Here is a 288,358-nt window from a genome sequence, read left to right on the forward strand (position 1 = left end):
CAGGTAGGTCAGAAGACACTCCAAGTTCACCACCTTTACAGCAGTCCATCACTTTTTTTGGGCCACCACATCCATAAACCCAACAGGTTCAAGAACTGCGAATGGAACCACAAACCTTTTGAACTGTTATAAACTACGAAACATCCAATCACCAGAGGACAACAGACATCTCCCCTGGATTCATCCCAAGACCTGCAATGCTCAATATGTTATGCATTGTTGCACATTTGTATACCCTCTGTTTATTATGGGTGATACTGTACCCAATCCTTGCCAAAGAACTGCCTAGTCAAATGGAGCCCACCCAGAAATAATTACACCAAATTAACCAAAAGCATTCCTCACATGCTATACTGCACCCTATTACACAACACATGGAATCAACACATGCCCGCCATGGGTTGCTTGCAAGACATCAGCCAGGTCATGTTACATCTGTTCGCTGATAGCACATGCAGTAGGCGCAGACAGGCTGTACTTGTCCCACGAGGTAGCCCCTGAAAAAGCAAAGTGACTTCTCCACCTCTACTGAGGTAGGATTAGGGCCAAGATACAACCCAACAGAGTAGAACCCTGTAGAGTAAGAAGTGAATCTGACCCAATACTAGACCTATCCCACAGGACTGTACCTTTTCAGCTAGCCTAGAGATATTCAGACTGAGCTAGATAAGATGCGCAGGAGGGACACCATAGGGGAGGATACTATTTGGCCCAAGACTTTTCAGAAAAGAGATTCTTAGAGGTAGCAAAACCACCAAACCAATTCTCAAACACATCCACTCCCTCTTCCATCTGTAGTCCCAGGGTGGCCCTTAGGATATCTGGGGCTGTCTTCTTCAATAACAAATGGACCCCAGACATGGAGTTTCAGTGTAGGGCCACCCACCTTGATTATAAGAAGGGAAATAAGTCTTGTGCGGGAGAGTTGAACAACAGCATAGATACTCCATGGCAGGAAATCTGGGATACTGAAGTGGATAGATATTTGTGGTGCTCAGAGAAATGTACAAAATACAGCTTAGATCAATTGTACTTTGAGACAGTCCTCAGACCCCATTTCTTCAACTGCTGCAATAGTGTTTAATTAAACCAACAGCTCCTGTTTTGCCAAACACCTCTTGTCTTTTGATTTTTCAAGGTAAATTCACATTCAAGCAACATATATATTTCCATTATACTTTACTGAGCTACTTAGAACTTGTCCCCACACCATGCCCAGTTTTGTCATCGATGATGTCATTTGAAATGTGTTGGACCAGACAACCTTGGAATGGTTTCCCTTTCAACTTTTTGCCTTCCATCCTCCTGTTTTTGCTGACTTTGTTTTTGCTGGGTTTAGGATTCTGAGCTCTTTAAAGCTGCTAACCAATGCTAAAGGGCTTGTGCACTCTCCTTAAAACATGGTGACATTGGTGCACACCCAATTGCAACATTTAATTTACTTGCAAGTCCCTAGTAAAGTGGCACTGCATATACCCAGGGCCGGTAAATTGAATGCTACTAGTGGATCTGCAGCACTAACTGTGTCACCCACCCAAGCAGCCTTTAAACATGTTTCAGGCCTGAAATTGTAACCTGTGAGGTGTTTTAGACTGCAATTTTGACTTGCCAAAATATATATATATATATATATATATATATATATATATATATATATATATATATATATATATATATATATATATATATATATATATATATGTATATATATATATATATAGGTGTATATATATGTATGTATATATATATATATATATAGGTGTGTGTGTATATATATATATATATATATATATATATGTATATATATATATATATATATATAGGCCCTAAAGAGCCCAGAAGCATTAACTTCCAACTTTTACATACCTTGATGTCTTGAAAAAAACTCTTAAATTAGTTTTTCACTACTGTAAGTCCTACCTCTCCCATTGGAATCCATTGGGGAACAAGCCAGAATGTTGAGTTTGGTATATAAAGAAATGTAATTTAAAACCCTTTTTAATGGTAAAGTTGGGTTTTAAGTCACAGTTCTGAAAATGCCAATTTTAAAAACTTGGTATTTTCTTGTCTTAACCATTTGGTGCCTGCAGACTGTATCCTGGGACACATGACTAGATGGAGCTAGCAGTTGGTCTTTTCGTATTGCTTTCAGACAGTAAGACAATGGGGGAATAGGTGTTGGGAGGATGGACAAACCTGACTTGGTGAGGGGGAGGGTCTATCACCTACTACACTTGCTCAACACAAAGGCGCTGTCTGAGAACACTCTGAAAGGGTTTGACACTACTCCTTTGTGACTCCAGACAAGCTAGGGCAGGGCGGCAGGAAATTCCAAGTACCTCTGGGGTTAGAAACCTCCAGAACCTTCTCTGACCTCACAATGGGCACCAGGTATCAATAATGGACCTTCAATCCCAAATATGGACTTGTGGAACACTCAGAAGGACTGATGTGTAGCTCTGCAAAAAATGACTGCTACTTGTCACGACTCAATCTTGTGCTTTATGGGCTATGGGTAGTGCTGGCCAGCCTCATATCATTCCTTCCCCTGTGGCGCCTTTCAATCTCGAGGACTCCATGGCTCATCCTACCCAAAGGCCTGGACCATTGGCCCTTCATTTTTTTTTCCATACAAGTACAGTTGCAGATATCACATGTCTATCTTTGATTGTCACGCTACAATGCGAACCATTGAATTGTACCATCATGCATTTGGGTTCAGTTTTGCTTGCGGTTGCCAATTTCCGTTTGAATCTGTTGCCTGTTAGTCCACATATCCATTGTATGTGATACATTATTCTTCCCAGGTTCTTTGGAATATTCTGATTGGAACACTCCTGACTTCCTGTATAAATAACCCCTTTGAACCTGCATCAGGGCTTGGTCCCATACCCGGATCCATCGTAGTCCTATGCAAGTAGCTTCTCTGAACTCATTTCTTGAGCTGCCTGGACCTTCCTGTGTTCCTGTCCAGCTCAAGCTTCATTCCAGCACTCATCTCCCGAGCCTCTCAGACCTTCATCACTCTAGTCCTGCACAAACTTGTCCATGCGCTCATCTCCCAAGTCATCTGGAAACTTCCAGTGCTTTATTCTTACAAGCCTTCCTGGTGACTCTGAGATCCTGATTTCGGTGATGCTTCAAGTGTCTCCCGCCATGAGCTGCAATTCTACCTCTCCTTGAACTTCTTGCACTGACCTGCCTTTTGTCTTCGAACTCCGGTTAGGGTGCTGGTCCAGGCTAAGTGCTTGCCTCCAGGTTGGTATGCACTAAGCCTTAGTAATAGTTGCAGGTCTGTCCGTCATCCACTTCAAGACTCTAGCATTCATTGTTTCTTGCTTTTCTTGGCTCTAGAACCTCTACCCAGACTAGGGTTCCTGAACTGTGTTGCTCATGGACTAGAGACTGTCTGCTGAATGAACCTTGTAAATCCAACTACGTAACCTTGTTTTCTAACATAAGTTGGGAGTGGCCCCGACTCCAGCCTATGTACTGAGTGTAACCTTGTTTTCTAGCATATCTTGGGAGTGTCCCTGACTTCAATCCATTTTTCAAGCACAGACTTGAGAGGGTGTTAGCCCCAATCTAGCTGATGTACTGAGTGCAACCCTGAGAGTGTCAGTAACTCCATCCTTGTGCAAAGTATAGCCTTGTTGCGAGTATTACCCAGTTCTGAGTGTAGCCTATGCACTGAGTGTAACCCATTTCCGAGAGTGACCTGGACTCTAGCGTACCTTGAGAGTTTGTGAAAATGTCAACCTATGTACCTAGAGCAACCCAGTTTCTAAATTCCAATGTGAGTGTTCTTAACTCCAGTCCATGTACCAAGTGCAATTCTGGGAGTGCCAGTAACTCCAATTATGTTCTGAGTTTACCCTTGGAGTTCCTTAGACTCCAAGCAGTATTTCAAGTTATTCTACCTGTTTGTTCTGCTCTTATGTTATGACTATGAAAAAATCTGTAAGTGTGGATAATTTAAACATTGTACTGTAACTTGTGTAGAAGAGTTGATGTACTAATGGCAGTTGCCTCTTATTCTCAGTGGGTTGTGTCTTCATGAAAACCGCTAGTGCTGGTCCTGTAAACATCCACCTTTACATAACCAGACGGTCCCAGGAGTGATGAGCCTGTTAATCTGGGCTCTGTGCATCTTGCCTGCAAGTGATATCACCCCAGTCCTGGACCCTTGGAAATGGACCTGAAGTTGCTCTGTCAACCCAGCTGTGGTCCTGTGAGCATAATCAACTCAGTACAATGAATCTCCACGCAGCAGCATCATAATCGCCGCTGCAAAACTCATCTCTTATGACTTTGCATATTAAGACTACCATCAGTGGCATCCTCAGTGCAGGGTTTTGCATTACAAATCCTTGCTAATGGCCTCCTTGTCGATGTCACAGGATTTTGCATTCCAGTCCGCAGCTTCTTTCGAACCACTGCTGTGCAATGCATCGTTGACAAACGATCTCGCACAACTCTACCACCATGATTTAAGGTACTTTTTTCAGCTGGCCTAGCTTGATCCTTGTATCTAGCCACTCTCCATCATGCTTAGCCTGAACTTGTGACTTTGCACTGGTCCAGCATGACCAGGTAACCACAGTTGATGCTGTGTGCTTCTAGGCACTACTTTCACTTAAATATTTAAAATTGCATATCTCCGGTTTCACTGATTGGATTTTTGGTCTCAAATAATTTATTAAATGTTACTCTATTTTTTAAATTCATGTGTGATTTTTCTTGTGGTGTGTTGTCACTGTGCTACTGTTTGAAGTACTGCATAAGTACTACTTTACACAGTGCCTCTAAGTTAAGCCTGACTGCTTAGTGCCAATCTACCAGAGCGTTAAGCACCAGATTATTTTGGGGTTTACTTGTGGCTTCACCCTTACAGGAATTGTGGTTGCTGCTTGAGAAGCATTTCACCCTCCTCAACCAGTAATGCAATTTCCTACAAGAAGTTGTCAGTGATATCATCACCGATGTCATTGATCATGTCATGAGTGATGCAATCTGTGAGATCATAAGAAGAGCATGGTTTGAGCACAAGTTCTGCGTCATCTCGTACCTGCCACATTATATGGGAGAGAGTGTGTAGATGATTAGTTGAAGAGCATACTGGTGCAAAACCCACTCATGAGGGATAGATCAGTAGTGTGACTACTTTGTTCATGCTTCTCACCAGGACTTTAGCTACCATTTTTACATTTGCATTAATAAGTGATATAAGCCTATATCTGAGAAGTTCCAATTGATCTTTTCCTGCCTTGGGGATTACAGAGATCTGAAAAAGTCTTAATTAGGATGGCCCTTATAAAATGCTTCATTGAATAATGAAACTAGAATTGGAATGTCCAGCGCTTTGGTCATTTAAAAAAATGACACTGGAAAGCATCCTCTTGAAGTGCCTTGACAGTGGCCATGTCGCCAATTGGTTTTGAAACTTCTTCCACTGTAATTTTGCCTTCCAACTTGTTGGACTAGTCACGGGTAATTTTAGAAAATTACAGGAGGTCTAAGAAATTGTTTTTGTCAGTCAGTCCTGTTTAGGATTCAGAGGTATAGAGAGTGATATGGTACTTCTGGAATACCACAGTTGCGTCTTTTGGGAGCATAAGGAGACGGGCCTCAGTGCTGTGGAAGGCTAGATTTGAGCCCAAAGTGATTCCAGTTGTTTAATTTGTAAAGCTAACAGTTGGCCTGCTTTCTTCTCCTGTTCATAGTACATTTATGTGATTCAAATGTATTTTTCCTGCCTCTGTCATATCTAGCACATTTTGACTAAGTTTGGCAGTCTTAAGTTATCCCAGAGAATTGTGTGAAGGCGAGTGAGAGCAAACCGTAGTTGGAGTCCTGTGTCACACCTCTAAGAGGAGCCTAGCCTGCGTTCTCTGTGCCTTGGCCAAGGCAGGGTCGCACATCAGCATGTCTCTTACAGTAGTCTTCCCACCCCCCATAATGTTGGAGCTGATATAATAGAATCCTTATTGTTGAAGAGGAATGCCACATGCAAGTATAATTGCCATTTGGCACATGGGGCTTTTTTTGCAATTAGAGACAGTGGGCCGCTAAGGATTCTTAGAGGGCTTTTGTGAATCCAAGTCTATGTAGATATCAAAGAAGTCATGATTAGAAGCCCCCACAAGGGATTATGGATGTGGTGTGCTAGTCAGGTGTTGGAGGAGAATGTGTGTAAGTAAAAAATAGTCAATCCTGGTTCTGTTTTCATGAGGACAGGAAGTGAAGATGTGGTCTCTCTCACAAGGGTGTAATAGTGAACAGGGTTCTTGCAGTGATCTATCCTTTATGATGTCTAACAAGGCACTACCTTCTTTATCATGATGCATATTGGGCCTGTCTTATTTACACAGAATGGGATCAAGTTTAATGTTCCACTCGCCCTCATAATAACGCTTGTGGAAACAGGGGATGTGAGTAGTCTGCTGATTTTTGAGAAGCATGGACTTGTCACTTACTCATGCTTATATGGAACCCACAATAATGTGTGTGTTGAATTCTGAGTTAAGCAAAACTGGACTTCAAGGAGGTTTATACTAATAGTGTAGCCATAGACGATTATTCCTTCAATGATAGCTAAAACCTTCAAATAACATTCAGGTTCAGTATTTAAATTTGTTTAAAATGTATAGTTATCAAAAATATTCATTTAACAATGTCTTGTAGAAATATGTGTTAATGTACTTTATGTATAAAATGTGCATGTATTAAAAACTTTTTTAATTTAACATTTGAATGAAATGTAATATATGGTTAACCTTCTTAAATGTATTTATAAAGCATTTCAATATTAATACTTAAATAGTATTTTTAAAAACGTTTCAAATATGGTTACATTTTCGTATTTAGTGTTACTCCTATATGCATTTTTCCAAATGTTTTAGGGATTAGAGTCAGAACAATAAAACTGACCCACTAGTATTTTTACTTTCCCCAGAATATGTGGGATTGTGTTTGAAATGGTAAATATGACCTTCTCCATATATGCTTTTCCCTGGGTGTTTTGGGACCTGAAGTCACAATAGTAAATCTATCTCAATGATAAATATGCAACTTGCCCAGTGTTTATGGGACCCGAGTTAGTAAATAAGGCTCATCCACCCACCAGTGCAAACAGTTTCCCATCTTATGCTATGCTAATTTGTTTTGCAGTACATTGGATTAACACAAAATGTGTCCTGACACCAAGACTATTGGATTCTGTTTAATCCAATTGGTTATGTTTGTGTTTATTTGGAAGAGCCTTTAACAGTTTTCTGAATATTCAATGATTGCTAGCAATCCTTAGCTGGATAGGAAAATGGGTTCAATAACTATAATGCTGCACCTGTCTTTCTTGCCTTGCTTTCTGTATTTTAGAGAGCTTGGGAAGACCTATATCAGAGGAACACAGTTCACAGGAGGGGATATTAGCCTCAATCATGTTTTTTACAAGATTGGTGCACACTCCATAAATGGCATTGTGACAGCTTGCAAAAGCTTTCAACTTGATTATCTTATCAATAGAAAACCAGTGAAGAATATCAAGAGATGGGCAGCAAGGGACCTTCTTGATAAAATTAACATCACTCTCACTGCCATATTGTGTGAAGATTTTGTAGAGCTCATTTAGTGCAAGGTATAATTAGTTGCCGCAGTCTTGAACTTTGTGGCCAGGAGAGGTATTTTGCCCACCTGGGTTCAATCAATCATAGTCCCAATTTTTAAAAAGGGCAATAGGGTGGGTCCCAGTTGCTATAGACCAATGTCTTTGATTGATTCAATGTTAAAGTTCATGGGGAAAATATTACTGCCCCATTTATTAGTGTTGAGACGGGGCCACTCACCTAAAAAGCAGCATTTCTGCAGGGGCGATGGTATGCCCCGACCTCCTGGATCACCTCTCAGCACTTCCTGGTGGACACAGAAGCCCCGGCAGGTGTCCCAAAAGGAAAGGGGGAGTGGAAGAGAAAGAGACAAAACACTGCCATGTCTTGACGGTCCAGTCAGGCACCCTGTATCTTTGGGGGGCAGGTCATTGTTGACAGAGTGATAGTAGAGTTAGTGCACTCATCTTCCTTGAAACTGAATCTCTCTTTCTGATATGGGCACGAGAATGGTAGAAGAACACCGGGACCCTCAAGCACTTTTCTTGGATAATAATAAGTGTTGGCACAATTACTAACACTGCATTACTAAAAACCCAAACTGAGTACATAACAATAAGTACTGCAACACTAGGGCTGGCTTCACAGAGATTCACTGTTGCATACTACAATTAGAACTGTGGTTGCACTTATCATGCACAAGAAAGACAAACAAGGGCATTAATTATATCACATATAACTTTCCTGCATGCATAGTGTTAAACTAAAAGGAACAATAACAATCCATGAAATACAAATGTCCACTCTGGCTTTAAACAGTTAGGGTGACACAGTTTGGTTTAGTTTCACTGTGTGTTAAAAACCCTTCAAAAGCAAATTCCTCAAACCTGAAACACAGGCATGAATGACACAATTTAAATCCAAGAGTTATGCTATTGGAGAAAGAAAAGTCACGTAAATGCTCTTTTAAAATTGCACTGTCACTTTTTGTAGTACTTGAGCTCAAGCAGATTTCCTGAAGCACATTTAAGCAAGTAACTACAATAATAATGTAGAATGTTCAGAAATGCATTTGTCTCTTTAAGATAAGCACTCTGCCGAAATACGAGGTCGGAAATTCACCGGCTGTTCTAGGAAAGCGCAGCTCTCAAAGAACAAACTCCCTGGAGAATACTAGTCACTTAGCTGCAGTCATTTTCGGAGTGCTGGAGGAATGCCTGGTGTCAGCTGGAACAGGAACGAAGAAAAGAATTGCCTCAAAAGTCCTGAATACGAGGATGACAGCAGGGGCTGGACTGACGAATCAGATGCTGAGATCAGGAAGCAAAACAAAGCCAAGCAGGGAGGCATGCTTCACTCTGCTATTTATAGCCAATCAGGAAAGCAGTTGAGTTTCCACATGTGGATGAGTCACCACACCCATTTAGAAGCGCATGTCTACACCACACCCAATTAGAAGCACATGTCTACACCTGCTCACATTAGCAAACAAGCTTTGGTACAACAAGCATTGATAAAACCAATTGTGTCACACAGAACATTATGTTTACTTAGAAACATGAAGGTTTAACCAAGAACCGAAATATGATTTAACCCTAATCCCTGGGGATGCTGACAGATAATGCAGGAGGCACCTTGGGGGTTCCTAACAATTAGATTGGGCTGATGAGCAGAACGTCATTTGTGATGTTCAATATGGTTTCCATAAAACAGATTGGCACAACTGAACAATGCTTACATCTATCCCTTTTGATTAATACACACCTAATACATCTGGAGGATGGCCAGCACTGATTAGTCTGCCTTATCAGAATTTTTTAGGACAGTTACTCTTCATTCATCTGAGCACAGATAAAATGCACTTATTAAAATTATCTAATATGAGTATCATCCGGATAATACATTACATCCAAGTTTAAGGATTTTTTAAGGCATACTAATGAAGCCACATACACATTAGATGAAGTGGGGCTTAGTGATGAAGCTTGCAGAATCCCATATTCCAATTTAAAATCAGTTGAGGTAAAAAGGGGTAGTCTATAATTTTGGAGAAAAGATTTTAACCAGTCAAGCACTGAAGCCCTCATAACGAGGCTGGCTGTCTTCAGACAAAGCAGCAGACCGACTGCAACATTCCGAATGTGGCATTACTGCTACGGTCGGACCACCGGTACCACCACTTTTCACCCCCCCAACGTTCTGGCAGTGTCGGCAGTCCCAATCCAGGAGGGCTGCTCTGCTTGCAGCGCTGCTCTGGGGATTACAACCCCTCTCTCCATCGGCATTTACATAGCGGTGTCACCTCCATTTAAAGGCTGGCAAAGACAGAGTGCCGGGGGCCACACAAAAACACACACTGGACATATGCCATATCAAATTAAACAATCCTATTAAAACCAAAATAATGAGTTTAAAAATGTCTTATAATGGAAAATATAACAAAGATTTGGACAGCCATCTTCTAAAAAATGTCATTGAAATAATTCCTAAACAATAGAAAAGCATGACAAATCCTAGAAAACGGACTTCAGGGACACTCTCTTTATTGATGTTAAGAAAAAGGTATGACATTCCCACTACAACCCCAAAACACTACCAACCCACAAATATAATGAAAAACACAATACATATGCAAAACAAACCCGGCTAACAAAGTACACCATACATACAAAGTACCCACAGCCAAACATGCCCTAAAGTAAAATAACAAACATGCACCTAGCATAATAAATATTAAAACTAACACAATATATATTTAGAAATTATACTTAAAACACCTATGAATGCACACAATAACATATAAGTAAGATATAAATGTTAAACATCAGTTGTCTAACCTTAGGCGAAGAACTGGCTTCTACCTTGAGGAAAAATTGGAAAGTAGAATTTACAATATATTCTTTTGTTAGAAAAATGGTAGCAAAAGTAAAATAAAAAACACAACAAATAGATTGCAGCCAATGTCAAAATGTACCATCTTATGTTTAAGAACATGTAAATGTAAAATGTTATAAAATATTAACTAACAGAGTTAATTGAACAGAATTAATTGTATGTGCTGAAACTGAAAAAGGTTATGTTGAACTAATTTTGTTTTAAAAAGTATAAATTATTTAATGTTGACAAAATAAATTATGAATTACCTAAACTTTATATTATGATATACTAAATGTTTAGGAATATGTTATGTAAGTTGCACTAATCTGTTTATTATATATACTTTAAAGATTAACATTATATTTAACTTGCACACATGCACCTATATATCTGAATACATATTTTTTCTCTTTAAAGGTGGTGTAAGTGTTGAATCCTTTAATAGTCATTGTTAAAAAGATGTGTGTTTATGAAATAAAATTGTAAACAAAAACAATTACTCTGTTAATATTTATCATCACAATTGTGTTTTGTAAAATATATCAGTGAATAACGTTTACCATCATTCAAGGAAATATGTACTCGTTATGTTGTACTACATTATGTTTATATAAATTTTCATGAAAAATTAAAGCATCAAATATATGTATTCAAAAACTGCATTTCCACAGAAACATAATAATCATATCAATAACTGTGATAATTAGCATATAAACTCTAACACTACACTACAAACTTTGTGAGTAGTGCATATATGCTACAGGAATATATGTGCTACTCTCACGTGAGCCACACAAACAGACATGACTCTTTAGCATCCAGGAACACCCAGCAGGAGTACCAGGATAAAGGTGGAGCATTTGCACTCATTCTCTTAGAACTATCTGTACTTTTTAATACAGTGTCTCACACCACACTTGTCACAAGACTTGCTGAGGCTAGGCTGAAAGACTCAGGCCCTAATTTATAGTTTGGCAGGTAGAAAAGGCCGCCCGCCAATCTCCCACTGTCGGGGTACCACTTAATTCGGGAGCACTTTTTATGAGTTGTTTAACTGGCATGAACAAGCTGTAGTGTTGATACAAAATGCATATTTACTTGATTGATTAAAAATGCTTTTGAGATAAATGCCCTTTTATTTTTGGACTAATTCCATTTCTGCCATTTTAGACTTACGTTCTGAATACGTTTTTCTTTTATAGGACAGTTGGCTTTTAACATTGCATTAATTCTAAAGGTCCGGTTTTATGTTTAGGTACTAGATTTGTAGCGTTTTTTTTCATTTGCATGCTGGAACTTGTAGTTTTAAATAAACTGGTCAGCGAGGGGATAAATGGGATTGCTAAACAGGCCTAATTTGGACAACCCATGAAACATCTAGGATACAAACAATATATCTGTATAAGTACTCCACATTCCAACCTTGCAATTGGATATGTTGGCTCAAATTACCTAACTAGAAATGACATATGCTCACTAATTGCTGCTACACATTCATACCTAATTTGTATAATCTCTGAAAGATATTTATACTTTCATGCTTATTGTTATTATTGCCTCAGCATTGTTCTGTGCAGGACTCTGTACATATTGACTGTAGTGTCTATGTATGACCAGCAAAATAATTTTATGGTTTTGTTGATTGAACAAATTTTGTACCAGGTCTGGGAGCCAACTTAATATATTTTTATGTTTCATAATTTGATCTTTATTATCTAGAACTCTTCAGCAATCCAAGCTGGTCTAGAACTTGTGTTTTAACAATTATTCCAGGAAAGGGAAAATAGATTTTCTCTAAACCTAATTCCTCCTAATTGTTTAGTTATTAAGATCCGGCAATGATGTTTGTTGCTAACAATCCAGACATCCGCAATTAGTTCTCTTGACTGCTGGAGATGGTCTCAGAGAAGGAACTGAAGTGGTACAAATTGTGATCACTGATATTGGGGAAGAAATCCATGGTGGGTTGCTTGTATTACTAGAATCAGAAGACACAGAGATGCATTTTGTAAACATGCACACAAGTTTTTTGTTAGTTTTTTGTTAGAATATCAAGATTGGTTATCTCCTGGCAATCTATCAGTACTGTATGAAGCTGTGTTAATATATATTGTTAGATTGTTTTCTGGAGAGTGTGAGAGTTATACCACCCAATTAGAGCTTATTTTAGTGTTCTTATTCTCTTGAAGCTGTGATCCTGCGTGGTGTTGGCAATTAATAGTATTTCTACTCATCTCGGTTGCTGCAACAAGGGTATGCAGAATGTGTGACATAGGATATGAATGGTGCAGACAGAAAATCAAATCACCTGTGACCTATGTCAAGAAAGCATGCAAATTAATTGGATGTGTGTGTGTGTGACCTTTCATTCTCACTGAATAGCTCTTGATTCTTAGAATACCAGAAGCACTCAGTCATGTGATCAATCAGTATGTTTACCAATCTCACTTTTGCTTATTTTGTTTATGTGCTGTTAACTAGTGAATATCTTTTATTGCATTGAGGATAGATTCAACTTTGTTTTACCCTTCAAGTCTACTGATGAGAGGCTTTGTAGGCAATGCCTGCCTCCTTTTTTACTAGGCCCTGATGAGTGGCAGAAGCTGATATATTTTCTGTGTTTGTCTGGTGCGTGCTGTGCTGTAGAAACAAGTCCTTGCAGTAAGGAAGGCAGAATTTCCATTGTATGATCAATTTACGGTAACAGCTGTCCTGTGGGCTGGTTTGGTGGGACTGGAATCCAATAATATTGTATTGTACATACATTTTCTTAAAGCCCCTTAACCCCAGTGAGGCTCAGAAACTGTTGCATTGTACATGCTACATCATGGGGACTTCCTGGTTTGAAGGGTTTTGAATTGCTATGCAACCCTTGTCATAAGCTTTTTGATGTTGTTCATGATTATATACAGTGATCCACTATTCCTGACTTAAGTAACATATAACGTAGGGGAGATGAGTGAGGGTTATAGGGCATGCACTTTAACACATTTATAATTATTGAGAGTGTGGTTTGTGAGTATGACCTATGTAGTAAGTGTTTTGATGTGCTTATGTATGCTGCAGCACCGAATGAGAGATATCTGTGCATGTGAACTTCACACCTATCCTGGACAGGGAGAAGGTTATGATTCTTAAATGAGTTTGAGTTACAAATGAGTGACTCCTAAGAATGTACTGGATTTGAAGCAAGCATGATAATTCCTATATGCAGTCAGCCTAAAAGTGGCAGTCAGCAGCTCCAGGATAAGCAATGGATACAGTCAGCCATAGCAAACCATCTGAGCAGTTCACTCTGGAATGACAGAGGAGTAACCCAAAAGCTCATATCGGATACTGGCTGGCATGGCAGGTGAACTAGAAAGCCCACCATCAAATCAAATCAGGATTTATAGAGTGCTCCCAGTCACCCGTAAGGGTCTCGAGGTGCTAAGGGGTTTTGTCCTCTGTGCTTCAGGTGAAGAGCCAGGTTTTAAGGTCCTTCCTGAATTGAAGTAGCAATGGTGACTGGCTGAGGTGCAGGGGCAAGGTGTTCCAGCTTTTTGCTGCAAGGTAGGCGAAGGATCTTCCTCCAGCCAAGGTCTTCGGTATGCAGGGTACGGTGGATACTGCCTGTGGAGCGGAGCGGAGAGGTCTGGTGGGGGAGTAGAATGTAATGCGGTGGTTGAGGTAGGTGGGTCCTAGGTTGTGGAGAACCTTCTATGCATGGACAAGGAGTCTGAAGTTGATTGTTTTCTCAACAGAAAGCCAGTGGAGGAAAACTGCAGAAGCAGATGATTCACTTTCAACTATGGACAATGTGACACACACTAATAGTCTGTGAGGATATGAACAGATACATTTTTTATGGTAGATTCAAACTGGAACTGTTTTATTGTGACAGGTAATTTAAAGGAACTTGTGTACAGAAATAAAAACGGACTGCTCTCTGAGTGTTGTGTACCCACTTTAATAAACAATTCGAGCCCTGAGCAATAAACAGAAACAGGATATCGTATGACACATGGTTGCAATAAAAAGAGTTCATTTAAACAAATCCTTCACATATAATTTTAATGGAACAGTATAGTGCTTCCTAAGAGGAAAAGGTACTTAGACAATGTATTGAAACTCTTTTTAGTTTTAATGAACATCATGAGAAAATATGATTCTTATTGGCACAAAGAAAAACTATTGTAGAGTTAGAGTAATTGTAAGATGAACACAGCGTTTATACACTCATGAATGATTAAAAAAACATTAAAAATGAAAAGAAATACATAATTGCCAAAGTAAAGTATTGGCTGAACAGCAGTGGCAGTGGCGCCAAAGTGCACTTCTTTGTTGGACGTAGGTACACATGTGATCCAAAAAAATTTATAACTCACAGTGCAAGAGTGATAGTTGCGGAATACTGCTGGCCCATTGATTCATGCTGTCTGCTGTGGTGAGAGGGGGCGGAACAGAAGCAAAACATAAATGACGGTTGATCAGACCAATGGGTGAAGAAATTGGATCCAAAGCCCCTATACGTGCATATGGATTGTATATTTTATTTAGGATTTCTGATTACGTGAGAAGCATTACTAAAGCCAGGCAAAAAGTGCTATCAGGATGTTAGCCATTGAGCCGGAGCACAGCAAATTAGAATCAGGTTTGTGATGTCATGATGAATGTTGCTGCTCCCAGCAAACATTAGGTCAGAAATACAGAAACAGCCAGACTTCTTTCAGCTGCTATAATGATGTAAAAGGATTTAAGCGTTTGCATTAAATATATTCCAGTGACTGGTAGTCCAGCATTTGATTAAGGAAATGTAGCCACTGGGAATGGGATTGCTCTAGTCGTTTATCGACATTGCATTAGCTATTGGTGGTTTGAACACATTGATTTGCAGAAACCTCATCCGGACGGTCTAGTTTAATCAAACCAAGAGCACGGCATTCTAGAGCTTACATCACAATGTGTGATTGCCCTGCTAGCACATTTACTTTTCTGCAAGCACTTTAAAAAGCGTGTTTGTTAAAGGGGGATACTTTCTTAATCAAACTAGATAAAGGAATTAGGGCCAGATGTATGTAGGTTTCATATTGCGACTTGCAATTTGCAACTCGCAATATGAAATGCAGAAAGGTGTCTCAGACACCTTCTGCGACTCGCTATGGGGTCGCAAAGACCCACCTCATGAATATTAATTAGGTGGGTCGCAGTTTGCGACCCCATAGCGAGTCTAGACGCTCACGGGGATGGTGGCCTGCTGGAGACAGCAGACCACCATGTCCGTGACTGCTTTTAAATAAAGCAGTTATTTTCTTTTCTTTTTGCAGCCCGTTTTCCTTAAAGGAAAACGAGCTGCAAAACGAAAAAATTCCGAAACCTTTTTTTTCGTTTTTTTCAGAGTAGGCGGTGGTCCATAGGACCACTGCCTGCTCTGAAATTATTTTTTTTGGGGCATTCACAAAGGGGAAGGGGTCCCATGGGGACCCCTTCCCTTTTGAGAATGTGTTACCATAACTGCGAGTTGGTTTGCGACCGCATTCGCGGTCACAAAGCAACTCAGCATCGTGATGCGGTCGCAAATAGGAAGGGAACACCCCTTCCTATTTGAGAGTCAGAATCACATTTTGCGAGTCGGTACCGACTCGCAAAATGTGACTCTGCATCGCGTAAGGCCTTTTGCGCCTCGCAAACTGCATTTTTCCCCGTTTGCGAGGCGCAAAAGGCTTCCTACATCTGGCCCTTTGGGCCAGATGTAGCAAACAAAAAAATTGCGACTCGCATTTTGCGAGTTCGTGTGACTCGCAAAATGCGAGTCGCAAAACGAGATGCAGGCAAAACAACAGTGCCGAAATTGCGACTCGCACCCGGACTCGCAACGCAGTGTGCAAAAAACGAACTCGCAATTAGCGAGTGGCAGTCGCAAATTGCGATTAGCTTGTTAATTGATTACAGGTGCTGCAGAACACTCCAGAAACCACTCCAGAACACTCTGGAAACACTTCCTGGCACATGATGATGACATCACAGCCAGGAAATGTACTAATACACCTGGGAGGAGGGAGGACCACACCCTTTTATAACTGCTGAACTGCACACAGGAGAAACAGCAGCTGCCATGGAAGGAACTCCAAGGAAGAGAAAGCTGAAGTTCTCTGAGAGGGAGCTGGAGGTGCTGACAGACGAATGCTGTCAGCACTATGACGATTTGTTTGGTAAATCAGCCCTAAATGTGCCTGAAGCCACCAAGAAACAGCTGTGGCAGGACATCCAGGACAAAATAAATTCCCTGGGGGTGAGCCACAGGAGCATTGAGGACATCAAAAAAAGGTGGTATGACCTCCGCTCCCGGACCAAGGAGAGGGTGGCTGAAAGGCTCCGGGAGATGAGAGGCACAGGAGGTGGACCATCGTCTGTGCCACCACCCACACCCCTGGAAAAAAGGGTGGAGGAAACCCTGGAGCAGGAGGCAGTCTCCGGATTTGGGGACCTGGACACCTCACAGCCCAGCACATCAACCGGTGAGTACCATGTGACATGCCTGTACCCCTATCAATGCCATACCCCCACCCACCATGTACACAGGGGCATGCTCAACCAAGATAGCTCCATTTCAGGGTAGCAAACGCCAGAATGATGCATTATGGGAAATGTAGTCAAGTAGGCAGTTCATAGTCAAATGTTTATTAGGAAGTGTGCAACAGATAGTAGACACTGACAGTCTGTTCCCCATGTCCCACAGGTCTCCAACAAGACACCACCACTACTCAAATCAGCCAGCCCCATGAGGACACCTCAGGACCCGCCAGCACTCCCACCTGCACTGCCAACAGCATCCCTGCAGTATCCACACCTGCTGCAACTGTATCCCAAGAGGCTGCGCCAGCAACAGGCAGGAGTGAGACAGTGGAACTCACAGGGCGCCACCGCTGCGCAGGCGACGTAGATCCAGGACATCAGGGCTGCAGTCCGGCCCAACAACCTCCCAGCACCAGTGAGGCACACCTGCTGCATGGTCAGCACCTACAAAATAGAATTTTAGGGAGGATTAGTGATGTGCTGCACCGCTTCGTGCGCAATAACCAGGCAAACATGTAGCAACTGAACTCCAGGATGGACATGATATGCACGAACACTGAGGACCTTGCCCTAGCCATGAGGGAACTGGCGGGAGGACTACTGGCCCAGGCCGAGGGTGGGCGGCGCAGGGACCGTCAGCTCCTGCACAGATTAGACAGGATGGCCACATCCATCGGCAGGCTCGCCATGAACACCACAGGCCTGTCGAGGAGGACAGTTGGGCTGCAGGTGGAAATGGGCCATTTCGCTGAGGATGTGGCTAGGGGCCTGGGACGTCTCACCCACATCATTGACTTGATGGAGGCACGGCATCTGTCTAGGGGCACAGGGGAAACACCCCAGGACAGTGAGGAGGGCTCGACAGTGAGCAGTGCCTCTGCCACTGACAGTAGGGTGCTCAGGAGTACCAGGCAGAGCACAGCAGAAGCACCAGGGACCAGCCAGGCTGGCAGGAGGGGCAGAAGGTCATAGAGATTACCCTGGTCCTGTAGAAGTGGCACATGACGTCAATGTACCACATGCCTGGTTTGCATTTTCATGCCCATGGACATTCATTACTTGTACATAGTTCAATTTCTGCACTAATAAAATCGTTATTTTTGTTCCACTTAACAAATGGTGTTTTTGGTCAATAGGTGAGTATGGTTGGAGTTGACACGTACCTTCCAAAGTATTGGTTTGCGATGTGTTCCCGTCTCAGTCTGCCTTGATTAGCTATACTCCGATCCCCATGATGGCGATGTGGTTGTTCTTGCTCTTCATCATCAGGATCTGGGTCTGCAGGGGTGAGAGGTAGCCCACGTCGGGTGGCTATGTTGTGGAGGATGGCGCATGCGACCACAATTTTTAATGCTGTAATGGGGGTATACTGGAGGGCACCTCCACTGCGGTGGAGGCATCTGAATCTTGCTTTCAGGAATCCGAAGGTGCGCTCTATCATGTTCCTGGTCCTATTATGTGCATTGTTGTATCGCCTCTCACATTCATTGCTGGGTGTTAAAAACGGAGTCAGAATCCATGGCCTTAGAGCATATGCACTGTCACCTGTTGGGCACAAAATGTACACTGTTAGGAAGTCCTGATTGTTGTGCACAGTGACCTGTGTGTATGTCTGCAAGGTGTATGTAGCTCTACCTTGAAGGTATCCGTCTCCAAATTCCCCACGTTCCAGGCGTTGATGTATCCCACTATTCCTAAAAATGTATGAGTCATGGGTACTGCCTGGAAACTTAGCTACAATGTCAGTGATGACATAATGGGCGTCACAAACAACCTGAATATTGAGTGAGTGGGTACACTTTCTGTTGCGGAAAATATGTTCCAGGTTTGCAGGGGGGCATATTTGAATGTGTGTCCCATCTACACATCCTATGACATGGGGAAAGTTGGCAATGGGGTAAAAGTCCAGCTTGGTGCTGTTAATTTCTGCCTCATTCCTTGGTAGGTATATGAAGTGAGACATGTGTGTGACTAAGGCATCTAGGAAGGCCCTGAGGAACCTTGACACTGCACTTTGGGATACCCCACCTGCCACAGCAATGACCCCCTGATAGCTCCCTGAGGCCAAGAGGTGCAGTGAGTATAGCACTTGAACATGCATAGGGATGGCGCAGCCACGCAGAGTCTGGTGTTCTAGCTGTGGTTTCAGTAAATCAATTAATTCTAGTATGGCTGCGCTGCTAAGGAGGTATTTATCGTATATCTCATCCTCAGTTTGCTGGAAAAGATTCTGCCTTGTTCTATATATCTTCTCCTGTCTGTGGCCCCTCCTCCTCCTCTGCTGTGCGGCGTGGACTCTCCTCCTCACTGCTATCAGGTATATCTCCGCCATCTTGAGTAACCCAGATGATTTCTGGGTCTCCTTTTATGCTTTGGTTATGGTTACCACCGGCTCTGAGTTAGTGGTAAATGGGACATTCAAACTGGGCTTTTTGCGACTAGTCGCAATTTGCGAGTTGCAATTGCATAAGCTTTGCGACTCGCAAATTGCGACTTGCTATTTGTGAGTTGCAAAATGGGGTCGCAACTGTTGCGACTCGCAAACGGCTCCCATCGCTTTTTGCAAGTCGGAAATAGGGTTTTTGAATCCCATTTCCGATTTTGCATTGTCGCAAATAGCGAATCGCCCCATTTGCGACTCGCAATTTTTTGCTACATCTGGCCCTTAGTTCTTTAGCGGACATAAATGTCAGCATGGAGGTGCAATGTCAGGCATTAGCTGCATGGAGCAAAGCAACACATATTAAATAAATTAAAGAAAAGTCGATTTGAACATGCAACCTTCTTTAAAATAAGGGTAGTTAATTCTGAAGAAAGCTGAGCGTGGTCCGTCATTGCACACCTTAAAAGAAAAAGACATATATTTCAATGTTGTGATTGACTTTTTATCGCATGAACTGTAAATTAAATAATTCAAATAATTCAATTATTTCAAAACGGATAAAAATCTCAGTGTTTGTAGAGTAACCTATCTACATCGCAAAGGAAATCTGCACTTATGGGGCAGAGGATATAATATAAAGATATTGATTTAAGGTTGGATGCTGCGTGGCGAGGGTAAAGTAATCCTTGCTTCTTTCTACCACGAGCCCATTTCTTTCTACTACCATTTTTCCTCTCCAAATCAGAGTGCCCTAATGCATTTTTCTAATCCGTGTGTCCTAAGGCATTTTCCTAAACCCTTCCCCTTGTAGAGTGCGCTTCTGTTTTTGTCTAGGTTGACAATATGCAAATTCACACACATATCTATGTAAAAGGATTACATACATTCTGCTTTGGGCAATATCCCAGCAGACGGTGCATAACTGGGGCAGAAACATCTGTAATCCCTCACATGTCTGCAAAGTATTGAATGGAAGGCCGAACACGGATTTTCATGCATTTGCAGTAGGTGACGGGGAACAACAGAAGTGTGAACTGCTTCTCTAGCAGTACAGGCTAAGAGGCAGCCTCAACCTTTACATGGAGCAGGGATGCCCTCATGAAAACAATAACATAAAACATGATATAAACATGCTCACTATAGCTGATTGGTTTCTATGTCACATGATGCATAAAGGTGGCCTAGAAATGGAGCTCATTTGCATTTGTAATCGAGCTCAAGCCATCATACTCTGAGCACCAGTAATTATATTAGGGCATTGGACATTTTGGATTTATTCTCCTTTTTATATCCTAAAAATATTCAATGGGCATAATAATCTGGGCAGACCACTGTGCTTATTTATGCCCTTGTGGATTTTGACTTACCTTGTTGCTCAAAGGAATAAAGACAAGTCATGAAATTTGCCATTGTTACTAATATAAGGATCATGATATAATCTTGTTCCAGTGTGATATATAATGTTTTTTATAGATAATAATTATTCGAATTGCTGTTCATACGTTTGTACTACAAATGATCTTCAGTGCTGTGGTTGTTCTTCACAGGAAGAAGTGGAAGTTAAAACAAGAGATAAGAAGACAAATTAGAGGCCCATACTTTTCCACGTAAAACCCTCAGCCTCGACTATGGGGTCTCCACACACATAAGTGTACATTTTAGTCATAAATGTGGGAGGTACTGAGATGAGTGGATGGAAAATGGCAAATACTTACTACCAAAGGTGAGGAGCAAAAGGAGGAACCAGAAAGGTTTAAGGTAGGATTAGGGCGGGGCTTTGGTACACACATGCACCCAACACAAAAGAGTAAGGCCATTCACAAACTTCACTGCACAGCCGAAAAAAAAAACAACAGTACTCCAACTAAGGGTTTGAGTAAGGCCAGCAGCTTACATGGCCAACCACTGGTGCTGCAATAGCCTCCCAAACAACACAATGGGCATGGGGACATAAAATATAACCCCATAGTGATTTATGTTAAATTAAAATAAATTTTATAGAGTAGTTAAAATGCAAATACATTTATGTTAATGCTAAAATCTAAAATTAAAACGATATTTTTATTTAATGATACCAGTTTATGAACCTTTTATAAAAAATTTAAATTAATCAAGAATTATTTTTTATTTAAATATAACTAAATGTTTGTCTACACTTTTGAGTAACTTTACACGTTTAGATGGTGAATAGCTAAAAGTAGTAATGGTATCCAAAGGGTAAGAGTAAACTTACACATGTTGATTTATGCACATGTAAGTTTACTTTTGTGAATAGGCTCCTAAGTAATGAAGATGACCTGTAGGTAATTGACGATTCCTTGATTCCAACACTGTACCACATTTTGCAATTATGAACATATTTTACAGCATACTGGTAATCATTCAATATCTATACGATGAGGACCAAAAAGTGAGAAATGAGAATTAGCTTTAGACAATGATAAACTGAATCACAGGAATGCAAAAAAAAGTAATTGGATACTTGGAAAAGTTATAATTTGTCTGATCAACCACAGAAGGTCCTTGTCAGAGTCTGTTGCCTTCCCCAGCTCTTCCTGCTGCTGCTGCAGTTGCTTCTGTCTTTGGAACGAACTGAGAGACTGCCTGACTCTCAGTTTGAGGCCCTCCTCCAACCGCAGGTTCCTGTCGGCGCCTCATCCCTGATGGCCCAGTGGCCATCTGCAAGTGAGTATCTTCTTTCTCTCTCTCTCTGTCTGTCTTTACTCCCCCATGTTACTTTTGCCTTTACTTCTGTTTTTACTTTGTTTTATTTTTCTGTCTCTTTTTCTTTTTTACCCTGTAGCCTCATCTCCCTCCCACGTTCTCCTCGCACCGCTGCGGTCTTTGCGGCCCCACCCCTAGCAAAGCAATTTTCCTGACCTCCCAGCTGACTGGCCCCTCCGCACCAAAGGCAAGCCAGTCTGCACCCATCCATGCCTGGACCTCCGCCAGCGCCACAGAGCCTGGTTCTCATGCCATCTGTCGGTTCAACGCCAGCACTCTGTGTGCCCTCAACCCGGGTAGATCATCAGCCTGCCACCAAGCCAACCCCAGGAACCCCCATGGACTTTTTTTTTGCTGCGCCTGCTCCAGCACCCTCCACGGACCACCCCATGATCCCGCACCAAGCGTGGGCAACCACCTGAAGTGCATACTCCTCAACACACACTCCCTTGTCAGACATGCAGTAGAAGCATGGGCAGCCACCTCAAATGCATACTCCTCAACACACACTCCCTTGTCAGACATGCAGTAGAAGTCTGGGACTTCCTCAACTCAATAGCACCGAACATCAGCGTTTTCACTGAGACTTAGATTACTCACACTGCTGCCTCAGATATCGCCAGGGCCATCCCAGACAACTACAAAATCATCCACAAGGACAGAGCCAACTAGTCTGGAGGAGGCATTGCCATAATCTACAAGAACAACCTCTGCCTAACTACCACCATCGAGTCGCAGTCACAGTCAATGCATGAGGACCTACATTTCCAGATCCAGACCAACCCAAACACCTCCTTACATGGCACCCTCATCTACAGGACACCCAGATCCTGATCCCAGTTCTGCGAAGAAATCGCCGAACTCGTCACCCCCCAAGCACTCACCTCCTCCTACTACATCCTACTTCTGACCTCAATTTCCAACTTGATACCTTCGATGACCCAAATACCTCAAACCTCCAGGACAACCTCACAACTCTTGGCCTCAAACAACTTGTCAATGTCCCCACCCACCACCCTGTCTTCTCAGCAGGGGACAACATTATTATCTCCCACACCTCCAAACACAATTGGACCGACCACAAGTGCATCCACTTTACCTACACAAAGCACATCTCACACCATCACACTCCCCATCCCCACAGCAAATGCTGGGGCAAAGTCACAGAAGCACAGCTCACAAACGCTCCCAACCAATCCCTCCCACCAGATGCAACAGACACTAATGAAGCCTACACCGCTGGCCCTCAAACTGCGCCAACAACATAGCCCCCCTAGGGAAATCAGCAGGGAATTGACAGAGCAAAACACCAAGTGGTTTACGCCAGACCTACAGGAATCCAAGCGTGCCTGCAGATGATTGGAACATAAATGGAGGTTTAGCCAATCCACCGAAAACCGAACATCAGAGCTGCCAAAAAAATGCCTTTCAAGGATGCCTCAACACCAGCACTCACAACAGCAAAGAGCTATTTGCCATTGTCAAAGAGTTCACGAACCCTGGGGCAGACACCTCATCCATCCCTCCTTCCCAAGGCCTATGCAACGACCTCACCACCTTCTTTCACCGTAAGATCCAGGACATCTGCAAAGGCTTCAGTAACCAAAGCCCATCAGCACAGCTCACCACCACAGCCCTTGCACCCCACCAGATACTGAACTCCTGGTTCCCCATCACCATAAAGGACACCCAAAGACTGATGAACTTCATCCATTCGGGAGCACCACTGGATCCATGCCCTCATCACGTCCTTAACTTGGCCAGTGCCTCCATAGCACTGGAGCTCTGCCGAACCATCAACCTATCCTTCAGGACCGTCACATTCCCCTTAGACTGGAAACACACCGAAATCAGCCACTCGAGAAACCCACCGCCGACCCTAGTGAGTTAAAGAACTACAGGCCCATCTCTCTGGTCCCTTTCCCAGCCAAGTTAAGAGAAAGCTATCAACCAGCAACTCACAGAGTTCCTAGAGACACACTGTATCCTACATCTTTCCCAGTCTGGTTTCATAAGCAACCACAGTACCAAAACCACACTCTTAGCAGCCACCAATGACATACGCATCATACTGGACCACAGAGACACTGCTGCACTCATCCGCCCGACCTCTCCGCTGTATTTGACACCGTCTCCCACTACACCCTCTGAGAAGGACTGCGCGTCCCCGGCATCCGAGACAGAGCCCTGAACTGGATCTAGTCCTTCCTCATCAGAAGAACACAGAGAGTCAGACTACCACTGTTCACATCAGAACCTAAAGACACTTGCTGCGGAGTGCCCCAAGGATCCTCACTCAGCCCAACGCTTTTTAATGTCTACGTGGCCCAGCTCGCTAAGATCACCAGACAATACAAGCTAAACGCCGATGACACCCAATTGATCCTCTCCCTGTCCGAGGAGTCTGTGCAAGCCAAGAGGAATTTCGACAACGGGATGAGAGCAGTCGCCGTCTGGATGGAGGCCAGCTGCCTCAAGCTCACCTTGGACAAGCCAGAGAGCCTCGTGATCGGCTCCACCCCTTCTGGCTGGAACGACTCCTACCCCCACTGACCATGCGCACAACCTGGGCATCATCTGGACTCCACTCTATTGATGACCTGCCAAGTTACTGCCTCATCCAGCTTCCACACCCTCTGTCTTCTGCGTAAGATTTTCAAATCGATTCCCCCTGACACGCGGAAGACTGGACTACGGAAATGCACTTTATGCCGGCATTACCAAGAAACTTCAATCAAGACTACAACAAGTCCAGAATGCAGCAGCCCGATTCACCCTAGACATCCTCTGACACAGCCCAAACTCCTCCGACCACAGAGACCTATACTGGCTCCCAGTCAATAAGTGCATCACATACAAACTCCTGATCCACACCTTCAAGGCACTGGACAACATAGGACCAGCATACCCCAACTACCACCTCACCTTCTATGTACCCAACAAAATTCTTTGTTCCTCCCAGTTTGCCCTTGCTGCCATCCCTGAGATCTGGAAAAGTACAACAAGAGGAAAATCCTTCTCCTATCTAGCAGCCCGGACATGGAACACACTTCCCCTCAAGCTCAGACAGGCTGCATCACTGAGGCAGTTCAGGAAGGACCTCAAGACCTGGCTCTTTGACTGAGCAGCACACCTAAATTCAGCGCCTTGAACCCCTATGGGTGATTAGTCACACTTTACAAATCCTTGATTGATTGATTGATTGAGTGAAGTTGGTGAGGGTGGTAAGGATGAGGAGAGCATTTTATGCCACATTATTGACTTGATCTGTTTTTACTTCACCCTACAAAGCCTATTAAAACTTTTGGCAAGTTGATCTCCCCATAAAAAAGATGGTGCAGTCTCTGATTGAATCTATATGTCAAGCTGATTTTAATATCACCTTTCATGATTATATTATGCATGGGTGTATGAGCCCCTCCTTGGTTAGTTGCACAGGATTTATATGATATTTTGAGGTATGATAATGAACTTGTGTTAACGGGGGTCCTGATCATGTCATGTCTTTCAAACAATATTTATATTTTGGATCTCACTGTTCCACCACTGCCACAAATGGTATTTTCACATTGTCTATTGCTTGAGTGGATGTCTGGAGCCACTGTATTCAACTGACTGTTCACACCTGTATGCACATTGTGGGATAGACTTTGGAAGGATTAGAGTTGGATATTGATTGAACTACATTTCCACTTCACAGCTATAAATCACATCATTATTTTATGGATAATTAGATTTTTCACTTCCAAATATTAATTGGGGGAGTTATGAAGGATCAGAGAGAACAGATGCACAATTTGTCAGTCTATGTCTTCTCTTTAATTGCACATTAAGCAAATTAAATATGAAAACATGTGCATTGGATCTGAAGTCATTCTAGAGTAAACTGATCTCTTCCTGCTTTACAGACCTGATGTCTTAGGCATTGCATCCCCCCAAACCTTTCGACTTTATTCCATGATCGTTGCTGAAGTGGATTTTATTAGCATTAGTACTCTGTGCACTTTTTCTCTCCTAGCCAGTGGTAAAGTGCCTGTGCTCCCCTTTAAACATGGTGAAATTAGTATACACCTAATTGTAATTGGCACATTCAATATACGTATACATCGCTAGTATATGATACTACATGTACCCAGGACAAGTTAATTAAATGCTACAAGTGGGCAACAGCACTCATTGTACCACCCACTAAAGTAGCCCAGTAAAACATGTCTCAGGCCTACCACTGCAGCGTCTATGTGCAGTTTTAAACTGCCATTTCTACCTGGTGAAATAAACATTTTGCCAGGGCTACATTTTCCTTTTTTGATAATTATAGCTCACCCCCAGGGTAGGCCCTAAAATGCTCATACTTGAGGTTTATATGTCTTGTCAGTGAAAAACTCCTAATGTTGTTTTTCACTGTTATAAGGCCTGTCTCTTGGATGGGCTAACATTGGGTCACCTTATTACACTTAATAAGTTCTGTGTTGAGTGGCAAACCTTAAATCCAGGGTATGTAAATTAAATGCTAGTAGTGGGCCTACATAATTTATTGTGCCACCCGCTTAAGTAGCCCCTTAACCTTGTGCCAGGATTGCCACTGCAGCATGAATGAAGTTGCAAACTGGCAAAATAATCCCCTAGCCAAGCCTTAAACTTCCCATTTAGTGCTTATAAGTCACCTCTAAGGTAGGCCATAGGTAGTCAAAAGGGTGGAGTGCATTGTAATTAAAATGTTTCACATATATATTTGGCTTTTAGATTTCCTGGTAGTAAAAAACTCTGACATTTATTTTTCACTACTGTGAGGCCTACCTGTCTCCTAGGAAAACATTGGGTTTGCTTATTACATTTAATAAGTGCTAATATTTGATAGGGAAAAATGTTTGGTATCTATGAAATTGTAATTGAAAATCCTCTTTAATGGTAAAGTCAGATTTTAAACTCCATTTTTAAAAATGCCACTTTTAGAAAGTTGGCATTTCCCTACCCTTTGCCTTGTGGTGCCTTTAGCCTGTCCTTGGTCACATGACTGGGTGTAGTTGGCAGTTAGACTTTGTACCTTTCTCCTGTTGTATCCTACTAAGGCATCACTGCTAGAGTTCTAGCTGCTAAGTTCTAGAGTGTGGATCTTCAGGAGATGGGATTTCAGTTGCTGGAGGAGACACAGAGAGGACGTGTATGGGGTTGCTTGTTCTCATCTAATAAAGTGAGCTTCAACAACGTATTGGATCCAGGATCATTCTAAAAATCTGGCGACGAGGATGGGATCCACATGTTCATCAAGGTTCTGGATCTAACATGTGGGACAGGAAGCAGTTTCAACCCCTGTTCTCTTGCATTCTCTGTGTGCTGTGTCGTATTGCGGACAGGGAAGGAGCCAATCGAGATTGGTGAAGCTGATCTCTACTGGACCTGCTTCGTTTTGGGATTTCGTGGGCTGCAAGTGCTTATTTTGGGCATTCTGGCTCCTGTGTGTTGCGTTGGAGATGGCGTGCGCGACTGCAAGAGAGCAATTGAGAAAACAGAAGCGTTGTGGTCGACTCGGGCGCATGTATTAGCATTGTTTCTGGTGCCCGGCAAGCGCCACGGTGTTTGGAGTGTAAACAATAAGGAGGTAACCGTGTGTACTATTTACATATGAAGAAGAGAACACACGCGCGTGGTGTATGTTCGTTTGAACTTACTGTTTGGTTTGGAGCCACGTGAGGAACTACACAACGCTGAATACGCTTGAAGTCATAGGAGCATTCCTAGCAACGAAGGGACACTACGACGTAACGCATCACGTGCACGTGTTGTACTGACAGTGTTTGTTATTTGGTTCCCAGGACAAATGCCCAGGACAACGCTCTGCGTATGCAGGAAGGAGAAAACACGATGGCAGGAACTAATAGGAATTTGTGGCAGAACGCTGACTTTTTGAATCTGTGGCAGATTCAGTTCTACTGACGACGGTGACTACTTTTATTATTTTAGTTTGTTTTGTGTGGAGCTGCAATGTCGTTCATTGTTTCGTAGGGAATTGTTTGTTATGTAAATTGTGATTAATTGGAAGTAATAGTGTTTTTAAGGGTTTGTTAGTTGGGGTTAAATCACGTAACATGTATGCATCAAAATCCCGGTACTACAGTGATGGCCTGGGAATATTGGTGGGAGTGCTTTGAGACCTATTTGGAGGCTGTGGGGGGTACAAATTTTGAAGCTTTGAGGAAGCCTGCACTTTTGAAACATTGCTTTGGAATTGAGGGTAATAAGGTTTTAAAAACGTTGCCCAGAGTTACACATGTTGATTCAAACATCCATGAAGGGATGGTGAGGAAGTGTCAGAAGCTCAAGAAGTACTGACAGATGTATATGTGAGTACTATGAAAGCTCTTGAGGATAACTATGGAAAAAAACTAGTATTGTGGTGGAGAGACATAAATTATTTTCAAGAGTCCAATTACCGGGGGAGACTGTAGAGCAGTACATATCTGCATTGAGAACGTTAGCTGTTACATGTTAATTCAGAGATCTACATGAAGAAATTGCGTGCGATCAATTCATAAATAGAACTAGTGATGAAAAGATTCAAGAAAAATTGTTAGAGCTAAAGGACCCCTCATTGCGGAAAACAATTAATATAGCAAGACGCATAGAAAACACATCGAGGTATGTCAAGGAGTTGAACAGTGAGTGTGGTCAAGAGGGCACAGGCAATGGAAGGATAAATGTAGTACACAAAGGATGGAATTATACCACTGTGAGGGATAATGTGGGTGTGAAAGAAAAGCATTTATGCTATAGGTGTGGTAGTACCAAACATATGGCTGATGCGGTAACGTGCTCTGCATCTAAGGCGAAATGTTTCAGATACAAGAACATGGGATATTTTTCACGGATGTGTAAAGCAGAGCATTTGAAAAGAAATGGACATGGGGGAGAATATGGTGAATGGATACGATAGCGAAGATGTGGATGATGGAACTGGAGATGATGCTATTGAGGTACTAGTAGTATCTGATGGTATGCCTGATGTTTCAGATGTTGTGGGAGTGGTAAAGGATGGATATCAGCCTCCTAAATGTTTAATGGAAATTAAGGGTGTCAAAGTCCTTCTGTGGGCAGATTCATGTTCTCCCTACACCATAGTTGATGGACAAGTGTGGAAGAATTTGGGTGTGTGCGAATTGTTACCTGCTGATGTGGAACCGGAAGGTTATTGTGGGACAAGGTTGCCTGTGGTGGGTTATTTCAATGGTCAGTAAAAGTATAAAGATAAACTGGCTGAGGGTAAAGTGTATGTGGTTGATAAAGGTAAAGCACTGTTGGGTTGGAGAGAACAGAAAGCTTTGGGTATAATTTTAGATCCTAATCATCTTGAACAGGTGTTATTGACTGCAGCCGGGGAAATAGATGTGTGGCGCGAGAAATTTCCAAAGTTGTTTGCAAAAGAATTAGGGTGCTTAAAAAAATTTGAGCATCACATAAGTGTGAAATCAGCGAGCGTGCCCAAGTCGCACAAAGTAATGAATGTTCCTTTGGCAGTGAGAGGGCAACTTAAGGAGGAACTGGATCGGTTGTGTGTAGCTGGTATAATTGAACCAATAGAGTCATCTGATTGGCTTAGTCCCATAGTTTTAGCTCGGAAACCGAATGGGAAGGTGCGCATGTGTGTGGAATTGAGAGATCTCCTTCAGAGCATTTTGGGTAGACAGCTATCCCTTACCTCACATAAATGTTATGATTTCAAGTGTCAAGAATGCTAAGTATTTTTCGTCTATCTATCTATTGAGTGCGTATCATCAGATAAAATTGCACCCAGAATCAAGGCATCTCACCTCGTTCATAACACCTGAGGGAGCGTTCCAATTTTTACGTATGCCCTTCGGGTTGGCTTCAGCCTCCCCAGTGTTTCAGAGGCTTATGAGTAAAATATTGGAAAGTGAAGGGAATGTGCTGGTGTTTCAAGATTGCATTTTAGTATGGGGTGGCAGTGAAGAGGATCACAACCGCAGACTGGAGAAGGTGTTGTCTAAATTTCAAGAAGCCGGTTTAACTGTGGGAATTGATAAATGTAAGTTTGGGGTCCAACAAGTGAACTTTTTAGGACATACGTTGTCTGCAGATGGTGTGTGACCCAAGATGAAGCATTTAGAGGCAATTGAGTCAGCACCAGCTCCTGTGAATAAGGAACAGTTACGTTGGTTTTTGGGGTTGGCTCAGTATTACTCCAGGTTTGTGCAAACTTTTGCTGACAAGGTGCATGTATTGAGGGAATTAATGAAAAAACTTATACAATTTGAGTGGTCGCTTGAATCTCAAGAGTCGTTTGTGAAAATCAAATCGGATATTGTACATGCAGTGGCATTTACACCATTTGATCCTCAAGATGAGTCTATTGTGATAGTAGACGCTAGTGCTTATTCAGTAATTGAAAGAGAGGCGCTGGCTTGTTGGTGGGGTGTGGATCACTTCAAGACATATGTGTGGGGACTACGTTCAATATAAGGACAGATCACAAACCATTGATCAATATATTCACAACCAGGAGATGGGAGTTCAGTTGCTGGAGGAGACACAGAGAGGACGTGTATGGGTTTGCTTGTTCTCATCTAATAAAGTGAGCTTCAACAATGTATTGGATCCAGGATCGTTCTTAAAACCTCCCAGACAGTCACACAATAGAGGGATTAGGTGTGCCTCTATAAGCCATCTGCTGGCATGATGGGGGAGTGGAGCAGGGCACAGTCCTACTTACAACTATATAGGCTGTGCTCTACCTTCACACATAGGCTTGTCACCTCTGCATTGTCAACGCAGCCCGCCTGCAGCCAATTCACCGGAGTCAGGAAATTCCGAGCACCTCAAAGAGAAACCTCTAGAAACTTCTCTTACTTCAAAGAAGGCACCAAGTATATTAATCGGAGGGTCAGGCCCACTCCTCAGATCCACTTTCTGGACCTGCGGAAGGATTCTCTGAGGACTGCATAATGTTATGGCCTGCTGTGTACTCCACAAGACTGCTTAGCTGCACCTGGAAGAACTGCTTTGTTCTCAGGAGCCTACCTTGAACCCTCAGAGGCCTGCCATTTTGATTGAACCCTGCTTCTTCACCCGAACCATGGATTACCAGAGTGACTCAGAGAGCCAGTTTGCTGGCCTTCTGTTTAGAGCCACAGGGACATTACAGGCTCCCACCATCTTGAACCAGCAGCTGGACCCAGCGTGAGTCACTCCTAACCCCCCATGTAGAGCCCCTCTATGTCTGGACTCTTGATGCTAGTGCTAAAGTTGCCCAGATAGCCAAAATCCAAAGCTTGGAAACTTGTGGCAAAACCTGCTCTGAAAACCACAGGAAGAATGGGACCAAACTGCTTGTCTGTCTACCCATGGTGTACGACAGGTCAGCCTGAGTTTGCGGCAGCTCCCGCTACGTTGTACTGTGTAGCAGTAAATCCTGTTCAGCGGTCCCTCAGCGAAGTGGTATCCATACTCCTGGAACACTTGTCAGGTACAGGCTCCTGCCTAATCCGGCTGGAGATTTTCAACTTCCAAAAAAGAGACTAAGGGCCTGATTTCTGCTCAGAAACAATCCTGTCTGCAAAGCGGGCTTCCTTGCACCATGATGCAGGGTGCCTGCGTCGACGTTAGGCAACCCACTGTGTATCAGAAGAGGGGGAGATTACAGAAATGCACTACATCTTGTAGATACAGTGCATTTCTCCCCTTTACCTGTGATGCAGGGAAGCACAGCAAGATCACTTGCTGCGTTGCCCTCAGCCACGAGGCTTGCAAATAACTCCCTTTGTATCAGTAATATGATTACAAGGAGGTACTCAGAATCACTGGTATGATTGCTTACTAGCTTTGGAGGCAGATTCTTGTAGCCTCTATCTGAATTACGTTAAGGACCTAAAGATGTTAATTGCAAGACAGGGTTATGTTAGAGATTGCATGATGTATTCTATTAAAAGCATTGTAGCAAGTATTTGGAATCTAAAAATAGAATTGTAGATACCCTAATTCTCAAAGCAATAACATTTAACCATCCCCAGTAGGGACCACATGCAACCGCAGACTGGTTTCCTACTTAGGTCTCATCATCGTAGTATAGCTTGAGTCCTATGGCACAGTTATCATGGGCACGAGTAGTTTGGGATGGACTGTTCCTACTGAAACATGGTCAAGACTGACTTGTATATGACTGGGTCCAAACTGAGGTGGCAAGGAGTGTGCAATAATAATGGACTGGTATGTGGGCCCAAGTAATACCAGTGCCTGAGATTAATTCAAGCATGCCAGTCATCACTTTTATGTATACTTTGGCTCAACACACTAGGTGGGATGTGTATGCCCACACATGGCTTATGTGCACACTGTGCCACTGGAACCAACCTATATCAAACTGATGAGCCCTAATAAAGGTGAAACTGGTCTTGAGTTGCTTGTGTTCAAGTTCAGGGAGGACCTGGCCTGACAATTCAGGCTGGACTGTTCATACTGGAGAAGGATCAAGACTGATTTGCATATGGCTGGGTCCAAACTGAGGTGGCATAGTGTGCAAAATAACAATGGATTGGGGTGCGGACCGAGTAATTACCAGTGGCTGGGATTAATTCAGGCAGTTCATCCATTACTCTTTTGCATCCTTTAGTGAGATGACCTAGGTGGGGCGGATTTGCCCAGACCTGGATCCCATGCCTACTGTGACACTGGAACCAGGCTACACTCAACTGATGAGCCCTAATAATGGTGAAACCGGTCTTGGGTATCTTGTGTTTCTGTTCAGGGAAGACCTGGCTTGGCAGTTTTGGTTGGACTGTTGCTATTAGAGCAGGGTCAAGAAAATGTACTCATGTCTGAGTCCAAACTGGGGTGACATAGTATGCAAAATAATGAGGGACTGGGATGAGGCTCTAAGTGATTACCAGTGGCTGAGATTAATTCAAACATTCCTTCCAACACTTGTGTTAGAAATTGGGCTATTAGGTGTGTGTCAGCATAAGTAACAGTTCCTCATTTGTCCTCAGTGGGAACCAAAAACCCTAATTGTAGCGCTTGACTCTCACAGGGCAGCGAGGCAGAGCAGTCTAAGGCCTACCCGAAGGATATGGTGTGGGGTAGTAATCACCAATCACTAGCACACAATAATAACACTCAAAAAATGATTGTCCAGTTGGTAATTCCTCTTTAGAAAAAGGAGAAGTACATGTATTACGCATACAACACTAAATAATAAGCAATAATTTACAAATATACATTGGCAGATGATACATACCACAGATGACATTGTGTAATCAGGGGTCACCCAAACATATCAAGTGAATTTCAACACTCACTGTGTGATAACTATATTATTTTGGCATGAATTATTGTCATAATTGTGATAATGATGAATCAATAAAACGTGCAATCATCGTGAAAGCTCAATAAACCATGTATCAGGAAGTAACTTTGTGTTTGTGCATCCTTTCAATATTTAGCAGTAACTGTAACGGTGAGAGCAACTCCTAGGAGGGCAGCACTGTCAAACATCATTGTGAAACAACATTGCAGTGTAATCATACATCAGCTCTTAGAAATCATAACAACATGATTTACACATGTTTAGGCCTTCCAGGCCTTCCAAAATGTTACCACACACCAGGGCCCTAGAGGACAAACTACTCTCAGCAAAAGCTCTAACCGTAGGAAAATTAAGAATGCTTTGAAGAATAGGAAAGTTGATGATTTTGTTGCCCCCCCAACTTTGGGAACCCAGGAGATGAGAAAGAGTCTATTGTGCTTAGCAGGTTGGTGGTGGCCCCATCATCCTAGGACCACCACAAGCTGAGTTATGGGTAAAAAATGGGTTTAAACTAAAATGCCATGCAAAGCGTTATGGGCGAGAATCAGTAGTGCAGTGAATATGGTAACTGCGGCTCTCCCGCTGTGCTGGTGAGAGCTGCATCAATTTCCCCATGAGTTTCTCCTCATTGTAAGTGGCCTTACACCACATTTTCCATAGAGTTGGGATGCCTGGTGCCAACCGGGGCACCCTAGCGATGGTCCACGGTGGAGGGCAGCTCAGGGAGCCCACCCCTTGCTGCCCTTGCTGGCTTCCCACATGGGCAGCAAGAATGTGTGTTGCACGGAAACTGGCAGCCTGCGTTTGGGTCTACCCATTCCAGCAGGCAGATGTGTATCCTATTGTAGCCACTTCCCACTTCCCCCAGACTCGGGCACGAGGAAAGTGGACCATGTGGGGGTGGAGTGTGGGGACTCCACTCATCCTCTTGGGTCCTCCAGGTCCTGGACTCCTCACTTTGTGAGACTTCAGAGGAGCGCAGTGGCACTTCCCCTACCTTGTGGCACTAAGAGGCTGGGAATGGGGTCCTGGCCCCCTGATCTGGAATCTGCCTAGGGCATGGGGTCCCCCGGCAAATTAGGAGAACAGGGAGTGGACCCCATGCACACCCTCTTCCCCATGGAATGATACCATATACAGCTCTGTTGCACAGTCTCCCAGACCCTGGACCACCTTGGGGGAAACAATCAATCAGCAGCGGAGCTCCACATGCTCCGAGGGAGAAAAATGAGGTCAAAGATTGCTAAACTTTAAAATACCATAACTTTGGCCCTGTTGGGTCAATGTGGAGAATCCTGGACTTGATTTACTCCTGGTGGCTTGCTTTGTCTACCAGGGGATATTGGAACAACCCTCCTCACATCTAAAGTGGTTCAGTCCTTCAAAGGCTGGTCCTCCTGGTTCCCTGCACGTAGTCTCTTTTGTAGCTTTGTGAGTAGGTGCAGAAAAGTCTAGGGCCACGCCCAACTGGGCCCTTGGAGAGACCCATGGGTCCTGGGGCCAATGGATAGAGTCCTGGGTCCGGAGTGAGGATCAGGGGGTCCTCCTTCCAATTCCCTATGCCAGTCCCAGGATCCAGCAGTGAATTAGATAAACAATCTACAGGCAGAAAGAGTCTTCCCCTTGGGTAGGCGTTTAGAACAGGGAGGAATGTTCCAGGAGACAGACACCTCTAACTAATCCTGGGGTGCCACGTCATCTCTCCAGTCCTGTCCCAACCCTCCTGCACAGCATGTTGGGACAATCGAAAATGGCATTCATCCAGGATCCAATATCTGCATCAGTGCCTGTCCTTCTGTGGTCTTAGCTCCACCCCTCCCTCACATCACTACCAAAGACTTCCACACTAGAATTTCAAAGCCCCCACCCGTGGTTTGGCTTCAATTGTCTGGGCACTTTACTTTGCTCAGTGGGCTTGGGCAGGCCCATCACTGATGCAGTGTGACAACTGGGTGATTGATACAGATCATTCCTCCCCACCCCTTTCCTTCTCAGGAGCTACGAAAAGTATTGCTAATTGCTCCTTTTTTATTGAGGCGGCATTTGTTCCTGCTGCTGGAGAAAAGGTAATGACTGGACACAGCAGGGTGACAAAAGGTCTGGGCTCTGATCCTGTTACCCTGTTTAGTGCTTCCGAGATCTTGCGCATGCAGGACTCCGCGGGACACTTAACTCCGCCTCCGTGGAATTCCATTGAGTTTTTTTTTAACACTGCGAACTCCACCCAGGCCTAGTCTTACTGTGTATGGAATCCTAATATCAGTAAGAATATGGACCAGAAAAAGCTGAAAATCCGGATTTCCAATGTAGTTATACTTACTATACTTACCCGACGATTAATTTGTGCACACCAAAAAGGTTCACAGCATAATTGTTGTTGAAAAAACTAGCATTTTCATAAAATATAGTTACTGTTATCAAGCGTAAGCTGTATCCATTGTTTCAGGAGCGTTTGTATACAGCGGACACTGGGCCAGATGTACAACCGCAAGTTTTGTGACTCACAATGTGCAACTCATTTGTGAGTTACAAAACCAAATGTACAACAGTGTAATTCACACTGTTTGCGATTCCCAATGGGGTTGCAAATGACCTACCTCATCAATATTCATGAGATAGGTCTCAATTTGCGACCCCATTGGGAATGGCTGCACTCACAGGGATGTGGTCTGTTGGGGACAGCAGACCACCATGTCTGTGCCTACTTTTTAAACAAATCAGTTTTGTTTTTAATGCAGCTCGTTTTCCTCAAAGGAAAACGGGATGCATTTCAAAAGGAAAAAAACATAAATGTTTCAGTTTAATTTTTTCAGAGTAGGATTAGTCCATGGGACCACTGCCAGGTCAGAAAAAATATTTTTGCATCCATTCACAAAGGGGAGGTGATCTTGTGGGGACCTCTTCCTGTTTGCGAATGGGTTACCAACAAATTGAAATTGGCATGCCTCATCCAATTAGAAACTCACAAATCTATTTTGCTATTCTGTAAATAGATTACCGAATGGCAAAATAGGGTTGTACATAGGAAAATACTTCTTTCTTGTCGCTAAACAGCACAATTCTGCGAATGTGGCCATTTGCGAAACGAGAAAAGTTATGTACATCTGGCCCATGGATTCCTGTTTTTTGTTGAAAATCCTTACAAAACCACATGTCAAGTGAAATGGGAAGTTAGGAATAGGCGAATTTAGTAAGCAAAGAGTTCACATCAGTCCTTACTTGTTTTATTGATCTAACCACCTTCTACAAGCAGTGCAGTAGTGCGAATGTGAAAAAGAACCAACAGCGTCCCTTCTTTAATCCCTAAAACAGATGCTGTTGTACTCTGAAATGTGAGCTTGCGAATTACATCCTATCATGTACCTGCGGAAACCTTACCTACTGTGCCTCCTGCTTTTGATCAAGGAACTAAGGAGTCTGGAGCCCACTTGCACTGAACTGGGAGCAGATTACATTGAAGCCAGGGGCCGGTTGTGCAAATTCAATTACGGAAATCACAGACTCAAAAAAGAAAGCAACTTAGTTCAAATTAAGGGGCTGGTTTTCCAGACCTACTGCCTGCACATGTTATTGCAAACGCCTGTGATTTATTTTCACTGTATAAAGCAACAGATTTTTAAGGAGTACCAAGAAAGGTATGCATCCGGAAAAGCCCAGAGCAAATTTAGAATTTAGAAAATGTGAAAGCACAGTGGCATAGGCTTGGGCTGTTTGGATGAAACAAGGTGAAGACTTTTAAATGCACACATTGATGGAAATGTGAGTTTAGATTTGAAATTTCAAAGAGAGAACAGCTGTAGTCTGAGTAAAGAAAACGGACTTCATCTATGATTCACAACATAAAACACTCACAAAGAGACAAAGTTTGAACTTAGTCATATGTGATACATCAATTGATAAATTATAAAAGAATTCAGCTAATATCACGCAGTGAAGTCACATGATAGAGACATAATTAATTTAAATGAAGCAGTTTGTAGCTTGTTAAATCACAACTCCAATCATAACTTTAATGTGAGCTACGTAATGTGGCAGAGGAATATTTATTGAGGTCTGAAAGTACCAGTACTGTAGTTTCTACTCATAAATTCAGTGCATTAGAAGTACATATAGTACGTGCCATTTGGGTGACCTTTTAAAAGCATGAAGGAATGACTGAATTAAAGTATTTGCAGAGTGAGGAAATGGGATGGGGCTTCCCTGGCATAGGAACCAGCATCGCATACAACCTCGACATTATTGCTAAGAAAGACAAAGAGCTTATGATGGCCAGTTGGACCCTCAGGGCACAAAAGATCCATGGGGCAGATTTATCAAGAGTTTGCTTCATTGCAAAATTACACAAGGTGATGCAAAGCACTGAAAAGTCTTGAAAGGCCATGTACTTTCCAGCACAAAGCTTTCTCTGCACAAATCGCACTTTGCACCACTTTGCAACAGAAAGGTATTTTATAGGTAGTACGTGGGCATTCTATTGTAAAAACCCAATTGTTTTGATGCAAACCCTGTGCACTAAAATTGTCAAGTTAGACATTCTGTCAAAAAATATTGCCTACTTGAGGCAGACGAAATGTTGTAGAAATGCAATTATTGCCCAAAAAAAATCACATATTGCATGTGTGCTGCACTGTGTGGCATACATCCAGTGTGTAAATTTATACAAATTGACTAGACTTCCAATACAATATGTATGCTATGCATCACATGGACCCCTTTGCACCTTGGTGCAAAGGTGTCGGTGTGGCAATAGGTAGCCTTGAGTGACCGTAGCCAGCACAAGGGAAGAGTCAGAGGCAGGCCATATTCAGTCAATTTGGCTCTATGCTGCTCTCTCCCCTTTGCAGAACGAAGTGCTGCAACTCTGGTTGTTGTGCTGCGTTGTGCTGTGTTTAATTAAACCACCTCGCTAGTCTAAATGCCTTAAAGAAAGCTACATGGCTAGTTAACAGTCAAAGTGACAGCAGCAAGTGCATTCCATTGGCTGTGAACTAAGATGCAAAATGGTTTACCTCCACAATGAAACATTTATACTATAATGCATAAAGACATAGAGAATTTGAGGTGGGAGGCTTCTTCCAAGTGATAAGCTTGCAGTCTGTTTAAGGTAAACTTGCTGTCAGACTACATCGTTTTTTAAATTTCATTTGGTGAGAGATTGAGGGTAATTGGAGAGTTCAGCATGCCTCATAAATGATTGTATGACACAACCACGCATGCCTGAACCACGCATACCTAAACAATGCTGTTGGAACCATGACTACATCTTTACCACGCATGCCTTTACAATAATTTTGTTGTAAAAGAATGTTTGGTAGAGGAATTTGCTTGGTGAATTGCATCCTGCCCCCCCCCGGCCTGTCCCCAATGGCTGACTCCCAAGCCCTGCAATTTACCCCACCCCAACCCTTAGAACTGCCCTTCCCCACACCCTGAGCCCTAAAACTGACCCTGCCTTGTCTTTAAAACTACCTGACCCTCCCCGCCATGAGCCCTAAAACTGATCCCACCCTGCCCTTAAAACTACCCTGACCCCACTGCCCTAAGCCCTACAATTGAACCACCCTGCCCTTAAAACTACCCCTTCCCCATCCCACCCTGAGGCCTAAAACCATGCACTTCCTAAAAAATACCCCAACTTCAGCCCTCCTTCCCTCAGCCATAAAACTGACCCCACCCCTTAAAAGTGCCCGTTTTCCCATCACCCTGAGCGCTAAAATCCAGCACCAGCCTTAAAACTACCCCATCTCCCCTGAGCCTTAAAACCCTGCCCCCTGTCAAAAAAATGAACCCCTGGGCCTTTAAACGGCCCCACCCCTAAACCACCCTCCAAACTCCCCCCCAGCCCCACTTACCTCTCCCGATTCTTTCTGTTCCTCTCTCTGGCCCATTCCTAAAACTACCCCGACCCAGCCCCTCCACCCTCAGACCTAAAACTGACTCCCACCTCTGAAAAATGCCCCTTCCGCATAAAACTACCCCAACCCCCACCCTGAACATTAAAACCCTGCACCTTGCCAAAAAACGACCCCGACCTCCCACCCACCATGAACCCTGAAACAGTCCCACCCCTAAAAGCTACCCCCACAAAACCCGGCCCCATACCCACTTACCTCTCGTGATTCTTCCTGTTCTGTGGTTCTCCACCTATCCGCACAGCTAGACCGCAGACCGCTCACTGCCTTAACCACGCATATGTGTTTTCAAGGCATACATATGATTAAGGGAGAGATGTGCACGCCATTTCCCCTCATAAATATGATCAATTCCATAAAGATCACAGAACTGTGATGTTCTGCATCCACTGAGCTTTAAGCATATCCCATGTACAGTAGACAAGCAAAGGTAACAGAAATTGTTGGATAGCATCATTGACAATGTAAAGCATTCTGCCATGTTCCGTTAGGTGCTCCTTTAACATGAACAGAAGAATCTCACAAAGAAGTCAAAAGAGAAAAAAACATGAAGCGTTGACAATGTTTCACCTGTTTCAAAAGCCAAAGGACTATAAGTACTAAAGCATTTTCCCATAGACACAGAATGGGTAAAACCCTTTCATACATCTGGCCCAAATATCCTTATCAAATAGAAAACCAAGGTTTGTGTATTTACAAGCTGGCTAATACAGCACATCTATCTCTACTGACCATGATGAATACACAACTTCACTTGTCCAGTCAACTGAACTTCCTTTTTACTAGAGTTCAACTTAAACCTTTCACTGCTGAGTTTTTTAAACAAAACAAAAGCGGTGTAAGGTTGTTCAAAGCCATTTACTTTTTTAGTCCTTTTGTGCAACCACATAATCTGTATAGTCATTGTTAGAACAGTTTTGGCTCTGCATCAGTTCACCTCCTGCATCAATAGCGCATTTTACCCTTAATGTATATTAGGAAATGTGGAGATTTAAAATTTCTATAAAATGTGCTTAATATTTTTTCCATTATCTAATCGATCAAAAATAAATCCTAGAGCGTCAACCACAGAAATGTTGCCCACAATGTTTCCAGCCTGCAAATAGCAAAAGTATTTGGATTTCCTCAAGAGATGTAGTCTGCCCAATAAATGTTAGCACAAACTAGTGAACTGCAGTACAAGCACTGTTCATGTGATAATAGAAATCAAACAAAGTAATATATGAACAGTATACAATCTATGGGGGCAATTCACAAAGGCATTTATGGGCATGTGAAATGGTTATTCTCTTGTGCTACTTCACATGCTCTTTTCATTACATATTCTTAAACTAATTTGTGAATTGTCTTCAAAAAAATTTAAAATGGGCATATAATTGGAACATTCCATAATGGTCAGAAAGAGATATTAGAAATAAAAAGGGCCGTACCTTCTTTTCATTTTTACTAATAGGGAATTGGATATTTTTCAATATTGAAAGCAATTTGTGACATGAGTTAGCTGCACAAGACATTCCGCCACTGATAAAGTCAGATTCAGATTGAAAAATGTGTTATAAAGGTAAGATGTGATCATCAGTTGGAGTGTTCAAGCTGTAAAGTAATGAGTTGTTCTAAATAGGAGATAACAAATAACAAGCATAATATTTTGGATTAAAATGGAAAGTATAAGTGACTTTGGTTCAGTATTATAAAGACGAAGAAAGTAAATGTTGGAATAATGAAATAGGGCAAGGATCAGTGGAGAAAGGGGTCAGAGTTCAGATGTCAGCCACTTGTGGTGTAGGGAGTAAGGCATTCAGCCATCTAAAGATTAGGACCAGGCACAGATGGCGCTGGTATTGCTGGTAAAAAAAATAGAATTGTGTAATGCAATTTTCAGGTCATTGGCAAGATATCTATAACCATGATTGTTCTAATTGTCAAGGAGTATTACCTATGGTCAGTCTTGGGACATGTGCCATGCACACAGTGAAAGATCCCAAAGCAGTCTAAGCTAAATCCTAGAAGTAAGGCAAAGACATCGGAATGTATTTATAATACAGAATAAAATCCAATGAAAAAGGGTGACGAACACCTGTGTGACCTCCAGACCTTTCAAAACAGCTTGTTCAGAAAGTCATATGGCTGAGGCTGGGGATGATAAATATAGTCAAAAACACAAGGCAGTCTTGCCAAAAGGTGTTGGTTTTAGGATTATTGGGGCCCTGGGAGCCATTAGAATGTGCAAAGCCTCTCTACCTTGTATGTTATAAGACTAACAAGAAGTAACATCATAGAAAGTGACATAAAATGACCAATGGTACTCTTTGGCACAGTTGAACATTACAAGAAACAACTTCCCCTGTGTAGGTATGAGTAAAATGGGGAATAAAAATGCAAGTAATAATTCCAGTTAAATAAAAGGTGTACATATATTTTACAGCTATATTAAGTGGATGCACATTACAATCGTGAAATTGGAAGGAAAAGCTATGTTGCTGTCTCTTCAAAACTGATATTTTCACTCTTGGGTTCACTGAATGTTTCCAGATTAATGCCCGATTAATATTCCAAGATTCCAAACAGCACTGGAAGGACAAAGGTCCCAAATTCCCAGTTCAAGATAAGGTATATAGCACAGAACATTTGTGTCACAAAATATAAAAACAAATAAACAGTATTATGGAAATTAGCTAGAATTCTATGAAAGACAGATCACTCAAAAATTAAACACCATGTTCGATTTTTAAGTGACTGTTTAAGCAAAGGGCAGATGAGTGCTGGGCAAGGAAAACATTGAATTGAGCCTGTAGTGTGAACAGATTCTCATAGGGAGATAGAAAACACATGACCACATGACAATGGGGATATATAGATTGAATGGCACATAAAAATTGAACTCCATACATCTAGGATATTCTCATAGAATGGTCCTCTGATATTAGTTCTTTCGGTGAGGTTTACTGTTTGGGTTTTTAAAGTGAGGGTATGCGGTAGATTCAAGGGATTTTCATACCACTTTGTTTGATTAGAAGAGAATCTTCCAGAAAATACTTGAAGTGTGGCAGAGATGGCACCAGCCTTACCTGTGAAGGTTTTAAATTCCAAAGGTTAGAATTTGGGTATTATATTTGGGCAGAAGGAAAATAAGGAAGACATTTCTTGATGCAATTCGAAGACATCTCAGGAGTAGCACCACATGTTAAAATGTGATGGTTAATTCGGCCTTGTAGGATATAAAGGTAATACTTTATCTCACTCTAATCTATTTTTTGTTATTTTTAAGAATTTGACAAGCAATTATACATGACAAATCACAGTTCAAAATGGTTGCGATCAGTGCATACAAAAAAGAAAGAGAAAGTAAAATAATTTTTCAATCCTGGTGATTATTATTAGAAATGGGTTCTCTAGTTGGCAGAGGTTTGAACTCTGTCCAAGTAGGGACCACCATTGTAGTAAGGGAAAGTAAGTTTCACACTAAACGTTTACCTGTGCTCACCTTCTGGTAGCTTTCCACAGAGCAGTCAGGCTAAACTATAGAGTCAATGTGCAAAGTATTTTTGCTCACACATAGTAGCACAGTGAAAACACTACAAAAGGACTCCACACCGGTTTGGAAAAATAGTCAATGTTTATCTGAGTCAAACAAGGCCAAAACAACAAAAATCCAACATACACAAGTCGTTTAGAATTTTCAAAATGCAGTGCTTAGAAGTCAATAGCTTCAAATGGGACTATCTGGTCATGCTGGACCAGGACAACTTCAAAAGTTCAATCTGACAATGATGGAGCACAGGCAGGATACCAGAATCACACAGACCCACTGACAGTACCTTAGTTGCGTTGATGCTCGGTGACGATCCGTTGATCCAAGGAGGGGATGCTTTGCACTTGCAGGCAATGCGTGGTTTCCTGATTGGGCACCAAAATTGATGCTTTAATGTTCAGATGTGTGTCGTTTCAATGTGTTGGTGCTACATCGGCCAGTCAGGGCTGTGTTGAAAGTAGTTGGGTCATTGCATAGCGCAGTCGGTGAGCGTTGTCTGTGGCTTTGGTGCAGACAGAGTAAAAGCATTGTTTCTACAGCGGGATGCATCGGTTCAACTGACCCGCTGGTGTTGATGCATCAGTCTCTTGAGTTGCAGCACCACACTCACCTCAAAGGGATGAATTTGGCACCACTTGGCAGAGCAGGACTCACAGCAGAAGAGCCCAGGTGCTGGTAGCAGGATGCAGGGGACGTCTTTGATATCCCTGAGACTTCAGAAACAGGAGGCAAGCTCAGTCAGGCCCTTTGAGAAACTTCAGATTGCAGCATGTAGAGAGTTAGATCCAGTCCTCACACTCCAAGGCAAGAAGCAACAGGCCAGCACAGCAGAGCAAACAGCAAAGTGGCAGTCCCTTCTGACAGCACAGCAGTGAATATTAAATCATTGTACTCACATTGCCTCAAGAATTGATTGTAAGTTCCTCTTTATTTTGTTTTCACCAATCACTTTCTTCTAGAACACAGTAAAAAAAGGGGTATTCCTTAATCAATGCCCTGTTCATCACAAGCCGTAATCAATAATCTTATGGTATGCTCAATCATCTTACAAAACTCCTCACACCTTAGTGCTGCTCTAATCTGGTTCATCTGACATTAATCACCCTATCCACCAGGCAATATTAATAAACCACACATACTCATTGCTTCATTAACACCATCCTCATAAACATCAAAAAGAACCTTCAATAGCCTCGCTTAGGCCCATATTTATGCTTTTTAAAGCAAATCAGCGCTAGCGCTGATTTGCACCAAAGATTTTACCGCCAGCTAACGCCATTCCAACGCCCCAGCTGGGCGCCTTATTTATGGAATGACGTTAGCCGGCGCTGCGGCCTGGTTAGCATAAAAATAAATGACTCTAACCGGGCAGTGGAGGCGTAGGGAAGAATGGGGGTTGTGCGTTAAAGAATGGTGCAAGTCAGGTTAGAGTTAAAAATATTGACTCAAACCTGACTAGCGTCATATTTTGACGCACAACCCCCATGGAAATGACTTCTGTCTTAGCAAAGACAGCAGTCATGCCCCCCTGCCCAATGGCCATGCCCAGGGGACTTCTGTCACCTGGGCATGGCCATTGGGCACAATGGCATGTGGGGGGCCCAAGTTAGGCCCCCCATGCCACTTTACAAAATACCAAAATATCAAAATACTTACCTCTATTTACCATAGATTGGTCCCCCCATCCATGGGTGTCCTCCAGGGGCAAGCGAGTGTGGCAGGGGGTGTCCCTGGGGGCTGGGAAGGGCAGGTGTGGACTCCTTCCATGGTCAGAGACCATGGAAATGAGCCCACAGGCCCCTTAACTCCTGCCCTCACCCAGGCATTAAAAATTTTTTAAGGCCCTCCCTCTCCCGTGCGTCATTTTTGCATGGGAGTATGAATAAGGCGCAAAGGCCTTAGAGTAATTTTTTGCCCTGGAACGCCTACCTTGCATCTCATTAACGCAAGGTAGGTTTCCACGCTAAAAAAATGACTCAAACTCCATAAATTTGGCGCAGGACAGGTCTAGCGCCAAAGTATAAATATGGAGTTAAGTTTGCGCCAGATTTGCATAAAATAAATGACACAAATCCGGCACAAACACAGTATAAATATGCCCCTTAGTCTTTTAGGCTGATTCTCAATGTGGAAAAAAACTGTCATTCCTAACTCCAATCCACGATCCAACCATGCTCGTATTGACATAAATGAAGTCATAATAGATTACAACACTATTGCCGATACCGTTAAATGAACAGTAAGCAAACTACAAACATTCTTGAACCAAAACATTCACCCACATTTCAATCACCCCCTAAACATTATGGGGGTCATTCCGACCGCCAGGGCCGGGGACCGCGGATGCACCGCCAACAGGCTGGCGGTGCATCCAGGCCAATTCTGACCGCGGCGGTAAAGCCGCGGTCAGAAAAGGGAAACCGGCAGTTTCCCGCCGGTTTTCCCCTGGCCTGAGGAATCCTCCATGGCGGCGCTGCAGGCAGCGCGCCATGGGGATTCCGACACCCTTCCCGCCAGCCTGGTTCTGGCGGTTTTGACCGCCATAACCTTGCTGGCAGGAACGGGTGTTGTGGGGCCCCTGGGGGTCCCTGCAGTGCCCATGCCAATGGCATGGGCACTGCAGGGGCCCCCTAACAGGGCCCCACAAAGATTTTCAGTGTCTGCATAGCAGACACTGAAAATCGTGACGGGTGCAACTGCACCCGTCGCACCCTTTCCACTCCGCCGGCTCCATTCGGAGCCGGCATCCTCGTGGAAGGGGGTTTCCCGCTGGGCGGGCGGGAGGCCTTCTGGCGGTTGCCCGCCAGCCCAGCGGGAAACTCAGAATGACCGCCGCGGTCATTTGACCGCGGTGCGGTCATTCGGCGGCTCCCCCCAGGCGTGCGGTTACCGCCGCCGGCGGGAGTCAGAATGACCCCCTATGTTACTAAAACCTCCATAATCAAGCATCCTGCACCAGTGTTTCGGTTCACCACCTCTACACCACAAATCACATTACCAATAGTATTCTTCCATAATCTGTACTCACCCAAAATCCCTCATCCTTCCTTCATCATTAGGTTGTAAGAGTACACACATTTTTTTACATCATTAAAAAAAATGATATCACATTCCTCATGTCCATGTTGGAATCCTCACAGGTATCAAACAGCTATCAAATACCCCTCTGGACCTTTTAAAGGGAATTCCATGCGGGTAATCATTGCTTTCACCTGGCCCAATTCCAGACCCGCTAGCATCTTTATTTACATAGGCGCCATCTTTAAGTGTTTGAATAAAATAAACTGCTATTTTGACCTGGCAAAATAAACCCTTTGCCAGGCCCAAACCTTCCTTTTTAATGCATATGTCACCCCTAAGGTAGGCCTGAAATAGCTCCTAAGGAAAGGTGCAGTGTAACTAAAATGTTGGCCATGTATCGTTAACTTTTACATGTCCTGGTAGTTAAAAACTCCTACATTCATTTTTGACTACTGCAAGGCCTACCTCTCCCATAGGATAACATTAGTTTACCTTATTGTATTTGGGATCAGGTAGGAAAGTTATGTTTGGTGTCTAAAGAATTGTAATTTAAAACTTTTTTTAATGGTAAAGTTAGATTTTGAGTCACAGTTCTGAAAATGTCACTTTAAAAAGTTAGCATTTTCTTGTCCCAACTATTTTGCGCCTGCGACCTGTATCCTCGGTCACATGACAAGATGTAGCTGGCAGTTGGTCTTTGTGTATTGGTATCAGACAGTAAGACAAAGGGGAAATATGTATTGGCAGGATGAGCCGTCTCTGACTTGATGGGGGGGGGCTGTCACCTGCCACGCTTATACATCACAAAGGCTCTACCTCAGCACACTTACAAAATGTTTCACAATAGTATGTTGTGCCACAGACAGGCTGGGGCCACAGAGCAGTGAGGCAGGAAGTTCCAAACACCTCTGGGGGTGAAAACCTCCAGAACCTTCTCCTACTTCAACCTGGTTCTAAGTAGAAATATTGACCCACATACCCAACTCTTCATTATACCTTTAGACCTGTGGAAGACTTAGAAGGACTGCTGTGCTGCTCTGCTGCAAGAAGGACTGCTACTCTGCTTCCCTGGTACTCTGCTGCCGTGCTGTCTGAGTGAAATAGATTAAACCTGTATTTTGAACCCAGGACCACCAGAGTGACTTCAAGGGCGAGTTGGCTGATCAGAGCCTTATGGACAGAAAAGACTCCCTCTACCTTGAACCCAGCACCTGGACTCTGTCTGCTGTGAGTCTTGCCTCCATAAGTAGTGTCACCGCAGGCCTAGACTCTTGGAAGTGATCTGAAGGTCTCTTGCCAGCCCAGCTTTGGGCAAAATGGACACATCTCCTCACAGCTCTGCACCAGGCCTAGCTTTCTGGCCCATGCTCAATTGTGGTCAGCCTCAACTTGTGACTTTGTCCCAGTCCAATGTGACCTTATAACCACAGTTGACACTTTGGCCCTCATTACATTCCTGGCGGTCGGTGTTAAAGTGGCGGTAATACCGCAAACAGGCCTGTGGAACAAAAAAAATGGAATCCTGACCATGGCAGAAACTGCCAACATACACAGACAATTTAACACTCCGACTGCCACGGCGGTACAAACGAACACCGTGGCGGTAACCGCCAACAGACAGGCGGAACACAATGTACCGCCCACCCTATCACAAGAGGCCTATCTGCCACCTTTTCTGGGGCGGAACCAAAGCAAACAAAAACACGGCGGAAACAGTACACAGAAGAGAAACCACTCACCTCTCCATACCCCACGAGGAACCAGGACGCCACGGAGCCCGATTTGCAGATACTGCTGATGCTGGTCTTCCTTCTCTTCTATCAGGAGCACCGAAGCCTGCGGCGACAACCATGGTGAGTACTGCACCTACAACACAGGGGAGGGGGAAGGAAAAAGAGAGTGACACACACACGCAACACCCCCACCCCCACCCTCACCCACAACACCATACACACAAATACATGCAGCAACATTACATATACACTCCCCCCATCCCGTAGAAGAACGCAAGGACAAAAGGAAATGAGTTGAACAAATGTAATCATGTGAAATCTCATTATCAAAGTTCAAAATCCAGTATATATAATTATATATACCAACTACACAAGTCCGGATAGTGCACCAATCATTTTCCGTGGACCACTGGGCCCAAAATGCATGGGCGAAGCCCACACATGATACCTGACTGGAAATGGAGGGAACACTGCAGGGGCATCAGATCAAAATGAAACAGGCACCTCAGCCAGATGAACGCACAATGCCACTGCTGCACGAGGGGGCTCCATGCCCACTGCTGTATCCTGGGGAGTGCAAAGCCACAGTCTCTCAAGTCTCTCTAGTGGGTGGTTTGCCCACTGCTGTATCCTGGGGAGTGCAAAGCCACAGTCTCTCAAGTCTATCCATTGGGTGGTTTGACCACTGCTGTATCCTGGGGAGTGCAAAGCCACAGTCTCTCAAGTCTCTCCAGTGGTTGGTTTGCCCACTGCTGTATCCTGGGGAGTGCAAAGCCACAGTCTCTCAAGTCTCTTCAGTGAGTGGTTTGCCCACTGCTGTATCCTGGGGAGTGAAAAGCCACAGTCTCTCAAGTGGATAACAGTCTCCACTGGTTCTGGAGGGGACCTGGTGCCCAGAGTGTTTCACCCTGACAAGGACTGGGTGAGTGGATGCTTTTCTCCACTGGTTCTGGAGGGGGCTTTGTGCCCAGAGTGCTTCATCATGCCAAGGACTGGGTGAGTGGATGCTGTTCTCCACTGGTTCTGGAGGGGCCCGGTGCCCAGAGTGCTTCAAACTGCCAAGGACTGAGTTAGTGGATGTATCTCTCCACTGGTTCTGGAGGGGGCCTGGTGCCCAGTGTGCTTCACCCTGCCAAGGACAGAGGTAGTGGAAGTATCTCTCCACTGGTTCTGGAGGGGGCCTGGTGGCCAGAGTGCTTCATCCTGCCAAGGACTGAGGTAGTGGATGTATCTCTCCACTGGTTCTGGAGGGGCCCTTGTGCCTAGTGTGCTTCATCCTGCCAAGGACTGAGGTAGTGGATGTATCTCTCCACTGGTTCTGGAGGGGGCCTGGTGCCCAGAGTGCTCCACGTGCAGTGTGGCCGGTACAATTCCCTCACCTGGGTGTGCGTGCCACAAGATTGGCGAGGTACAGGTGGCATGATACGCCATGGAGGCAGCGACATTCCCCACACTGCTACGGCTTGGCCTTCCACCTGCAGGTGCCAACAGCGATGACAGTAATGCTTCATGGAAGCTGCCCAGGGTCCTGGAACTCTCCTCCAGCCTCGGACAAATGACCACTGGGGATGGTAGGCATGTCAGCGGTGGTGCCACTGTCCAAGGACGTCACAGGGCCACTGGTGGGGCTTGCGGCGGTGTCTGTGGTGATGGTGCTGGCGGCGGGGTCTGTGGTGGCGGTGCTGGTGGCGGTGTCTGTGGCGGCGGTGCTTGCGGCGGTGTATGTGTTGGCGGCGGGGTCTGTGGTGGCGGGGCTGGCGGCAGTGCATGTGTCAGCACCTGCTGAGGGAGAAAGCAGGATATCTCCTGCAGCCTCGGACCGCTGCCCACCAGGGAAGAGGCTGGGAACTGTTGCAGCGGCTGTAGACGTGCCGGAGGCGGTGCAGGTGGCGGTGCAGGTGGCGGTGCAGGTGCAGATGACGGTGCAGGTGGCGGTGTTCGCCGCCGTACAGGTTGGCGTGGACAGAAGGTGTGATACTGGTCCCTCAGTCGGTGCCACCAAGCCCACTCCTGACTTGCCCTTCTGTTTTTGGCCCTTCCCCACCTTTGAAGGTGGCGCAGTTGTCTTGCCACTATCCCCTTTCGTTTTCGCTGACCCCTGGTTGCTGGTGGTTTCGGCTTCTCCCTCCGGGATGTGGGCACCTTTTTCACCTTGGCAGGTGGCGGAATGTCCTGGCCCTCACTACATGGCACACTGGCAGCCCTGATGGTTGGCGCACTCCATGACCCTGCAGTTGCTGGCACCACTGTGCCTGGGGATGTGGCGGCTGAGGTGCTGGGCTGGGACCTGGAAAGCCTGGCCCTAAGGGAAGGACGGGAGGGAGGTGTAGGGAAGAGGTCAATGTTAGCCAGGAAAAGTTTTTGGGACACACTGGGACGGGTAGATGGAGGGCGTTTGTGAGTGGAGGAAGATGTAGTGGTTGTAGGAGGTGTACATCTGCTGAATTTGGGTGAAGGTGTGTGGGCCGGAGGCTGTTGTGAGGTGGATGGCTGTTGGGTGGGTGTGTGCCTGCATTTGTGTACTTTGGGAGGAGGGCTCACAGACACACTGGAGAGGACACTGGGGATGTGTGAATGGTAGTGGGGGTAGTGATTGCATGTGAGCGGTGTGTAGTGATGGGCGTGCTGGTGATGGAGGTAGTGGCTGAGGATGTAGTGCATGCAGGTGTGAGTGGAGACGAGACTGGGAGGGAGGAGGGAGACATGGAGGAGGGGGACACAGTGGAGGAAGTGGATGTTGGTATGCGTGCATGGGTATGTTGCTTGTGTGAGTGCCTGTGGGATGTGTGGTGCTTATGTTTGCCTGAGCCACTCTTGTGTGTTGATGTGTGTGAATGCTGGTCTGATGGTGTGCTTGAGGTAGGCTGAGGTACAGGGGATTGGGTCTGGGTGGAGGAGGTTGGAGGGGGGAGGCTGGACACAGGGACAATGGCTGCCATCAGTGCTGAGGCCAGATCATGAAATGCTCTCTGTTGGGCTGCCTAGCCAGAATGAATGCCTTCCAGGTCTGCATTTGTTTGTTGCAAATGCCTCTCATCACCCTGGATGGCATTCAGAATGGTAGACTGCCCAACACTGAGGGATCTCAGGAGGTCAAAAGCCTTTTCATTGAGGGCAGCAGGGCTGACTGGGGCAGGGCCTGAGGTGTCTGGGGCGAAGGAGATGCCCACCCTCCTGGGTGAGCGGCATGGGACACACGCTGAGGGGCTGCTGGGAGGGCGGTGGTGGTAGAGGGGGTGGCAGCTGTACCTGTTGATACAGTGGGCACAGAGGGGCCCGCCACCGAAAGGGAGTTCCCATCAGAGGAGGAGTCGCTGTCGCTGGTCTCTGCTCCTGTCCTCGCCGTGGAGCTCCCCTTGCCCTCCGACCCACTGGTGGCTTCAGACTCCGTAGCTTCACCCTCCATGGCCAAGTGGGATGCAGCTCCCTCCTGCTACGGTGCCAATGCTCCTCCGCCTGATGATGCTATTGCACACAAGAACAGGGAGACCACAAAAAGGAGGGGAGACAGAAGAAAGACATGTTCAGTGCATGCAACACCACCACCGTTGGCGGACACAACAGACAGTGAGCAGCCCTCTGCACTACGCCATGCACTTATAGGTCCTAGATTTTTCAATTGCTGCACACCTGGAAGTCACAGGAGCCTGACTAGGTGTAAATGGCTCTTACCACTAGTGGGGTTGGGGTGTCACATAGCCTGCCTCACAAAGGACCTTGCCTACCAAGATCGCCCTGGCCTAGGGAAACCCACTGCCCACCTCCCCCGCTCAGACACCTCGTAATGCGCACAGAGTCAGCTGAATGAGAGTGTACTCACCCCCTTGTGGCGGCTGTGATGCCCTCAAGCGCCCATCCAACTCTGGATTGGCCACCACCAGGATCCGGAACATCAGGGTGGTCATGGTGCGATGGGCACCCCTTCCACATTGGGAGGCCATCTCCAGCTGGGCCTCTGCCATCTTCTTGCTTCAGCGGCGCAGGTCCTCCCATCTTTTACGGCAGTGGGTGGTCCGTCTGTGGTAGACCCCCAGGGTCTGGACGTCCTTGGCGATGGTATGCCAAATAGCCTTCTTCTGGTGGGCACTGACCTAGAGGAATGGTACAGGGCGAAAGGACATTACTCACCCGGCCGGACCGTCATACTCATTGCCCACCAGTTCCCACCCATGCCATGACGCACATACACTCACCAACCGCAGATGTAGGCCTCTGCCCCCCCCTTGTTTCTTCCATCCACACCACTCAAAGCAGGCATTGCCCATTCAGCATGCTCACAATGTACTCACCTGTTTGTCTGGAGGACCGTACAGTTGCGTGTACTGGGGGAGGACCCCATCCACTAGTTCTTCCAAATCCTCCAAAGTGAAGGCAGGGGCCCTTTCCCCAGACACTGTAGCCATCGTCGCTTCCAGACACAGGTCACAGCAGCACTTGCAGTGTAGGTCCTCTCCTGTTGAAGGTCAGGTATCAAGTAAGTGAACAGACAGAAAATGGCAGTCACGTCCGTGGCGGTACGTACCGTCACCGCCGGCGTACATCGTCATTGGATCCTCGGACCCATAGGGCCCAATGTTAACCAATGCTGAATTGCGCCGCGGTCTTCAACCGCCCACGCGACGGTGCACAACGTCAGCGCAGTTACCTGATATCCCCTTGTCCCACCTTACAGATCAGGCAGCCGCCATTTCAGGGGGCCACATGGCATTAATAATAACTGCGTCACACCTATTTAGGCCTGGAATACACACAGTTACAGGCACATTGCGGATTAATAAATATTCTGCAAATTACATTTTGTGATCCCTCAGTGTTGACTGACACTCTGCTCACTGCTCTCCTCCATAGGGTACATCCGCTGGGGCAGGTGATGAGATGGCGGCATCCTCCGGTGTACAGACCCCTAGTGAACCTGTTGACAATGGAAGAGAGACACATCATAGTCACATACAGACTTGATCGTGCAACTATCCAGGAACTGTGTGCCCAGTTGGATCCAGTCCTGATGTCAGCTATCTGCCATCCCACAGGGGTACCCCCCTCTGGTGCAGGCCCTATCAGTACTCCATTTCCTGGCAAGTGGTTCCTTTCAAACAACAGTGGCCATTGCATCAGGGATGTCCCAGCCAATGTTCTCTAACGTGTTGTCCAGAGTGCTGTCTGTCCTGCTGAAACACATGCACAGCTACATCGTGTTCCCTCTGGTGGAGGATTTACCCACAGTGAAAGGTGACTTCTATGCCCTGGGACATATCCCCAACATCATTGGTGCCATTGATGGGACACATGTGGCATTACTACCTCCACGTGAGTGAACAGGTGTACAGAAACCGGAAGAGCTACCATTCGATGAATGTGCAGATGGTGTGTTTGGCAGACCAGTACAAATCCCATGTGAATGCCAAGTTTCCTGGCTCAGTGCATGACGCTTACATTTTGAGGAATAGCAGCATCCCTTTTGTGATGGGGCAACTCCAGAGGCAGCGAGTGTGGCTAATAGGTGAGGCCAAGGACCCAATACAGTGTGAATAGGTGTCTGGGTATGGGGTTGTCCCTAAGGGTTAGTGTGTGTCTAACAGTTGTCCCTGGATATTTGCAGGTGACTCTGGTTACCCCAACCTGTCATGGCTACTGACCCCAGTGAGGAATCCCAGGACAAGGGCAGAGGAACTCTACAATGAGGCACATGGGCGAACTAGGAGGGTGATCGAATGCACCTTCGGCCTCCTGAAGGCCAGATTCTGGTGCCTCCATATGACAGGTGGTTGCCTATACTACTCACCAAAGAAGGTGTGCCAGATCATCTTGTCCTGCTGTATGCTGCACAACCTGGCTTTGCGACGGCAGGTGCCTTTTCTGCAGGAGGATGGGCCAGATGGTGGTATTGTGGCAGCTGTGGACCCTGTGGACAGTGGAGAAGAGGAGGCAGAAGAAGAAGATATCAACAACCGAAACAACATCATCATGCAATACTTCCAGTCAGACACAGGTAAGAAGATGTCACTGCCTCCCACATCTCATACTATTGTTGGAGCTAGCATAAGTCTGTCATTTTCACTCCGTGTATGGACCCTGACTTGTCACTTTGCCTTTCCATTTCACAGATGTGGGACCCACTTTGTGCCCTCTGTTTCCTCCTGGCCTACAGCTGTGTTACATTGGTATGTGCACAAGTAGATTGACATTGCTATATTCCATGGTTATTGCTATTACCCATTTGTGAAAGCACAGACTGACTCCAGATTGTTTTGTGATTGAATTGTGTTTATGTCTGTGCTAATAAGTGGAGGGGGTTGTAAAATGGGCTGGGGTGACGGTGGGGGAATGTACATGGCAGAGTCCAGTCTATTTGTTTCACAGGTGCATGGTCCAAAGGGGCATAGGAAGTGGAGCATTAGCAGTTTAAGGATGGACAGGGTGACATAGTGGGACAGAAGGGTGACATTCAGGGGGGTCTCATTTCCTGTGGGGGTCTTGGCAATGTTCTCTGTCTTGTTCCTGGATCTCAGGGACCGTTTGCAGGATGATTCTCCATCTGCAGGGGTTGGGGTGCTGGTGTCGTGTTCCTGTGGTGGTGCCTCCTGTCCACTAACGCTGGCAGAGGTGAAGGGCTGTTCATCGTCCAGGCTAGTGTCAGGGGCCCCTTGTTGTGCCACTGTGTCCCTCCTGGTGTTGAGAAGGTATGTCAGCACCCCTGCAATGGTGACCAGGGTGTTGTTAATGGACTTCAAGTCCTCCCTGATCCCAAGGTAGTGTTCCTCCTGCAGCCGCTGGGTCTCCTGAAGTTTGGCCAGTACCGTTGCCATCGTCTCCTGGGAATGATGGTAAGCTTCCGTGATGTTGGAGAGAGCCTCGTGGAGAGTGGGTTCCCTGGGCCTGTCCTCCCCCTGTCGCACAGCAGTCCGCCCAGCTTTCCTGTTATCCTGTGCCTCTATCCCCTGAACTGTGTGCCCACTGCCACTGCCCCCAGGTCCCTGATTTTCTTGAGTTGGTGGGTTTGCCTGGGTTCCCTGTAGTGGTGGACACACTGCTGATTGATGTGTCCTGGGGACAGAGGGATGGGCCCGCTGGGTGGGTGCTGTGCTGGTGATTCCTGAGGGGGGTGGCTCTGTGGTGGCTTGTGACAGTGTCAGGGGAACCGACTGTCCCAAGGTCCCTGATGGGCCGGGCTGGTCATCTTGATCCAGCTGTGCAGAGCTGCTGTCATCACTGTGGGTCTCTTTTGTGGGGGGACTGGATAGGTTTGGCACCTCCTGTCCAGTGACGTTGGGTACAGGTCCTGTAGGGGTGTAAAATCATAATTATTGCATCTGTGTGTGCCATTGTGTGCAATGAGTGTGTGACCCTCTACTCCAGTGCTTGTATTCTTGGCTTGGCCCTTGTGTGATAGTTGTTTTGGGGTCGGTGTGGGTCTCTGTAGTGGACATGCTTTGGTGATGGGTGTCCATGCATTGGTGTTACATGCAGGGCTTGTTTTTGGGATGTGTGGGTTGTGTTGGTGTGGTATTTGTGGGTTGTTGGGGTGATGGATGTGAGGGTAAGGGTGGGGTATGTGGTTGGCATGCAGGTAGGGTGGGGGATAAAGTAGTAAAGATTTGACTTACCAGAGTCCAGTCCTACTGCTACTCCTGTGAGGCCCTCAGGATGCATTATTGCCAAGACTTGCTCCTCCCATGTTGTTAGTTGTGGGGGAGGAGGTGGGGGTCCACCGCCAGTCCTCTGTACAGCAATCTGGTGTCTGGAGACCACTGAACGCACCTTCCTCGTAGGTCGTTCCACCTCTTGGATGCTATCCCACTGCATTGACCCTGTCGACAATTCTCCGCCATAGCTCCATCTTCCTTGCAATTGAGGGGTGCTGCACCTGTGCTCCGAATAGCTGTGGCTCTGCCCGGACAATTTCCTCCACCATGACCCTGAGCTTCTCCTCAGAGAACCTGGGGTGTTGTTGAGGTGCCATCATGTGGTGTGGGTGATGTGTGAGGTGGTGTGTGTTGTGATGTGTGAGGGGATGTGTTGGTGTGTGTTGTTTGAGGTGTGTGGATGTTGTGTAAGTGGCGGTGTTGTGTGTCTGTGGATGCTGCTGTTGTTTAAGGTAGTGTATCTCTCTGGCCTTCTTTCAGATTTTTGGTTGTAAGGGCTTGTGGGTAATGTGGGTGTGTGTTTTATATTGGATTGGGTGTGTGGGTGTGATGTGTGTATATGTATTAGGTGTGTATATTTCGAATTGTCCAATGTGGTGGTGTTTTGTATATGTGTGTGTATTTTGAGCGCGGTGGTGTGTACCGCCAATGGTTTACGGCGGTTGAAAGACCGCCGCGTTGATTCGTGGGTCGTGAAAGTGTGGGCGTATTCTTGTTGGAGCGATGGTGTCGGTTTTGGTATTGCCAGTTTATCACTGACCTTTGGTGTGGCGGACTTGTGTGGGTGTCTGTATTGTGGCGGATTCCGAGCTGTGGGTCGTAATACATGTAGCGGACTTCCGCGGCCGCAGCAGTATGTTGGCGGTCTTCTCCACGGCACTAAGCAGGATTTTCCGCCAAGGTTGTAATGAGGGCCTTTGTGTTTTTAAGCACCATTTCTACTTTTTTTTTTAGATTGCATATTTACAGTTCTACTGATTGGATTTTTGTTGTTTTGGTCTCAAATAATGTATTAAATCTGACTCTATTGTATGTTTATGTGATGTGGGATTTTTGTTGTGTTGTGTTTTCTCTTCATTACTGTTTGATGTGCTGCATAAATACTTTATACATTGCCTCTAACTTAAACCTGACTGCTTTTGAGTCAAGCTACCAGATGGTTATGCACAGGTTAAGTTTGGGTTGCCTGTTACTTCGCCAGGACAGGAATTGTGGTTGTTGCTAGGGTAGGGTTTCACCCATCTCAAGCAGTAACTCAATTACCTACATTGGTTTCTGCTGTGGTATTAAGACTTCTGCATGCACAATGCAATACAGTGATTTTGTGTACACTACAAATCCCACATAAATGATTTAAGTTATTTTAAATTCTCCTTCATTGACTCTTTTGCTTTTTCCAAATTCACTCTCTTTCTACCTGGCTGTTTGTGATCATACTTGCAGAAATGGAATTCAAGATCTTCACCTGGAGAGCTATACTGTGGTTGAGCTCAAGAAGTCACCTAGAAGTTGGAGCTTCAGAAAGCTCTGAGGGCCTGGGCGGAAGCTCACCAGTTGCTGATAACATCAGAGGGTACAGATGAGGGGGTTGATGTGGAACAGCAGGAGCAGTTCCTGGGATGCAACACACAAGGGTCCGGGATGGCCTGTCTCCTGAATTGGAAAGCAAATTTTTTGGGACCTTTATTGTCATGCCAGGCATTTAGTCCACAATATTCTGTTTTTCTTAGAAATTATTTTTTTGTCAATAGTTATCTATTATAATTTTCCAGGCGAGTACAGTGTAGAGGCAGAAAACAGTACAAACATGAAAAAGGATTGAATCAGACTGCAGTAAAGACAATGTATACTACATTATAAAGGCAAATTGTGACAGCCATGGGGTTACTAAGAGTTCCAAGAGAAGACAAGAAGGGGTCACAGGACAAGCTGTAGGCAATCCAGAGGAATAGATACCAAATCAGCCATTCAGCAGTACAGTGAGAAACAAAGAGAACAGTGCAAAGCCATAAGCATGAAACGACCTGACCTGAGAAGCGGATTGCAGCTTCATGAGGTCCTAGGATACTGGCACAATGTATGGATAGTGCATCCATGGATTGAAACAGGACTGAGTGGGTGGAACAATCAGAGACAGTCAGCAAGGGTGGTATCACCATGTCGCACATCCAGTTTGTGTGCTTTCTCCATTTTATCAGAATGGCCATGGTGGCCATTGATAGTACTGTGTCTATCCACTGCTTGCTGGGGTGGGTAATATCTGGTAGATCCAATATATCATAAATAAAAATATTCTGGAGAGAGACATAGGGTCAAAGCAATGGATGTGTTCATAGTGTCTATCATTTGGGTCCAATAGCCTTGAGGGAGTCATGGGCATAGATCAAGTGTACAATATTTCCTTGGTGGATGCACACATCACCATCAAGGGGCCAAATTGGCTCAACACAATTTCTGCAGGGACCAATGCCAATCCTCTAGGCATTTGAAAAAACTCAGCTTTAGGGACCTATCATAAGCCTCTATTATGGGTATTCAGGAATTCATCCCAATCCTCATCCGGGTAGTCTTTTGCTAGCCTCCTGCACCACTTCTTCCTTCGGAAGCACTTGGGGAGTTCTCAAATGATGTTGTTCGAGGGGCGTTTATGCAGTCCTGAGAGGACTCTAATGTGGGAGCTCCAATAGTGTATATAATCATGTGCAGCGGACCCTGGGAGAGCGAGTGGCAGCGACCACAGTGCTGCAGACACACAAGGGAACTACTGCTTGTTATGCCAACTTGTGTCAAGGTGGAATTCTGGAGGGAAAGAAATGAATTGACCATCCTATTGTGAAGCAGTTGCTCTACTTGAATGATGCTTTTGGTGATCCAAGTCTTCCAGTGAATCAGTGCTCCACCTCTTAGAAGTGCATTGTTGTCCCATATGGGGGCTTTCTTGTGCAGATATGTGTGTATGTTAAGATGGTTGTGTGTTGATTGGACCATCCAGGAATCCCTGTTCTATCAGGATCCAGTTTAGTTTTTCCAAGTCTCTCAAGAAGAAATAGGTGAGGTGTGCTCTATGGTAGAGGACCATGTCCGGTAGGGAAAGGCCTCCCATTGACATATCAGCTTCAAGTTCGGAGAGATGAAGACGGGGTTTCTTGTCTGTCCCAAATATAACTCTTGATCAACTTGGTCAGAAGTAAGTGTTGCAAGAGAGCCATAAGGATTGTGCCAAATAGGTAGTTGAATCCTGAAACTGTAATCATTTTGGGCATCTGGATGCAGCCCCAAAGAGAAAAGCATAAATGGGACAATTTCTTAAAGTACACAACCATGGCAGTCAGTAGTAGGTCCTTATTTCCACAGGCTGCACTAGAGAGATCATTTCCAAATTGAATCCCGAGGTAAGTTAACATGCTATCCACCCATTGACACTAAGAATTGGCCAACAAAGACAGGGGTGTGCTGGTTCAACTGGAAGGTCTATCTTTTTTCCCAGTTGAACTTGTATCCTAAGAAATGGTCAAAGGCAGCTATCAATCCCATAAGCACCAGAAAAGAAGTGCCAACTCTCAACAGAAAAATGAGGATATCATCAGCATCGAGCAACAGTTTAAGCTCAGTCACCAGTGTCGCAATGCCTAAGATCTGTGCAGTCTGGGCAGTCATTCAGATCTTGATCGCCAGGGGGTCTAAAGTCATCAGAAATAGGAGCGGTGAAAAGGGCAGTGCTGTCTCAGTTCCCCGGTGATAGCAAATTATTCAAAGAGGAAGTCATTGCAGTCAATCTGGCCAGAAGGAGAAATGTAGAGGACTTTGGCCAGTTACATGAAGTGATCCTGGATGCCCACTCTCTCCAGAATGCAGAGCAGTTAAGGCCATTTGATATGGTCAACGACTTTCTCCGCATCGAGAGAAATTTGCCACTTGCTGCTCTTTCCTCCTGTGTGCTTGGGAGATTATATGAGAAAGTACCCACAGATGGTTGGTGAATGAAAGTGACCCTTTTTGACATGGTTACCCACACTTTTTGCCTGGTACATGATACAATTTTGACTGAAAGCTCACTGGGATCCTGCAAACCAGATCTCGAGTGCCAGATCTCTTTCCCTAAAGCTGTGCAAGTGTCCCCATTAGCAACACCTTTGGCCCCCTTGTAAGTCCCTAGCAAATAGCACCACTCGTACCTAGGGCATGGGCTCCAAAGAGGGTCTCCAAGGTCTACAGCATGTATTGTGCCACCCTCAGGGACCCTTCACCTAGCACATGCAGACTACTATTGCAGGCTGTATGTCTTGGTGCAGCTAAAATGTGAAAACACGATGTGGCACACAGCCTCTGTGCCCTGCCCCCTAACACTGCTTGCAATATATGAAAGTCACCCCTACAGCAGGCCACACAGCCCTAAAGAAGGGTGTATTATATTACATGTGAGGGTATATCTGCAGGTGGAGATACACCCCTGCTATGTCCTTGTTAAATCTTAAGACATTGTGAGTGAACAGGGAAGCCATTTTAAGTGCATGTGCTGGACACTGGTCACTATGACTTCCACAGCTACATGATGGCTTCACTGAAAATAGGGATGTTTGGTATCAAACATCTCATATTAATAAACCCTCAGTGATGCCAGTGATGGATTTATTAACATATGCACCCAGAGGGGACCTTAAAGGTGCTCCCTCAAAACCTACCAACTACCTGTTTGGGGACTGACAAGTTTTACCCAGCCTGCCATCATCACCAAGATTCTGGTCCCCTAATGTGAGAGTCTGTGCTCTTCGGTGGCCATAGACAAAGCATGCTTTGGGTGAGTTGTTTACACACCCCACCCAATGGGATGACCCAAGTATCTGCCTCCCAGGGCAGGGAGATTCAAAGTAGCCCACCGCCCTTGGTATGCAGATCTGGCTACACTCAAAGGAGAGATGCCAACACCCTGGGCCTATTTGGCACCTGGACAGGCAGGAAATTTAGTATTCAGAGAGGTGCATCTACCACTCAGGTCAGTCCCACCCCAAGGTGAGCAGCCTGATGTGGACACAACATTTAGAAAGCTACCATCTTTGTGTTGGCAGATTTTCGGAACTCTGGGACAGAGTTATGCCCACTTTCCACAGGTAGTGGTCATATGGGGGTGTAGTGACCCTAGGGGTAAGTAGCCTATTGACCACTGACCTACACTCCATGAAATGCCCCTAAATTCAGTGTTTAGGGGAGCCCCTGGCACAAGGAAATCAGATCCCTGCTGAACTGAGAATAAGGACACCCCAGAGACACAAAAGGTAAGAACTGAAGATCCATGATGGACTCAATGCCAACCCTGCCAGCCTCCTGTGAACTTCGACAATTACGAGAAAGACACCTCATCCTCCAGCTGCTGAAATTTCCAAAAGCATGGGAAGACTGACAGGCTTCAACCCAGCAAAGGAACTAATGAAGGAATTAAGATGTGAGGTTCTCATGAAAATAATGTGTGGAGACAAAACATATAAGCATGGCCTTAGATGAGAAGAAAAGAGTAACAATGGAGTAGCCAATGAGGTTAAATGGTGAAACGTATCTCACAGCATATATATGGACTTTCCTCAGAGATCTGTGTATTCTGGAGATCACATTGTTTAATCATAATGAGACAGTGCCCTCCCCACAGCATAGTGGGAGTCTTTCATTTAAGGTGAAACATACAGTTAAAACGAGAAACCCATTTGCACATTTATCACTGTAAGAAATTATTTTATTTGTTGAAGGGGGTAGCAATACACTTCATAAAAAAATCACAATCCTTGTCAGGGTCAACCACAAATATTATTAACTAAACCTGTGCTTAACCCTCTGGTAGCTCGACACAAAAGCAGCCAGGCTCATCTTAAAGGCAATGTGTAAAGTATTTATTCCACACTCCAAAATTAATAAAGCAAAAATACAATAGAAAAATCCCAAGGCTATTTAAAAACATAGAGTACCTTTTCATTACAAAATGACACCAAATGACAATAATCCAACTATTAGAACCAAAGTCATGAACTTTTAATGTTTAGGGTAAAACTAGCATCAAATGGCACAAAGCACCTTCTGCGGCTATCTGGTCATATCAGACCAGGACAAAGTTCAGACCGATTGCTATGGAGCACAGGCTGGGTATAGGCAAAGGTACGGTCCACTGGGAGTTGTATCTACTTTCCTTGTTGCAGAGACTGTGCAGTGATACAATTCAAGACCCTGTGTCACTCTGTGTTGGGTCTATTGAAGCCAGTGATTAGGAGATTCACAATGCTGCAATGTGAGGCTCTGTGTCGGATTCAGTAAAGTCACCAATCAAAAGTGCTGTGCTATAACATGAGGTCCTGCATTGTTCTGCACTGCTAAGTCAGATCCGGTGAAAACTTCAGTTAGGCAGGGATAAATACTCCCCGACTCTAGCAAAGGGTCCATGGAACTTGAGGGCACTTGGAGTCAGTATTCACTCCCCAGAGGATAGCAGAGGGAACCAGGTCAGGTCCAGTTTGTTCAAGACAGCTGCAAAAGCAGGAAAGCCTGAGGAAGCTTGTTGTGATCCTGTAGATCTTGCAGCCAACAGACACATGGAGTCATTTCTGGGATTCTAGGTTCAAGACAAGCAGGTTGAATCTTCCCTCTTTAGATAACAACGCAGTTTTGCTTCTGAATCTTCTCAGGTACAGGAGTGATCTGATTTCAGGTTTTGGTGTTGCCAACGTTATGCCCAGTGCCAGCCCATGGATGGGGGGAATAATCCCTTGCCTTATCCCACCCTAGTTATGGCCAGTTATTTCCCATTCCCTGGATTTGGCTCTACCTTGTCTAAAGAAAGGGGGAGAACTTGCGTAGGGTTCCTCTGTGTGTGCTGGGGCAGGTTGTTTTGACGTATAATCATGGCACGGTACAGCTCCTCCTCAGCCATCCTGACAGGGAAACCTACTCCCCTTTATACCCAGTCCCATTTTCCACTGTTTGGCAGCAATACACATTTCCAAGGTAGAGGTGCCATCACCAGCCCACTCGCAGAAAGGCCCTAGAAACATTACGCAGGGAAATGACAACTTTCTCAGAGTGGCATTTCAAATATCAAAAAATTTAAATTAGACTTTACCATTAAATAGAATTTAATATTACAATTAAAATGAATGGAAGAAGTATTTCTTTAGCTGTTCCCAAACTGAACTTAGCATTTATTATATGTAATAGGGTAAACCAGTGTTCGTCTTTGAGAAGCCAGCCTTCCCACAGTGAATAGCAACCTTGGAGGTATTTAACTTCAAGGACATGTAATAGATTAAACATAATATGAACGTTTTTGAAAGCTTGGCAAAGAGGTTATTTTGCTAAGTCGAAATGGCAGTTTAAACTGTAATGTAGGCTGCATTGGCAGGAAGGAGACATGGTTGAAGGAACTACTTTGGTGGGGGGTACTATGAGTGCTGCAGCCCATTACTAGCATTTTATTTACAGACACTGGGTACAGGTAGTACCATATACCAGGGAATTATAAGTAAATTAAACATGCCAATAATGTAGATGCCAATTATTGGACCTGGCCCTTTTTGCATTTTTTATTACCTTTTTTTTGTCAGCTTGAGGACTCTTGGCACTTTAACACTGCTAACCAGAGCAAAAGTGCATATGCTCTCTGTCTAAAATAAATTGTTTTCTCCATGATTGACTTATTTGATCTACTAGTAAGTCGCTAGTACAGTACACTGTGTGTACCCAGGGCCTATAAATCAAATGCTACTAGTGGGCCTGCATCACTGCTTGTGCCACCCAATGAGTAGCCATTTAAACATGGCTCAGGCCTGCAATTGCAATGCCTGTGTGTGCAGTTTTAAACTGCCACGTTGACCTGGAAAGTGCACCCACTTGCCAAGCGCAAACCTTCCCTTTTATTACATGTAAATCATCCCTAAGTTAGGCCTAAGGCAGCTCCATGGTCAGGGTGCAGTGTATTTAAAAGGTAGGGCATGTATTGGTGTGTTTTACCTGCCCTGATAGTGAAATGCTACTAATTTCATTTTCACTATTGCAAGACCTATCTCTCCCATAGGGTAACATGGGGATTGCCTTGAAGTATCTTTTAAGTGTAATTTCCCATTTGGAGCAGATAGAGACCTGGGGTTTGGGGTCTCTGAACTCCCAATTTAAAAATACATCTTTTGGTGAAGTTGTTTTTTGAAAAGTAAGTTTGAAGATGCCACTTTTAGAAAGTGGGCATTTTCTCGCTCATCTGTGCCTCTACCTGTCTGCTGAATACACATCTGGGCCAGGATGACAGTTGGGGTGTTTGTGCATTCACTCTAGAGAGTCACACAAAGGGAGCTAAGGTGTGCCCTTCATATCCTGATGGCCCATCACCAGGTTTATGGGTCTTCCTGATCTAGAGTAGTGGGAGGAGCTGACACTTGCTCTTGACGAGGGATGTGTCTCTCTTCACACAAAGCAGTCTCCTACCCCCTGTAGTGTGTCTAAGGCCAGGGAAGGGAAAGGCAGGGTCTTTTGCACTACAAAGACTTCTCTTTGAATTTGCCTACTTCAAAGACAGAAATGGAAATAAGCACTGGACCTCTGACACCACATAGTTAGAACACTTCTGGACTGAGGACATTCTGCCCAGAAGAAGAGCCTGATGCTGTATGAAGGACTACCACTCTGCCTGTTGATTAGTTGTGATGGTCTGCTGCTTGCTGCTTCTATCCTGGGAATGAAAGTACTTGTCTTTGCTTTCTACATCTTGCTTTCCAAGGTTCTCCAGGGGCTTGAACTGAGCTGGCCTCCTGTTAAGAAGTCTGAGGGCCATCGAAGACTTCATCTTCTAGCACCTGAGCTCTCTTGCTGAGAGTCCTGACTTGCCAATTGGTGCCAAATCCAGTCCCTGGGCCCTTGGAACTGAGTTATGGTGATCTTAAGGAAAAACTCCATGCATCAACTCCCAGAGCTGCTGTAAATTGATGCATCACTGCAAGGATCCAACACAGCACCTGCACCATCACTGTAGAATTGACGCAGCATCTGCTTCACTGTTGTAGACAGTGCGTCTGGATTTTTAATGCATCGTCCCTGGGCACCATTTTGTTCATCAACGTCGCACCGCAGTAATGAACTGAGGCTGCGTGTCCAGATACCAACGCATCACCTCCCCTGACAGTAAGGAACTGATGCATCACCTCCTTGCAACAGTAAGGAATTGACACATCACCTCCCCTGGCAGGAAGAAACTGATGCATCACTCGATTTTCCAGTGCTTCACCTCACCTGCACCTGTTCTTGTCTTTGCTTTTCGACACATCAAAGGTACTTTGCTTTAAAACAAACACATCCATTGATTTCTATGGACTAAACTTACTCAAACTTTTAAAAGTGATATCTTTACTGCATATTGGATTTTTGTTGTTTTGATCTTGTTTTACTCAGATAAATATTAGCTATTGTTCTAAACTGGTGTGGAGTCCTTTTGTAGTGCTTTTACTGTGTTACTGTTTGTGAGTGTGTACAAATATACACATTGCCTCTGAGATAAACTGGACTTCTTCTGCCAAGCTACCAATTGGATGAGCAGGGGCTATCTTAGCTGTGTGACCCCCTTACCCTGGCTAGAGTGAGGGTCCCTATTTGGACAAGGGGCAAGCCACTGCAAACTAGAGACCCCATCTCTAACACCAATTTTATCATGTCTAAAGGAAAAAGAACACATGCTTTACCTCTGAGAGGCAGGGGTAAAGTGCCCAGAGTCCTAATGCCAACATAATCCTGTTCAGAGGGCAAACATCTAGGGAATATCACACAAAAGATGGTCATTTTTTTAAATCACAAAACTGCACTATTGATACACCCAAGAAAAACAAAGGCATGTAAGAGTGATGACTAATGGTAAAATCTCTCAATGTATCCCTTCATGCATCAGAGATGTCCCTTCCAACTAATGTTGGAATGAACTTCTTTCTTTTAATAGAGAGTAGAATGATGGAATGAACAAGTGCAGTGTTTACCTAGATGTTCTAAGTTCCTGCTTAACAATTTGAGGAATAGGTTGTGGCAGTTCTACTGCAGAGGCAATGCAGCATCTTATAGAAGTATGTTCCTTTTGATTTGTTTCAGTCAAAAAATTTCAGCAAAGAGCAGGATTTGTCAGGAGACATGTTTATTAGAATCAATGCATGAAATGTTGGATATCTTGCTGTTACTGAACTGGATGTGGGATAGACCTAGAGAAGTGTTCTTAATTTGTCCCAGTGTAATTTTCTGTCACAGATATATTTAGTACCACCACCGTGTCGTTTGCTTTTCATTCCAAGCATCAACCTGCAGGCAATGAGGTCACTTTCTTATTTACTTTTTGTTTGAGTATCATTCCGGCTGGGTGCTGTTTAAAACCTAACTCCTAGACACCAGTAAAATGCAACGGCAACAAAGGCATACAAATTGTTATCACCTCACAAGTGTTAAAGAGAAACTATGATTCGGAGGCAGGTTTTGACTTTGTTTAACCCCTGTATGTAGAAGATATACATGCAATGTAAGAATGTCAAGTGTATCTGATGGTATGAGCACACCCACAGATAACAATTTAAATAGCACTTACAAATTTATTCTGTAATTCTTTCATAGCACTACTCACCACAATACTGTCTAACTAGTTCTTACTAACTTATTTTTTATTTATTTTATTTCACTACATAGCATGATGTACGGTGTCAGAGTGCTTTATATCACACACAAGCACACAGTCACACATTATACAGAGACAAAAAAGCAAAACATTACAAAAGACAATGAGGGTTACATGGTGTAGGAGTCATATATTGTCAATACTGGTACGCATTAAAGTCTCCAAGTCCTGCTCGTGCATAGCAAAGAATATTGATAATATAATCTAGAGTGCATCCTCTCTGGTACTTCCTGTTTCCTACCTGAGTCCAGATACCCTTTCATAGTTCCACAGAACCATATTAATCTCACCATGTGTATAAACCTCAACAACCTGATATGGATTAAACAAATGGCAGAGAACACTTTTTGTGAATGAAGACCTACAACTTCCAATATGATTCAAATGTCAATGTCTTCATACACAAAAACAACATGTCCAGCCACACATTTCCTGAGAAGGCATAAAGGGACAGGTATGGCTGTGGCTATAGTGCTATTTTCTAAATCACTTTTTAATGGTGGATATGTAAAGTGGAAAACTGTTGTACATCTCGCTATTTCAGCTGGTTCCATAACACTAATACTTGCAAATGGATGTTGCTTTTAGCGTGCTCTTTCCTCACCACTCACATCCACATGTTTGGGCCTTGTGATACTTCTTTACTGAGTAACTAAAATGCATCCTGTGGCTGTATTGTGTGCTGCTGTCTTTACCAACCACTTCTGCCCCTCCCTAGCTGCCAACTGGCACCAGGTGATGAGTGATGGCTTCAAACATTCCTAGCATTATTGATGGCTACACACGCTGCTGGTCATTCCAGAACAGGACAAGGATCAGGCAGACTGACAGAATACAAGCAAAGTGCCTGATCATGGTTCTACAGGGTTATAGGCTGAAATTCCAAAGGGGCAAATAGGCCTACATTGTAGATGGGAGTGAAGAACCCAACGCTCCTCCATTAGGAGCAATTGCTTTCACAGGGGGAACATTGACATGGGCAGTATTTCCAAGAGAGGCATGGAATAGACTAATTTATGCAAGAAGAGCATATAATGATTGTGGTTGGAGAGATAGATGTGAACTGTGGTCAACATGGAGTCTTGAACCATTTTAAATCATCAGAGAAAACCTTGATTAGACCTTTGAAAGCTGACTTTGCTATCGACATCCAGGCTTTGTGGAGGTGTTATAGTATCAATGCAGGTTTATTCCAAAAATAGGACAGTTACCAAGGAAACGTGAGCTTTAGATGTCAGATGAGAAAGCAGTCTTTAGTTTTTATGATAGCTATTAATTAAAACACCCAGCCATCCACAAATCTCCCGTTGGAGATTTTTGTTAATGTCAAGATGCAAATAAGATGAAGATGATCTTTAAAGAAACAATCTGAAATACCAAAGCTCTCTATTTACTAATCAGATCACTATAGCACTCCCAACATCTTAAATGAGACAAAAATGTTTTTTAAAATAAGCTAATTTATTTAAATTGAGAACAAATAGCAACCACAACACTGAAAGCCCCTTATACAGAAATGTATGTTATAACACAATGCATGACCTGCAGGTGTTATTAGCTTTATATGAGGCACCTTATGTAGGCATCCACTGTCATCCAATAGTAAAGTGGCAGTACTGCTTTGCCCTTATCTCTATAGCCAGTTAAAGGAGGGGCATTCAAGAACTAGCCAGACCACCAGCTATACCTTTGGATACTTCAAAAGAACACACGTGAGACATGTGTTCAATGACTAGTGCCTCTTATTTGCGTGACATTTCTGGCACCACTGCTCATGGTGTAATGTTGTGTCCTGAAATACCTGCCTAGGTGTAGGTCAGCATGCCCACCTGCACGGCCCTTGTAAATTTAAGTAAATCATTGTGGTGACGGTTTTGTACTTGTGTGTTATGTTTTACTTTCTAAGTGTTATGTTAACAGAACCTGGGTGTGTATTAGAAAACTATAGGAGCCCAGAGTTCTGTAATGTTCAGTTGATTTAAGATTTCATGGAGGCTGCCTGCTTCGGTTGGTGGTTCTACAATAAACTACTTTTTACACTCTTTGATGTAGAGTCAACCTGCAACACTGGCGACCACTTGCTTGAGAGGGGACTGGCAGTGCCACCAACCTCTCCTTCTGTGAACCCATGTTTTGATCAAGAAGAGATTCCTTGAGAGGAATCTGAACGATATCCTGGGGGAAAAGGTTCTTAAATTTCCTTTCACGGTGAGTCGGGAAGCTTAGACTGCATTTTAATTTGGCTGAGTATCACCGTGTACTGCTGCACCTGTTCGATTTGTCTGATAGATGAATTATAGTCACTGTGTGTGGCATGTGAACGTTTATGTCTGACACTACCTACTACATTTGTCAGCATTCCGCTGTTTGTGGCATCTTAACATTTCAACCTTGCCCACTGCTGAGCCAACCTTCTTTAGTTTTTTCAAGATTGAGTTTCGGCGAGCACCATTGTTAAATTGAGCGGCTTACAATCAAAACTATTTCTACTGACGTGCAGCAGCGCAGGTCCTGCCATGCACTTCTGCTCGTGCTATGAGTGTGCGCGCGCACCTCTGACTTTGTCTTCATGAAGAATGAAGAAGTCTAGGAGCCCAGAGTTCTGTAATGTTCAGTTGATTTAAGCTTTCATTGAGGCTTCTGTTGGTGGTTCAACAATAAACTACTTCTTACACTCTTTGATGTAGAGTCTACTTGCAACACTGTGATATACTACAGAAGATTTAATCAGTACTTCCAACAAAGGACTCACTTTACACTAGACAAAATATTGACTGTGTCTTGTATGTGGTGTAATCACCTGCAACCAACCTACAGCCATGAGGGTGGTGGACGTAGACCCGCTGTTGGTGCACCAACACAATTTCAGTTGTGCATTGTAGTTGCCTTTACTGTTTAAACCTTTTAAGTGAACTTTAAGCAATGCCTCTATAACTATCTTTACCAACACCAGTGAGAGAGAATTGAGGCAACAGGTACTGATGTACCAAGGTTGCTGTTCTTTTGACGAACAACTGAATTACTTTTTCAGTCATTGTATTATCCATCATTTGTTTTTCTTTTCCATTTTCCTGAAGGACTGGAAATATAAAGACAAATAATGCATATTAATTTTTAAAAAACTGTTCTAGGGATGGTGGTATACATTTTTCTGATAGGCTATAGTGGTGTAACAAAACCCAGACTAACTCAGGCCAGGTGCTGTGCTAAGGCCCCCCCGGAGCTCGGGTCCCCACACCACAGGGCTGGGGGGCCTTTGTTATGTCACTGATAGGCTATGTTAGTAGCCATTTGGAATGAGTATTCACATTGTTTTATTGTGGAATCTTATCAACACCTTAAAAAATGAAGTGCAAAAATCTGCAAGATTTTGAATGCCTTTTGGAGATGCTTAACTATATAGTTAGTTTCTGTTAGAAATGGGGTTTTTGGTTGGCAGTCAGGTTGCCCTCTGTCCAAGCAAGAACCCTCACTCTAGTCAGGGTAAGTCACACACAATCCAAAATCAGCCTGTGCTCACCCTCCGGTAGCTTGGCACGAGCAGTCAGGCTTAACTTAGAAGGCAATGTGTAAAGCATTTGTGCAATAAATCATACAACACCATAGCATAACACCACAAAAATACACCACACAGTGTTTAGAAAAATATATAATATTTATCTAGGTATCTTCAGGTCAAAACGATCAAAGTTGCAATATGAATTTGTTAAGATATCACTGAAAAGTGATATAAAGTTTCTTAAGTCTTTAGAAAGTAAACAGAGTCTCTTTCAAAGACAAAGTACCTGGTTTCTGGTGGAAAATCTCCTCAGAGGGCCACAAAGGAAGAGGTGCGTGGGAAAAGGGTGTGTGCGTCAATTTCTCCCCAGCACACACGGACTTGCGTCGTTATTTTCCACGCGGGGAAGTCGTGCGTTGTTTTCCGGCACGCGGACAGTCTCTTTCTGTGGGTCGCGGGGATTACCAGATGTCCCGGGTCTGTGCGTGGATTTTCCTGCTTGTTTTCCGGCTGCGTGTCGTTCTGCGGGGCTGCGCGTCGAAGTTTCGATCTCACGGCAGGCGTCGCGTCGATTTCTCCTGCGGAGTCGGGCGGTGTTGTCCTTGCGAGGCCGTGCGTCAAAGTTTTGATCTCACGGCAGGCGTCGCGTCGATTTCTTCTGGAAAGTCGGGCGGCGTTGTCCTTGCGAGGCCGTGCGTCAAAGTTTCGATCTCACGGCAGGCGTCGCGTCGATTTCTCCTGCGGAGTCGGGCGGCGTTGTCCTTGCGAGGCCGTGCGGCAAAGTTTTGATCTCACGGCAGGCGTCGCGTCGATTTCTCCCGGGAAGTCGGCCGGCGTTGTCCTTGCGAGGCCGTGCGTCAAAGTTTCGGTCGTCCCGAAGACGTCGCATTGATCAGCGTCGGTGTGCGGCATTTTTCTCGCCGCGGAACAAGCTGTGCATCGAAAAGTTCGGCGCACGGAGCGTCCAAGAGGAAGAGAGAAGTCTTTTTTGTCCTGAGACTTCAGGGAACAGGAGGCAAGCTCTATCCAAGCCCTTGGAGAGCACTTTTACAGCCAGACAAGAGTTCAGCAAGGCAGGAGGCCAACAGCAAGGCAGCAGTCCTTTGTAGAAAAGCAGACAGGTGAGTCCTTTGAGCAGCCAGGCAGTTCTTCTTGGCAGGATGTAGTTTCTGGTTCAGGTTTCTTCTCCAGCAAGTGTCTGATGAGGTAGGGCAGAGGCCCTGTTTTATACTAAGTTGTGCCTTTGAAGTGGGGGTGACTTCAAAGAGTCTCTAAGAAATGCACCAAGCCCCCTTTCAGTTCAATCCTGTCTGCCAGAGTCCCAGTAGGGGGTGTGGCAGTCCTTTGTGTGAGGGCAGGCCCTCCACCCTCCCAGCCCAGGAAGACCCATTCAAAATGCAGATGTATGCAAGTGAGGCTGAGTACCCTGTGTTTGGGGTGTGTCTGAGTGAATGCACAAGGAGCTGTCAACTAAACCTAGCCAGACGTGGATTGAAGGGCACAACAAGATTTTAGTGCAAAGAAATGCTCACTTTCTAAAAGTGGCATTTCTAGAATAGTAATATTAAATCCGACTTCACCAGTCAGCAGGATTTTGTATTACCATTCTGGCCATACTAAATATGACCTTCCTGCTCCTTTCAGATCAGCAGCTGCCACTTCAACAGTGTATGAGGGCAGCCCCAATGTTAGCCTATGAAAGGAGCAGGCCTCACAGTAGTGTAAAAACGAATTTAGGAGTTTTACACTACCAGGACATATAACTACACAGGTACATGTCCTGCCTTTTACCTACACAGCACCCTGCTCTAGGGGTTACCTAGGGCACACATTAGGGATGACTTATATGTAGTAAAAGGGGAGTTCTAGGCTTGGCAAGTACTTTTAAATGCCAAGTCGAAGTGGCAGTGACACTGCACACACAGGCCTTTCAATGGCAGGCCTGAGACAGGGTTAAGGGGCTACTGAGGTGGGTGGCACAACCAGTGCTGCAGGCCCACTAGTAGCATTTAATCTATCTGCCCTACGCACATGTAGTGCACTCTACCAGGGACTTACAAGTAAATTAAATAGTCAATCATGGATAAACCAATCAGTAGTACAATTTACCCAGAGAGCATATGCACTTTAGCACTGGTTAGCAGTGGTAAAGTGCCCAGAGGTCAAAAGCCAACAACAACAGGTCAGAAAAAATAGGAGGAAGGAGGCAAAAAGTTTGGGGATGTCCCTGTCAAAAAGCCAGGTCCAACAGTTTCATTTTAGTAATCTAGCTTTTCTATAGAAATACGTTCAAGAGTAAGGTCAAGGACCAGGATAGAGTACTTAAAGAATCTGTGGGTCTTCTGAAAATTACAGGTCCACTGGTCAGATATACATTGGTTATAGACATGGATTAGAAATGGAGCAGTTAACAAAGGTCCCAGAAGGAGGCATAGACCAAATGAGTCCTGAAATAGAGCTACTGCTTTATGGATTGAGAAATGGGATTACGTTCAAAGCCCGAAACATAGACCAGACTCAAGCTAGGAAAAGGGGCGTATATTAAATTCCCAATTAATACATTGGGGCTATTAGGCCAGTGGTCCAGATTTCCAGAGGACCTAACTGTTTGAGGTTTCACACTGTAATTCAAAACTCTAATGGGGTCCAGGGTTCATATAAATATTTTGAAGCAGATGCATTCGTACAGATGCTATCTCATTGTGGTACCGCACTAAATAGGCTGGATAGTCACAGAACACTAGATGCTAAGTTTAATCAGCGTTAACTGAATTACAACTCAAACAAAACCCAGAAATCTATACTTTCTCTCCTAAATACAGGGTAAACACCTGACATGATGCTGTGGTGCAAATGCTGTGATTATGATTAGCATGATCCAATTCCAAATACACTCTGGGCCTAACTAATAGACAATCATCTCTGCCTTTTTTTAACATCTTCCTCAGCCCATTAGTTTTACTGATACAATCTTTGAGTTTGTGTTGGGACAACTGTGCTGATGGCACATTTTCAAGAATCCCAATGGCACATCTAGATTGGCACCTTGCCTAATCACCTTAAATCAATCTAAATAAAAGGAACATTTTTAAAAGTGGAAAACAGACACCTGCACAAGAGATCCATATCTAGCCTGCTATCCTAGAAAAAATGTCCTCACCATCAAATATAACAAAAAGCCTACTGATCACCAATCTTATTAGGGAACTACTAACAATACATAGGGGGTCATTCTGACCCGCAACTGGCAAACCGCCAAAAACCCGACATCCACAAAAATCCGCCACACCAAAGGTCAGCGGGAAACTGGCGATGACCAAACCTCCACCGTCACGCCAACAGAAATACGCCCATACCATTCCGACCCACAAATCCCCGCAGCGGTCTTTCAAACGCGGTATTCCATTGGCGGTACACACCGCCACGGTCAAAATACATACACCTTTACAAAACACATCCACATTGGATAATTCAAAATACACACACCTGACACACATACACACACCACTCCCACACACCCAATCCAGTATAAAACACACACCCACATCACCCACAAACCCCTACGACCACAATTGCGAGTGAAGGACAGAGAGAGAGAGCACAGCATAGAGTACACCATCAAACAGTGGCAAATCACAACATCATCCACACACTTTCCACGCACAAAACACCATACACCACCACACTCACCACACTCTACAACACATACATCACCCCTCACCTCATCCACACCACCCCATGGCACCCCAAAGACACCCCAGGTTCTCTGACGAAGAACTAAGGGTCATGGTGGAGGAAATAGTTTGTGTAGAGCCCCAGCTCTTCGGGGCACAGATGCAGCACACCACCATTGCCAGGAAGATGGAGCTATGGCAAAGAATAGTGGACAGGGTCAACGCTGTGGGACAGCATCCACGCAATCGGGACGACATCAGGAAGCGGTGGAAAGACCTACGGGGAGGGTGCGTTCCATGGTATCAAGGCACAACATTGCGGTGCAGAAGACTGGCAGCGGACCCCCACCTACTCCCCCAGAATTCACAGCATGGGAGGAGGAAGTCTTGCACATCCTGCATCCTGAGGGCCTCGCAGGAGTAGGCTGAGGAATGGACTCTGGTAAGTCAAATCTTCACTACTTCATTCCCCCCACCCCACCTGCATGCCAAATCATACCCCCACCCTCACCCCCACCCCCATCACACCAACTCCTTGCTAATGGCTCACCATCACAACCAACCCATCCCAAAACCTAGCCCTGCATGCCTCCCCAAAGCATGGACACCCATCCCCAAAGCATGCCCACTGCACACACCCATCACCCCCACAAGCCACCGTCACAAAAGCCCCCACAGCACTGGGGGACACGGCCACCCACCCATTACACGAAATGCCACACACAGAAGCAATAACCATACTCTTATACCCCTGCAGGACCCGAACGCCACCACACCGCCACGGAGGGTCCAGAGATGTCCATCCCACCCCCAGAAGAGGCCCCCAGTGATGACAGCAGCTCTGTCTCCCTGGAGCCTGATGACCAGCCCGGCCCATCGGGGACCTCGGGACAGTCGGTTCCCCACAGACAGCCACAGGCTACACCAGACCTAACCCCCTCTGGGAACACCAGCACAGCTCCCACCCAGAGGGCCCATGCCTCTGTCTCCAGGACACGTCAATCAGCAGTGTGTCCACCACTACAGGGCACCCAGGTTGACCCACCACCCCAACAACAACAGGGACCTGGGGGCAGTGGTAGTGGGCACACCGTCCAGGGGACAGAGGCCCAGGGAAACAGGGGAACTGGGAGGGCTGCTGTGCGACAGGGGGGGGACAGGCCCAGGGAACCGACTCTCCAAGAGGCCCTCTCCTCCATCATGGGAGCATACCACCGCTCCCAGGAGACGATGGCTACGGTACTGGCCAGGTTCCAGGAGATCCAGGTCATGCAGGAGCAACAGTCCATGGGGTTCAGAGAGGAACTGAGGAACATTAGTTCCGCAATGGGGACCATCGTCGTGGCCCTAACCCAGATAGTCACCACATTGCGGGACCATGTGGCACCACAAAGGGCCCCTGTCACTAGCCTGGACCAGGAACAGCCTACCACCTCCGCCGGCGCTAGTGGACAGGAGGCCCCCACACAACGACAGGCCACCAGAACCCCACCTCCTGCAGAAGAAGAACCACCCCGCAGGCGGAACCTGAGATCTCACAAGAAGACAGAGTAGGATTGCAAGACCCCCGCCAGCAAACAATACCCCCTGATGTCATCCCACTGTCCCACATTGTCACCCTGTCCAACCCTGAACTGCCCCTGCTCCATCCTTCCACAGGCATATGGACAATGCACCTGTGCGACTGAGAACTGGACTCTGCCATGGACATTACTCCACCATCACCCATCCCCATTTTACAATCATGTTCCATAAATTTAGCACTTGAATTAAATCACTTTTTGCACAAAAAATATCTGGAGTCTGCTTGTAATTTGAACAAATGTATTAGACATAACGGTGCCAAAATGTTCAGTTACATTGTGATGACAACATACCACTGTCACACAGCTGTAGTCCATGGGCAAACAAAGCAGAGGTCACGCAGTGGCGCCCACAGTTCTGAAAAGGGTAGGGAAAGTCACAACTCAGTTAACAGGAACTGTTGGGGAACTCAGACAGTAGAGAGGCAGGAGACTTTAAGTAAATGTAAAATGGCGGGGTTGATTCGTACCTGTCTGCTACTGAAAATACTGTTGTATCACTGTGTCCCTGTTGTCTGTGTAGTCCCCGTCGTCCTCCTCCTCTTCACTCTCCACAGGCTCCACAGCTGCTACAACACCACCATCTGGACCATCCTCCTGCAGGAAAGGCACGTGGCGTCGCAAAGCCAGGTTGTGAAGCATACAGCAGGCCACGATGATATGGCACACCTTCTTTGGTGAGTACATTAGGGATCCCCCTGTCCTATGCAGGCACCTAAACCTGGCCTTCAGGAGGCCGAAGGTTCTTTCTATAATCCTCCTAGTTCGCCCATGGGCCTCATTGTAGCGTTCCTCTGCCCTTGTCCTGGGATTCCTCACTGGGGTAAGTAGCCACGACAGGTTGGGGTAACCAGAGTCACCTATTAGCCACACACGGTGTCTCTGTAGCTGTTCCATCACATAAGGGATGCTGCTATTTCGCATGATGTACGCGTCATGCACTGACCCAGGGAACTTGGCATTTACATGGGAGATGTACTGGTCAGCCAAACAGACCACCTGGACATTCATAGAATGATTACTTTTTCTGTTCCTGTACACCTGCTCACTGCCACTGGGGGGAACCAAGGCCACATGGGTCCCATCAATGGAACCAATGATGTTGGGGATATGTCCAAGGGCATAGAAATCACCCTTCACTGTAGCCAAATCGGCCACCTCAGGGAAAACAATGTAGCTCCGCATGTGTTTGATCAGGGCAGACAACACTCTGGACAAAACCTTAGAAAACATAGGCTGAGACATCCCTGATGATATGGCCACTGTTGTTTGGAATGATCCACTTGCCAAAAAATTGAGTACTGACAGAACCTGCACGAGAGGGGGAATCCCTGTGGGTTGGCGAATGGGGGACATCAGGTCTGGCTCCAGCTGGGCACACAGTTCCTGTATAGTGGCTCTGTCAAGCCTGTATGTCAGTATGACATGTCTTTCGTCCATTGTCGACAGGTCCACCAGCGGTCTGTACACGGGAGGATTCCTCCATCTCCTCGCAAGTCCCAGCGGACGGTGCCTAGGAAGGACAACATGGAGCACAGAGTCAAGCAACCCACAGGTACGTAACCACAGCTTGCACAGTACACGATTCGCTATGCATTGAATGGCTTGTATGAGTGGCAATGCAAGGCCTAGGCCTGTGTGACGCCGTAGAAATTCTGCCATGTGGGCCCTTGAAATGGCGGCTGCCTGACCTGTGAAGTGTGACAATGGGATGTGAGGTCAATGCGCTGGCGTGGCACACCGTGGCGGTAGGCGGTCGAAGACCGCGGCGCAAAGCAGCATTGGTTAACATTGAACCTTATGGGTCTCAGGAGCCAATGACGATGTGCGCAAGCGGTCGCGGTACGCACCGCCGCAGTACGCACCGCCGCGGGCGTGACCGCCATTTTCTAACTGCTTAATCACTCGAGACCTGATCATCCACAGGAGAGGACCTATACTGCAAGTGCTGCTGTGAACTCGGTCTGGAAGAGACAATGGCTGCTGCGACTGAGGAAAGGGCCTCTGCCTTCACATCTGAGGAATTGGATAAACTCGTTGATGGGGTCCTCCCCCAGTATGCGCTACTCTACGGTCCTCCAGACCAACAGGTAAGTACACTGGGAGCACGTAGTGTGGGCTATGCCTGTGTTGAGTGGGGTGGATGTAAGATGGTGGGGAGGGGAGCGTATGAGTAGAGCAACGCACGACAGATGAGAGCATGTGCCACATGGCAAGGTTGGGGAGGGGGGGGCCACTCACATCGACCATGCAGAAAAGTGATGATATTTCTTTTTCCACCCTGTCCATGTCACATAGGTCAGCGCCCATCAGAAGATCGACATTTGGCGTGCCATCACCAAGGACGTCCGGGCCCTGGGGGTCCACAACAGACGGGGCACCCACTGCCGCAAGAGGTGGGAGGACATCCGCCGCGGGAGCAGAAAGACTGCCGAGGCTCTGCTGGGGATGGCCTCCCAACGTAGGAGGGGTGCCAGTCGTCAATTGACCCCCCTGATGTCCCGGATCCTGGCGGTGGCCTACCCCGATTTGGATGGGCGCGTGAGGACATCACAGCAGACCCAAGGGGGTGAGTATCAGCACATTCTGCTATATTAGCGCACAGTGGAGGCGTCTGGGTGGGGGAGGAGGGCTGTGGCTATCTCTAGGCCAGGGCGGTTTCTGTAGGCTAGGCCACTCCGTTAGACATGGCCCTGTGCCCCCACCCCCCACCTCTGTAGGGTGCTAAGTACAGCTATCCATGGCCCGGGCTCACCTATGTGTGCATTTGTGGTCCATAGACTTGTAGGCCAAGTCACAATAATTGAGTAGTGTACCCCGAGTGCGTGGCGAAGTGCAGGGGGCTTCTGTGTCTGTCCTCTCCGGCAACGGTGCCGCCAATGCATGCACTCAACATGTCTTTCTTTCTTCTCTCCCCCCCTTTTTTTTGGTGTTCCTGCTCATGTGTGCATTAGCATCATCAGGCGGAGGAGAAGTGGCATCGGCGCATGAGGGAGCTGCATCTCACATGGGCCCGGAGGGCCCTGCAACCGACTCGGACTTAACCAGTGAGACGGAGGGCGAGGGGGGCTCCACAACGGGGACCCGTGGAGACGTCAGCGACACCGACACGTCCTCGGAAGGGAGCTCCCTTGTGGTGGCGGCACCATCCGTGCCCACCGCAGAAACAGGTACAGCCGCCACCCAGCGCACCAGCTCCGCCCTCCCAGCAGCCCCTCAGCTTTTGCCCCGTGCCCGCTCGGCCAGGAAGCCGGCCATCTCCTTCGCCCCTGGCACCTCAGGTCCTGCCCCAGTTACCCCTGCTGCCCTCAGTGAGGAGGTCATTGACCTCCTTCGGACGCTTATTGTTGGGCAGTCTACCCTTTTGAATGCCATCCAGGGGGTGGAAAGGGAGGTGCATCGGAGCAATGCATACCTGGAGGGCATTCATTCGGGTCAGGCTGCCATCAGCGATCGTTCAACGCTCTGGCCTCAGCACTGACGGTAGCAATTGTCCCTGCGTCTAGCCTCCCCCCTCCAACTTCCTCAACCCAGTCCCACTCCCCTGTTCCTCTGCCTATGCCAGACACACCTACAGACCAGCCTGCACACACATCAACACCCAAGGGCAGCTCATCCAGACATAAGCACCACAGATCACACAAGCATTCACCCAAGCAACATCCACATGCAGACACAGCAACACCCACTGCCTCCACTGTGTCCCCCTCCTCTTCGTCTCCCTCCTCCCTCCCTGTGACGTCTCCACTCACACCTGCATGCACACCACCATCGGCCAGTACGTCCATCACCACCACACCCACCAGAACAGTCCGCACACGTGCAGTCACCACCCCCACTACCATTTACACGTCCCCTGTGTCCTCTCCCAGTGTGTCTGTCACCCCCTCTTCCAAACCATACAAACGCAGGCAGCCACCCACCCAACAGCCATCCACCTCACGACAGCCTCCGTCACAAGCACCTGCACCCAAAGACAGCACACTTGACTCTCCTACAACCACATCCTCTTCCTTCACTCCCATACCCACTACAACTACCCGTCCCTGTTTTTCTAAATTGATTTTCCTTTCCAACCTTGACCTCTTTCCAACAACTGACCCACCCCCTCCATCTCGTAAGAGTCCAACCAGCACCTCAGCCACCACAAGTCCTGCACCTACTAGGACCATCGTTCAGGGCTATTGGAGTCCACCAGCTCCTAGGGCAGGAACATCGGCCAGCAGCAAGGGGACAGCCAGCCCATCCCCTGGGAAAAGAAGCAAAAAAGTGAAGGGCCGGCGCCACATGCCTGAGACGGCTGCCCCCAAGGACACCAGCCTTGCACCGTCACCTGGCCCATCCACCAAGGGAGGCAAGGGCCCCAGAGATTCTTCCAAGGAGGGCAAGGGCCCCAGATATACTTCCAAGGGAGGCAAGGGCCCCAGAGATTCGTCCAAGGAGGGCAAGGGCAGCAGGGCGAAGAAGTGCGGCAGCAGGTGAGCTGCCCAGGGGGGCCCCACCAGCCCCTTTTGGGGTGTGACGGAGGACACCCACGGGCCCAGGAGTCCAGCACAGGAGGGCCCCGCAAGCGATAGGTCGGATGGCGACTGAGCGGGAATGATTGCCCAGATCTGGTTCCCTAGGAACACAAGACAAGCACCGCTGAACAGGGCCCCGCCGTGAGAAGCACCGCTGAACAGGGCCCCGCCGTGAGAAGTACCGCTGAACAGGGCCCCGCCGTGAGAAGAACCGCTGAACAGGGCCCGCCGTGAGAAGAACCGCTGAACAGGGCCCGGCCGTGAGAAGCACCGCTGAACAGGGCCCCGCCGTGAGAAGCACCGCTGAACAGGGCCCCGCCGTGAGAAGCACCGCTGAACAGGGCCCCGCCGTGAGAAGAACCGCTGAACAGGGCCCCGCCGCGAGAAGCACCGCTCCGCTGGGCCCCGCCGTCTCTGCACCGCTCCGCTGGGTCCTTCATCTCAAACACCGCTCCGCTGGGCCCTTCCTCTCAAGCACCGCTCCGCTGGGCACTTCATCTCAAGCACCGCTCCGCTGGGCCCCGCCGTCTCTGCACCGCTCCGCTGGGCCCTTCCTCTCAAGCACCACTCCGCTGGGCCCTTCCTCTCAAGCACCGCTCCGCTGGGCCCTTCCTCTCAAGCACCGCTCCGCTGGGCCCTTCCTCTCAAGCACCGCTCCGCTGGGCCCTTCACCTCAAGCACCGCTCCGCTGGGCCCTTCCTGTCAAGCACCGCTCCGCTGGGCCCTTCCTCTCAAGCACCGCTCCGCTGGGCCCTTCCTCTCAAGCACCGCTCCGCTGGGCCCTTCATCTCAAGCACCGCTCCGCTGGGCCCCGCCGTCTCTGCACCGCTCCGCTGGGCCCTTCCTCTCAAGCACCGCTCCGCTGGGCCCTTCCTCTCAAGCACCGCTCCGCTGGGCCCTTCCTCTCAAGCACCGCTCTGCTGGGCCCTTCATCTCAAGCACTGCTCCGCTGGGCCCTTCATCTCAAGCACCGCTCCGCTGGGCCCTTCCTCTCAAGCACCGCTCCGCTGGGCCCTTCCTCTCAAGCACCGCTCCGCTGGGCCCTTCATCTCAAGCACCGCTCCGCTGGGCCCCGCCATCTCTGCACCGCTCCGCTGGGCCCTTCCTCTCAAGCACCGCTCCGCTGGGGCCTTCATCTCAAGCAACGCTGGCCCATTGGCAGGGCCGGATCTGTGTCGGGCAGGGCTTCACGAAGCACTCTGGGCACCATGCCTCCTCATAACCAGTGGAGTCTGTAATCCATCAGATGGACTGTGGCTTTGCACTCCCCAGGATGGTACAGTGGGCAATCCACCCACTGTAGAGACTTGAGAGACTGTGGCTTTGCACTCCCCAGGATGGTACAGTGGGCAATCCACCCACTGTAGAGACTTGAGAGACTGTGGCTTTGCACTCCCCAGGATGGTACAGTGGGCAATCCACCCACTGAAAAGACTTGTGAGACTGTGGCTTTGCACTCCCCAGGATGGTACAGTGGGCATGGAGGCCCCTCGTGGATCTGGCGTCGTGGACTCATGTGGCTGAGGTGCCCCCCCTTCCCTTCCCCCTGAGGTGCCTGTGGTTTTATTATCTTATTCCCCAGCAGTGTTCTCTCCAATGGAATCGGGTCTCGTGTGTGGGCTTTGCCCATGTGTTTATGCACATTGGCCCACGGACAATAGCATGTAGCCAATATGTGCCGGACTTTTGGACTATGTTCATATTCTTCATGTTGTGATTTATTTGTTTTAATAATCTCATATTTCACTTAAGTTCAAATATGCTTTAATATACTTCTATTTTAATTATCATTTTATTTTGTCTTTGAATTATTCCAGGGGGTTTGGGGGGTGTAAATCTGACTTGTTGCTCTGCATTGGTGTGTGGGGATTTGGGGGGTGGGGGGTGTTGCGTATGTGTGTGCCCGTAATCTTTTCTCCTCCCCCCTCCCCTGTGTCGTAGGTGCAGTACTCACCGTTGTCTCCTGCGGCGGCGTTCGTGCTTCTGGTAGAGGAGCAGGTAGACAATCGCTGGTAGGATGTTTAATTCGGGTTCCATGCTGTCCAGATTCCTCGTGGAGTGTATAGAGGTGAGCGTTTTCCCATTCGTGATCTGTTTCCGCCGTGGTTTTATCGGCGGGGCTCCCGCCCCGGAAAAGGTGGCGGATTGGTGGGTTGTGATAGGGTGGGCGGTACATTGTCTGCCACCTGTCTGTTGGCGGTGACCGCCGCGCTGTTTGTTTGCCCCGCCGTGGCGGTCGGAGTGTTAAAGTGGCGGGCAGAGGTGGCGGTTCCCGCCAGGGTCAGAATTCAATTTTTTTTACCGCCTGCCTGTTGGCGGGTTGGCCGCCGCTTTAACGCCGACCGTCAGGGTTGGAATGACCCCCATAGTGATATCTTCACTAATCAACATCAGAATCCTTAGGCAGATTACATGATGCATACTGTGACCTGGTAGCAGACAAGGAAGGGTGGCATGTTAGTGACAGACTATAAGCCCCTCCAAAGAGCCTGCTTTTCTTCCAGCTGTATGGTGGGCCTCTACCTTATTCATTCAGCCAACATTCACTCACAAATACTTTCAGGTCAATTTCCTGAAACAAAAAACTTGTGGAGGTGCAAGCGGGCATCGATTCATCATTCAGTCTAAATACAATTTTCTGGTAATCACTAATTTGGCTAGTTTGTGGAGAATTACGTGATGAAATTCTTGCACACTTTCATTCTGTTTCCAAAAAGTGTGCTTAGAGTAGCAAGATGCTTAGTATCAGTTTAACTTCTTAATTCATAATCAAATCCAATCTATGGATTACTTAGGGCATGATTACAAGTGCGGCGGACCTCAGACCGCCAAACTCGCCGTGGCTGTCAGACCACTGCGGCTGTGGCAGTCCGACCACCACATTATGAGGTTGGCGGGCAACCCTGCCAGCATAACACCGTCTCCAACGGGATCTTTTATCCCGATGGGCTGACGGAGGTCAGAATCAGCCTGGGCAGCGCTGAAGTCAGCGGCGCCCTGCTGATTACGACCTGGTTCTCCCCCAGCCTTTTCATGGCGGTTTCACCACCATGAAAAGGCTGGTGGAGAACAGGTGCAGGGAGCATCTGGGGGGGGGCTGCACTTCCCATGCACTTGGCATGGGCAGTGCAGGGGTCCCCCTGCCCAGCAACCTCACAATGCTCACTGTCTGCAAGGAACATTGAGAGGGTGCTGGTGCCCCCTGCAGGCAGCAACATTGCCGCCGACTGAATTATGAGCTGGTGACAATGTTTCCACAACTTTCCCACTGAGCTAACGGGAGGAAAACTTGGTTTCCATTAGCCAGCTCAACGGGAAACTCGTATTGGGCCCGGTAGGGAGGTAGCCAGTATGGCGGCAGCCTCACCATTGGAACTTCGGTGGATGGTTCATACCGCCCGCTGAACTCGCAATCAGGTCCTTAGTGTTGACTACCCTATCTGTCCAGGTAAAACATTACAGAGGTTATGGTTGCTCTTGGTATGAATGAAATCCTGGCACAAATTCAGAGTAATGTTTATGCAATGTAAACTAAGCTTCACTCTTATTGTTGGCAGTGCTACTATATTATCTAAAAAAGCAATGCATGATTGCATAAAAACACCTTTTGCGAGAATATTTAATAAGAAATTGATACATTTTAAAAATATTGCATCAGGTCATTAAAATTATATTTTGCAGAAGACAGTAACTCAAGAACAAGTAACAAATTAACTCAATGTTTATTGGAAAACATGCGTTCAGTCGATTTTCTAAATAACTTGACATGCTTAGGACAACAGGTGCTGCAAAAACGTATTAATGAACACTGGTGCCATGATGAAAGTTATAGAATATCCGTCTGCTGTATTATTACAGACTGGGGATAAAGAAACTATACGTTTCACACTTACTGAGGAAAACAGATGCTTAAATGGAGGAGGAATGTAAATTAGAGAGGAGCTAAACCATGTTCCAATAACATGAAAAAATAATCAAAACAGTAGGGTATTTGTCAGTGTTTTGAGTCATTTTCCCACAATTTATTTTGAAGTTTAGAGTCTGTCTTGATGTATATCTAAGATATTTTGTAACATGGTTTAAAGAAAACAGAAAAATCGATCTTTGTTATCAGCTAAACAAAGAAGTATATTTTGCTTACAAATAGTGTGGTGGATTTAATTAAAAACGTTAAACGATGACATGCAGCTCATTTTTTTTAAACAAGATGTATGTTCTACAATTTTACCAGTGTTTTCAAAATCCTTGAATAAGCAACATATTTCACATCTCCCTTTACTTATTAATACCATTGTTATGCCCTCAATTGTTACTTCGGTTTTTCATCATCAGCCGAACCCCGAATCACCTTAAGTTGATTTGATGGTCTAAAGGTCCGCGAAACAGTTTCTAAGTTTGAGAAGTCAAGCCAGGCTCACAGATTTTTTGTAAACAAATTGTGTTATTATTTGTTTAAATACCCTGCGGAACAGGACAGACCCTTAGTTCTGCTTCTCCCTGTCTACTTTAGTGTCCCTTACAAACTGCTTCCACCAGCCCTGACACCTGCAATGTGCTCAACATACTGGAAAACACATCCTTATAATAGATTTTATTTAGTCAAGAGCTCTACATATGTTGCAGAAATACATGTTTTGCTTTGCGGTACATAGTGCTTCTACTAGACCTGTAGTGCTACTCATAATATTAAATATCCCCTTGCATAGCAAAGAACAGGATTTTTATCATGTCAATAACGCCACAGAGATATCTCAAGGATTATTTTACGTCTGAGGTGCGGCAAAGGCAACCTATAGTCACATGATAGTAGCTTGATGTCAACATATGAGGGATCTGTAACACATTATGGGGGTCATTATGATCCTGGCGGTCGGTGGAAATATGGTGGTACATTCCACCATATTATGACATTGGTGGGTTGGCTGAAACCAACCCACCAATGTACCACTCCAACCGCCATGGCGGTGACAGCTACCAGGCTGGAGATATCTATCTCCAGCCTGGCGGCCGTCACTGTTCCACCCGCGGTATTATGACCCCGCCTACTGCTATGGTTTTCATGGCTTCCTTACCACCACGAAAACCATGACAGTAGGCACTATCAGTGACAGGGAACTCTTTCCCTGTCACTGATAGGGGTCTCCCCCAACTCTCCAGTTACCCCCACCCCACGGCTGCCTCTCCAATGCCCACCCATCCCCCTACATTCACGCCCCTCCTTCGCACACACATACACACACACATTCCCACAAACATCCACGCATGCATACATCCATTCACACACATATCCGCACACACTTAAAATTATGCACACACACACGCTTTCACAAAACATAACATACATGCACTCACAACTTCATACGTGCACACTCGCATCCAACACGCAACACACACCCGCATATATGCACATACACACACACACCCCCATACACACACACAACACCCCCCCAACCCCCTCCCCTGTCGGAGCACCTACTTACCTGTGTGCAGGGGGTCCTCCAGTAGGAGATGGGATGGGGCACACCAGCAGAGCACTGACAGGCCGTATTATTTCTCATAATATCTTCCATCCTTCTGGCGGAAATCCGGCTGTGGTCATATTATGGTGGGTGGCTGGTAGCCGCGATGACGGACTTTTGGCGTTGCCGCGCCGGTAGGCGGTTCTTACCGCCAGTGACATAATGAAGGCCTATCTCTATATTCTCATGTGGGTAAGAACTGATATTTTTAATATTTTTGAGTTTGGTTTTTATTTTCATGCCTGCTTTTAAAATCATTCTTGAATGCGATTGTTACGATTGGCAGATGTTACCAAAGTAATTTTGGCAATATATCAACCTAACAAGTTGTATACTGAATGCAGCTTTGCCCACTCAATGGACTTCTCCACTCACTCAGCACATCAAATGAGGAGGTGTTATGTACAGGAGATTTCTTAAGAACTATTACTGGGTCATTAACATTGTTCCAACTTTGATATAATTTAAAGCATCACTACCAGAAGGCTTGTGATTTCTCTCGCACTTATTTTATTAGAATATAGTGCAAAATAATGTGCCTTTAAAACACCCTAACCTAAAACCATTAGTCAGATGCTTATGTGGTTGAATGCTGAATTTATTGGTTGGGGTTGTCAAAAAAATTATATTCTTTGACAATTAGTGACATTTTAAGTATCTTAACACACATTCAATAAAAACCATCTCTTCCCTGCCCCAATTAAGCACTCATTACCTGTGTCTCCGGTGAATTTTCAGCATGCTAGTATTCATAATGTCACATGCTAGTTATCATAATTGTTATGCTTCCACAATGGACTCACTCAATGACACATTGCATAGAGTCATTTGTATGTATAGCCTAGTTTGCATTATTCTCCTGGCATGTTTGGCCTAGTTTACAAAATGCTCAAAACATGCCTTAGACTCTATATTATTCTTCAACAGTGTCAACCCTTCAAAACAAATCACAGGCAACCAACCAGAAAAGGCTCGTACAGTATAACATATCTCATGAAGGGTTTCACAGAGATCTCTGCTGTCACACTGTTCTTCACTGCAACCCACATCATATTGGACTATCACATTTAATTTTAAATGTTTCTGGAGATATCCAGTATCACATCTGGCAGGTTAACCAAGAAAAAACAAGCAAGAAAATCACATCTCGCTTTAAACACATATACACAGATGGAGGAGACCTACCTATGACTGAATGGCTCCAAGATTGAACTCCCGAAAGACATTGCCGAAAATAGCATGACATTTCTCTCTCATTTTCTATGATGGTATAATTGCATTCAATTGGCATCGGAGTTTTAGTGGAAATTCCCCATAATTATGCTGCCCAGTCTTAGTGTCTCATTGGCACAATAACTCACTAATCACAAATTGAGAAGCATTAGTCTCCCCACAAACGGACATTCAGGGATTGGGTGTCTTTGGATGGGCACTGAGGTGAAACCTTGTTTCAACCTTTGGCAAGTGGCTTCAGATTCTGGGGGTCCAAGAAAAATCCATTCCCTTCAGCAAAAGACCAGCTACCTATGCAAAATACCACAGAGGTTGGCAATAAACTGCCTGTAGAAATTTGCAAACTCTAAATACTGTTGACTCGCTTGAAATAAGAAGATGAAGGCCACTTCAAAATGGCTCACGCCATTCATTGGTCCATTTGTAATCCTGGTAGAATAATAAAGACGCCAAGAAATTCAGCTTTCATAGTGTGAGAAGTGAAGATTTCAAGCTTAGCAAAAAGCTTAATAAAACATTGGTGCTCACGTGGACTTGAAGAACAGCCCACACCTCATGTTTAGCTTCAATAACTGTAGATGGCCACACATACATCCAGGAATTCCAGAAGTAATTGATTTTAGAGAGAAAAAATTTGAACATCAAAGGAGCACTACAGATCCCAAAGAGACTATATTGCACACAAAATGTGTCATTCCACTTGATTCCCTCTCAAATTGACAAGACGGTACATCCAGAAGAGGCCTAGTTGTGTATAAATAGCTGTGTTTCATTCTTGGTCTAGGAGTACAGGATCAAGGGAAATGTGCACCTGTTATTAATGGTGATTGTGGTCATGGCTCTGAATTCTATACAGATCCTGAGTTCTCCATTCTTTTTTTTGTATAAAAAGTGCATTGAGGACAATAGAGAGGTTGAGTGTCAGATAGACCCATTAGTCAGAAGTTCATTCGGATATTCTACCAGATGTTAATTTTCTTTCTCAGTTAAGACATGTAGATGACTGCATGGTATGATTACCACTGGTTGCAGGTCTACCTGTCAGTCAGCATTGTGGTGTGGGGAAAAACACTTTGTTTTGATGAACACATCTTGGAAATCACTGCTTTGAGGTGGGAGACAACCCTAAAGAGTGATTTCCCCTACTGCACAGAACAACAGGATATCTCAACTTTGAAGGATCCTCATAATACTTTTGGTGACAATGAATAGAGTCAAGGATCAACTTCAGCAAGCTCCAATTGATCTTTGGATAATGCACATACAGCTGCCGGTATCCAGTTTCAAATCAAATAAAGGAGCATCAAAGAGATTGAAGATAAGTCTTTCAACATGGCCATTCTCACATTCCATGGTCATGGGTTCAATTTGAAAAGTAATTAGCCCTGGGAAAAGTTCTATGCCATCTACAGCTTAACCAAGATCTGGGCACTCAGTCCCAAGTATAGCTGTGTCTAAGGGCTAAATTAGGCTACATCAATAACATTCTCCATTGCTCTGTCTGTTATCTGTCAGGCTATGTTTCTGAAGGAAGCAAAGTGAAGTAGACATCGTTCTTTTTACAGTTCAGTATCTGATGTCTGTGGTAGCACAGTAAAGCTTACAGCGATATTCCCTACACCGGTGAGCCTATAACTACAGCATTTTTCTGTGAGTGAAGATGGAAGGTTGGAAGGGAGGACATACCTGATCAGGTTGCTGATGAACCTCTGGTGTCATCCCTCAATGTCAGAGGGACCTTGGAAACAGAAAAAGGTCACATAAACAACCCGAAAAAGAAAACACTACAGGGGGGGGGAAAAGATGGAGACAAGGACACACATGGCTGGGAACAACTAAATAAATATTTGTCTCAGCAGACTAGGGGCTGGGCATTAAAGGAGGAGTCAAAAGATGGAGATGGACAGAGGTAAGGAAGATAACATGAAAAGGCAAAACCTAAGAGGAGAACAAATGCTACAGAAGGAGATTTATGAGAGGTGTTGGCACAGGGGGAATTAATCTGGCAGAAAGAGCCTGAGAAAGAGGCAACAGAGAGAGAAGTTGGAGATAATCCAGAGGAGGATGCTTAGTCAGAGGATTGGTGGTTTCTTTAAAAAAAAAATGTCCATTCTCTTCTTTGTTTCGTCATGAGATGATCATTTTGTTACTATTCTGTTTTTTATCATGATGTGTAATTGCCTACATTTCAATACTATAAATAAATAGAAAAGAAGGTCCTATGTCAAAGATAAAACCATAAAGACAGAATAGGAGGTTCAGACTTGATGGTAAACTTTGGAGACCTACTACATCTGAACTCCTGGGAAGAAAGGGATCTCCTTTCTTAAATAACTGGTCACTTTGTCTTCCTGAACAAGATGGCATCACTGGACATGGCTTAAAAGGAGGTGAGAGAAGAGCTGAGGGGGTGGTATAACATAGAAAGCCAATAGGAACAGAGAAGACAACAAGAAAGAATACCTAAGAAAATTATACTTACAGCAGTGATTTTGGTTTCTTTTCTGAGGAAACATCTGTGGTAAAACCACAAAGGCACCTGCAAAAGAGAGAAAGAAAACATTATTAAAACCCGGTTGTGCCCGCATTAACGCTTAGAACGTCTGTATTTTCCTACGTAAATGATCTGGGAAAAACCAAGGTGTTTTCTTTTTTGTGACATGTGCAATTAAAATAAAGAAATCATACAGAAAAATGTAAATACAAAGGACCTCATTACAACCCTGGCAGTAAATCCCGCTTTCCGCCATGCAGAAGACCGCCAACATACTGCTGCGGCCGCGGAATTCCGCTACAGGTATTACGACCCACAGCTCAGATCTGCCACAATACAGACACCCACACAAGTCCGCCACACCAAAGGTCAAATACCAAAACCGACACCGTCACGCCAACAGGAATACGCCCACAGTATCACGACCCACGAATCAACACAGCGGTCTTTCAACCGCATTATTCCATTGGAGGTACACACCGCTGCGCTCTAAATACTCACTCATTTACAAAACACACCCACATTGGTGTTCTGCTTTCCTACATATCTCATATCAGAGCTTACAGAACCTCTCTGGAATGCACTTCTGAGTTCAAAGAAGACCTTTATTATTGTTAATTCTTCCCCACCCACAAGTTCTTGAGAGACAAATTAGTAGATTTCAAGCACAAAGTAGTCGCAGCAAGAAAACAAAATATATCACAGTACTTCTCAGTTGCAACGTACACAGCAAATATATAATATATTCAAAGCAAAGCATAAAAGTCAAATTCATCACCGTTTGAGCAAGGCAGCAGGGCCTAAATATTCAGCTTCATCTTTCTGGGGTCTGCAAGTTGATGACTCCGGTCAACTGCGAGAAAGAGATTATCTACCCAAACGGGAGACTGGCAACAGACGTCTAGCTCCAGTCTGAAGTCAAGCAGATTCAAATCTAACTCACTGTAGCCCAGAGTCATCCTTACAAAAGCGTGCCCCCTCCTCTCAGACTCGGGAAAACTATGCAAGCCTTTGGAGACTGGCCAGATCTCCTAGACTTCTCCTATTCCCAAGGCTGAGCAGAAAGGAAAACACCAAATGTACTCTCTCTTATCAGGTCTAGTCTGGTGTGAAGAAAACAGCTTGGTCCATCTTGTGGAAAAACACAGCTTGGAAGAATACAGACATCTGCGATGTTTCAACTGCAATGTCTAACTCCACGTTAAAGCCAATAGGCAGCTAACCTAAATATCAAATGTAATGTCTAATGTCATGTCAAAGCCAATAGGCAGCTAACCTAAATATCAAATGTAATGTCCAATGTCATGTCAAAGCCAATAGGCAGATAAGCTGAATACAGAATGTAATGTCTAATATCATGTCAAAGCCAATAGGCAGCTAAACTGAATACAGCATGTCAAAGCCAATAGGCAGAATACAGAATGTAATGGCTAATGCCATGTCAAAGCCAATAGGCCGCTAAACTGAACAAAACATATAGGCCCTCATTACGCTCTGGCGGGCGGCGGAGGCCGCCCGCCAGAATTCCGCCCTCCGTAATACCGCTCCGCGGTCAGAAGACCGCGGAGGGTATTATGAGTTTTTCCCTGGGCTGGCGGGCGGTCTCCAAAAGACCGCCCGCCAGCCCAGGGAAAAACTCCCTTCCCATGAGGATGCCGGCTCGTAATAGAGCCGGCGGAGTGGGAAGGTGCGACGGGTGCATTTGCACCCGTCGCGTATTTCACTGTCTGCCAAGCAGACAGTGAAATACTTGTAGGGGCCCTCTTACGGGGGCCCCTGCAGTGCCCATGCCATTGGCATGGGCACTGCAGGGGCCTCCAGGGGCCCCGCGACTCCCCCTCCCGCCATCCGGTTTCCGGCGGGAGAACCGCCAGGAACTGGATGGCGGGAGGGGGAGTCGGAATCCCCAAGCCGGCGCAGCAAGCTGCGCCGGCTTGGAGGATTCCTGGGGGCAGCGGGAAACCGGCGGGAGACTGCCGGTTTCCCTTTACTGACCGCGGCTAAGCCGCAGCGGTCAGAATGCCCCGCGGGGCACCGCCGGCCTGTCGGCGGTGCTCCCGCGTGCCGCGGCCCTGGCGGTTCTATACCGCCAGGGTCGTAATGAGGGCCATAATGTGCTACTTGTGAACATTGAGCAACTAATATGCACGATGGTGAAACACAAAGACATTGGTCAAACACAATTAATAGCATCACATTCCACCCTATGACCAATGAATTTTTGTTTCACATACCTCTTATTTCAAACAAAAACAAAACATCAGCCCAAAAAGCATTATCAGCAAATCAGATCTGAATGATCAAAGCAATCACTGTAAAGCAATGAAAGTGGATTAACATATTGATCTCATAACCGTTCACATCAGATACATCTGCACAGAAAAGACTGAAACTTTTATACTCTGATTGAATAGTGTCTCTAAAATAGCAATTTGATGTAGCATGAGTTCTACTCATGTAAAGGTGCATGGTCCACCTGAAAGGTTTGCTGGAAGGTAAGTGAAAGTCAGAGTTCCACATGAAAAAACACAGACAGTGAACTGTTAAGGTTGCTTAGTTCCAGTGGAAGAATGCAATCAAACAAGTTGAACTTGAACTGAAGGCGCCATTTGCGCAAAATGGATCCATGGTGCTTGCACTTTACTCAATCAGGCTCAGGTTGGGGGTTCGGTCCCTTCCCCGACCCCACACGCACACACCCGAAGGGAGACCACACAGCACACTCAGAGTCAGTGGCGAAACGTGGTAGGATCTGCAAAAGAAAAAAGTATGACTTTTCTTGCAAATAACATTCGTCATTTGAAATGTACCCTTTCTCTTTTCCCTGTTTTATAATCAGCAGGACGTTTTTGGGGCCCTTTATTATAATTTCTGCAGGTTCTGGAGGGTCACTTGGGGCTTCAACCCACACCTCAGCACTGAGGTTTTCATCTGCTGCACCACAGCTTCCCTTTTCTTGCACTGTCAGAAGGGCTGGGGCAGACTCCTTCTTTACCAAACCTACAGTCACTGCATTTTTGACAATTTGGGCCATTCTGTCTCCAATTTGTATGAATAAATCAGATTATTTTCTAGTTATCAGCATAATTTTGATTTCTCCTTGGTAATCTACAGCAATCACTCGCCCTAAAGCCTGATCAATTTGGCATATCTGTCCTGGTAACTTTCCTCTCCCCAACTGCTCTGTGACTGTTTGTGGGACAGATTGCTTTTGTGCGTGCTGCACAGTTTTTATCAAATCTAGGGGGATGTGCATCTCACTCCTCTCTGCCCACCTGTAAGTGGCTTTTTCTCCCAGCTGTTCACATTTCTGGTGCACCCACTTAGCCATCCCCACTAAGTCAGAATTCTGGGTGTATACTTCTCTCTCTGAATCTTTCTCTTTAACATCTGCAAGGGAATTGAACCAGTTAGGTACAAGCCATGTGGAAAACCAAACGGCTAAACCATTGGCAATGAACCAAGAATCAGTGGAAAAATGACACATCTCACGCAGCTCTTGCTTTAAAATCTGACACACATTGTACAACACTGTTCCTTCTCTTGTGCTAGAAAACAACATTTCCGTCAATGAATCATTAGTCAAACAAACATGCTTTTTATCCTCAGGGGACACGAATTCAAATGATGCACTCAATTTCACTGGTGACTCTTTTACCTGTGGTACTCCCTGCACCCTCTCCACATCCTGAAAAGGGGCTTGTGGCACCTGTTCATTCTTCCCCTGTTCCTGATTTACATGTAAATCAGTGTTTCCCTCTTGCACTGCGAAGAAACCTAAAGTCATTATTTCATTTGCCAAATCACAAGCGCGCAGCGGCTTATATTTTTTCCTATTGACCATATACCAAAGTGTTAGGATTTCACTCAGATGAGGGCTATTCTGTTTCCAAAAATCAAACAAGCAAATTAAACTCGGTGTCTCTTGCTTAGTGCAAACAGTAAGAAACTCTAAAATCTTTAATTTTACTTGTGCCAGTAACTGCACATTTTGGCGGTCATTCTGACCGCCGCGGGTGGCGGTCGCCGCCCGCCATGCAGTCACCGCCAAATGGCCGCTCCGCGGTCAGGAGACCGCGGATGCCATTCTGGCTTTCCCCGCTGGGCCGGCGGGCGACCACCAAAAGGCCGCCCGCCGGCCCAGCGGGAAAGACCCTGCAACAAGGAAGCCGGCTCCGAATGGAGCCGGCGGAGTTGCAGGGGTGCGATGGGTGCAGTGGCACCCGTCGCGATTTTCACTGTCTGCAAAGCAGACAGTGAAAATCTTTATGGGGCCCTGTTAGGGGGCCACTGCACTGCCCATGCCAGTGGCATGGGCAGTGCAGGGGCCCCCAGGGGCCCCACGACACCCGTTCCCGCCATCCTGGTTCTGGCGGTGAAAACCGCCAGAAACAGGCTGGCGGGAAGGGGGTCGGAATCCCCATGGCGGCACTGCAAGCAGCGTCACCATGGAGGATTCCCTGGGCCAGGGGAAAACCGGCGGGAAACCGCTGGTTCCCCTTTTCTGACTGCGGCTTTACCGCCGCGGTCAGAATAGCCCTGGAAGCACCGCCAGCCTGTTGGCGGTGCTTCCGCTGCCCTCCGCCCTGGCGGTCAGAGACCGCCAGGGTTGGAATGAGGGCCTTTGCGACAGTACCTCGTAAATCACATTCTGAGCTCTGTTCTCCATGTTATCAGTTAAGGAATGCACTTCAGCTGCCAAAAAGTCCGTCTCACACGGAGTCTCAGACTGGCTCACAGCTGTCTTAACCCCCTCATTACTGGAATGGGAAAAGACAGATTCTTCAAAAACAGCAGTTTTATAACTTTCAGCATTATCTTGCATTAATGTATTCTGGCTAATTTGCTCACGTAAATTCTTATTTTCATGTTCCAACTGCCTACATCTCCCCTGCATTTTTCTGTAAGCAGATAAAAGTGTCCAAACCCTTCTGTCAAAAACAAAAGGAACATCATTGCTTCCAAAAGGCACATTTTCTAAATATGCTTTATCACAGCAAGAAAACATGTTTCTCACAGCACCATCAGGCAGTTTAACTACACATACATTTTCAAACATGGTCTGCCGTGCTTCTGCAATTCTCCACACAACAAAAAACAATTACATTTTTAAATTGTGCACGTAGAAATCCACAATTCGACTTTCAAGACTGCTGACTACGCCAAAATGTTCTGCTTTCCTACATATCTCATATCAGAGCTTACAGAACCTCTCTGGAATGTACTTCTGAGTTCAAAGAAGACCTTTATTGTTGTTAATTCTTCCCCACCCACAAGTTCTTGAGAGACAAATTAGTAGATTTCAAGCACAAAGTAGTCGCAGCAAGAAAACAAAATATATCACAGTACTTCTCAGTTGCAATGTACACAGCAAATATATAATATATTCAAAGCAAAGCATAAAAGTCAAATTCATCACCGTTTGAGCAAAGCGGCAGGGCCTAAACATTCAGCTTCATCTTTCTGGGGTCTGCAAGTTGATGACTCCGGTCAACTGCGAGAAAGAGATTATCTACCCAAACGGGAGACTGGCAACTGACGTCTAGCTCCAGTCTGAAGTCAAGCAGATTCGAATCTAACTCACTGTAGCTCAGAGTCATCCTTACAAAAGCGTACCCCCTCCTCTCAGACTTGGGAAAACTACGCAAGCCTTTGGAGACTGGCCAGATCTCCTAGACTTCTCCTATTCCAAAGGCTGAGCAGAAAGGAAAACACCAAATATACTCTCTCTTATCAGGTCTAGGCTGGTGTGAAGAAAACAGCCTGGTCCATCTTGTGGAAAAACACAGCTTGGAAGAATACAGACATCTGCGATGTTTCAACTGGAATGTCTAACTCCACGTTAAAGCCAATAGGCAGCTAACCTAAATATCAAATGTAATGTCTAATGTCATGTCAAAGCCAATAGGCAGCTAACCTAAATATCAAATGTAATGTCCAATGTCATGTCAAAGCCAATAGGCAGCTAAGCTGAATACAGAATGTAATATTTAATATCATATCAAAGCCAATAGGCAGCTAAACTGAAAACAGCATGTCAAAGCCAATAGGCAGAATACAGAATGTAATGGCTAATGCAATGTCAAAGCCAATAGGCCGCTAAACTGAATACAGAAAGTAATGGCTAATGCCATGTCAAAGCCAATAGGCCGCTAAACTGAACAAAACATATAGGCCCTCATTCTGATTCTGGCGGGCGGCGGAGGCCGCCCGCCAGAATTCCGCCCTCCAAAATACCGCGCCGCGGTCAAAAGACCGCGGCGGGTATTTCAAGTTTTCCCCTGGGCTGGCGGGCGGCCGCCAAAAGGCCGCCCGCCAGCCCAGGGGAAAACGACCTTCCCACGAGGATGCCGGCTCGTAATCGAGCCGGCGGAGTGGGAAGGTGCGACGGGTGCATTTGCACCCGTCGCGTATTTCACTGTCTGCCAAGCAGACAGTGAAATACTTGTAGGGGCCCTCTTACGGGGGCCCCTGCAGTGCCCATGCCGTTGGCATGGGCACTGCAGGGGCCCCCAGGGGCCCCGCGACTCCCCCTCCCGCCATCCGGTTCCTGGCGGGAGAACCGCCAGGAACTGGATGGCGGGAGGGGGAGTCGGAATCCCCAAGCCGGCGCAGCAAGCTGCGCCGGCTTGGAGGATTCCTGGGGACAGCGGGAAACCGGCGGGAGACCCGGCCTTTCGGCGGTGCCACCGCGTCCCGCGACCCTGGCGGTTCTATACCGCCAGGGTCGTAATGAGGGCCATAATGTGCTACTTGTGAACACTGAACAACTAATATGCGCAGTGGTGAAACACAAAGTCATTGGTCAAACACAATTAATAGCATCGCAATTGGACAATTTGAAATACACACACCTGATACACATACACACACCACACCCACACACCCAATCCAATATAAAGCACACACCCACCCAAACCCTTACAACCAAAATTTAGAAAGAAGGCCAGAGAGAGAGACTACCTAAAACAACACCAGCATCCACAGACAAACAACACCATCACTTACACAACATCCACGCACCTCAAACAAAACATACCAACACATCCCCTCACACATCACAACAGACACCACCTCACACATCACCCACACCACATCATGGAACCTCAAAGACACCCCAGTTTCTCTGAGGAGGAGCTCAGGGTCATGGTGGAGGAAATCGTCCGGGTAGAGCCACAGCTAGTCGGATCACAGGTGCAGCAGACGCCCATTGCAAGGAAGATGGAGCTATGGCACAGAATTGTCGACAGGGTTAACGCAGTGGGACAGCATCCAAGAACACGGGATGATATCAGGAAAAGGTGGAATGATCTACGGGGGAAGGTACGGTCCGTGGTATCCAGACACCATATTGCTGTACAAAGGACTGGCGGTGGACCCCACCTCCTCCCCCACAACTAACAACATGGGAGGAGCAAGTCTTGGCAATTATGCATCCTGAGGGCCTCGCAGGAGTAGCAGGAGGGCTGTACTCTGGTAAGACATATCTTTACTACTTTATCCCCCACACCCCACCTGCATGCCATCCCATACCCCCACCCTTACCCTCACACCCATCACCCCAACAACCCACAGATACCCCACTAACACAACCCACACATCCCAAAACCAAACCCTGCATGTAACACCAATGCATGGACACCCATCACCAAAGCATGTCCAGTACAGAGACTCACTCATGCCCCAAAATCACCAATCACACAAGGACCAAGCCAATAATGCAAGCACAGGAGTAGAGGGTCACTCACCAATTGCACAATATGGCACACACAGATACAATAACTATGCATTTACACTCCAACAGGACCCATACCCAACGTCACCGGACAGGAGGTGCCAGACATATCCAGTCCCCCCACAGAAGAGACCCACAGTGATGACAGCTGCTCTGCACGCCTGGATCAAGATGACCAGCCCGGCCCATCAGGGACCTCGGGACAGTCGGTTTCCCTGACACAGTCACAAACCACCACAGAGCCTCCCCCCTCAGGAAACACCAGCACAGCACCCACCCAGCGGGCCCATACCTCTGTCCCCAGGACACGTCAATCAGCAGTGTGTCCACCACTACAGGGAACCCAGGCAACCCCACTAACACAGGACGATCAGGGACCTGGGGGCAGTGGCAGTGGACACACGGTTCAGGGGACAGAGGCACAGTATAACAGTATAACAGGGAAGCTGGGAGGACTGCTGTGCGACAGGGGGAGGACAGGCCCAGGGAACCCACTCTCCACGAGGCACTCTCCTACATCATGGGAGCTTACCACCATTCTCAGGAGACCATGGGCACGGTACTGGCCAAGTTTTAGGAGACCCAGCGGCTGCAGGAGGAACACTACCTGGGGATCAGGGAGGACTTGAAGTCCATCAACAACATCCTGATCACCATTGCAGGGGTGCTGGCAGACCTTCTCAACACCAGGAGGGACACAGTGGCACACCAACGGGCCCCTGACACTAGCCTGGATGATGAACAGCCCTCCACCTCCGCCGGCGCTAGTGGACAGGAGGCACCGCCACAAGAACAACAGGACACCAGCACCCCACCCCCTGCAGATGGAGAACCACCCCGCAAACGGTCCCTGAGATCCAGGAACAAGACAGAGAACATTGCCAAGACCCCCGCCAGGAAATAAGATCCCCCTGAATGTCACCCATCTGTCCCACTATGTCATCCTGTCCATCCTTAAACTGCCATTGCTCCACTTCCTATGCCCCCTCCACTTATTTGCACAGGAATAAACACACTTGAATCACAAAACAATCTGGAGTCAGTCTGTGCTTTCACTAATGTGTAATTGCAACATATCTGAAATATAGCAATGTCAATGTACTTGTGCAGATACCAATGTTACACAGCTGTAGGCCAGGAGCAAACATAGCAGAGGGCACAAAGTGAGACTCAGATCTGTGAAATGGAAGGTCAAAGTGACAAGTCAGTGTCCATAAACTGAGTGAAAATGACAGACTTATGCTAGCTCCAACAATAGTATGAGATATGGGAGGCAGTGACATCTTACCTGTGTCTCACTGGAAGTATTGCATGATGATGTTGTTTCGGTTGTCAATATCCTCTTCTTCTGCCTCCTCTTCTTCACTGTCCACAGGCTCCACAGCTGCCACAAGACCACCATCTGGCCCATCCTCCTGCAGAAAAGGCACCTGGCATCGCAAAGCCAGGTTGTGCAGCATACAGCAGGCCACGATTATCTGGCACACTTTCTTCGGTGAGTAGTATAGGGAACCACCTGTCAGATGGAGGCACCGGAATCTGGCCTTCAGGATGTAGCTGCGCATGTGTTTCAGCAGGGCAGACAACACTCTGGACAACACTTCCTCTCAAGCACCGCTCAACTGGGCCCTTGCTCTCAAGCACCGCTCCGCTGGGCACTTCATCTCAAGCACCGCTCCGCTGGGCCCCGCCGTCTCTGCACCGCTCCACTGGGCCCTTCCTCTCAAGCACCACTCCGCTGGGCCCTTCCTCTCAAGCACCGCTCCGCTGGGCCCTTCCTCTCAAGCACCGCTCCGCTGGGCCCTTCCTCTCAAGCACCGCTCCGCTGGGCCCTTCATCTCAAGCACCGCTCCGCTGGGCCCTTCCTGTCAAGCACCGCTCCGCTGGGCCCTTCCTCTCAAGCACCGCTCCGCTGGGCCCTTCCTCTCAAGCACCGCTCCGCTGGGCCCTTCATCTCAAGCACCGCTCCGCTGGGCCCTTCCTCTCAAGCACCGCTCCGCTGGGCCCTTCCTCTCAAGCACCGCCCCGCTGGGCCCTTCCTCTCAAGCACCGCTCCGCTGGGCCCTTCCTCTCAAGCACCGCTCTGCTGGGCCCTTCATCTCAAGCACCGCTCCGCTGGGCCCTTCATCTCAAGCACCGCTCCGCTGTGCCCTTCCTGTCAAGCACCGCTCCGCTGGGCCCTTCCTCCCAAGCACCGCTCCGCTGGGCCCTTCCTCTCAAGCACCGCTCCGCTGGGCCCTTCATCTCAAGCACCGCTCCGCTGGGCCCCGCCATCTCTGCACCGCTCCGCTGGGCCCTTCCTCTCAAGCACCGCTCCGCTGGGGCCTTCATCTCAAGCAACGCTGGCCCATTGGCAGGGCCGGATCTGTGTCGGGCAGGGCTTCACGAAGCACTCTGGGCACCATGCCTCCTCCATAACAAGTGGAGTCTGTAATCCACCAGATGGACTGTGGCTTTACACTTCCCAGGATGGTACAGTGGGCAATCCACCCACTGTAGAGACTTGAGAGACTGTGGCTTTGCACTCCCCAGGATGGTACAGTGGGCAATCCACCCACTGTAGAGACTTGAGAGACTGTGGCTTTGCACTCCCCAGGATGGTACAGTGGGCAATCCACCCACTGAAAAGACTTGTGAGACTGTGGCTTTGCACTCCCCAGGATGGTACAGTGGGCATGGAGGCCCCTCGTGGATCTGGCGTCGTGGACTCATGTGGCTGAGGTGCCCCCTCTTCCCTTCCCCCTGAGGTGCCTGTGGTTTTATTATCTGATGCCCCAGCATTGTTCTCTCCAATGGAATCGGGTCTCGTGTGTGGGCTTTGCCCATGTGTTTATGCACATTGGCCCACGGACAATAGCATGTAGCCAATATGTGCCGGACTTTTGGACTATGTTCATATTCTTCATGTTGTGATTTATTTGTTTTAATAATCTCATATTTCACTTAAGTTCAAATATGCTTTAATATACTTCTATTTTAATGATCATTTTATTTTGTCTTTGAATTATTCCAGGGGGTTTGGGGGGTGTAAATCTGACTTGTTGCTCTGCATTGGTGTGTGGGGATTTGGGGGGTGGGGGGTGTTGCGTATTTGTGTGCCCGTAATCTTTTCTCCTCCCCCCACCCCTGTGTCGTAGGTGCAGTACTCACCGTTGTCTCCTGCGGCGGCGTTCGTGCTTCTGGTAGAGGAGCAGGTAGACAATCGCTGGTAGGATGTTTAATTCGGGTTCCATGCTGTCCAGATTCCTCGTGGAGTGTATAGAGGTGAGCGTTTTCCCGTTCGTGATCTGTTTCCGCCGTGGTTTTATCGGCGGGGGTCCCGCCCCGGAAAAGGTGGCGGATTGGTGGGTTGTGATAGGGTGGGCGGTACATTGTCTGCCGCCTGTCTGTTGGCGGTGACCGCTGCGCTGTTTGTTTGCCCCGCCGTGGCGGTCGGAGTGTTAAAGTGGCGGGCAGAGGTGGCGGTTCCCGCCAGGTTCAGAATTCCATTTTTTTTACCGCCTGCCTGTTGGCGGATTGGCCGCCGCTTTAACGCCGACCGCCAGGGTTGGAATGACCCCCATAGTGATATCTTCACTAATCAACATCAGAATCCTTAGGCAGATTACATGATGCATACTGTGACCTGGTAGCAGACAAGGAAGGGTGGCATGTTAGTGACAGACTATAAGCCCCTCCAAAGAGCCTGCTTTTCTTCCAGCTGTATGGTGGGCCTCTACCTTATTCATTCAGCCAACATTCACTCACAAATACTTTCAGGTCAATTTCCTGAAACAAAAAACTTGTGGAGGTGCAAGCGGGCATCGATTCATCATTCAGTCTAAATACAATTTTCTGGTAATCACTAATTTGGCTAGTTTGTGGAGAATTACGTGATGAAATTCTTGCACACTTTCATTCTGTTTCCAAAAAGTGTGCTTAGAGTAGCAAGATGCTTAGTATCAGTTTAACTTCTTAATTCATAATCAAATCCAATCTATGGATTACTTAGGGCATGATTACAAGTGCGGCGGACCTCAGACCGCCAAACTCGCCGTGGCTGTCAGACCACTGCGGCTGTGGCAGTCCGACCACCACATTATGAGGTTGGCGGGCATCCCTGCCAACATAACACCGTCTCCAACGGGATCTTTTATCCCGATGGGCTGACGGAGGTCAGAATCAGCCTGGGCAGCGCTGAAGTCAGCGGCGCCCTGCTGATTACGACCTGGTTCTCCCCCAGCCTTTTCATGGCGGTTTCACCACCATGAAAAGGCTGGTGGAGAACAGGTGCAGGGAGCATCTGGGGGGGGGGCTGCACTTCCCATGCACTTGGCATGGGCAGTGCAGGGGTCCCCCTGCCCAGCAACCTCACAATGCTCACTGTCTGCAAGGAACATTGAGAGGGTGCTGGTGCCCCCTGCAGGCAGCAACATTGCCGCCGACTGAATTATGAGCTGGTGACAATGTTTCCACAACTTTCCCACTGAGCTAACGGGAGGAAAACTTGGTTTCCATTAGCCAGCTCAACGGGAAACTCGTATTGGGCCCGGTAGGGAGGTAGCCAGTATGGCGGCAGCCTCACCATTGGAACTTCGGTGGATGGTTCATACCGCCCGCTGAACTCGCAATCAGGTCCTTAGTGTTGACTACCCTATCTGTCCAGGTAAAACATTACAGAGGTTATGGTTGCTCTTGGTATGAATGAAATCCTGGCACAAATTCAGAGTAATGTTTATGCAATGTAAACTAAGCTTCACTCTTATTGTTGGCAGTGCTACTATATTATCTAAAAAAGCAATGCATGATTGCATAAAAACACCTTTTGCGAGAATATTTAATAAGAAATTGATACATTTTAAAAATATTGCATCAGGTCATTAAAATTATATTTTGCAGAAGACAGTAACTCAAGAACAAGTAACAAATTAACTTAATGTTTATTGGAAAACATGCGTTCAGTCGATTTTCTAAATAACTTGACATGCTTAGGACAACAGGTGCTGCAAAAACGTATTAATGAACACTGGTGCCATGATGAAAGTTATAGAATATCCGTCTGCTGTATTATTACAGACTGGGGATAAAGAAACTATACGTTTCACACTTACTGAGGAAAACAGATGCTTAAATGGAGGAGGAATGTAAATTAGAGAGGAGCTAAACCATGTTCCAATAACATGAAAAAATAATCAAAACAGTAGGGTATTTGTCAGTGTTTTGAGTCATTTTCCCACAATTTATTTTGAAGTTTAGAGTCTGTCTTGATGTATATCTAAGATATTTTGTAACATGGTTTAAAGAAAACAGAAAAATCGATCTTTGTTATCAGCTAAACAAAGAAGTATATTTTGCTTACAAATAGTGTGGTGGATTTAATTAAAAACGTTAAACGATGACATGCAGCTCATTTTTTTTAAACAAGATGTATGTTCTACAATTTTACCAGTGTTTTCAAAATCCTTGAATAAGCAACATATTTCACATCTCCCTTTACTTATTATATACCATTGTTATGCCCTCAATTGTTACTTCGGTTTTTCATCATCAGCCGAACCCCGAATCACCTTAAGTTGATTTGATGGTCTAAAGGTCCGCGAAACAGTTTCTAAGTTTGAGAAGTCAAGCCAGGCTCACAGATTTTTTGTAAACAAATTGTGTTATTATTTGTTTAAATACCCTGCGGAACAGGACAGACCCTTAGTTCTGCTTCTCCCTGTCTACTTTAGTGTCCCTTACAAACTGCTTCCACCAGCCCTGACACCTGCAATGTGCTCAACATACTGGAAAACACATCCTTATAATAGATTTTATTTAGTCAAGAGCTCTACATATGTTGCAGAAATACATGTTTTGCTTTGCGGTACATAGTGCTTCTACTAGACCTGTAGTGCTACTCATAATATTAAATATCCCCTTGCATAGCAAAGAACAGGATTTTTATCATCTCAATAACGCCACAGAGATATCTCAAGGATTATTTTACGTCTGAGGTGCGGCAAAGGCAACCTATAGTCACATGATAGTAGCTTGATGTCAACATATGAGGGATCTGTAACACATTATGGGGGTCATTATGATCCTGGCGGTCGGTGGAAATATGGTGGTACGTTCCACCATATTATGACATTGGTGGGTTGGCTGAAACCAACCCACTAATGTACCACTCCAACCGCCATGGCGGTGACAGCTACCAGGCTGGAGATATCTATCTCCAGCCTGGCGGCCGTCACTGTTCCACCCGCGGTATTATGACCCCGCCTACTGCTATGGTTTTCATGGCTTCCTTACCACCACGAAAACCATGACAGTAGGCACTATCAGTGACAGGGAACTCTTTCCCTGTCACTGATAGGGGTCTCCCCCAACTCTCCAGTTACCCCCACCCCACGGCTGCCTCTCCAATGCCCACCCATCCCCCTACATTCACGCCCCTCCTTCGCACACACATACACACACACATTCCCACAAACATCCACGCATGATGTATGCATTCACACACATATCCGCACACACTTAAAATTATGCACGCACACACGCATTCACAAAACATAACATACATGCACTCACAACTTCATACGTGCACACTCGCATCCAACACGCAACACACACCCGCATATATGCACATACACACACACACCCCCATACACACACACAACACCCCCCCAACCCCCTCCCCTGTCGGAGCACCTACTTACCTGTGTGCAGGGGGTCCTCCAGTAGGAGATGGGATGGGGCACACCAGCAGAGCACTGACAGGCCGTATTATTTCTCATAATATCTTCCATCCTTCTGGCGGAAATCCGGCTGTGGTCATATTATGGTGGGTGGCTGGTAGCCGCGATGACGGACTTTTGGCGTTGCCGCGCCGGTAGGCGGTTCTTACCGCCAGTGACATAATGAAGGCCTATCTCTATATTCTCATGTGGGTAAGAACTGATATTTTTAATATTTTTGAGTTTGGTTTTTATTTTCATGCCTGCTTTTAAAATCATTCTTGAATGCGATTGTTACGATTGGCAGATGTTACCAAAGTAATTTTGGCAATATATCAACCTAACAAGTTGTATACTGAATGCAGCTTTGCCCACTCAATGGACTTCTCCACTCACTCAGCACATCAAATGAGGAGGTGTTATGTACAGGAATTTTCTTAAGAACTATTACTGGGTCATTAACATTGTTCCAACTTTGATATAATTTAAAGCATCACTACCAGAAGGCTTGTGATTTCTCTCGCACTTATTTTATTAGAATATAGTGCAAAATAATGTGCCATTAAAACACCCTAACCTAAAACCATTAGTCAGATGCTTATGTGGTTGAACGCTGAATTTATTGGTTGGGGTTGTCAAAAAAATTATATTCTTTGACAATTAGTGACATTTTAAGTATCTTAACACACATTCAATAAAAACCATCTCTTCCCTGCCCCAATTAAGCACTCATTACCTGTGTCTCCGGTGAATTTTCAGCATGCTAGTATTCATAATGTCACATGCTAGTTATCATAATAGTTATGCTTCCACAATGGACTCACTCAATGACACATTGCATAGAGTCATTTGTATGTATAGCCTAGTTTGCATTATTCTCCTGGCATGTTTGGCCTAGTTTACAAGATGCTCAAAACATGCCTTAGACTCTATATTATTCTTCAACAGTGTCAACCCTTCAAAACAAATCACAGGCAACCAACCAGAAAAGGCTCGTACAGTATAACATATCTCATGAAGGGTTTCACAGAGATCTCTGCTGTCACACTGTTCTTCACTGCAACCCACATCATATTGGACTATCACATTTAATTTTAAATGTTTCTGGAGATATCCAGTATCACATCTGGCAGGTTAACCAAGAAAAAAAAAGCAAGAAAATCACATCTCGCTTTAAACACATATACACAGATGGAGGAGACCTACCTATGACTGAATGGCTCCAAGATTGAACTCCCGAAAGACATTGCCGAAAATAGCATGACATTTCTCTCTCATTTTCTATGATGGTATAATTGCATTCAATTGGCATCGGAGTTTTAGTGGAAATGCCCCATAATTATGCTGCCCAGTCTTAGGGTCTCATTGGCACAATAACTCACTAATCACAAATTGAGAAGCATTAGTCTCCACACAAACGGACATTCAGGGATTGGGTGTCTTTGGATGGGCACTGAGTTGAAACCTTGTTTCAACCTTTGGCAAGTGGCTTCAGATTCTGGGGGTCCAAGAAAAATCCATTCCCTTCAGCAAAAGACCAGCTACCTATGCAAAATACCACAGAGGTTGGCAATAAACTGCCTGTAGAAATTTGCAAACTCTAAATACTGTTGACTCGCTTGAAATAAGAAGATGAAGGCCACTTCAAAATGGCTCACGCCATTCATTGGTCCATTTGTAATCCTGGTAGAATAATAAAGACGCCAAGAAATTCAGCTTTCATAGTGTGAGAAGTGAAGATTTCAAGCTTAGCAAAAAGCTTAATAAAACATTGGTGCTCATGTGGACTTGAAGAACAGCCCACACCTCATGTTTAGCTTCAATAACTGTAGATGGCCACACATACATCCAGGAATTCCAGAAGTAATTGATTTTAGAGAGAAAAAATTTGAACATCAAAGGAGCACTACAGATCCCAAAGAGACTATATTGCACACAAAATGTGTCATTCCACTTGATTCCCTCTCAAATTGACAAGACGGTACATCCAGAAGAGGCCTAGTTGTGTATAAATAGCTGTGTTTCATTCTTGGTCTAGGAGTACAGGATCAAGGGAAATGTGCACCTGTTATTAATGGTGATTATGGTCATGGCTCTGAATTCTATACAGATCCTGAGTTCTCCATTCTTTTTTTTGTATAAAAAGTGCATTGAGGACAATAGAGAGGTTGAGTGTCAGATAGACCCATTAGTCAGAAGTTCATTCGGATATTCTACCAGATGTTAATTTTCTTTCTCAGTTAAGACATGTAGATGACTGCATGGTATGATTACCACTGGTTGCAGGTCTACCTGTCAGTCAGCATTGTGGTGTGGGGAAAAACACTTTGTTTTGATGAACACATCTTGGAAATCACTGCTTTGAGGTGGGAGACAACCCTAAAGAGTGATTTCCCCTACTGCACAGAACAACAGGATATCTCAACTTTGAAGAATCCTCATAATACTTTTGGTGACAATGAATAGAGTCAAGGATCAACTTCAGCAAGCTCCAATTGAACTTTGGATAATGCACATACAGCTGCCGGTATCCAGTTTCAAATCAAATAAAGGAGCATCAAAGAGATTGAAGATAAGTCTTTCAACATGGCCATTCTCACATTCCATGGTCATGGGTTCAATTTGAAAAGTAATTAGCCCTGGGAAAAGTTCTATGCCATCTACAGCTTAACCAAGATCTGGGCACTCAGTCCCAAGTATAGCTGTGTCTAAGGGCTAAATTAGGCTACATCAATAACATTCTCCATTGCTCTGTCTGTTATCTGTCAGGCTATGTTTCTGAAGGAAGCAAAGTGAAGTAGACATCGTTCTTTTTACAGTTCAGTATCTGATGTCTGTGGTAGCACAGTAAAGCTTACAGCGATATTCCCTACACCGGTGAGCCTATAACTACAGCATTTTTCTGTGAGTGAAGATGGAAGGTTGGAAGGGAGGACATACCTGATCAGGTTGCTGATGAACCTCTGGTGTCATCCCTCAATGTCAGAGGGATCTTGGAAACAGAAAAAGGTCACATAAACAACCCGAAAAAGAAAACACTACAGGGGGGGGGAAAAGATGGAGACAAGGACACACATGGCTGGGAACAACTAAATAAATATTTGTCTCAGCAGACTAGGGGCTGGGCATTAAAGGAGGAGTCAAAAGATGGAGATGGACAGAGGTAAGGAAGATAACATGAAAAGGCAAAACCTAAGAGGAGAACAAATGCTACAGAAGGAGATTTATGAGAGGTGTTGGCACAGGGGGAATTAATCTGGCAGAAAGAGCCTGAGAAAGAGGCAACAGAGAGAGAAGTTGGAGATAATCCAGAGGAGGATGCTTAGTCAGAGGATTGGTGGTTTCTTTAAAAGAAAAATGTCCATTCTCTTCTTTGTTTCGTCATGAGATGATCATTTTGTTACTATTCTGTTTTTTATCATGAGGTGTAATTGCCTACATTTCAATACTATAAATAAATAGAAAAGAAGGTCCTATGTCAAAGATAAAACCATAAAGACAGAATAGGAGGTTCAGACTTGATGGTAAACTTTGGAGACCTACTACATCTGAACTCCTGGGAAGAAAGGGATCTCCTTTCTTAAATAACTGGTCACTTTGTCTTCCTGAACAAGATGGCATCACTGGACATGGCTTAAAAGGAGGTGAGAGAAGAGCTGAGGGGGTGGTATAACATAGAAAGCCAATAGGAACAGAGAAGACAACAAGAAAGAATACCTAAGAAAATTATACTTACAGCAGTGATTTTGGTTTCTTTTCTGAGGAAACATCTGTGGTAAAACCACAAAGGCACCTGCAAAAGAGAGAAAGAAAACATTATTAAAACCCGGTTGTGCCCGCATTAACGCTTAGAACGTCTGTATTTTCCTACGTAAATGATCTGGGAAAAACCGAGGTGTTTTCTTTTTTGTGACATGTGCAATTAAAATAAAGAAATCATACAGAAAAATGTAAATGCAAAGGACCTCATTACAACCCTGGCAGTAAATCCCGCTTTCCGCCATGCAGAAGACCGCCAACATACTGCTGCGGCCGCGGAATTCCGCTACAGGTATTACGACCCACAGCTCAGATCTGCCACAATACTGACACCCACACAAGTCCGCCACACCAAAGGTCAAATACCAAAACCGACACCGTCACGCCAACAGGAATACGCCCACAGTATCACGACCCACGAATCAACACAGCGGTCTTTCAACCGCAGTATTCCATTGGAGGTACACACCGCTGCGCTCTAAATACACACTCATTTACAAAACACACCCACATTGGTGTTCTGCTTTCCTACATATCTCATATCAGAGCTTACAGAACCTCTCTGGAATGCACTTCTGAGTTCAAAGAAGACCTTTATTATTGTTAATTCTTCCCCACCCACAAGTTCTTGAGAGACAAATTAGTAGATTTCAAGCACAAAGTAGTCGCAGCAAGAAAACAAAATATATCACAGTACTTCTCAGTTGCAACGTACACAGCAAATATATAATATATTCAAAGCAAAGCATAAAAGTCAAATTCATCACCGTTTGAGCAAGGCAGCAGGGCCTAAATATTCAGCTTCATCTTTCTGGGGTCTGCAAGTTGATGACTCCGGTCAACTGCGAGAAAGAGATTATCTACCCAAACGGGAGACTGGCAACTGACGTCTAGCTCCAGTCTGAAGTCAAGCAGATTCAAATCTAACTCACTGTAGCCCAGAGTCATCCTTACAAAAGCGTGCCCCCTCCTCTCAGACTCGGGAAAACTATGCAAGCCTTTGGAGACTGGCCAGATCTCCTAGACTTCTCCTATTCCCAAGGCTGAGCAGAAAGGAAAACACCAAATGTACTCTCTCTTATCAGGTCTAGTCTGGTGTGAAGAAAACAGCTTGGTCCATCTTGTGGAAAAACACAGCTTGGAAGAATACAGACATCTGCGATGTTTCAACTGCAATGTCTAACTCCAAGTTAAAGCCAATAGGCAGCTAACCTAAATATCAAATGTAATGTCTAATGTCATGTCAAAGCCAATAGGCAGCTAACCTAAATATCAAATGTAATGTCCAATGTCATGTCAAAGCCAATAGGCAGCTAAGCTGAATACAGAATGTAATGTCTAATATCATGTCAAAGCCAATAGGCAGCTAAACTGAAAACAGCATGTCAAAGCCAATAGGCAGAATACAGAATGTAATGGCTAATGCAATGTCAAAGCCAATAGGCCGCTAAACTGAATACAGAAAGTAATGGCTAATGCCATGTCAAAGCCAATAGGCCGCTAAACTGAACAAAACATATTATGTGCTACTTGTGAACACTGAACAACTAATATGCGCAGTGGTGAAACACAAAGTCATTGGTCAAACACAATTAATAGCATCGCAATTGGACAATTTGAAATACACACACCTGATACACATACACACACCACACCCACACACCCAATCCAATATAAAGCACACACCCACCCAAACCCTTACAACCAAAATTTAGAAAGAAGGCCAGAGAGAGAGACTACCTAAAACAACACCAGCATCCACAGACAAAAAACACCATCACTTACACAACATCCACGCACCTCAAACAATACATACCAACACATCCCCTCACACATCACAACAGACACCACCTCACACATCACCCACACCACATCATGGAACCTCAAAGACACCCCAGGTTCTCTGAGGAGGAGCTCAGGTTCATGGTGGAGGAAATCGTCCGGGTAGAGCCACAGCTAGTCGGATCACAGGTGCAGCAGACGTCCATTGCAAGGAAGATGGAGCTATGGCACAGAATTGTCGACAGGGTTAACGCAGTGGGACAGCATCCAAGAACACGGGATGACATCAGGAAAAGGTGGAATGATCTACGGGGAAGGTACGGTCCGTGGTATCCAGACACCATATTGCTGTACAAAGGACTGGCGGTGGACCCCACCTCCTCCCCCACAACTAACAACATGGGAGGAGCAAGTCTTGGCAATTATGCATCCTGAGGGCCTCGCAGGAGTAGCAGGAGGGCTGTACTCTGGTAAGACATATCTTTACTACTTTATCCCCCACACCCCACCTGCATGCCATCCCATACCCCCACCCTTACCCTCACACCCATCCCCCCAACAACCCACAGATACCCCACTAACACAACCCATACATCCCAAAACCAAACCCTGCATGTAACACCAATGCATGGACACCCATCACCAAAGCATGTCCAGTACAGAGACTCACTCATGCCCCAAAATCACCAATCACACAAGGACCAAGCCAATAATGCAAGCACAGGAGTAGAGGGTCACTCACCAATTGCACAATATGGCACACACAGATACAATAACTATGCATTTACACCCCAACAGGACCCATACCCAACGTCACCGGACAGGAGGTGCCAGACATATCCAGTCCCCCCACAGAAGAGACCCACAGTGATGACAGCTGCTCTGCACGCCTGGATCAAGATGACCAGCCCGGCCCATCAGGGACCTCTGGACAGTCGGTTTCCCTGACACAGTCACAAACCACCACAGAGCCTCCCCCCTCAGGAAACACCAGCACAGCACACACCCAGCGGGCCCATACCTCTGTCCCCAGGACACGTCAATCAGCAGTGTGTCCACCACTACAGGGAACCCAGGCAACCCCACTAACACAGGACGATCAGGGACCTGGGAGCAGTGGCAGTGGACACACGGTTCAGGGGACAGAGGCACAGTATAACAGTATAACAGGGAAGCTGGGAGGACTGCTGTGCGACAGGGGGAGGACAGGCCCAGGGAACCCACTCTCCACAAGGCACTCTCCTACATCATGGGAGCTTACCACCATTCTCAGGAGACCATGGGCACGGTACTGGCCAAGTTTTAGGAGACCCAGCGGCTGCAGGAGGAACACTACCTGGGGATCAGGGAGGACTTGAAGTCCATCAACAACATCCTGATCACCATTGCAGGGGTGCTGGCAGACCTTCTCAACACCAGGAGGGACACAGTGGCACACCAACGGGCCCCTGACACTAGCCTGGATGATGAACAGCCCTCCACCTCCGCCGGCGCTAGTGGAGAGGAGGCACCGCCACAGGAACAACAGGACACCAGCACCCCACCCCCTGCAGATGGAGAACCACCCCGCAAACGGTCCCTGAGATCCAGGAACAAGACAGAGAACATTGCCAAGACCCCCGCCAGGAAATAAGATCCCCCTGAATGTCACCCATCTGTCCCACTATGTCATCCTGTCCATCCTTAAACTGCCATTGCTCCACTTCCTATGCCCCCTCCACTTATTGCACAGGAATAAACACACTTGAATCACAAAACAATCTGGAGTCAGTCTGTGCTTTCACTAATGTGTAATTGCAACATATCTGAAATATAGCAATGTCAATGTACTTGTGCAGATACCAATGTTACACAGCTGTAGGCCAGGAGCAAACATAGCAGAGGGCACAAAGTGAGACTCAGATCTGTGAAATGGAAGGTCAAAGTGACAAGTCAGTGTCCATAAACTGAGTGAAAATGACAGACTTATGCTAGCTCCAACAATAGTATGAGATATGGGAGGCAGTGACATCTTACCTGTGTCTCACTGGAAGTATTGCATGATGATGTTGTTTCGGTTGTCAATATCCTCTTCTTCTGCCTCCTCTTCTTCACTGTCCACAGGCTCCACAGCTGCCACAAGACCACCATTTGGCCCATCCTCCTGCAGAAAAGGCACCTGGCATCGCAAAGCCAGGTTGTGCAGCATACAGCAGGCCACGATTATCTGGCACACTTTCTTCGGTGAGTAGTATAGGGAACCACCTGTCAGATTGAGGCACCGGAATCTGGCCTTCAGGATGTAGCTGCGCATGTGTTTCAGCAGGGCAGACAACACTCTGGACAACACAATAGAGAACATTGGCTGGGACATCCCTGATGCCATGGCCACTGTTGTTTGAAAAGACCCACTGGCCAGGACATGGAGTACAGACAGGACCTGCACTAGAGGGGGTATCCCTGTGGGCTGGAGGATAGCTGACATCAGGTCTGGCTTCAACTGGGCACACAGTTCCAGGATTGTTGCATGATCAAGTCTGTATGTGATTATGATGTGTCTCCCTTCCATTGTCGACAGGTCCACCAGGGGTCTGTACACCGGAGGATGCCGCCATCTCATCACCTGCCCCAGCAGACGTGCCCTATGGAGGAGAACAGCAAGCAGAGCGTCATCCAACACTGAGGTATCACAATGTTTAATTTGAAGAAACTTTATTAATCCGCAATGTGCTGGTATCTGTCTGTATTCCCGGCCTAGATAGGTGTTACGCAGTTATTATCCATCCTATGTGGCCCCCTGAAATGGCGGCTGCCTGACCTGTAAGGTGGGACAAAGGGATGTGAGGTAACTGCGCTGGCGTTGTACACTGTCGCGGTGGGCGGTCGAAGACCGCAGCACAATTCTGCATTGGTTATGGGTCCCAGGAGCCAATGACGATGTACGCCGGCGGTGACGGTACGCACCGCCGTGGATGTGACTGCCATTTTCGGTCTGTTCATTCACTTGATACCTGACCTTCAACAGGAGAGGACCTACACTGCAAGTGCTGCTGTGACCTGTGTCTGGAAGCGACGATGGCTACAGTGTCTGGGGAAAGGGCCCCTGCCTTCACTTCAGAGGAGTTGGAGAAACTAGTGGATGGGGTCCTCCCCTAGTACACGCAACTGTATGGTCCTCTGGACAAACAGGTGAGTACACTGTGAGCATGCTGCATGGGCAATGCCTGCTTTGAGTGGTGTGGATGGAAGATACATAGGGGGGGCTGAGGCCTGCATGTGCGGATGGTGAGTGTATGTGCATCAGGGCTTGGGTGGGAACTGGTGGGCAATGAGTTTGACGGTCCGGATGGCTGAGTAATTTCCTTTCCCCCTGTACCATTCCTCTAGGTCAGCGCCCACCAGAAGAAGGGTATTTGGCGTGCCATCACCAAGGACGGCCGGACCCTCGAGGTCTATCACAGACGGAGCACCCACTGCCATAAAAGATGGGAGGGCCTGCGCCGCTGGAGCAAGAAGATGGCGGAGGCCCAGCTGGGGATGGCCTCCCATCGTGGAAGGGGTGCCCATCGCACCATGACCCCCCTGATGTCCCGGATCCTAGAGGTGGCGTATCCGGAGTTGGATGGGCACTTGAGGGCATCACAGCAGCCACAAGGGGGTGAGTACACTCTCATTCAGCTGACTCTGCGTGCATAACGAGGGGGAGGTGGGCAGTGGGTTCCCCTAGGCCAGGGCGAACTTGGTAGGCAAGGTCCCTTGTGAGGCAGGCTATGTGGCACCCCAACCCCACTAGTGGTAAGACCCATCTACACCTAGTCAGGCTCCTGTGACTTCCAGGTGTGCAGCAATTGGGCTTAGGCCTCGTACCCCATGGTCAGGTGACATTTCTAGGAACTGTTAGTGCATGGCGTAGTGCAGAGGGCTGCTCCATGTGTCATTTGTCCGCCAACGGTAGTGGTGTTGCATGCACTGAACATGTTTTTCTTCTGTCTTTCCCCCCCTTTTTGTGGTCTCCCTGTTCTTGTGTGCAATAGCATCATCAGGCGGAGGAGCCTTGGCACCGGACCAGGAGGGAGCTGCAACCCACTTGGCCCTGGAGGTGAAGCAACGGAGTCTGAATCCACCAGTGGGACGGAGGGTGAGGGGAGCTCAACGACGGGGACAGGAGCATACACCAGTGACAGCGACTCCTCCTCTGATGGGAGCTGCCTTGCGGTGGCAACCACCTCTGTGCCCACCGCATCAACAGGTACAGCCGCCACCCCCCCTACCAGCACCGCCCTCCCAGCAGCCCCTCAGCATGTGTCCCGTGCCCGCTCACCCAGGAGGGTGGGCATCTCCTTCGCCCCAGGCACCTCAGGCCCTGCCCCAGTCAGCCCTGCTGCCCTCAGTGAGGAGGCTATTGACCTCCTGAGATCCCTCACTGTTGGGCTATCTACCATTTTGATTGCCACCCAGGGTGTTGAGAGGCATTTGCAACAAACAAATGCATACCTGGAGGGCAAACAGAGAGCATTTCAGGCTCTGGCCTCAGCACTGATGGAAGCCATTGTCCCTGTGTCCAGACTCCCCCCTCCAAATTCCTCTACCCAGACCCAATCCCCTGTACCTCAGCCTATCCCAAGCATACCATCAGACCAGCATGCACACACATCAACACACAAGAGTGGCTCAGGCAAAAATAAGCACCACCCATCCCACAGGCACTCACACAAGCACCATCCCCATGCAGACACAGCAACATCCACTGCCTCCACTGTGTCCCCCTCCTCCACGTCCTCCTCCTCCCTCCCTGTCTCGTCTCCACTCACACCTGCATGCACTACATTCTCAGCCACTACCTCCATCACCAGCACGCCCATCACCACACACCGCTTATGTGCAATCACCACCCCAATACCATTCGCACATCCCCTATGTCCTCTCCCAGTGTGTCTGTGAGCCCTCCACCCAAAGTACACAAAAGCAGGTACACACCCACCCAACAGCCATCCACCTCACAACAGCCTCTGGCCCAAGCACCTTCACCCAAATTCAGCAGACGTACTCCTCCTACAACCACTACCTCTTCCTCCACTCCCCAACCCCCTCCATCCTCCCGTCCCAATCTGTCTAAAAAACTCTTCCTGGCTAACATTGACATCTTCCCTACACCTCCCTCCCCCTGTCCTTCCTCTAGGGCCAGGCTTTGCAGGTCCCAGCCCAGCACCTCAGCCACCAAATCCCCAGGGACAGTGGTGCCAGCAACTGCGGGGTCATCGAGTGTGCCACACATAGGGCTGCCAGTGTGCCATGTAGCGAGGGCAAGAACATTCCACCCTCTGCCAAGGTGAAAAAGGTGCCCACATTCCGGAGGGAGAAGCCGAAACTACCAGCCACCAAGGGCTCTGCAAAAAAAAAAAGGGGGTAGGGGATAGTGTCAAGACAACTGCGGCACCATCAAAGATGGGGAAGGGCCAAAAGCAGAAGAGCAGGTCAGGAGAGGGCATGGTGACACTGATTGAGGGACCAGTGTCACACCTTCTGTCCACGACCACACCAACCTGTATGGCGGTGAACACCGCTAGCTGCCCCGCCACCACAACCGCCACTTGCACCGCCACCTGCACTGCCACTGGTACGTCTACAGCCTCAGTGACAGTCCCCAGCATCTCCCCCAGTGGGCAGCCGTCCGAGGCTGCAGGAGACGTCCTGCTGTGTCCCTCAGCAGGTGCTGACCCATGCACCGCCGCCAGCACTGTCGCCATAGACACCGCTGCAAACACTACTGCCACAGACACCGCCGCAAGCACCGCCACCGGCCCCGCGATGTACTCGGACAGTGGCACCACCGCTGACATGGCTACCATCCCAGTGGTCAGTCGTCCGAGGCTGGAGGAGAGTTCCTGGACCCTGGGCAGCTTCCATGAGGCATGACTTCCACACTGTTTGCACCTGCAGGTGGAAGGCGAAGCCACAGCAGTGTGGGGTATGTCGCTGCCTCCATGGCGTATCATGCTACCTGTACCTCACCAATCTCGGGCTGGTCATCTTGATCCAGGCGTGCAGAGCAGCTGTCAGGTGAGGGAATTGTACTGGCCACACTGCACGTGGAGCACTCTGGGCACAATGCACCCTCCAGAACCAGTGGAGAAAGACATCCACTACCTCAGTCCTTGGCAGGATGAAGCACTCTGGGCACAATGCCAGCTCCAGAACCAGTGGAGAGATACATCCAATACCTCAGTCCTTGGCAGGATGAAGCACGCTGGGCACAAGACCCCCTCCAGAACCAGTGGAGAAAGACATCCACTACCTCAGTCCTTGGCAGGAAGAAGCACTCTGGGCACAATGCCCCCTCCAGAACCAGTGGAGAAAGACATCCACTACCTCAGTCCTTGGCAGGATGAAGCACTCTGGGCACAAGGCCCCCTCCAGAACTCGTGGAGAATGACATCCACTACCTCAGTCCTTGGCAGGATGAAGCACTCTGGGCACAAGGCCCCCTCCAGAACCAGTGGAGAATGACATTCACTTGAGAGACTGTGGCTTTTCACTCCCCAGGATAAAGCAGTGGGCAAACCACCCACTAGAGAGACTTGAGAGACTGTGGCTTTGCACTCCCCAGAATAATGCAGTGGGCAAACCACACACTGGAGAGACTTGAGAGACTGTGGCTTTACACTCCCCAGCTCTGAGCAAGACTGCTGGTTTAAGGATGACAGTACTTTTGTTTTGTAGGCGACTGCGTCTTTCCTACAACAAGTTGCAACTGTTGTCCCAACCTTATCGGCTCATTAGCAGCACCTCACCAGAAACACTATAGTAAAAGGTGATTTATGGCAGCCGTTTACGCATGGACTTGAGAATAGGATATCTCAGGGAATGTCGTGGTTAAAAGGAAATTACCCTTTTCTCACAGATATATTATGTCTCATACAAACAAAAGGCAATAACACAGATGCAGTGAAGTTATAATAGTTTTTTATTTAACATAACTGCAATTTGCAATAAGTTGCGTGGACTGCAATGATTAGGATAATGAATATAGCAAGTAACAGTATTGTGATGAAGAGAGTCATTGTTATGAAGACCCCCACCATTTTGCAATACATAAAAGAGATAAATAAGATGGAATATGCCCTATTACCCTAATGTGAATAGGCCTAACCTCCTACCTAAAGGAGAGCTGGGTTTGCTGAACCTAATCTGCCAAAGCAGTGTCCATGAGAGGAGCCCCCAACCCTTGTTACCATGGAATGAGGTCTCTATCTCAGACTCCGCAGGGACACGAAGACTGGGTCAGCGTCAAGACAACTGTAGCATCGGTATCAGCGATGGTGGCGATGCCCTCTGGTCAGAATCCCTCTGATTATCTGTCTAAAGTGTGATGTATTAATACAGATCTACAAGGTCCCCTGACGTAGGTGTACTTCTAAACAATTGATAACAGGCATGCTTGGGACGGCAATTAATGTCAACAATCCCTCAAAAGTATAGAGAGGGAAAATCCCTAAGTGTGAACACCTACTGTTTGTTTGTCTTTGGCGCTTGATCTTGACGCCTTGGCGCGGTGACACTGATAATGTAACTCATAACAAGTGGCCTAACTATAAACAAGGCAGCCATCTTAGAAGAAATAAATAATTAAATGGGCTAAGACAGAGCAAGCTAAGTAGGTTAAAAGTCACTAGGTCACGGGGGCACGAGTCTACAAGCCAGAGGCTAAGCTAACTCCTGCTATCCCATTAAAACGAACTAGGGTTCACTACACCCTCCCCATTGCCGTAACAGGTATGATGAAGGTACAGGAACCCAAATGCTAAAAGTTGTGTCTGAAGTAAAAAGCGAAAAGCAAAAACAAGCTAAAAAAGCATTTGCATATGTTAAAAATATGTTAAAACAAATCCGTTTAAAATACATACAGAGATGTTAATGTCAACTATGACAAGTATAGCGTGCAACAGCAAATGTCAATATAAATGCTTAATTTGGAATCAGGAATGGCAAGTCAATTCATCAAATTATTTGTTATACGCATGATCTTGAAGAATGTCATCGAAGTCACCAGTCAATGATCTCAAAAATGAGTCAACATCATCCGAAGTTAAATCGAGTGCTGGACATACAAACGGATCCACAGAGCAGAAGTGAGCCGTATTTCCTGCTGTATCGATACTCGTTGCAGTGTCCTCATCCATGGTAGATCTGACAACGGAAGGCTCATAGGTGGCCTCGCCGAGCAACCTCAGTCTCAAGGGGCATGACTGTGTATGAACCCTCGGGGACATCAGCAGTTCGTGGTCCACAGAAGATGTCGGTGCAACAGCAAGACAGACCATAGGCAGATGTTCAAAGAGACACCATATGCAGCGGAAGACTGGTTGTACACACCAGAGAAGAGGCCGAAATTACAATGACCAGTCAAGCTCCAGTTCCACAAGCAAAGGTGCACCGAAGATCTGAACCATGCGCTCACGGCACAGTGGAGTTGGTGGGAGCGGCTCCATTGCTCTGTGTTACTGGAAAGAAACAACCACTGCGAATCAGAAGAAATAGCAGTAGTAGTCCGCCAATTAAAGCCAAAATAATTGGTAAGCCACCAAACACACTTGAAAAGAGAGAATGGATGGCTGATGGGATGACTCCGAAGACAGTCTGGAAGATGGACACGAAACCAGACCCGACAGCCTTAAAGAAATGAACAATCCCAGTGGTGCTCGAAGCATTGAATATTCTCGATACCAGCTCTCCAAAGTGTTGGTATTTAAAAGGGATTGTATCTCGGCTGATGATCTCGCAATGTGGAGAGCATATGTCTCTTTTGCGGATGTCAAGGCGATCTGTTTCTGAAACAATAGCGCCTTTAGCCTACTCAGCTTGTCATTTTTCACATTAATAGTATCTATGTGGGGCCACATGTCAGATACTTTTATCTCTCGTGTGGGGGGAAACAAAACATGTCCACAATACGTAACGACCTCCGTGACCGAGATTGCGTAGGCAATTCCAGGTCGCATGCCGCAACAGCTTTGATCGTTCAGCATCACATAACTTCCATTGGAAAGTACATGAAACACTGGACGAATCAAGGGGACGGGAGTACCCTTCAGAAAACAGGCCAAATTCACAACCCCCGCATTGCAAAGACCGTGAAGAGACACCTGTTTGCATATCATAGAATGACGAACAGCAGTCTCAAATTCACTTCCGCGAAGAAAGACCTCCCTTTCACCGTTCAGCCATCTATAGTCAAAGGGCAACTCCCACTCTTCATTAATAAAGCTATCTCCTAGTTGCTGATATCTTCCCACTGCAAGATGTTTCAGGCAGCTTGAGAAACGAAAGCTCGAAATCGGTAAATAAAAAATGACGTGTAAGAGCCAGATAGTTGAAGGACTCTCTGCTACTGTGAAGGGCAACTTATCTAATTTCTCTACTTGAAGCAAGGTGAAACTAGCCTCCCTTTTAGCCATTGTCTCTTGTTCCCTGGAAAAATTAAAAGCAGTGAAGAATTCACTCCCATTAATATACCTCCATGGAATGTGGCCTTTTTTCAGTGTCTGTAATGTCCAACCCAGTTGCATGATGGAACGCAGCTGTGTTTGCCCATGATACAACCGGGACAAGTCTGACTGAGTGATATCAATAGCAGACAACACTATATTTGATAGTGAATAAATCCTGTTGGACAGCGTGTTCATGCCATTGTCGACAACAGCTAATGTTTTTTCCAAATTTTCTAGTTGCCTTAAACGTGCAGCAGCCTCAATCTGGGAAAGTTTCCAAATTTCGTTGTACATAGCATATAAAAACCTTTTCGAGCGCTGTCTTCTAGGACCTAGCAGAAAATCCTGCAAATCTAAACTGTCAGAAAAGGTGTTCTGGTGTTTCTTAACCGCTGTTAACATGTTTGTTTGCACCCATTGCTGGCACAGCTTATCCGCACTGTGGCCCTCATTCCAACCCTGGCGGTCTCTGACCGCCAGGGCGGAGGGCAGCGGAAGCACCGCCAACAGGCTGGCGGTGCTTCCAGGGCTATTCTGACCGCGGTGGTAAAGCCGCGGTCAGAAAAGGGGAACCGGCGGTTTCCCGCCGGTTTTCCCCTGGCCCAGGGAATCCTCCATGGCTTCTTGCAGCACCGCCATGGGGATTCCGACCCCCTTCCCGCCAGCCTGTTTCTGGTGGTTTTCACTGCCAGAAGCAGGATGGCGGGAACGGGTGTCGTGGGGCCCCTGGGGGCCCCTGCACTGCCCATGCCAATGGCATGGGCAGTGCAGGGGCCCCCTAACAGGGCCCCATGAAGATTTTCACTGTCTGCTTTGCAGACAGTGAAAATCGCGACGGGTGCCACTGCACCCGTCGCACCCCTGCAACTCCGCCGGCTCCATTCGGAGCCGGCTTCCTTGTTGCAGGGTCTTTCCAGCTGGGCCGGCGGGCGGCCTTTTGGCGGTCGCCCGCCGGCCCAGCGGGAAAGCCAGAATGGCATCCTATTTGGCGGTGACCGCATGGCGGGCGGCGACCGCCGCCCGCCGCGGTCAGAATGACCGCCTGTATGTTGTAACTATACCTGTATGTTGACCTGATATAAAGCGAGGGTCAGGCCTGTTAATTGAAGAAAAAAAACGAAGAGTTCAAGAAACGCCTTTGACACACATTAGTGTCGGTGGGCCATACCAACCACCCGCTGGGACTGGAAAGTGAAGAATTATAGGTACCAGCCTTAACCAAGCATCTAGCCTGTCCTCTGTGATATTAAGGAAGTGTTGCCAATCTTTAAATTTTGCCGGAGTAGGGATACTGGGCGTGTTCAGATCTTTAATTTTTGCTAACCCCAGACAGGATGTCTGCTCAATAGTGTAATTTAAGAAAATCATTTGCACAGGAATCAGGCATGCTCAAAACAAAGCCTCCCTACCCTGTATCTGCCAATCTTGTGTTCCCCATACACTTTTCAAGTCAATAGTGCTCTTCCAATATTCGTAACCCTCAATCGAGAGCCGGGAAACAAAGGGATCTGAATAATCAGTTTTGTATCTGTCAGCAAAATTTTCCTAATTTGTGCCGGAGGTATTTTAAAATAATACGACTCTGCTTTTTTTGTATCATGCCCAGAAAAGTATGTAAATTTATCGCTATAATACTTTGGACTCCCCACCTGTGGTGTAGAACAGAGTTCCCACTGTGTGTAGTTCAAGAGAGGCCTATATCTAGTGGCACGTGTAGGTAGTGATGTTCCCAATTGTTATAGCAGAACATTTCCCCATAATTCATTGTATAATCATATACATCATCACTTTCAAAAGCGGAATAGTACTTCATTTCAGTTAGCATGGAATCAACTGTTTGGACATTCCAATCATCAGAGACAACATTAGGTGTAACAACATCAGACATTGAAATTTTGAACACGTATGGTATTTGAATAATCTCTGTAGGCCCGTATATATCGAATGGAACTTTGTCCCACACAATCCCATCAGTAATTGGTATTGCTGTAATATTTACAGGGGACAAATCTCTTCGGACCTTATGTGAAGAATGATGTGGTGTTAAAATTTCATCAACAGGCTCCACTGAGGAGCGATCAGGAATATAGTGACCATTTATAAGCACAAAAAAAAACAGTCACAAAACCAATCCATAAAAATAATGCAATAAATGTCAAACAGAACCATAGATAGTTCCATGGGTAGATCAAATAGGTATTTTTAAGCCATCGATACAGCTTACTACTTTTTGAAATATTGTCAATCACTGTAGAGGATGAATCCGAGGAAAAATCATCAATGTCAATGAAATAGCCAGAGGTAGTCTCAGCAAACACAGGAGCCGCTATATTCTTATCCACCGCTCGTGGAGGCTCTTGATAGACAACGTCATTAGTCGTAGAAGTGTTTGTGTAAAATACAGCCAAATCTTGAAGCGGGGTGGTCACTGAAGATGTGACTGGAACCAACAAAAGTTCATTTTCCCCCTCACCATGGTCGAGGAAGTGTCTGGAACAACAGTTGACATAGTTGCATAATCATTAGTAGTGATGTTCATCCTCCTATGTAGATGGATGTCCTGTTGGGTAGTGAGAGGGGATCGGGAACCACCCAAGGGACCTCCTGGTCTACTGTGAAGGATCGGCCACATGGTGTAATTTGATGTCATCAATGGAGATGAATCTGTTCGACTTAGAACCAGACAGTGGTGGTAAGATGACAGTCCTGGTGCCTTTTATTCCCAAGACTGGTACAGGTGCTCTGTATGATGGACCGAACTCCTTCTTTACAACGATCTTCTCACAAACCAGATCCCCAACATTAGGAATCCAGCCAGTCGAAGTTCTCGCCAATTCCCTTATTCCTAAGGTGGCAGCACTTGCAGATGATTTAGCTTCACAAAATTGTTGAAGCTCCTGTAAAACAGTGAGACGTTCTTTATGTCAAATGGTGTTTCTGCTGCCACCATAACAGAGGCATCAAGATCTGGGACATACATAGGTATCCCAAAGAGAACCTCATATGGAGAGCGTCCCCCCAAGGACCGTCTTGGACAGATTATTCAGTGCTCTCTGGACCCCATATAGGAGGAGTAACCAACTGCGGCCTGAACCTAATACTCAAGCTGTTAAGGACTGCTTTAGATCAAGATTCCGCCTCTCCACGAACAAATTTCCATCGGGATGGTATGGTGAGGAGTAATGGAGTTCAACACCCATCGTCCCCATGGTGTCACTGAATGCCTTAGAGGCAAATGCAGGGCCCTGGTCCGAATGGAATGCTGCAACCGCATATGTACTGATAAAGATCAGCAAATCTTTTATAACAGTCCGGGCATCAGCCGACCGCTGTGGACATACCCACAGGAATCTAGAACAGGAATCCACAACCACTAAAATGTATTTGTATGCACCATCAGGCTGTAAGGGACCACAATGGTCTAGGTACACACACTGAAGTGGTTTGTCCGACACTAAGAGGGATGTCTGCGGAGGGCGTTTGATATTAGAGCCCTTAATCTGCTGGCAAATGTCACAGCAAAGGACATACTGCTTAATTTGTCTGCATAGATCAGGCCACCAGTATCGTTGCTGTAGAATTGTTATCGTGGCCTGTATACCAGCATGTGCAGAAGCAACACCCTCATGTGTGGCTGTAATCAGCTCTAATCTCTGGTCTTCATTGGGGATCACTCGATCTCCAACCCAAGGAATCGTTGTATAAGCAACATTCTGTGCACTGATATGGTAAGTATAGTTTGTAGGGTATCCTTTCGGAAGGGTCTTGCCTGCAGCTGAAGCTTTAGCGGCAATCAGTATTTCATTATCCAATCTCGTCTGAGAACGAGTCACTGCAGCCACAGAAGCTGTAGCTACTGATGCTTTGGCCGCTTCATCAGCCAATGTATTACCGGCAACGTGTATTCCTACACGTTGGTGTCCTGGTGTATGAACTACATGGACACATGGCAGCTTATCCTTGATATCAGCCACCCTACCTACCCCACAATATTTTGTGTTTAATGGTGTTCCATTTAGAATCCCTAAACCCGTTCAGCTTCCAATGATTGGGATATTCATTGTACGACTGGACGCAGTAATATGAGTCACAGACTATCAAAGTCTGGCTTCCTGTCTCAGTATGTTTGAGTGCTAGAATAAGAGCTTTAAGCTCAGCCAACTGGGCTGTGCAGTCCCCTAAGGTCTGCGTGTAGGTATTGTGAGGGTGGAAAACTCCATCTTCCATCACCCCGCACACGGCTGCGCAAGCTGCAGAGTATTGATGTTTAGTACCTACAGCCGGTTGTGCTGATCCGTCAGTATATATGATAGTATCATAACTGTCTAGTGGTAAAATATTTAGAGGAGAGGGGTACTCTTGTTCATACTGGAGAAATTCTTGTGTTTGAAGTCTTGAATCGAATATATAATCGACATCAGTGGCGGTCAGAGACATTGCCCATTGAATCCAGCGTGGATGTAATGCCTTAGCGTTCAGAATGCTCGCTTTAGTGACAGCCTCTAAGGCCGGCACCGTTGAGACAACAATAATGCGTTTCCCCTGGGCAAGTGGCCTCTCTTTTATGACGGCCATCTGAACTGCTGTCAGAATCTTTTCTGTAGGTGCAAAACGTTGTTCAGCATTTGAATATAAATGTGATTTATATGCTATCGGCACCGTGTCATCCTCATTAAAGGTGACATAAGTAAATCCAAGGGCACCAGCAATTATTCTGATGACCAAGTTTGTTTTATTGTCTCGTGTGTGTAAGTGTTTAGCTTCTAGCATGTCCCGTTGCATGTCCCTAAGGATGTGTGTGTGTTCAATCGTCCATCGTCTGCTAGACAAATTGAGCTGAACTAAGTCATAAATTGGCTTAATGCGTTCGGCATAATCTGGAATGTATGTTCTGCCAAAATTGAAGAAACCCAGTAATGACTGTAATTTCTTAAGTGTGTTTGGAGGGTGTAGTTGAGCACACTTTTCTAGAAAGTGCAGGGCCAGACTCTTCCCCTCGTTTGATAGTTCATATCCTAGGAACAATACACTAAGAAAGGCTATCTTGCTTTTCTGAAAATTAAATTTATAACTGAGGTCTGCAAATCCCAAAATGATCCGATCGACCCTTGCAAGATGAATGTCGAGGGCGTTGTCAGTGAGATAGATATCATCCACATAGGACAATGCATCGGAATCAATATTGTGCAAAATTGATGTTACACGGGCTGAAAACAGGCCTGGGCTATTTTTATAGCCTTGAGGCAAACGACAAAAGCGTTTCTAAGAGCCAAATGAAAATGCACTTAGGTCCCGACTTTCATGTGCTAAATTCTGGCAGAAAAATCCATTAGATATATCTAATGTAGTTTTATATTTTTTACGCACTATATTGTTTATCAGTGCCGTGCTGTGTGAGTTTTGTATAGCATATGTGGGTGTATGACTATTTAAGTGTCTATAATCAACTACTATTCTATATGAATTATCTGGCTTCGCAACAGGGAATAATGGATTATTCATTACAGACGTACAGGGCTCAATTACTCCCTGGTACTCAAGTTGTGATAATATCTCCTTCACCTGAGCTTTCGCTTCATGTTAAACAGGGTATTGTGGCTGCGGTTGGGGTGTAGACCTAACGGGAATAATATGACAAGGAGACTCCTTGTCCCAACCTACATGATTATGGTATAATGTAGGTGCCTGCGCTAAAGCCCATTCAGCAGCATAGGCTTCTTTTGCTGCTTCCGGAACAAGATCGGAGAAAGAAGGCAAAATGACATCTTCCCCATGCGGGAGCTTGCAGACGTGTTCAGGTGGCCAGTCTCTCTCGGCCAATAGGATATCACTAGTAAGTTCATCCCAAAATATTACACTAATAGTACGTTGCACGTCTCCCTCTATCTAAATTGTTCAATCATAAACCCTATCGGGGGGAAGAACGCGGCCATCCGCTGTTTCAACTGCGATGTAATCGCTAGTTGCTGTCGCATCCAGATGATCTTTCAGACTCCGGCGACATATTGTGACCTCTGCCGCGCTGTCCAACAGAGTCACTGCCCACCTCTTGTTCCTCAACAGTGTTCTCAATACTACTGGCATTTTTAACTGTCAGTGCTGCCACCTTCTTCGTTTTAAACTGTGGCTTTTGCTGAGTAGTCTTTTCTTCTTTTTTAATGGTAGACTGTGGTGAGTCTTTCTTTTATTTCACCTATTCCGGACTTCGATCTTGATGGCCCCCTATCTCGCTACGTCTATCGGGTGCGTCCTGGAAGGAACGAGAGGGACGTGAATCAGTATATCTGTCGGGAGTTCTAATGTGCTCCCTATTTCTGAGATTATACCTCCTTTCGGAGTACTCCGGGTGTGGAGAATCAGCTCTCTTATTTCTTCTTATTTGAAATCTTTTTGTTTGTCCCAGCGCTTCTTAGAGCCCTCTTGTGCCTGCTTCGTACCCTCCTTATGGGCGGTACCTTGTAACTCCAATTTTTTAGGTTTGGCTCCCAAACTATCCCGTCCTATACTAGTATAGGTATCGGAAATTATTCTCGGTAGCTGTCTCTCCTGTTCCTGATTTGGAGTTTCCCTGAGACGCTGGCGAATTGCCAGTGCTACCGCTTCCCCTTTAATATTACTCAGTATTATTGAGGAGACGGCGTCAAAATTACGCATTAATTTCATCCCCAGATCCAGGGCTGGCGCAGCCCATGTTCATTGTGTATTTGTTTTAACACCTCTGGTAAATTGGCAAGTGTCGGGGTACCATGTGTGGTAGTATATATGGCAGCGAAGACTGTACCCCATGTGGCACAGTCATCCACCGAGGGAAGCATCCCAAATGGCAAGCACATAGTGAGCAATCTATGTTTTTCCTGTGGTCCCGTATGGGGAAACACAGCTTCCAGCTGATTAGTTTTCTGGGCAATTCAGAACGGTATTTTCTCCCGTTCTGTGGGCACTTTACCCATAATAGTATGCACTGTTTGTGGATTAATCCCAGTAGCCAATTGGTAACACCCAGCTACTGGCGGTGCTGGACGCGCTGGTGTTGTGTTCAATGTTCGCATTACAAACTGAACCAATCGTCTATATAATGCCACTAATTCATTATACAAAACTCGTAAATCTGCTATCGGCATATTCTGTATGACTGGATGAGGTGTATATGTGGCGAACATAGGCCAAGTAGGTTCCTCATTACTTAAGAGACCTAACCTCACTCGTAGTACATGTGGTAGGGCGCCTTCAAACCAGTTCTGATGCTCCTGATATGTGAGCGATATTTCATGATACTGGTATGCTTCGTACCCTACAGGTACGTTCGCAACTTCATATGTGTGAAATGTGTGCGTTCTTTGGTCAACCTCAGGAAAGGTGATCCAACAGTAAAATGTTTCAGTTTGGTATGCTTCAGTTGCTTCTATTATCAGAGTAACATCCCCGCTCCCGTCTGTAAGGCCATGCGCTAATAAATGTTGTGTCAGTGCATGTCTAGCATTTGCAGGAATGTCTATGGTATTAGCCATAGTTGTTTAGAGAGACGGAACACCAGATGGGGGAAGTATTTTCCTTTTTATGAGTTCGAGCTCGAACAACCTACAGCTTAATTAGGTGTTACCTGTTCAGCTGAGGAGGATTTTCCAAAAGACCACAGATGTCTCCGTATAATGGTACTTAGGGTACCTGTTGTCTGTGAGACAGTGATAGTCAGGGTATCCGTAAATTAGTGCCTAAACACCATCGTTGGTGGCGCCATGTCGTAGTTTTGGACTCTTGCTCTGAGCAAGACTGCTGGTTTAAGGATGACAGTACTTTTGTTTGTTGGCGACTGCGTCTTTCCTACAACAAGTTGTAACTGTTGTCCCAACCTTACCGGCTCACTAGCAGCACCTCACCAGAAACACTATAGTAAAAGGTGATTTATGGCAGCCGTTTACACATGGACTCGAGAATAGGATATCTCAGGGAATGTTGTGGTTAAACGGAAATTACCCTTTTCTCACAGATATATTATGTCTCATACAAACAAAGGCAATAACACAGATGCATGAAGTTATGATAGTTTTTCATTTAACATAACTGCAATTTGCGATAAGTTGCATGGACTGCAATGATTAGGATAATTAATATAGCAAGTAACAGTATTGTGAAGAAGAGAGTCATTGTTAGGAAGACCCCCACCATTTTGCAATACATGAAAGAGATATATAAGATGGAATATGCCCTATTACCCTAATGTGAATAGGCCTAACCTCCTACCTAAAGGAGAGCTGGGCTTGCTGAACCTAATCTGCCAAAGCAGTGTCCATGAGAGGAGCCCCCAACCCTTGTTAACATGGAATGAGGTCTCTATCTCAGACTCCGCAGGGACACGAAGACTGGGTCAGCGTCAAGACGACTGTAGCATCGGTATCAGCGATGGTGGCGATGCCCTCTGGTCGGAATCCCTCTGATTATCTGTCTAAAGTGTGATGTATTTATAAAGATCTACAAGGTCCCCTGACGTAGGTGTATTTCTAAACAATAGATAACAGGCATGCTTGGGACGGCAATTAATATCAACAATCCCTCGAAAGTATAGAGAGGGAAAATCCCTAAGTGTGAACACCTACTGTTTGTTTGTCTTTGGTGCTTGATCGTGACGCCTTGGCGCGGTGACACTGATAATGTAACTCATAACAAGTGGCCTAACTATAAACAAGGCAGCCATCTTAGAAGAAATAAATAATTAAATGGGCTAAGACAGAGCAAGCTAAGTAGGTTAAAAGTCACTAGGTGACGGGGCACGAGTCTACAAGCCAGAGGCTAAGCTAACTCCTGCTATCCCATTAAAACAAACTAGGATTCACTAAAGAGGTGCCCCCCCTCCCCTTGAGGTGCCTGTATATTTTCGATCTGATGCCCCAGCAGCGTTCTCTCCGTTTCGAGTCAGGTATCTAGTGTGGGCTTCACCCATGCATTTTGGGCCCAGTGGTCCACGGACAATGATTGGTACACTATCCGGACTTGTGTAGCTGGTGTACATATTTGTATATACTGAATTTTGACTATCTGATTTTTCACGATTACACTGGTTACAATCATTTCCTTTCGTCCTTGCGTTCTTCCAGGGGGTGGGGGGTGTATATGTACAGTTGTTGCATGTATTTGCGTGTATGTTGTTGTGGGTGAGGATGGGGGTATTGCGTGTTGCGTGTGTGTGTCACTCTCGTTCCCCCCGTGTTGTAGGTGCAGTACTCACCGTGGTCGTCGCCGCCGCCATTAGTACTCCTGGTAGATGAGAAGATACACCAACATGGGCAGGACCTGTAACTCGGGCTCCATGGCGTCCTGGTTCCTCGTTGGGTGTCGAGAGGTGAGTGTTTTCCCTTCTGTGTACTGTTTCTGCTGTGCTTTTGATCGGGTTGGTTCCGCCCCGGAAAAGGTGGCAGATAGGCGTCTTGAAATACAGTGGGCGGTACTATGTCTTCCGCCTGTCTGTTGGTTACCGCTGTGGTGTTTGTTTCTACCTCCGTGGGTGTCGGAGTGTTAAAGTGGCTGTCTATGCTGGCGGTTTTCCGCCATGGTTGTGATCCTATTTTTTTTCTGCCAGCCTGTTGGCGGTATTACCGCCGCTTTAACACCGACCGCCAGGGTTGTAATGAGGGCCAAAGTCTGCAAAGCATTACTTCTGCCAGTCCGTCCACATATATATTATTTTTATCTTTTATAAGTCTTGAAAAAATCCTTTTAATTTAAATGAATGCCCTAATACATGATATAATTATTTCTAAATTAGGTTAATTGTGTTGTAACTCTATTTTGTCCCTCAGTAAAAAATAAACACTAAAATAATTTACATTAATACGATATGTAATAAAAAAAAAAAATGTATTTTTTTTTAAGTTTAATACCTTGCCCTTTACCATAAGATCTACGCCTACGTCTGAAAAGTTACATGTAGTAACATTACACTCATAAAGTAGATCCCACCAAATGATTTTGGGGGGGATGGAGCTATGTCTACACTTGACAGTAAATTTCCACTAGTAAATGGCAAATAGCCAAAGACAGTACATTTAGTACACGTGTAGATTTTTCGCAGATTTACAAGTGAAAAAAACATTTTAAAACAACTTCTTACCTAGGGAAGTTATTTATCTATCTATCTATCTATCTATCTATCTATCTATCTATCTATCTATCTATCTATCTATCTATCTATCTCTCTCTCTATCTATCTATCTATCTATCTATCTATCTATCTATCTATCTATCTATCTACACATACACACACACATATATATGTGTCTATACCTATAAATATACATTTATTGCCTACTGGTTTTTGCCAATGAGCAGTTATAGCTAGGACCTAGTTTCCATAGAAAAAGCGATTTACGACTTGGCTATATCTTTGGCGCTGGTTGACAAATCTTCACAAAGTTTTCCAAAAAAGCGTGCCCAAGAATCTTGTTGCACATGGAAGGTTTCTAGGTGATTCGTCAAGCGGGGGCTAAGAAAAAGGGAGACAAAAAATTGTGTTTCCCATTTTACTTGCATTACGATTTTAGAATTGACTACAGCCCAAACTGCTGGACTGAATTACGTCAAATTTGGCAGGAAGGTAGCTCTTGGTTCAGAAAGAGTGTTTTTTGTTATATGGTGTACTTCCGTTACATAGATTTTGAGAAATTAACCCGTTCTGTTCCTTGGACGAGGTGATCTCGTCCAAGGTGCCGGTTCCCTGGTGCCTTAGATGAGATCACCTCGTCCTGCACCTGACCGAGGGGGGGAGCGCTAGCATTCCCCCAGTGGGCCCCCCACCCACACCCCCCAGTCGGGAATGGAAGGGGAATCCCTTCTCCTTTCACATCCGACCCCCCCTCAGCAATCTGATGACGTCAGCGCGCTCACAGCGCGCCGCCGTCATCAATTGTTGCCGAGGACGCGCTGGAAGCCATTTGCTTCCAGGGCGTCGAGGGAGAGGACCACAAAGAGGTGAGTCCTTCCCTTTTTGGGGGTTTTGGGGGGAAAACAGACAGGGGGAAAAGGAAAGGGTTTTTCCTTTCCCCCCGTGCCTGTTTTCAGTGGATTCCTGCTCCACGATCGCAGGCGGGGCCCACGATCGTGGAGCAGGAATCCCCACTAGGCACCAGGGATTTGTTTGTAGGCTTAGTTTTGGGAGCGACCCCTTGGGCAAGGGTTGCTCCCATTAGGGGCTATTTTCAATCCTATTTTGGCCCCCCTTGAGTGCAGATCAGCCGATTTTTCGGCCGATCTGCCCCAGGGGGCGTCCGAAAACCACTAGACACCTTGGGCAAGGGTCGCTCCCATTGGGGGCTATATTGTATCCTATTTTGCCCCCCCCCCGGGGGCAGATCGGCCGATTTTTCAGACGATCTGCCCCCGTGGGGTCCAAAAACCACTAGACACCAGGGAATTTATTTTCCTTATGTTTTTGGGCAGCGGCCCCTTAGGCAAGGGTCGCTGCCCCGGGGGCAATAATTTTTTATATGTTTCGCCCCCCCCGGGGCTAGATCGGCCATGTTTTTGGCCGATCTGGCCCCTGGGGGTGTCGAAACCCACTAGGCGCCAGGGATTGTTTGGTGTGTGTGTGTGTTTTGTGTGTTTGGGGGCACCCCTTGGGCAAGGGTCGCCCCCCCAAAGGGGGGAAATTTTGTATTGGCCATCTCTGCCCCCCAGATGGGCCTATTTTTGTAGGCCCATCTGCCCCCAAGGAGGGCAGAAACCACCAATACGCCAGGGATTTTTTATTTTTTTGTTCCCCTTTTTTTGTTTTGTGCTGGGGGTGCCCCCTTTTGCCCCCTTTGGCAAGTGTCGCCCCCTAAAGGGGGCACAGAGCTGTTGGCCATTTCTGCCCCTTTTTTACACCCATCTGCCCCCAATGGGGGCAGAATCCACTTAAGCACCAGGGATTCTGTGTGTGTGTGTGTGTTTTGTGTGGGGGGGCGGCACCTTTGTCAAGGGTCGCCCCCCCAAAGGGGGCACGTTAGTGATGGCCATTTCTGCCCACCTTGGAGGCAGATAGGCCTATTTTTTTAGGCCCATCTGACCCCAAGGTGGGCAGAAGGCACCAATATGTCAGAGATTTTTTTTGGGTTCCCTTTGTTTTTTTTGTGCTGGAGACACCCCCATTCGACCCTTTGGCATGGGTCGCCCCCCCAAACAGGGTACAGAGCTGTTGGCCATTTCTGCCCCACTTGGGGGCAGATCAGCCTATTCTTTTTTGGGCCCATCTGCCTCCTAGTGGGGCAAAAGCCCCTTAGGCACCAGGGACAATTTTTAAGTTCTTGGTGGCTGGGTGTTTGTCAACTGGCAAAGTATTTGTATTTGTGATTGTAACAGTTTATTTCTTCTTTTTGTTCTAGTTCAAAGCTTTTGCTTCCTTTGCTGTGGATCCTTGCGGTTTTGGCAGTAGTTGTCCTGCAGTTTGCATAGTTGCATGTTTTAGGTAAGTGAAAGCAATTTACTCCAAAGGAGTATTGTTGACATGCATGAATGACATGTTTGTAGGTGGTGTACTAAATGCAGTATTGTGTGCTAAATTGTCCTTAGATTTGAGCACAATGATATTTGTGTTGTCATATGTCTAATTTGCTTTTTCTTTTTTCTTTTTAGTGGGATATCATTGGTGATTGCTGTGTCTGTGCAGAGTAGTTGTTGGTGAGTAGCTTTTTCATGCAAGTGAGTGGTATAGCTTTTTAGTACATAACTCTCTGTGATAAAGCTACACTTTGTTTATTAATTATTTTAGTGCTAGTTGTTGTTGGCAATCCATTTGTTGTTAGTGAGGATCATGGCTAGCCGCAGAGTGACCGCTCAGCAGGTTGTTGGCATGCTCTTCGAGTCGTCTTCAGACCATGATTACAAGACTGATTCTGCATCTGAGGCAGAGGAGGAAGTGAGAGATTCTGGCAGTGAGTTTTCTGTTCGAGAGGGTTCTTCTGATGAGGAAGCTACTCTCAGTGCAGATGAAGGACCTGTTTTAGAGAAGGACATTGATGTGCCAGGAGTGCAGCAGCCTGGGGCTGAAGGGTTTCCCATTAGAAGACCTGACACCTGGATTGCCCCAAACATGGAGCAGCCACAGTTACCTGCATTTACTGGTCTCCCAGGGTGTAGTCAATACGGAAAACGTTTTGCCTGTCCATTTCTTTCACTTGTTTATGGACGATGTATTTTTGGAAGAGATTGTGGAGCAGACTAATTTGTATGCAGAGCAATATTTGAGGTATAACGCTGCCAGACTTAGGCCTCAGCCTAGAGCTACTCAGTGGGTTCCCACATATCTGGAAGAGATGAAAACGTTTTTAGGTTTGACTTTTTTGATGGGGTTGATCAGGAAGCCGGCACTGGCTTCTTATTGTTCTACTAGTCCCTTGATGGCAGCGGCTATATTTCCTGCAACGATGTACGTAATCGCTATTTGCTTCTTCTTCGTATGTTGCATTTTGTAGACAATGCTTTAGCCTTGCCACAAGATCACCCTGATTGTGACCGTCTTTTTAAGATTAGGCCTGTCCTTGATCATTTTGTAGATCGGTTTTCAGAGGTCTATGTTCCAGGCAAAGAGATAAGTGTGGACGAGTTTTTGGTCCTTTTCAAGGGGCGTTTATTTTTTAAGCAGTACATTCCTAGTAAGAGGGCACGGTATTGGATTAAATTGTATATGCTGTCAGAAAGCAGTACAGGATATGTGTATAATTTCCGGGTCTACGCTGGTAGGGATTCCAGTATTGACCCTCCTAGTTGTCCGGCCACTTTTGGAGTTAGCGAAACAATTGTGTGGGAACTTGGTAGACGACTGTTTAACAAAGGTCACCATTTGTACGTAGATAATTTCTACACTGGAGTGCAGTTGTTCAAGGAGTTGTTTAGAGTGGCCACTGTTGCTTGTGGCACAATCCGTTTCAACCGGAAAGGCTATCCAAGGGAGCTTGTCTGTAAAAAACTTGAGAGGGGACAGTGCAGTGCCTTGCTGAATAATGAGCTGCTAGCTCTGAAATTTTCAGACAGGAGGGATGTGTACATGCTATCTACCATCCATGATGAGAGCACTTCCCCTGTGACTGTTTGGGGTCAGGTTGCGGAAGTGCGCAAACCTGCGTGCATTTTGGACTACAATAGGCACATGGGTGGTGTTGATAGAGTAGATCAGAGGTTGGAACCTTACACTGCTCTTCCTAAGGCTTACGTGTGGTATAAAAAGTTGGCCCTACATTTATTTCATTTGGCAACTTTTAATGCTTTTATTGTGTTTAAGGATTGTTCACCTGAGTCAAGGATGACATTTATTAAATTTCAGGAGTCAGTGATAGAGAGCCTTATTGTGGTGGAACAGGCAAGAGTTCCTAGAGTAGAAGTGGTGGAGGATGTGGCTAGATTGAAAGATCGGACCTTTCCAGATCACATTCCTCCCACTCCCAAAAATGAGTTGCCCACAAAGAAATGTAGAGTATGTGCCCGGGGACCAATCCGGAGGGAGTGCCGGATGTACTTCCCCGATTGCCCTTCAAAGCCTGGGCTGTGTGTGCCTGGCTGTTTTAGAAGTTACCACACCAAGAAAAACTTTTGGGAAATACCATGAGCGTAAACTGCCTATTTTATATTTTCATCTGTTCAGTTTCATGGTTGGCATTACTGTCATGTATTTAGTTAGAGCTTTTGTGTTTGTAGTTTTGTACTTATTTTATAATTAGTTAGCGGTTTCTTTGTTGTTTATAAACAAAAAAAAGTGATGGCAGTGTGCGTGGGGTGGCGCTTGGCTGGCGGTGTGCATGGGGTAGCGCTTGGCTGGAGGTGTGCTTGGGGTGGTGCTTGGCTGGCAGTGTGCGTGGGGTGGCGCTTGGCTGGTGGTATGGATGGGATGGCGCTTGACTGGCGGTGTGCTTTGGGTGGCGCTTGGCTAGCGGTGTGCGTGGGGTGGCACTTGGCTGGCGGTGTGCGTGGGGTGGCGCTTGGCTGGCGGTGCCAGCCAAACGCCAGTTCACACACTCAACAGCTGGTGGGATTGCTGTATCAGGCATGTGGGCGTATGAAAGTGATGGGCCCTTGAGTGGCGCTGTCTGTCAATGCGAGTGTTGTAATGTGCTGGGCCCGTGGCTGGAGGTGTGAATGGTCTTGTGCATGTCATGTATGAAAGGTGTGTGAATGGACTGTAAAGCGGTTGGTGCCTTGCCGTGGCTTTACAGCTCACGCGCTATGAGTCATTGGTTCAGTTTTTTGGCCTTTCAGTTATTAACAGTGCATTTCACTTTTGTGAAATCTCTTGTTAATAATATTTGATCTACTGAACCATCACTCACCCTCCTGCCAAATCCAACCAGTATGTGTGGTAAAAATTAAAAAACCTGCTCCGCTGTAATCAGGCGTCGCAGCACACTTGTGACACGCTAGGTGTCTCAGGTGGGACCCCGAAGAGGAAGCATGCCACCAACTTGGTTGGTGGGTGAGGGGTCTTTTTCAAATAACCTAAGTGCGTTTCTTTTCATAATTTTAGTGTTTGGCACATCACAGATGTATGTGGACACATCAAAATGATATCTTACAAAACTACCTGCGTTTGGGGTGAGGGGCACATATGTTTTTGGTCCTGGGTGCGGCCTTCATCTAGGGAAACCTACCAAACCCAGACATTTTTTAAAACTAGACACCCCAAGGAGTCCAGGGAGGTGTGGCTTGCATGCATCCCCCAACATTTTCTTACCCAGACTCCTCTGCAAACTTCACAATTTGCTTAAAAAAGCATATTTTCCTGACTTTCTTTGTACGATCACCACTCCAGCACAAAATTCCTACTCCCCAGCGTTCCGCTGAGTCACCCAAGTAAAATGACACCTCACTTGTGTGGGTCCCCAAAGCAGAGTCAGCCTAAAGATGTATAAAAGAAGAATATGTGCTTATCAACTCGCTGTGCTATCCTCATAATCTCTACAAGTTTGTGGCCTTTTCTGTTGCAGGCACCTGGCCCACCCACACAAGTGAGGTATCTTTTTTATCGGGAGACTTGGGGGAACACTGGGTGGAAGGAAATTTGTGGCTCCTCTCAGTTTACAGAACTTTCTGTCACCGAAATGTGAGGAAAAAGTGTTTTTTAGCCAAATTTGGAGGTTTGCAAAGGATTCTGGGTTACAGAACCTGGTGAGAGCCCCACAAGTCGCCCCATCTTGGATTCCCCTAGGTCTCTAGTTTAAAAAAATGCACAGGTTTAGTAGGTTTCCCTAGGGGGCGGCTGAGCTAGAGGCCAAAATCCACAGGTAGGCACTTAGCAAAAAACACCTCTGTTTTTTGTAGAAAAATGTGATGTGTCCACGTTGTGTTTTGGGGCATTTCCTGTCGCGGGTGCTAGGCCTACCCACACAAGTGAGGTACAATTTTTATCGGGAGACTTGGGGGAACGCTGGGTGGAAGGAACTTTGTGGCTCCTCTCAGATTCCAGAACTTTCTGTCACCAAAATGTGAGGAAAAAGTGTATTTTTTCCCAAATTTTGAGGTTTGCAAAGGATTCTGGGTAACAGAACCTGGTGGGAGCCCCACAAGTCATCCCATCTTGGATTCCCCTAGGTCTTTAGTTTTCAAAAATGCACAAGTTTGGTAGGTTTCCCTAGGTGCCGGCTGAGCTAGAGGCCAAAATGTACAGGTAGAAACTTTGAAAAAAACACCTCTGTTTTCCGTAGAAAAATGTGATGTGCCCACGTTGTGTTTTGGGGCATTTCCTGTTGCGGGCGCTAGGCCTACCCACACAAGTGAGGTATCATTTTTATCGGGAGACTTGGCGGAACGCTTGGTGGAAGGAGATTTGTGGCTCCTCTCAGATTCCGGAACTTTCTGTCACCGAAATGAGAGGAAAAATTGTTTTTTTACCCAAATTTTGAGGTTTGCAAAAGATTCTGGGTAACAGAACCTGGTGAGAGCCCCACAAGTCACCCCATCTTGGATTCCTCTAGGTCTCTAGTTTTCAAAAATGCACAGGTTTGGTATGTTTCCCTAGGTGCCGGCTGAGCTAGAGGCCAACATCTACAGGTAGGCACTTTGTAAAAAACACCTCTGTTTTCTGTAGAAAAATGTGATGTGCCCACGTTGTGTTTTGGGGTATTTCCTGTTGCGGGCGCTAAGCCTACCCACACAAGTGAGGTATAATTTTTATCGGGAGACTTGGGGGAACGCTGGGTAGAAGGAAATTTGTGGCTCCTCTCAGATTCCAGAACTTTCTGTCATCGAAATGTGAGGAAAAAGTGTTTTTTTTAGCCAAATTTTGAGGTTTGCAAAGGATTCTGGGTAACAGAACCTAGTACGAGCCCCACAAGTCACCCCATCTTGGATTCCCCTAGGTCTCTAGTTTTAAAAAATGCACAGGTTTGGTAGGTTTCCCTAGGTGCCGGGTGAGATAGAAGCCAAAATCTACAGGTAGGCACTTTGTAAAAAACACCTCTGTTTTCTGTAGAAAAATGTGATGTGTCCACGTTGTGTTTTGGGGCATTTCCTGTTGCAGGCGCTGGGCCTACCCACACAAGTGAGGTATCATTTTTATCTGGAGACTTGGGGGAATGCTGGGTGGAAGGAAATTTGTGGCTCCTCTCAGATTCCAGAACTTTCTGTCACCGAAATGTGAGGAAAAAGTGTTTTGTTAGCCAAAGTTTGAGGTTTGCAAAAGATTCTGGGTAACAGAACCTGGTGAGAGCCCCACAAGTCACCCCATCTTGGATTCCCCTAGGTCTTTAGTTTTTAAAAATGCACAGGTTTGGTAGGTTTCCCTAGGTGCCGGCTGAGCTAGAGGCCAAAATCTACAGGTAGGCACTTTGCAAAAAAACACCTCTGTTTTTAGTAGCAAAATGTGATGTGTCCACGTTGTGTTTTGGGGCATTTCCTGTCGCAGGCGCTAGGCCTACCCACACAAGTGAGGTATCATTTTTATCGGGAGACTTGGGGAAACATAGAATAGCAAAACAAGTGTTATTGCCCCTTGTCTTTCTCTACATTTTTTCGTTACAAATATAGGAGAGTGTGTAAAAAAGATGTCTATTTGAGAAATGCCCTGTAATTCACATGCTAGTATGCGCACCCCAGAATTTCGAGATGTGCAAATAACCACTGCTCCTCAACACCTTATCTTGTGCCCATTTTGGAAATACAAAGGTTTTCTTGATAGCTATTTTTCACTCCTTATATTTCAGCAAATGAATTGCTGTATACCCGGCATAGAATGAAAAACCACTGCAGGGTGCAGCTCATTTATTGGCTCTGTGTACCGAGGGTTCTTGATGAACCTACAAGCCAATTATATCCCCGCAACCAGAAGAGTCCAGCAGACGTAACGGTATATTGCTTTCAAAAATCTGATATTGCAGGAAAAAGTTACTGAGTAAAACGTAGAGAAAAATTGCTGTTTTTTTCACCTCAATTTCAATATTTTTTTATTTCAGTTATTATTTTCTGTAGGAAACCCTTGTAGGATCTACACAAAATACCCCTTGCTGAATTCAAAATTTTGTCTACTTTTCAGAAATGTTTAGGTTTCTGGGATCCAGCTTTGGTTTCATGCCCATTTCTGTCACTGACTAGAAGGAGGCAGAAAGCACAAAAAATCTTACAAATGGGGTATGTCCCAGTAAAATGCCAAAATTGTGTTGAAAAATTGGGTTTTCTGATTCAAGTCTGCCTGTTCCCGAATGCTGGGAAGCTGGTGATTTTAGCACCACAAACCCTTTGTTAATGTCATTTTCAGGGATAAAAACACAAGCCTTCTTCTGCAGCCCCTTTTTCCCATAAAAAAAAAAAAAATATGTCACTGTATTTTGGCTAATTTCTTGGCCTCCTTCAGGGGAACCCACAAAGTCTGGGTACCTCTAGAATCCCTAGGATGTTGAAAAAAAAGGACACAAATTTGATGAGGGTAGCTTATGTGGACAATAGGTTATGAGGGCCTAAGCAAGAACTATTACAAATAGGCAAAAAAAGGCCTGGCACAGGAGGGGGAAAAGGCCTGGCAGCGAAGGGGTTAAATGAAAAATAAATTTGTATATCAGGGAGGAGCCTAAGCGAGCCATATTCTCCTTAGGGCATGAGTTATAGTTACCTTAAGTAACTGTAAGAGCTGAATTTCTATGGTTTTGTGCATGTACAATCAGCACCTAACTATAATATCTCTGTAACATTTGGATTTTAGTGAATTTCAAAGGTTTTCTTTAATTCTATTTCCTAACTATAACGTTCCTGTAACCTTTAGATTTTTCAGTGAATCTCTCTCTCTCTCTCTATATGTATATATATATATGTAAGGATGTGTCAACATTTACCATAACTATAATGGTAATTTAACCTTTGGTTTTTCATGGAATTTCTAGGGTTTTTTAAATGTAAAGTATTATTTATCATACCTTAATCCAACCCCTGCCACACACAGCCTCTAGCAGTGTGCAGTGGAGGTTTGGCTGCAGGGCCTGTGTCCAATTCCCTGCATGCAGCCAACCCCACGTTGGGCATGGTGTTTGGTAGTGCATGGTGGGGATTGGCTGCAATTCCTGGCCTGTCGCCTAGCTCTTTGACCATCCACCCACATGCAGCCAGCCACAAACTGAGCACAGCTTTTGACCATGCACAGTGGGGGGACTGTCCACAAGGCCTGGTCTACAAGCAGACCTTGTGGCCAACCCCACATGCAGCCAACCACACAGAGGGCATGGCCTTTAGCTGTGTCTGGCAGGGGGTGGCCCCAGGGCCTGGCTGTGGGGACCCTAGGACTTTTTTTCGAAAGAGGAGGTGGGCCCCTCTTCCCATACCTATTATGACCCTGGAAACCCCATCCCCCAGGGCTGCTAATTGAAATTAAGGGGAAGTGGCCTTCTCTCCCTGGACTGATTTTGGGCCAGTGGACCCACCCCGAGGATTGATACATTTTTGGGGAGAAGGGGGCATGTGGCCCCCTCCCCAGGCCGCTTTTGGTCCCAGGGAGCCCATTACTTGGGGCCCAGTTACATATACACATGGTGGGTGCCCTGGTACTCACCCAGGGCACTCAGCACACTTTCATTGAGGGCTGTAGGGGGAGCTTCAAAGCCCCCATGGCCCCAGCTGGTTAGCCACCTTGAGCTGGAGCCAGCATTGCTCCCACCTGCAGGGAGCAGCTAAAAATGCTGCTCCCAGCAGGTTAAAGCAGTAATTAGATCTGCTTCCCTAGCCGCATCACTAAGGGCAGAGACACAAATCTGAAGTCCACTTCCAGTTGATACGAGGATTTTTTAAGCTCCCGCCCACTGAGAGAGGGCTGGGGACCTCATTACGAGTTTGACAGTCTGACGGTAAGACCGCCGTTGTGGCAGCCAACAAAAGACCTCCATGTAGCCGGTAACCCGACTGCCATATTAAGAGTTACACTGAGAAGTCCGCCTAAAAACTGCCACATTTCTGAAACCCCCAGGCACTAGAGGACAGAAAAGAGGCGGTCCCACTCCCAGCACCGCCAGCATGACATAAATCCCCCATCCGTTTACTATCCACAAAACACAACAGCGGTTCTTCCATGGCAGAAAACCATTGGTGGTGTGAATCGCGGCTGTCTCAACTCACATCACAAAGAACACAGCCCCACATAGGATAGTTTGAATACCCCACACCTGACACACATCCACACACCTGACACACCTACACACTGCACGATATAACACACCCCTCCACAACCCACAATCCTACAACCCTACAAAGCCACAGACAAGCTAAATCATTCGAAGAAATAGGAAAGCCAACGTTAGGCATCCAGATACAGTTCACACCTGCACAACATACACAACACACATTTTACTACCACACACAATCCACAACACCCATCACCCACTCACATGAGAGCACCTACACCTCATCATTTACCTTTTACTGCAGCCTTTTTTCTTTGGACTCTACCACACCGTCTTCACCACCACTACCATGTCCCCACAAAAACACCCACATTTCACGGATGAGGAGTTGATGGTCATGTTAGATGAAATTGTCAGGGTAGAGCCACACCTGTTTGGAGCACAGGTTCAGCAAACATCAATTGCCAGCAAAATGGAGTTATGTCAAAAAATCATTAACAGGGTCAGTTCTGTAGGCAGCTATCCACGCAGAAGGGTGAACATCAGGAAAAGATAGAACGAGCTTAGGGGGAAAATATGTTCCATGGCATCCAGGCACCAGCTGGTGGTACTGAAGACTGGCTGTGGGCCCCCACCTTCTCCCCCTTCTTTCACATCTTGGGAGGAGAAGGTCTTGGGCATACTGCATCCTGAGGGCCTGACAAGTATACCTGGGGGAGTGGAGTCTGGTAAGTCCCCACAAAATCCATGTCACCCAATTGTCATGTCCTGCATTCTCCCTCGCCACCTTAACCCAGCACAATTCACATACCACACACTACACCTCTGTCCAAATGTTCCAATCCTCCTCTCTGGCATGTCATATGTCCACTAAACTCACCTGGCAACTCATAGCACTACAATTCCCAGAATGTAATATCCTATCATTGTGAAAATCAGAACAGTGCACCAAATGTGAGATGTCATTCTTGTGAAACTAACTAACAAAATAAGCTGTCTTGATTGTGCAAGTGTGAAACAGTGAATAACAATGACAACAATGCAGTGGCCCACTCCAACTACCATCACAAGAAAAAAAAACAGATATAGCTGAGTGCCCACCTATAATGCCCTTAGAATAAAGATTCCTAAGATTGAAATATATCCATCTTGGATGGAAATCTAGATGCCAAAGTGGATGTACATGCAGTACATCCATTTACAGGTAAATGTCTATTGCTTACTCCCATACTGTGTCACTACTCTGACACTGCTGTACATTGTACACCTCTTTTTGTGCCATGTATCATGTCAGACACTTCAGTAGACAACAAAAATGAATACTCATGTCAATAATCAGACAACATAAGATGGTATCAACAGTCCAATTACTGTGAACATTTAACAGCTGCAAGCATGGTGTATGGTATTGTAATTACAGAGTCTCATGTTGTACAAAGCCAGATTGTGCAGCAGCTGTCATTGTCATTTCTGGTGATTATGTTAAGGCACTGTCTGAATCTCACACGACATCAATAATACCCTAGATGTAACAGCAACTCTGTGTTCCACTTCGCTCAGGCAGCCTTGCCAATATCACCATGGACAGGATACCAGAGACTGCCACAACCCCTCTGGATGAAGGCCCCAGTGAGGACAACACCCCTGGATGTGTGGACACTGAAGAGGAAGCTGGTCCATCAAGGACACCTGGTCAGTCAACCATTGTCAGCCTCACCCTGCCCACATCGACTCCTCCAAGCCCGGTTGCATTTATATCACAGGCAACCATTCGCCCCCAAACCTGTGTCCCAAGGACTGTATCATCCATTGTGTGCTCCACAGTATGAGTACCTGAGTCTCCTCTTGTCACCCCTGACAATGATTGTCCTGCCACCAGTGGGAAGACTCTTTTTTTCTCATTGAAATGATGTATCTAGACTCAAGTTGTCTCAGTTTTTTCACTCTATTCCAAAGTATCTTAACATTTTCCAACTACTTGTTTCATGCTGCTGAAAATGTTTGGCTATGGCAGACGGAAGAACCTTATTTAGAATTGCTCTAATATGCTCTAAAATTCTTTTCTTCAACATACAGATTGGGCTGCCTATATATCTCAGGCCACAATGGCATTCAATTACATTATGGAAAGAATTTTAGAGCATATTAGAGCAATTCTAAATAAAGATCTTACGTATGCCATAGCCAAACATTTTCAGCAGCATGAAACAAGTAGTTGGAAAATGTTAAGATACTTTGGAATAGACCACATCCCTGAACATGAAAGAGGTGCAGATAGAGTGAAAAAACTGAGACAACTTGAGTCTAGATACATCATTTCAATGAGAACAAAGAGTCTTCTTGGATTAAACAACGATGAGGAGCTTTTTGTTCATCTATAATTGAGGAATAAATGAACTTAGAATTTTATTTACATTGTTTTCAAGTCCTTGATTTAACCATGATAATTATTAAAATTTGTAAATTAATGAATTTCAAATATCATGGAGTATAAATGTATGAATGATTTCATTAATTTAATCGTGGTCAACATGTAGAATAATTTCTATCTCCAAATGAAGATGCTGATCATTATTAACTCACTTATCATTTATGACTTATTATGTCCTCCTCTAACTTTGATTTCTGGTATTTGAGTTGTGTTTTAATGTATTTAGATATTCATCAATTTAATTTGAAATTTTTGAATAATGTTGTATAAAAAATTAGTGTATATTATACATTACATCCAAAGAACTATCTTGACCAGAATGCATTGTATTGGTCTTTGAAATAAAGTAGTACAAATAGGGATGATAGAGGAAGGACTATGTAACTAGGAAGAAGACTGCTGAGTCGAAACGCGTTGTTCACCTTTGCACTGAATAAACTTTGAAATTGCTCTTTGCAGTCTGAACGGAGTGCGTGGCTATAATTTTTTGTCGAAAAAAAAAAAAAATTATATATATATATATATATACACACACACATATATTACCCAGAGGAGATCGCCACTGGGTAATATATGAGTGTGTGTGTATGTATATATATATATATATATATATATATATATATATATATATATATATATATATATATATTTATATATATATATATATTTTTTTCCCGACAAAAAATGACAGCCTCGCACTCCGTTCAGACTACAAACACACACACATATCTATACACACACACACTCATCTATTACCCAGTGGCAATCACCTCTGTGTAGTTTTAGTTAGAATTGTGCTTCCATAGGAAATGCATTTTTTGTGTTGCTAATAAATTTGGCGCCGTTTGACGAATCTCCACAAAAGGTTTCAGTGATCCGTCAAATGGAGGCTAACAAAAAGGGGTGTCCCAAAAATTATTTTCCCCATTCATTTCCCATAGGACTTTAGACACTGCTACAGCCTAAATCACTGAACAGAGTTCCACCAAATTTGGGCAAACGCTTGATCTAGGTACAGAAAGAGTGTTTTTTGTATTTTGGTGTAAATCGGCTCAGTAGTTTTTGAGGAGTTAATGCTTTGTATATCTAGGGACACTGAGGCTTCGCGGATACTGGCAGATCTCAAACTGAGATCTAATTGGCTGCGACAACCTCATTCAGGAAGTGATGGCAGCCATCTTAGGACTCAGGACTCCTAAACAAAAAAAGTAAAAAAGCAAAAAAGGACACAAGGGGGCAGGGTAGAAATAGCCTGACCCCCAACGTCTGGTGGTGGGGCCACCCTGTGCCAAAAATATATATATATTTTTTAATATGCGGCAAATTCCCTGAGCCATTAATAGCCTTGGTTAACCTATACCCCAGTGGCAGCTCATATGCTGTGTCCTGGGATGCCCAGACGGGACATAGTGGTTTCCCTGCCCACACTGTCAAGAGCACCTGTGTTTGATTCTGCTTGGCGGGATCAATTGCAAATCTCCCGCCAATTGGGAGCAAACACTAAGGGCATCATTGCGAGATTGCCGGTCTCAGGACCATCACATTGGCGGCGGTGGTCCTACCACCAACAGGCTGGCGGAGAAGACCGCAAAATTATGACCATGGAGATATTCACAACTGAATACAGCCAAAGCACTGCTGGCACACCCACTGCAGTCTGGCAGCCACAGATGATTGTTGCCACCTGCAGGCCAGAGGAGGCCATGTTTCTGTCAGACAGATTACAAGGTTGCACACCACCAAGGTTTCCGCCGCAGTCACACCACCATTGAAACCCAGGTGGAAACCAACAGCCTAAAAGGAGACACTCACCTTCAGGAAGCCATACTCGTCTGTAGCCGCCACAGAACCAGAGTTACACCTTTTCCTGCTGCTCCTGCTTGCCCAAAGACTCCAGAATCTGCGACAACGTCAATGACAGTAACCGTAAGTACACACTCTTACCTAGTACTGTTATAGATTGGCAATTTCTGTACACTCTCACAACAGACATTAAGGAAGGTGGTGTGAGGGCGACACCACACGTAACTGCACACATACATACACACTCACATTCAGTCATTAACACACACAGGTACACAAAGAAACACTACACAAACCCACACTCACAAAGTAACACACAAAAACACAAGTTACAAACACAAGACAACACAACAGCACCATCACTTGGCAGGAACCCACAGAGGACACTACCCATGGAAACATCACACAAACATCACAACTTAACACCAACAGACAAAAAATTACATACAAATACACAACTTACAGATCTTACCAAGAACACTGTATCTAACATTTCATAAATTTAACACGCACACAGTCAAAGCACACAGAGCCACACAGCACACCAACAAACACATCTCAACACAAACAACATACAATACCAACACACCAAAACCTCTCCGACACACAAATGTCCATCACACAACAGATATCATACTACTCTACTACAAAAGCACTGCATACAACCTCACATACTGCCTAAACAACACACGTAGCCCAAGAAGCGCACACACACACACACACACAGACCACAACTAATGTCAGCCAGGAACAACTCCATACTAGGGAAAGCAATACATGACAAAGATGTAACCAGGAAACCAACTACATGTTGGTGTAAGTTATTATTAATAGCAACATTATTGCAAAAATCAAAGGCCATAGGTCAGTCCTTAATGGAAATAGTCTGTATGCACACAGTGCACAGATGTGTGTCCCAAACCTGATTCCTGACTGCCATGTAACCTCCACAGGTAGGGGCATCTATGGGGCAGGCAGGCACCTCAGGGGTTATCTGGTAAGATGGGAGAGGGGGGGTGTTTGGGTTTAGGTATTTGAGGGGGCCTTTGGGATCTGGCTTGGGAGTGGGGGTTTGGGCTTGGACATAGGTTTAGGGGAGGGTTGGGTTTTAGGTGGAGGGGTAGACTTCTAGGCAGGGGGAGGAGAATGGGAACATGCAGGTGGCAGGGGAGGACTTGGAGGTGGAAGGGCCGGACTTGGGGAGATACACAGTATGTTTATAGGTATCACAGGGTGGGAGAGGAGTAGGGAAAAGGGCAAACTCTGAAAGGAAAGCTTTCTTAGACACACAGGGATTGTCATAGCAAAAGGGTTTAGGTGTGGAGGGAGAGGGAGTGGTTGTAAGAGGTGTTGGTGTGGATGTCTTGGATGCATGTTTGTGCAAGGTCTGCTTGTGGGTGCTTGTGGGTGATGGGTGTCTATTGCGTGGGTGAGTGAGGCATTTATGTGTTTTGGGAGGATGCGGTGGAGGTGGTGGGGGAGGCTGTGGTGGGTGGGTGGCTGAGTGTCTGGGGTGGTGGCTGAAGGTATGGTGGATGTGCTGCATGTAGGCATGTCTGTGGTGTCTGTGGGTGTGGTGACTGGGCTGGATGTCTGAGGGTCTGCTGTGGTGCTGTTTGTGGGAAGGGTATATGTGGTGGCTGGATCTATGAATGTTGGTGTGGTGTTGATGTTGAGGTGGATGCATGCTTATCTACCCGTGTGCTTTGGATGGATCTGGGAAGAGGGGTTTAGGATTGGGAAGAGGAAGGTGGAGAGGGGACGGTGGAAGAAGGGTGACTGGCTGCCATCAGTGTGGCGGCCAGAGCCTGAAAGGATATCTCTAGGCCAGAAAGTGCACTGTGAATGCCCTGCAGGAATGAATTACTCTGTTGGATCTGAGTTGCCAGTAGTTAGATTGCATTCACAAGGGTCGACTGACCCACAAAATTCGACCTCAGGAGGTCAATAGCCTCCTCACTGAGGACAGCAGGGCTGACAGGGGCAGGGCAGAGGTGCCTGCGGCAAAGGAGATGCCCACACTCTAGGGTGATCAGGTACAGCCAACAGGGTGGGGAGCTACAGAGAGGGCGGTAGTAGTAGCGAGATGACAGACAGAGATGATGCTGGGGTGGTCCCAAATGGATCTGCCACCACCAGGGAACGTCCACTGGAGGAGAATTCGGAAGATGAAGACATGGATCCTGTCTCCTCCATGGCACTCCCCTTGCCCTCCGGGCCACTGGGTCCCTCGGTGTCAGTGGTATCAGGAATCCAGGTCCCGTGGCCAGCAGCTTCCCCACTTGGCTGTGCCCCATCTCCTTCACCTGCTGATGCTGATGTAGAGAAACAGAGAGAGAGCGAGAGTGAGAGAGTGAGAGAGAGAGAGAGAGACAGAAAGAGAGATGGTCGTCACATTCTTAACATACACATATATCACACAATACACAACATTAACAACACATCTATGTCTAAGAAAGCCTGAGTTAGGAACCATTTAGAGCCTACATCATGTCACAACTACATACTTTCAACAATCCAATATGACAACAGTATCACCACAACATAAGGCAACCATCTGACCACTACATCACCATCCTATCAAATCAGCTGTAACACAAACAATTCATGCCCAAGATGAATTGGCTACATCAAAAGTCTCTCCCTATACAGATCATCACTGTGTATCCACAAACTACCCTTAGAAAATGATGTTAAATGACAATATTCTTCCTTACCCTAATCCACAATTGCCCAGTCCATCACCAGTAGTCATGTTACATGAAAGTAATCTCATCTTACTTCTAATACAACACAGCATGTAGCTTTGCAATCACATACCTAACATGTGGCACTGTCCATATCATTCACAATGTCAAATACCTCAGATGAAATCGCTACATGTGGCTTACCCAAATTGTGGGCCTCATAAAATAGCATAGCATGTCATATAAACATCCATCAAAAGTATCTTAAAAAGGATTTGAAAGAGTTTGGCAACACACTAATCTTACTCACTGACACATAGACAAAATTACATGTCCAGCAATAGGGGCATACTTAGCGCACAGGATACACCCACAGATAACCACAGGGAGCATATGAACATCTTCAATACAATGGACACTAGTCATGTGCATAAAAGCCACATACTATGTCACTAGTCATGCTGAGTGTAAACGTCAGCATGTTAACATCAAAATACCTACATCACTAACAAATGTCCAGACATGTGTAACCTAACACCTTAGGACAGAAGTAACACTGACATAATCCACTACTAATGTAACCATGATTGACACATGCACCTAGAGCACAGCAAATTGACTGACAACATATCCCATTGCATCCAACATGTGTTTGTCAAATGGAACCCCAACTACACTATTAAATGAGACAGAAATTAGCTAATCAATTACAAAATCTCTCTTAACTGCCTCTGATTATCAAAGGTAAGTCTGGTAAAGTAGAGGCCTCAGCATAACAATAGGCACAAAGTAACAATTGACACATGATGAAGGCACAAAACAGTGTATGTGGCATCCATATAGGTATGGTACAGCCCTGTGTAGAATGGACAAAATACATCGCCTAAGGGATCACTTCCACATGTCCAGTACAGTAGGTCAGGTGACCATTTTGAGCATATTTCATGTATGGAAAAGGTTTTGAATCTGCATCATGAACAAATTCCTATATTGTGGTAATTATCAGTAAGTACTACCTTAGGATTTATTAGTCTATTTGTGCATGTGAGTAGTTAAATAAGTGTAACAAAGGGATTTGTGCTGATATAAATGTACACCTATTCTCAACATTCTGTTTGTGTTGGTAATGTGGATAATGTGCTAAAAATGTGTTTCACATATAAAGTCTGTTGGACTAACAAACAATGACATACTAATATGCATGTATAGTACATTAGATAATTGAGGGAATGTACACCAAGGTGAGTGCCATAGGATGCATAGCAATTTGCAATCCTGTAGATGTCAGATGTTGTAACCAATCTTGATTGCAGATATGTACATGTTCATTATGTGTGCATTGTTCATGTTACATAAAAAATTAATATGCTTCCACATAGTTACCCTGGCATGAGGACAGGAAGACAACCTGCAGTGTACGCCCTCTGGTAGACCTGAAGATCTGGGGAGAGAGATATAGTATCCAGACAAATCACCTGAATAGGCATACAATCATGGATCTTTGTGATCAGTTGGAGCCTGATCTGATGCTTGCCATTCGAAATCCTTCTAGGATACCTCCGATCATTCAAGTGATGTCAGTGCTACACTTCCTGGCCACTGTGGCCTTTCAGAATACAGTGGCCCTAACTGCAGGGACATCTCAGCCCATGTTGTCTGGTTTTGAAGGATGTACTGTCAGCATTGTGGAAACACCTGAACAGCTACATCCAGTTTTCTCTTATCTAAGTCAATCAAAGATTTGCCAAGTTCCAGTTTGGCTCCTCATCCATGGCAAGTCACAGGCAGTGTCAAAAGCAAATGGGAATTGCAGGCACACATGAGAAGTGGACATGGCTGAATCCAGATAATGATTGCAATTAGTATGTGGAGAGTAAGTAACATGGCCAGACTGTCAGGACACCGGGGTGGAATTGTGTTTACCTCACCAAGATAACCTGTAGGATACTGGAGGTGGTCAAATGATGTAATTTATATGTTCATAGGTGTCTGACACATTGGAAATGTAGAACCATAGCTTCTACCATCACAATTATTTTGTTGTATGTAACCTACCTTGGACCTAGCTGTCAGTGTGTTCCTACTTTGCAGACCAAAATGCATGTCTCTGTGGACTGACATAGGTGAGTGGCAAGCCTACAGGTATGTGACCAATATAAGTGAAAGTTCCCTGGACAGGGTACATCAGTACTGACATCTTTCTGTAAAATGGGGCATGTGTATCAGGAAGCTAAGGTATGCTTATGTGATAAGGCTTTACCAGGTGATAAAAAGGACCAACCTGTATGCCTTCTGGTTTGTAGGAAGACTTACATGTTCCTAACTTCTGTATCCTGTAGATTAGCAGTGTCTGACACCTGAGCAAACATCCTGATGTTACTATCAGTTATACTCAATGTGCTGTTTGCATGTCAACCAATAAATATGTGAGATGTAGCATACAACAGTTTTTTAATCTATGTTGAAATCCTAATTTAATGAGTCTCCTGCTGATAGGGTCCACGTGTGATGTCCATAATATAGGTTGTACAATACAGAAGGACATATTGATAGCAGAGTTGCCATGCATAACAGTTGTACATGGTTGATAAATGACACACAAGTTCAAGTGTGATTTATAGTGAACAGTAAAACAATATGCGTGACTAGTAAATAACAAAAACACAATATAAACAGTGAAGGGTTCAGTCATGGTGGCTGGAATCATGAGGATAGCTGCTACACAATTAGGATACACAAGCCCAGTGTCTTTGTACCCTGGAAAAAAGGAGTTTGGTTTCCGAACAGTCAACAGGGTGTATCTGTGGCACACAAGGGGAACCAGTCAGGAGAGGTTTGCTTCCTGGCAGAGGGTTTGGCCTTGGTATCTGCTCCTCCTGGATGTTTGAGTGGACATCCACATTTACAGGGTGTTCCTCTGCTACAGAGGGTGCAGTGTCTGAGGCATGTCCTTCGCCTGGAAGGGCCTCAATTCCACTAGCAACTGCATATGTTGAAGGGCCTGAAGACTCATTACTAGTGGAAGAGGCTTGATGTTGTGTTGCTGTCCTACTCAGGGGGGTAGTGTTGATGTCCCTCAGCACCCAAGCAATGGAAGCCAGACAGGCATTTTGTGCCTGCCACTGTTGCATGACTTCCTGGTGGTGGTCCTTCTGCAGCTGTTGGATTTCTCCATCTTGGTGATTACCTGGCCCATCATGCTTTGGGAATATTGGCATGCTCCCATGTCTTGGGAGATGGTTTCCTGGTCAATATTTGTCCTTTGAGCCCCCAGCCTCTGGCCCACACCCCATCCCCCCACGCATTCTACCCCCACGTGCCTGTTCACATGGCACAGTCACTTTAACCTTTAAAATATACATATATATATATATATATATATCCCAAACAAAGCGGTCCAAAGAAAATGACGCACTCAGTAGCTGGTGCGAGGCAGAGGGCTGGACGAACCCTCGATAATCTTTCCTCAATTATAGATGAACAAAAAGCTCCTCATCATTATTTAATCCAAGAAGACTCTTTGTTCTCATTGAAATGATGTATCTAGACTCAAGTTGTCTCTGTTTTTCACTCTATCTCCACCTCTTTCATGTTCAGGGATGTGGTCTATTCCAAAGTACTACTTGTTTCATGCTGCTGAAAATGTTTGGCTATGGCATACGTAAGATCCTTATTTAGAATTGCTCTAATATGCTCTAAAATTCTTTTCTTCAACATACAGATTGTGCTGCCTATATATCCCAGGCCACAATGGCATTCAATTACATAAACTTACATAAAATTACATATATCTGTTAAAGTATTATTTTTAACTCAAAATCTCAAAATAACTGAATCATCATGGTTATCTGTACTAACTACAAATTACCTACCTCATCAATATTCATGAGGTAGGTCTCAATTTGTGAACCCATTGGGAGTGGCCGCAGTCACAGGGATGCTGGCCTGCTGGGTACCACTACCTCCTCTGAAAAATATTTTTGCTTTTGACACTGCCCCATATTTGCAAAAAAAAATTAAACCTGAGGCAGCTTCACAAACTACCGCCTCCCATGAGTGGAATTAGAGTGGCGCAATGAGGAAAATACTTTTTTTCTCCTTATTATTTGCTCTTTAAGGAGCAAATCACCATTAATAATTGTTTTGGTGCAGGAAGGTGTCCCTTTCTACACATAAGCAATCACCCATGCAAAACAGGAATCCTTGCAACATGGAGCAATTTAGCACCGGTGCAAGGGAAAACACAGGTATGCACCTTATTCTGGTAAATACGATGCATCCCTGCATTTTGGAAACTACGCAGCTCGGCGCAGAAAAAATGCTTGTGGCACCGCACTGTGCTATTTCTTTGTAAAACATTTGCTAAAAATATAATTGGTTCTATATGTGATACAATCTAGTGGGTGGGTTACGTGAAAACATTGCATGGAAATTGGAGCAGACTCAGGAGAATTTGCCTTTTGTGAGGATAGGCAAATTTTCCTTGATTTGCTTGAGGAGAAGTTTAGCTTTAACCAAACTTATTACTTATACCCAGATGTTTTCTCAAAATGTACATGGCTTTGAGCTACACAGAACTGTTCTTGCCAATGTCACTCCAAGGTACACTTAGCGGTGTAAGGTTATCAGGGGCTTTTCAAATCATGACACAGATCTCCCATTGTTCTTACTCAAGCTCAGTGTGTACCAACTTACCTGTTTAAACAAGGAGAACAGAAAAGTTATAGCCCACACAGTTTTCTAAACTTAAATCAGGAGAATGTATTTTATGCATGCACCAAAACCTGCCGGTGACTCTCAGGCATTTCAGTTTATTATTGTTAACTGTTTCCAACCTCTAGACACAAGTATGTATATACAAGAAATCCAAGTTGGTATTTTAAGGCTTTACTTAATGACAATTTTAGGTCAGAATAAATGTGAGATTGCAATAAGATATATCAAAATATTTGTAGAGATGTTAATGCAGAGAATGTAAACATTATGAAAATAGACAACATAGTGAACTTTAATGATACCTACAAATCTAATCATGGTGTAAAATGTATGCTAATGTTTAAGGGTTCTAGATTTAGATCTTGTCATAACACAACTAATACCTTAACTTGATTCATTTTTCAATCCTCAGCCTGCCTCTGGGGCTAGGCTAATTTTTGTCTCTGTAGCCAAGATTGTTCTAAGACAAGGGCTTTGGATCAATTTTATCAAGAACTGTGAAGCAATTCAATTAAGAACTGTTGTGTTCTCTTCTTGTCCTGGAACCTCAAGTCCTTGTATGCTGTATGTGGACCAGTGCTAGCTTATCTTATATAACGGCTACTTTCCCCACCATTTTATACTAAATTGCTGAATTTGTTCAAGCAACTATGGGCAGGTCTACATAATAACTTTGATTACAAAGTGCATAATTTGAGATTAGATCTAGAGAAGTAATAGGTCTGTCTTCTGACGAGCAACGATGAAAGCATGGGTCTCCCATTCTCCCCACCATCTTTTGTTTGTTTGAGGCAGGAATCTGAACACTATCATCAAGAGGGATGTGAGCAGTCAATTTATATCATTCAGAACATTGTAAAAACAACCATGTGATTAATGATGTTAGGTGGGGGGGATAAACAAACAAATATATAAACTAGAGGTATACTATAAGAATATAAGAATGTTGTAAATGTTGTTATATGACAATAACAAATTGCATGTGCTCTAGTCAAAGACTGTAAATTAATAATAAATTATATGGTCTCAGGTCTTGATGAGCAAATATGTTAGTGAATAAAATTCTGGGGGCTTCTAAGAGACTTCGTTAGGGAAAATACATTTTTGAATCAGGTGAAGACACACCATTATGATTCACATAATGATTTGGAATCTAAAAGGTCTCCAACTGAACTGTCCTGCCTGCTTCTGGATACCATCTACCTGATTGCCATTAGTTCTTTTAGCTGGGCATCAGGACTGTGTGTCCTGGTCCATTTGTACCCTAAAATATCACTTTGGACATTCAGTGGGGAGACATGTTTATTTTGGGTTGTATGTTTCATTATGATATTTTGGGTTTCCAATATTTCATTTATTCTCATCCAATTGGTCTCAAACTCCATGAGTTGCTTAAATGTGTCCCTAAGGGAAAAAGTTTAAATGCCAACTGAAAAATGAAATGAAATTACATGAAAAAAAATATAAAGTTCACTAAACCCAAGAGAATCAAAGCACCAATTAAGGGACATGCACCAAGCACACAACAGAGGTACTCCTTGAAACGGAAAACTGAGAGAACAGCCAAGCTTTGAAATGTTTATGGAAAGCAGGCAGAGTCTTGATTTCAGAAATGTGACTTAGTAGGGTATTCCATAATTTTGCAACAGTGAAAGAAAAAGATTAGCCTTCCTATCTGGCTTTGCAGAACTTCAGAACCATTACCTTCCTGGTAGATGCCGATCTAAGCAGCCTGTTTGGCACATACCACTGAAAAGAAGATTGGATGAGCTGAGGTCCCTTTAGTTGTAGTGCTAGGAAAACTGTACAAAGTGCTTTAAAGATCATTTGCTTCCTAACTGGAGCCAGTGAAGACCCCGCAGGCCTTCTCTGACAGAAAGATGTTTAGGGTTATTTCAGATAAGACGTGCTGTGATGTTTTGTATGACCTGAAGCTTATTCACCAAAGAATGATTAATGTTCAAATAGCTGCATTGAAGTAATCTAAGAGAGAAGTAATCAGAGCAATGGCCACTGATGTGCAAAGATCTGCTGGAATAAGTGGAAAGATTTTTTTTCGAGTTCTAATAATGTAGAAGTAGATACTAGTAATATGACTGATCTGCAGATTAAAATTCAAAGAATTATCAAAAAGGATCCCAAGGTTTTTGGCTGATGCCACAGGGATATGGAGGCCCACTGCCCTGCAGCCCCAGCTGCTCCTCTTCTTGCACCCATCACGGATGCAGCTGGAGCTTACATTGTTCCAGACCCACGGGGGTAGTTTTCTTTTGCTTCCACTGGGTGGGAACTATTCAGTGTATTTTTTTCCCTGCCTGAGAGTATGGACAGGGAAATGTTTTGTTCTCTGACCAGGCAGGAGCAGCTTTGTGCTCTGGCCAAGTGGGGGCACATTACTCTTTCCCTGCCCTGATTCTTGAACAGGGAAAAGATGGTCTCCTGGGGTTTAGGGACCTTGGGCAACTGTCCCTGAGCCGGCCTCAGGGGATGGGGTCCCAAAGGCCATGGAATGACTCTGGGGAGGGGGCCTCCATATCTAGTTTTTTGCAGGCCTAGGGTATGGGACCTAAAAGGGCCTCCTTAGGCTCAGTGAGGAGGCTGCGTGTCCCCTTCAGTAAAACGACCACCCTTGGATATGGGATGCCAAGGGCCTTTTAAGGCTCAGGAAGGGGACAGCACACCCCTCTCCCCTTTAGATAGAGATGGGGTCACAGGGGCCTCTTAGAGGCTTGGGGAGGGGTAGTATGCACCTCCTTCCCACTAAAATCACAATACAACAATCTGAGGGCCCTGGCCCACCTCAAGCAGGTTTTTTTTAAAACCAAGGGAACTTGACTTTAAAAAAATATGTTACAGTGGATTCGAGGATCCTCCAAGAATTCATAGCAAAATAAAAAAACGTTTTGGCCCCTGCCAAGGTCCTTCGGGGGCCCCACCACCAGGCCTAGGGGATCAGGGGATCCCTACCCTAGCCCTTCATGTTTTCTTTTTTTACTTTTTAATTAGCAATCACGTCTGAGTCCTAGCTGCCCATCCTTTTTGATGTGGTGGCCACCAATCTGATCTCTTGATGAGATCTGTCAGCCCACGGATCCTCAATAGCGTGATAAATAGAGCATATTTTAGCATAAATTGCTCAGAAAGTAGTGAACTGAATTACACCAAATTAGAAAAAGCACACAGATCTAGCTTTCTGACAAATGTGGTGTAAATTTGTTCAGCGGATTGGGCTGTAGCTTTTTCTGAAGTTCCAACTGAAAAATAATTGCAGAAAACACGTTTTGGGATGCCCTTTTTTCTTAGGTCCCACTTGAGGGATCACTCCCAAACTTCCAATGCACAAATCAGTCAAAAGTAGCACTTTTTTCGGAAAGTTCAGTGGCGATTCATCATACAGCATCAAAGTTATTAGCAACCCAAAAAATTCCATGCCATTGTGGCTGCCACTGAGTAAACCTTAGAAACTCACTACAAAACCAAAGGTTACAGGGACATTATGAGTAGATTCAATTATACACCTACAAATCCATAGGAATTCAGCAGTTATAGTTAGTTATCTCAAGTAACTAGCATTCGTGTGCTAAGGTAGCTGTAACTCGCACCCCAGCCATGTACAGTATTCTCAACAATAATTCAGCAAATGTTGAATTGATGTTATCAGTGATGTCATAGAAGATGCTGTGAGAGGTGTAATATGTGGGGTTATTAACAGTGCGTGGAGACAGCGAGATCTATAGTTATCTTAGGGCACCAGTTACAGTTACTTGAGATAACACAAACTATAACTTCTGTATTTCTCTGGTTTTGTATGTGTAAAATCTGAACCTAACTATAACGCTCCTGTAATGTTTGTTTTTTAAAGTGAATTTCTACAGTTTTTTAATGTTATTTCCTAACTAAAACATCCCTGAAAACTTTTGTTTTTTGAGTGAATTTCTAGGTTCTTTTTTAACGTAAAGTAATATTTAATTGCCATGTAATAATCCAACAACCGCTGCTTATGGTGTTTGGCTGTGTGTGGATGTGAGTTGGCCACAGGGCCTGACCTGTGACCAGGCCCTGAGGCCATCTGCCTGCAGCCAATCCTATGCTTCACATGTCCTTCAGCCATGTGTGGCCAGAAGTTGGCTGCAAGATCTGGTTTTCTGCCAGGCCCTGCAGCAAACCCCCCGAATGCAGCCAACCACCCTCATGCAGCCAGATCCATGCTGGCCATGTTGGCCATGCACAGCAGGGGGTTAGCCACAGGGCCTGGCCTGCAACGAGGACCTGTGATGAACCGCCCAAAAGTCAGCCACCCCCACGGTCTGCTTTTGCCAGAGGACCTTTTCCATCAGGGCCTGGGTCATTTTTTGGGGGACAGTCATGGGGTTCCCCCTCCCCAGGTCACTCTTGGCCTGTTATCGCATCCCCAAGGACCCAGTAACATATTTCATCAGGAAGGGGAAAGAGTCCCCCTTCCACAGGCTGATTTAGGCTCTGGGGGCCCCATCTTTTAAGAAAAAGGGGTGCGCCCGGGCCAATTTTGGTCTCAGAGACCCAATCCCCTAGTGCCCACCACTATATATATAGGGGGAAGGAGCATGCAGCCCTCCTCCCTGGACCCGTTTCAGGGCCAGGGACCCCATCGCCAAACCATATTCCAAATGAGGAGGAGGGCATATAGACCTCCTCTCTGGACCAATTTCCAAAGGTGGAGAGAGATCATGTATCTCTACTTTCTGGGCTGATTTTAGTCCTGGACACTCTATCTCCTGGGGCCTGGACATCCAAAGGTGGATATCCTGGTGCCCACCCAGGGCACCCACAAAACTGTGGCTGTGGGTCTTCGGAGGGAGCCCCAAAGCCCCCAAAACCCTGGCTAGCTCCCCGCCTCAAGTGCTCCCACCCAGAGGCTGAAGCTAAAAATGCTTTTTCCCAGCAGGTTGGAGCAATCTTTTCATCTGTTTCCCTGCCCACTTCACTGTGGGTGGGGAAACAGATGAAAAGTCTGCTCCCAGTGGGTGGGAGCATTTTTCATGCTCCCACTCGCTGGGAGCCGAATTAGTGTTTGCTCGCACTTGGTGGAGGTTTTGAAATTGCTCCCCCCAAGCAAACAGAAACACAGGTCTCCCTGCCCACCCCAATGAGAGCAGTGAAACCACTATGTCCTAGGGGTGGGCTCCCTGGGACATAGCCTAAGCTGACCTCAGGGCAATTATGACTCAGGGAGGTGGGGTAGCATGGCACCCCCACTGCATTTTATGTATGACCAGACTATGGAGGACGGGGCCCCTGGGGATAAATGCTACCTGGGGAGGTGCTCTGAATGGCCCCTCTCCCCCTTTACATAGCTGAGAAGGGGCAGAGGATGGGGTCCCTGGGACTAAAATTGGACCTGGAAGGAGGCCCTTGTACCACCTCCCCATTTTTATGACAGTCGGGTAGAGAGTCCCTGGGGGCGAAAGTGTCACAGGGAGGGAGGCTGCATGCCATGTACCCCTTTTTTAGCAGATGGGCTATTCTATTGAGATAATCTTTCTTCTTCCCCTGGACCTTGCCCACATCTCTTCTAGTTTCTGTTCTGACTTGTACCCTTCTTCCCATTGTGTCCCCCATCCAACTCTCCAGGCTTCTTGTCAGATCCACTAGCCACAATTCCATTACTCTCCCAAGCTCCAATCCTTTGCCACTGTCTGCTCAATTCCTGCCTCTGTCTTCTCCTCCTTTACTTCTAATGACCCTATAACCTTTGCTGAGAAATTCTTCTCTCGTTCATCCTCGGAGCTAATACCCCTTATCCTATGTTTGTTTCCTAACATCTGCATATACCTTGGTTCTTCCCATCTTTTCTCCTGTACTCCCTATGATAGACCCCTCCATAAATTCTCTTCCTTGCTGCCCTGTGAAATGTGAAACCTGATCCCCTCACAGCGACTCCACCCTCACTACAAGATTCTACCTGAAACACTTCTTTTTAGCCACTGACCCTCCATCTTCTTGCCCCATCGACTTTTACATCACTTGGCCGACATTCCTTTGTATTCATCTTTTGTGACACTCTTCCCTGTTTCTTTGTACCAGGGCACATCAACAAACAATCATTTGTCTCCTGCTGAGTGAAATCCCTTGTTCATCTACCTCCCCCCCTTCTGGATTAATCTCGGTCATCTACTCCACCACCCAAGCTGCTGTGACTTGTCCCTGTCATGATGGCAAAAACTTTTCTTCCTCTACCTTTTCCTTCATAGCCTCCACCTAACACCACTCTTATCCATCCTATCCAACCTCTGGTATATTTGCTGTTGATTAATGTTCATTTCAGAAATGTTCATTAGTTGGCTTTAATCACTGCAACTGTAGTTGTGCTTAATCAAGTCTACCACTCTAATCTCTGAATAGTTGCTTTCCCTATATCTTACTCTGAACATTCAACACTCCTTTGCTCCTAACATCTCCTTCCACTCTTTTTCCCATTCCTACCATGCAACATCCATCTCCTTACTGGACATCTGTGACACATTTCTCCCGGAACTATAACCCTCTCCCACCCCCTAAAGAAATATGAGTGACTAGCCTTTGTTACTTTTAGTACTGTGGCCAACCCTCTTGGACACCTCCTCCCCCGCTGTTTCCTTCCTTATTTGTGGTGATCGAGGGACCTACAGGCCCTAAAAGAATTACTTTATATTTTCTTTTCCTTTTTATATGTTTCTGAATAGCTCATGATGATGAATGGCAGCAGTGAACACTGAGAGGCTTTTTCCAGGATTTCCTTGTGTTTCTGGGGAGCATGCTTCCTACCCAACTGTCTCAAAAAACCTTGGTTTCTTCACAAACCCCCTGCTTCTTCTGTATAACCCTGGTCCCCTGACCATCCCTACTACTATCTCATTGCCTGCGTGTGCTGTCCAGTGACCTGGGGGGATCACATGGTAAATGTCCTCTTGCAACCTCCTCCTTGAGTGAACCAAAGACTGCTGGATGCTCACCAACTGAAGTCTCAGCGTCCTTTGCCCTTTCCTGGTGGTGCATGAAGCAGTGCTTCCCAACTGGCCTTGTGCCAGGAACAAAAAAGATTTATTTTGCTTTGAGCCGTTTGGAGCCCTACCAATGTGACCCCTGTCCCAAAACATGTCATTACCTTAAATGAGCACCAGTGACTGCAGTGTGGCAGCCATGCTCCCTAGTGTGCAGGCCCTGGCCAGCCCATGTTTTGATGTCAGAGCCCAGGGGAGAGAAAAATCATAGGAATGGGATGGAGTTTGCTGAACATGGTGTTAGATAGGTTTCCTACACATTAATACTACATTAGCTGGGTGATCGTTCTTGCAGGCTTTGACAAAAGTACCCATAACCATTTGAGTACATACTGCAGGCTCTATAATTCCCACTCATGTTGAACAGGAAAAGGTCCTCAGTTATATTCTTAGTTTCTCTGCTTGTTTTCACATTTTGTCGACCCAATTGTAGAGAGGATAGAATGAATATGCTGAGAGAAGGGAACTTCAAAGCTCACCTGCACTACAGGAAATAAGGTAGACCTCATAAATAGGAAGAGACTCAAGTGAATCCAACTTGTTGCTTTTGCACCTATGTGTATGGCAGGTATTTGGAGGGGACATGTAGATCATTTGGGGGTCACCAGGGGTTGCAGCTGCGATCCTTGGCTTGCTCTGTGCTTCCTCTGGCACGGTCTTTGCAACCCCTTGCCTCAGAGGTGGCACATTTAGTCCCAGGAACAAAATGGCAGCTCTTTCTTATTTTTGTTTTTTATTTGTTTATTGTCGAGAGTGCAGACAAAAGGACAAAATAACAGGATAGATCATAATAATGCATAATAGTACTTAAATCAAAATAAACTACATATATAATAATAACTTCACAAAATTTTAATGTCATTGGAAATAAGTAATCCAACACCACCGCACCCATCCTCTGGTGCAGGCACAGGCACCAAGTCTGCCCTGCGGCCAATCCTAAAGCTTCTCAGAGCAGTTTTAGGATTGGCTGGATGCTCCCAGCCTGGGCACTTCCAGGCTGACTGGGAGCCTGTGCATGCTCTCTCCAGCCCGAGAGAGCCCTGTGCGCATGTGTGTTTGGCCGGCCCAAGATGGCCGGCCAAACATAAATGCGCACTGAGGGGGAGTGCTTTGCACTCACCCTCAGTGCTCGTCAGATCTTGTGGCCCCGGCCCTTTACAAGAAAATTATAATAAACTCAGTTTATTATCATTTTCTTGTGAAGGTTTTGCAGCTGCTTGCGGGAGGACAACGCTCCTCCTCCCTAACGGAGGAGCAGCTGCTGCTTTTTCGAAAAATGTACAGCCCTTCAATTTACTGCTTCTGCTCCGAGAATGTTTCATGTCTAAAATGATGTGAAGCCAGTTATCCGGGCAGGAATCATACAACTTGCGGATGCAATCAGCCACACTAGCCCAAAAATAATGGTGTCAGTTGGGAAGTGCTCACCCACATTCAGCTATTGGGAATTTTAAAATTTTTAAGAGATCTGCGCTCTTTCTTTTTTTGCCAAATAAATATTGTATTCAAAGAATCTAGCATTTTAAAATACCTATAAGGAACATCCAAGGCAAGTGAACGAAAAAGGTACAACATTTTGGGGAGTATATTCATTTAACTTAGATTAATTCGTCCAATAAAAGGAATGGGTAAGTGCGTCCATTTATGTAATAATATTATTAAATACTGTAATAGTGCATTGCAATTGTATTGTTAGCATAGCTTTACAATGGGAGCCAGAGCAATACCCAAATACTTTTCTCCGGTCGTCACCCATTGGTCACAGTTCGTCCCCCACAAGGATCAAGTGTCTTTAATGAGAGTGTATTTTATAACCTAATAAAAAATAAATAAACAAAGGCAGCTTGTCCTGATGGACATCAGTTGGGGCCCTGCTCTCTCTGTTTCCTGCCATTTTTTATCACACTAACAGTGAATAATATTATGTTGTTCACTAATAGTGCAATAAAAATGTAAAATTAGCTCGAAATGCTCTTTCATGGCAGCTGAGCTAAGTAAAAAATGCCATTTAATGTATGCTGTGTGCGTCCTATGTGCATGCTTGCAGTAAGAGTCTGTACGTGAGAGAGTGCATGGAAGTGTGAATTTGTATGTATGTGTCAATATGTGTGTGTGAGTGAAAGTCGAGGTCAAAAGCCTTGTGATGTCACTTCCACTACCCCTTGCAGTTCGGTTAACTGACGTCCATGGGAAGGGTGGTTTTAATCGCATTTGATTTTTCTTCGGTGTTGTATGAGACGGGCAGTATTGTAATTATAGTGCACAGGGAACCCCGGATGCAGGCTGGTTGTCAGCGGTTTGTCTTGAAGGCTGGTTGGGCAAAGTAATCCCCATTCCATTCAGATTGCAAAACAACCATCAGGGAACAGTGCACACTTTGCTCGTGTACTCACTCACAAATTGTCTGCTGCTAAAGCAAACAATGCTCCTCGAGGTAGTATGCCAGATCCAGAACTGAAATATTTAATCAGTTTTCATTCAAAAATGTATGCAGATCAATGTTTTACGGACATTATACTTCACAATAAGTTGTGTAGTCACACTCTTCTAAAAGTTATATTAGTTGTGTATTGGGGACGGATAAATAACCAGCTCTCCCGATGGATGGGATTGCTCGCTTGTTTCATCATGGGGCTGCCCTGAGCCCTTTTGCTACGGCTGCTTTTGGCTCCAACGCCAGCTCTGAGTGGTAGAACGACTCCTGTGCATCAAATAACCCTGCCTCCCACAGCTCAGGGATGAGGGAAGAGGCCAGTACTAATTGCGTATTTTGCATTCTGCTAAAAGTGAAGGCCCTATTCCCAAGTTGGTTAACCTAGACGTTTAAGTTTCACTAGCGTCAGTGTTAGAAAAAGGTTATCTGTAAATGATGGGGTTACACAAATACAATTAAGAGCTTAGGCGGACCCAATTTAAAGGTCCGCGATGAATTCTACAGGAGTAGAGGTATGAGAGAGGAATGTCAAGTTAAAACTAATTGTATTTTCCTTCACCTTAACACTATTAAATATTTAACCCTTTCCATTATTACTTCGTTAGAGGGGAATTTTTGAAGCAACAAAAATGAGGAAATTTGTTGCGGAAATGTCCGTATTTCGCCCTGGAAAGGGTTGTGTCTTATGGTGTATGCTACTTAGTAGAGTTCACCACTTTAACATTATGATATTCCAACACTGAGATGTACTATGTTGCTGTTAAATTCATGCTATTACATTCCAACTTGTTGTTTCCCATATTTCTACCAGTTTTTAATAAGAACAAATGAAGGATTTTTAAAAATACCTTCAACATTAAGAAGATATTAAAACCGATTTAAGGTTACGTCCTTATTCAGTCAAAAGTGACTAAATAAAACAGAAATGAAAAGAGAGTCAGTGTGTCGATATGTCGACAGCTCGCTCAATAGAGAACTTTGGGATGAGAATAAGGTAAAACCAAGAAGTACTGACGAATTGTACTGAGGATTTTCTTTGTAATGAAGGCAGAGTGGCATATATTTTTATATCTACTTGCATAATGCTGGACTGCAGCATAGCACAAGAATCGCCAAAGACAGTAGCCCTGGGTTCTTAATACAGCAGTATAGCCCGTTGAGGGCTATTATGCTCTGTTATGGTAAGGCTTTTTCACTGGAAAAGCAGCAAAATGATGGAAGGAATGCTTGCATTATTCTCATCCGCTGGCCAGCACTCGGCACTGTTTCCAGACCACCATTTCTCACTCGTTTAGACGGAGACCCTCTTAATGCAAATCAGTCTTGGTCCTTCTCTAGTAAAAAGAGTCCAATGCGACCTGCCAGTCCAGGTCCCCTCAGACAGGAACTACCAGGCCAGGTCCCCTCTAGATCAGACCACAACCGACCACTGTCTATGCTGACCTGTGTTCGCGAGGAGGATGCCAGGAGTTTGCGTTGCCTGAGAACATTTTAATAGGGGGTGGATGTATGTGTGTGTACCTACATGCCTGAGTGACTGAGTTTTTGTCAGTATGTGTGGACAAAAGTGCATGAAAGTCTGTTTATTTGTGCATTCATGGGTGACAGTATGTCAGTTCTAGTACTTATATTACCCTGTGTATTTTTGGATGCTGCTCTTAGCACATTACTATAAATGTTGCACAAATTCATCTATCTCTTTCCTTCTCCCTGGCATTGCCCAGTTCAAAGGCTCTTAGAGAATTAGAGGCTACAGTGGCCAGTCTCTTTGTACATATCTTCACTTTCTTAGGTTTTTAGATTCAGCAGTACTTGATTTCTTTTTCTTTTATATAAATTATAAATCTGCAGGGTACGGGTTTGAGAGCGCAGTGCATTGAAATCATATGCTTAACTGCATCAACTATGAGAATTCCTCTATTATTCTGGAGAGGAGGAAAACAATTCCCATTACACATTCATGTGTGTTACTACCCTGTGACATCATACGATATGTAATACATCAGAACCATTTGTATTCTGGAACTTGCAGTATTGCTTTTAGACTACAGCATGTTTTCAAAATTCCCAATAATAAAAGTGCCGTATGATAAAAGGCCACCGCTAACTAAAAGTAGCATACAGGACATTAGTTCGCTTAATTGACATTTATGCGTCTTCCCCGAATTGTTATTCAGATATGTATTTTGATATACTATTTCTATTTTGTTTCCAAGTTAGATTCTGCCCTTTGTTCTAATAAAATTCAATGAAACATGCCATTCATTTTGAGTTATCCAATTCAGGCATGACTACCATGCAGTCCTTTTTCATTCAGGTGCTCTTAATAATCAAAAGAAAAAGTGCAGGTGCAACAATGGAAAGAAAAAACTAGGACACCATGTTCCACTAGCCCTTGTGGCATCTTGAGAGCAGTGCACATATTCTGAAATGACAAATTGCAGTTTCTTGGGTGTGGTACATTAGTATCCAACGAATGTATTGTTTTGATGGGTAGGATGTAAAGTCATACTTGTGAAACTGTAGCAGTGCCCAGAGGGTAGAGCTCAGCAATCATCAGCTCCATATTCCCGCTCAAGGTTCTACCAGAGTGAGTTAAGTTCGTCCCTGACCTGCAGGAAGACAGCATCTGATAGTAAAATCTATTGTACGAATAAGAAAAACCTTTAATTCGACTGGCAAACGGAAATGAGGCACTGAAATTGCTATGTTGCAAATGAGCACTAGGCGTGGGGCTATCATAGCAAGCAGTCAAGAGACTTCAACCAGGGACCTCCAGTACTGTTCCTTACAAGCAAACTTTTTATCAAGAGGAGAAAGGATATCTCACCTCATTTGAGTGAGTCCAGCCAAAGACGTGATGCTTCGCTCATTCCATTACATATTGAAATATAATTTACACCTGTCAGTAATCTACTTGTTGGTACATGGCAGGCGTAGAAAAGGTAAGTTCAGACATTAATCTATGTCTTTAATCAAAATTATCTTTGTAAATATTGCCACTTATGGGTATGACCAAAATCGCCTTTGTGGACAGGGCCTCCATAAAACTGAGGATTAAAAACAGAGATGAATTCACTTTTTTCAACTTTGCTTGGAATATTCATTAATCAATGTATTTTAAAGAAGATATTTCTTACATGTCTGAAATGGTAAACTATATACCACATAGTAACCCCAAAAGTAATTCTACTATCAGTTTCCTCTACATGAAAAAAGAGGTTCTCACACATCACTTAATTTTGTGGCAAGCATGAATTTTGTTTAGGGGGCCCACAATCTCAAAGTTCTCTAAAGGGACTAAATGATTGACACTATCTCTCTGCCCTTGTTTTATAGGCAAATATTAAATTGTTGTGCCAGCCCATATTTAAAAGGTCACGCAAAGCCACCTTGCATGGCTTTTCATGGCCTTGTAAATACGGACCCCTTTCACACATAACACTGCATGAAGCGGGTGTACCATTTGTTCCCACGCAATACCAGAATCTGGCACATTCCCAGATTTACAAATCTGGGAATGTGTCAGATTTCTACGCCACCTCAGGGGCGGCATAAAAACAACACAAAAGGGAAAAGATATCCTGATTTCTCCCTGTTTTTTCCTCTTTCTATGTGTGCTGCATTCCGCAGCAAACACAGAAAGAGGAAAACACCTTTTGTCATTGTTTTTGTGCAGGAAGGGGCCCTTCCTGCACTAAAACAATCATCCTCACAATGTTGACACCCTTGCACCAAGGTGCAAGAGTGCCCACGTTGGCGCTAGGCAGTATTTTGTTCACCATCACAGGGGAAGAGGACAAAAATGTGCCGTACCTTGTAGATATTGTGCACTTCTCCCCTTTACCCTGTGGTACAAGGCGGCACAGCAAGTCACTTTCTGTGCCGACCTGCACCAAAGGTCTCATAAATGAGGCTCTCCGTTTTTCTTTTGTCACTTGGTGCATGTTATTTTCACGCTTGTCAAGCAATGCAAATGCTGGTGCTCAATTTACATTTTCACAATTACATTTCATGGACCTCATTTACAAGGCCTTTGCACCACCATTGCATCTTTTTTTTTTGACGCAGCAATGGCGCTATGCTGTGCTCCATATTTACAAACTGACGCATTGGGCCCAATATGTCAATTTATAAAAGCTTGTGTCACTTTATACTTGTGCCACATATAATGTATGCAATTTAGGCGCTCCCATGCAAAAAGCCACGCAGAATTTACATTTCACTGCATCGTTCTGCAACTTCACTGTGGCAAAAATGTAACGCCTGCTCAGAGCAGGCGTTAAACTGACGCAGGGCTTTTTGCAATGGGAGCCTTATACGCATTGTTAAAGTAGTGTCATTTTTTTTACGGTGGTCCAGCAATGCGTCAGTTTAGCACCACAGATGCATCAGAATTTCTGAAACGTCTGTGAAATTGTACGCCATGGAGCTCTTTATAGTAGATACAGCGCATCTATGGCATTGTTAGGGAATCATTGGGCAGCCCAGGAAATCTGACGCATTAGGGACTATGCATCAGATTCTTGTAAACGAGGCCCTATGTATTTTTGTCTATACTAGTGTAATCTATGTAATTCAACATCAAAAATGTGACTTTAGGGAAGAACTGTTGATGAACATGAAATGTGGTGAGCAGCTGTTTTCAAAAGAGGTGGCCTGCTCCCTAAAGCAGTAGCTCTACACTTTCGTAATTGAATACATTGAATTATATTTTTACTTGATCTGGCTATACATATGATGTAAGTAAGTACACATCTACACAGTAGACAAACAACGTCAGATACCCTGTAATAGAACCTAACATTCAAATTAGCGATAAACATACAGGTACGAAATGAAAAAGCAAGGGATTTTACAGACTTGCCAGTAAATCTTGCAAGCAAAAACAAATACACGGTTCCCATCACATCCTCGCCTTTACAAAATACATCACTGCTGTTAGAAAGAAAAGAGATAATTGAATGTAGTTTGTCTTTTGTTATAAACATCCTTGGAAAAAAATTGATATTCCATACTTGTCGGTTATTCAGAATTTAAGGACTACAATATGTTCTCTTGCAGCCATCGTACATTATGTTCATGTGCCACTAAGAATTTTAAATAGAAAATTATGTTTTGGGTCTCCCAGATCCACGGCTGTTTTGAATTTTCCTTTTTTTGCAAGTTATCTATCATGTGCTATGGCTGGACATATGGCTCGAGGAAACTTGGTTGCAATGTTTTCTTTTAAAAATACATTCATTCAGGGTCAGCATATTTCAAATGACGTAGTAGATCTGGGTTCTTCTTTCGAGCACATCTATTAAAACGTGTAGCCCGGGCTTCATGAGACTGCATATGCAAAATGGTAGAAAGCAGACTCAGACTAACACTAAGACTCAGACAATCAGACTGTTGACAAATGTGGCGCAGATTTGAAATAAGCACTACATAATAACAAAGACGCACATGTATTTAGCCCAATTATGGCGTGTGGTAATTGATGCTGTGCACGAATTCAAATTCTTGCACTGTGGCGCTACACATTGTTGTGTTGGTGGTTACAACACCAGCCGCATCATGATTCACAAAGGAGTGCACCTGCACTTTTCCCGAACTTCAGTTTCCATGTACCAGTCGCAACCTCTCTCAGGATTAGGCGCGGTCTATATGGAGAAGAAATACCAGTGCCCTCGTGTAAATGTGTTCATGGTAGCCGCACACAGGAGTATGGTGGCAGCAGCAGCAGGTGCACCCGTGATTCACAAGGGGAAGCACCTGCTACTGCACTCGCCCTGAACGTCAGTTTCCTTTTAACAGGTACGACCTCTCTCGGGATTAGGTGCTGTCTTCAGGAAAAATAAATATCACTTCTCTCTGCATTGCACCGTCTCATATACCGCTGTTCATGTAGAAGTGTGCATGGTTCCTTGCACAGGACTGTGGTAGCTGCAGCAGCAGGGCACCCATGATTCACAAAGGGAAACACCTTATGCTGCATTCTCCCTGAACTTCAGTTTCCCTGCACCAGTCACTACCTGGTTCAGAAGTAGGTGCAGCCCTCATGGTAAACAAATATGTCTTCTCTCTGTTTTGCACAGTCCCGTACACTAATGCTCGTGTGCTTGGTAGCATCACACAGGGTTATAGTAGCTGCTGCAGCAGCAGGTGCACCAATGATTCAGATAGAGACTCATCTGTTTCTGCAGTCTCCTGGGACTTCACTTTCCCTGCGAGAGTCAAGATGTGGCTCTGTAGTAGGTGGAGTCTACACTTTGCACTGTGCAGTTCTGTACACCAATGTTTATACAAATGTGTTCATGGTAGCCTCCCATAGGGATGTGGTGGATGCAGCAGAAGGTGCATCCATGATTCACAGATTGATGCAACTGCTTCTTCCCTCTTTGGGCAATTTAGTTTCCCTGAACCAGTCAGGAGCTGGATGAGGAGTAGGTTCAATCTACACAGAGAACAGTGGGACTCATAGGCATCGCAAATTCTTTCTTAACCCCTCTCAATATATAGTAATTGAAAAAACTCTGAAGGCTAAATAGTGTTCTGCTCTCTCTTTAATTGCATACACTGACTATTGCTTACAAAGAGTTAGTATATGCAACTGTGTTGTGAATGCCTTTGTGTCGCTATACCATCTAGTTCTTAGCACACCTCTGATATCTCATCATGGATCTGGGTTGGATATCTTGGGTTAAAAATAAATTAGAACTAGATGGCAAGAATAAGGCTACAAACTCACTTTTTATACACTATTTACATATGATGCTTCAAAAGGCATTCTCTGAATGTATAGGCATGCCTGCCACGCACTGAACCTGGAATGCCTCTAGGCTTATCATCAATTGCATCAGCATAGGCATGTCCAAGGTGACATTGTTAATATTGAAAAAGTTGATGTCAATATGCACAGTGATACATTCATATATAAAAACTAAATTGCATCACTATTATCAAATTCACCTGTCATGAATTCTCCATCAATCCCGAATCAGAAATATGTCGCCAGGCAGGCTCTGAGACCTAGACCTGAGGTTACTGATTGATAGGTCACAGGTGGTGTGGCATGTAGCCAGCAGACCAATGCGCCAACAGAAAGCTCAGATCAATCCCACATATAGGCGCAGCAACACCATAATGGTCCAAGGAAATTTGCCGCAATAAACCACACATGGCTAAGGGGTGTGCGCATTCCCAAACCATCATAAATTTTGATGCCGCATGAATTTAGGATCCCTCAGCCAAATAGAACACAGCACACACAGGAACACACAGAGATCATGTGTCCCTCAGGCTGGACATCTAGACACGTTACCCACTGGCCTTCATTGTGTCCACGGAAGGTTGAGGCCCACCTGCATTTGTTATCAGGGCCCTTATTTAGAACTCCAGACAGCAGCCCACAATCTTTACTTAAAAAGGAATACTGAAATTATATTATGATGCCCTGAGAAATGTATAAAACACCACTCACATCAATTGTACTTTGAGACAGTCCTCAGACCCCGTCTCTGTAACTGTTTCATGGCCGTAGTGTTTAATTAAACCAACTGTTCCTATTTTGCCAAAGGCCTTTTGTCTTTTGTTTTTTTTTCAAGGTAAGCTCACATTTGAGCAACAGCATAACTGATGAAGATGTATTAATCAATACCCCAAAAACCATACATAGCCATTGGGCCCAAGTCGGGGGGAGAGCAGTGAGGTATTTCATAGCCATGGTAACTACTGGAGTGGATATTTACCAGGTGTTCAAATACCTTCTATTCAGCTATCGCCTTCTCCAAATGAAGAATGACTGCTGGGTTCAGTATTTCTTGACCCCTAATCCATTGCATTTTTACAGGGCAGTTTTCCTTAATATATTTCTAGGGTCAACCATGGGTTGTGGTAGATACCACTAAACTCAGAATTCCTATACCTGTTCAGATTTATGTGCCTGCACAGGATGGAAATGACCCATAAACTAATCAGGGGCTTAGTAGTGTATCGAAGGGCAAAAACAGACTTTCATAAGTATTCACCATACCATTGTGCTTTTGATAATGCAGAAAGTGTTATTTTTTGCTTCTCCAGTAACCTGCTTCATGACAAGTTTTTAGTCTAAATTGCTTTTAAAAAGAGGGTGGCAACATTTATCCAAGAAGCTCAATCGCTTTAATGCTGAAGAAAATATTATTATTGACATTTAATGCTTGGAAAATTTGGTCACCTAATCATGCTTAGTAATACCGTTTAAAATCAAGTAGGTTGAGCCTGCATTCTGAAATTGTCACACATCATTTTTTTTATGCATGCCGCTGTTGTCTACATTGCCAGATAAAATATGTGATAATGCCTTCAACTTTGATTTAAAGATTGATAAGGGAGTTGCAGAAAAGAAGGCACAACAATGATACAAATGGTCTGAATGAATTGTAATTTTAACTACTTTAGTTCTCTCTAATAGAGAAAGTGGTAGATTGTGCCATTTCCTTAAGAGTTTTTAGTTTTTATTAAAAAAAAGCTTAATGTTAGCAGCCTAAATACTGTTATAATTGTGCAGGATATTAACCCCTAAACACTCCACTTTGGAGGTAACTAAAATATCTTGTCTACAAACATTAGACAATAAGGGCCTCATGTACAAACCCATTTATGGTTGGTAAGGCTCTGATTCATAAAACCAGATCCTTTCCAAGAGCAAAATGGCATTTTTATTTACCAAACCCAATCTGCAACTCTGTAAGACGTTACCAAATTGCTAATTGATTGTAAGAATAAATAACCATTTAGTATCTGGAAAGGGTGTGTTAAGGACATCCCTTTCAGATACCAAGGGCCAGATTTATGAAAAGTTTGCACTGCTTTTACTTTAAAAAAATGATGTAAAATTGGTTCAAATTTACAAATTGTATTTTGTACGTGTGCGCTGTATTTGTGTCAAAACATGACACAAAGGCTGCGCAAACTTTTCATAAATCAGGCCCCAAATCTTTAAAATATGTATTAACATTTTGCGACCAAAATCCGGCCTCAAAACATTAATATTTTACCATCTTCTCAAAAGAGGTAGTAAACTGTTCCCAAATGGGAAGGGGTCCTCAAGGGAACCCTTGCCCTTTGTGAATTTTCACAAAACCTTTTTATGAGCACGCAGTGGTCCATGAGACCACTGCCTGCTCATAAAAAAAGAATGTGTGCAACTTTTCTTTATTTTTTTAAATGCATCCCATTTTCCATTAAGGACAATGGAGTGCATTTTAAAAAAAGATTGCTTTATTCAAAAGCACGCACAGAAATGGTGATCTGCTGACCCCAGCAGGCCACCATGACTGTGAACGTAGCCAATCCTAATGGGTCACAATGCACGACCTACCTCTCGCATATTAACAAGATAGGTCGAATTGCAACCACCATGAATCAGTATTTTGAGAACCAGTCTACTCAGCTCTCAAAATACCAATGGATTCCTGAGAAGTCGGTGAGCATATTGCAACCATTTCTAACAAATTTGTTATGTACATTCCATTTAAGGATTTGCGAATAGCAAATCATTAATTGGCACAATTTACGATTCCTTGTATAGAATCTTTGTACATGAGGGTATAATATTTGTGTTTTGTGACAATTTAGTTTGTAACCTCATCTCAAGCCATTCTCCATAGCCAAGGATTTATTTGCCAGCAGTGGAGCTTGAGGGTCAATTTTGCCTTGTGACAATAACAATATTATCGGCATAGGTTCACCCTTTAACTAAGCTCTGCAAATGGCAAAATGGGGGATAGAATGCAACTCTTTAGTGGTAGAAATAATTGGTTCAATATAGAAACCAAAAGGTGCTGGAGATATTGAAATGCCCTACTGTGTACCACAGTAAGTACGGAAAGTTTTCGAAATTGATTTATTGGTGCAATGACACCCAGCTCAATTGGAATATAATGTTGTAATTGAGTCAGTTCATTTATTGGTAAACTGACATTTTCCAAAACTTGCCATTTCGGCAACAGGAAAAAGCTCCTACAGGAATGTTACAAACAGAGAATATATAAAATACGTTGGAGAATAAATACATTTGCCTACAGTTGATCACTCTCACAGAAAGCCATTTTGTTTCCCTGACACTAAATTGAATACAAGATCATTTTATCTTTAGGCCAGAGATTTTGAAAAAAGACACAAACTGCTTGGTGTGCTTATTCTTTTTTCAGATAGACAGCAATGTTAATCCAAAGCCAAGATCAAGGAATTATGGTCTGATTGATGGTGTTCTCAAGGATTATTTCAGTTGTTAAAAGAGAGTTTCTAGACATAGTACCAGATCATACAGAAATAATATGTTTTTTGATGGGCTCTAGAAATTTTAAAATGATCACTGGCATTAGCAGCACCATATGTGTTTGACTTTTCATTCTTGGCGTGGTCCCCCCTAACTTTTTGCCACTGTTTTCCAGTTTGTTGATGTGTACTGGACTCTGTTTTTTCTGTTTTTGTTACTCTGGTCACTTTACCACTGCTGACCAGTGCTAAAGTGCAAGTGCTCCTTTACAAAATGTCTATGTAATTGGCGTATCCATGATTGGCATATTTGATTTACTAGTAAGTGCCCAGTAGAGTGCACTAGAGGTGCCAGGGCCTGGAAATCAAATGCTACTAGTGGGCCTGCAGGACTGGTTGTGAAATCCACATAAGTAGCTCTGTAATCATTTCTCAGACCCACCACTGCAGTGTCTTTGTGTGCAGTTTTAACTGTAAATTTGACTTGGCAAGTGTACCCACTTGCCAGGCCTAAACCTTACCTTTTTCTTACATGTAAGGCAACCCTAAGGGTGGCCCTAGGGTAGGGTGCAGCGTATGGTTAAGCTAGGACATACAGTAAGTAATGTGTTTTGTTTGTCATGACAGTGAAATATTGCTAAATTCATTTTTCCCTGTTGCAAGGCCTGTCCCTCTCATATGTTAACATGGGGGCTACCTTTAAATCTGACTAAAGTGTGGATTCCCTTAGGGAGCGGATAGACATGTGTAGTTTGGGGGTCTCTGAGCTCACAATTTAACAATACATCTTTTAGTAAAGTTGAGTTTAAGATTGTGTGTTTGAAAATGCCACTTTTAGAGAGTGAGCATTTTCCTGCTTTTACAGTTTCTGTGACTCTGCCTGTTTGTGGATTCCCTGTCTGGGTCAGTTTGACAGTTGGGCTGGTTGCACCTCTCACTAGATAGTGACACAAAGGGAGCTGGGGTGTAGGCTTCATTTCCTGATGAGCCATCTGTGCTAGGAGGAAGGGGAGGAGTGGTTGCTCGCAACTGAATGGGTTGTGTCTGCCCTCACACTATGCAGTCTCCAACCCCCTGGTGAATGTCTGGGGCCTGGCCAGGGCAAGGTAGGATTTCACATTCAAGATAAACTTTGCTTTGAAGTAGGCCTATTTTAAAGGAGAAAATGGGTATCTTAAGGGCACCCAAAACCACAGACTTTAGAACACTTCTGGAATCCAAGAGGAACCTCTGCCTGGAGAAGAGCTGAGGAGCTGAGGAAGAAGAGCTGCCCTGCCTGTGACTGTGCTTTGTAGAGCTATCTTGCAGTTTCTGCTTCTGCCAGAGTAAGACTGGACTTTGTGTGCCTTCCATCTTGTGAAGATCTCCAAGGGCTTGATTTAGAGCTTGCCTCCTGTTGTTTGAAGTCTTAGGAACAGCAAAGACTTCTCTCTGCCAGCACCTGGAGTTTCTGGAGAGACTCCTACTCTGCCAAGTGTTGCCCATCCAGTTCCTGGGACCCAAAAAGGAGAAGCTGGCAGCCTAAGAGGAAGAAATCCACGCACCGACCGTTGTGCGGGGAAAAGATCGACGAGACTCCGATCTGAGGCTGAAAAATCGATGCACCGCTGGCTTCGTGGCTAAAAATCAACGCTCGCCAGAAACGCAACCCGAAGATCGATGCCCGGGCTGGAGAAACAACACACAGCATCGCTGACGAAGGCTTGTGAGATTGCAACCCGCGCTGTGTGGTTTTCGAATCATCATGCGGCTGGATTTCCAACACAAGTACCGCTGGGCGTGTAAAAACAATGCAAGGCCTGCCCGGACCCAAGAGTGCTGACTGGATCGACGCATTGCTCTGCTGTAGAGAGGAGAAATGACGCGCACCGACCCTATGAAAGGAGAAACAACGCAAGGTCTTGCTCGTGAGTGAAATCGACCCATCCCAAGCCCTTTTTGACGCACACTCGCCCGTGTGGGGTTATTTTTGACCCACCCAAGGTACATGTTCATGCTAACAGCGTTAGTGTGTGTTTAAAATTACATGTAGACTCTTTTTGCATTTTTAGTGATAACTTGACTTGTGTATTGTGGATTTTTGTTGTTTTGGTCTCTTTTTGTTTAGATACATATTTTCTATTTTTCTAAACCAGTGTTGTGTCATTTTGTAGTGTTTTCATTAAGTTACTGTGTGTGTTGGTACAAATACTTTACACCTAGCACTCTGAAGTTAAGTCTACTGCTCTTGCCAAGCTACCAAGGGGGTAAGCAGGGGTTAGCTGAGGGTGATTCTCTATTACCCTGACTAGAGTGAGGGTCCTTGCTTGGACAGGGGGCACCAGACTGCCAACCAAAGACCCCATTTCTAACATTGGTGATCAGCGGTTGGGATTGGACTTGTATTTGTACTTGACATACAGTGATTAAGTGTACACTACTGTTTTGAGTGCAGACCACTACGTGACCACATACAACTTGTCTTGTGACTTTTGATTTTTCTCTTTTTTCTTGAATTTTTCCCTACATCCATTTTTGTGGTAATCTTTGATTGACTTCAGAACTTCATTTGGGAACTTGTTTTCTGGCTTTTGGAACTATGCACTTTTTTGACTTTTTATCATGTCCCAATCTGGAGATGCATCAGTTGGAGCTGCTTTTGACATAGAGAAATTGGAAAGCTAAACCAGGGCTAAGTTAAAGCAGTTCTGTAAAAGTTTTGACTGTCCCATTGAGAGCTCATCCAAGAAGAAGGAGCTGCAAAAGACGCTGAGGGCCTGGGTGACAGCCAAGAACACTGAAGGGCACACAGAGGAGGAGGCGGATGAGGAGGAGGAAGAGCATACTTTACACAATGGTTTAGTGGGTGAGCCTGTTATACCCAGGGAAAGGGTCGCCAGGGCACGTAGCAATGTCTCATCTAAGGGTCTGACCCCTGAAGAATTGCAGGACTGACAGCAGAGAGGGGGCACCAGCGGGAGTTTGAGAAAATGAGGATGGCCATTGAAGAGAAAAAGTTGTTGTTGGCTCATGAGCTCAGCTTGAGGGAGCTGGATCAGAGGAGCCAGTCTAGTAGGGATGGTGGCAGCCACATCACAGTGCAGCCTGAAAGGAGGGTGCACATTCCTAAAGATCTTGTGAAGGATTACAAAATGGAGGAGGACATATACTTGTGGTTTAAGGGGTATGAGTCTGCTCTCCATATGAACTTGGTCCCTGAAGCTCATTGGGGGGCGGGTCTGTGGAAGCACTTTGAGGTAGAGGGGAGGGATACACAGACAGCCTTAGGGGATGCTCAGAATCTCACCTACACTATCATGAAGGATGCCCTACTCACCAGGTATGGTCTCACCCCTGAGCAGTATAAGGATAAGTTTAGGTCCGGCAAGAAAAAGGAATCCCAAACATGGTTGGAATGTGTTGATTCTTATTACAGGTCACTGGATGGTTGGGTGAAGGGCAGTAAGATAACTACGTATGAGGGGCTTTACAATCTGATTGCTTGGGAGCACTTGTACAGTTTATGTTTTCCAGAGCTGCGCCAGCACCTGATTGACAGCAAGCTGACTGATCCCAGGAAGCTTGCGCAGGAGGCGGAGCACTGGAAGAGCACCAGGGTCCAAAGGAGGTTTGGGGGAGACCACACCAAGGGTGGTCAGGGTCCCTCTCAGAAGGAAGGGGGGTAAGGGTAAACAGTGGGAGTTCTCTAAAGGGCCCCAAACTGATTCCCAGGGTAAGGATTCCCTAACCCCAGTGAGAAGAAGCCATGGTTCTCCAAAGGGAAGCCAATGGCAGGTGGTCACCCACGTAAATGCTATGCATGTGACCAGGTGGGTCATGTGAGGGGGGACCCCAAATTCCCCAAAAGTACACCGGCACCCACTGGTGCGCCGTCCCAGGGTTTGGCCAGTGTAGCGCTTGGGGAGGAGTTGGTTCCAGGTGGGTGGGAGCCAGCTGAGATGACCCTTGTCTCACCAGGGGACAGTGAGATGGTCCAGAGAACCCTTGTGCCTGAGAACACTAACAAGTACAGGCAGTGGGTGACCATCACTGGACAGAGGGTGGAGGTTATGAGAGACACAGGAGCCAGTGTGACTACAGTGAGGAGTCAACTGGTGTCTGAAGAGCAGATAGATCCCTGGGTACTTCACCAAGTAGCTGCAGTGGACAACTCAGAGCGCCTGTGCAGAGTGCTGCAGGTTCCTTTTAAATAGGGGGATCTCAGGTTCCTTGAAGGTAGCTGTGAGTCCAACCATGCCTGTTGATTGTTTACTAGGCAATGACCTGGAGGATTCCTCTTGGAAGGAGGTGGAACACAGGTCTCACTTGGAGATGTTGGGTCTGCCTGTGTGGATATGCGGATCCACCTGGTCAATGGCAGTCCTTCAGGGTAGTCAAGAGCCCCTGGAGCCTGAAACACTGGCCCAGGGGACCGCCAAGAAGAGAAAGGGCAGGGGTAACGGGAAATCAGCCCCAGAAGTTCCCATGGTCTGGGAGGAGGCAGAGCTTGAGGGTGATGACCCAGAGCCTACAGGGGAGCAGGTAGCTGAACTGGGTGAGGTCCCTGAGCTGTCGCAGTGGCAGCAGGAATAGGGGCCCACCAGGGAAGCATTCTGGGCAGCAAAGGAGACATGCCCTAATCTGGAGGGTTTGCGGCAGCTCACTGCAGACCAGGCGGCTGGCAAGGAGCCAGGATCACACCTGATTTATTTGGAGTATGACATCCTGTATAGTGAGCCTAAGGTTCCTGAGCCTGGGTCAGCCCAAGTGCTGGTGGTACCCCAGTGCTTCAGGGCCTTCCTACTGGGGATGGCTCATGATGTGCCTTTAGCTGGACATTTGGGGAAAGGCAAGACCTTTTAGAAGCTTGTCACACACTTTTACTGGCCCCTAATGCGCAGGCATTCAGGTGCACATTGCAGGTCTTGCCAGACTTGTCAGTCAAGTGGCAAGAGTGGGGGGAAATGTAAGGCTCACCTCTAACCTTAAAAGGGTAGGGATTGACATTGTGGGGCTTCTGGATCCCAAGACAACCATGGGCAACAGGTTTATCCTGGTCTTAGTGGACCATGCCACCCGGTACCTAGAAGCCATTCCTTTGAGATCAATCACTTACCCTGTGATGGGTCGTGCTTTGATGGGGCTTTCACCCGCAAGGGGTTCCCCAAGGAAGTGGTATCTGATAGGGGTACCAACTTCATATCCACGTGTATGAAGTCTCTGTGGAAGGAGTGTGGGGTAACCTACAAGTTCCCCACCCCTTACCACCCCCAAAGTAATGGTCTTTGTTGGACTTTTTAGTTTATGCAGGGTCATCCCCAGTCTTTTTGCCTCCGATTTTTTCTGACCTGTTGCTGTTGGCTTTTGAACTCTGAGCACTTTACCACTGCTAACTAGTGCTACAGAGCATATGCTTTCTGTGTAAATTATATTGTTGATTGGTTTATCCATGATTGGCATATTTGATTTACTAGTAAGTCCCTAGTAAAGTGCACTAGAGGTGCCCAGGGCCTGTAAATCAAATGCTACTAGTGGGCCTGCAGCACTGGTTTGCAGTTTTAACTGTAAATTCGACTTGGCAAGTGTACCCACTTGCCAGGCCTAAACCTTACTTTTTCTTACATGTAAGACACCACAAAGGTAGGCCCTCGGTACCCCAAGGGACAGGGTGCAGTGAATGGTTAACGAAGGACATGTATTAATGTGTTTTGTTTGTCCTGACAGTGAAATATTGCTAAATTTGTTTTTCACTGATGCAAGGCCTGTCCCTCTCATAGGTTAACATGGGGGCTACCTTTAAATATGATTAAAGTGTAAATTCCTGTTGGGAGCGGATAGACATGTGGAGTTTGTTGTCTCTGAGCTCACAATTTAAAAATACATCTTTTAGTAAAGTTGATTCTAAGATTCTGTGTTTGAAAATGCCACTTTTAGAAAGTGAGCCAGGAGTCCACTTGGCTCCACCAGCCTGCCCCTGTGCCCCTGACCCATCTGACTGCTGCCTCAACAACAGTTCAAGGCCCTCCTCTACCCGCAGGCACCCGCCTGTGCCTCATCCCTGGTGCTTAGTGGGAGGCAGCTCCAACTCCAGTGTAAGTAACCCTTTTGTTTTGTATTCACTTTCTTTCCTCCTCCGCTTTTCTGTCGCCGTGTAGGTATTCCCTACTTTCTGCATCTGGCCGTGTTTTTTCTCCTTCTCTGTATCACTCTAAATGCCGTATTTGTAGCTACCTAGCATTGTGCATTGTGCCATGTTCTTCGTTCCTCTCCTGTATTTTTCTTACCTCCGTGTACGTAGCCTTTTAGTATTGTGTCGTATTTTTCCTCCCATTTCTGTATTTGTTAATGCCAAGGACGTAGTTATTTTAGTATTGTGTTGTGTTTACATTTCTGTATTTTTATTGCCATGTGCGAAGCTCTAGGATCCTGTACTTTTCCCCCTGATGCTGCCTCTCCTGCGGCCCCACCCCCGCGCACACCCATTGGCCCCCTCCCCCCTCCTAGCTGCTCCACTCTCCCACCCCACCCTTTTAATGGCGCCCGCTGCGGAGCCCCGTGTGACTCCCTGAACTGGTTCTGGCCAGGAGTCTACTTGGCTCCACCAGCCTGCCCCTGTGCCCCTGACCCATCTGACTGCTGACTCGACAACATTTCGAGGCCCTCCTCCACCCGCATCCCCGCCTGCGCCTCATCCCTGGTGCCTAGTGGTAGGCAGCTCCAACTCCTGTGTATGTAACCCTTTTGTTTGGTATTCACTTTCTTTCCTCCTCCGCTTTTCTGTGGCTGTGTACGTATTTCCTCCTTTCTGCATCTGGCCGTGTTTTTTCTCCTTCTCTGTATCTCTCTAACTGCCTTGTTTGTAGCAATCTAGCATTGTGCATTGTGCCGTGTTCTTCGTTCCTCTCCTGTATTTTTATTACCTCTGTGTACGTAGCCTTTTAGTACTGTGCCGTATTTTTCCTCCCATTTCCGTATTTGTTAATGCCAAGGATGTAGTTATTTTAGTATTGCGCTGTGTTTACATTTCTGTATTTTTATTGCCGTGTACGCAGCTCTAGGATCCTGTGCTTTTCCCCCTGTCGCTGCCTCCCCTTCGGCCCGCCCTCCGCACACACCCATTGGCCCCCTCCCTCCTCCCAGCTGCTCCACCCTCCCACCCTACCCTCTTAATGGCGGCCGCGCCGCTGGGGCGCCGGAGGCGCGCCAGAGGGAAGCCCGTCTGTGCCTGGACCGCGCCCAGCGCCAGTCCCCATGGTTCCCCCAGACCCCACCAGACAACTCTACTCCCCTCTCACCCTCCACTCTCTCAACCCAGGACCTCGCCCCACCTGCACCTTATCCAGCCCCACACACACACACAGGGCCCCTTCACCTGTTACACCTGCCATTTCTCCTGCTCCACATCCCTCATGCCCCTCACGAACCCCAGCGCCCCGTCAAACACAAAAACCCCAATGCAATAAACACCGCCAGCCCCGCACCCTCCAACCGGCCCCACCACATAACACCTCACAACCTGAACACACCCTACAACAACACCACCACAACCCACAGCAACACCATCCTACGACACATCAACAACACCGACCACAACCATCTCAACTGCCTGCTCCTTAACACCCGCTCCCTACACAAACATGCATTAGAACTCTGGGATCTCATCACATCACACACACCTGACATCGTCTTCCTCACGGAAACCTGGATGAACCCCTCCTCCGAACCCAACATAGTCACAGCCACCGCCATGGGATACAAACTCCAATGCAAAGACCGCCATAACAAGCCAGGAGGTGGCATCGCTGTCCTACACAAAGACACCATTAAAGTCACCACTAACTCCCAAGACACCATCGACAGTGCAGAACACATGCACTTCCTAATCCACATCAACAACAACACCACCCTCAGAGGCACACAAATTTACAGACCCCCAGGACCACGGCGCGCCTTCTGTGACACCATCACTGACAGCATCAGCACGCACACCCTCACCTCCATGAACTACATCCTCCTCGTTGACTTCAACTTTCACCTGGAGAACCCTCAAGACCACAACTCCTCCTCCCTCCTAGACAACCTTGCCAACCTAGGACTCAAACAACTGGTCACAGCACACACCCACTCAGCAGGACACACACTTGACGCAATTTTCACCTCAAGCCAACACATAACCTACACCCACACCACCGAACTCCACTGGACGGACCACCACTGCGTCCACTTCTCCTTCGCCAAATCCCCCACTCACCAGCACCAACACACCACACCATTTCGCATGTGGGACAAGATCCCTGCAGAACGCCTGAACTCCCAACTGTCGCACAATCCCCCCACACCGACGACCCCAACACCGCAGCCAACAACCTCTCAAAATGGATCACTACCTGCACAGACACACTAGCCCCCCTGAGAAAAAACATCACCGCCCGCAACATCAAGAACGCCCCATGGTTCACCACTGAACTCCAAGCGCAAATGCCGCCAAGCGGAGAAAGGCTGGAGACAAGAACCCTCAACAACCAACTTCTCCACCCTCAAAAACTCCATTCGCACCCACCACCAACTCATAGGCACCGCCAAACGAGCACACTACAAGGAACAAATTGACAACAACTCCCAAAACAGCAAAGAACTCTTCACCATCATTAAAGAGCTAGCCAAATCCAAAGCCAGCAACATAGACCCCACACACACACAAACCCACTGCGACTCCCTCTCCAACCATTTCCACTACAAAATCCTGGACATACACAACAGCTTCACACCACACACACCCACCACACACGCCTCTGACCCACCCAACTCAGACCCCCCTCACGGCCCCCAAACCTACTCACTACCTGGGCCCCAACCACTGAAAAAGAAACTGAAAAAAACAGGAATTCCATCCACTCTGGATCCCCCTCCATCGCATCTTCAACTAAGCCAGTCCTACCATCACCCCCAAGCTTTGCGATATAGTCAACACCTCATTCGACACCGCCACCTTTCCAGACCCCTGGAAGCATGCAGAAATCACTGCCCTCCTAAAAAAGCCCAAAGCCGACACGGACAACCTCTCCAACTACCACCCCATCTCTCTCCTCCCTTTCCCCACCAAAGTCACAGAGAAAATAGTCAACGCCTGCCTATCCCACTTACTTGAGGAAAATGACACACTGGACCCCTCACAATCCGGGTTCCACAATAACCACAGCACGGAAACCGTACTCATCGCATGTACCGATGACATCAGAACCAGAGTCGACAAGGGCGAGACCATCGCAATCATCCTCCTTGACCTCTCCGCGGCCTTTGACACTGTCTGCCACCACACACTCCACACACGCCTCCACAACACAGGAATTCAACACAAAGACCTAGACTGGCTCACCTCATTCCTCACCGATAGAACCCAAAAAGTCGGCCTACCACCCTTCCACTCTACTGCTACCAAAATCATCTACAGAGTCTCCCAAGGGTCCTCCCTCAGCCCCACTCTCTTCAACATTTACATGACCCCTGTAGCCAACATCCTCTGTCCACACGGAATCACCATCCTCTCCTACACAGTTGACACCCAACTCATCATCTCCCTCACCCGCAACCCCACCACCGCCAAAACCAACCTCCACGCTGCACTCCTTGACACCGCCACCTGGATGATGACAAACCACCCCAAGCTCAACTCCAACAAAACAGAAATCAGCACCTTGGGCCCCAACAAAACCATATGGGACGACTCCTGGTGGCCCACCACCCTAGGCCCCGCCACCACCTCCGCAAACCGCGCATGCAACCTCAGCATCATCCTAGACACCTCCCTCTCCATGACCCAGCAAATCAACAAAGTCACATTATCCTGTTTCCACACACTCTGCTCACTGAAAAAAACCTTCAAATGGATTCCCACAGAGACCAGGAAGACCGTCACACATGCACTCATCAGCAGCAGGCTAGACTACGGTAAAGCCCTCTACACCGGCACCACACTCAAACTCAAACACAAACTCCAAAGAATCCAGAACACAGCCGCACCCCTCATCCTGCACCTGCCCGCCACGAACACATCACGCCACACCTCAAATCCCTTCACTGGCTCCCCTATAGACAAGAGGATCACCTTCAAGATCCTCATCCACGCACACAAATCCCTCCACCACACCGGCCCAACCTACCTCAACGCAAGAGTGAACTTCCACACTCCCACACACCACCTCCGATCTACCGACCTCACACTAGCCACAATCCCCCGCATCCAATGCACCACCACTGGAGGCAAGTCCTTCTCCTGCCTCACCCCCAAGACCTGGAACTCCCTCCCCACCAACCTTCGCAAAACCCAAGACCTCCTGCTTTTCAGAAAAAACCTCAAGACATGGCTGTTCGAACAGTAACTGCCCCTTACCCCCTCCTTATCATCTCCCCAGCGCCTTGAGACCCTCTCAGGTCAGTAGCGCGCTCTATACATTTTTTGATTGATTGATTAATTGATTGCTTATACTATTTCTGTGACTCTGCCTGTTTGTGGATTCCATGTCTGGGTCAGTTTCACAGCTGGGCTGGTTGCACCTCACACTAGACAGTGACACAAAGGGAGCTGGGGTGTAGTCTGCATTTCCTTATGAGCCATCTGTGCTAGGAGGGAGGCGAGGAGTGGTCACTCACACCTGAAAGGGCTGTGCCTGCCCTCACACAGTGCAGTCTCCAACCCCCTGGTGAGTGTCTGGGGCCTGGCCTTGGCAAGGCAGGATTTCACATTCAAGAGAGACTTTGCTTTGAAGTAGGCCTACTTCAAGGGCAAAATGGGTATAAGAAGGGCACCCAAAACCACAGACTTTAGAACACTTCTGGAAACCAAGAGGAACCTCTGCCTGGAGAAGAGCTGAAGATCTGAGGAAGAAGAGCTATCCTGCCTGTGACTGTGCTTTGTAGAGCTATCCTACAGTTGATGCTTCTGCCAGAGTAAGAGGTCAAAGACTGGACTTTGTGTGCCTTCCATCTTGTGAAGATCTCCAAGAGCTTGATTTAGAGCTTGCCTCCTATTGTTTGAAGTCTCAGGGACAGCAAAGAATTCTTTCTGCCAGCACCTGGACTCTCTGGAGAGACTCCTACTCTGTCCTGTGGTGCCCATCCAGTTTCTGGGACCCTGAAAGGAGAAGCTGGCAGCCTAAGAGGAAGAAATCAATGCACATAACGCTGTGCTGGGAAAAGATCAACGCAACTCCAATCTGCGGCTGAAGAAATGAAACGCCGCCCGCTTCATGGCTGAAAATCAACGCTCGCCTGCCACAGGACCAGAAGATTATGAACGGAGCTGGGGAAATGACAAGCAGCATCGCTGATGGAGGCTGGTGAGATCGCAACCTGCGCTGCATGGTTTTCAAACATTGGGGGTCATTACAACATTGGCGGTAAAAGCCGCTTACCGCCTTGCAGAAGATCGCCAATGCACCGCCACGCCCGCGGAAGTCCGCCACAGCTATTATGACCCACATTTCGGAATCTGCCGAAATTCAGTCACCCACACAAGTCCGCCACACCAAAGGTCAGTGGTAAAATGGCTAAAATAAAACCTCCACCTCCACGCCAACAGGAACACGCCCATGCTATTACGACCCACGAATCCATGCGGCGGTCTTTCAACCGCAGTATTCCATTGGCAGTACACATCGCCGCGCTCAAAATACACACACATCTACAAAACACCGCCACATTGGACAATTACAAATACACACACCTGATACACATACAAACAACACTCCCACACACCCAACACAATATAAAACACCCACCCACATCACCCACAAACCCCTACGACAACAATTCTGAAAGAAGGCCGAGAGACAGCACTGATTAGACAATTCCACCACACAGAGGCACACAACACCATCTCCCACACAACATCCACACACAAAACACCACACACCACTACACATCACTACACTCATCACCATATACACCACCTCACACATCACACACACCACCCCATGGCACGCCAAAGACACCCCCGGTTTTCTGAAGAGGAGCTCAGGGTCATGGTGGAGGAAATCGTACGGGTAGAGCCACAGCTATTTGGCTCACAGGTGCAGCACTCATCCATAGCCAGGAAGATGGAGCTATGGCGCAGAATAGTCGACAGGGTCAACACTGTGGGACAACACCCAAGAAATCGGGAGGACATCAGGAAGAGGTGGAACGACCTACGGGGGAAGGTGCGTTCAGCGGTCTCCAGGCACAACATTGCGGTACAGCGGACTGGCGGCGGACCCCCAACTCCTTCCCCACAACTAACAACATGGGAGGAGCAAGTCTTGACCATCATGCATCCAGAGGGCCTCAGAGGAGTCGGTGGAGGAATGGACACTGGTAAGTCAAATCTTGACTATCATATCCCCACCCTACCTGCATGCTATCACACACCCCCACCCTCACCCCCTCATCCATCAATCAAACTCCTTGCTAATGTTCTAATAACACAAACCACCCATCCCAACACCAAGCCCTGCATGACACAACTAAGCATGGTCACCCATCAGTAAAGCATGCTCACTGCACATACCCATAACAACCCCCTAACCATCATCACACAAACCCCCACACAGGAATGCTTGCACTGGGGTACACGCATACCCACCCATTGCACACCATGACACACACATGCAATAATCATGCTCTTATGCCCCTGCAAGATCACAAAGGACCGTCACCACACCGGAGGGTCCAGACATCTCCACTCCACCCACAGAAGAGGCCCACAGTGACGATAGCAGCTCTGCCCTACTGGAGCCTGATGACCAGCCTGGACCATCGTGGGCCTCAGGACAGTCGGTTCCCCTTGCACAGGCACAGCCCAACACTGACCTTCCACGCTCTGGTAACACCAGCACAGCACCCACCCAGCGGGCCCAAACCTCCCTACCCAGGACAGGTCAATCAGCTGTGTGTCCACCACTACAGGGAACCCAGGATAACCCACCACCCCAACAACAACAGGGACCTGGGGGCAGTGGTAGTGGGCACACGGTCCAGGGTCGAAGGCACAGGAACACAGGGGAACTGGGAGGGCTGCTGTGCGGCAGGGGGCGGACAGGCCAAGGGAACCCACTCTCCACGAGCCCCTATCCTCCATCATGGGAGCATACCACCACTCCCAGGAGACGATGGCGATGGTCCTGGTCAAGTTTCAGGAGACCCAGCGCCTGCAGGAGGAACAGTATTTGGGCTTCAGGGAGGAGCTCAGGACCATCAGCTCCGCCTTGGGCACCATCGTAGGGGTGCTGAAGGACATACAGCAGACCTTGAGGGACACCGTGGCACTCCAAGGGGACCCTGACACTAGCCAGGATGATGAACTGCCCACCACCTCCGCGGGCGCTAGTGGACAGGACGTCCCGCCACAGGACCACCACACCAGCACCCCACCCCCTGCAGACGGACAACCACCACGCAAGCGGTCCCTGAGATCCAGGAACAGGACAGAGCAAGATGGCAAGACCCCCGCCAGGAAATGAGACCACCCTGATTGTCCCCCCACCGTCCCACTTTGTTACCCTGTCCATACTTTAACTGCCCCAGCTCCACTTCCTATACCCAGATGGGCAGTGCACCTGTGAGACTAATAGACTGGACTCTGCCATGGACATTCCTCCACCATCACCCATCACCATTTTACAACCCCCCTCCATTTTTGAGCACCTAAATAAACACCCTTGAACCACAAAACATTCTGGAGTCAGTCTATGATTTTGTAAAATGTATTATCAATGACAGTGTCAAAATGCTTTTTTAGTTTTTAAGGCAACATACCAATGTCACACATCACAAGTCCTTGAAGGATGCATGCAGATGACACATGTTGGTAACCACACCTGTGAAACCGTAATGGAAAGGAACAACTCAGTTACCAAATAATCCCAGTAAATTACACACAGGCTAGAGTAAGACGTGTGACAGTGAATGAAATGTTAAAAATGAAAATGTTCTCACCTGTGTGTCACTGGAAACATTGCTGTATGACTGACTCCCTGTTGTCGTTGTCTTCTTCCTCAGCTTCCTCCTCATCACTGTCCACAGGCTCCACAGCTGCCACAACACTGTCATCTGGACTATCCTCCTGCAGAAAAGGCACCTGGCGTCGCAAAGCAAGATTGTGAAGCATCGAGCAGGCGATGATGATCTGGCACACCTTCTTCGGTGAGTAGAATAGGGAACCACCTGTCATATGGAGGCACCTGAACCTGGCCTTCAGGAGGCCAAAGGTGCGTTCAATCACCCTCCTAGTCCGTCCATGGGGCTCATTGTAGCGTTCCTCTGCCCTGGTCCTGGGATTCCTCACTGGGGTCAATGGCCAGGACAGGTTGGGGTAACCAGAGTCCCCTAAAAGCCACACAAGGTGCCTCTGGAGTTGACCCATCACGTCAGGGATGCTGCTATTCCGCAGGATGTAGGAGTCATGCACTGAGCCAGGGAACATTGCATTTACCTGGGAGATGTACTGGGCTGCCAAACAGACCATCTGTACATTCATGGAATGATAACTCTTCTGGTTCCTGTACACCTGTTCACTCCTGTGGGGGGGGACCAGAGCTACATGGGTCCCATCAATAGCACCTATGATGTTGGGGATATGTCCAAGGGCATAGAAGTCACCTTTAACAGTAGCCAAATCTTCAACCTCAGGGAAAATTATGTATCTTCTTACGTGTTTCAGCAGGGCACACAACACTCTGGACAGCACGTTGGAAAACATAGGCTGGGACATCCTTGATGCCATGGCCACTGTTGTCTGAAAAGAGCCACTAGCAAGGAAATGGAGCACTGACAGCACCTGCACGTCAGGGGGGATTCCAGTGGGATGGCAGATTGGTGACATCAGGTCTGGCTCCAACTGGGTACATAGTTCCTGGATAGTGGCACGGTCAAACCTGTAGGTGACGATTAAATGTCACTCTTCCATTGTCAACAGGTCCACCAGCGGTCGGTACACCAGAGGATTCCGCCATCTTCTCAAATGCCCCAGCTGACGGCGCCTAGGAAGGACAACAGCGAGGATCGAGTCAACTATTTTCCAGGTATGTACCCACAGTTACACAGAACATGACACCAAACGCAAAACCCTTCCTGTATGTGTGTTGAGTGTAGTCCTAGCTATGTGTGACACAGAAGTAAATGGAGCCATGTGGGCCCCTGAAATGGCGGCTGCCTGACCTCTAAACTGGGACAATGGGATTGTGGGGTAACTGCGTTGGCGTTGCACACCGTCGTGGTAGGCGGTCGTAGACCGCGGCGCAATGCTGCATTGGTTAACATTGGACCCTATGGGTCCCAGAGCCAATGAGGAAGTGCGCCGGCGGTGATGATACGCACCGCCACGGACGTCACCGTCATTTTCTATCTGTTCAATCACTAGATACCTGATCTTCGACAGGAGAGGACCTACACTGCAAGTGCTGCTGTGACCTCGGTCTGGAAGCGACGATGGCTGCTGCGTCTGGGGAAAGGGCCCCTGCCTTCACTGCTCAGGAGTTGGAGAAACTGGTAGACGGGGTCCTCCCCCAGTACACACTACTCTACGGTCCTCCAGACCAACAGGTTAGTCCATAGGGAGCACGTTGTATGGGCTAGGCCTGGGTGGAGAGGGCTGGTTGGAAGAGGGAAGGGGGCAGAGTTCAGGCAACATTAATGCATGTGAATGTATGTGCCACATGGCTAGGGTAGGGAGGGGGGCCACGCACATTGACGGTGCGGTTGTTAATGACTTCTCTTCTTCCCTTGTGCATGTAGGTCAGCGCCCACCAGAAGAAGGACATTTGGCGTGCCATCACCAAGGACGTCCAGACCCTGGGGGTCCACCAGAGACGGGGCACCCATTGCTGTAAACGATGGGAGGACATTCGCCGCTGGAGCAAGAAGACGGCGGAGGCTCAGCTGGGGATGGCCTCCCAACGTGGCAGAGGTGCCCGTCGCCCCATGACCCCCCCTGATGTTCAGGGTCCTGGCGGTGGCCTACCTTGAGTTGGATGGGCGCTTGAGGGCATCACAGCAGACACAAGGGGGTGAGTACACTCTCATTCTGCTGACTTTGTGCGCAGTGGAGGGGTCTGGGTGGGGGAGGAGGCCTGTGGGTGTACCTAGGCCAGGCAGAAAGAGGTAGACTAGGCCCCTCCATAATGCAGGCCATGTGGCACCCTACCCCACCTCAGTAGAGTGCCAAGTACAGGTATAGATGCCCCTGTGGCATCCATGTGTGCAGATGTCCACCATAGCCATGTAGGCCAGATCCCAGGAATTGCATCTGTAGAGGCCAGGAGCACTGCGTAGTGCAGGGGGCTGCTGTGTCTGTATTGTCCGCCAACGGTCGCGGTATGCCATGCACTCAACCTGTCTTTCTTCTGTCCCCCCCCCCTTTTTGTGCTCTCCCTCTTCTTTTGTTCATCAGCATCATCAGGCGGAGGTACAGTGGCACCAGAGCACGAGGGAGCTGGATCCCACATGGCCATGGAGGGCCACACCATGGACTCAGAATGCACCAGTGGGACGGAGGGCGAGGGGAGCTTCACGTCAGCCACTGGATCAGCAACCAGCGACACGGACTTGTCCGACGATGGGAGCTCCCTTGTGGTGTACAGCCGCCACCTCCTCTACCAGCACCGCCCTCCCAGCAGCCCCTCATCGTTCGCCCCGTGCCCGCTCACCCAGGAGGGTGGGCATCACCTTCACCCCAGGCACCTCAGGCCCTGCCCCAGTCACCCCTGCTGCCCTCAGTGAGGAGGCCATTGACCTCCTCGGGTCACTCACTGTTGGGCAGTCTACCATTGTGAATGCCATCCAGGGTGTAGAAAGGGAGTTGCAACACGATAATGCATTCCTGGAGGGCATTCATTCTGGTCAGGCTGTCCTTCAGCGAACCCTGCAATCTCTGGCCTCAGCACTGATGGCAGCCATTGTCCCTGTGTCTAGCCTCCCCCCTCCAACCTCCCCCACCCAGACCCAATCCCCTGTACCCCAGCCTATCCCAAGCACACCTACAGACCAGCATGAACACACCTCAACACCCAAAAGTAGCTCAGGCAAACATAGGCACCACACAACCCACAGGCACACACGCAAGCATCACCCACGTGCAGACACTGCAACATCCACTGCCTCCACTGTGTCCCCCTCCTCGTCATCTCCCTCCTCCCTCCCAGTGTCGTCTACACTCTCATCTGCATGCACTACATCTACAGGCACTAGGACTCGCAGCAGTACATCCAGCACCACACCCCGCTCACCTGCACTCACCACCTCCACTCCCATTTACACTTCCCCTGTGTCCTCTCCCACTGTGTCTGTGACGCCCCCGCCCAAAGTACACAAACGCGGGCACCCACACACCCAACATCCATCCACCTCACGACAGCCTCCAGTACCTGCACCTGCACCCAAAACACCTAAAGTGACACCTCCTACAACCACCTCCTCTTCCTCCACTCCCAGACCCCCTCCAACTACCCACCCCAGTGTTTGTCAGAAACTGTCCCTGTGTAAAGTTGACCTTTTTGCCCCCCTCCAATTCATCAGTCCTGTCGTAATGCCTCAGCCAAAAAGCCTCCAATACCAGTGGTGCCTGCTCAAGGTGTGTGGAGTGCACCGGCCACCAGGGCAGGCAGTGTGACCCGGAGCCAAGGCACTGGCAGCCCACCCCCTGTAAAGGCTCTGAAATTGGAAACTGGCCGACGGGACCCTGTGAAGGCTCCTGGAGGCAAAACAACTCACAGAGGTTCCAGGGGGATTGCAGAGTCGAGTCAGCTGTGACTCCTCCAAAGGAGGGGAAGGGCCAGAGGAAGTCTGCACAGCCTAGTGTGAGCAGCACAGCGGAGAAGTGCGGCATCCTTCCCGGCGGTCGGGACGCCACCACCAGCACCGTCGTCACTGGTCAGGAGACCACCACCAGAGTCATTGCCCAGGAGGGCCCAGGTATCGTCACTGGTCAGGAGACCACCGTCACTGCCGGAGTCAGTGCCCAGGAGGGCCCAAGTATCGTCACTGGTCAGAAGACAACCGCCGGAGTCAGTGCCCAGGAGGGCCCAAGTATCGTCACTGGTCAGGAGACCACCGCCGGAGTCAGTGCCAAGAAGGGCCCCAGCTGCCACAGCCCCGCTGGGCAATGAGGGAACGTCATGCCACACACCAATGACCAGTCCAGAGAACGTCATGCCACACACCAATGCCCAGTCCAGAACAGCCATGGCAAAGCACCGCTGAACAGGGCATGCACCGCCATGGCAAAGCACCGCTGAACAGTCCAGAGACTGCCATGGCAAAGCACCGCTGAACAGTCCATAACCGCCATGGCAAAGCACAGCTGAACAGTCCAGAACCGCGATGGCAAAGCACCGCTGAACAGGACATGCACCGCCATGGCAAAGCACCGCTGAACAGTCCAGAGACCGCCATGGCAAAGCACCGCTGAACAGTCCAGAACCGCCATGGCAAAGCACCGCTAAACAGGGCATGCACCGCCATGGCAAAGCACCGCTGAACAGTCCAAAGACCTCCATGGCAAAGCACCGCTGAACAGTCCAGAACCGCCATGGCAAAGTACCACTGAACAGGGCATGCACCGGGGAAGAATGAAAAGGCCGCCACATCAAGCATCGTTATCCCATGTGCAGGTGGGACAGTAACGGGACAGGAACTTCCACGGGGGAGACTAATCCAGTCTGGGCACCAGTCCCCCCCCAGAACCAGTGGAGGCTGTTATCTGCTTTGGAAACTGTGGCTTTGTACACCCCAGGATGGAATAGTGGGCATGCCACCCACTATAGAGACTTGAGAGACTGTGGCTTTGCACTCCCCAGGATTGAACAGTGGGCAAGCCACCCACTGTAGAGACTTGAGAGACTGTGGCTTTGCACTCCCCAGGATGGAACAGTGGGCAAACCACCCACTGTAGAGACTTGAGAGACTGTGGCTTTACACTCCCCAGGATACATCAATGGGCATGGAGCCCCCTCGTGGATCTGGCTTTGCACTCCTCGGCTGAGGTGCCCCCCCTTCCCTTCCCCCTGAGGTACCTGTAGTATTTCTATCTGATGCCCCGGCAGTGTTCTCTCCGTGTGTGTACAGGTATCTATTGTGGGCCTCGGCCATGCATTTTTGGACTAGTGGTGCACGGACATTTCTATGTGCATATCTGAACTACTTCTCGGAATGTATATACTTTTGTATGATTTTCAATTATATCTGTATATTTTTGAGACATGTACATTGATACATTACAATGCTTGGACTAATTTCGTTTTGTCTTTGCATTCTTCCGGTGGGGTTGTGGGTTTTTAATGTGATTTTTGTGAATGCATTGGTGTGTGTGTTGTAATATGCGAGGGTGGGGTGGGGGTGGGGGTGTTGCGTGTGTGTCCCCCTAACTTTTGCCTCCCCCCTCCCCTATGTTATAGGTGCAGTACTCACCGTTGTCGTCGCCGGCGCAGGCGTTGGTCTTCGTAAATGAGTAGGAATACAAGGGCCGGTAGGATTTGGAGTTCCGGCTCCATGCTATCCTCCTTCCTCGTGGGATGTGTTCAGGTGAGCGTTTTCCCATTGCAGTAACTGTTTCCGACGTGTTTTCATCCACGGAGAATCCGCCCCGGAAAAGGTGGCGGATTGGCGGGTTGTGATACTATGGGCAGTACATTGTCCTCCGCCTGTCTGTTGGCGGTGACCTCCGCGCTGCTTGTCTGTACCGCCGTGGCGGGTGGTGTGTTAAAGTGGCTGTCTTTGTTGGCGGTTTCCGCCAGGGTCATAATTCCCTTTTTTTGTCCGCCGGCCTGTTTGCGGTATTACCGCACCTTTAACACCGTCCGCCAGGGTTGTAATGACCCCCATTGTGCGGCTCACTTTCTAACGCAAATACCGCTGGGCGTGTAAAAACAACACAAGGCCTGCCTTGACCCGAGAGTGCTGATCGGATTGACGCATCGCTCTCCTGCAGAGAAAAGAAATGACCTGCCCAAACCCGACAAAAGGAGAAACGACGCAAGGTCTTGCTCATGAGTGAAATTGATGCATCGCAAGCCCTTTCTGACCCACACTCACCTGTGTGGGGTTATTTTTGACGCACCCAAGGTACATTTTCACGCTAACAGCATGTGTGTTTAAAATTATGCGAAGACTCTTTTTGCATTTTTAGTGATAACTTGACTTTTGTATGGTGGATATTTTTGTCGTTTTGGTTTTGTTTTCTTTAGATAAATATTTTCTATTTTTCTAAACCTGTGTTGTGTCATTTTGTAATGTTTTCATTAAGTTACTGTGTGTGTTGGTACAAATACTTTACACCTAGCACTCAGACGTTAAACCTACTGCTCGTGCCAAGCTACCAAGGGGGTAAGCAGGGTTTAGCTGAAGCTGATTCTGACTAGAGTGAGGGTCCTTACTTGGACAGGGGGTAACCTGACTGCCAACCAAAGAACCCATTTCTAACATTATGCATGCACGTGTGTGGTATTTCAACAGCAAGATCCTAGCCAAAAGGTAGCCGAAAGCTGTACCTGGTCAAAGTTAAGCATAAAGTTAACAAGTAAAATGAGGGGAAGCTGCTTTGTGGATAGTGACTGTACTGTGATGTAGTGTTCTTTAAAGAGGTGAATCTTTAATCCTTTTCTAAACTGTAGCAGCATTGGAGCAGTCCTGGTGGACACAAGGATGTGGTTTAAGATCCTGAATTAATAGATGGAAAAGACCTACTGTCTTGTTTTTCCTTTTTTAACACTTCACAGCCTTTAGCAACCTGACTGGAGGTGTGCCAAAACCCACCAGAAGTGGTGAGCTTGTCTGCAAGTTGAGCTAGGGTGCTGGTCATGATGACTTTGTGTTGGTGCAGCTGGTTTGGATGAAGGTGTGGGTCAGCAAGAGCATGCAACAGACTTTCATCATGATTGGGGTAATGTGATCAAATTTATTTAGGCCCTGGATGAGACATGAGGATTCTCTGCAATCCACTATTACAGCTAGGATTAATTATAAACGTTCCCCCATATTAATCTATGGGCAGAGCAACTCTCAATGGTAGTGAAAACACCCATGGGCATTCTTCACTCCGTGGGCACATTTGCCCTGGTTCCCGCACAAGCCTGCAGGGGCAGGCTGGACAGTAGCTTTGAGAAAACCAAAGGATGCAAGTGCACCCATACAGGCCTGCTGTGTCATGCCCAGTATATATAATAAACACTAATGTGTAAGTGTGCACATGCTGGTAAGTTGTGCCCGGCACAGTATATATTTTAAAACACCTGTGTGGAAGTGTGCACGGATTGGCAATCCATGCTAGGCCCAGTATATACCTGCAAACACCAGTGTGCAAGTGTGCACCTTTGGGCAACCCACCAACTTGCAAGTTTGCACCTATAGGTAAGCCGTGCCAGGCTCAGTATATACATGAAAACACCAATGTGCAATGGTGCACATATAGGCCATCGAGGCCAGGTTCAGTGTACCCATGGAAAACATCATTGTGCATGTGTGCACATAGAAGTAAGTGATGACAGCCTCAGTATATACATGAAAAACGCCAATGTGCAAGTCTGCACATATAGAAAAACCATGCCATGCTCAGTATATACATGAAAACACCAATGTGCAAGTGTGCACATATAGGCAAGCTAGGCCAGGCTCAGTATGTACATGAAAACACCAATGTGCAAGTGTGCACATACTGGTAGAAACTTCTTACTAACTTATTTAAGGTGGGCAGGCATGCACTTTCACACTGTACTTACAGCGAGAATGTGCCCAGGGCCCTAGGGGCACTCAGAGAGGATCAGTAAAACCTCAAGGAAGAGCCACTTTCCTTGGTAGGGAAATCCATGTGCGGGTTCTCCCTTACCAGATCATAGGACACTCTTGTGTACCTGCCCTGCCTTCTGCCTACCACCCACCCCACCCTCCTGGGGTGATCTAAGAGTAGTGGAAGGCCTACACAGGGCTGGCCCCAGTGGGTAAGATGCCACCCTGAGCGTAGGCACATCTGCATCTCCACAGGCCTGCACTACCAGGTCTATTGCATGTTGCTCAATCTAATCTTGTGGGTGACACACTCAGTGCAAAATCCCAGTAGTTGCTAGGCCATACCCGACCCGGGTATGTTGTGTCCTCTTTTACAGGGCACTCCCGGGTATGAAACCTCAACCAATCATGTAAGCGACTCTTCGTGGTATTAGTAGAAAGGGCAGGCATATCTTCCCCCTGCAATACAGTGGGAAAGTATGTAGAGTTCTAAGGCCACACACACAGAGTCAGCAAAAACTGAAAGAAAAAAAACATACATTTCCAGGGAAATCCCCTAAGAAGGGCAATGTCCATCAATTGTATACATACGCCTGGCGTATGTGTGTATGTGGATGGTACTATACATGGAGTCTCCCAAAATGATTTGTGCATTGCTGCATTCCTGTGAACTGGATAGAACACACACTGGAGAGCCAAGATTCCCCTGCACACTTCTAAGGGTGCCCTTTGATTCAGTGAGGGGTCACAAGGAAGGAATCTGGGCACACCTCAAGAAGGAGATGGGGCTGATAAGAGCATCATAAAGAGTAGGGCGTGGGGGTGTGAGGAGGGGAAGTTCTGTAAGACTTCTCCATACAGAAGTTCTGTAAGACTTCTGCCTACGATCAGAACTGGGGGCCAAGGGCTGCAAAACCACCCTTCCTGGAATCTTGAGCAGCATCACCTGCCTGCTTGCCAAGACCAGTGTGCCCTGTGAGGAAGAGGAGACCCTTGTAAGGAGTATGGCCTATTGGGGAGCCCTGTTAAGTGGACTCCCTCTGTGAGGTTTGAGGAGACAGCTGCTGCACTGATTGGGCCATTGCTTATGTGCAGAACAAAGCTGATAACCCTGTATGCCAGAGAAGGGACCATCGTCAACGTAGCCATGTGCATTGCTGTGTGGATCAGGCCAGAGCCCATGCATAGTAAGGAAGTAGTGGCCCAGTGTACCAGGAGGGGCTGCCATGAGAAGATTGCCATGCTGTAGGAGCCACAGCCCGTGAGAATAGTAAGCCATGATCCTGTATTGCAGGAGGGCCACCACCATTGACTTTGCTGTGCTGATCTGGCTGGAGCCCATGTCTGTGAATATATGGTGACCCTGTATGCAAGAAGGGTTCACAAGGGCCAGCAAGTTATGTGACTTGTTCTGGGTCGTCACCAAGAGGAGTGAGGCAGCTGTGAACACTATGTGCCTGCCTGTGATGAAGGATTCACACCTGGAGTTATGCATTAACAATCTTTCCCGGTGTAGGAGGAATCAGAGACTTACTCATTGAAGAGGAGCCGCTGAGAGCCTCCAGTCACTGCGGTGGCATTACCGTGAGTGAAGACTGTCTAACTGCTGAGTGCAGCGCTCTTGGGGCCACAAGCAGCAAACTCACCTAAATTAGCTGCTGCTACTTTAGTGCCCATGGAACTCTGGTCACTCCCATCCTGTGAGGTGTAGGTAAGACTGATTTCAGGTTAGTCAGCATCAGGGGAATTTGCTGCTAATTAGCACTGCAGCGCTGGAACACTGTTGACTTAGAGTCATAGCGGACTCTTGAGACTAACAGTACTAGTGGGGAATGCCCTAAATGTTGTCATTAGTGAATGAGGACTATCGCTAAGGTAAGGAGGAATTGGGACAGGGAACAACCAAGGAATCCTCAGAAGGATTGTGTAGTTGTTTTTGAATGTCATATATTTCATTGGCGTGGGTAGTGGAGAAAATAAACTTCTCTTTTTATAAAGGCAGGAATATGGCTGGACAATGGGTTATTGCTGCTGCTGCAAGTATTTTGAGTTGTGAGCCTGTGGTCACTCCCCTGTAGCCACACCTCCTTCTCAAAGGAGCCTTGGATTGCTAGGACCACGCTTACCCAGAGATTCAAGTGCAGAAGGGGCAATAGGCCCAGTTACTTAGAATCCATAGTAAACTGGTATCGGGGCATCAGGAGTAAAAGGCCTCAACCTCTATTGTTGAGCCCAGTGACCCCTGCTTGCCCCATGGCCCTCTGAAAAGCGTTCTGATGATTGGTGACAAGAAATGGAACGCTTACCATTTAGGAGCCTGAATACAGGTGTGACATTGTCCATTTCCAATTTGTGCCAGAAGTACAATAGGTCCAGTTTATTCTATGTTCCAAGGGGACATGTATAGACAACAGAAAACACAGGTTTGGGAACTGACCTCAGCACCATGTCCATAGACCAGATAAAGAATTTATGTAGGGACAGAGCGTGGAAGATTCCCTGGAAAAGCGACAGAGAGGGTCTTGCTAATTTCATTAGGGACCAGTTTGAGATACTGGGAAAATGGGGTAAGGCTGTAGTTGAATCTGGGGAGAGGACCATGGTAGGAACCCAGGAAGAGAGCACTGTGGATTCAGGCTCTAGGATCCGCCTATGACTGATCTATCCCAGATGCACGCACACTGTGGCCCTCATTAAAACCCTGGCGGTCAGTGGTAAAGCGGCAGTAATACCGCCAACAGGCCAGCGGTAAATAAATGGAATCATGACCACGGCAGAAACTGCCAACACAGACAGCCACTTTAACACTCCGACCGCCACGGCAGTAGCAGCAAGCACTGTGGCGGTAACCACCAACAGACAGGCGGAAGACAAGGTTCCACCCACACTATTACAAGAGGCCTATCCGCCACCTTATCTGGGGTGGTACCAACGCCATCAAAAGCATGGCAGAAATAGTGTTCTGAAGGGAAACAACTCACCTCTCGACCCTCAAGGAAGAACCAGGATGCTATGGAACTACAGATGTTACCCATGCTGGTGAATCTTCACATATACCAGGAGTACCAATGACGGTGACGACGACCACGGTGAGTACTGCACCTAGTACACAGGGGAGGGGGGGAGGAAAAAGAGAGTGACACACACACACACGCAACACCCCCACCCTCACCCCCAACACCATACACACAAACAAATGCAACAACATTACATATACACCCCGTAACCCTCTGGAATAACGCAAGGACAAAAGGAATGGAGTCAAATTAGTGTAATATAAGAATTTTAGAGAAATACGTTCATAAATACATAAACAGTATGAATAATATATACAAAATGAGGGACAATGTCCACACAAAAATAGTCTGTGGCCCACTGGGCTATAACACATAGGTCATGCCCACACTTGACTCCTGCCTCAAAATGGAGATAACACTGCAGGGACATCAGGTCGAAAACACACAGGCACCTCAGGGGGACAGGGAAGGGGGGGCACCTCAGCCGGAAGATGGTACTACGCCACTGCTCCTGGAGGAGGCTCCATGCCCACTGCCTGGTATGGGGAGTGCAAAGCCACAGTCTCTCAAGTGGGTGGTTTGCCCGCTGCTTGGTCCTGGGGAGTGCATGGCCACAGTCTCTTGAGTGGGTGGTTTGCCCACTGCTTGGTCCTAGGAAGTGCAAAGTCACAGTCTCTCAAGTGGGTGGTTTGCCCACCGCTTGGTCCTGCGGAGTGCAAAGCCACAGTCTCTCAAGTAGGTGACTTCTTCCACTGGTTCTGGAGGGGGCTTTGTGCCCAGTGTGCTTCATCCTGCCAAGGATGGTGAGTGGATGCCTTTCTCCATTGGTTCTGGAGGGGGCTTTGTGCCCAGTGTGCTTCATCCTGCCAACAATAGGGTGAGTGGATGCTTTTCTCCACTGGTTTTAGAAGGCGCTTTGTGCCCAGTGATCCAGCACTTGGGGGTGCCAGGTCACAGACCCTCACCTCGGTGTCAGAGCCACCTGATTTGCAGTGACCAGGATGATAGTCCATGGAGGCAGGGCTACAGTCCATCCGCTGGTGGCTACGGCTGCACAGTGGTGATAGTGCTGGTGCTGGTGGGGGTGCTGTCAGTGGTGGGGGGAGGCTCCAGCCCTTCTCCTGCAGCCTCTGACGGCCGCCCACTGGGGTTGTGTTGCTGACAGTAGTAGTGCTCATGGCGGTGCAGGTGGCGGTGCTTACATCAGTGCTTGTGGCGGTGCAGGTGGTGGTGCTGGCCGCAGTGCAGGTGGCGGTGCTGGCGGTTGTGCTGGTAGCCACCAGGCCTTGACCTGCAGGCTTGGACAGCTGAAGTGCCATGGCTGATGTTTTGTGTCCCTTCCTGCCCTTGGCAGATGGTGGTGTCACCTTGGGTCTGGCAGCTGGAGTCTTTGAAGTGGCCTTGCTGGGTGGTTGTGGCTCCTTCCCCTTGCTGGATGCTGTCCCCTTCTTCACCTTGCCAGGTGGCGGAATGTTCTTGGCCTTGGCAGGGGTTGGTGGCACACTGGCTGGGCTGATGGGTGCCCCCTTTGAGCCTCTGACAGCTGCAGACACCACAGCAGATGTGGACTTTGCGGCTGAGGTGCTGGGCTATGTTTTGGCCACCCTGGCCTGAGGTGAAGGGGGGAGGGGTAGGGAAGAGGTCAATGTTTGCTAGGTAAAGCTTCATATGGACATTGGGGTGGGAAGAGGGTGAGGGTTTGGGAGTGGAGGAAGAGGGAGTGCTTGCAGGAGGTGTCAGTCTGCTGTGTTTGGGTGCAGGTGCAGGAGCCGGATACTGTTGTGAGGTGGATGGCTGTTGGGTGGGTGTGTGGTTGCATTTGTGTACTTTGGGAGGAGGGTTCACAGACACAGTGGGAGAGGACACAGGGGACATTTGCATTGATGTGGAGGTGGTGACTGCCAGTGAGGGGTGTGTAGTGATGGGCATGCTAGTGATGGAGGTAGTGGATGAGGATGTAGTGCATGTAGGTGTGAGTGGAGATGCAACTGGGAGGGAGGTGGACAACGAGGAGGAAGTGGACACAGTGGAGGCAGTGGATGTTGGTGTGTCTTCATCGGGATGGTGCTTGTGTGAGTGCCTGTGAGATGAAGTGTGGTGCTTGTGTTTGCCCAAGCCACTTCTGTGTGTTGATTTGGGTGAATGCTGGTCTGAAGGTGTGCTTGGGATAGGCTGGGGTTGAGGGGATTGGGACTGGGTAGAGGAAGTTGGAGGGGGGGAGTCTGGATACAGGGACAATGGCTGCCATCAGTGCGGAGGCCAGAGCCTGAAATGCTCTCTGTTGGGCCGCCACGCCAGAGTGAATGTCCTCCAGGTATGCATCTGTTTGCTGCAAATGCCTCTCGACACCCTGGATGGCATTCAGAGAGGTTGACTGCCAAACAGTGAGGGATCTCAGGAGGTCAATAGTCTCCTCACTGATGGCAGCAGGGCTGACTGGGGCAGGCCCTGGGGTGCCTGGGGCAAAGGAGATGCCCACCCTCCTGGGTGAGCAAGCACGGGAAACACACTGAAGGGGGGGGTGGTGCTGGTGGGGGGGTGGCAGCTGTAACTGTTGTTGGGGTGGGCACAGGGCTGTCCGCCACCGCCAGGTAGCTTCCATCGGAGAAGGAGTTGCTGTCTGTAGTGTCCCCTCCTGTCTCCGTCGTGGTGCTCCCCTTGCCCTCGCCTTCACCATTGATGGATTTGGCCTCCAGGCCCATGTGGGATGCAGCTTCCTCCATTGCCGGTGCCTCTGCTCCCCCACCAGATGATGCTAATGCACACAAGGACAGGGTGACAAAACAGAAAGGGGGTGGAGACACAGAGGATACACTTGGTCAATGCCAGCAATAACACTACTGTTAGAGTACACAACACACAGGTAGCAGCCCTATGCACTAGGCCATGCACTACCAGTTACAAAGATATTCACCAGTCCATGGGGTACATAGCATGACGCCATCAGCTGCACACCGGAAACAAACAGGGCCCTGACCAGTAGTAGATGCCCACTAACACCATTGGGGTTGGAGTGCTTCAGAGCCTGCCCAAAAAGGGACCTACCCTGCCATGTTCCCTGGCCTAGGTGCTCCCACAGTACATATCCCCACCTGCGTAAAACCTTAACACATGCAAAGTCATGATTCTGAATTTGTACTCACCCCCTTGTAGCTGCTGTGATGCCCTCAAGCGCCCATCCAACTCCGGATAGGCCACTGCCAGGATGCCCCAGCTGGGCCTCCGCCATCTTCCTGGCCCAGAGGCGCAGGTCCTCCCACCATTTGCAGAAGTGGGTGCTCTGCCTGTCAAAGACCCCCAGGTTCTGCACTTCCTTGGTGATGGCACGCCAAATACCCGTTTTCTGATGGGGGCTGACCTGCGGGAAAAATACAGCAGAAAAGGGATTAGTCATACCATCCAGACTGTCATACTCATGGCCCACCATATCCCTCCCATCCCCTTACACACATAGATTGACCACCATACATGCAGCACTCTGCCCAGGACACCTCAGCCCCCCCATACTTGTGGATTACACACACAGCACTCCCTACATTCATGGCCCACTCATCATGCTCACAGTGTACTCACCTGTTTGTCTGGAGGACCATAGAGTAAAGTGTACTGGAGTAGGACCCCATCCACCAGTCGCTCCAACTCGTCTGAAGTGATGGCAGGGGCCCTTTCCCCAGACACATGAGTCATTGTCGCTTCCAGACACAGGTCATAGCAGCACTTGCTGTGTAGGTCCTCTCCTGTTGAAGGTCAGGTAGCAAGTGAGTGAATAGCTAGAAAATGTTGGTCACGTCCACAGAGGTGCGTACCGTCACCGCTGGCATACGTCGCCATTGGCTCCTGGAACCCATAGGGCCAAATGTTAACCAATGCAAAGTTGTGTGGCGGTCATCGACCGCCGACCGCAACGGCGCACAATGCCAGAAGAATTACCTCATTTCCACTTGTCCCTCCTCACAGGTCAGGCAGCCGCCATTTCAGGGGGGCACAGGCCATGGTACCTAACTACATCACACCAGACATTGGCACATCAACTGACTCTCGGATTCACATACTGGTTCTGTAAATGAAGAGATGCATCATTATTTCAATAGATGTGTTAATATGACCCTCTGCTCACCGTTTTCCTCCCTAGACTTCAACCGCTGAGGATGAATATGAGATGGAGACATCCTCAAGTGTACAGATCCCTGGTGGACCTGTCGATAATGGAGGACAGACACATTATCCTAACCTACAGACTTGATAGGGCCACAATCTAAGAACTGTGTGCCAAATTGGAGCCAGACCTGATTTTAGCTATCCGCCACCCCACAGGTATCCCCCTTCTAGTGCAGGTCCTGTCAATGCTCCATTTCCTGGCAAGTGGTTCCTTCCAAGGGACAGTGTCCATGGCATCAGGGATGTCACAGCCTATGTTCTCAAACGTGTTGACCAGAGTGTTGTCTGCCCTGCTGAAACACATGTGCAGCTACATCGTATTCCCACAGGTGGAGGATTTGGCAACAGTGAAAGCTGACTTCTATGCGCTGGGACATATCCCCATCATCATTAGTGCCATTTATGGTACACATGTAGCATTTGTCCCACCCCGGAGGAATGAACAAGTGTTCAGGAATAGGAAAAGCTATCATTCTCTGAATGTGCAGATGGTGTTTTTGGCGGACCAGTACATATCCCATGTGAATGCCAAGTATCCTGGCTCTGTGCACGATGCCTTCATTTTGAGGAATAGCAGCATTCCATATGTGATGTCTCAACTCCAGAGGCACAGGGTGTGGCTAATAGGTGAGCCCATGGTCCCCACCCAGTTAATGTAGGTATATGGGTTTGGGGTTGTCCCTAAAGGTGAGTGTATGTCTAACAGCTATCCCTCGAATATTTGCAGGTGACTCTGGTTACCCCAACCTCTCATGGCTACTGACCCCAGTGAGGAATCCCAGGACAAGGGCAGAGGAACGTTACAATGAGGCACATGGGCGTACAAGGAGGACCATTGAAAAAACCTTTGGCCTCCTGAAGGCCAGGTTCCGGTGCCTCAATCTGACAGGTGGATGCCTGTACTACTCACCCAAGAAGGTGTGCCAGATCATCGTTGCATGTTGCATGTTGCACATCCTGGCCTTGAGACAGCAGGTGCCTTTTCTGCAGGAAGATGAGCCCTGGAGATGGTCTTGTGGCAGCAGTGGAGCCTGTGGACAGTGAGGAAGAGGAGGCAGAGGAAGAAGATGTTGACAACAGAAGATCCCTCATACAACTGTACTTCCAGAAACACACAGGTTAGACACTGTAACTTCACTTTCCATTGCAGTTTTGTGTTTGACATTGATCATGGCAGTCTGATTTCTCTATTTGTATGGCCACTTACTGTACCCTTTGGCATCTTTATTTTCAGATCTCTGTGCCCCACTATGGCTCCTGGTGTGTTTACTGCTGCCCACTACATGTCATACCTATGTATACATGACTGTACAGTTGAATTGCAATGTTTACAGCTTGTTAAACGAATACATATTTGAATCAATTGACAGACTCCATACTTCTATTTGTTCCAAGGGTGTTTATTTAAGTGCAAATAAGTGGAGGGGGTATTGCAATGGGCTGGGTTCGTGATGGAGGAAAGTCCAAGGTAGAGTCCAGTCTATTGATATTACAGATGAATTGTCCAATGGGGCATAGGATGGGAAGCAATAGCAGTTCAAGGTGGACAGGGTGACAGAGTGGGACAGAAGGGTGACAATCAGGAGAGTCTTATTTCCTGGTGGGAATCTTGGCAATGTTTTATGGCTTCTGCCTGGATCGCACGGACCGTTTGCGGGGTGGTTCTCCTTCTACAGAGGGTGGGGTGCTAGTGGCCTGTTGGTTCAGTGGTGGGGCCTCCTGTCTACTAGCGCCGGCGGAGGTGGAGGGCTGTTCATCGGTATGGCTAGTGTCAGGGGCCCTTTGGTGTGCCACTGCCTCCCTCATGGTGTGGGCCATATCAGCCAGCACCCCTGCAATGGTGACCGGGATGGTGTGGATTTGTTTGAGGTCCTCCCTGATCCCCAGTACTGTCCCTCCTGCAGCCGCTGGATCTCCTACAACATGTCTAGTATCTGGCTCAAGGTCTCCTGGGAATGTTGGTATGCTCCTAGGATCCCTGCAAGTGCCTCATGGAGAGTGGGTTCCCTGGGCCTGTCCTCCCCTGTCACACAGCAGTCCTCCCAGCTTCCCTGTTGTCCTGTGCCTCTGTCCCCTGAACCGTGTGCCCACTGCCACTGACCCCATGTCCCTGATTGTTTTGGGTTTGTGGGGTTGCCTGGGTTCCCTGCAGTGGTGGACACACTGCTGATTGGCATGTCCTAAGGACAGAGGTATGGGCCTGCTGCGTGGGTGCTATGGTGGTGTTTCCTTAGGAGGGAGGCTCTGTGGAGGGTTGGTACTGTTGCAGGGTAATCGACTGTCCAGAGGTCCCTGATGGGCCAGGTTGGTCATCGTGATCCAGGCGTGCAGAGCTGCTGTCATCACTGTGGGCCTCTTCAGGGGGGGGACTGGATGTGGCTGGCACCTCCTCTCCGGTGACGTTCAGTGGGGGTCCTGTAGGGATGTAAATGTAGTGTTATTGTATCTGTGTGTGCCAACTTGTGCATGGGTGTGCTTCCCTGTATGGTTGTGATTGCCCTTTAATCTTTGCCTTGTGTGAGTGGTGATTTTGTGGGCAAGGTGATTCTCTCTAATGTGCATGCTTTAGTGATGGGTGTCCATGCAGCTCTGTGATGGTTGTCCATGCATTGGTGTGGCATGCAGGGCATGGTATTGGGATGGGTGGGTTGTGATGGTGGGGTATATGTGAGGTGGTGGAGTGATGGGGGTAAGGGTAGAGGTGGGAGTTTGTGATGGCATGCAGGTAGGGTGGGGGGGGATACTGTAATAAAGATTTGGCTTACCAGAGTCCAGTCCTCCTGCTACTCCTGCGAGGCCCTCAGGATGCATTATTGCCAAGACTTGCTCCTCCCATGTTGTTTGTTGTGGGGAGGAGGTGGGGGTCCACGGCCAGCCCTCTGTACGGCAACCTGGTGTCTTGCAACCACGGAATGCACCTTCCCCTGTAGGTCGTTCCACATCTTCCTGATGTCATCCCTTGTTCTTGGATGCTGTCCCACGGTGTTGACTCTGTCCACGACTCTCTGCCCTAGCCCCATCTTCCTTGCAATGGACGTCTGCTGCACCTGTGATCCGAATAGCTGTGGCTCTACCCGGATGATTTCCTCCAACATGACCCTTAGCTACTCCTCTGAAAACTTGGGGTGTCTTTGGGGTGCCATGGATGTGGTGTGAGTGGTATGTGTGAGGGTGTGTGGGGTGATGTGTTGGGGTGTGTGCTGTGAGGTGCGTGGATGGTGTATGGGTGATGGTGTTCTGTGGCTCAGATTGAGTGGGTGCTCCTGGCTTCTCTTTCTGTCAGTTCACAATATGTGGGTAATGTGGGTGTGTGTTTTATAGTGGTCTGAGTATGTGGGTGTGGTGTGTGTATGTGTCAGGTGTGTGTATTTTGCATTGTCCAATGTGGTGTAGTTTTGTTGGTGTGTGTGGACTTGTGTGGGTGTCTGTATAGTGGTGGATTTCTCTGTGTGGGTCATAATACCCGTAGCGGTATACCGCCGTTGTTACGGTATGTTGGTGGCTGTTAGCATGGCAGTAGGCGGTATTTACCGCCAATGCTGTAATGAGGGCATGAGTCTCCTTTTGCATTTTCTAGAGTTTCACCAAGACACTCACTAACTTTAATTTCTAGAATACCTCAGATGTGAACACCATTTCTGACTTTTTTAGGGTACCACTGTGACCAATTCCTGGAATAAATCCCTTGGGTAGGTTGATTCTAGCAGATACTCTGAGCTTGCAGTCAACACTTCACAAAGCTAAGACTGAGGAATATGGAAAAACCAGAGAGTTTGAGATGGAGAAGCTAAGACTAGCTCACCAGGAGTAAGAGGAGAGAAAGCAGGAGATACAGGAAGGATGGGCCTGCGAGGAGAAACAAAGAGAAAGGGAGAGGAATGAAAAAGAGTAGGAGAAGAAACAGAAAGCAGGGGAAAGAGAGCTGGAAAGAGAAAAGATAGCCCTTCTGAGAGAGAGAAACTTATGATGGCAGCAATGACGTCTCCATCTGTAAGACGTAAACCTCCACTCAACTCAGGCCAAGTTGTGACAAAGGTTCCAAAACATCTTGTACATGTGTATGTGGAAGGTCAGGACATTTTGGAATGGTTTGTAAGCTATGAAGTTGCTTGTAAGATGCATGCCTTGAATGAGGTGTCTAAGGCAGCTGCCTTAATGGGGTGCATTCCATTGGAAGGGATAGCCTTAATTGGGAAAAAGCCTGCAGCAGACCAGATGGTTTATGAGTTAATAAAGGAAGCGCTGACTAGACAGTTTGGGTGGAAGCAGAGATTCTGTAACAGCAATAGAATGGGTGGTGTTCCATTTTAAATTTGGATTCATGGTGCACTACGTGATAGGAATTAATGGGTAGGAGGGATGGAGGCCAAGGACTTTCAGTTGGTTAACTAGTTAATGATGACAGAGCGACTGAAGGAGAAGTGCTCTATTCCAATTAGGCAATACCTGTCTGATTTGACAGAGAGGGATCCACAGAAACTTGCAGTGATGGCCAAGTGGTTAGCTAAAAGGGCTCAAAAGGGCTAAAACGGCATGGTTCTGAGCCAAAGAGGGAGAGGAACTTTCCATGGACTGGTTTTAAAACCAGAGCCAGGTTAATTCTCCAGAGACTCAAGGAGGGCCCAGAAAACATAGAAATGGTAATGGGGTGTCCGGGTAGGAGAATCCTGAGAATAGAGGACCGGGAAGTTCTTCCAAGGGCAAGGTCATGACTTCAAGTGCCACCAGGTGGGACACTTCAAGAGACATTGACCAGGAGAAAGATGCTGACCCAGCAACACCCAAGGTAGCCATGTTACGTGTGGGTGAAGGGATCTGGTTGCACTCAACCTAGTATCTATGGACACTTGGGCTATTGACTCAGGTGCTCTGAAGCACATTCAACTGAGCCCGATCGGGTATGTGCAGGAAGATAGTATCAATGGGAGGAAAGTGCCTGTCCTGAGGGATACTGAAGCATCCCACAGCATGGTTGAGAGGAAAGACGTTAAGCCAGAGGAGATACTCCATGGACCCAATGATAAATATTTGGTAGTCAGTGGAGAGGGCATGGAGTATTCGTTTGCCAGGCTTGAGATTGAGCTCATTGGCAAGGCGGCAATGATTGAAGGTGTAAGGGAAAATAAGGTGCTGGAAGTCTCTTAGGCAATGATTTAATTGTCCCTGAATTGGTGCCAAGACCAGAAACCTTTGTGCTTGGACAACACCAGCTGTGTTGACCAGAGTACAGGTTACACATCAGGCTCAGAATGGGGCTGTGATTATTTCTGATTTTGAAAGACCAGGATATGGTAGTATTGAGGAAAGGACAGACTCTGGGAAGGCAATGGTCATGTAGGTCATTGCTTCTACCCCAGAGGGAGGGGAGGATGAGGTTTCTTAAGTTGATTCGCAGCTGGATTCTGGGTTGATTCCAGGCAGCTGCAGGTTTGCTAGCTGATGAGGGGCCTAGCCGAGAAGATTTTTGCAAATCACAGGAGGAGTGCCCTATGTTTGTGTGAGTTCCGAAAGAAGCCCAGCAACAGGTCAGCTGGGAGGATGGCCTAGTTTATAGTGAGGTGGTAAGTTCTGAGCCAGGAACTAGCAAGAGGCTAGTGGTTCCATTAGTGTACAGGAACGTGCCATTGTCACTGGTCCAAAGAGTGCAGAACATTTAGGGGGTCATTCTGACCTTGGCGGTCCATGACCGCCATGGCGGAGGGCGGCGGAAGCACCGCCAACAGGCTGGCGGTGCTTCCTTGGCGATTCTGACCACGGCGGTAAAGCCGCGGTCAGAAAAGGGTGCCGGCGGTTTCCCGCCGGTTTCCCGCCGGTCTCCCGCTGGCACAGGGAATCCGCCATGGCGGCGCTGCTTGCAGCACCGCCATGGGGATTCCGACCGCCTTCCCGCCAGCCTGTTTCTGGCGGTGCCCACCGCCAGAACCAGGATGGCGGGAACGGGTGCCGTGGGGCCCCTGGGGGCCCCTGCACTGCCCATGCCACTGGCATGGGCAGTGCAGGGGGCCCCTAACAGGGCCCCACAAAGATTTTCACTGTCTGCTTAGCAGACAGTGAAAATCGCGATGGGTGCAACTGTACCCGTCACACCCCTTCTACTCCGCCGGCTCCATTCCGAGCCGGCTTCATTGTTGAAGGGGCTGTCCCGCTGGGCCGGCCGGCGGTCTTCTGGCGGTCGCCCGCCGGCCCAGCGGGAAAGCCGGAATGGCCGCTGCGGTCTTTTGACCGCAGAGCAGTCTTTCGGCGGGAACCGCTTGGCGGGCGGCAACCGCCGCCGTCAGAATGACCGCCTTAGTGATTAGAGAACCCCAAGGTAGGTTGCACTCTCCATTCTATTGGCCAGAGATGCACAGAGACACAGAGAGGTTCTGTACAACCTGTCTAGCTTGCCAGATGAGTGATAAGACCGGAGGGAGGACTAAGGCACCATTAGTGTATTTCCCAGTTGTAGGTGTTTTATTTGAGTGGATGGGAATAGGCATAGTTGGCCCATTCAAACCCCCTCACAGTTAGGCAACATGTAAATCTTGGTTGTGGTGGATCATGCCACCAGATACCTGGGAGCTGTACCTCTGAGGAGCATGAATACATGAATGATAGTGAAAGCTCTCCTAGGAATCTCCTCCATGGTTGGATTTCAAAGGATGGTAATTTCTGACCAGGAAACCAATTTCATTTTCTCTTACATGGGAGAGATTTGGGAGCAAGCTGGCATGACATACCATTTTTCCACAGCATACCACCCACAAACCAATATATTATTGGAGTGGTTTGAGCATGATGGAAACTCTGCCAGAGAACCTCATGAGAAAGTGGGATGTTTTCCTGCCATGTCTCTCGTTTACCTCCCGAGTTATTCCAAAGAATTCTCTTTGACCTTATGTATAGGCATCCGGTCAGGGGGTCCACTTAACTTAGTCCGAGATGGGTGAGAAAGATATTGAGAATCTCCACAGAAGGATGTGGAGGACTATGTAATTGGCCAAAGGAAGTTGAGAGTGCAATACACGAGGCAAGCAAAGGAAAACTTTCAGACCAGCCAAGAACTGGCAAAGGAATGATATGACCAGAAAGCTACACTGATGTCAGGAAGGTCAAAATGTATTGGTGCTAAAGCCTACCTGTCATGGACTTTGGACTACCTGACTTTGGACTTTGGAGGACAGATGGTGTGGGTCATACAAAGTAGTTCAGAAAGTTTCTGAAGTAAAGCACTGGGGATACGGGTGCCACAATGCAACCCATTAGGGTTGGCCACACGTACAGAATCATGCCTCACCTCTGCCAAGATTGCACAGTGAACATCATGGCTATGGAAGAGGACATAGAGGAAGACAGTAAGCATCTTCTTCACTTGTTGCATAGTTACATGAAGGATGGCACTTTGGAAGGGGTTCAGTTAGCCCCTTAGTTAACACCTGAGCAGCACAGAGAATGTAAAGAGGTGTTGGGATGGTTTGCCAACCTCTTCTTGCTGACTCCAGAATTGACACCTGGCTGTGTGCATGACATACACGTTGGCCACAGTATGCCAGTGAAAGGCAGGATGTACAGAATTTCTGACTGGTTTCACAGATGCATTGAGGAAGAAGTTGCCAAACTCTGTGTCAGTGAGTGATCTTGTAGTCATTGGTCTAGTTCTGTTGTTCTAGTACCAAAGCAAGGTTCTACTAACTTGTGGGTCTGTGTGAGCTACCAACCACTCAATGAGGTAAGCAAAAACCAATGCCCATCCAATTCCAAGAATGGATGACTTGTGAATCAGTTAGGTGCTGCAAAGTACTTACACACCTTAGATCTAACTAGTGGATATTGCCAGATCGCTCTGGCACCAAATGCCAATGAGAAGACTACATTTTCTATACCAGATGGGACCTATCAGTTTAAGGTGATACTTTTTAAGTTGAAGAATGCTCCTGCCCTTCTAAGTGCCTGATGAATCATGTTTTCAGAGGGCTGCAAGAGTTCTGCGTGGCTTACCTGGATGACATTGCAGTGTTCAGCAATTCAATGCAAGACCACCTAGGTCTTAGGATACAGGAGGCTAGGATGCAGGAAACAAAACTGACCATCAAGGCAACCAAGAGTCAGGTAGGGCAGGCCTCTGAAGTCTACCTTGGGCATGAGGTGGGTAACAGGAAGTTTTGCCAGTTGGATGCCAAGATTCAGTCTGTGAGGGAGGGGGAAGTGCCTACTACCCAGACTGAAGTGAGAGCCTTTTCAGGTCTCACAAGGTATTACAGGATCTTTGTGGCCAACTATGGAAGTAGCATTGCCCCATTGACTGCTTTGACCTCTATGAAGCAACCCAGGAAAGGGATATGGACTGTGGAGTGTCAGAAAGCATTTGAGGAACTGAAGAAGGAACTGTGCACTGTGCCTGTACTGAAACACTGAAAGCACCTGACCACAGTCAGCCTTTCAATGTACAGACGGATGCCTATGGTGAAGAAGTTGGAGTGGTGTTAGCTGAGCTGCATGACAAAGGAAGCGAGCATCCGATAACCTTTATCAGTAGGAGGTTACTACCTAGAGAACAGAATTAGGCAACTTTTGAGCAGGAGTGCTTTCATACGGTGTGAATTTTGCATAAGTCCCATTGCTATTTGATTGCAGCTAAGTTAGTGGCGCAGACAGATTGTAAGCCACTGAAATGGTTGATGTCTGTGAAGGGAGAGAATCCCAAGTTGTTGAGATGACTTAGTTTGTTGCAAGGGTTAGATTTTGCAGTGGAACACAGAGTCAGGTCGAACCACAGGAATACCAATAGAGTTTTCTGCTGGTTTTACCGATATGACCACCCAAACTTACCAGATTAGGAGTTGGTTTGGGGTGTTCTGATCTGGGAGGGGCATCTGTAGAGACAGAAATGTCCTCTGTATTCTAATGGACGTGCACCATGCCCTGGGTGGCCCACTCTACTTTTGTCTAAATCCTTAATGCTGATATTAGTTGTAATAGACAAACACAAATCATATATGTGACATGACATTGGACTGTCTAACAGATTGTGGTCTGGTTGGACAGGGGGGTGCATAGTGATGGAAAGCTACTGCCTTCACAAGGAGTTAAGTCAAGCATGGTAGTGGCAGCATACTGTAGTGATCAGTGGGAGTAAACAGGTTGTTTTTAACCTCTGTCACTGAAGCGGGTCACTGAGTTTAAATATTTATCTACTGTGTGCTTAACTCACCCTTGGCTTACAGTGATTTGTTGTGAAGTGCTGTGAAGTGCTGTGCAGCACAGCACAACACAGAAGTGGTGTTTGCATGCTGGGTATAAGTGTGCCTGGGAAGGTTACAACACAAGGGTAATTCAGTACTGAGCACTGTGTGCATGGTGAGTGCATGTGCTGGGTGTAAGTGTGCCTATGAGTGGAAGATATAGTGCTGTGCATGCATGGTGAGTGTGTCTGCTGAGTGTATGTGTGCCTATGAACGGTAGAGTACATGAAGGATTCAATGCTGTGCATTTTGTGTGTTGTATACATGCACTGAGTGTATGTGTGCCTGTGGATGGTACAATGCATGAAGGGCCCTGGGCTTTGATTTGGGAGACCCAGGCTTGCATGGTGAAATATGGAGAGGAGGTAGTGAAACTCCCCCAGACAAATGTGTATGTTGCTGCATTCCTGTAAGCTAGGAGGAACTCACATTGGAGAGGGGAGAGGCAAGCATCCCTTGTACACTTCAACGAGTGCTCTTTGATTAAGTGAGCGATTACAATGAAGGGTCTTGGCATATCTGAGGAAAGAGATGTGTCTGATAAGAGAAACATAAAGAGAAAGGCTGGGACCCTGGGCTAACCTTTTGATACACATACCACTGAAGCTGACATCTAGATATGAACTCTAGTCACTTCCATGTCCTGTGCTGCATGGCTATCAGTTTTCAGCTTTGGAGTCACTCCTTCTGTGGCAGCCTACTTTCAAAAGAAAGAAGAGGGCAGATGAGTAGAACCTTCAAAAGAAGCAGACTTCCAATATACATGTCAAATTTTCAGACTCTAAATTACATTTGGTGCTGGAAATGGAATAAAAGAAGGGGAAGAAGGGGAGCTTGAGACCCCCAAGACTGTCATCTGCCAAGCAGCCAGTCAGGCTGTGCGAGGAGGGGAAGCCCTGCAAGACATCTGCCTGTGACCAGGACTGGGGCCAAGGCCTGCTAATCCCCCTGCTGGGTGCCTGATAAGAGGACATCACCTAGGGAATCCAAGACTACTTACCTCAAAGCCTGGAGCACCAGTGCCTGTCTGCTTGGCAAGACCAGTATGCCCTGAGAGGAAGAGCAGAGTATTGGAGTGAGCAAGGTCCAGTAGGGATTCTTTTTGAGTGAACTCCCTCTGTGAGATGTGAGGAGCCAGCTGATGTACTAATCGGGTCATTGGTTGTGTGCAGAACAAAGTCAGCCACCCTCGCAGGTCAGAGGACGGCCACTGTGAATTGAGCTGTGTGCTGCACCAAATGGACTGGAGCCCATTTGTAATGGGGATGCAGTAACCCCAGGTACCTGGGGGGCCCCCGTGAGAAGACTGCTGTGAGGTAAGGGCTATAGCCCTTGAGTGCTAGTGGGATGTGACCCCGGACACCAGGAGGGGTTGCAGCCAAGCATTTTGCTCCACCGATCGGGCCTGAGACCATGTACTGTGAAGATATGTTGACCCGATATGCCAGAGGGAGTCACACTGGACCAGTAATTCATGAGACCTGGTTGGAGGCATCACTGAGAAGAGTGAGGCCACTGTGGACCCTGCTCAACTGCCTAGGATGAAGGATTTGCACCAGGAACTGTGTGTCATCAACGACCCCCCCATTGCTGGAGGGATCAGAGACTTACCTAGTGAAGAGGAGCCATTGAGAGTCTTTGGTCTCTGTGGAGGTGCGACTGCATGTGAAGACTTTCCGACCGCTGAGTGCAGCCCTCTTGGGAGCACGTGCAGCGAACTCACCTGAATCTACTGCTGCTGCTTTAGATCCCATAGAAGGGGTGTGTTCAGGAACTCTGGTTGTTCCGATCCTGCAAGTTGCGGGTAAGACTGATTTTGGACCAGTTGGCCCTGGGAAAACTTGCTGCTAGTGCTTTGAATCTAGAAGAATGTTGACTTTAGGAATAGAGACATAGTGGAATCTTGAGCCATGAACTATTAGTAGGGTATACTCTAGATGCTGCCAATAGTGAATGGGGAATGACCATTATCGCTAAATTGATAGTGAAGTGGGACAGGGAACCGCCAAGGAAACACTAGAGCCCTAACCTCAGGAGAAGTGTGTAGTTGTTTGTGAATGCCATATTTTTCCCTGTGTGGTTAGTGGTAGAAATAGAATACTTCTCTTTCTTCATAAAAGCAAGTATTTGGTTGGAGAGTGATTTATTGCTGTTGCTGCACGCATTTTGAGTGGTGAGTTTGTGTTCACTACCCTGTATCCACACCTCACCTGAGGAAGCCTTGTACTGCTCGGTCCTGGTTTACCTTGAGAGTCTAGTGCAAAAATGTGTTCTTGATCCAGTTACTCAGAATTCATAGTAAGTTAAGCCCGGAACATCACAGAGTAAAAAGCTGCAACCCCCAAAGTTGGGCCCAGTAATCCCTGCTTACCCTGTGCCCCTTAAAAGAGATTCTGACAGTTTGATTTTATTTAGAAGAGAAAGCTGCTTCCAGTCCATCTATTTTTTTTGTACATTTAAGGTGAGTCATATGCCCAAGGTGAATCCAAGTGACTTAGCATTCAGAGAATGTTGGGGTTCAAAGCCATCATGGTTCATGTGATTGAGCCTGGTGTGTATTGTACTGTGTTCGTAGTTCATGGCAAATACCAGCAATTTTGTCTTGGTTGGACTGAACTTCAGGAAGGAGCTGGAAATCCAGGTTTGGTGATCTGCAAGCAGCATTTGAGCCATTAGGTGTCTGTGGCAGAGGAGACTTTCAAGTAAAGCTTAGTGTTGGCATTCTGGTGAGTCTTGATGCTCTCTCTGTGAGTAGAGCACCAGTCTGTTCCATGTAAAGATTAAATATGACAAGAGGCAGAATGGGACCCTGCAGTGCCCACCTGAACAAACCGCAAACTGGTGTTGTTGGTAAGGTATGAGGAGAACCAGTAAGGGACATTGCTGCTTAATTCCATTAGAGATTCTCTGGTGTGTAGGATGGTCGACAGTGTTGAAGGCAATTAAGAGGTACAAAAATATCAGGCAATCTGGGTCATCTTCCTCTGTGGTCCAGAAGACATCATCTATGATGACATCATCTATGATTACTTGCTCCAGCCTTATCTGAAACCCAACTGGCAGTTGTGCAGGAGATGTCTAGCACTGATGTGATCTTAGAATTGAAGACTGCGTTTTAAACAATCTTGCTGATAAGTGGGGAGTAAATGATGGGCAGGTGGGTGGTGGGGTAATCCGAGTATAGTGGACATTTCTGTAGATGTGGGAGGATCTGGTTTGTCATTAGAGCCTCTGGTAAGATGCCAAGAGTGAGGGAGTCATTCACAATGATAAGTAGGGGTAGCATAGCATTCCCAGAGAGAGCTTTGATGAAGGACCATGGTAAGACATCACCTTCACAAGAAGTGACCTTGTGGGAGTTGAATATGAGAGTGTTATCTGGGAGATATAGGGGTTTGAAGGCTGATCATTGCAGGAAGAGACACTTTGTAAGAGAGGATGCATGTTCTGTTGTTCTTCTATATTTATTTTTACTAAAGAATAATTTGATGGCATTGCACTTTCCTGTGGAGCGAGGAGTAGGTGTGTCTGGCAAAGGGTTAATGCAGTGCCTGATTGTCTTCAATGACCTCCTGATTCTGTTTTTGGCTTCATTGACTGTGTTGGTATAGTACTTTGTTTTGGCTAATGTGATGAGAGGTCTCAGGCTGTGTGGTGGGGTGTCAATATTAGGAGGTCCTCTGGAGTTCTATTTTTCTTCCATTTTCTTTCCTGTCTTCTGATGGGTCATTTATTGTCAGCATAGTCCTTAGAGTTTTAGGCTATTGAGACTTTGGCTTACACTTACACATTGTATTTGAGGTTTGAATATTCTTCTAGCTTTCCAAAAATTGTTGAAGTTGTTTAGAAGAGTGTTGGCATCAGACCTGGAGTTGATAGTGTGAAAGGGGAGTTCAAGCATTAGGTTGTCTATGGAGAAGTCTTTGAAGGATCTGAACGTTTGGTCTTCTCTTTTGTGTTGACCTTGGTTTGTTGGGAAGACTCTGAGCAAGAAAGAAGGGATGGCAATGGGGTCAGTCCAGGCGTATGGATGTTGTTCATTAGACTGTTGGTGATACTGAGAAGATAAGGTCGAGGATATGACCATGAGGGTGTGTTTGATACGTGACATGCTGTACCATATTGATTGTATCAATGAGGGTAAAGAGGGTGACTCTTGATTTTTTGTAGCTTGTTTTGTCTGGGCAGCTTAAGTTACTCAAATGGGTGGTGTGGACATGTCGAATGGACAAAGTGGTGAGATCATCTAAGAATTCATCAATTAAGTCTTTGTTTTGTCCAGGACATTGTTTATGAAATCTTCCATGAAGGAATAATTATCAAGCTTAATGTGGATTTTTCATTGCACAATAAGAATATACTATAATTTATATTCCTGATTCCAAGAATCTTTTGACTGATGCACTGTCTTATTGTTTTTTATCAGAGTAATTGCTCAATTATGATCATCTGTGAATACTATTCAATATGTAGTTTTTGGGCCAACCAAGATGGCCGACGGGATGCATCTCTAGTGTGCTCTGCCATCCCTATCACAATCTACAGGGATCCTGGGTGCCAGACGGCAGTGCATGCCCCCGTAAGAGGCAGTGCCCTGACGATGGCAGCGGGGTCCTGCCCGCTTTTGGGTGCAGGTGGAGCTCCCGGTTGGTAGGAGCGTGGAGTCTGGCCTGGTCGGATGGGCGTGACTAACGCTGGTGCAGTGGGCACATTGCAGCCTTCCCCAGCAGGGCGCAGCTGCTGGCCGGCCTCAGATCGGGTGTCTGGTATGCACGGGAGTGGGCTAACTGGGGCTATCTCTCCCCCCTCCCTGGAGTCGGCAGAGCAGACTAATAGATCAAGGGCGGGCGTTTGCATCGGCTAGCCCCGTAATGCTGTTGCGAGATGGAGGAGGTGGGGGGGCACGTTTGTCCCCTCTCTGGATTGCCTGCCCCCATATTGTTCCCCACATGTGCGGAGAATCAGACCTGCAAGGCAACGGTGAGGTGCAGGGTCAGGAGTGGAGTTGATGCATGGCCCAATCTGGGTTACGCAGGATTGGCCTGGGGTGGCCCACCGCTTTGCAGAGCTCGCTGGTGAGAGGTGATGAGGGACGTCAATCTGGGGCCCGGCGGGTGGCTCTGCTGCAACAGTGAGGTGTTCATTTTTTGTGCTTTTGGAGTTTGCAGAGATGTAGAGGACTGGGAACTGTGATCCAACGTGCAGTGCGCTCACTTGACCTACGCCAGGTTGGAGTGGTCGGCACGGCAGCGTGGGCATTAGGAGGCCCCTATGGTGGGCATTTGGGCTGGACAGCGGATTTGCATTGCCCTGGTGGTAATACATCCTATTATCCCTTAGTAGAGGTAAGATGGGGAGACATCAGCAGACCGCGCTGTTACAGGGGAACACAATGGAGCAATATACTACACCTATGCCACTCCCACAGAGACAGACTCATTTGGGAGGGTTGGGAGAAGCATTGGCGTGCCAGCCACAGCAGAAGAGCCCACACGTGCTGAGCTGTTGGCTGCCATTCATGGCACTAGAGTGGCCCTACAGGGGAAAATAGAAACAGTGGCTGTGGAGGTGAACCTTCTGCGAGCTGATCTCTGCAAGGTATCTGATAAGGTTAAGGTGGCGGAGGGGTCTATTGCGGACTTGCAAACAGAGGATGGAACATTGCGCAAACAGATGGTTCAGGTCACTTCTACTGTTGGGACATTAGAGGCACGGCTGGAGGATTCAGAGGACAGATCTCGGCAGAACAATGTGCGCCTCCTTGGATTCCCAGAATGCACTGAAGGCTCCACGGTGGAAAGATTTGTTGAACAATGGATCAGAGAAGTATTGCAGCCGAAGGGGTTGTCCAGGGTGTTTGTGGCGGAGAGCGCTCATAGGGCTCTGATTGCTCCTCCTCCGCCTGGGGCGCCACCGAGGGCCATCATAGCATGCCTCCTAAACTATAAAGACAGGGGGGATAATTACAACTTTGGAGGAGGTGTTAATCCGTCGCAAAAGTGACGTTAAAGCGACAGATATACCACCAGCCGTATTACAAGTCCATTATATCCTATGGAACTCGTAATACGGCTAGTGGTATATCCGTCACATTTGGGACGGATTAACACCTCTTCCAAAGTTGTGATAACCCCCAGGTACTGTATCCTATGGACCGCCCGTGAGACTGGTAGGCCTGTCTTTGAGAATCGCAAAATTTCCTTCTACCTAGATTATACGAATAAGGTCTAGTCCTCGCAAAAGGGGTTTCTGGAGGCGAAGGCCAAGCTCCGTGCCATGAACATCAGATACATGTTAATGTATCCGGCACGGCAGAAGGTAATTTCTGTAGGCAAATAGCAGTTCTTTGAGAATCCTGGGGAAGTCTGGAGATGGCTGGAGAGTGGACAGTACAGACTGGAGGTGGCATGGAGATGCCCCATCTTGGGTCTCTGCGCAGCGTTGTGATGACTCTGTCAGCAGAATTAAAATCCAACAGGATGGTACTGTGGCAGTGGTAGATCCTGAGCAGGCTGTTGAACTTGCTGACTCATCGAACGTGGAGGCTGGGGTGCTGTCTGTTGATTCTTGAATATGTTGGCCTTTGGTGGATACTGCTCATGTGGCCCTGCCAGGGATCTTGTGTTCGGCCTGTGGAACACGCCTTGTATGATTGGGAGCACTGGAACCGTTACGGATGTTGGTTTGAAGGGGCTTCACGTGTATTTGTACTTTAGGTTTGAAGGGGGAAATAATTATGCTAGACGATGATTGGATGGGGAGGAAGGCACTGTCTATACTGTTGTTGGGACGGGGGTGTTCACTTCCACTGTTGTCGTAGGGTTTTTGGGTGTTGGGATGTGGGCTGTTATCCTGGCAGCATACATATATATGGATCTACAGTATGTTTTGATATGTATGTTTTACTGTTTATCCGGGTTGGGTATAGAGGTTCGGGGGTGCACAGTTTGCGCAAGTTTGCAATGGTTGGATGTTTATAATGGCAGTGCATGTTGAGTGTGAGATGGGCGGTTGGGGCTTTTCTTGCCTTCTTCTTTTGGGTGTGTGGTTGGAGGAGGGGCCCTAGTGGGAGGGGTGGATATGCAATCTTACCATGGGTAGACAGATTAATATACTGACATGGAATGTTAGGGGACCAAAGAGCTACACTACGCGTTATAGGGCACACTCCTTCCTGAGACGGCATAAGGTTCATATAGCGTGTCTCCAGGAAACTCATATGGCAGAGGAGGAATCACATAACTTGGCTAAAAAGTGGTGGGGTCGGGTGTTCTCTTCTTCTTTCTCCGCCTATGCAAGGGGAGTGTTGATATGGATTGCTCCTGGGGTCCCGTTTACACATATCTACAGTGAGGTAGATGTGGAAGCGAGGTATATACATTTACACGGCACTTTGGATGGAATGCCCCTTACCATTCTAAACACTTATGCACCTAACATAGATGATCCCTCTTTTTATGACAATATACTTGAAATGCTGGGGGAGGGCATAGTCTCCCCTCTGATATGGGCTGGAGAGTATAATTGCATATTGGATGGTGAGGTGGATTGTTCTCTTTCTAAGTTAGGAACCAAACCATTGAAGACGAGATGCTACACAGAGGTTATGCACAATCTAGGGCTCTGGGACGGATGAAGAGAACTACATCCGTAGGCTAGGGAATACACCTGCCATTCTAAGACACACAATACTTATAGTTGGTTGGACCATTTCCTCTTGGGTGGACTGACTTGTACACAGGTAATGGATGTCAAGCATTTGGGGAAGTTTTTGTCTGATCATGCACCAGTACTGATGGACGTGCTGTAAGGATCTGATGCTAAAGTGTCTTGCAGTTGGCGTATGTCTGCGTCGTTTTTGATGGAGGTGGGTTGTCGTGAGAAAATGGCAGTGGCCCTTAAGGACTATGTGGATCTGAATTGGGGTACAACTAACTCCTAACTCAAGGGTCACAGAATGGGATGCCATGAAGTCAGTTTTGAGGGGAGTCTGTATCGGTACTGCATGTGGGGTGCGCAAACAAATGGAACAGGAACTTACAGATTGGGAAAGTGCACTGGAGGTAGTACAGCACCAGACACTAGTAACTCAAGAGGTTGAGCAAGAGCAGCTTCGGCTGTTTAAGAAGGTTAGTAACTGCTGGTACAAGCTGGATAAGGTTACCCTTGTGTCGTATAGACAGTGTCTCCATAGGGAGGGAGACAAGTCTGGTAAATTGCTGGCATGGCTCCTTAAGCGAGAGGTTGACTCTCCTCCCATCCTGCGCATTCAGAACGTGGAGGGGGTACAGGTTACCAATCGCAGAGATATTTTTCGGGTATTAGTGGAGCATTTGCGGGTTGTGTCCAGGGCTGGTCCTCCTGTCTTTGATGTTAGCTTAGGTGAGTTTCTGAAACAGATGAGACTTCCGCGGCTAGAGCAGGACTGTATGGAAAGTATAGAGGCTGAGATAACAATTGAAGAAGTGTGAACTGCTCTGGAGGTGTTTTCGAAATCTAAATCGCCTGGTGGGGACGGTTTCCCAATCGAGTTGCACCAAACGTTTTCTCTCCTTCTGAGGGAGAGGTTGTTGGCAGTGTTTGAGGAAGCCCGCGATCAGGGTATTCTTCCTGAGACCATGAGGCAGGGCATTGTCTGTCTAATGCTTAAGCCTGGGGGGGATCTTGATGACCCTTCCTCATATTGTCCGCTCACTATGCTCAATACCGATGTCAAGAGTTTGGGTAAAATGTTGGCTACTTGACTGCGTGGAGTGATCCTGGGTCAGCTACATGAGGATCAATGTAGATTAATTCCTGGTCGTAGTACGACTTACAACTTACGCTGTTTGGCACATGTTTTACATGAAACTTCGGGGCGGTAGACAAATTGGTATTAGTATTGCTGGATCTAGAGAAGGCTTTTGATACGGCGGAGTGGGAGTACCAATGGCAGTTCAGCAGGGAATGGGATTTGGCCCTCAATTTTGTGCTTGGGTTCATTTGTTGTACACTGCTCCCACTGCACATGTTCGGGTGAGCGGAGAGCTTTTGGATTCTCGGGCGATTGGTAGGGGGACCAGACAGGGAGGCCCATTGTCACCGCTCCTGTTTGCTTTAGCAGTAGAAAAGGTGGTGGCCTGGCTATGTGAGGAATTGGAGCTCTGGGGTGTGCAGGTGGGACTCATATTGTCTCTTTATATGCTGATGATGCATTGATGTACCTCCGAGAGCCACACATTTCGGTCCCTTTGTTGTTGCAGTTGACGCAAGAATTTGGGGCTGTATCCGGTTTACGGGTGAATAGGAAAAAGTTGCTGCTGTTTCCTATAGGATCACTATGTGATGCCCCAACAGAAGATTTACCGGAGGTGGGGCTTAGGTGGGAGCTTGAAAGTTTTTGATATTTGGGCATATGGGTTGCGCATACGACGACGGCACATCAGACGTGCAATGTGGAACGGGTGGTGAAGGGTCTGGAGTGCTCTGTATCGATCTGGAATAAGCTGCCTCTATCCGATATGGAAAGGGAGGCTGTGGCCAAGATGGTGTTCTTGCCGCAGTGTCTTTACCTGGTCCAGAATTCTTTGTTTCCGTTGACAGCTCTACTTTTTAATCGTCTAGATAGCTTGTTGATTTCCTTGGTTTGGGCTGGCGGTTGTAGCAGGGTGGCATTGTCCATGTTACAAAGGGATATGGAAGATGGAGGCTTAGCACTTCCTAATATTAGACTCTATTATTATGTGGCTCATTCACAACATGCTGCTAAGTGGATGATGCAGACGGACAATTGGGAGAAGCGACTATTCGCTGGCATGTTGGGAGATGAGGAACTGGTGCATGCATTAATGTCAGGCGGTAGGTCGGTGACTCCTGTCCCCTATTTGGTTAAGACTACGGCTGGGATCTGGGAGCAGAAGGTTAAGAAAATACTCTGACATGCCCTCCTTTGAGAGGGAGCTGAAGATCCGGAGTCTGGCTCCCTTTCGGGATATGGATACTTAAATTTCAATGGAGGATTGGAGAATGGGTGGCTGCTTGGTGGAAGGTTGTTTATATCCCAGTGGGGAGTTTATTTCATTTCAGGAGGTGTGAGATACGTTTGGATTGGGCGCTGGACAGTTCTTGCAATATGCCAAGATTGAGAGTGTGGCTCAAGAGGTCTGGTCTGGATTCCCGGTGGCCCCCTCAGCATCAAAGGTGTTGCATGGGTTAATAAATTGGGGAGAGGATTCCCACTTGGTTACTCTGTTTTATAGAGCACTGCGTGGGGATAGTGTGGGGGTGGAGTGTGCAGTGTGTAGGGTCTGGGATTGGGAACTGGAAAACACTCTAGAAGACATGGACTGGAATTTGTCACTGTGTCTGGTACGCACAGTCTCTGGTAACCACAGATTTAAGTTGTTGCACTTTAATTTTTTCCATCTTGTATACATCACGCCTGCTCGACTTCATAAGATGAACCCAACAAGGGAGACTATGGGGGTAATTCCGACCTCGGCGGGCGCCAAAAGGCCGCCCGCCGGCCCAGCGGTAAAGCCCCAGCAAAGATGAAGCCGGCTCCGAATGGAGCCGGCGGATTTGCTGAGGTGCGACGGGTGCAGTGGCACCCGTCGCGATTTTCAGTGTCTGCCAAGCAGACACTGAAAATCTTGCTGGGGCCCTGTTAGGGGGCATGGGCATGGGCATGGGCATGGGCATGGGCAGTGCAGGGACCCCCAGGGGCCCCACGACACCCATTCCCGCCAGCCTCTTCCTGGCGGTGTAAACCGCCAGGAACAGGCTGGCGGGAAGGGGGTCGGAATCCCCATGGCGGCGCTGCTTGCAGCGCCGCCATGGAGGATTCCTTTGGCCAGGGGAAAACCGGCGGGAAACCGCCGGTTCCCCTTTTCTGACCGCGGCTTTACCGCTGCGGTCTGAATTGGCCAGGAAGCACCGCCAGCCTGTTGGCGGTGCTTCCGTGGTCGTTGGACAGGGTCAGAATAACCCCCTATGTGTCCTCACTGTGGGGAGACAGGTGCATCCTTTCTTTACTTGGCCTGGTCCTGCAGGGAGGTACAGCAATTTTGGTGGGTGGTGGTTCGGAAGTTGGAGGGGGTCACCGGTTTTGGACTTGAGGTGACGCTATTGACTTGCCTCCTGAGTGTATTACAAAGACCACGGGGTAGGCGTGTCCCATACAGATTTTCGCAGCTCGCTCTGGTGCTAGCCAAGCGGAGGGTGACTATAGGCTGGGTGAGTACACAAAGCCCACCCCCTTCTAGCTGATCCCGTGATGCGTTGGAATGGGGTGTGGCTGAAGAACAAACATAAGACTGACACGCAGGGAGGAAGGGGCTCTGACTGACATAATGGCTGGAGTACACTATTAGAACACTTCACATGGGTTCAGGAGTCCAGTTCTGATTGGAGCACTGATGATGATTGTTGACCGTGGAATGTTATGCTATGCACACAGGTGACAACCAACTGTGGATATATATTAACGCTGGTAAACATGGTGTATCACTTACTTAGTTACATATGAGATCCTTGGGAAGGGTAGTTGGGGGTAGCTATTGTTGGTCTGATTGGATATGTTCCATGTTTTTTTTGTTTGTAGGTGTCATCATCATCCGCCCAGGAGAACAATGGACATTGTGGTATCTCATATGGAAATGCACTGCTTGTTTTTGTTTTTATTTTTAAGTTGTTTATTACAAACTCAATAAAATAGAGTTATAAAACAATATGTATTTTGAATTGTTCAGTCCTTTTAGACAGAATAAAGTGAGCTTACTCATTAGCAGATGGATACTACACAATTAAAAGATCTTATTCTTAAGACTCAAAGTCAAAAACCCATTATTCTCAATGAAAGAGCTCCAGCTAGATGTGATAAACATTTGTCTAGATTCTGCTTTGTCTGGTCATGGAGTAGTTAAAACTAGTCGGATTTAGTTTTGGCAGTATTTTTGGAGGCTAGCTGTTCATTCTGAATATTCAAGAATATGATATTAGCCTTTTTATTTCTGCCCAACATAATTCATCACATTCCAAACCATTTGAATATTGATAGCAATTAACAGTGCCTTTTTGCATACAATTTATATAGATTACAAAGCAGATCTGCTGCTCTCAGGAAGTTATCAAGAAGTAATGTTAACAGTGGACACATTTTTGAAGAATTCTGTTATTTGCTTCTTTACATAAATTTCTTGCAGCAGAAGATGCAGCAGAGTAAATGGTTCAATGATTTTCGACTGACGTTGTGTCTTAATGGAATACCTCATTCCATTATATTTGCTACTAGAACCCAATATCTTTCCTGTTTTCTGAGAGCTCTTTGTGAAGCACTAGAAATTGAATAATCATTCCTTTTGTTATCATCCCCAATCTAATGGGCAAACACAGGGAACCAATCAAAGTTTGGCACATGATCTGCAATGCTATTGTAACTCAATTCAAGTTAATTGAGTATTGTATTCATCAGGTGCAGAATGTTTTTTTTTTTTTTACTTTTCTTTTATTGTTAATAACACAATATGATACAGAGTCAGTGGGATCAGGGTCCCGTCAGTCGGGAGTAATTACACATCAGTGATATTAGGAAACCGAAGGAGAAGAAAAAACTCGTAAGGCACAAACAAGGTATCAGTCGTAATATAAAAACTTGAGGTAGAGTTCACTTCCAACATGTTTTAGGCTATGTGGGGGGGTTTAAAGAGGGTAAAGATATGAGGGTAAAGGGTAGGTTGTACCTGTTCAGACGAAAGGACCGGGGAGTGCCACCCTGGGAAGCGAGGAATGTTGCTGCACGGATAATGGGTGTTGCAGCTCATGTCAACTCTGTGGTCAGTTTCGGTTGGGACCAGATGACTAGCAGACGACATAGGGAAAAGGATCTACCATGGAGGTCTGTTTGGAGCGTTGCTGGAAGGCGACGTTCAGACTCTAGTGGGTATTTTAGAAAGAGACGTGGGGATAAGGGGCGAGGGAGAGAGAGAAAGAGAAAGAGAGAGAGAAGAAAGAAAGTAAGAAAGAGGGAAAAGGAGAAAAGAAGAAGAAACAGTAGGAAAAGGGAGAGGGAGAAGGGGAAGAAGAGGAAAGAAAAGGAAGAGTGGGAGAGGAGAAAAGAATAGAAAAGAGAGGAAGAGAAGAGAAGGGGAGATAAGGAGGGGGAGAGGGGGGAAAATACAGAGGGAGGGGGAGGTACGGGAGCGAGGGGGAGAAGGGGGAAGAGACGCATGTGGGGGAGGGGAGGGAAAGGGAAGGGAGAAGGGAACAGTGGTGGTTCCGTGTAGGGCACTATTGCCCCCTTGTAAGGAAGGGAGCCCATACCTGTAGAAATAATTGAGCTTGGTCTTGTAAGTTATAGATGATCAGTTCATGCATAGCAGTGCGGATCATGGCTGTAATCCATTCCTCCGGGCCTGGGGGGGTCTCTAACCGCCAGTGTCTGAGTATGCAAATTTTTGCAGTAGCTAACGCTGTGTGCAACAGTCTCTTGTGTGGTCTAGGGAGGTCTGGTAGGGAGGTCGTATCTTGCAGAAGTATAAGGGCAGGAGGAAGTGGTGACGGAAGTGACATTACTTCAGCCAGAGTGGAGCTCACAGCATCCCAGAGTGGTCGTACTGTTGTACAGTTTACTAAGATATGTATCAGGTCACAGGATGTTTCTGGACATCGCCAGCAGTTCGCATGCGGGAGGAGTCCGGTCCTATGCAGTTTCGCTGGGGACCAGTGCCATTCATGTAAGATTTTGAAGAGGCAGAATTTCAAGCGTGCTTCCCGGGTGCCTCTGTCTAGTGTCTCTAGGGTAGCTTCCCAATCATCTGGGTCTAGATCCTGCTGCAGCCTGGTTTGCCACCGTAGATGTAGTTTGTCCATTAGCGGTTGGGAGTAAAGCCGTCGAATAATTAGATCATATAGACCCGACATTACTCCCTTGCATTGTCCCCATTGCTGCAGGTAAGCCACTATCGGTGAGGGCAGGGATCCCCGCTGTGGAGGTGTACTCCCTTGGGAGAGACAATGCTTGAGTTGCATGTATCTCCATTCCTGGTTCGGGTGTAGGCCGAACTCCTCCCGTAGCTTGGGGAAGGGTTTGAGCACATCGTTCTCCAGGACCTGTGAGAGGGTGAGGATGCCTGCCTGTTTCCATTGCGGCCAATGGAGTACCTCGCCACCTATGCGTAGGCCACTGTTGTGCCACAGGGGCCCTTGGGCATGTATGAGGGGGTGGACCCCAAACAGTCGGTGGGCCCTTTGCCAGTATGCCCTGGTCGCCGCCAGGATAGGATTCACTGAGTTAGTGGCTGGGAGGTCTGCACGGTAGGGTCCACCGAGTCCTTCGTTCGCAGTCAGGAGTCGTTTTTCCACTGCTATCCACAAGGGGGGATCTGGTATATTCGATAGTGTATTGGATAACTGAGACATTTGGAGGGCTAAAGAGTAGTGTTCCACTGATGGGAGTCCCATTCCCCCGTTTATGCGGCGGGCCAAAAGCTTGGCTGGTGATAGCTGCGGTCGCATTGTGCCCCACACGAATGATCTAATTAGTGCATCAATGTCTCTTAGTGTGGAGAGGGGCACTTGTAAGGGCAGGAGACCTAGGATACAGGTGAAGCGGGGTACCGTCACCATTCTAACCGCTTGTACTCTGCCCCACATGGAAAGGCCTAACTGGGTCCATTTCGCAAAGTCCAGTTTCATCCGCGTGATGAGAGGGTCAATGTGGTCCGCAACCATGTGTGCCAGTCCAGGGTTAACAAGCACTCCTAGGTATTTAAGACGTTTTGGCGTCCACCGGAATGGGTAGCCTAGGAGTGCCGCTTTCGTGGTTACTCGCGATAGCGGAAGTGCCTCGCTTTTGTCCCAGTTAATACTGTATCCCGATAGGGCTGCGAAGTCCTCGATTACCTCTAATAGGGCCGGTATGGATCTTTCCAGGTCCGTGAGTGTTAAGAGGATATCGTCAGCATAGAGGTATATCTTGGAGGTGCCTTCGGGTAGTGGTAGGCCGGTTATGGAGGGGGAGGACCGGATGGCTGCCGCCAAGGGCTCCATCGCCAAAAGGAACAGGAGAGGTGAAAGGGGGCACACCTGCCGTGTACCCCTTGTGGTGGTACACCATTGCGCCTTATGGCTTTGGTTGCAGAACCACTGCAGGACAGTAATGCAAGCTATGCAGCACCTTAACTAACAAAACTATGGTTTTCTATTGCACCACCAAAACATCCCTATGAACCTTATCCCGTTCTGCATTGCCTACGGTATAAGCTTCAGCTGACTTTCTGTGAATCGCTGACTCTCCCTCAGCAAAGGTCATTTCTGTTGTTATTACCTGCCTTCACTCTCTTGACCATTTCCTGTTGTCTACTTCAGGTTGCACTTGCTATTGCTCACATTATGGCACTAGAGTGTCATGGTCAGAATATTGTCTGACATAAACATTGTGTTGATAACATTTATGTCCTACAATATTTCTTTCCCCGATATGTGTCATACACCCATCCTCCATTTCATTGCCAAAACAGTCTTCATGATGAGCAACGCTCCCTGATGTTGCATTTCTTACCTGCCTGCCAGTGCCATGTCCCGCCTGACCTCTCTTACAATCTTTGCTCATCCTCCCATCAGAAGACCATGGTCTCACCGACATCATCATGGCTTTCAAATCACAATTTTCGTTCTTCTCCACATCCTCCCATCCTCTTGCATGCCACCTGCTTCACTGAAACCCACCAACTTCATGTCTTTCCCACATAGAGAACCTTATTGAGAGGTCGGTAGACCTGATACAACATTGCAAATGTAGTGGATGATCCATCAGCCGTATTACAAGTGCCATTCTGCCTAAGTGCATAACAGTCATGTTTTTCATGGATTACTCCGTCTGCCAAACTCTAAATAAAGCCCCGAGACATGATGTGCACATCTTTCTGGTCCACTGAAGTGTTGAATGGTTTAGGTGAAGACAATCTCCTATAAAAACATAATAAAATACTGTTTTATTTAATTGATATTAGATTTGCAATGCTGAATAGTTTTTAAATCTCAAAAATAGCTGTAAGTGGATTGTTAATAGGAACAAACATACGTTTTATATTAGAACAATGTAATTTGATCTACTTAACTTTTCATCTGGAGACAATATTTAGCAATGTTAATGTTAATATTTAATCAGTCTAAGATGTACACATCAGCATTCATCAAAAATTCAGGAACAGGTTGTCGGTCAAGGTAAGTAGGTCATTCATTGAAAGGTATTGTCTTTCTACGCATGCACTGCTATTCGTTCATTTCCTGTTGTTAAACCACTCTTGTATCATGTGTTTCTTTTTAAAATCAGGGTCATCATTAGGGACTGGAGAGAAAAAACTTTGACGGGGAAGGTTAACCATAAACCTCTTTCTTCCCTCTCTAATTTTAAAGCAAACACATAATACAGTCCTGCTATAAAGCAGCAACTAAACTTAGTTTCCTTTCTAAATACATGTAATAGTGACAAACTGCATATTCAAACAGGCTCTGAAATATCTCTCCTTAATAAGTGAATTGTAGTCTTTTCTTGCTTTTTTAATTAAATCAGCTAATTTTTTTAAATTGCGAACTGGCGATAGCAAGAGCATAAAGCATTGTTGCTATAAACAGCAGAAGAGAGCTGAGTTAAGCAATTTAGTCGAATTGTGAATTGTTATTTACCGAGTAAAATTAATGTAACGTTTTGGGTTGTAGTTAGCGGCACAGAGATAGATAGCTCAGACACTGCGCAAAGGTGTGCATTGTGAATTTCCAAGCAAACGCATGCTCTTAGCGACCCTCTTTTATTTGCACCGCGTCAGAATGTCGTTTCAGTATGAGTTCATAAGAGCAGGGAAGTGAACATCTTAAAGAAGCTTTAGCCGACATTCAGTGGATGACATCACTCCTAAAAATAGAACCAGGCCAACCGGTAAGGACAAGTCAAAAATGTAATCAAATGTTAAAATCGGCAAATTCTTGAGTCTGTTCAGCACGGTGCAGCATAACAGGAGTGTTGGTCTTTCTATTCTATTCACCATATTTGTAAAGCACATGACTCCTCGGGACTGGCCTCCCAGCGCTCGAGGAAGAACAGTGACGGAAGAAAACAAAACAAATTAAGGGAGGAGATGAGTTTTTAACTCCTTCCTAAAGTTCAAGAAATTATTTTCACTTCTAGATTAAGGGACAAAGAGTTCAAGAGTTTAGGGACAAGATTCAACAACGGTTGTCCCGCACTTCTGGTTCTGATCATTCTGGACACAGCCAGAAGATCAAGATTGTTGATCTGAGGACCGTATTGGGTTGGAAAGGTGTGATAAACTGGTGAAAAAATGTAGGGCCCGCCCTGTACTTGGCCTGGTGTACAAGCAAAGTGCCTTAAACTGTAACCAGTGGTTTATGGACAAAAAAAGGAGGGCTTTTAATGCATCCCAGGCTGACTGTGATTTTGGAATCCCTAATAGTGTCCAGGCTGCAGCACTCTGAATTATTTGAAATTTCCCTATCATCACCTTACTACTACCCAGATAGAGTGAATTGCCATAATCAAGGTGTGATAGGATCAACCCCTGGATCACTGTTATTCTTAACTCAGTCAGGAGCCATCTAAGAGTTTCTCTAAGTGCTCTTAGTAGACCAAAGCAGCAACCAGCTACCTTGTTCACCTGCGAGGCCATGGAGAGCTGATTATCTAGAGTGAAGCCTAAGCTTTTCAACTCCTATTTGGGTACTGGGTGTTGCCCTAACATCAGGGTCAGCTAATCTTTTGCCAGAGGGATGAATTATTGCCTACCACCATCACCTCTGTTTTCTCCCCGTTTAATTTTAGGCAGCTGCCTACAACCCATTTAGTTTCCTTCTCCAATTAGCTATTAAGGTTTGTCGAAGTGATGTTGGTATCAGGACACCACAAAACTATTAGCTGTGCATCGTCAGCATACAACACCATTGAGAACACAAAGGCATCGATAATGTCCGATAATGGGCGGACATATATATAATAAATAGTGTGGGGCTCAATGAAGGGCCCTGAGTGACTCCACACCTCAGCTGATGAATAGTAAAGTAGAAAGAGCCCTCACTAACATGGAAGCCTCTTGTGTGCGAAAAAGAAGCAAGCTATTTTAAGGCATTTTCCTTAATGCCAGATTCTTCCAGGCATTGCAATAAGATAGAGTGGGAAACCGTATCAAAAGCAGAACTTAAGTCGAGGAGAATTAGTGCTTCTGAGCCACCCTGATCAAGGACCAACTTAAGATCTTCTGTAGCCCTCAGGAGTGCAGTTTCTGCACAATGGGTGGCATTAAAAACTGTCTAGGTCAGGTGGAGGGCATTGTTGGATTCCAGGGAGGCTGATATATTTCTGTTTATGATCTTCGCCACGATCTTACTAGGCCCAGAAAGTGGAGATATAGGGCTATAGTTCTCAATTGGCTCTGGGTCTAGCGTGAGTTTCTTGAGTGGGGGGAGGATGATAGCATGCTTCCAATCTGATGGGACACACCCGGTCTTCAATGGCAAGTTGTATAGTTCTGTCAGCAGGGAAAGTATTACATCTCCACCCTTCAATGGAATTTTTACTGGATCAGGATCAAGTGGTGAACTTGATTTGACCGAACCCGCCACACAAGCGATCCACATAACACATACTCACCTAGACCCTGAAATAGATTATGATCATCATTTCTGTATAATATGCTAATAATTTATAGTCATTGTCAGGCAACAGTTACTGCTTGCTTGTGAGCTGTGACCATGAATATCTGGGTTTCAAATAGCATTCTGAACTTTCCCTTGGAGCACTGGCCAAAAATAACAGAAAGGCCTTTATTAATAGTGCCTCACAGTGGTCAGTGATAACTATTGCTCCAATAAAATATGATAACCAGAATGTTATTATTAATAGAGTTTGATAATTAGCCCTTTCTTTATGAGCTTTATCCCAGGCAAATTTCGGTTCTTTCTGTTTGACCTGCTGACAATTGACTGGGGAAAAATGTGGTATTTTGGACTTTGTTGGACTCAAAATTATCTTGTGTGATAAACTGCACACAAGTTTAAGTTTTAACCTCTGAGAAATGGGGGTTTGTGTAGGAGTCGGAATTCATTGGTTCCCCTTCTCATGGGTTCAGTGTGGATCTCATCTTGCGGAGATGAGGACCAAGTTGAATGTTTCAGATATATGGCGTGGAGTAGTCAATAATGACACTAGAAAAATCAAGCTAAGGTATGATGAAAAGGTCCTGTAGTTCTTTATTTCCTGTTTGGTATTATATTAATGTACAATTTTCAATGATTTGATGTTTGAGCTGACATCCTTGGCGTGGTATTCACCCAAACCTTTTGCCTTCTCTCCCTGATGTTTGCTAAACTAATTTTTGTTGCCCTTAGGACTCAGCGCACTTTACCCCTTCTAACCAGTGCTAAAGTGCTTATGCCTTCTCCTTAAAACATGGTAACACTGACCTACACCTAATTAACAGTACCCAGGGCCTCTAAAGCTAAATGCTACTAGTGGTCAGCAGCACCCATGGTGCCCTAATGTAGCACTGTAAAACCTGTCTCAGACCTGCCACTGTAGTCTGTAGTGCAATTTTAAACTGCCATAAACATTTTGCCAGGCCTGAACCTTCCTTTTTAAAATGTATATGTCACCCCTACGGTACGGCCTAACTACCCATAGGGAACAGTTCAGAGGATTTGAAAGGGATGACATATGTGTCCAGGCTTTACATGTTCTGACAGTGAAACACTTCTAAAGTAATTTTTCAAAGGGATTTCAAAAGGGATTGTAAGGCTTATCTCTCCCACTGACTAGCACAGGGTTACTGTATTACATGTAATATGTGTTAACTTCAGATTGAGAGCAAATAGAGATATGCAGTTTGCGCTCAAATGAATTGTGAATTAAAAAACGTTTCAATGGTGAAGTCAGATTTTAAGTTACAAATATGAAAATGCCACTTTTTTAAATTTGCCACTGTCTTTACCCAAACCAACGTGCCTTTCTACCATTGTCCTGGATAATATAATTGTGAATAGCTCTGATGTTGGGGTTTGTGTATTTCTTCCAGACATGGGAACTAAGATGACCTAGGTGTGAGGAGAGTGGATTTTCCTAACAAGGTGGCTGAGGAGGAGCCACACCCTGCCCTGATTATATATGAAAGGGTCATGCCTGCAGCACACTTAGGAGAACCTGACACCAGGTCTGCCCTTGTCTCTGTCCCCCTACACAGTTTAGACCTGACATCTTTGATGTGGTACTCCTCCTATACAGTTTGTAGCCAGGACCAGGGGAAGAGAAAGAACTGACAAAAACAGGTTTTGGGGTAAGTCAGGGAATTCCCCCACAAGAGGCTGGAAATGAGGTATAAAAGTAGGCCCTTCAAATACACCCATTAGAACACTCCTGGACCTGTGGAAGATTCAGAAGAAAGACTGCCTTGAAGGACTACCACGCTGTCTGAAGAAGGAAGATTGGATATGCTTGCCTTGATCCCAGGTAACCCAGAGTGACTCCAGTGGTCAGTTGGATGACCACTTGGAACGCTACAGGAACACAACCAGTTTCCCCAGTCCTCCCTCTTACAGCCCAGCTGACTAGCAACATCTGGACCTTCCTTGGTCTTGCTGCTGGCCTCTGCTACAGTCAGTGGCAAAATTACACGTCAGAGTCCCCCTGCAGGGTAAATTAAATCCCCCCCACTAACAATCACCATTGCAACTGACATGTTCAAGTACCTCGCTGACACATCCAGGATATCAGCAGTAGATTTAGTGTCATGTGCTCATAAGTGCTTGAGGAACATTCATTGGGAAAATATAGGAATCACAGAGAACACATTCTAAGTAATGAAGCACATTAGAATTTGTTGCAGCCATTTAGACAACAGCTTTCTCCAACCACTCAGCTCACTTCCCCCTTTTTCTGCCTTCCAACACAGTACCAGTAGAAGCAATCGGCAACTGAAGTGCTCCCAAAGTCACATCAGCCAGAATGACAACACGGTCAGTCTCCACAGAGTCAATCAGCATTCTCACTCCGTTTCCTGCCTTCCCACTCAGAGCACATTGGAACAAACAGCAATTGCTAAGGTAAGACGCGCTTTAGTAGCCACTACAGCCAGTCCTACACCAAAGTTAGCTCCAACCAGTAATCAGATCACTACATCCCTAACACATCTTTTAAAATTGACACTCCCAGGGCTTGTCTTTCCCGCACATCATCAATTGGGTTTTTATGGTCATGGGGGCCTATTGTTTGGCATGTTAGAGCCAAGAACACAATAGGTATAGAACCTCTACCAGTTGCCTCAAAACCTATGCACTCATCTCCACACTAAGAAACAGAGCATGCATCCACTCATATAACACTCTTATGACAGCATACTTATATACTCATAGAATTTTAACCAGCATAAATATCTAACCAGTACATCATTACCAGCTTCCAATGCTCATCTATGCAGATTTGGCAGACCCCTACTCCGCTGACACCACAGACATCACACAAAGCAATCTAAATGCATTCTTATCATAAAAACATTGTTGCACACCACATTCACATATGCCTTGGGTATCCTCATCCACACATTCCACAACATCCAATTCACTGATCACTCAAATAAGGTAATTAAGAATGCTGCCATCACTCTTCGGTCCACCTGGTCCTGCTACTTTAGCAAATCAGGAACACTCCAAATGATTTGAATTCCTCACTTTCCATTTGTCTAGCTCTGCATCAATGGCCCTAATATTCATTTTAATCTACAGAACAAGGACTTCACCAATGAACTCTCAGACTTCTTCACCTGTGCCTCCATTTAACACACCTACCACACGCTGCTAAGAGACTTCAAGCACCAGGAAAATGAACAAGTTCTTCTAAAAATGCCTCAACACCTTGGACATCAAGTAGCACATTGCTGAACAGACCAAACCCAGGGTGATACCCTGTACTTCATCAGTACTGCAGTGTTGTAAAATTGCCCTTTCTGCAGGATCATCACAGATTTTTGCCTTTTATAGCTGAACCCATTTTTTTTGCCATAGGACTCTGTCATGTCACCCCTGGTAAAAAGTGATACAAGTGTATGTGTTCTTCCATTTAAACATAATAAAACTGGTGTACACCTGCCTGGTATATTTAATTTACCTATAGGCCCCTAGTGTCTGGTGATACATGCACCCAGGCCTGTAAATTAAATGCTGCTAGTGGGCTGCAACAATCATTGTGCTACCCACTAAAGTAGCCCTGCAAAACATGTCTACAGGCCTGACACAGCAGCATATACTGCAGTTTTAAAACTGCTATTTTGACCTAAAAAAAAAAACTTTTGTCAGACCTAAACCATGAAGCCTACATTTGCTTCTGGAGTAAACCTCAATCTGTTGAGGAATTTACAAAGAATTCCACAACTCATCTTAGAAATAAGCAGCAGTCTCTAACATCTTGGAGTAACTGAGAAATTGTTTTGTGAGTGTAGTGCTATTCACATGAGCTTCAATTCATACATTTGTAAATGCACATTGTGTTCTTTTAAGCATGTGTAATATAAGACAAGTATACAGTTACGCTTAACCTAGTTTTTCTCCATTAGGAAAAAAACTAAGCTGTGAAGTAACCCCTTTCACTGAAACCCATCAAATTGGAGGGTGTTTTCTACATGCTCCTGGATTTGGGGTGGGGAAAGTACTATATATTTTGCTTCTTTTGTATATATACGCCTCACAAGTACTATGGGTTTTACAAGTGCTGCACAAGGTAGGGTATCCATGTGAATATAACCACCCTTACAATTTCTTTAACACCAGATCCCACTTTATTTCCATCTGTTCAGAGGTATAAATTGCCTCTCATGGCTTTCTCCTGCAAGTTTGTTATTTATAATGCAAACTACAAGAGAGGTGAACTTGTTTACAGAAGGCTCATGAGATGCCAGTGGTTGGACCTGGCCCTTTTTGCATTATCATCACAGGTTTTCGAGTTCCTATGCCTTCTATTCCATTGTATTCTTTTCCAGGCAATTTATAAAGTGGAAAGCTATCCAGATGGGCTGGCCAGCACTATAAACAACTGGAGTGGCTTCAACTACTCAGTGAACCATCTGCCAAGGATCACCTACTTTACAAACAACCATGCTTTTAGCTGCATCCTAAAACTAACTTTGCTTTCTCTTTTGCTAATTCTAAGTGGTAAGGAATTCCATAATTTTGGGGTCAGATAGGAAAAATAATGACTGCCTCTCCTGGTTTTGCAAATTCTTAGGACTGAGAGCCACAGTGCACCAGCAGACCTTAAGATGCTGGTAGGAATATATGGCTGTAGTAAAGACTGTATCAGTTTAGGGCTCTTTTTGTTATAGGCTCTGGGAGCAATACAGAGGACCTTAAATTGTATTCTCTGCTCAATTGCTAACCAGTGTATTGAAGCCAAAGGGATTGACACTGATTGATGCCTAAGTACTTTTAGTAGAAGACGGGTGGTCAATTTATAAACCACCTGCAGACTTTTGTTATATATCATGGAGAACCTAAGTGAAGAGAATTTCCATAGCCAGGTGGGAGAGAAGAGGCAACTATACAATAAGCCTTCTGGAGGAAAACAGTGAAAGATCTAATATTTTCCTGAGCATCCTGAGTATGCCTTAGCACATTTCTGCAACCTTCCCGGTCTGTCAAGAGTAAATGAGTTATCAAGCCAAATGCTTAGATTCTTTATGGAGGTTCTAGGGGAGGGTGGGCTTCCTAAAGGCTGGCCAGTATGTTAGTGACCAGCTGTTGAAATCATTGACCACCACCATAACTTCAATTTTGTCACAGTTCAGCTTAACACAACCGTGGGCCATTCAATCAGTCACTTCTTTGGAACAGGGTCCAAATTGGGACTCTTTTGCACAGTTCTCAGTGCCAAACCTACTGAAGTAGCCCTTTCAAACATGTCTTGAGACTGCCACCAGCAGTGCAGTTTCCTAAAGTTTCCTTTTTAATACTTAAAAGTCACGCCTAAGTTAGGACATAAAGGTTAATAGGGCAGGGTGCATGGTGTTTAAAAAGAAGGACATGTGTACTTAAGTTTTACCTGTCCTGGTAGTGAAACTCCTCCAAAGCTATTTTTACTGTGGCAAGTGGTTATCTCTCCAGTAAGCTAACACTGGGTTACCTCATTACACTTAAGAAGTAATAACTTCAGTTTGGGAACAATTAGAGAATTAGGGCCAGATGTAGCAAAGTTGGAAATTGCGACTGGCAATTTGCGAGTCGGAGCGACTCGCAAATTGCCAGTCGCAATTTCCAATGCAGAACGGTGTCTCAGACACCGTCTGCGAGTCGCTATGGGGTCGCAAAGACCCACCTCATTAATATTAATGAGGTGGGTCGCAAATTGCGGCCCCATAGCGACTATAGGCACTCGCTAACATGGAGGCCTGCTGTAGTCAGCAGACCTCCATGTTCGTGACTGCTTTTCAATAAAGCAGTTTTTTTTTTTTTAAGTGTAGCCCATTTTCCTTAAAGGAATACGAGCTGCACTTAAAAAAAAAACGAAACCTTTAGTTTCGGTATTTTTTCAGGGCAGGTAGTGGTCCCTTGGACCACTACCTACCCTGAAAAAATAATTTGTGGTCCATTCACAAAGGGGAAGGGGTCCCATGGGGACCCCTTCCAATTTGCGAGTGGGATACCATCCACTTGAAGTGGATGGTAACTGCGACACCATTTGCGACCGCATATACGGTCGCAAATGGTATTGCATACCACTCCGAATCGCAAATAGGAAGGGAACACCCCTTCCTATTTGCGATTCTGAAATGCATATTGCGAGTCGGTCCCGACTTGCAATATGCATTTCTGCATGGCAAAGAGGCATTTGCGCCTCGCAAACGGCGATTTTCGCAGTTTGCGACGCGCAAATCCTTTGCTACATCTGGCCCTTACTTCTTCCACTCATTCGAAAAGTAATCTAGAATTCTCCTGAATGGCAACAGATTTTAAATTACTATTTTGAGAAGTTGGCATTTTCTGTTCAATCCAAATGTACTTTCCGCCACTGTCCAGGGCCACACATTTACTAACAGTTATCCTGTAGTGTGATGTGTATTCCTTCCAAACAGTGGACAAAAGGGCCATTAGGTGTGGTGAAGGCTTTTCCTTCCCTGGTCAAGGTGGCCTTGGGTTTGTACCTAGCCCTGATTGAGTTTCAAAGGGTAGCTTGAGGGCTACACAAAGCTCCTTCCCAATTTCAGAAGTTATCTGCTTTGCCACTGGCAAATGTAGCCCACACCTCGGCCTGCCTCCCTGTTGTTTCCTTAGAATGGAGCCAAATCCAAGGGAATGGGAAGAACTGACCAAAGCCAGTTTAGGGTTAGACAAAATCAGTCTCCCCACACACAGGCTGGCAATAGGTATAAGAGTGGCTACCTCAGAAACTGAAATCAACATGGCCCTGGGCCTGAGAAAATTCAGAAGAAGGAATGTCCTGCTCTCTGAAGAAAGAAGATTTGATCTACTTGCCTTGAACCTAGGATCCCAGAATTAATTCCAAGGATCAGATGGCTGATATGTTTAAACAACAAGGACACAACAAGATTCCAGAGGCCTCCCCTACTTTCCAGCTGACCAGACCTAACTGAACCTGACCTGTTTTCCTCTTCTGAACTCTGCAGGAGTCTTACCCTAAAGGTCCTGGATCTTTGGCTGGAGTGAAAGTGTACTCCTCCTTGCTCAACTGAAGATCTCACTGGATCCAATGCAGTGAGAGACAGAATGATTCAGTGCCTCTCATTGCTGCACCTTGCAGCTCCTGAGCAATACCTTTACGAGATCCTATGAAGTGCAGTGCAGAACGACGAAAAAACTCAGATATCAGCACCTCACAGATCCTGATCAGCAGCTCAATGGATTTAATGCAGAGTGATGTAAAGCCTCACATGCAGCACCTTGCACCTCCTGATTACCAGAGCAATTACACAGCCCTTACACCAAGAACAAAACATACAACTCCCAGTGGGCTGCATCTAGAACTGCACCTGACCAGTGCTCCATCGCAGACAGTCTGAACTTTTTACTTTGTGCCCGTCAAGTGCAATCAGATACTTGTAGTCGACACTTGCACCTTTTTGGCACTATTTTCATCTTAAACTTTAAAATGTTTTGCAATTGTTTTAGATTGGTTTGGGTTTTTCTTGTGTTGTGTTTTCACTGTGTTACTGTTTGAATAGTGCATAAATAATTTACACATTGCCTCTAAGTTAAGCCTCACTGCTTTGTGCCAAGCTACCAGAGGGTAATGCACAGGTTTATTTTAGTGACTTTTGTGGTTCACTATAACACAGAGTGTGTTTATTTCTTGAGTGCAGCTCTCACCTTTCTTATATTCACCATCAAACTAATGTCAGCTTTTAAGACCCCTGAAATGGATTGACTAACACACTATCCACTTCTCCATTCATCAACCTATCCAATTCCTATTAGGTGTCAACATACTCTTTGACCTGTAGCACACCATCATGAAAATTCACAAAAATTTCAAATCACAAATCAAAATGTGATCCTCGAAAAACAAACATTTAGTGCGGCATGGTGATGAAGGTCTCAGTACCAAGTCCTGCACATGCCAACAAGAATTGAACACAGACAGTATTGCTGCCAACCTCACTATACACATTGAACTCTGCTGTGTATGCAGATCTTTCATCATGGAACCAAAGCAACAAAAAAAAGCAAAGTACCCTTTAAAGCAGTTGAGCACTGTGATATTCCCTAACTGTATCCAAGCCTCCCTCAGTCAGTTGACAAGTGCCATGGCATCAACCACTTCTTCACTAAGAATATTGAATCAGAATCCATATAGACAACCTTAACCAAACATCCAGCTTAATGCCAACTCCCCCGCTCATCATCCACCAGGTGGACAGCCTTAATCTGCTCTTACAAATTAGGTTCACTGACATTCTCAACACCCTAAAAGCTAAAACCTACAAAGAAGAGACATCAAACATTGCAAACAAGATGCCCTCAGAACCTTTATTGATTTCATCAATTTCTCCATAAGGACAGACCTCATGTACTAAAAAATCCCATACTGGCTCAAGATGATCCTGTCAAATTTGGCCCCCTCCCCTGTCAAACCCAGCTGACATCCAATGCAAAAATATTTGCATTCATCCTCAAAAAAGACCTCTCCTCCAAACAACACATGGCTGTTAAAATGAAGACAGCGTGGCACCAGCTTTCCCTCCTCAAATAAGTAAGATGTTTTGTTTCTGAAGCCAGCTTCAGAAAAACATTGGAAGCCTTACTCCAACCTCATTGGGGTGGAGGCAACACCCTGCTAATACCGTCTGCCTGACACCATGCTGGCCTTCTGAAAGGCATTCTACATACTTCTACATGTCTCAGCAAGGACCAGAAAAAGTTGAAGCAGATCATCCAGTATTGAAAGAACTACACTGGTTCCCCCTTCCAAACCCATATGATGTATGTATAAATGTTATGCATGTATGTATGAATGCTTTATTTCTGTAGCATCAGCCTAGCCATAAGACAATGGACTGCTGTACAGGGTCGAAGACAAATAATAGGAGAGGTAGCTGGTTTATTGAATGTTAATGTCTTATGCTGCAATGTGTCTTCAACTCTTTCCTAAATTGGAGCAGCGTTGGGGCAGTCCTGAAAGATATAAGGATGCTGTTCTAGACTCTGGGTGCCTAAATGTAAAAGCCTGGAGTCTTGTTTTTTTCCCTTTTTTACACTTCTTACCTCCAACTTTAATCATATGGAGGGCAAATATCCATTGTTGCATGCTCTGTTGATTTGCAGTAGGTTAGCGCTCTACATTTAGCTTTATATTTATAAATACATTCATATATACATAGGTACTTCGTTGTAAGCATAACAAAAAAGGATGCAAGCCACAGTCCTTCCCTAGTGCTGTTGAAAAGTACCTTTGTATGGCACCAATACTATATTTGACAGCCTCTTTCCATTTCATCTAGTTCTTGCTTTCATCTTTCCAAGTCTGCCTCTCATCTCCCTATACGAAAAGCATGAAACAATTGTTAAACAGGCCTCATGGCTTGGTAAGGAATAATTCTTAATGACTAGTTCACTCTATTGAACACAAATCAAAATAATGTAAGCTAAGTTGCAAAACTCTCTCAAGAAGTTTGTTTTTCAAAAAATACTTCCAAATATGGATCCCCGTTTTGTTTGACATCTGAAACCTGGACTACGTTGCAGGATTTTTACTGTTATGTGTAGCTACCTTTAACTTACAAAGTTAAAGGATAAATAGGGCTTTCTAATCCCATCATTAAAACATTTAATTACAAACTCCAGATTGCACAATGATATTTGCTAAAACAAAATCTCTGTCCTACTTAAGATCTCCCATAATGTGGATGTAGTTGACAGATATGTATGTGTGCATGCCACAACGCTATGCACTACATTAATCATCAAATGGGATAATTCGGTTGTGACATTAAACAGTTAATCACAGTACTGTGGTAGATAGTTCTGAGTCCTTTGGAGGGGGTATTATATATAATTTTCAATGGTCATTTAATTTTACTGTAGTCTAATGATTCATGCAAGTCACAGTGCGATCCCTGCTACCACAAATAATGTGCTGTGAAAAGTTATTAGAGCTTGTTTTAAATGAAAGAGAGAAATAAACCTACAATAAGCAGGAAAGCCAGGGGCCTCAGGGCTCTGGGACAATGTAGCAGGAACTTTAGAGAGTCACTGAGACCCTGCCAACCTCTCTCCACAGTTCATAAGAAGGCCAGGTTAGAAATGGGGTCTCTAGTTGGCAGTGGTTTGCACCCTGTCCAAGTAAGGACCCTCACTCTAGTCAGTGTAAGGTAAAATAAGCTAAGATAATCCCTGCTCACCCCCTTGGTAGCTTGGCATGAGCATTCAGGCTTGTCTCAGAGGCAATGTGTAAAGTATTTGTACAGTATTTATACAGAAACACACACAATAACACTGTTAAAACACTAAAAAAGGACTCCACACCAGTTAAGAATAATAGCCAATTTATCTGAATAAAACAAGACCAAAGCAACAAAAATCCAACATGCACAAGCAAAGATACAAACTTTGAAAGACTAAGGCCCTCATTACAACCCTGGCGGTTGGTGGAGAAATGGCGGTAATACCGCCAAAAGGCCGGCGGGAAAAAAATGACATTACAAGCATGGCGGTGACCGCCATGCTAAACCGCCATTTCTCCACTCCGACCACCAGGGTGGTAACGACCGCTGGGCTGGAGACTTTGGTCTCCAGACCAGCGGCTGTCACAACACTGCCGGCGGTATCATGACCCTGCATACTGCCATGGATTTCGTGCAGTTTTGTACTGCCACGAAATCCATGGCAGTAGGCACTATCAGTGCCAGGAAATTTGTTCCCTGGCACTGATAGGGGTCTCCCCCACCCCTAGTCCTCCCCCACACCCTGACCCCCCTAGCATCCCCTAAAGGTGGCAGGACCCCCCTCCCCATCCCTCCTAACATCGACACACACCCCCTATACGTACACTGAGACTACCACCACACATACCCGCATACATACTAACAAACATTCCAACAGACACACAGTCATACACGCACACATACATGCAGTCATACACACAAACATACTCACAGACATACAAATAGACAGACACGCACAAATTTCCAAACACACAACACCCCCCGCATGCATACACGCACTCACACACCCCCTCTACACACTCACACAACACCGCCCCCCCTCCCCTAACGGACGATCACCTTACCTGTTCTGGTGATCCTCCAGGAGGGAACGGGATCCATGGCGGCTGCTCCGCCGCCAGCACCCCGTCACCAGAACACCACCCCGCAGAATGATGGGATGTGATTCGGTGGGCGGTGTTCTGAGGATGTGGCGGTGGAGTTGGAGCAGCCTCCACTTCCCTGCCGACCGCCAGTATGACTGCTGGCGGCTCTCCGTCCAAAAAAGGACGAAGGGCTGCCAGCAGTCATAATACGCTGCGCGGAAAACCACCTGCACTGGCCTTCTTCAGCACGGTGGTACCTCGGCAGTCTTTAAAAAAGACCGAGGAGGTCGAAATGAGGGCCTAAAACTCAGTAAAGTGCTTAGAAATACAATAGCTCCTACTGGGGCTATCACGACATTGTTGAGGGAGTTGTTCCCAACAGTCTGGTGCTACGCGCAATGGAGTGCGGGCTGGTCATGGAGTCTCACGGGCTCCAGGCACAGTACTTTTGGTAAACAATGAAGCAAAGTTGTTGCACAGAGTTGGGGACGTGAGGCATTGCTGAAGCCAGTGTGGGGTTAGTTCCTTACTTCTGCCAGCGTTGGTTCCCCTTACTGCCAGGCAGGGGAGGTGAGGTGTCAATTCCTTATGGTTGCAGGGGAGGTGATGAGGTGTTGGTGGTAAAGAGTTGGTTCCTTATGATCTGGTGGGTCGATGAATCCACCAGGTCAAGACGCAAGGTGTCAATTTCGTAGTGTTGCGATCACACCACGAGGCCACAGGTGCTGGGGACAAGTTGTGTGTCCTGGATGTCAGGGACACGGCATTCAGGACTTATGGTGCAGCTGGACTTTGGAGGCACTATAGCTGCTTTGGGCCTGCAGTGTCGGTTGCAGTCATTGCACTCACCCGGGACCATGGCTCCTGGTGCAGGCTGCGATGTGGACTCAGACAGCGGCACTGGTTCAGAAGTCGCTCTGGAGCCAATGCAGTTGGTTCCATCTTGGTTATACCAGAGCTCACTCCCAAGGGCCCAGAAACTGGATTTGGCACTACTTGGCGAGTCAGGACCCTCAGCAAGAGAGCTCAGGTGCTAATAGATGAAGTCTTTGATATCCCTGAGACTTCTAACAGAAGGAAAGCTCAGTTCAAGCCCTTGAAGAACCTTGGAAAGCAGGATGTAGAAGGCAAAGTCCATTCCTTTCCCTCCCAGTATGGAAGTAGGAATGCAGTAGACCAGCACAGCAAAGCAACAGGCAGAGTGGCAGTCACACTATGGCATCTAGCTCTTCTTCCTGACAGAATATCCTCAGTCCAGAAGTGTTGTAAAGTTGTAGTCTCAGATGCCCAATACATATACTCATTTCTGCCTTTGAAGTAGGCAAACTTCAAAGGAAAGTCTTTGTAGTGCACAGGATCTTTCCAGCCCTGACCCCAGACACACTCCAGGGGGGTGGAGACTGCTTTGTGTAAGGACAGGCACAGCCCAATTCAGGTGTCAGCTCCTCCTTCCACTCTAGCCCAGGAAGCCCCATCAGGATATGCAGGGCACACCTCAGCCCCCTTTGTGTGACTGTCGAGAGTGAATTCACAAACAGCCCAACTGTCATCCTGACCCAGATGTGTATTCCAAAGCCAGGCAGAGGCCCAGAATGACTAAGCAAGAAAATTCCCACTTTCTAAAAGTGGCATTTTCAAACGTACAATTTAAAAAACAACTTCACCAAAAGATGTATTTATAAATTGTGAGTCCAGACACCCCAAACTCCATATGGAACGGGAAATTACACTTAAAAGATATTTCAAAACAATCCCCATGTTAACCTATGGGAGAGATAGGTGAAACCCAAATTTAGCTGTATTTCACTCTCTGGAAATGTAAAACACACCTGTACATGTCCAACATTTTAAATACACTGCACCCTATCCCTGGGGCTGCCGTGGGCCTACCATAGGAGTGACTTACATGTAGTTAAAGGGAAGGCTTGGGCCTGGCAAGTGGGTACACTTGCCAGGTTGAACTGGCAGTTAAAGCTGTACAGACAGTGTAGTGGCAGATCTGAGACATGTTTACAGGTCTACTCGTGGGTGGCACAATCAGTGCTGCAGGCCCACTAGTAGCATTTGATTTACAGGCCGTGGGCACACATAGTGCACGTTACTAGGGACTTACTGGTAAATCAAATATGCCAATCATGGATGAACCAATTACAAATACACTTTAGACAGAGAACACTTGCACTTTAGCACTGGTCAGCAGTGGTAAAGTGCCAGAGTCCTACAGCCAACACAAATAGGTCAGAAAAGATAGGAGGAAAAAGGCAAAAGGTTTGAGGATGACCCTGCAAAAAAGGTCAGGTCCAACAGGCCACAAAAAGGACCATTTATGGATCTCTGGTCCCCATTCTCCTGCACTTCTCAATTAAAGATCACAGAAAGGGAAACTACTAAGTGATGTGCACAGCGAGCTCTTAGCCCAGCCTTTCCTTCAGAGGCTACAGCCAGCAGGGAAAGGGTGCCAAAGAATTCTGCCTCGGTCATCAAGTTCAGCTGCAAAGTCAGCTATATTAAAGACATTGGTGGTCATTCTGACCCTGGCGGTCTTTGACCGCCAGGGCGGAGGACCGCGGGAGCACCGCCGACAGGCCGGCGGTGCTCCAATGGGGATTCCGACCGCGGCGGTAAAGCCGCGGTCGGACCGGCACCACTGGCGGGGTCCCGCCAGTGTACCGCGGCCCCATTGAATCCTCCGCGGCGGCGCAGCTTGCTGCACCGCAGCGGGGATTCCGACCCCCCCTACCGCCATCCAGATCCCGGCGGTCGGACCGCCGAGATCCGGATGGCGGTAGGGGGGGTCGCGGGGCCCCTGGGGGCCCCTGCAGTGCCCATGCCACTGGCATGGGCATTGCAGGGGCCCCCGTAAGAGGGCCCCTACATGTATTTCACTGTCTGCTGCGCAGTGAAATACGCGACGGGTGCAACTGCACCCGTCGCACAGCTTCCACTCCGCCGGCTCGATTCCGAGCCGGCTTCATCGTGGAAGCCTCTTTCCCGCTGGGCTGGCTGGCGGTCTGAAGGCGACCGCCCGCCAGCCCAGCGGGAAAGTCAGAATTACCGCCGCGGTCTTTCGACCGCGGAACGGTAACCTGACGGCGGGACTTTGGCGGGCGGCCTCCGCCGCCCGCCAAGGTCAGAATGAGGGCCATTATATTTAACTTTCAGTTCAGAGGAAAGCAAAGAGGTTCCTGCAAGCTGTTACTTACAATATTAAAGGACAAGAAGAGGTGCAAGGTGCCCCATGGATGTTGAAGTCTGGGGGCCCCTCTGAACCCTGCATCCTGAAGTTGGGGCTTCTGGCATCACAAAGTAAGCTCTTCGCACTGAGAATGACCATCTATGGCTACCACCAATACAAAGCTTCAATAGGACCTGCTATTTCAGCCATCTCTGTTGACGTTCAACACAAGATTTATACTTCCCACCAACAGCAAATATCTCGACGTATCAACAAATGTGAAGCTACAGTGACAACTGTCTTTTCGCCCTATAGCAATGACCGTCTGCAACTCTTGACTTGACTGTGGTACTGGAAGCCTTTCTTTGCAAACCCCTCCAATGCAAACGGAACTTTTCATGCTGGACTTGGGACTTGAGAAAATAACTCTTCAGTGGGTCTAATCGGCTCCCTGTATTGACCCGTGAACCATCATGGGCAGCCTGAACTTGTGACTTTGTCCCTGCTTAATGCAACCAGATAACTATGAACAGCACTTTGAGCTTGTTGGAGCTCTTTGTACCTAGAACGCTAAAACATTTTTGAAAACTTAAAAAATCTCCTGCACTCTTGATTGGATTTTGTTTATTTGATGTAATTTAATTTATTGAACTTGTCTCTTTTTTCTAAATTAATTTGGGATTTTACTTGTGTTGCTTTCATTTTATTACTGTTTGTGTGTTGCATAACTATTTTACACTTTGGCCCTCATTACAACCCTGGCGGTCGGTGTTAAAGTGGCGGTAATACTGCAAACAGACCGGCGGAAAAAAAATGGGATTACGACCGTGGTGGACACCGCCAACATAGACAGCCACTTTAACACTCCGACCGCCGCGGCGGTAGAAACAAACAGCACGGCGGACACCCCCAACAGACAGGCGGGAGCCAAAGTACCGCCCACTGTATTACAAGAGGCCTATCCACCACCTTTCCACCGTGCTTATCAAAAGCACGGTGGAAACAGTACACAGAAGAGAAAACACTCACCTTTCGACACCCAACGAGGAACCAGGACGCCATGGAGCCACTTCAGGTGTCACTCATGTTGGTTTACCTCCTCTTCTACCAGGAGTACGAATGGCGGCGGCGGCGACCATGGTGAGTACTGCACCTACAACACAGGGGAGGGGGGAGGAAAGAGAGTGATGCACACACGCAACACCCCCACCCTCACCCACAACAACATATACACAAATATATGCAGCAACATTACATATACAACCCCTGCCCCCTGGAAGAACGCAAGGACAAAAGGAAATGATTGTAACGATTGTAATCATTAAAAATCCATTAGTCAAAACTCCAAATTCAGTACATACAAATATGTACACCAACTACACAAGTCTGGATAGTGTACTAATCATTGTCCGTGGACCACTGGGCCCAAAATGCATGGGCGAGGCCCACACATACTACCTGACTGGAAACGGAGAGAAAACTGCTGGGGCATCAGTTTGAAAATATACTGGCACCTCAGGGGGAGGGGGGGCACCTCAGCCTGATGAACGCACAACGCCACTGCTGCACGAGGGGGCTCCATGCCCATTGCTGTATCCTGGGGAGTGCAAAGCCACAGTCTCTCAAGTCTCTCCAGTGGGTGGTTTGCCCACTGCTTTATCCTGGGGAGTGCAAAGTCACAGTCTCTCAAGTCTCTCGAGTGGGTGGTCTGCCCACTGATTTATCCTGGGTGAGTGCAAAGCCACAGTCTCTCAAGTGGATAACAGCCTGAAATGCTCTCTGTTGGGCTGCCTGCCCAGAATGAATGCCCTCCAGGTATGCATTTGTTTGTTGCAAATGCCTCTCTACACCCTGGATGGCATTCACAATGGTAGATTGCCCAACAGTGAGGGATCTAAGGAGGTCAATAGCCTCCTCACTGAGGGCAGCAGGGCTGACTGGGGCAGGGCCTGAGGTGCCTAGGGCGAAGGAGATGCCCACCCTCCTGGGTGAGCGGGCATGGGACACACGCTGAGGGGCTGCTGGGAGGGCGGTGCTGGTAGGGGGGTGACGGCTGTACCTGTTGATGTGGTGGGCACAGAGGTGCCCGCCACTGCAAGGGAGCTCCCATCAGAGGAGGAGTCGCTGTCACTGCTGTCTGCTCTTGCCCCCGCCGTGGAGCTCCCCTCGCCCTCCGTCCAACTGGTGGCTTCAGACTCCGTTGTTTCGCCCTCCAGGGCCTAATGGGTTGCAGCTCGCTCCTACTCCATTTCCAATGCTCCTCCGCCTGATGATGCTATTGCACACAAGAACAGGGACACCACAAAAAGGGGGGGAAAGACAAAAGAAAGACATGTTCAGTGCATGCAACACCACTACTGTTGGGGGACACAACATACAGGGAGCAGCCCTCTGCATTACGCCATGCACTGACAGTTCCTAGAAATTTCAGCTGACCATGGGGTACGAGGCCTAGGAGCAATTGCTGCACACCTGGAAGTTACAGGAGCCTGACTAGGTGTAGATGGCTCTTACCACTGGTGGGTTTCGGGTGCCACATGGCCTGCCTCACAAGGGACTTCGCCTACCAAGTTCACCCTGGCCTAGGGGAACCCACTGTCCACCTCCCCCATCCAGACACCTCGTAATGCGCGCAGAGTCAGCTGAATGAGAGTGTACTCACCCCCTTATGGCTGCTGCGATGCCCTCAAGCGACCATCCAACTCCGGATAGGCCACCGCCAGCATCCGGAACATCAGGGGGGTCATGGTGCGACGGGCACCCCTCCCACATTGGGAGGCCATCCCCAGCTTCTTGCTCCAGCGGCGCATGTACTCCCATCTTTTCCGGCAGTGGGTGCTCCGTCTGTGGTAGACCCCCAGGGTCCTGACGTCCTTGGCGATGGCATGCCAAATACCCTTCTTCTGGTGGGTGCTGACCTAGAGGAATGGTACAGAGGAAAGGAAATTACTTACCCGTCCGGACCGTCATACTCATTGCCCCCCGTTCCCACCCTTGCCTTGACGCACATACACTCTCCATCCGCACATGCCAGCCTCAGCCCCCCCATGTATCTTCCATCCACATCATTCAAAACAGGCATTGCCCATGCAGCATGCTCACAGTGTACTCACCTGTTTGTCTGGAGGACCGTAGAGCTGGGTGTACTGGGGGAGGACCCCATCCACTAGTTTCTCCAACTCCTCCGAAGTGAAAGCAGGGGCCCTTTCCCCAGACACAGGAGCCATCGTCGCTTCCAGACACAGGTCACAGCAGCACTTGCAGTGTAGGTCCTCTCCTGTTGAAGGTCAGGTATCAAGTGAGTGAACAGACAGAAAATGGTGGTCACGTCAGCGGCAGTCCGTACCGTCACCACTGGCGCACATCGTCATTGGCTCCTGGGACCCATGGGCCCAATGTTAACCAATGCAGAATTGCGCTGCAGTCTTCGACCGCCCACCGCGATGGTGTAGCACGCCAGAGCAGTTACCTCACATCCCCTTGTCCCACCTTAAAGGTCAGGCAGCCGCCATTTCAGGGGGCCACATGGGATGGATGTTAATTGTGTCACACCTATCTAGGCCGGGAATATAAACAGATACCGGCACATTGCAGATTAATAACGTTTCTGCAAATAACACATTGTGATACCTCGGTGTTGGATGACTCTCTGCTCGCTGTTCTCCTCCATAGGGCTCGTCCGCTGGGGCAGGTGATGAGATGGCGGCATCCTCCGGTGTACAGACCCCGGGTGGACCTGTCTATAATGGAAGAGAGACACATCCTAGTCACATACAGACTTGATCGTGCAACAATCCAGGAACTGTGTGCCCAGTTGGAGCCAGACCTGATGTCAGATATCCGCCATCCCACAGGAATCCCCCCTCTAGTGCAGGTCCTGTCTGTACTCCAAATCCTGGCCAGGGGGGCTTTTCAAACAACAGTGGCTATAGCATCAGGGATGTCCCAGACAATGTTTTCTAACGTGTTGTCCAGAGTGTTGTCTGCCATGCTGAAACACATGTGCAGCTACATCGTGTTGCCTCAGGTGGAGGATTTGCCCACAGTGAAAGGTGACTTTTATGCCCTGGGACATATCCCCAACATCATTGGTGCCATTGATAGTACACATGTGGCATTTGTACCCCCGCAGGAATAAACAGGTGTAAAGAAACCGGAAGAGCTATATTAGAAATGGGGTCTTTGGTTGACAGTCAGGTTACCCCCTGTTCAAGCAAGGACCATCACTCTAGTCAGGGTAAAAGAGAATCACCCTCAGCTAACCCCTGCTTACCCTCTTGGTAGCTTGGCAGAGCAGTAGGCTTAACTTCAGAGTGCTTGGTGTAAAGTATTTATACCAACACACACAGTAACTTAATGAAAACACTACAAAATGACACAACACAGATTTAGAAAAATAGGAAATATTCTTCTAAACAAAACAAGACCAAAACGACAAAAATCCACCATACACAAATCAAGTTATCAATAAAAATGCAAAAAGAGTTTTTAAGTAGTTTTAAAGACACACTAGCGCTGCTAGCATGAAAATTTACCTGTTGCGCATCAAAAATAACCCCGCACGGGCAGGTGTGCGTCAAAAATAACCCCGCACGGGCGGGTGTGAATCAGAAATCCAGCCACACGATGATCTGAAAACCCCGCAGCGCAGGTTGTGATCTCCCAGCCTCCGTCAGCAATGCTGCACGTCATTTCTCCTGCTCCGCGTGTCAATTCTTCAGTTGCGTTTCCTACGAGCATTGTTTCTCACCTGCGGAGCCGGCGGCGCGTCGTTTTTTCAGCCGCAGGTCGGAGTCACGTCAATCTTTTCCCTACACTGCTCTCTGTGCATGGATTTCCTTGTCTTTAGGCTGCCAGCTTCTCCTTTCAGGGTCCCAGGAACTGGATGGTCACCACAGGGCAGAGTAGGAGTCTCTCCAGAGAGTTCAGGTGCTGGCAGAGAGAAGTCTTTGCTGTCCCTGAGACTTCAAACAACAGGAGGCAAGCTCTAGATCAAGCCCTTGGAGACTTCTTCTCAAGATGGAAGGCACACAAAGTCCAGTCTTTGCCCTCTTACTCTGGCAGAAGCAGCAACTGCAGGATAGCTCCACAAAGCACAGTCACAGGCAGGGCAGCTCTTCTTCCTCAGCTATTCAGCTCTTCTCCAGGCAGAGGTTCCTCTTGGTTCCAAAAGTGTTTCTAAAGTCTGTGGTTTTGGGTGCCCATCTTATATCCAATTTCTCCTTTGAAGTAGGCCTACTTCAAAGTAAAGTCTCTTTTGAATGTGAAATCCTGCCTTGCCCAGGCCAGGCCCCAGACACTCACCAGGGGGTTGGAGACTGCATTGTGTGAGGGCAGGCACAGCCCTTTCAGGTGTGATTGACCACTCCTAACCTCCCTCCTAGCACAGATGACTCATCAGGATATGCAGGCTACACTCAAGCTCCCTTTTTGTCACTGTCTAGTGTGAGATGCAACCAGCCCAACTGTCAAACTGACCCAGACAGGGAATCCCCAAACAGGCAGAGTCACAGAAATGGTGTAAGCAAGAAAATGCTCACTTTCTAAAAGTGGCATTTTCAAACACATAGGGGGTCATTACAACCTCGGCGGACCGCTGAGGTTGTGGGAGCCAAAATACCGCCAGTGCTGGCGGTATGGCTGGCTCCCTATTTGGACTTTTCCGCTGGGCCAGCGGAAAAGTCACATCAACATTGCCGCCGGCTCGTAATTGAGCCGGCGGCAATGCTGATGTGCAGTGGGTGCAGTAGCACCCGTCGCGCATTTCACTGCCCGAAAATCGGGCAGTGAAATGCGCGACGGGGCTCTGCCTGGGGGCCCCTGCACTGCCCATGCAAAGTGCATGGGCAGTGCAGGGGCCCCCAGGGGCCCCCTGAGTCCCCTTACCGCCAGCCTCTTCAGGCTGACGGTAGGGGAGTCATAATCCCCAGGGCAGCGCTGCTTGCAGCGCTGCCCTGGTGGATTATCACCGCCGGGGCTAAAATGGCGGAATACAGCCGGCCCCGGCGGTGCGACCGTGGCGGTCCAAATATGGGTTTTCGTACCGCCAGCCTGTTGGCAGTACGAACGCCACTTTAACCCTGGTGGTCACCGACCGCCAGGGTTAATATAACCCCCATAATCTTAAAATTAACTTTACTAAAAGATGTATTTTTAAATTGTGAGCTCAGAGACCCCAAACTCCACATGGCCATCCGCTCCCAAAGGGAATCTACACTTTAATCAGATTTAAAGGTTGCCCCCATGTTAACCCATGAGAGGGACAGGCCTTGCAATAGTGAAAAAAACGAATTTAGCAATATTTCACTGTTAGGACATATAAACCACATTACTATATGTCCTACCTTACCCATACACTGCAACCTGCCCTTGGGGCTATCTAGGGCCTACCTTAGGCGTGTCTGACATGTAAGAAAAGGGAAGGTTTATGCCTGGCAAGTGGGTACACCTGCCAAGTCGAATTTATAGTTAAAACTACACACACAGACACTGCAGTGGCAGGTCTGAGACATGATTACAGAGCTACTTTTGTGGGTGGCACAACCAGTGCTGCAGGCCCACTAGTAGCATTTGATTTACAGGCCCTGGGCACCTCTAGTGCACTATACTAGGGACTTACTAGTAAATCAAATATGCCAATCATGGATAAACCAACTACATACAATTTAGACAGAGAGGATATACACTTTAGCACTGGTTAGAAGTGGTAAAGTGCTCAGAGTTCAAAAGCCAACAGCAACAGGTCAGAAAAAATAGGAGTCAGGAGGCAAAAAGATTGGGGATGACCCTGCATAAGCAAAAAAGTCCAACACAACCCCCTACCAGCCTAAAGCCGGGGGAAAACAATCAATACCTTGATGTACTTCCCTGATTGGGGCGATAGAACAAGGACCCAGGCCCACAACAGCAGGGGCATGTTACAGTTCCACGCCTTCCTGACTCCAGTTGAATCCCTCTGTCCTTACTCTCAGGGCCCACTAAGTTAACCCATGGGGAACCCTTCTCCACATCTGCAGATACCATCTGTGCAGCACCTAACCTTACTTTGCTCACAGATGTATCCCAATGGGCAGATAGTACCACCAGGGCCAACACAGTGGTGTTGCCCACTCCACCCCCAGGGTGTGACTCTCGCCCCCACCAGGAGAAACTCTGTCCACCAGGACAGCAAGCCACAGTGACCCCTGACAACTGTCAGGGATGAGAGCCCGACCTCAGGCCTCTCTAACCACTGTGACTGTGGAGAGTGGGGGGTGGTAGCCCCAAGTGCTTGACACCCTTTGACCACTCTCCCTTCCATCAGGTCAGAGATAACAGCCTGACCCTGGTCCTCCCCTCTGGGGCTCTGTATCCTCCCTGCAAGAGCGGCACCCCCAGAGTCCAAAATTGTCAGGGTGCTTGTAGAAGCAGTCCTGCACAATTCTCCCACCAGTGCCGGGATGTTAACCTGCAACTGGTCCTCCAACCTGGGGTCTGTACCTTCAGGTTGGACTAGGGCCAGGGGTGAGGCTTCCCTCCTCCTACCCTCCCTTCTGGGGTCCTGCACCCCCAACCAGGAGTTGCCCCCCCAGAAGACAACATGGTAGGGGCACTGTTAGAAGTAGCCCCTTTCTCCAGGTCAGGGGGACACCATGAACCTCGCCTTCCAATCCAGGGTCTGTACCCACAAACTGGACCACCGCCTGGCAACCCAGGACTTCCTGGGGGGCATACCTCCCCCCCACCAGGTCAGAGTTTACCCTCAAAACCTGGCCATCCAACCCAGAGTCACCACCCTGTGGTTGAACCACTGCCTGGTGCACCAGGACTTCCTTTGGAGCACACCTACCCCCCATTGGGGGTGCAGATGGTGTGTTTGGCAGACCAGTACATCTCCCATGTGAATGCCAAGTATACTGGCTCAGTCCATGACGCTTACATTTTGAGGAATAGCAGCATCCCTTATGTGATGGGGCAACTCCAGAGGCACTGTGTGTGGCTAATAGGTGAGCCTTAAGTCCCCACACAGTTTAATTTGCTGTCTGGGTATGGGACTGTCCCTAAGGGTTAGTGTGTGTCTAACAGTTGTCCCTCGACACTTGCAGGGACTCTGGTTACCCCAACCTGTCATGGCTACTGACCCGAGTGAGGAATCCCAGGACAAGGGCAGAGGAGCGCTACAATGAGGCACATGGATGAACTAGGAGGGTCATCGAATGCACCTTCGGCCTCCTGAAGGCCAGATTCCGGTGCCTCCATCTGACAGGTGGCTCCCTCTAATACTCACCAAAGGTGTGCCAGATAATCGTGGCCTGCTGAATGCTGCAGAACCTGACTTTGTGACGCCAGGTGCCTTTTCTGCAGGAGGATGGGCCAGATGGTGGTCTTGTGGCAGCTGTGGAGCCTGTGGACAGTGAAGAAGAGGAGGCAGAAGAAGAGGATATCGACAACCGAAACAACATCATCATGCAATACTTCCAATGAGACACAAGTAAGAAGATGTCACTGCTTCCCACATCTCACACTATTGTTGGAACTAGCATAAGTCTGTCATTTTCATTTAGTGTATGGACCCTGACTTGTCACTTTGGCTTTCCATTTCACAGATCTGTGTCCCACTTTGTTCCCTCTGCTATGTTTACTGCTGGCCTACAGCTGTGTTACATTGGTATGTGAACAAGTAAGTTGATATTGCTATATTCCATAGTTTATTACACATTTGTGAAAGCACAGACTGACTCCCGATTGTTTTGTGATTGAAGTGTGTTTAATCAGTGGAGGGGGTTGTAAAGTGGGCCGGCGGGGATGGTGGAGGAATGTCCATGGCAGAGTCCAGTCTATTTATTTCACAGGTGCATTGTCCAAAGGGGCATCGGAAGTGGAGCAATGGCAGTTTAAGGATGGACAGGATGACATAGTGGGACAGAAGGGTGACATTCAGGGGGTCTCATTTCCTGGCAGGGGTCTTGGCACTGTTCTCTGTCTTGTTCCTGGATCTCAGGACCGTTTGAGGGGTGGTTCTCCATCTGCAGGGGGTGGGGTGCTGGTATCCTGTTGTTCCTGTGGCGGTGCCTCCTGTCCACTAGTGCTGGCAGAGGTGGTGGGCTGTTCATCGTCCAGGCTAGTGTCAGGGGTCCCTTATTGTGCCACTGTGTCCCTCCTGGTGTTGAGAAGGTCTGCCAGCACCCCTGCAATGGTGACCAGGGTGGTGTTAATGGACTTCAAGTCCTCCCTGATCCCAAGGTAGTGATCCTCCTGCAGCCGCTGGGTCTCCTGAAACTTGGCCATTACCGTTGCCATCGTCTCCTGGGAATGATGTAAGCTCCCATGATATTGGAAAGTGCCTTGTGGAGTGTCAGTTCCCTGGGCCTGTCCTCCCCCTGTCGCACAGCAGTCCTCCCAGCTTCCCTGTTATCCTGTGTCTCTGTCCCCTGAACCGTGTGCCCACTGCCACTGTCCCCAGGTCCTTGATTTTCTTGGGTTGGTGGGTTTGCCTGGGTTCCCTGTAGTGGTGGACACACTGCTGATTGACATGTCCTGGGGACAGTGGGATGGGCCCGCTGGGTGGATGCTGTGCTGGTGTTTCCTGAGGGGGGAGGTTCTGTGGTGGCTTGTGACACTGTCAGGGGAACCGACTGTCCCAAGGTCCCAGATGGGCCGGGCTGGTCATCTTGATCCAGGCGTGCAGAGCTGCTGTCATCACTGTGGGCCTCTTCTGTGGGGGGACTGGATATGTCTGGCACCTCCTGTCCGGTGACGTTGGGTAGGGGTCCTGTTGGGGTGTAAATGCATAATTATTGTATCTGTGTGTGCCATTGTGTGCAATGGGTGGTTGACCCTCTACTCCAGTGCTTGCGTTATTGGCTTGGTCCTTGTGTGATTAGTAATTTTGGGGCAAGAGTGAGTCTCTGTACTGGACATGCTTGGGTGATGGGTGTCCATGCATTGGTGTTACATGCAGGGCTTGGTTTTGGGATGTGTGGGTTGTGTTGGTGGGGTATCTGTGGGTTGTTGGGGTGATGGGTGTGAGGGTAAGGGTGGGAGTATGTGATGGCATGCAGGTGGGGTGGGGGGGATAAGGAAGTAAAGATTTGACTTACCAGAGTCCAGTCCTGCTGGTACTCCCGCGAGGCACTCAGGATGCAGTATTGCCAAGACGTGCTCCTCCCATGTTGTTAGTTGTGGGGGAGGAGGTGGGGGTCCACCGCCAATCCTCTTTACAGCAATCTGGTGTCTGGAGACCACGGAATGTACCTTCCCCCATAAGTCATTCCACCTCTTTCTGATGCCATCCCGTGTTCTTGGATGCTGACCCACTGCGTTGACCCTGTCGACAATTCTGCACCTTAGCTCCATCTTCCTTGCAATGGACGTCTGCTGTACCTGTGATCCAAATAGCTGTGGTTTTACCCGGACGATTTCCTCCACCATGACCCTGAGCTCCTCCTCAGAAAACCTGGGGTGTCGTTGAGGTGCCATGATGTGGTGTGGGTGATGTGTGAGGTGGACTCTGTTGTGATGTGCAAGGGGGTGTGTTGGTGTGTGTTGTTTGAGGTGCGTGGATGTTGTTTAAGTGATGGTGTTGTGTGTCTGTGGATGCTGTTGTTGTTTTAGGTAGTGTCTCTCTCTGGCCTGCTTTCAAATTTCTGGTAGTAAGGGTTTGTGGGTAATGTGGGTGTGTGTTTTATAGTGTTGTGAGTGTGTGATGTGGTGTGTGTATGTGTATCAGGTGTGTGTATTTCGAATTGGCCAATGTGGTTGTGTTTTGTATATGTGTGTGTATTTTGAGTGCGGCGGTGTGTACCGCCAATGGATTACAGCGGTTGAAAGACCGCCGCATTGATTTGTGGGTCGTGGTAGTGTGGGAGTATTCTTGTTGGTGTGACGGTTTTGGTTTTGGTATCGCCAGTTTATCATTGACCTTTGGTGTGGCGGACTTGTGTGGGTGTCTGTATTGTGGCGGATTCCGCGCTGTGAGTCGTAATACCTGTAGTGAAATTCCGCGGCCGCAGTGGTATGTTGGCAGTCTTCTGCACGGCGGTAAACGGGATTTACCGCCAGGGTTGTAATGAGGGCCTTTTTCTCTAAGTAAAGCCTGCCTGCTTTGCGCCAAGCTAACAGAGTGGAAATAACTAAGTAAAGTTCTTTGTTGTGCCTTTGTGATCTCCTGGGTATTTGTTGTTTTCAGGTAGGATTCACAGTGATTAGCTTTTTTGCCTGCTTCTAAGTACTTCGGGATACATCTTAAAAAGTAGTCACATCTTCAATTACTATCAATAATTAATATACAAACACAAATATTGATACATGGTCTGACACTTCCTCTGAATGGGTTTGGCTACTTCGTGGGTACAAGTAAACAGTAATATGATAGTAAAATCAGCTGTAACATGAAAGGAGCCTCAATGGACTGGGCATGTAGTAGCTGTTCTGTGGGGCACATCAATTGTTATGCCATGATTTCATAAGCAGTACATTCAGGCCTGTTTGACAGCCATATTAATAAGAACCAGTTTGATCAGTGCAAATTCTACAAGTAAAAATCTAATTAAAAGCAAAAGGTAGCAGTGCGATTGGTTACTGTGTGTCCCACTGAAATTGTGATAGCCCAAAAAACAAGGTTCAGCAGAGGGTGATGTTGGTTACAGCCATTTCAGGACTGTTGAATAAACCAAGAAGCCCCATACCAGCCATGGGTGGAAGACTATGAGGTTGAATTAACAACAATAACCACTTAAAGTGCAAAAGCAGCTCATAGCAATTTTTGACTTGCACTCCCAGATTCCATGCTATATCGGCATTAGTCACATTTAAGTCTGTATTCATCTTAAGTAGGCGTTGATCATTAACCCGTTGGGAGTGTAGCACTACTTAATCCAAGACCATACATGTAACAGGGTTAGAGGAAGAGAACAAACTTGAGGTCAGCAGTGGCAACAGTGAATCAAAATGATTATTCACTCAATTTAATGTATCCAAGAAAATGACACAAGGTTCGGTGAGCCAAAAACCACATATCGAAGCAATGATAAAAACCTGCATAGTTATACTTTCATGAATGCATTGTTCATAAATGCAAAAAATATAAAACCAAAGAAAAATAATAAACCAAAAAATGATAAGAGAAATGCAGAATGAATGAACAAAGTGCATAAAGTTAAAAAAATAGGCCAGGTGTGAACACTTCCAAAACCTTAGACAAGTCTTACTTTCACTTTCCCCCAACACCTGCATATACTTCGATTACTGCTTCTTTCCTTCAATCAAATGCCTGACCTTGAAAACTTAAAGAAGCGTAAATAATCGCTACCCTCATATTTTCCCTCGTAGTTTAAAGTAGATTTAATTTACAGCCCTTCCCCAGTGGCTTCAGTCTTATCACAACTTTTGAAGCAGTGATATCATAGTAGATACCGTTAGCTAAACAGTTATTTACGGACCCTAAGAGCACCATACTTGGGAATATGGTGGAGATTAACAGAAAATGATGGCAATGTATGGCTTAAACAACAAGGCACACTTATCTAATTTAAATACTATGTTTCTGATCCTTTATCAAGGAATAATTTCGATTTAGACTTTGAAGGCAAACTGAGAAATAGGAAAGCAAATGTAAACACATCTATTTGAAAGAATAATATTCTCCATTATTGGTTCCTTATAAAAATGCACTGTCTGCCTCAAACAGGGCCATACCCTTTTGATTTTCAGTTTATCTATTCTAATTTGATCTTTTAACTATTCTAAAACCTTGCTCACAACCGGAAGCCCGTCCAATCTCAAACATTTATTCCACAGTTCACAAAACATTTGGTCAAAGAAATGCTAAAGGGTCTTTCCTTGGCACTGTCGTTCCAAATCAAAATCTGAACAAATCGAATAATGTTTTAATTATGATGAACACATACTAAACCTCAAGAAACCTCAAAACATTTCAAATAGAGATCCATGATTGTAGCCAAGAGGATATTTTTAAGCATACGGAAGAACATTAAAAGGGCACATATTAAAGAGAGCTTTCATGAAAAGAGTTTCAAGCATACATTTTATTACCATGTTTATCAAAAGAACCGAGTCTTTGTTTTTGAGGCCATTAGGATGACCTATAAGGATATGTTTACATCTTGAGGAATTAATATTTCTTTTACGTTCTAAAGTAACCCATCATATTCTTCACCACCTTTTTTCTAATTTCCTTCAATCTTATGCGGATTTTTTTATATATGAAATTTCCTTCTTTCAACTACAGCTCTCAAAGGACCTTTAAACTTTATGGAATTTAAAGAGGGATTATCCATTTTTTTATGTTCACTTACCTGTCACGGACGGACGCATACGTCTACATTGTTGTTTTAGTTGTTAAAAAGATAACAAATGTTAATTAAAAAAAGAAAAGATAATTTTATTGGATTTGTTCTTATGAAAGGTTTACATGCCTATTAGAGTCAGGGGACTTGAATTATAGGGTACTTTCCCCAGTGTTTTACTTGACAATGTTGATTATGGTTTGCAAGGGTGTGAACAGCCATTAGGTGCATTTATGGTACGAAAGCAAATGCCTGTCAACCTGTGCAACAGAACCTTTGTCATAATTGTACTAATCTCTCTGACTGTTCCCCTAAACCTATTCTTTTTGACAACAGTTGTTGGGCCCATTGCTCCTCAGACTGCAAAATGCTGCTCAATGGGGAGCACTCTTTAGGTGTGTCCTAAAAGGGGAAACCCTAGTTGGTCTGTCCTTTGTGCAGACCCCAGAGGTTGTCCTCTTTGTTCTCCGGTTGTAAAGCCATGGTTTAGGGGAATATGGTTACAGTTTTTGAGATACAGCACTTGCACCCAGGAGAGCTGCCTTCCGGACTTCAGTATGAATTAAGCCTAGCTTTAGGCTGAGGGGAACCCTTCATTTTAACCTGCATATTTGTGATATTTGCAAACATTTGGCCATAACATTTTGCCATATTGACAGCCATATCATTATGGATGCCATTCACAGATAACTCCAGGTCACACTGGCTTGTGCTGTCTGTAGAGGACATACATGGGCCTATGCAAGAGGATCCCTTTGGAATATGTGTCTGGTTAACTCCACTTATGCAGTGACCATTCCCCTGCACATTGTCAAGAGGGCCTTCCCAGACTGATAGCTGAGAAGAGGAAATATGCCCTTTGCAGTTGGAGGACGTGCTTACTATGCTTTGTAATGTTTTGCACCTACAGAACTCACTGTCACACCAGTCAAGTTTATATTGGTAGCACAGGGATGAACTTTGGTTTGGGCAGATGCTGTGCTCTCCTTTCTCTTTTCTGTGGTTGGCATTTCTCTGCAAGATATTTTGTTGGACAAGACAGGACAAGGTACTGACAGTGGTAGCCTGGAGGTTCCCTTGAAAATGATAAACAGCTGCTGAATACATGCTCAAAGGCTACCATTCTATGATGGTAACTGCAAACTGCCATTGCTATGTTTTTCCAGTGCCTCATGGCAGTCACATTTCATGCTCCTGTGTTGTCATTTCTTACTCCTGTTAGACAATATTAGATCAGGCATGAAAAATGTCTGCACACTGCATCACCATGTAACCGAGGATTATTTTTCAGTGGTTTCATTGCTCTTTGGTCTACTATTGTTGTCCATATTTTTATTTGCTCATTCAGAGCTCCACCACGTGCCACTTTCAGATCAGTTTACCATATTGTTCAGAACTGTTTTCACCACACCACCTAGATGTTGGCTTCAGTCTTTGCTTGGACTTGACTCATCCTTCCTGAAATCCCGCCTTAGAACCTTGAATCTTTGCCTTGACTCCAGGAGGATTTGTCCTCCAGTATACGATTTCTTCCCACAAATACCAGCTTTTGGCATATATATTTCAAGAGTGGAGGAGCAAAGTGGCTACTGAAGGGCATTACACCATCTAACCAGGTCAAGGTCAAAAGCTCTTGATCCACGTCCAGTCACTGGCACGTTGCCCAACTACCTACATTTGGAAATATAAACTGATGCTCCCCTTCTGATTATTCAACACTTTGGACCTTGGCCTGCTTGGACCATACTTCTGCTGGTGCTTTGTGAACATTGAACTGAGTGCTTCCAACTTCCTCCTGGCTAGGAACAAGTCTGAAATCCTCAAATGAAGAAAAGCTGGTTTGCCCCAGGCATGTGGCTGACCTTGTCGGCTTGGAAGCCCTCGGGCACCCGAAGGATCTTAGTACTTCAGACAAAGTTCTATGAAGCTCTTTCCACTCCTCATGACATATGAGTTCAAGGTTGCTCCATAAATCTATTGCTACAATTGCAGTTAGTGCGTACTATGCCTAGTAAGCACACTTCCTCACTTTACCATGTCATTACTTCATTCATATGATCATGCTGTTGTTGTCCACATCTAATACTCTGTTGAAATGTCTAATAACCATATCGAGACCAACTTGTGAAGCCTGAGCAAACCCCCTCGCTCTTTGGCTTCCATCCTTTTCGGTTGGGTCAATAGAGGTCTGTGCCACATTATTTATGAGGCTTCCACCCTTCATGTGTGTAGGTCCAACTGATTCTCCTAGGTAGTCAAATATTCCAGTGTGGGTGACTGAAAAATTTACCTTAACAGCAGGAGCTAGGCCAACCTCCATGGGTTTAGTACATTTTTCGAACTACAAGACCTTGTCAGCTTCTTTGTGGATTACAATGTAAATGGTCTATTGTTTGCCTTTGCTTTTTGAGTTATATCAAACTTTTGGTCATGGACAGTAGACCTTGACAACATGTAACCGAATAATTCTATTTTGGCATGAGGTAACCATCCTCCAATTTGAATTTGTTGATCATGACCAGCTAGCAATCATAATCATTACATGATTGTGAACATTCCTTGACTTAGCTAATATTTCTGCAATTGTATTGTTGTAATTTTGTATGTTTGTTTTGCAGGAGTCTGCCAATGTTTACAATCATTAAGTGATCATAAACAGTTTATAGAGCACATAGGTGAGGCCCTGATTTTCGTTGTGTAGTGTATGTATCTGTTGTGTATATTTTATTCCATGTATATTCCCATTTATAGTATATAAATTATACTGTATATTTATTCTATAGTCTTAAGTTATTATTAAGATGCATTAATATTAAGCAACTGTGATAATCTTGTTCTACAGTAACAAACCTCTACCTGCTTCTCTTCCATCTGGACAACTTATTTGTATAACCATCGGTAGGTGTAAAACAAAAGTAAATGAACAATGTTTTAAGATTGCAACTGGTCTGCTCTACCTCTTGTCAACATAATTGAGATATACACTTGGGAGAAGCCCCATGTTGAGTCAGTGACCTTCTTAAGGACTGAAGATCAACAATATTACAGACCTTAACATGTCATTCATCTAACTCAACACGTGTATAAGATGAGACGGGTGTGTCATGTAAACGTGTTAAGCTGCTCACAGAACTGGTGTGAAAGAAAAATAGTAATAGGGATAGTTGTGGTTATCTTAAATAAAGTAATTATTTCCACACTATAATAAGGTGATCTCCAAGCAAAGTGTTTTTGGGTTTGACTTGCTGCAACAGGTGGGAAAATGGCCTGGCTGCTGGCTCTCCAGCTGACCCCTGCTGTGAATGTTGGCTGCCCATGATGGGTTGGATCAGCAGACAACCCATGCTCTGCATGGCCAACGACCATGCTTGGGAAGGGGAGGGCGGGTGCCGATGGTGAATTGGCAGCAGGGCCTGGCTAAAGGCTGTGTACAGCAAGGTTTGAAAATTAAGCATATCCTAAACAAAACAATGAAATCACTGAAAAAAACATAGATAAGTGCTGAATTAAGGTTCTGGCTCAAACATGAAAACTATTGACATTCACCAGTTATGGTTACCAACACATACAGCAGAGAGCTTAATTCACCTTGACTGCTATTACCTAAGTAGCAATTTGTGAGTGGCTTGCATAGCATGACTGATCCCATTGCCTTATAACCTGCAAAAATTGAGTGTTCCCTAGGCAAAACCTGTTCCTAAGCCACCACAGGTAACCCAACACCTCTGTTTAGGACCAACTGTTCCAATACCTTCACAGGTGACCAAACCCCACTACAGATGACCAGCTGTGCACAGCAGGAATGGCAGCATGAGCACCCCACCTCCTGCAACATTCCCACTGTTGGAAATGACCATAGTTTGAGTAGTATTCCCCTGGTTTTGTCTTCTTTGACCGAACCTCCTTTTGCTGGCCATTGGATTCAGCACACTTTACTCCTGATAACCGTTGGTAAAGTGCGTGTGCTCTCCACTCTAAACGCTATAATTGGCATCACTCTAAATGGCACAATTGATTTACTTGTAAATTCCTATTAGATGGTAACATTTGTACCTCTAGTCTGGAAATTAATTGTGGGCTGTAGCACACATTGTGCCACCCACTGAAGTAGCCCTGTAATACATATCTCCAAGCCTAGCCATCCTGGGTATACAATTTTAAAACTGCTATTTTGGCCTGGCAAAACAAAAATTTTGCCAGGCCTAAACCCTCTTTTTTAATACTTATAATACTCTCCTAAGCTAGGCACAAAATGCACATCAGGCAGATTGGATGGTATTTAAAAAGTAGGACATATAGATTTAGGACCCAGTTCACAAAGATAAAGTTAGGGCAAAATCTAAATTTGCTATAGGGCTGCCTTCTGTGTAGCAAAGCTGAGGTATGGAGGTAGACTATAAAGTTGTTTGGTGTTCCTCACTTAAAAGATCAAAATCATAGTGATCTCCTCCTGATTGTAATTTTTCTTCCTCCTCATTGTAATTTTTCTTCCTCCTCACAGGTAGCATAGTGATAGTAAGTGCACAGGCAGATGACGTGTGGATGTAGAAAATCTAGAGCCTTAGATGTACGCTGCATTTATGTGCTTTGTAGCGTATGGGTTGCAGGTGACATTAATTATCTGCAGGTGCATGAAATTACACTTATTCCACCCCGAGTGTGGAGACTGCAACCAGAGTGTGGGTCTTCCACTTGGAGTGGGGAACCCTGCAGTCATAAAGATATGACTCTTAAGTCACTCTTTTAATATCAAAAGTTGTAAAGTTAGACTTTTTGTCTAACTTTACCTCAGTGAGTTTGACCCTTAATGTTATACATGTTCTTCCAGTGAAAAATAACAAGAACAATGGCCCAAGAACTCACTGTAATAGTTCTTTAGAATACAACTTATTGGTCACTTCAAATTTTATGAAACTATTTTGATAATTACACGTTTAGAAAGTTGGAATTTTCCTGTCAAACACAAACAAGCTTTGCTGCCAGTGTCCACCTGTCACCTGAATCCTTATTGCTCACTTAGGTTGAGATATCTATTGCACCACCCCTCGGTGTCTGGAAGGTGGATTCCTACCCTGACAGAATGGCCTGGGGCTGTTGCCAGCCCCTTCTTGAGCTTCAAAGGATGCCTTTCTTGTCAATGGCAGATGAAGCTCACACCTAGACCCGCCTATCTTTTGTCTCTCTGGTCAGGCTCGCACAAAGCCTAGAGGGAGGGGAGGAAGTGACCTGAACTGGTTAAAGAGGTGGACAAAGGCTTGCTCTTCTCCTACAGGCTGGCACTGGGCGTAAAAGTGGACCCCACAAAACTGTCCTCAGAACATTCCTAGTCCTGTGAAAATCTGAAGAAGATCCACCTTGCTGTCTGAACTTGAAGGAAGACTACAGCTCCTTGCTTTGAACCCAGGTTCCCAGAAGTGGCTCCAAGTGTCAGTCGGCTGAACTCTTGTTTTCTGGTGTTAGAGTATATCCCTACTGTCTCCAAAATGCACGAAGTTGAACTTTATAACTCCCTGCCAACTTTTTGCCTGGAGAACTGTTGGAGACTGAGGTCACTGCTGAATCTGTAACCATCAACACTGAATCGTTGGTTGGCTTCAGTTTACTGGTTTACTCCAATGAATGAGATCTGACTTCTAGGAAAATTGTAAAATTTTAATGTTGAGGGCTTCAGCATGAACAACCTTGAGTACCATCCCATCGATGTTTAGGCATTCCTGGCATGGACTTTGGACGTTCTACGCTCTCTTTCCCACTTTCGTCGATAGCAGCACCAGGACTCCTCAGCAACCTGGAGTAGTCAAGGCCAACGTCTTTTCCAGCTTGCCCTGGTGATGACTCATCAATGGTTATCAATTCAAAAATATACACAGTTCCAAAAAGGTGTTTCTTTCAAAATTATAGTTCTATATTCAGATTGGAGGAAAATCAATTTGTTTGAAGCAAGTGCCCTCACTCACCTTTCGGTGACATGCTTCATCATAGGGCTATGCTCCTCGTCAGGCCGGCACTGCAATGCCTGACGGGCCCCACAAGGGGGCTCTTTGCCGGAGATCTTTTGTAAATGATGAACAACCGGTCAAAAAAACTAATCTAGGATTGGTATAGAGGTAGCTAAAAATGACTAGCGGTGAAAAATGCAATTTATTAGGATATTGAAACCTCTGACATGATTAAAAACGACATGAGGGGAGATAATAAAACGATGTCTAAACTCCCCAGCAGGACAAAAAGTAATATAATCACTAGGTCTCTCAATGGAGGGTAGTGAAAGTAAACACAGGATCACCTGTGTTACTTTGAGTAATAGGTCAACATGTTTCTCGCTAATTAGTAAAAAAATGATCTAGTGCGATTCATCAGGACCATGACACGTTCCTAATCCTTAAGCAATTAGAGACCCATAATAGGGAATATCTGATTAACAGGAGCTGTCCATACACTAAAGGATGGGCCCCATCGGGGAAAACATCAGGCTTGAGCAGTCCACTATGGTTCTCAGTAGTACAGCATTCAATGGCACACCTACATCGCTCTGTGTATTCCCGGAACGGAATCCTTAATTGCTTAAGGATTAGGTACGTGTCGTTTTTAATCATGTCAGAGGTTTCAATATCCTAATAAATTGCATTTTTTACCTGTAGTCATTTTTAACTACCTCTATACCAATCCTAGAATAGTTTTTTTGACCGGTTGTTCATCATTTACAAAGGATCTCCGGCAAAGAGCCCCCTTGTGGGGCCCGTCAGGCATTGCAGTGCCGGCCTGACAAGGAGCATAGCCCTATGATGAAGCATGTCACCGAAAGGTGAGTGAGGGCACTTGCTTCAAACAAATTGATTTTCCTCCAATCTGAATATAGAAATATCATTTTGAAAGAAACACCTTTTTGGAACTGTGTATATTTTTGATTTGATAACTATTGGAAGTCGTATACACAGGACCAGGAGTTTGTTCTCCGAACCTCCCGCACATGCCCCTCCTTTTTGTTGTTGTTTGATGATGACTCATCAATGACCACTTTTTCTCCATAAAAAGTTTTTAAGACTCAAGGTAAACTTTTTACCGGGACAAACTTGGTCCTTCTATCTGACTTATCCTCCATTCCAATTGCCCTTAAGTTTTGACTTTGACCTGGGCTAGCGCAACCAGACAACCACTATTTTTAATTATAAAAAAAAAATCATGGCTCCTATTCTACTTATTGCATTTTCCTCATTTTTGGTGTCATTTAATTTTTAAATTGATTTGGGATTTTTCTTGTGTTGGATTTTCACTTTACGACTGTTTGAGTAGTGTATAAATATCTTACATTTTAAAAATTCAGAACTCCGGGTCTAATGATTGGATATTTTTCTTTTTCGTGTTGATGGACCTGGTCCTTCCTGCAGGGTCAACCTTAAACTTTTTGTCTTTTCCCTCCAGGTTTTGCTAAATTCGTTTTTGTTGGTTTTAGGACTCTGGGAACTTTACCACTCCTGCCTAGTGCTGAAGTTCCTGTGCTTTTTCCCAAAAACATGATAACATTGGCTTATCCGTAGTTGATATATTTAATTTACTTATAAGTCCCTGGTAAAGTACACTAAATGTGTCCAGAGTCTGCAAATTAAATGCTCCTAGTGAATGTGCAGCACTAATTGTGCTGCCCACTGCAGTATCCCTCCAAACATGACTCAGGCCTACCATTGCAGAGCTTGTGGGTGCAGTTTTAAACTGCTATGTCGACCTGGCACATTAACCCTCTTGCCAGGTCAAAACATTCCTTTTTATTATACATACATCACCCCTAAAGTAGGCCCTGGACTGCTCGAGGGCAGCATGCAGTGTATTTAATAAGTTGCACATGTACTTTGAAGTTTAACATGTGCAGGTGGTGAAAAACTCCTAAATTCGTATTTCACTACTGCAAGGTTTATCTCTCCCACAGGTTAACATTGGGATTGCCTTATTACATTTTATAAGTGCAATTTCTAACTGGACCAGATGGATATTTGTTTGGTTTCTCTGGACTCACAATTTAAAGTCATGAATTTTAAGTTGCAAGTCTGAAAATGCCACTTTTAGAAAGCTGTCATTTTCTTACTTTAACTATGTTGTGCCTCTGCCTGTCCCTGAATGCATGCCTGGAATGGTGATAGCTGGGCTTTTTTGCATTCCCTCTATGTGCCACACACACATGGGACTTAGGTGTGCCTGATGGGCCTGCTGGGCCATTAACATCTTGATGTGTCATTCTGGGAAGGAAGGAAGGGAGGAGCTGACACTCACACCTAAATGGGCTGGGCCCTGAGTCCTTACAGAGGGCTGCATAACCCCCTGCAGTGTGTCTGGAGTCAGGGAAAGAAGGGCAGGGGTGTTGAGAACTTCATTCGTCTTTCTTTAAAGTCTTCTGCAATTCAAAGGCACTACTGGGCATAACTACTGAACCCCAAACAACAACAAATCAGTACATTTCTGGCCCTAAGGACATTTTGCTAGGAAGAAGGACTGTTGTGCTGCTAAAGGGGTAGTCACTCTGCCAGAACTCTGCTGGACTTGGTGGACTCCTTCTTTGCAGTGGCCACCCTGCTGCCTGCTGCCCTCCTCAAACAATCACTGGTGACCACTGGCAACCAAAAATTATGTTCATGGGCTCTCTCTGGCACTTCAAAGGCCAGAGGCCCGGCCTCACACAATGGACTGATAACCCCCCCACAGAGTTCCCACAGACAGGGCTGGGTTGAAAGGTGCACTGGTGCACTTCAAAACCACTCTTTGAATTTTCCTCCACTTCAAAGGCACATATGGTTAGATATACTGTTTCTGTGACCCCATCAAATTGGACACTTCTGGACCAACAACTGGACTGTACCAGAAGGATTGCTTTGCTGCTCCAAGGACTCGTATGGACTGCTTTGCTGAAAGGACACCTGGCCTTCTTGTATTCCTGCTGCCTCTTGACCCTTGACTCTGCTGGAAGGACTCCGTATTCCTTCACAAGTACTCGCCAAGGGCTTGGATTGAGCTTCCCTCCTATTCTGAGGACTCAGAGCTATCAAAGACTTCACCAAAGAGAGAAAATCCGGCACATGAGAAAATTGACACAATGCCTGAAAATACAAAGCAACGCCTGCTGAATCAATGCAGCGCTGCTCCACGGTTGAAAAATAACTCCATTGCCTGCCGAACGGATGCACCAACTATTGTCTCGCCTCAATGCATTCTGGGTTTTCCACGCATTATCCTTGGGCCTCAAAATATCCCTGCATCACTGTGAGGAACCAAGGCTGCGCTCCTGGAAACCAATGCATCGCTTTGCAGCGTTAAAAGAAACAATGCATCGCCTTTGCCACACAAACAAAATTGGCGCATTGCTTGACTTTTTGACACATCTCCTCCTCTGCGGCCCCTCTGCATTGTTATTTTTGACACATCCAAGGTACTCTGTGTTAAAAGGATACTGCCACTGATTAAGCGTCGAGACTCATTTAAACCTTCAAAAAGTGATATTTTAACTTGTGCATATTGAATTTAGGTCATTTTGGTATTATTTTATTCCGATAAATATCTATTTTTCTAAACTGGTGAGGGGGACTTTTTTGTCGTGTTTTCACTGTGTTACTGTATGAGTTACTGCACAAATACTGTTGGAAAATTGATTATTTATCGGAGCATGTAAGTACCTACGTTTAGCAATAGACCACTAACCTCTACTTAGGTCCAGTTAGGTCTCAATAAATGAAACCCAGCTCAACCCTTGATAGCTTGGCAACGAGCGACAAGGCTTAACTTAGGAGACAAAGTGTAAAGCATTTAGAAATCACAAAACAGTAAATAACTAAAACACACAACACACTAAAAATCCAGTTTATAAAAATAGATTATATTTTTATCTTTAAAATGACACCTAAACAATTAAAATCAGATGAGGGTAAGCGGGGATATGAATTTTTAAAGAATAACTGTTTTCTAGCGCATAGAAACGAAAAGCACCAATCTGGTCATCTGGTCGCACCTCGACCGGGGCAAAGTCAAAGTTTGAGGCCGACTGCGATGGAGCCTTGCTCGACTACAGCTCGCGGGAGGCCTCAGTTAAAAGTTTACCTTCGGAATTAGTCATTTTTATAAAGATTTTCTTCAGCGGGACCAAGTCGCCAGTTCAAACCGACCTCTTGGAACTCTTCCTTGAATACGCTTCGGGGGAGCCCTCAGTGGAGATTTTGACCTTCGGACTTCAACTGGGTCAAACAAGAATCTTGATCCGACGTCCCTAGAGCCCTCTTCGGGTACACTGCCTGGGAGGTCCCGGTCAACTTTCTCCATTTGAAATTAGTTACTTTTTGGGGGATTTTCTTCACTGGGATGAACCTGCAAGTTAGGCTGGGTCATGGTTGAGGAAAGCCGATTGAGTTGCCACGGCGGGTCAGTGCCTTTATGGAGCTTTTTTTCAAAAATTCTCCAAACTTCTGGATCCTCTTCCAGATGCTCTTTTAAGGTTCTTTTGAGGTCCACAGCTCACCCCAATGTTCCAGAAGCTCTGAGATGCTCCTTGAGGGCACGGACTGCAACTCCCAGAATGCACCTGGCGCAAACTCAAAATTGGCCACTGGACAGTGGTCTGCTGGTCAGTTTCTTCAGAAGTTGGTGCAGGGGACTCTGGTTTGCAATTTGTCACCTGAAGCAAACAGGGAGTCTCTCCTTGAACTAGTTAAAGCCAGGCAAAGTCCTTCTTGTGGTGAAGCCCAAGTGTGCAGCTGGTGCAGTCCTCCAGAGTGCAGTGTCCAGGTGCAGGTCAGGGGTCCCACAGGGCAGTCCTTCTCCTGTAGTTCATCCTTGTTGGAATCTGGTAGGGATTTGAGGTGTGGGTGCAGCTCTGCCATATTTATGCTTGCTCCTAGGTGAAAAACAGGGGTGTCCTGGTTCTCCAATCAGGTGCAGGGTCCTTCCCCCTGTGATGACCACTTCCTGGGTAGTGTGGCAAAAATCAGTCCCAGGAAGCAACATTCCTCAAAAATCCATCATGGCTGAAAGTCATTTTTGGAGGTTACATCTGGCTGAGCCACCGACTGGTGTGGCTAAAAATCTTAAACATACCCTTCTCCTTCCCTCTCCTGATATAATCAGGGGGACACCTAATTGTCTGGGTTTACAGGATGTGAGGGAGATGATGGGCTACTCCAAATGTCCTTCCCTACCTTTGAAGACCATTTTGGCAGCCCTCCCCATTCCTAACTCTCCATCTACTGAGGTAAGCTCTCTTCCCCATGGCACATTTCTTTATCTTTAGTTCAGGCTACTTCACACCTCATCACGGCAGCCTGGCCAGGCTGCCAGGGACTGGCCAATCAGAGTAAAGCACTACAAGGCTGAAGTTGGCAGCTTTTTAGGTAAAGTTTAAAACTCTTTACCTCAACAAGTTATGTTAAATTCTACAATTGTAAGCTATGCGATTTATTATAACAATGATTTGATGCCAGACTTGAGGTATCTGTCACTTAAGGGGACTTTATATATTAAAATAAAGTCTCTGCATTCTAGCCTATGGAGGCCATGCACTAAAGTGAAGGAAAAAGGAATTTGGCTGTTTTACCTCACCAGGGTTTATTAACTATTTTACAAGGTCCCTGCTTATAGTTACATGGCACCGAACCCTGAGGGCACATAGGGCACACCTTAGGGGTGACTTATATGTACAAATAAGGTAGTTTAAGGCTTTGGAACTACTTTTAATTCCAAAGTCGAATTTGCATGTAACTGCCTTTAAAATGACACTGGCCACCTCAGCAGTCCACCTATGGGGGCACCACCTATGCTGGGGTCCCTAAACCTACATGCCCTACCATATACTAGGGACTTATAAGTAGGTTGACTTAGCCAATTATAATTAGCCTAATTTGCATACTCATTTTCTACAGAGTACAGGCCCTGAGACTGGTTAGCAGTGTCCAGGGCACCATCAGAGTCAGGAAAACACCAGCAAAAAGTGTAAAATGGGGACAAAAAGTCAGGGGACCTCTGCAATCAGCCCTATTTCCTCACAAATACTTTACACATTTCCTTCTAAGTTAAGTTTGCCTGCTCTGTGCCAAGCTATTGGAGTGTAAGTACAGGATAATTTAGTTTGTGCTGTGAATTACCCTGACTAGGATTATGGTCGCTACTTGTACAGGGTGCATATCTGTGGCAACTAGAGACTCAAATTTAAACAAACATCATCACTGTACATATCGGGGCTGCCGCATCCCTCCTCGATGCCAATGCATCACTGCTGCCATTGAGAACAAGGGCATCGCAGCGCCAACTACATGGCTCAGGGACAACGCATTGCCTTCATCATAAAGTGGTTGATGCCTCACCTCGAGGACACCGCATCAATGACTGGCTCGACAACAATGCAGTTCAGACGGCCTGGATCAGAATCAACGCATCGCCTTCACATCATCTCCCCTGCTCCTTGCATCGGATTTTCAACATCTATGCAACCCTCCACACGTGGGACTGTGTTAGCAGTACAAGGTTGGTCCCTGTAGCCGACCCGTGCTGCATCAAGGTTGGCCTGAACTTAAAATTTACTCTGGTCTAGTGCTACCAGATAGCTTTAGTTTGTGCTTTAAGCGTTTAAGCACTACAATTGCAGATATTCTTTAAAATTCATTTCTTGACTTCTACTTATTGGATCTTTGTTGATTTAGTCTTGTTTTGATCATTTAATTTTAGATCTATTTGTCTAACCCGATGTGGATGTTTTTTGTGTGGTGTGTTCACTGTTTTACAGTTTTAAGTGTTGCACAAATACTTTATACATTGCCTCTTAAACCTGCTTGCTCTGTGCCAAGCTACCAGGGTTTGAACACTGTTAATGTATCTGACTGCCAATCAGCAACCCCGTTTCTAACAGGTGTTATTTCATTTATTTAAATATCCTACTATTTTTTCTAGATTGATTTGGGGTTTTCTTGTGTTGTATTTTCACTTTGTTACTGTTTGAGTAGAGCATAAACATTTTACTTATTGCCTCTAAGTGAATCCTGACTGCTTTGTGACAAGCTACCATAGTTAAGTAAATGTTTATTCGGTGACTTTAGTGGTTCACGTTAACAAGGATTGTGATGATTATGTGAGGAGGGTTTTTACTCTACACAACTAATACTCCAATTTCTTACATGAACAGTTTGGCAGGTCTGGGGTATGCAAATCAGATAAACATATTTAAATCCTTGGCGAGCCATTTCTAAGGATTGTGATGGTGGATATTTGACAGCTTAGCTAGAGTGAAGTTGGTGCAGTGGATCTCAGGCTAAGAGGAATGCGATACTTCCTTGGAGCATGAGTGTACAGTAAGGGTTAAAGTAAAAAATAGAGGGGCATATTTATACTCCGTTTGCGCCGGCATTGCGTCGTTTTTTTTTTACGCAAATTTCGACGCAAAACTAACTCCATATTTATACTTTGCCGTTAGACGCGTCTAGCGCCAAAGTCCATGGAGTTTGCGTCATTTTTTAGCGTGGACACCTACTTTGCGTTAATGAGATGCAAGGTAGGCGTTCACGTCTAAAAAATCGACTCCGAGGCATGTGCGTCGGATTTATACTCCCGGACAAAATTCACGCCCGGGAGTGGGCGGGTCAAAAAAAATGACGTACGGACGCTTTTGCGCCGTTTTTTAGCGCCTGCAAAAGGCAGGCGTTAAGGGACCTGTGGGCTCTGAAGGAGCCCAGAGGTGCCCTCCCATGCCCCCAGGGACCCCCCCTGTCACCCTTGCCCACCCCAGGAGGACACCCAAGGCTGGAGGGACCCATCCCAGGGACATTAAGGTAAGTTCAGGTAAGTGTTTTTTTTTTTTTTTTGTGGCATAGGGGGGCCTGAGTTGTGCCCCCCTACATGCCACTATGCCCAATGACCATGCCCAGGGGACAGATCTGTCCCCTGGGCATGGCCATTGGGCAAGGGGGCATGACTCCTGTCTTTGCTAAGACAGGAGTCATTTCTTTTGGGTTGGGAGTGAAAAAAAATGGCGCAAATCGGGTTGAGGCGAAAAAATTGCCCCAACCTGACTTGCCCCATTTCTTGACGCCCAAGCCCCATATCCCCTTACGCCGGCGCTGCCTGGTGTACGTAGTTTTTTTCCACGCACACCAGGCAGCGCTGGCGGCTAACGCCGGATAACGTCATTGATTAAATACGGCGCCCGCATGGCGCTTCAGAATGGCGTTAGCCGGCGCTAATTTTTTTGACGCAAAACTGCGTTAGCGCAGTTTTGCGTCAAAAAGTATAAATATGGCCCAGAATGACACATCTGAAAGTAAAATATTAACACGCACTAAAGAGAAACCAAAAAAAGTGATCTCACAGCTTAACCTCTATGCGTTGTTGCGAACAAACAGCAGTTTTATTGAAATATACACAATTTGTCTATATAAAATTCAGCGCAACCTTGGCCAAAACATCTTATGATACTGAATAAATACAAAATTGCCCGAGGAAAAGGTGTCTAAGTGAAAGGCATTGTAATTTAATGTACGATAGACCACGGGTGCAATGCACAGCCTACACCCACAAGATACACATATTCCTGTAATGTTTGCACACCAGCGTGTTACGAGGACAAGGTCACGGAGGAACCTCATTATAATGAATGGTTCAAGTTACTGACCTTTACAAATTGCTAGCGTGTCTTTAGTGAAGACACCGGCTTTTTGCCTAAAAGTATTTCTAAAAGTCATTAACTTTCCATTAATTAGTGAGAAGCATCTTTAATGTTCAAAGAATAATTCACTCTCTAATGGTTACAGTTTTAAAGCGAATTTGTAAACATAATTTAACTGTTTGAGCCCAGAAGGGTCTCTATGAGTGAAATGAGATCATTCACAAGACTGTCTCCACTTTGTTTTTCTGCTTTCTCCTTTCTCCGCACTCCAAGACACATTACCAAACGACTCCTAGGTCAGTCGCCCTCTAGCACTTTTACCAAATATCCCACTAATTCCAAAACAAAAAGTGCTATAATCCAATTACCTGTCTTCCAGTCGACCGATAAGGTGAAATTCAATTTTGAAATCACTTCTAAAACAAACTAGCTGATTCCAATTACCTCACTGCCAAATAATCTTCAGGTCAACTGACCCTGAGTCCAATTCCCAAATTGCTAATAACGTGCAATTAAATAGCCATTATTTCAATTACGTTATTTGTTAAATGGTTCCTTGCTTGGTTTTAAAAAAGCCCCCACTCTCGAAAGGTTACAATTTACATAGTTTATATAACAAAAAGTAAATATCAGAAAAAAATATGTATGCACCATTTGCTTAAGAACCTTAAATATTCGTGATAATCGGCATTAAATAAATGCAATGAAGTCACCAGAAACACCTTCGGGCCGCAGTGCGACTTTAAGGATTGTTGCCCTTGGGCAAACAATCTTTTGCGATGCCCTATTTGGAGTAATTTATTACCCATTTTTAGATAATTCAAGACGGAGTGATGACAAATACTTACCTCAATTTTCGAAAACTGGGGCACCCAAAAACAGCTGGAGGCCCAATCCGCCTGGAACCCACCAACCGAATAGTACTAAAAGAAAGCCTGAACAAGCACTGGTAAAGCCATTTCTTTTTGTGTTTGGAAGTACAATTTTTGTAGTTTAACACCACTTTACAAGTATTTCACTGTCTAACCAGTCTGTTCCCTGCATTGCAAGAAAGACAGGGCATGAGTCAGGTGGTGATTGTTTAGTGGACTGGTGCAAAATATGAATACAAGACATTTGCACATAGCATTTGAAATTGGAGTTTTAATTGCTAGATATTCACAATCACAAAAACACCCCCTCCACAACAGGTGTTCTCACAAATGTGAAAATCAAAGCATTGTCCTGCAGAATTTTTGCCATTCCATCTGATGAAATTATCTTAATTATCTTCTCTTTCCTTGGATCTCTTCTGTTCTTTCTCCGTGGATAACTCTTTGACTTGCCACTGACCTCTGGGAGCTAGCTTGAGACTGGAGAAGAACAGAGTGGTAAAACAAGTAATGTAAAAGATATGGGGGGTCATTATGACCCCGGCGGTGAGTGGTAATGTGGCGGCAGTACCGCCAACAGGCTGAGAATGATGGGTTGGCTGCAGCCAACCGGCCACTTCTCCACTCGGACCGCCATGGCGGTAGCAGCCGCCAGGCTGGAGATAATAATTTCCAGCCCGGCGGTCGCTATAGTACAGCCGGCAGCACTTTGAGCCATCCTACCACCATGGTTTTCGTGGCGTTAACAATGCCAAGAAAACCATGGCGGTAGGCCCTACCAGTGACAGGGAATTCCTTCCCTGTCACTGGTAGGAGGCTCACCCACCCCCCCAAACACTCCCCAGACGCCCCCAGCCCCCTCCATCCACGCTTCCCCCTTCCGATCCCACACCCCTCATACACGTACACACCCACAGACATGCACCACGCATACACCCACTCACTCACACTGGCATACATGCATTCATACACGCATACATCGAGTCATGCTCGCACACATCCGTTAACACATTCACACTGACAGGCAGACACACATTCACACACATGCATACACCCATGCAAACAACACTACACACACAGACGCATTCACGCACACACGCACACATTCATGCACACAACCACCCACACAGACACACACACACACAACCCCCCCGCCCCCTCCCCTGTCAGAAACCCAACTTACCTTCATCCAGGTGGTCTTCCGTTAGGGAACCACCCCCCTCCCCTGTCGGAAACCCAACTTATCTTCATCCAGGTGGTCTTCCGTTAGGGATCGGAATGGGGCGCTGCTACCGCCAGCAGCGCCCACCAACAGAACACCGCCAGGCTGTATCACAGGTGATGATATGGTTGGCGCCGGTCTACTGGCGTGGCTGTACTAGTCTACTGGCGTGGCGGTGCTGGTGGTAGCAGCACCACCTTACCACCATCCGCCAGTATGACCAAGGCCCGATTTCCGCCCTTCTTGTGGCGGAAGTCCGGCCGTGGTCATAATCTGGCAGACGGATGATAGCCACGGTGGCGGTCTTTTGATGGCCGTCACCGTCGCGGTAGGCGTTTTTTTACCATCATTGTCAAAATGTCGGCCATAGTATCGGTAATTAGTTATATTTTAAAATGCGGAGGAGAGGTATCGAGAACTGGAGATATGTACAAGGGAATGTAGAGAGAGGAAAAGGGCTGGGGGACACCAAGGGGTGAGGTAGAGAGAGATGAGGTGAATTAGGCAGAGGTAGAGCAGGCAGGTAGAGGCATGAGGAATTGAGAGGAGTATACTGTAGAGTGATGCAAAGTAGAAATCAATGAGGTAGACAAATGGACAAATAAAAAGAGATAGAGGAAGACATGTAGGATAAAGAGAATAATAAGGAAAATAGGAAGGTAGAGAGAGGGGAGACGAAGGATAGAAACAGTGATGAGGTGCAGAGAGAAGTGAGGTGAAGGAGAGAGACAGAAAAAGAGGTGAGGTGATTGCAAATTTAGAGAGAGAGAGGATGAGGTAAGAAAAAAGTTAGAGAATGAGGTGAGGTACAGAGATATATAAAGAAAGAGGTAAATAGAGTACAGTGAGGTAAAGAGTGTGAGTATAAATAGAAAAGAAGTTGCAGGAAGAAAGAGAGACAAAATAAACTAATGTAGGACATGAACTAGAGGGAGAGAAAAAGACTGAAAGGAGTAAAGTAGTGGGAGACTGAGTTGTATCAGAGATGGAAAGATAGAGTGGGTGGAGAAGTGAGGTAGCAAATGAACGTTGAGATAAATTTAGAGTAAATTATAGGTTAAGTGTGATATAGCTAGATAAGGTACTGTGAGATATGGGTAGAAATGTGAGGTAGAGAAGTGTGGTACAGAGTGTGAGCTGGTGAGATTGGTCGAAAGGTGTTAAATATGGTTGAGTAGAGAGAGGAAAACAGGGGTAAGGCAAGTCTCAGCTCCCACACCGCTCTGATACCACGTTACATCTGTGAAATTGTCTTTTAATGATTGGATATTGCTGCATTAGCTTGAGTGTCATTGTAAATGTATTCATATTTAAATCTACTAATGCACTTATGTGTAAATCCACACTGTTTTGCTATTCACCATTTTCAAGTGCAGACTTACACTTAAATGTAGAGTAAAATGTCGCCTACAACAGCCTCCTAAAATAGGATTTACGAGTATTAGTGACTTTTCACAAGTAGGAGGACTCTTCACCTCCGAGATGGAGATCTCTCAATGGGAAAGTGCACAGAAAATATTAAAGTGTGTTCATTGTTAAAAAAATATGAAAATACTTTATTGCACAATATAAATGGAAAATCATTTTTTTTAAACGTTTTTTCTAACTTATAATAATTAAAATAAAGTGTTAGAGCACATTAACTAATGGAATTAAATGTGTTTTAAATTAAAATCTATTTTTAACTTATAAATAATATTTCACAAAGAATCATTTTAAACAATTCACTTTTAGTAACATTTGTTATTTTTATTTAATATGTATTTCAGTTTGTTAAAAGGTATCTGTAGAAATAATTAAAAATATTTTTAAACACATTTTGGGGATTTTTTTAAACAAAGCCCTAGGTATCTGGGTGTTCGACCTGGCAGCATTGGCATGGTCTCCCTAACTTTTTGCCTTTGCTTCCCAGGTTGTTGCTGTGTGCTGGAATCTGGGTTTGCTGTTTTTGTTTCTGTGGGCAGTTTACCACTGCTGACCAGTGCTAAAGTGCAAGTGTTTCCTATGTGAAATTACATGTGTAATTGGCTTTCCGTGACTGGCATATTTGATTTACTGGTAAATCCCTAGAAGAGCACCCTACATGTGCCTAGGGCCTGAAAATAAAATGCTACTAGTGGGCCTGCAGCACTGATTGTGCCACCCACATGAGTAGCCATGTAAACATGGCTCAGACCTGCCACTGCAGTGTCTGTGCAGTTTCAAACTGCCAAATTCGAGTTGGCGAGTGTACCTACTTGCCAGGCTCAAGCCTTCCCTTTTTATGTATGCAAGGCACCCCTAAGGTATTCTCTAGGTAGCCCCATGGGCACGGTGCAGTGTATGTTGAATGGTAGGACATGTACTTGTGTGTTTTACACAAGTCACAACAGTGAAATACTGCCAAATTCAGTTTTCACTGGTACAAGGCCTATCTCTCTCATATGTTAACATGGGGGCTGCCTTGAAATATTCTTTGAGTGCAGTTTCCATTTGAGAGCAGATGGAAAAATAGAGTTTGAGGTCTCTGAACTCAAAATTTTAAAATGCATCTCATAGTGAAGTTTTTTTTTTTAAATTGTTAGTTTGAAAATTCATCTTTTAGAAAGAAGGCATTTTCTTACTTAAACCATTCTGTGACTCTGCCTGTCTGTGGATTCCCTGTCTGGGTCAGACTGACAGTTCGGCTGTTTGTGAATCTCCTCCAGACAGTGACACAAAGGGAGCCAGGGTGTAGCCTGCATATCCCGGTGAGCCATCTGGGCTAGAGTGAAGGGAGGAGTGGTCACTAACAACTGAATGGGCTGTGCCTGCCCTCACACAGTGCAGTCTCCAACCCCCTGGTGTGTGTCTGGGGCCAGGCCTGGGCAAGGCAAGATCCTGTAAACAACAGTGACTTTTGTTTGAAGTTGAGCAACTTCAAAGGCAGAAAGAGGTACAAGTATTAGACCCAAAAACCTCAGACTTTAGATTTCTTCAAGAGTTGCTTCTGGAACCAAGAGGAACCTCTGCTAAGGAGAAGAGCTGAAGAGCTGAGGAGAAGTGCTACCCCTACCTGGGACTATGGCTTATTGGGCTATCCTTCAGATGCTTCTTCTCCCTGTGAAAGGGGACAAAGACTGGACTTTGTGGTATATTCCTGCTTGAGAAGAATCTCCAAGAGCTTGGACTGAGCTTGCCCCCTGTTCTGAAGTCTGAGGGTTATCAAAGACTTCCTCTACCAGCACCTGGACTCTCTGTTGAGACTCCTGCCCTGCCAAGTGGTACCTAATCCGGTCCCTGGGCTCTTGAAAGGAGAAGCTGGTGGAAAAGCCAAGAAGAACCAAGTAGACTGACTTTGGACAACTCTGGACAGGCACCGCTGCCGAATCCCGTGACACCGCCTAAAACCAAAGCTGTGGTCCTCGCTGGAGTGCGTGGACCCCGCAGGCCCGACCCTGCTGCAGCCTCGCTGAATTCGCGACTCTGTGCAAGTTGCCACACCACGTCTTGACCACCGGATATTGACTCTGCCAGAAGTACGCAGATCCAAGGCTTCGCAACGAATCTGCCTCACCTCCACCGCTCTGCAGCAAGGATCCAACGCATCTTCGTGATGCCTCCACTCCTTCACTCCGCAGCACCAGAACCCACAGCAACTCAGATCCAGTGACAAAGTGATCCCCGACTCCGTGCACCAGCTTATTTCCTCAATTTCACAAGGTACTGTACCTGGGGGGTCTGTGTGACTCCGTGACCAGCGTCATTGGCATCAGATTATTGGGAACGGCTCTGTCACGATGCCATGATTTCACCTAATCGAAGTATTTGTGTTTCTAAGCGCTATTCTGTGTTTAATCTTGCAAAATTCATAACGTTGCTTGTGTATGTTGGACTTTTGTCGTGTTGGTCTTGTTTTGTTTAGATAAATATTGGCTATGTTCTAAACCTGTGTGGTGTCCATTTGGTAGGGTTTCTCTGCATTACTGTGTGTGTTGGTACAAATACTTATCACATTGTCTCTGGGTTGAGCCTTTCTGCTCGTGCCATGCTACCATAGTGGTGAGCAGGGGTTAACCAGGTGTGTTTCTCCTTTGCCCTGACTAGACTGATGGTCCTTGCTTGAATGGGGGGTAACCTGACTGCCAACCAAAGACCCCATTTCTAACACTGGTGACAACAACAGCAACACAGCACAACTGTTCCATGTTCAATACATCACAAATTGGCTTTCTCTTAGACAGCTTTCCTGACGGGCCTTCACCCCAACTCATCTTTTAAACCCTTTCACATCCCACTCCCCATGTCCCCCCAATACAGGCCCCTTTATAGGGTAGTCATCATTGTGTAGCATTATACATTGGCATTGGCGCCCCCCCCTCCAGGGGGCCCATATTTTTTTACATTTCCTGGGACTATCCCTGGACTTATTAACCTTTCTCTATGCTCTCATCCATGTTGGGCGCCCAGTCTTGAAGTGCTGCAATTGCTGTACCACCCCACCTACAGATCAGCTCATGGTGAGCCACCATAAGGACCATGTTACAGAAAAAGAGTGTGTATTTGTCCACAGTTTGGTCCGTTTCCCCCTCAGGTTATGCACTGATGTAGTAGCAACAACATGGAGTAGATTTGGGACAACACTTGGCTGGTCAGAGATGCCCCCAGTACCCTGTATTCTAGTGGCATCTCATTGGGTAACTGACTGAGTATCTCTGAGTTTTGACTAAGAATGTGTTTTAGTTGATGGTACCTAAGGGATTGACAGCCCGTCATTGATATTGCTTTTGGAGTTTGGGGAATGCTATCAACTTGTTTTCATGCCACATGTGCCTAATTTTTTAGATGCCCAGCAAGTCTTGCTTCCTATGCCCTTCAATGACCCTCAGACCTTTCAGCTAATTGGAATCCCATAGTAGGGTTTACATCAACAGCTTTATCGCTCCAGCCCAGAGTTGCTGTCACCCTCTTCCGTATTTTTATCACTGCATCTGCTGAGAAGGAAGTGGTAATAGTTTTCCCAATAGAAGTGTTAGACACAGCCCTCTGGGTCCATCGCAAACCGTTCCGCCCTTAACAAAGGTTCCTTCTGTGACAAAAATGGCTAGTCATTAACCACCTGCAGCTCGGTCGCCCAGTAATACAGGCGTAGATTGGGAAGGGTGATTCCCCCTTTCAAGGGTTTTCTGGCAAATGTGGTCAGGGTAATCTGTAGCACCTCTTCATCTCAACTGAAGATGTCCACTGACAAAAAAAATGTCAGGGGCCTTGTACGGGTTGTTCTGTAGCAGGCATAAAAATGTAGGCAGGTAGATCATTTTATATAGAGCTGCCCATCCCATCAGTAACAGCAGAAGTTTACACCAGCGGCTCGAGTAAGATTTTTTCAGAGTAAGACCTCTGTATTCGTAGTCACGAAGATGCCCATTTAAAACAAACTAGTCTAGTCCCACCTGACAGGATTACCCCTTTGCGGATCAGGGGTGAACCAATTATGTAAATGGTCAGCTTGAAGGAGCCCTAAGTTAAAGGCCACTGCATCAATTTGTGCTCCACGCCTGTTTAAGTATCACAAATCGCCTCCAGTATTGCTGTGGTGTACGCTGCCAGCCATTGTTCTACCTCTGCCAATGTGTGACCTTGCAAGCCCTCACCAGATCAAGGGTGATCCCTCACATGCCCCATTGTCTGTGATTTGGGCCTCACCATGGTCACTCCGGTCTCTCGGGCACTCGCAAGCACCCCAGCTCACCTCTTCTACAGGGCCTGTCAGTCTCCACCCCATTTGTCCTTCACTGCTGCAACTCTGCCATACCACAACTCTCCAGGGTGTCCCATTTGGCACAGGCCCCCAGCTCTGAAGATCTCTGGGAACCCTGGGGTCAGAAACCCTCCTTAATGCTTCATTTGTTCAGGCTGCCTCTCCTAAGCCTTCACGGCTGTCATGGGTCTTCTTGCTAATCTTTCTCCATCCTGGAAGGGATCTCCTCAGTTGCCTTGCCACTGTCCACAGTGCTGGTCCTGCTCAATCTGCAGAAGCCTCCACCATTTTGGATGCTGTGGCAGCCTCCACCATTAAGTCACCAATAAGCACAGAGGAAGCCTCCTCCATCGGGCCGCAACTGAGCATAGCGGCTCCTCGGGTCATCTCCTAGCCTCTCTCCGTCATCTGTTGGGGTCACTGGGAGCTTTCACTATGGATCACTGCCTTCATTTAGAGCTCTGGGTTACATGATTAAGTCCTCCATGGGGCTTTGTACCGGAGCTCATTCTTCTGTGGGCGACACCATTCGTGGCTGGCCACGACCCTAAAATTAAATTATTTTTGATTGTTGACTAAAAGCGTCATTGAATTATATTTTTGAATTAAGTGCATTATTTACTAATTATAAATAGTTTTTTTACATGAAACATTCTAAATATTTTAAAGACAAAGTAATTTTTTTTTTTAAAAAGTTAATTCCTGTGATATATTATTTTCAGTCTGTGCCTTGTTTATTTTCTATGGAATTGTTTGCAGTACTGGTGATTGGCCATGTACTGTGCTTGACTTTCTTCAAGGGAGGGCTAGAGGCAATTTACTACTGTTTTGTCACCTTTAGGTATGTGGTAACTTTTGAAGGTTAGCTTGTGAATAGAAATGTGCTTACTTGTTAGAGGGTGGGTGTTTAGTAGGGTGCCTATTTCATGACCTTTTATTACTTTTCCATAAACCTCTTTGATTTTGTAACAAGCAGTCCCCATTATACAGCTACTCCCCCTTGACCCTCCATCATTTACTATTAAAACACAGGCTTGCAAGAGTGGCATAGAGAAAAGATGAGAGCAGTGGAAGTATCTGCCCCTAAGTTAGCGAATAGCATTTTGAACATGAGTAGTACCACTGTAGTACTACTTGACAAACTGCAGAATGCAGCTTGTGAATAGGCACCACAGTTAAAAACCTCTATATCAGCTGTTCCTCTCTCTCTCTACTTGGATATTCAGTGCAAGGGAGTGTCAAAATAACATAAAGCAATATAACAATATGCTTTCATTGTATAATTTATTTTGTCACCCTACACTTAAATATGTTTTTGTGGGTGCCTCACAACTCTCACAAACCTCACAGGGGAAGATTGGCCTTGCTTGCTTAGTGTCATGTGGAGATCACATTTAGACTTCATCTATTTCACTGTTCACCTGCCACAACTGTTGACCCATATATATAATGATATTTTCTAAATGAATTTGTGAATAAATGGAGGGATACCTTCCATTATTCTCTCATCTGTTCTTTATGTTCTGACTTACAATATTATGCATTAATAATAATATGCATTTGGGTGTGTGAGAAAAATACCCTTTTTGCAGGACATCCCACACTTTTTCTGGACTTAGTGCTAGTTTGATGACTCTGTACACTTTTTGATTGCGTTTCTTAGACTTCTCTTCATGGAGTTTCTTAGTTTATTTTTTTGTCTGCTGCTATTTTAGCTGGGAATATCTTCGAGCTTATGCTAAAGCTTCATGCCTATGCCTTGATTTCTTTAATGAGAACTATTTATGGGTATCTGAACTGACACCTTTTTCGTCTCACATTCCCTGATCAAATTTAGAATAGAGAGTTTTTTTATGGAACACGCTTGTTTTATTATTGTATTGACTACTTTATTGACTCATATATTGATTTACATAATTATAGAATATTGATCAGTGAATTTTATTAATTTTTAATGATGATACTTGGAAAATAACACTGTAATAAAAGATGGATAATTAGAAGTTATGAAAATTAAACCCTTTAATTCATACTAATTCTCTTTATTGACTAAACTAAAAGGTATAATAGTTGACAAAGATTTTATGTGGAATATGGCTCCTTACTTTTCTGTCGACATCAAAGACCCATTGACCTGTACTTGGGATTTGATTAATGACTATAATAAATGAATGAGGTGGGGAGAAACTCTGCACTCCAGCAGTGGTATCGAGAGGACCGTTTATGACATGAGAGAGAGGAGCAGTAATAATTAGCCCAGTTTAGAAATGTCCATGTCCTTAAGCACGAAACCTGAACTTGAAGACTGACAGAGTTGCAGTTTCGAAGGCAGTTGCAATATCAATAGGGTTATGTGTTTCAATTGTCTTTTTTGGGATTTGTTGATGTTTTGCATGTTATGTTTTTGTATTTTGAGGATAGTGATTTCTGAGCACTAAGGGGGTCATTACAACATTGGCGGGCGGCAACTGCCGCCCGCCAAGTTGTAACTGCTGTGCGCCCGCCAATGCGGCTGCACTCCCGCGGTGCCCATAATGACATCCCTGCTGGGCCGGCGGGCGGAAACAGAGTATGCAGACAGTGAAAAGCTGCACGGGGCCCTGTCAGGGGGCACCTGCACTGCCCATGCTAGCGGCATGGGCAGTGCAGGGGCCCCCAGGGGACCCCAGGGGCCCCACGACTCCACATACCACCAGCCTTTTCCTGGCGGTTCGTTCCGCCAGTCTGTTGGCGGTGCTTCAGCCAAAACAGCCCTGGCGGTCTTGGACCACCAGGGTTGTAATGAGGGCCTAAGTGTTGAGCAAATGAAGTTTTTATCAGACTCAAATTAGTCTAAGATCCTTGAATAGATAGAGATATAAACAGTTGAATTTGTGTTTTCGTTTGTCTGCTAAGGTTTGTGTTGTGGATTGAACTGCATAATTTAGATAGGGACTTTAACAATTGCTGTGAGTGTAGTAACATTGATTGATGTTAGTGGAGCCTATTGTGCAAAGGGAAAGTGACATCAGTTAGAGTGATCTGCTTGTTGTGATTTCATTTTTGTGTGGATGGATATATGTGAAGGGAAGTATGAAAGCGTTAAAACTTGATTTCCAATTAGGTTCTTGTGTGAATAGATTACTTTGAATTATTTTAGCAGCGCAGACAAAAGTTAATTTTTTATTGTGCGTGCTTCGAGTTACAGATTTTGTGTACAAGGAAAATTGTAAAGGTGGGTGGACAAATGCAAAGAGGTAAGAGTTGCATTAGAATGTGCGGTACGGGATTGGTCAATTGGAGTGAAAAGCTGCGCTGAGATTGGTTGACGACCTAGCAAGAAGTAAACTGTGATACGTTAAAATAAAGGACTTACATATACAGAATTACAAATTGAATCAAAACAATGAACTTTGAATTTGATTATTGTACATTTATTGTTGAATCTCTTGAAATTTTCAAATTTTGCAGACTGTTTGAGATTTGATGAGGGGTGATGAAAGTTTACCAGTTCGGGAGGGTGAAGAGGCACCACCGAAAGGTACCATCTCATTATATGGTGAAAAATATAGGGGTTCATACATTTCTGGTTTCGTCAGTGAGGTACTGGGTTTTTCAGAACCGGTACTGATCCGGTAACCCAGCGGTGCCAGGGTACACCCAAAGACCTCGGGTACTTTCCTGATTCAGACCACAGAAACTCAGAGTCTTCTAGGTGAAGTCAAAGATCGAATTTATTGGCTGCAACCAAGTGACAAGCGTCCTAGAAGTACAACAGCACGGTTTGTATGTTCTCAGGAGACTGTGTTTCAGTGCAAAGTCAGGTTTCCTTATATACAGTTTTTTTAAGCTTCAGGCAAACATTCTTGACATTTTGGTTGGTCATTCACATGTTTTCACTACAAAGGAAAAAACAGTGTCATGATGAAACCTCATATTTCATGTCATCCAACCCATAATAAATTACCCGGCAAGGCCTAGTTTTTTACATCAGATAAGTGTGGACCCCCAATAAAAACGGGCACCTCCCCCTCGTAAAGTAAGAAGAAGAAAAGAGCAGGTGCAGGTGTGAGCAAGATTAGGCAGGGTGTGTGAGCGATAATAAGGGTTTTATGGCATGGTGTGCCTTGATGCTATCTGATTCGGCCACTGGGAGAGGGACTGACCAAACAGGTTTGGCCTGAGGCAATGGTTCCAGCTTGCCCAGGTCAGAGAAAAGTCAATCAAGGTGTACGTGTCCTTGGAATCAAATCTGACTGTATTATAAGCCTATGTGAGGGCAACTTTTAAAAATGGCTGCTGTGTATAAAATGGGAGCCACGAGTGCAGGACGAAAATGGCGATTTCGAGGTGAAAACGCTGCTGGAATTGAGCGAAAATGCTCATGCTTAGTGTACTAGTCATTATCGGTCTTTTGATACTAAAATCGTACTGCTGTGGCAAAGTAAATTACATGGGTCCAGAATTTTTAGAACCACAAACCCTCCTTTTGCCCTTACATAGGCAATAAACCTATTCTCATGCTAATCTGAGTCCAGGTCTATGTTTATAAGGCCATGGAGATGTTGCTGGAGCAAAATTCTAGTACTTGGTAACTCTCTCTGGACAGGTCTCCTCGAACATGAAGTAGCACAAAAGGCCACATATGGCAGGACAAAATAAGGAATACCTCTATCTGCAGTAGGTGGCATAAGATCACACACCCAACAATTAGTGATGTTCACTACTAACTAGTGTTGATGCAGAAGCTGTACAAAAGAATTGCTTACGAATTCTGATCTTCTAACCTGCTCATGTTCAGGAAAAGGGTGAAAAGAGTGCAAAGAAACAATAGTAGGAAAAGATATAGGTTGGAAAGTGGGTTCAGAAGTCAATTGAGTAGAGAAAAACAATCCCACCCATAAATGACAACGTCATGTTTAAAAGACACTAGAAAACACGTTATTAAGAACATATAGACAACGGGAGAAAGTAGTGACCACTATTACAAATGAATTAATCATTTTTCCCAACCCTAACCAAAAAGCAAATCCTAAAATTATCTAGTAACATTTAAGGGCTCCTCTGCATTTCAGTAATTTTTGTATGTTCAGGTGGAACAGTGGTGACTCTCATCAATGCTCTAAGGTGAAAAGGGGGTACTCTTTCCACAGAAAGTTGACTTTATTCTGCTTTTACTAAACAGAATAGTACTTTAAAACAATGCCAGCAAAACAATCAGTCTCCTAACACCTAGTCTATACAATCACACGGAAACCTCTTGTGAAACCAACTATGCCCAGAGTCCGTTCAAAAAGCCTCTCTGGCAGGCTTCTATTGTCCATCAAATTTTCTTTTGTTGTTTTCTTTCGCATGCGCCTCTCAATTCAGGCCTCTTCGTGAGAAAAGTACTGCTTAGTTGGAGTGCCCTCCTGGCAAACACCCACAGCTCACTCGAAAGTCTCAATGTCTTAAAGCAATGCACCAGTGTCTCTCCTCTGTGGCAGACACTCCAAACAATGTGCTCTTCATTTATCAAGGGCACAAATCATCTCGTGCAGACCCAAGCACCAATAATTGGGAAATAGCTCAAGCTCAGCAGCACTTTCAGACTCCAACACTCATTATTTAGTGTCAGAGGACGCTCAAGCTGCTCTTTCATGGGCACCACCATATAGTGCCTTTTTCCAAACTTGAAATCTCCGGTGCACTGCCCTTCTTCCGTTCGAGCAAAGAAAAGGGGGTGTGTGGCCAAAACTCAGGCCAAGGGGCTCAAGGGATTGCACACTGTCAGAGGTTACCAGCACATGACAGGTAGAGAAATGAAACCTCAAAACAGCTCTGCCATCAACAACAGGAATCCTTCTCTTTAGCTCCTTTACACTGAAACTTTGGCTCTGCGATGTCCAACGCCGTGTGATGGAGCAAGTACGATACCATGCGCTGGCGATCGCTGTCCAGCTTTGCTACTTTCTGGGTGCTGAGACTGTAGGGCCAAGACGTCCGTCTTTCATCTGTAGCTGTCACTGATGGGAATTAGGCTTAAATCAATGTCCTGCAGGTTATTATGACTTGATACCCGCAGAATCTAGTGACGTAGGAAATGTGCCACAGTTGTTAGTTTCCTTCAATTTAGTAAAAAAACAGTTCATGGTTTTTAACAAGGGGACTGCAAGCAGGTGGTCTGCAATCTTCAAAGGAGTAGCCATATACCATGGGCATAAAATACAAAGACAAAGGCAGAAGGGCAAAACAGGGTCTCTTGCATCTTTAATTGGGTTCTCTCCATTATTCTCTGCCATCTATAGCTACATGAGAATTCTATCTGAATGGATTTCCTCACACAGTGGCATTGTCTAATGGGGTAAACACATATTTTCCTCAATGATTAAGTCTAGGTGTTCCTCCTTATCTTAGAACATCTCAATAGAGAAATCACATGATACCGATTATCAGGGACATGTAGAAACCTTCCTTTAAAAACTGTGCATCAGGTGCACTATGCAATACACAGGCTAATAGTCAAATGTGCAAACAAAAAGACAAGAACTAGAGGGTCCTGATATTTGCATGATTAGGACACATCTGATCCCACCAAAAATTAAAGTAGCAGGAACAGAAGGGAACCGAAAACCAAATTAAAATAGACATTGAAAATTCGTCATGTTCAAAAAGGTAAACATAAGATATCTCCTATTGAAATGGAAAACTTGTCTTACTATAATATTGAGTCAGTTAACCAGTCTATCGCTACCCTGACAGTCAGGCTGGAAAACATTGAAGCAGGCCTAAGGCAAATTCTTGAAAACCAGTCTGGTCATACCAAAGGGAATTTTACATAACATGGGGGTCCCTGGTACATCACTGCAGTCTGGAAATGTGAACCTGAACAATACATCAATAATAATAAAAGGGCTGACTGGTGAAAGGAATTCGAAAAAGAGAAATGGGACTAGGACATAGCTAAAATCTCAATAACTAAGCATGATGCGACATTGGTCAGGGGAAGTAACAAAAGAAAAAATCTATAGGAAGAACAAAAAAAATTATTTGGGTGATAGTCAGGCATGTGACACAACACCGAGAGTACGGGTGATACACAAAGGCCAAAGTTACACAAATTTTAACTCTACCGTTGGCGACTACACCATATACGGTACTCCTAGCTAATGTTTCAGTTCCTTCTTCAGGAAAAAATGAAAACCTGGTTTTATTTTAAGGAACAAAAGCCATATGCTACTTAGGAAACAGAACATCATTAACTAATGTAATATAGAAATTAGGCCACCTTGAGTCACAGATCTATAATTTCATCCTTAGGTCCAATCAAGGCTACATAAATGTAGTGCTGCCTGTTCCTTTAAGGGAAGGGGCAGTAACGTGACTAACTGCAGGTGACACACTTTGATCCTGTATATCTCTTTTTATTTTCCTTCAATACCATTATAGCCAAATAGACATGCACTGGTGAAGTGTTGTCTTTTATGTTCACAGCATGAAATATCATTATCTGTGGAATTTAGTAACCAGAACAAGTTCAACCAACTGTTGCGTAGCGATGGGCATCGTCATGACCATCCCCTTACAACACAGGGGAGCTTGTAATAGTATCAAAAGCAGCAACAAACATGCAAAAAACAAATAAAAAAATAAAAACGCACAAAACGTCAAGCCATCAGATATACTTGCTGTGTATCAAGCACAAAAAGCATAGAAAAAACAATAGCATGTGTGAATAAGCGGTGACACACAACACCATGTCATGTACTTTATGCACTGTAAACCTGCAGCCCAAAACCCAATATTTGGGCCTGTTTAATTTGTCAGGATTAAAATCCTTACCCTCCTTTTGACAGTAGATCACCAGGCAATGGAAATCTGCTGTCAAATATAACTTTACTGTTTCTCTTCTAACATACAGGACCAGCAAGAACAATTCATGATAGGACCAAATACATGAAAATAAATTTCCATTACTTAACTGTTACCCTCTTGTCAGTTACTTCGCAACATCAAGCCACCTTAGTTTTACCTTTCTAAAAGTAAAAATTGTTACACTGACACTCCATATTAATTTGGCACCTACAATTTCCACTGTGAAAAATAAGTCTTAATTGGCAAATCGTTCTCATTAAGGCATGTAGCCTTCAAAATTTTAGAAAAGGGCTGCATCTTATTTTCTGTCTAAGACTTAATGCAACACTTCGTTTTCTGTCAAGTAAAAGCAACTAGCAGGCATCATTTTATTTTTTTAGAGCGGAGACACAAATGTATCAGTTCTGCAGAGCATTTAACATGATGTTGGGACCTTCAAAGAAACCCCTATTTTTAATATTTTCCCTTTGGAATTAAGTTATTTAATTGTATTGATGTTCTTCTGGAGAAACCAGAAATCCCACTTTTAGAGGCCCGTAGGGTCATTCTGCATTTCACAGAGACAAGGCCCTAATTTAAAAGGTCACAAGTGTCAACATGACAGCCTCCTCCATTGTTTATGGGAAAACTAAAGATAGCATCTCAGCAGCGTGACTTGAGCCAGCCTCTGTAGCTCTCCTAGCTTCTGCCACTCTGAATCTGTCAAAGACAGTAGGCCTTCCTATTTTCCTTCTAACCTGCAATAATTCACTCTATTTAAAAAAAATTAATTTTTCCTTTTTATGCGCTAAAAAAATTTATCTCTATTTCCAGATTATTAAACTACATTTACTGTGAATAATTCACAAACCTTAATAACACACATACCAGTTGTTAGAATAAATGCTTGTTGCAATCCCATGCAATGGTACATATTTCATCAACCTCGAATGAATGAACGTCTCAGTAGGCCCAGCTGAAGTTAGAACCTTCAACCTTGATATTAAAACAAGCCTTTGTACTGGCACATTGACTCATTGAATCATAAGAAGGCACAACCTGCAAATATATATCAAACCTAAATGTATGCATTTACTGAAGCCTGAGACACTTTAAAAAGTACTCTGAATGAAAGACAATGCAGTTTAAACAGTGCTTTTGCCCAAAATCGACTTTCATATTTTAGGCATTAAAAAATCAATATCCTACAATTTTCTTGCATAATATGCATTACCAGAATGTCTATTACACAATCCATGAGTCAGCCATTGAAAATATTAACTTATACTTTATAGAAATGAGCTTGTTTGCTCCTGCGCCAAGGGAAAATTGCACATACAAATGTCATTTTAGCGGTGCAACATAACTTAAATTAAATTTTAATGTTAGGAGGTCATAGTATAGGTATTAAGCTTTATAAATATTAAAAAACGATTTTGAAAGGCACTTATTTTTTAAATAATTTTTCCATAATTAATAATTTTCTTTTTAAAAAAAAATAAAAACCCAATTATTCTTTTTTATTGTGATAATTCCACATATAAAAGCAAGCTGCATCCCTTGCCTAGTATTTGGGATACATTAACTCACAAGCCTAAGCGCATAAGCCTAACTTGAAATGCGTCACATTTTTGCGCCACTTTCATTTAAAAGGAAGGTTATGCAAAATTCCACCCATGTTTAACTGGGAAAGTGCTGGCTGAATTGAACATTCCTATCAAATATACTGCAGCTGAAAAGTTTGCCTGTGAACATCTAATACAATGCATCTAAGAAAAATGCAGTAAATGTTTTTTTTTTTTTTGCAAAAATAAATAATTTTGTTTTTTTGGGGCCCTATTTATATCTATTGAATGTGTTTTCTAATTTATTAAGCATTTAACGGCAGTTTTGTATATGTGCACAATTGCTCATTCTATAAATCAAAGAGCAACATATAGCTATGTTAGCACATCACATGGTTCATTTCTGGATTTTTTCCAAGTTTCTACTTAATATTAATTAACCAACATTTTACTTAACAAACTGTAAACATCAAGAAGACCCACAAACACACATTGAGCTCATTTCAGATATAAACTGAAAACACTCAGTACACACAATACAGCGCGCTTTAGCCATTTTTCATAAATAGCGCCGTCACAATTTACTTACAGAACCGTTTGCAGATCCTAGTTGTAAGTCATATTTACAAGAAAAAAAGAAAACTTTTCTCAATAGTGTTCCAAAAAACTGCAAAAACAGCCTCACAGACATTTATTTCCAAGAATAGCGGACCCATACTTTATTAAACGTGATGGGGCCTACTCCGTGCTTCACATATAGTTCATAGGTTGGAGTTCCAATCGGAGGAACCGGACATGAGTCCTCCAACCGGGAGTCCCTTTTACAACCAAGACAAAACAAATTTCCAAGTCTGCTAAGACCAGGCATCTTCGCTCACTAGTCTAGCTTCAAACTTCAAAGGATTATCATTTACTATAGTCTCGTGAATACACGAGTCCTTCGGCTTTGGTACATGCAAGTTCCAAATCAAAGTGATCCCAAAGGGATACCAAACCAAATGTCCAACTAAGGACCAAACCAAGTGTCCAACTAAGGACTGGGAGACGCTCCACTTATACTTAACTGAAAATATCGATGACGTCACCAGAAGACTCGTCTTATCGTTTCGCTCTACCAAACATCAAGGGTCCAAATCAGGGCGATAGCCAGGGCAGCAGTCCTTCGTAGCCGCCGGGAAGCGGGGAACCTCGCAGCAAAGACTTTCGGACCACGTCGACATGCAGGGGTCGATGAAGTGGCGGCCTTCCTCCAGAATTTTCACACGAAGCTCCCCACGGACCTCAGGCTTGGACCGGTACCGCTGGTATCGCCCCACGTTGGGCGCCAACTGAGGTACTGGGTTTTTCAGAACCGGTACTGATCCGGTAACCCAGCGGTGCCAGGGTACACCCAAAGACCTCGGGTACTTTCCTGATTCAGACCACAGAAACTCAGAGTCTTCTAGGTGAAGTCAAAGATCGAATTTATTGGCTGAAACCAAGTGACAAGCGTCCTAGAAGTACAACAGCACGGTTTGTATGTTCTCAGGAGACTGTGTTTCAGTGCAAAGTCAGGTTTCCTTATATACAGTTTTTTAAGCTTCAGGCAAACATTCTTGACATTTTGGTTGGTCATTCACATGTTTTCACTACAAAGGAAAAAACAGTGTCATGATGAAACCTCATATTTCATGTCATCCAACCCATAATAAATTACCCGGCAAGGCCTAGTTTTTTACATCAGATAAGTGTGGACCCCCCAAAAAAACGGGCACCTCCCCCTCGTAAAGTAAGAAGAAGAAAAGAGCAGGTGCAGGTGTGAGCAAGATTAGGCAGGGTGTGTGAGCGATAATAAGGGTTTTATGGCATGGTGTGCCTTGATGCTATCTGATTCGGCCACTGGGAGAGGGACTGACCAAACAGGTTTGGCCTGAGGCAATGGTTCCAGCTTGCCCAGGTCAGAGAAAAGTCAATCAAGGTGTACGTGTCCTTGGAATCAAATCTGACTGTATTATAAGCCTATGTGAGGGCAACTTTTAAAAATGGCTGCCGTGTATAAAATGGGAGCCACGAGTGCAGGACGAAAATGGCGATTTCGAGGTGAAAACGCTGCTGGAATTGAGCGAAAATGCTCATGCTTAGTGTACTAGTCATTATCGGTCTTTTGATACTAAAATCGTACTGCTGTGGCAAAGTAAATTACATGGGTCCAGAATTTTTAGAACCACATCAGTGGGGTAAGATCACTAAAATGAAGACCCATTTCAATTTCCATAAGTTGGTACATTTAATTTAAAGGTTATCAGACATTTATGGAAGAAGTTATTTGAGATGAAACCACACCTTAGACCCACACAATATGAAGC

This window comes from Pleurodeles waltl, chromosome 4_1 (assembly GCF_031143425.1).
Source record: "Pleurodeles waltl isolate 20211129_DDA chromosome 4_1, aPleWal1.hap1.20221129, whole genome shotgun sequence".
In the NCBI taxonomy this organism is placed as follows: Eukaryota; Metazoa; Chordata; class Amphibia; order Caudata; family Salamandridae; genus Pleurodeles; species Pleurodeles waltl.